This window comes from Mastigoproctus giganteus, chromosome 5, assembly GCF_048544385.1.
Source record: "Mastigoproctus giganteus isolate SK-2022 chromosome 5, ASM4854438v1, whole genome shotgun sequence".
NCBI classification, from domain to species: domain Eukaryota; kingdom Metazoa; phylum Arthropoda; class Arachnida; order Uropygi; family Thelyphonidae; genus Mastigoproctus; species Mastigoproctus giganteus.
The window spans coordinates 24,224,813-24,468,605 of NC_143579.1; the positions used below are offsets into that span (position 1 = coordinate 24,224,813).

At 37.1% G+C, this 243,793-nt stretch overlaps 2 protein-coding genes across 2 annotated transcripts; both read right to left on the reverse strand.

The window, feature by feature from the left end:
* Nucleotides 1–51,259: 51,259 nt before the first annotated feature.
* LOC150085242 (uncharacterized) lies at nt 51,260–210,817 on the reverse strand. The gene is made up of 7 exons (XM_090373111.1): nt 210,688–210,817; nt 173,294–174,908; nt 125,962–126,094; nt 115,597–115,779; nt 104,042–104,252; nt 85,031–85,163; nt 51,260–51,378 (listed from the first exon to the last, which is right to left on the reverse strand). Exons 1-7 carry the CDS (start codon nt 210,716–210,718, stop codon nt 51,333–51,335), a joined length of 2,352 nt encoding a protein of 783 aa, XP_090229237.1. The 5' UTR covers nt 210,719–210,817; the 3' UTR covers nt 51,260–51,332.
* A 9,945-nt stretch (nt 210,818–220,762) lies between these two features.
* On the reverse strand, nt 220,763–221,416 carry LOC150085243 (zinc finger MYM-type protein 6-like). Its single transcript, XM_090373877.1, has one exon. It carries the CDS (start codon nt 221,414–221,416, stop codon nt 220,763–220,765), a length of 654 nt encoding a protein of 217 aa, XP_090230003.1.
* Between the last annotated feature and the right edge of the window lie 22,377 nt (nt 221,417–243,793).

Consider the following 243,793-nt stretch of genomic DNA (forward strand, 5'->3'; position numbering starts at 1 on the left):
AAAGGGGAGAGAAAGCGGGAGGAAGAAGGAAAAACAGTGAGAGGAGAAAGAGAAGAGAAGAGAAAAGAAATAAAGAATGAGAGGAGAGAAAAATAAAGATAAAAAAGATAGAAATGGGGAAGATAACTGAGAGAGAGAGAGAGAGAGAAGAGGAAGAAAAGAAAATATGGGAAGAAAGAAAGAGTGAGGGTAAATTGGAGAGAAGAGAGAAAGAATGAGGCACAAAAGAAGAGAGAGGAAGAGAGAGAGAAAGAGAGTGGAGAAAGGGAATAAAAAGGCAGACAGAGAGAAAGAAACTAAAAGAAGTAGAAAAACAGAAAGAGGAGAGAAAAGTCAGAGAGAGAGAGAGAAAGGTAGAAAGAGGAGGGAGAAAGGGAATAAAGAGAGAGAGAGAGAAAGAGAAAGACAGAAAGAGGAGGGAGAAAGGGAATAAAGAGGCAGAGAGAGAAAGAGAGAGAGAGAGAAAGAGAAAAAGACAGAGGTTGAGAAATAGGGGCGAGGTAGAGAGGATGAGGACAGCGCGAGAAAGGGGGGAAAGAGGAGACAGAACAAAAGAGGCAAACAGAGAGAAAGAAGGATAAAAAGAGATGGGGAAAGAGAAGCGAGAATGAGAGAGAAAAGAAAGAGCGGAAGAAAAAAGAAGAGCGAGAAAGAGAGAGGAAAGAAAGAAAGAGGGAAGAGGGCGCAAGAGAAAAAGAAAAGAGTGGGAAGAGAAATAGAGAGGATGAAGAAGAAACAGAGAGAATGAAGAAGAAGAAACAGAGAGAATGAAGAAGAAGAAACAGAGAGAGAGACAGGGTGGAGGAGAAACAGAGAGAGAGGGGGGTGGAGGAGAAACAGAGGAGAGAAAAGAGGAGAAGGAAGAAAAGAGAAATAGAGAATGAGAGAAAAGGGTAAAAAGACAGAGATGGGGAAAGATAGGGAAGAGAGAAAGAGAAGAAAAGAGGAAAAAATAAATTATGAGAAGAAAGATAGAGTGAGGAGAGCAAATAGTAGTAGTAGTAGTAGTAGTAGTAGTAGTAGTAGTAGTGGCATGTGATGCAAGAAAGCAAATGTAGGAGCTTATGCAGCATCAGCCAAAAAAAAAAAAAAAAAATCACACCATTCCATCCAAATGCCTGTCCGGTTCCTCCTTCAATTTATTCAACCTATCAACTTCCACAACGACAGATGGAAGTTTGTTCCAGCAATTAACCACCCGCTGGCTAAAGACAAATTTCCGCACATCTATTCTACATCTGTCTTTTCTTAATTTGAATTTATGCCCCCTTAGGTTCGTAATCTGAACAAGTGGAAGGATCCCATCAGAATTCAGCGTGCTGAACCCATTCAAGGCCTTATACACCTCAATCAGATCACCGCGCAGGTGCCTAGTCTCCAGCCACTGCAATTTGCAGAACTTAAGCTTCTCTTGGTAAGAGGATCCCTTCATTCCCCTCACCAATCTTGTTGCCCTTCTCTGTACACGCTCAAGCAAATCTACATCCTTCCTAAAATGAGGTCTCCAGACCTGTACGCAGTACTCAAGGCGTGGCCTGACCATTGCCTTATACAGAGGGATAATCACCTCCTTTTCCCTGCTAGCAAAATTCCTATATATCATCGACAAAACCCCATGACCTGCCCTGGCAGCCTGTCTGCATTGCTCAGAGAACTTCATATCTGACTGCACAATTACTCCCAGGTCTTTTTCATTTTCTACCACCTTAAGTGTAGTACCACACAGTTGGTACGTTTCTCTGGGGTTATTTCTACCCATATGCAGTACTTTGCATTTGTCAAAGTTAAACTTCAGTTGCCACTTCTTAGCCCATCTGCCCAAATTATCTAGATCCTGTTGCAGTAGCAGACTGCCATTACTGTCATTAACAACCCTGCCAACCTTTGTATCATCTGCAAACTTCGAAATTAAGCCTGATATACCTTCATCAATATCATTGATAAATATACAAAAGAACAGTGGACCTAACACCGAACCCTGTGGGACTCCACTAATAACATTAGTCCAAGAAGAGCAGCACCCATTGATTAACACCCTCTGTCTTCTCGCACTTAACCATCCTTTTATCCATTGTAGCAACTTACCCTTAATACCATTCTGCTCCAATTTGTACAATAGTCTTCCATGCGCAACAGTGTCAAAAGCTTTCCTGAAATCCAAGTATATGATATCAAAATTATTTTTTGCATCCAGTTCCTTTGTAACCACATCATAATATCCTATCAAATTTGTCAGACAAGACTTTCCCTTAACAAACCCATGCTGTGTCTGAATTATTGCTGCAGTCTTGTCTAGATGATCCTGCAATGCATCTTTAACCAGCGACTCCATTATTTTACCCGGAACAGAAGTTAAACTAACTGGTCTGTAATTACTCGTGTCACCCTTCGATCCCCCTTTGTTAATTGGGAATATATTTCCACATCTCCAGTCCGTGGGGACCTCCCCTGAGTCCAAGGATGCTCTCATAATTATGGCTAAGAGTTTGCTTAGTTGCCTTGCCGCCTCCTTTAATATAACTGGATAGATCCCATCCACCCCAGGTGCCTTTCTTATGTTTAATTTCAACAATTTCTCCTCCACTTTGCTCTCAGTTATTACAAAATCATTAAGTATCCTGCTACAATTTGATAACCTTCTGCCATTTTCAAACCTTAATAACTCCTCATGTGTGAATGTAGATGCAAAATACTCATTCAGTTTGTTTGCTATCGGAGCAGGATCATCAACAGTCGAATCATCGATGTCAAGTGGACCAATCAGATTTATCCCCTTCCTTTTAGAGTTTATATAAGTAAAGAAATCCTTGCTGTTTTTCTTAGCATCTTTTGCCAAGGATTTCTCGTAATCTGCCTTCGCCTGCCGAACCTCCTTTGTGAAATATAGGAGGACTAGCTATCCTTCCAGAAATTGTGGTTTTTCCGTAATTGTACCACATTTAAACCTCATTGAAAAGTGGACAAGCAATCCATCTTCTAGCAGTTGTGCTTCTACTGTAAGTTGGGAATCTGCCTTGTTGGGAGAGTCTGCACTCAATGAATTAATTGGAACCTGTGCACATTCTCTCTCTCTCTCAATTGTAAGTCTATATATAATAAAATTCTACTAAAATGGAGAAATGGGGAGAAAAGAAGATAGAGGGAGAAAGTGAAAGAGAAGAGAGTGGAAAAAAACAGAGAGAGAGAGAGAGAGAGAGAGAGAGAGAGAGAGAGAGAGAGAGAGAAAAGGAAGTTAAATAAAGGTTTTAATAAAGCTTTCACCGAAATTTCGCGGCAACTTTCATTCTGTTTCGCGTTGTCAGTACAAACTGTGCGAACCCTGGTTGAAACGGTGATGTTTATTGATTCGTTTTATCCCTATTTCAACAGCGCACGTATGCACATGACTGACGTGCACACGCCACTTTCTTGTTTTGTCATTCATCTGCAAGTATGAAAAAACGGTGAAGCCAAGAAACTGTCTTAAGCACAGATGACATTATTGGATCAGTAAGACCCAACGATGATATTAGAAACAGGGTTACAACCCCGAGATGACCCCCGTGTAATCAGTAGCACTCAATTGTGTACAATGTGCGAGTACCGTATTTCTGCGTTTGTTGCGCAACGGACTTTTTAAAAATGCGCAAATGACAGAATGGGAAGAATGAAATGGAATGGAATGGAGGCTGCCCAATTATGGAAATGGCGCATAAAAGAAAACGCGTAGGAAGAATTTTTATGACGAATTAATATTTGACGCGAAAACGCCCACGTGAAATGTGCAACGCGACAATGAACACAGTTCGTTTGTACATTCCTGCGCTTTTTTCAAGACGCCTGTTTCTAACTGTTGTAACAATACAGCGCTGCGTTCCTATTTATCAGCCAACGAACGTGTAAAACACGTGACTGTTAGCTATCTGTATTGTCAGCAACAATAAAACCCACTCTCATTGAAATGTACATTTCTTTTTTTTATAAATGCGCGCGTCTTTATCTGTATTGTTTGCTAACAATAAAACATGTACATTTCATCAGTGATTTGCAACCCGTTCACGCGCGCTCTTTCTTATGTTTCTAAGCAACAATAAAACGTTTGTTTCACTCAAGTCCAACAATAAACAGTAATGCGCAGAAAAATTTATTTTGTACGTCTGAAACACTAATTTCTGGGATGCCAGGAGTAACCTCTTGATAAATATTTGAATATTAATAAATATTTAAATAATTTAAATAAATTTAATCAATAATAATAATTATTATTATTTTTAATTTTAAAGCAGGACAATCTGTCAGCAACAATAAAACTCACTCTCCTTGAAATGTACATTTCTTCCTTTTTTTTCTCAATGCGCGTGTCTTTATCTATATTGTTTCCTAACAATAAAACATGTACATTTCGTCTGTTTTTTTGCAATCACATCACGCGCGCTCTTTTTTTTTTCTTGTAAACAATAAAACGCCTGTTTCACTGAAGTCCAACAATAAACAGTAATGAGCAGAAAAATGTATTTTGTACGATGTCCTAAACACTAAATTATGGGGTGCCAATAGTGACCTCTTGAAACGTTTGAATATTAATAAATATTTAAATAAATTTAATCAATTTTTTATTTTATTTTATTTTTTTTAATTTTAAAGCAGGACAATCTGTCAACAAATAAAGCCCACTTTCATTGAAATGAACATTTCTTTCTTTTTTTCATTTTTTTTTTCAATGCGCGCGTCTTTATCAATATTGTTTCTAACAATAAAACATGTACATTTCGTCAGTGTGTTGCAACCTGTTCACGCGCGCTCTTTCTTATATTTCTCAGCAACAATAAAGCGTCTGTTTCACTGAAGTCCAACAATAAACAGCAATGCGCAGAAAATTTTATTTTGTACGTCTGAAACGCTAATTTCTGGGACGCCAGGAGTAGCCTCTTGATAAATATTTGGCTAGTAATAAATATTTAAATAATTTAAATAAATAAATTTAATCAAATATTATTTTCCTTAAAGTAGGACAATCTGCCAGTAACAATAAAACCCACTCATTGAAATATACATTTCTTCCTTTTTTTTTTTTTTTTTTCAATGCGCGTGTCTTTGTTTATATTGTTTGCTAACAATAAAACATGTTTCGTCTGTTTTTTTGCAATCCTTTCACGCGCGCTCTTTTTTTACGTTTCTTAGCAACAATGAAACGTCTGTTTTACTGAAGTCCAACAATAAACAGTAATGTGCAGAAAAATATATTTTGCACGACGTTCGAAACATTAACTTCTAGGATGCCGGGAGTAACCTCTTGATAAAAATTTGAATATTAATAAATATTTAAATAAATTTAATTGGTAATTAATTTTTTTTATATTAACTCCCAACAATCTGTCAGCAACAATAAAACCCACTCTCCTTGAAATTGACATTTCTTCCTTTTTTTTTTTCAGTGCGCGCGTCTTTATCTATATTGTTTGCTAAAATTGCAACTCATTCACGCGCTCTCTTTTTTTGTTTCGCAGCAACAATAAAACGTCTGTTTCACTGAAGTCCAACAATAAACAGTAATGCGCAGAAAAATGTATTTTGGAAACGTTTCTGGGATGCCAGAACTAACTACTCGATAAACATTTGAATGTTAATAAATAATTTAAATAAATTAATTAAAAAAATGTAATCAATAATTAATATTAATAAATGATAAATGTTTGAATATTAGGTACAAAGTTTGAGTTGCAAATAAAGATTTTTTTTTATTTTACATTTTTTAAAGTTTAAAGTTTTTTAAAGTTTGGCGTATTTTAAAGTTTGTAGGTGACCTAGAAAATAGATAAACAAAAATAAAAACATCGAATCAAGAATGGGATGATCAGAACGAGATTACCACTTGTAGTGGCTTTTGACCTTGCTGGAATTTATCGGCTTTGGATTTCTTTCATTGCTCACGTGCTGTTTGGAGATTACTCTTGTTTCAGTGAGTCACCAGAGGAGACGCTATATGCGCACCACCTGCTCAGCAGGCTTTTAAAAGCGCCACAGCTGTAGAGACAAAGTACAGCTCGAGACCTAAAAAACCAAGATGATTATTCTTTCTTTTCTTTTTGACACAAGACGGGAGCAAAGACCATAATTGGAATTATATTGATGTTCTGATTCTGATCTACAAGTCCATACGAGGTCTAATCAAAGACGATTTTTTTAAACATTTTTATAAGCGGTTCACTTCAAAGTATTCCTTCCCCCGATAGGGTACAAATGTCCCAAGGTTCCTGTTACTCCTGGATGCATCGGTGGACGTCTTCAGCTAGTTAAGTTCTACTGTCGAGGGCCTAAGAATCCTCTGAACTTGGAATTCTCATGCGCTATTAATAAAGTATACAAAGCTATTAATATAATACGAAGCTTTAATGGACGCAGGTACATGTGCTGGTTTAGACCCGTTCCAATAACGGGATTCTACATAGCTGGACCGTGGGAACAAAAGAAACACGTACCAGAGGTTATCATGCTAGTATAGTGATTCCGTACTGCATCCCATTGTAATCTTGTTAAGGGATCCAGTGAACCATTGCGGACTATTTTCAAGAGCTTACTATACGATACTACGTCACAGTTACTGCTTCATCTGACAGCCGAGCGAATAACTCGGTGGATACCGTTTGCGATAAACCCCTTGCAAACAACGCACGAAAGCAGATTAGTGCGAGTTAAATCAAAAACAAGAGCTGATAAATTATGTTGAACCCTCGGGATATTCGTGGCAACGCTACCTGATAACTTATGTTTAATGAACCATTACTTATGATACATAGTGTAAAAATTGAAAGCTCCAGTCGGTGTTAATAATTATTACGATGTACAAATACAGATAATATTACGTCATTCTATTTGGTAGGAAAATAAATTCAAATTGTCCCTCGATGATCCCTTCGATAATCCGAAACGTCGATTATCCGAACTAATCAAGGAAATAACAGATTGCTGCTAGGTTCTTCTGGGGTCTCTTTGGTACTATGCTGGTGGTTGATAAGGTGGTCGGGATGGTCATTACTTGTTGCATATTATTATTATTATAAATCTGTTTATTAAAATAAAATCCACCCTTGAATAGTCCATTGGACACGGAAGGTGTACAAAGTAATGCACATACTTTTAGAAATACAAGTATTGAGAAGCGGATCACAATTGGAAGCAGTAAGAACAGAGTCATGAGAAGGGCATCACCAGTATGGTAATACATGCCAAAGAATTGGATTTCTGTAGCGCATGTCCATGGAAAATTGGTGGAGATCGATGGTGTAAGGTTGAAATCTGGTAGTGGACAGTTTAGTGTTCTGTTAAAAAACAGTTCAGAAAGAGCAAAGTGATGAACTCGTAGTTGATTTTGCTCTTCAAGCCGATTTCCGATGCAAGACTTTCAGGATTTGTTTCCTGTATTTCTTGTCATCGATCAGTTTATTTGGATCAATTTGCAGATTGTTGAAATACTCGGTCGTGTTTGCCCATTGTTTGTGTGGTTGTTATAGGGTTTTAAGTGCATCTGCAACTTAGGCGATATTGCGCAGTATATAATGTGTAAATTGCAAAAGTTTGGTGATCAATTTGCTGTTTGCTGAACCAAAAACCCAAGTTTATGGGACAAAAAAACCATGCTGCCCTCTCTTGAGACCAACTACCTCAGTCTTGTGAAAACGACCAATAAAAATTCCTCGCGTCATCGACAAGATTCGAACTCAGGTCTTTTTTTATCTCGTGTGGGAGGACAATGATCATACCAATCGTGCTACCAACTCATTATATCAACCGTCCACCAATAGCTTTTTTTTTATGTGGCTCCCTAGGATGGATACTTCAGTCTGCAATGATGCCATCTACTTGTGAGAATCCATACTTTTATTACAGACACTGGCTAAAAAATACGAACCTTTATTCAGTATCAAAGCGGGTCGCCTTTGTTTCAAATCACAGCAACGTGATGCCAGGAGTAACCTGATATCCTGGCATCACACAGGAGTGTGCGGCAGGGCATGGATTCTATAAGGTGTTTTAGTGCGTTTTGGTCTAATTGTAACCATTCTTCCAGCAAATTATATCGCGTAGGTTGAAGAAAGAGGACTTTGTTAATGAATAACTCTCTCCAGCATGTCCCATACATTCTCGATAGGATTGAGATCAGGTGACTATGAGGGCCTTGGAAGATGGTGGAAATCCATGCCATGTTCTCCGAACCATTCTTGCACGAAAGCTGTCAGTATTTTCGTATGATTTGATGGTGAGAAGAGTTGTTGACAATTCAACCCTGGTCATGATTGTTCATACTTGGATCGGTTGCATATGTGGTCCTAAAAATAACCACTGAAGTTTAATACTTCTAAATGTAACATTAGCATTTAGGGAACATAAATCCTGAAGTGATGTGTAAGATAAGGGAAGAGGAGCTAAGAGTGGTTCAAGAAGAAAACGTCTTAGATGTTATGATTAATTTTATTAATATTAATAAAATTTGATTAATATTATATTAATTAAATAACTTCGGTGATTTACTGCAGAACTGATGCATTGCATTAAATTGTGTCTAGTAAATTCGTGGACTGAGAATTTAGTCCTAAATTTTATTTAAATCGTGTTAGAATAAATAAAAGTTTAAATTAATTTAAAGTTATAAAATTAAGAAAACCAATCTATGTTTGTTTTGTTAATTAGCTAAAAATTCTAAATTTTGTTTCATAAAAATCATCGATGGAGCATTTTGTTCTTAGCAAAACCTAGTACTGTTTGTTGATTTGCTATAATCTTCCAAGTCCTCTTGGTACCTTCAAACAATTTGTTTGATCTCCATTTATTAAATAATTAACTCATCAAAAGCTTCAAGTACAGATCAAAAATATCAGGGTTTTTCTATTGTTGCCCGATTAGTTTCTTGAGGGATAAAAATCATCAGCCATAAGTATCCACTGAGTATAACTATCCTTCATTGCAATTCACTCAATACCCATCTTCTCGTCTCTTAGGAATTTTATACAGTTCGTGAAGATTTTGACGTGCGCCTGTGTAAACAGGGCCAGTTTGAATATGGGGGTAGCTCCAGGCGTAATTTACTATCAAATTGCATTCCGCCCTGTTATGAATACCGGGCAGGCTAGTGTGCTAGAACTCAGCAGTGAAGAGAGAGAGAGAGAGAAATAAAAAAAAAAGAAAACTCTACATTCCACTATCAGCGCCTCTAAAGTCCTAACATATCCCCCTTCTCCCCCCTCCCAAACTCTTCGAGACTTCGTTACAGGGCAGGGTACATCTGCAAGGTGGCTAAACCGGTTTCAGTTACTTGTTTCGATAGACTGGCTCACAGAGGCCAAACTTCCGCCATGAGCTATAGCGGAGGTCATGTGCAATTGTGCGAAGCAGTCTGGATGAAGAATCAACAAACAGCGATCTAATGGATCTTTATAGAACTTCCCCCATCCGCCCCCTTGGCATAATTAACCACTAAAGTACCTAATAGATTTTTCTTGATGACCTGTTCGAAAATGGAAGACCAAGTCGGTATTGCACAATTCCAAGGGGCCCACTTCGGATAAGGGATAAGTCAAGTAAAGTATCCTACCCTCCATTCTTTGCTAACCTTATGAGTACGCATTTCAGTTGTCAGAATTTGAAAAAAAAAAGGTCTGTTATGTGCATGATGTATATGGGCATCAGCAACTTGGCCGTTCGTTGGGGACCCGGACACCAGGACCAGCAGGGGTCCTCGAAAATGAAAATCAAAAAATGGTGATTTATTAGGAGTTTAAAATTCTTAAAAAGATGACAGCTAGCACATATTTAATCCACGTTTTGGTTAATTAGCTCTTCCGTTTTTATAGAATTATTAAAACAATTTTTTACTTCGTTTATTATTTTAAACACAATAGGATGTAGGAGGAATTAGGTTCCAAAGCTTGTACGACATTTTCTGACACACAAGGACTACACACAAGCTGTCGTCATTTGAGAGATGACCCGAATAAAAGACTTATTAGTTATGGTTCTGAGAGTGAAGAGGGAACAAAAATTCAGAAAAAAAGTAATCCTGATGGAACGGATTGACACAGACAGAGAACCAGTAGAAGAACGAGTTTAGCCAACGGACTCTTGATAACATACACTAACTGTAGGCGATTTATAAATCTTCTCCCTACCTTTGACAGGACACGTTTTTACGTGGCAGAAGGTACAAGATGTGTTCTGACTGCACGAAATGGCAGATTAAGGTGAATTAATTTTAATAAAATTTGTGTCCTCCCTTTTGAACGCAGAAGGTAAAATCTTAGAAACAAAATTTTATGCTTAAAACTCTTCGTTAAACGTATATATTGTGTGAATCAAGTTTCAGAAACAATGTTATGTACATATAAAAACTGAAATAAAACTTTATGTCATCATCAATAAATTATTATCATTAAAAATTGATTTTTTAAAAAGTAACGTTTATAAGTCATTATTAATATAATTATTATCATTAAAAGTTAATTTTTATTTAAAATAATGTCGTTATTAAAATAATATCATTATTAATACATAAAGTCATTATTTAAAAAGTCATTAAAAGTTATTTTTATTATTAATACGATTTGCATTAATTTTTATGCAAAGTAATGTTTATAAGTCATTATTAATAAATTATTATCATTAAAAGTTGATTTTTATTTAAAAATGTCAATATTAATAAACAAAGTCAATTTTAAAAAAATAAAGTCACAATTTATTAATTGTCATATATTAAAGTCATTAATAAAAGAGTATTCATTAAAATAATAAAATCGTCATTAATAAATTATTATTTAATAAATAATAATAAATAATTTATTATTTATTAAATAATAATTTAATAATATGATTTTTGTCGATTTTTATGTAATATTTATGTCTTTATTAATAAATTATTATCTTTAAAATTCCATTTTAAATAATGTTTATAAGTCATTATTAATAAATCATCATTAATATTTGATTTTTATTTAAAATAAACAGTTATTATTAATAAATAAAATCATTTTTAAAAAAGTCGTTATTAAAAATAGTCGCAATTAATAAATTATTATTATTAAATAATAATTTATTAATATAATTTGTATTGATTTTTATGTAATGTTCTGCAGACATAATTTATTAATAAATTATTATGACTAAAAGTTGCTTTTTAAAAAATAATCTTAGTCATTATTATTAAATTATTATCATTAAAAGTTGATTTTTAAATAATGTTTATAAGTCATAATTAATAAATTATTATCATTAAAAGTTGATTTTTATTCAAAAAATGTCATATTAATAAACAAAATCATTATTTAAAAAAATAAAGTTGCAATTCATTAATTGTCGTACATTAAACAAAGTCATTATTAAAAGAGTTATTATTAAAAATCATAATTAATAAATTATTATTTATTAAATAATGATTTATTAATATGATTTGTATGGATTTTTATGTAATGTCTATAAGTCGTCGTTATTAATAAATTATTATCATTAAAAGTTGTTTTTAAAAAATAATATTTATAAGTCATTATTATTAAATTATTATCATTAAAAGTCCATTTTAAATAATGTTTATGTCATTATTAATAAATTATTATCATTAAAAGTTCATTTTTATTTAAAATAAACAGTTATTATTGATAAATAGTCATTATTTAAAAAGTCGTTATTAAAAATAAAGTCATAATTAAGAAATTATTATTATTATTAAATTATAATTTATTAATATGATTTGTATTGATTTTTATGTAAAGTCTATATGTCATTATTAATAAATTATTATCATTAAAAGTTGTTTTTATATAAAATAATGTTTGTACTTTATTATTAATAACTTATTATTAAAAGTTGGTTTATTAAATATAATGTTTATAAGTCATTATTAATAAATTATTATCCTTAAAAGTTTTTCTTAAAATAAAATAATTTTATTATTTTATTTTAAGAAAAACTATAAAATAATAATAAAATAAAATAAAATTTTCTTAAAATAAACAGTTATTATTAATAAACAAATTTATTATTAAAAAAGTCGTTATTAGAAATAAAGTCATTATTAAAAAAATAAAGTTGTAGTTAAGAAATTGTTATTATTAAATAATAATTTATTAATATGATTTGTATTGATATTTATGTAATGTTTATAAGGCATTACTAATAAATTATCATTAAACTTTGATTTTTAGAAAAATAATGTTTATAAATCATTATTAAAAAATGTTTACATAATTTTTCAATTTTCGAAGTCTGCACTTGAAATTCAAATTAAAGAAAAAATGAAATTGCAAACAAATAATAATTTTGTACATCTAGAGTTATAATTGGCTGATTTGTTATACTCAGTTGCCTAAAGAGAGAGAGAGATGGTCAGACATGAGGGTGGAGGGGAGAGATATGAACAGATGACAAAGTATTCCCAGTGTGCCTGCAGCAGTACAAGTTCAGGGCAGGTCGAATAAGATTGGGAGGGAGGACAGTAGAGATACGAGAGTACACTTTAAAGCTAGTCCCTGAAAGAAGAAGGAAAAACGATTAACGTGTCCTCGGGAACGTTTCCCCTTTAGAAGGCCCCCAACTTGTTGAGGGACCCGCCTACGTGTTTTCAAATGTGCGTGTGTGTTGTTTCTCAATGAATTTGCAACCAGAAATGTCCTGTCAATATTCTAAAGGTTTGTTTTTTCTCTCCTTAGAAAAAGAGAAATCCTGTGGTGTAATATTCCAAGTTCAACGTTATAAATTAGTAAACCCTTTAATTTTTTATCGAAATATTTCTATTTTGTTTCCTCCTCTCCAAAAATATTAAGGAAATTGTTCAATAGTTTTTAAAATCCATAACCTTGGAGCAAGGGCCGGCGTTAAGCGTAGATGATCCAAGAATTATGTACACGAGGGATAGAATCAAAACTTAGGAATACGTAAATACATTTTAGAATAAAATGTTTGCTCTGTTTTTAGGGGCATCAGAAATTAGGCCATATTGCTGAAGTACCGGCTGGAAGTATTGAAGTATTATGTTTGTAGCCCTACGCTGGTTGTAGGGATGAATAGGCAATAACCACTACCTCAACAGGAAATTTGGGAACGATATTAAAGAAACATGTTAATAAGCCAAGGGGGTGATAACATCTGAACCACGTAAAGATTCCAATTTTCTAAAGATCTAAAGACCGCTCTTGCAATGAAATAGTCTTCGAAGACTGGAGAAAACAATGACAATACGAGGTCACGTCAACTCTGCGTGGGAAGAAAGAACCTGAGGCAAAAGAGGCGCTCACAAGATGGATTCATTCACATCGGGTTGCTCAAATGCAGATAATCTTTCTTAAAAAAGGCTTTTTTCTTCGTCATTTGACCAAGAACGTTCTCAGAGAGTATACAGACAAGGACTGTTCCTCGGAACTACTCTTTGTTGTTCCATCAGAAACTCGAAGATTTTCCCAAGAAAGCCTCATCCCTTCTTTATAAGTTTTCCATGACAGTACACCGGTTTCGTCACTTACAACTGTTTTGGAGTGACCTGGATCGAGTCCCGTCGATGATTAGAGGAATTTTAAAGGTTTTTTTCAATCGGGGATGTAGTTAATTAATTTATTGTTAATCTAGAGACAACAATATCAGATATAATTAAAACTATAATGAACTGCTTCACAAACAAGACAATGTTTTATATTTTAGACTAAAAAAATTGAATTTGGACTCACGATATTTTATTATAAGCGTGTGGTCGATCCAAAAGGCTGATCACGATGCAGTGCAGCTGTCATACTCGCCTAGGATGCGATGGTGCTCCTTGGCAGACTCGTCAGGAGGAACATTGACACTTCCAACGAAACTTTGGGTCTCTAGATATTATAAGTTCTCAAAATTCTAAGTCGATCAACCACAACAAAACTGACAGCACGTCATGAGAAAATGGCAATTGTACATCATGCGAAAATTCTTCCCCGCACAACAACATATCTTAAAAGTCCCTGATTTCGACACTTTTGGAGTGTCGAAATACCGAAGCAACTCGCTGTGACATGTTCCATGATGCTTATCTGATATTTCTAGGTTCATTAACATCCGAGACCATATTGCACTATATGTGCGATTCCTCTACAAGGGAATAACTCGCAATGAAATATCAAAACCACCCACTTCCATAACACCAGATAGTAGCTTGTTCCAACAATCGGTGCCTCTCTGGATGAAAACAAATTTTTGCACATCTATCCTGGATCCATCCTTTTTAAATTCAATTCCATATCCTTTATGTGTATTGTCCGAGAAATACTGAGGATGTCATCAGCTGGTTTACTCAATCCATTTAAAGGTTCAATCAGGTCTCCTCGCAGGTGACTAGTTTCCAAGCGCTACAATTTGCAGAACTGAAATCTTTCGTGGTAAGACACCTTTTGTGTCCTTAACTACTTCCTCCTCTCTGCATCCATTCTAAAAGAGCCATATCTTTCTTAAAGTGAGGCCTCCAGACCTGCAGTACTCAAGAAGTAGCATGACCATTGCCTTATACAATGAGATTATCATCTCCTTGTCTCTGCTTGCAAATCATTGACAAAAATCCACTAGTTTTCCTAGCAGCCTGTCTGCACTGTTCAGAAAAAACTTCAGCTCACACTTGGTCTGTGCCACTTTACAATTATCCCTAGATCTCTTTCGTTCTCCACCACCTTACGTTCGGTACTACCTAATTGGTATGTTATTCTGGAATTACTACTGTCCATGTGCAGTGCATTTTAAATGATTTTAAAAATAAAATTTGAATAACGGAATGTCCAATTAATTTTTTGCTTCAATGGAAAGTCTTCTAATTATCCTGTAACCCTTTTTTTAGAAAGAAGAAACAATAAAAATTAATTTTATACTCATAAAAAACCAACTGCATCAGTTTTGGGGTTATTTATAATTCTCCATAAAAATAGAGTGTGGTAATTTGGAGCATATTAACGTCGAACTCAAAGCACGTGCCTATCAGCTATCCACTGACCCTTTCTCAGATATGGTAAATAAGTAATAGCGAGCAAAGATCCACTTAAAAGAAGGGGTCGCCGACAACTCATCCTGATATTCAAGAACTACACGTAGAATCTTATCTAAACACTTAATTACTTTACAACAAGTTCAGAAGAACGCTATCATTAATCATGTTTGTCCATTCCTCCTCTATCTTTATAGAGAGAGAGAGAGAGAGAGAGAGCCGATAATGAACGATACTTGTGCCATTAACTCTTTACATATAGGTTACACGTTTCCTCCCCTTCCCCCTCCTCTGTGTCACATATACATGGATTTTCTTCCGCTACCTCCAGCAGACATTGAGTTTACATTAAAAAACACTCAGCTTATCCTGGTTTTAAAAGACAGGGAGGAACATCTGTTTGGACCTTGGTATTCATCGTGGAAGTATGAAAGAATGAGCATTCCTAGGTGGAGTAACACCATACATACCATCATCTCCACCCTTATAGAACGAACACGATAAAGTACATCCGGGCATTCTTCCAAACAAGCTACACGCCCATTAATGTTATGGATGAAAACTGGATCACTTGTTTTCTTGTAGGTGGATGTCCCAGAAAAAAAGAAACCATTAACCATCAAACTTCAGAAAAACCAGATTCTGTCCGTCTGTCTGTTCATCTTTTCGCATAATCTGTTAGTAAATTTATTCATCAGTTAGCGTATGTCCTGTTTATCTTTTTATTAGTCGAAAAAAAAGAAATGTTTGAATTTATGTGAATTTAACTGTTTATTTATGAGCATCATCTCTCTCTCTCTCTCTCTCTTTCTTTCTTTCTATGTCCCTTGCCCGCTGGAGAATACCACGTGGTGTTTGTCTAATCCAGGCACGCCGAAGAATGCGTTGATGTAGGCTGTTGTCCTGTTCATGCAACGCTGTTCTAGACAATTTCTAATTACCCAACCCCGCCCAGCTACCAACAGTTATAAAATACATTAATGTTGTTAGTCTGGGCGCCTAGAGGGCGCCCAACTGGATGACTACAATCCGTTTATGGCATCCCTGCGTAGGTTGAAATATATAAGTCACTCACTCAGCAGTGCTTCAGGCTTTGAACCAATAAAGTGACAAATATGAAATCAGAAGGGGGAGGGCATTAAGTCATTGAACTGTGGGTATGTAGATACAGCGGAGGGAGGTTCAAACCACTATTACCCAAGTCAGTTGTTGTGGTAGGGTTTTAGGAGCATCAGCGACTAAGACTATTGCTGCGTGTATACTGTCTGTTTGTAAATTGTGTGTATTCTGTGGTCGATTTTCTGTTCGATGGACGTAAAACCCAAGTTTCGGGAGAAAAAACCATGCCACTCTCGCCTGAAACTGACTAACTCATCCACGTTGTGAAAAAGGCCCATAAAAATTCCTTACGTCATCGATGGAACTCGAACTCAGGTCTTCCCCACCTGGTGTGGAGAGGATGGTGATCCTACCAACTGTGTTACCAACGAGGGCCCTAAGTCAGCAATAAAGTAAAAAAAATCTATACTCATTTTATCTACAAAGAAATGAAAGAAAGTAAAGTTTCCTTCTTTCATATTTCATATTCATAGAAAAGAGAAGGGAAATGTATATAAAGTAATGAATCCACTTATTCTTCGTGGAACAATGCACCGATACTGCTCTGTGGGATTCTTTATGATTTGCAGTGTATCAGACATCAAAGACCATATCTTTCTAGAAGTATTTGCAAAGTGCAGCGCTGAAAGAATTCAGTTTTAAATGAGATAACCAGGGATGCAAATTCAGAACCAGTTTTATAATTCTCTTACAAGATGAAGGATTCAATGAATATCACCGGTTCCTCAGAAAGAAATGGTAAGGATGGAAGGAGATTCAATTGTGCCTGTGAAGGTAAAGATGTAGCCTGCTCATTATTTAAATTTCCTCAAATTTTTTAAGCCACAGACCTCTTTCAAAGCCAGTGTATGGTTATATATACACTGTATTACCAATCGTATTTGGAAACTTCTGGAATTGGGAAAAATAAACCATACCACCATCCAAATGTCAGAACTAGGTAAAAACAAGGGGAATGGTGCCGCGCTGCATGTGTATTGTTTGTAAATTGCGTGTGTTCTGAGGTCGATTTTCTGTTTGCTGGAAGAAAAACCAAAGTTTCCGAGAGATAAAACCATGCTACATTCGCCTGAGACTGACTACTTCAGCCAGTTTCTGAAAAAGGTCCATAAATATTCCTCACGTCATCGACGAGACTGGAACTCAGGTCTTTTCCACCCGGTGTGGGGGAGGACGGCGATTCTACCAACTGTGCTACCCACGAGAGCATCAAGCTGGTGAAGAAATTCTGCAAAAAATGACAATTATTGAAAGCCAGTGGGAAAGAGCGATGGAAGACTCACCATACGCCTGACTCAGCAGAAAAATTTCCATTATACGTGTTTCGAAACAGGCGGCACCTACCTACAGACTCGCTAGTGAAGATCAAAGTTTCAAGGGCAAACAAGCACTTCAAGATTCAGAGAAACAATTAGACACAAACTGCATTAATTATCAAGAACTGCAGGACTTCTTTCAACAGCTTCGAGCATATCCTACAACTTACAGCGCACGTTTTGAACACCTTTGCACTACTACAAAAATTAATGACTTTTTCTGTTATCTATGTAGTTTTTAATTCACGTTCATATTTTAGTCTTATAATGCAAGTTTTTTGTTATGTTAACCAACTCTTAAGAAGTTCTGTTTGGTGCAACTTTTAAACACAGTTGGTAGGATCACCTTGCTCCTCACACTGGGTGGAAAAGACCCGAGTTCGAGTCCAGTTGATGACGGGAAGAATTTTTATGGGCCTTTTTCACAACTTGGCTGAGTTAGTCGGTCTCAGGCGATAGTAGTGTGGTTTTTTCTCCCGGAAACTCGGGTTTTTCTTCTAATAAAATAGAAAATCGACCTCAAAACACATACAGTTTACACAAAATATACACCGAGCAACATGGCCGATGTTCCTGAAACCCTTACAACAACAACTTTTAAATAAGCCTGTTATGACCGATATTCAAGAACTTACACCAAAAGAAATAGTAAATGTTTACGAAAAACACCTTATATATGGTCTTAAGCAAGTAACAAATTTAATGCTTAAGGAATATTAATTTCAAATACCATAAAGATTATGGCCTGTAAAATTTACTGTTATAAATTCTATGAAATTCCAAGTTGCAGTAGTTTTCAACCAGTACTGCCTGTACTGAATGAAAAACCTTTTGCTTATAAGCTATATAGGGTGTCTCTAAATTAATCATCTGATTATGAAGCTCGGTTAAAATTTTACGATAATAGGTATTGTAAAACGGTTTGCTGCGCTTAATAAAGCAACTCAAAGAGTTTCTTATCACAACCGCACTTCTGTAAACATCCACATGAACACCATTGGTAGCACGTAGAATGTCAAGGCCGTAGCCGATTTCATTCCAAGTGTTTGAAGCATCTCTTGAGAAATGGGAGTTCAATTCGATCCATACACCTTTTCTTTTACATAACCCCATGCAAAGAAATCCATAGGTGTGATATCCGAAGAATAAGGAGGCCGTGGAATGGGACAACCCCGACCAATCCATTGGTTAAGAAATTTGTTATTGAGGAAATTGCGCACATGCAAGCTCTAGTGTGGTGGTGACCCATCTTGCTGATAAAACACATGTGGCTGCATATCTTCCAGCTGAGGTGAAGCATGCAATTCGAGCATACCTAGGTAATTTGCGGAGTTCACAGTGTTTTCTTGGAAGAAAAATAGCCCAATCACCCAGCTGAAGGACAGTGAGCACCACAAGTTTACCTTGGGACTTTTACGCTTGTGTTCACAAACCGAGTGGGGGTTTTCAGATCCCAATAACCGAAAATTGTGCTTTTTTACTTTACCAGACAGGTGGAATGTCGCTTCATCACTGAAAACCATACTTTCCTGAAAGTGCTCCTCTTCCATCGTCTAGGAAATTAAGCCTCACGACAAACCACAGCGAATTTCTCTCGTTGTGGTTTGTATCGAGGCTTAATTTCCTGGACGATTTGTAAGCATAAAGTTTCAATCTCTTGCGAACCACCCTGTGCATAGGACTTGGGGTAAACATTTCCTGCATTTCTGAAACTTTATCCCTTCTTGGGCAGCATACTACCGGTATCTCGAAACTGTTTCACCAATCGCCTGACTGATTGTTCCGTAGATGGATCTTTCTGGAATTCCCGTTGAAAATTCGGTATACCACAGTCACATTGCTTTCTTCTGCACTGTTGCCATTTTAATTCTGTATTGTTACAATGCTTTCTGGGATAAAAGTTACCAACAACATGAGAAAAAGCTCATTGAGTTGCTTTGATAACTGCAGCAAACCATTTTAAGATATCTATTACAACAAAATTTTAATCCAGCTTCATAATCAAGTGAATAATTTATAGACAGCCGGTATTTTTGGACGTAAGAAAAGTAACGCCCAACAGGCGTTACTTTTCCTAAGTCCAAAAAACACAAGAAGTTCCGACAAGGGACTTCTTGTCGTGTTTTTAATTATCAGAAGGAAATGTATCTCGACTCTTCATTTAATACAAAATCCTTAATTTGGCTTTTCTGGAAACCAGTTTCTCCTTCATGCATCCTTTAAAATACTCTCAAGAATCGCACATCGAAGGCAACAGCAAAAAACTGTTTACATTTTCTATAACTGTACTGTCTTACATCATTATCTCGGCTGTTAGGAAACATCACAAAGCGCTCTGTGTTCTCAATTTACCTCTTAATACTTCACTGCTTCCGGACACTTCGTTCATTCTTTCCCAAAAGACCTAAATATCGTTGGGAGTTTTATGGGAAAAGGAGTGGCGAGAAATATTAGTTGGCAGCAGTAAGTTAACCAAGAGGGAGACTTAATAGACTTCCCTGAACACATTATACATGTAAATGCTTCCATCAGGAAGCCCTACTGAAAATTTAAATATTCTGTAACGAGTATTTAAGGTAGTGAAGAATTCTTTGGGGTGGTAATGCGAATTTAATGGGTCCCGCGACACTCATTTCCCCAAAGTGCAGTGTATGGAAATGAACAGAATACATTTTGGCATCATATTTAAAACACTTTTAGTCCTGTAACGTTTCGACCAGTCCCTTGGATTGAATGGTCATTTAATGTGCTTTTTTTTTTTGGTGTTATTTATTAAAGTTAGCTTCCAAAGTTACTCAATAAAATTAGTGAAGAAACAGAGAACTTAGACGGCAAGATGGAAAAACTTTTATTAATATCGCTAATCACTAATTAAGCTTGCGTTGCATTTTAATAAACCATAAAAAATGATATTTTATTACACTGAAAATAAGCATTTGATATCTAAAGTTCCACAAAACATAAATAAACTATAATTAGAAGTTGAGTTCAGTTGTTTAGAAAAGGTTCTTCCGAAGGCCATGAGGTGCTGGAATGTCATGCCTGTAAATTGTGTGTTAGAGTTTGTTTTCGTATTTTGAAGGACGGAAAACCCCAATTCCCGATACATCTTCAGGGTTCCGCGTTAAAATGCGCGGGATTTTGCTAAGGAAGCGAATTTAGTTGACCAATATGATCGGATGCTATGGTGCATTACGAAGAAAATGATATCTTATACTTATTTAGATTTCAGAAAAAGTTTTGATACTGTCCCACGTGAAAGACTGCTGTTTCCACATCACCTGTCCTTTCCCACTAATAATTTGTCTAGTTCTTCCTTGAATTCATTCAAACTATCCTCTTCCACAACACCAGATGGAAGTTTATTCCAATAATCAACTATCCGCTGGATGCAATCAAATTTCCGTACCTTGCAACGATCCTTCCTCAATTTAAATTTATGCCGTCTGATGTGTTGTCTGAGCAAGAGGAAAGATTCCATTAGCATTGAATTTACTGAATCCATTCAAAGCCTTAACACCTCAGTCAGATATCCTCGCAGTTGCCAAGTCTAATTAGCTGAACTGGTCTTTCTTGAAAAATGTACCCTTTTGTTTCCCCCACTAATCTCGTTGCTCTTCGCTGCACCTTTTCCAACAGATCCACATCCTTCCTAAGTTGAGGCTTCCAGACCTGTATGCAATACTCAAGAAGCGGCCTGACCATTGCCTTATACAGCGGAATAATCACCTCCTTATCCTTGTTGATGCTTGTATATCATTGACAAAACCCATGAGATGTCTTAGCAGGCGGTCTGCACTGCAGCTGGTATGTATTCTGGGATTACTGCTACCCAAATATATTTGTTCAAACCTTACATTTCTCAATTTTAAACAATAAAACACATCACAAAAATGTAGATGTTAAAATTAAGATGAACGTGGAACAATTTTGTGTGACTGTGGAAGAGAAGTACAAACAATTCATTTGAAAAGATATAAAAAATCAGATTTACATGTAAGAAGTTTCATGGCAATAAAAGGAATGACAACATTTAATCAATGTTGAATGGGAAACTTATTGAAAAATTTTAAAAATATTCAAAAGACAGTAGATATCGCATTAGCATTAACATTAGTAGAGGCATGTGATGCAAGAAAGCAAGCTTATGTAGCATCAGCCAAAAAAAAAAAAAAATTCACACATCCATTCCCTCTAAACATTTTTCAAGTTCCTCCTTGAATTTATTTAAGCTATCAACTTCCACAACGACAGATGGAAGTTTATTCCAGCAATCAACTACCGCTGACTAAAGGCAAATTTCCGCACATCTATTCTACAAACGTCTTTCCTCAATTTGAATTTATGCCCCTCAGGTTCCTAATCTGACCAAGAGGAAGAATCCCATCACAACTGAGCCTACTCAACCCATTCAAGGCCTAACCCACCTCAATCAGATCACCTTGCAGGTGCCTAGTCTCTAGACGCTGCAATTTGCAGAACTTAAACCTTTCTTGGTAAGAGCACTCCTTTTTTCCCCTCACCAATCTTGTTGACCTTCTTTCTACTCGTTCTAACAACTCTACATCCTTCCTAAAATGAGGCATCCAGACCTGTATACAGAATTCTAGGTGTGGGCCTAACCATTGCCTTGTACAACGGGATAATCACCTCCTCTTCCCTACTAGCAAAATTCCTGTATATCATTGACAATACCACATAACCTGCTCTGGCAGCCTGTCTGCACTGATCAGAAAACTTCATATCTGACTGTACAATTACTCCCAGGTCTTTTTCATTTTCTAACACCCTAAGTATAGTACTACACAGTTGGTACGTTACTCCGGGATTATTTCTACCCATATGCAGTACTTTGCACTTGTCAATGTTAAACTTCAGTTGCCACTTCTCAGCCCATCTGCCCAACCTTTCTAGATCCTGTTGCAATAGCACACTGCCATTAACAAACCTGCCAACCCTCTTATCATCTGCAAAATTCGACATTAAGCCTGATATACCTTCATCAATATCATTGATAAATATACAAAACAACAGTGGGCCCAACACCGATCCATGGGGGACTCCACTAATAACATTAGTCCGTGAAGACCAGCGTCCATTGATTACCACTCTCTGTCTTCCACTCACCCACCCTTTTACCCATTGTTGCAACTTGCCCTACAATATACAATACACACACAGACAATATACACGGAGCAATATTGTCTTAGTCGCTGATGCTTCTAAAACCCTACTACCCCAGCAACCAAATGTGAAGGTGTCGGATACTTTTAGTAGATTAGTGTATATCTCTGTATAGGTAAAAATAAAAGGTGTGAATTCCTAAAGACGTTCAATGAGTTAAAACATTAATCTGCTGTTCATGAGTTATTTTGCTTGTTTGTTTTTTAAATTATTATTATTATATTTCATTTTATGTATTTATTTTAATTTATTTTGCATTTCCTGCTAGTACAGGAAATAATTTTCCAGTCGATATTTCTAAGAGAACAGAACTGCATGTGTCAAAGATCTTAAAGAGTTATAGCATATTTATATCAATTTATTTCTAGATATTTATATTTAGATATATATATTAATTTATAAAAATTTAAAAAAATAAAAAACTGGGCTAAATAGGACAGAAATATGCTGTTAAATTTGGCTAGTGTTTTCCAAATTCTTGATGTAATATCATTTCAACATGTATTTATATGAAAAACACGATTTAAAATTAAATATCAACACAAAATATTATATCTGAAAACAGCGCCCTCTAACAAAGATTTTAAAAATTAAATATTAATCCAAAATATTAGAGCAGGAAACTGCGCCCTCTAACTCCATATACTAATTATAGAAATTTTTTCACAACTTACGTGCGTGTTAGTAACGTTAAAGACTAAAGTAAAATTGTAAGTATACAGACGTTATTTCTACATATTTATATTTAGATATATATTTATTCATTTATATAGAAATCTGGCCCAAATAGGGCCGAAATATGCTGTTAAATTTGACTAGAGTTCTCCATCGTGGACAGCATTATCGTTTCAATACATATTTATGTGATAATTAAATATTAACACAAAATATTACAGGAGAAAATTGCGCCCTCTAACTCCAGTACAAATATTGAATTAGGAAATTATAATAATTATAGAAATTTGTTCGCAATTTACGTGTAAGTGACTTTAAAGATTATGGGAAAATTGTAAGTACACAGACAACCAGGCCAGATCTCCTACGTGCAAAAGATTCTGGTCTTTGCAGTTTCTTACTATTAGATTGTTTTTGCTGTTTCTTTTTTAATAAGCTAGTACGTCTTGTCATTGAAAGAACACGGACATAGAAGTGGTTTCAAATTGACAAAACATTACGCTTCTATCTCCAGCTCAAAACCTCTAGGGTCGATTAGATTGGACTGATATCTGAACAGACCGATAATCATCGCTTATTAAAGCTAATTGGTGCTCTTCTTTCTGTCAGTGGATGCCCGGAGTTTCTTGAAGTTTTCGTTGTTATTATCTGAATTTTATGGGCCCAACCATTTGTAATTGGCTGGTTGGATGTTTTGTGACTGAACATTTTATGCCACTCATGCATTCCCATAACCGGAAAACCAAGAAAAAAAATGAGAGAAACGCATTTTGTTTCCTTCAAACTGGCGCCATGAGAGTAAATGTCAAATGACCTTCTCTCCCACTCGTTCTATTTACGAAAAGGTAAGTAGGAAAAATATTCAGGTAAGTAACCAGACAGGTTAATGACAACGAGCATGAACCACGAATTAAAATAAATACCTCGAACTCGTTCCTATCAATCACCTATTGGACCGGAAAGGTACTCAAGACGACAGTGGTCATCAATTTGTTGATCTTTGGATAAATTCTCAACCCTAATTTATCTTTGTCATAAGTTTTTCTCCCCTTATAGCTTCTATCATCAAGCAATGTCAACTACCCACCAACGCATGTTTCTGTAGGTTAAATTTTAATGTCGTTCGAAAATTAAATTGCTATTAGCAGGAGTCTAAAAATATAATCTTAACTGAGCCGTACGATTAAGGTCGTATAGTGGAAATATTGTTCTACAGGGAACGATGTAACCCAACAACCCGTTAGTCTGCAATTACGACGTGTTTACCTTCCACTTTTGGGTCAGAATAGAGGAAAAATGTGTTTGTTCTCTAAACAGTAGCTTCGGTGATATAAGCAATATTTAATAATACTAGCTTGATGTTTACTTTAACTTAATTTTTCACAATAGTTGTCATCTTCCATGATGAAATTTTACGCTTTTTATCATCTTGTTCGTCGGTATAATATTTCAATTCATATGTTTTCAGTCCACTAGGAAATGCTTTAAGCAGCTTCGAAGGTTGTAGATATAAAGGGACGTCCAAAGGAGGTGGGACCAGTCTTTCTTATTTATTTTAAGCTGCTGGTTGGTTGGTTGTTATGGAGTTTTAGAAGCATCGGCAACTAAAACCATATTGCTCCGTGTAAATTGCGTCTCTAAATTGTGTTCTGTGGTCGATTTTCTGTTTGCTGGGCGAAAAACCCCAGTTTCCGGGAGAAAAAAGACTAACTCAGCCACGTTGTGAAAAGGGATTTTAAAAATCCTTCACGTCATCGAGGGAACTCGAACTCAGGTCGTAGCCACCCGATGTGGGGAGAACAGCGATATCCTACCAACTGTGCTACCCACGAGGGCATTTTAAGCCGCCTAATTGTACTTTTGGTCAATTCAACTGATTAAATAAAACTATTTAATCAGATGATTTGTACCCTGTTTTTTTTTTTTTTTTTGTTTCCACATTTCCATATTGCTCTTTATATGTTCTATCTGCAAAATACATGTGCTCTATGATCGATTTCCCTGTTTGCTGGACGAAAAATCCTGGCCTGAGATCAATTTACTGAGCGACGTTGTGAAAAAGTCCCATAAAAATTCCTCACGTCATCGATGGGATTCAAACCCCGGCCTTTCCCCACCCGGTGTGGGGAAGTCTGACGTAGCCGAGTGGTCAAGAGCGTGAATTCAGTAGCATGCACTCATTGAGTGGACCAGGGTTCAAGCCCTTGACTGCTAAATACGATTAACATTTGTATTGATGATTTATTCTAAACTCCACTCCATATCATCTGTCCATCCTCCCTAATAACATGTCTAATTCTTTCTTAAATTTAAACTATCCACTTCCACAACACCAAACGATATTTTGTTCCAATAATCAGTTACTCCCTGACTGAAAGCAAATTTTCAAATATCTGTCCTGCAGCTATCCTTTCTCAATTTATGTTCATAACTCCTATGTGTGTTGTGCGAGAAAGAGTAAGGATGCTATCAGCGTTAATTTACCCAATCCATTTAAAGCCGTAAACACTAGAGTCAAGTCTCCTCGCAAGTGCCTAGTCTCCAGACGCTTCAGTTTGTAAAACTCAAGACTTTCTTGGTAATACTACCCTTTCCTTCGTTTATCAATGGCGTTGCCCTTCCCTGCATCCATTCCAGCAACTCTACATCCTTCCTAAAGATGCGGCCTAACCATTGCCTTATACAATGGGACAATCACCTCTTTGACCATCTGCCAAAATTCCTGTATATCAGTGAAAAAACCACATTAACTGCCTTAGCAGCATGTCTGCACTGCTCAAAAAAATCATAGATTGTATAATTACCCCTAGATTTCCTTCGTTCTTCACCACCCAACTAGTATGTTATTTTGGTATTACTGCTGTCCATATGTAGTACAGTACCTTGCATTTAGCAAAGTTAAACCACAATTGTCACTGTTCAGCCCACCTGCCTAATTTAAGGAAATAATGGAGAAATAAGATGTAAGCATCATTTCAGGTTTTCCTACTTAGCTAATAAAGTATGGTAATTATTATTAGTATTAGAATGACTAAGTGATGGAAGGAAGCAGATTTTTTCCACATCTGCCGCAAAAAAATAATATGTAAAATCATCAATCATTCATACTTTCACCATCTCCAAAAAGTAACCATCCAACTAAGACTTAAATTTTACCAAACTCTACGTCTCGGTCACTTGGCAGTGAATTTATTTCACTGTTCTACAGTATGCTGCTGGAACGTAAACTTCATGGGAACTATCCTTCTATTACTCCCTCAGATTTTATATTTGTATCCCCTGGTTCTCAAATTTCCTGCCAGGGAGTTATACTTCCTCACACACTTTACTAATCTTCCTCAAGAACTTGTACGTCCAATCAGAGTAGTAGCTCTTGTCGGTAATACAGTGGGTTCGCAGTCCGTTAGATCACTCCTTTTCCCCATTCTTGCTACGGTTTGCATATTTTGTATACGGTTTGCACGCTTAACTGATACTAGAAAGGTTGTTCTGCTGCATTTATATCCAGAACTGTGGTCATGTGACTTGCAACGTTGTGGGACAAACCATTTGTGTGCACAGCATAGGGTGTACCTAATAAAGTGGCAGCACAGTGTATAGCCGTAGTTTCTGATGCTTCTAAAACTCTATTACAACAACAACATTCTCAAGTTAAGTTTAATTTAATTTTGAATTAATTAGGTTAAGTCAAGTAAAGTTATGTGAATTGAGTTATATTACGTCCTATATGTAAAAAAGAAAGTGTGTGCAGCTAATCAGGATGGTCTGTTGCAGGATCATCTTCACTCCGTGGCTGAGTTAGTCGGTCTGAGGCGTAGATAGCAAGGTGATTTCTCCCCCCCCCCCCAGAAACCGGGGTTTTTTCGTCCAGCAAACATGCAGAGAACACACGCAATTTACAGAAAAAATAAATATGGTTAGATGTAATCATTTACAGGGGACCCTAATATCATAATTTGTTGCAGGATCATCATTTCCATTTGTTGGATGTTCATTTGCACTTAAGTTTGGGTGGTCATCCTGTTTCTATTGGTTTAATCTGGCAATCTCATGTCCATAGACTAAGCACTATTTGTATTTTTCTTTGTCCATCAGTAATTGGTTTTCATCACCTGTTCGAATGGGTCCAATTATTGCAATATGTTGGTTCCTGTTATCATAATTTGTGCAGTTATGTAGTATGTGCCCCCACGTTTCGTCCTCGCAGCAAGGGTATCTTGGGTTCTCCACTAGTCCCAGGGTATTTAAATTTTTGTTAAAGGGACCGTGTTTTGTAATCATATATGTCATTGTTAGTCCTGGAACAAACAATGGGTGTTTCTTCAGTATTCTATGCCCACTTGAGGTATGAACCTATAGGTTGCTGTGTTGCTATCTTTGCTGCCTATTCCATTCAGGGTTATCAATACAAATTCTTCTCAGCTTTTGTCATTAGTCAAGTTTATGGTTATTGATAAGAATGTGGTGGGGATCTGTTTCTTTAAGCAGTATATGAGACCTATATAGTCATCAGCAAGATCGACAGGCATATTTACTAATATTATCTGCAGAGCACTGGTAGAGGCAATCCTGCAGGCTGTTGTGGTTGCTAGTGGCGTTATTCTTGTAGGGAATCAAGAAACTTTTCATAAATACTTTGTCCGTTTGAACTATATGATGGATCCATAGGTCACAATTGCTAAAAAGATGGCTTTATAAAGGGCTACCAATGATTTTCCTCCTAGTCCCCAGTCTGAGCTGGTTACCCTATTTATCATTCCTATAAAATTGCTCTAATTTAGATTTGATATACACTGCGCATTTGTAGAATGTCAGTTTGTTGTCAACTATTATGCCTAAGTGTTTCTATTGTTTAGTGTTGACAACAGATCTGTTCTCAGTTTTGATACAGGGGTTCCGTTGTCACTTAGCTTTCCTTTCATTAATATGGCCTCAGTTTTTAGGGGTGAAATCTTGCGTTTGTGTATCGCCGCTCACTGCGAGAGACGTTGAAATACATCATTTGATCTATTTTTAGCTGTAGTCTGGACTGGGCACCCACCATAAGGACATTATCAGCAAAAGTAAGTTACCACTTGTATGAAATCAAGTTCCACAGCTAAGAATTCATCTAAAATCACAGACCAGCAGAAGGGGCCCAAAACAGATCCTTTGGGCAGCTAATCTGAGGTTCAAAAAAAAATAACCTATTATATTATTAGGGTCATCTGGAAAGTTACTCTCAACTACCCGTGTGTATTGTGTCTGTAAATTGCATGTACTCTCTGGCCAATTAGCCTGCTTTACTGGATGAAAACCCGGTTTTGTTTTTTTTTTTTTTTTTTTGGGAGAAACCTTGCTATCATTCCTGAGACCGACTAACTGAGCCAAGGAGTGAAAAAAAGCACATAAAAGTTCCTCGTGTCATTGAAGGAATTCGAACCCAGCCTTTTCCAGCCGGTGTGGGGATGACAGTGATACCACTGTGCTACCGCGCAAACTTCCTGAGGTCTCACAACAGGTCTTAGCAGAGCCCTTGTAGGTAGCACAGTTGGTAGGATCGCCGTCCTACTCACACCGGGTGGAAAAGAGCTAAGCTCTAGTCCCGTCGATTACAGGATGAATTTTTATGGGCGTTTTTCGCAACATAGTAGAGTTAGTCGGTCTCAGGCGATGATAGCATGGCTTTTTCTCCCGGAAATGCGGGTTTGGCTTTTCGTCCAGCAAACAGAAAATCGATCACAGAACGTACGCAATTCAGACAATATACACTGAGAAATATGACCGAAATGGGATCTTCCAAGACGATAATGCGCCATGTCATCGGGTCCGCACTGTGCACAAGTGGTTCGAGGAACACAGTAAAGATATCACCCATCTTGTTTAGCCTCACCTGAATTGAACAGAACACCTGTGGGATGTTTTGGAATGGAAAGTGAAGTGCATGAACGCACACAACCATTACCTATTCCGACACTGGAAAGCCTTGCACGCAGGATGACCGCAGGTCTTTACAAATGTCTTCAGACATCCAGTGGAGTGAATACCTAGACGAATACCCACTGTTATCCGTGCAAAAGCTGGTCCAAAACGGTATTAGGTAGGTGGTCACAATTCGACAATCACCAAGTAAAGTCTATATGCAAAATTTTGTTTTGGAAATCGGTATGTGGAAAGGAGTCAGTAGTTTTTTGAAGAGTGAGTATGTCTTTAAAATGTGCATATGGCACCTAGGATGGTGGACTGGCCTTGTCTAAAATAAAGAAAATAAATGAAAAGCAGTTGATGTCTTTTTAGGAACATCAGCAACTTGAGACATATTGCACCTTATATCTGTGTAAATTACTGTTTTCCCATGTTCTGTGGTCGATTTGCTGTTTGCTGGATGAAAAACCTGAGTGTCCTGGAAAACATTTAATAATGAAAGTGACAGGTTTTAAACCGTTAGTAGTGAATTTAAACGTTTATAATAGTGAAATGTCAAGAGGCAGTCCTTGGCCACAACTGACCTCAGTTGAGCAACAGCCAAGCATGTTCAACAGGGCCCAGCACTCAAATGGTCAAAACAATATTGCTGATTATATTATTTAATATTTTAAATTTTTATTCGGTATGATATAAATTTATTTCTTAGTTACTGTAAAATCTGAAAATTTTAAAAATTACTATTAGAAAAACACTTCATATAAATTTTGTGCAGTATCCCACAGCCCCACAAATTTTAGGGCCAGCTCTGCTAACAGTAAGGCCAAATGATACAAGGAAGAATTTTTTCTGCATCAGCCAAATTAAATAAATAAAATAACTTAAAAATTTCAATACATCAGAATATTCATACTATTCTCATTCCTACAAGTTAACCATCCAATTTTGCTTTAAACTTAGAATCACTGTGTTCCTTCCACCATTGAGAGGCAACAATAATATATTTCAAATGCTGCCTTATAGTTTTCTGTTGCCTTATAAAGAGGATAATAACATACTTCTTCCTACTAGCAAAAACCCTAGAAATTGAAAAAACCATGCATCTTCCTAACTGCCTATTTACACTGCATGGAAAATTTCATGTCAGATTGAATCTTAACACCTAAGATTTTAAATTTTTTGGTTTGTTTGCAGCAACATAACCATCCTTCTCACCTTCAAGTCACCGGCAAACTTTGACTCCTTACCTTGGATATCCTCGTCAATATCACTTAGGAAAATTAGGTTAACAGAGGGAGATCCAAAACCGATCGCTGAGGGACCCACCTCTTATGTTATTTATAGCATTCCATTGGTGGACTGCAATCTGTAGCTTATTATGGACCAGAGCATAAGTGTAATGAAATTGCGTGGTTTAGCTGTGTCCAAAGGTAGTGGGCAGTGGCGGCTTATGACTCTGATGTATAGGGGTTCTGCTTCTTAAAGTTATGTTAAATTGCCTTGGTTATGAGACATGTAGACATAGATAGTAATAAGCAAGTTAAAAATACTACAAAACATTAACTGGACACTTACCATTAACAGACTTGAGTAATCTCGAAATTTTATTTAAAAATAAAATCCATTTTGTTTTTTATTTGTTGAAAATAGATTAACTTTTTCATTTGTTTGGTGCACTGTTCAAATTGACACTGCTCGCTCTGCAGTTCCTTTGACTCATTTTGTCACCTCTAAAAAAGGTGTGTTGGCAACCTACCAACTAGGCATTGACTCAACTACTAAGAACAAAATGTAGAACTGTCTAGAGCACAGTTCCATCAATAGTTATACATGTACTTAAATTTTGTGTTTTTATTTGTTTATTATTGAAATGATTATTGGATATAGTTATTTTCCCATTAACCAAAGGCCTTAGGCTATGGTTGGGCCTGGATTCTGTTTAATATTTGTATTAAATAAAGCAATTATTTATTTATTTATTATTTTTATTATTGGAAATAGAGGATGGGTATACTATATGCAGGACCTGTTAATAAAAATATTCATTGCGTTGCACTGTTCTTCACAAAACTTCATTGACTGTATATTTAGATTTAAAAAGCTGAGGGTACTGCAGTTCCACAGTGCCTACCAACCAGCCGCCCCTGCTACTGGGTTGTTGTATAACCAACTATAGCCTTTCTGTTACCCTGCTCAAATGTTGTCAACCAATGCTGACCTCTTTGACAACTTGCTACAATCACATTCATTGAAATCTACCACGTCGGTAGTTCTGTCCTCATGTAGATACGCAAAATTGTCAACCTTGGCTTGCAAACAGTCCAGCTTATAACTCAGTTCCATTGTTGAGTTGAGTTATAAACCAAATTTGCATAATTTTTGCATAGGGTGAATTCATAGGGAATTAATTGCTATTTGGTTGTCAGTTATTATAGTTTTAGACTTATTGGCAACTAAGACCATATTGTGCTGTATTTGTAAATTGCTCAATTGTCAATTTTCTGGAGGAAAAATTCAAGTTTTCAGGAGCAAAATCCATGCTGCTCTCGCCTTGCTTTTATGGGCCTTTTTCACAACATGAAAATGACCTATAAAAATTTGTTGCATCATTGATGGGATTTGAACTCGGGTCTTTTCCACCTAGTGTGGGGAAGACAGTGATTATACCAACTGTGCTATCTACGAGGAGGAATTAATTAAATTAACACTCCAGAAATTAACAGAAAAATTATTCAGTTTTTCCCCCAATGGTATCCTGCTGCAAATTGGAGCAGTTAATCATATTTGAGAAAACACAACATTTAGAAGAGGTAAACTTAATCTTAGTAATTGTTGACTGAAACATTTTACTTTTATTCTCTTTTGATGTCATGATTAGTAAAGTTTATACATTGATTTGATTAAAAAATTTTTAAGCACAGAGAGAATGCTCTACAATTTGTAAAATTCAAACATTAGTTATGAAGGAGGAAAGGTGAGATAGGTGACCATGGGGAAATAAAATTATATAACACAAAAACAATGTTCTTGAGATCTTCAGGCCGTAAACACCCCAAAAAAAATCAAGGATATGTTATGCCCCAAGCTCCTTTTTATTTGGTTACTCACAGAGGCAATGCATTGTCCCATTGAGTTTGGAAAACTTAAGTTCATCCTGGTTCATTATACACAATTTTTTGTTTTCCTCATCCTGCATTTGTCATACACTGCATGTCACTGAAATTGCCCCATCTAGAAAAAATGGATGGATTTATCAGATAAATTTGCATGCATAACTGCGACATAGGAGTATATCCTGATATGGACATTAAAAAGGGACCAGACAAAAACCAGGTTAAGGGCATGTTACTGCTGTGGATAAAGGAATGGTTGAGTGGAAGACAGAATTATCAATCTGCACTCTCTTCTTGGACAAATGTTATTCATAGAGTCCCCCCAGAGATCAGTGTTGGACCACTGTTGTTTTCATTATTCATTAATGATAGTAATGAAAGCATCATGGCTAATGTCTAAATTTGCAGATGATACGAAGGTTGCAGGTGTTAATGACAGTAATCGGGGTATGCCACTGAGATCAACACAAATTTGGCAGATGGGCTGAGAAGTGGCAACTGAAGTTTAATATTGAAAAAATCCAAGGTACTTCATATGGAAGCAGTAATCCCAGCTTAACATATCACACTTGGAGCAGTGAAAAATGAAAGACCTGGGTAGTTGTGCAGTCAGACATGAAGTCCTCTAAGCAGTGCAAACAGGCAGCCTAGACAACTCATTGGGTTTTGTCAATGATATAGAGGAATTTTTCTAGCAGGAAAAAGGTGATAATCCCATTGTATAAGGCAATGGTTAGAAGACATGTGAGATACTACATACAAGTCTGGAAGCCTTTTTTGAAAGGATGTGGATCTGTTGAAATGGGTGCAGAGAAGTACAGCAAGATTGGTGAGGGGAGCAAAGCTGAAGCATATAGTCTTACCAGGAAAGACTTCATTTTTGCAATCTGCAACATCTGGAGAACCAGCAAGGATAAGGGAAGGGAGAACCAATTTAGCAAACAAGTGAATCAAGTTTGAATTTTATTAACAAAATATAAATGACCTTGTGGCTAGCAGCATATTAGGTTTAATCATTCCATTCCAGAAGATGGCACCTCCATAGCCAGGTGGGAAGGAGCAGCAGTGCGTAGCACACGCTTCTTGATTAGACTGGGGTTCGAGCCCGTCACCACCAAATACTGAGGATGCGGAAAGGTCAGCGAATGACCACCGCATATCCCAGAGTAATATGGCCTTAGTTGCTAATGCTCCAAAAAAAAAAAAAAAAATTCCAGAAGGGCTGCTTTTGCATTCTGTTAATAGGAGGAGATATTAATGGGACTTTTTTAACCACGTGGTTAAGTTTGGGCCACCTTGGACAAAAGCTGCATATAATTATTTCCTCCCTTTAAACCCTGATTTCTCATAAAGCAAAACAGAAACTTTCCAAAAAATACTATGGTCTGTTTTGCATAATACTTTACATAATTCATAGACACACAATACACTGACACCTCATAACCTTGGTTACCTCAGTGGAAAGAGACAACAGCAAAATATGTACTCAGTGATCATGACCGCCTATCTAATACCATGTTGGGCCACCATTCGCACAGATAACAGCTACTACTCACCTAGGCATTGACTCCACTAGATGTCTGAAGATGTCCATAACGACTTGCAGCCACGCTGCACAGTGTTGGCATAGATGACAGCTGCATGGCCATACACCTCACTTCCAGTTCCACAGGCATTCAATTGGATTGAGGTCAGGCCAATCTGGAGGCCAGTCAAGCCCTCATTTCCAGTCTTCCAATGTCTAACTCCAGTGTTATTATTATTATTAGCAATATGGTGCAAGAAAGCCTGAGGCTTATGCTGCACCAGCCAAAAAAAAAAAAAAATTCTGAATTAGCCTGAGACAGAGAAAAAAACAAGAGTCAGAAGTAGAAGGGAATCACCAAGAAAGAGAAGAATGATGATATCCAGCTCAGGACCCTGGATGTGCCAAGCCCATATTCACCAGATGTGAGCCCCAGGGGTTGTTGACACCACAGTGTTTTCTGTCAACAGTGAGGAGAGGTTGCCTCTTGGGTTGTTTGCTGTGGAACATCATACATCTGAGCATGAGGCTCATCATCATTTGGGATAGTTCTTGTTTCCCATACTGTATTGCAATGTCAACTCACACAGTAATCTGCTGTTGAGGCCGTACATGCTGCACCCTTAGCTCACCACGAACATCTACCTTGCACAGTTCTTTACAGTTCTGTTGGTGGTTTGACCTGGCCATGACACCATTCTTTATACACCTTGACCACAGTGGGCCATGAGCAACCAACAAGACATGCCATTTCCAATATAAAAGCATCTGATGCATGAGCTCCCATAATCATGCCCTTTTGAAACTGCATGACATCTTTACTACATCCCGTACCTGATACTTTGACCAGATGCAAATTACCCCTTCTCTAGTGCATGAACTTGTTTAGCTTTTAGACTGCAAGCTATGTGACATAGTCCATTATGGATGGGGTGGTCACAATTCAGTGATGACATTATGCATAGCATATGAACAGATGTAGCTGGTTTTTGGTAATGAAGTTTGGACTTTGTCTGAAATTTAATTATATTTATTTTTTATGTAATTTGATTATTCTCAGTGATTTCATATGTATCTGTTTTGGTCGTGGCAGTTTTACCCTTCCTGTACTTGGGCAAACAGGAGAAGGAGTATATTAGAGTAGTGCCAAATTATGTGCAACTGACAACCTTAATTAATTAAAAAAAATGTGTATCGTATATAGGAATAAAAACAATGTGATAAAGCATTCTTATTGTTTGTGTGACATCATGTAACTATTTGTTTTGCTATTTTTCCCTTCTATTTTTCCTCTGAAATTGTCTTCTCACACCCCTTTCCTCACCAATTACCTCAAACAATAAAACAATTTTTTTTTTTTTTTTTTGTTTGGATATACTATTAAATGTGAAGGGGTATTTGGGGTGAATGGACAAGCATCATTTCATTGTGCAAACAATATTCTGCTCATCTGCAGGATAAAAAACTGAAGAAGTGACATAAGCAAAAGGTATAACAGAAGAATGGATAGATTTCTGTATTCATTTAAATTTAGTCCATCTACCCTCTTATTTTATACTATTCTGGTTGATATTAGCAAGAACATACCAGATACAGATTTTCTATTAGGCACAGTGCCTAGGGCCTATGAAAGAAGAGAGGGGAAAAAAAAAAAAAAGTGCTTCACTCACACTGAGCTGAGAAAATATGTGCACAATCAACTCCAGGAGCTTCAATTCGATATGCATACACTATCTAGCAACTGTTCTCGAAACTAGAAGAACTGAAGTGATGGTCGCTCCATCAATTGAGGTGGTTTATTTTATTATAGTTGAAACTTGAGTCACGTTAATTGACATGATTAGCAGTCAAAGTGTTAAAATAGAAGAAACATTTCACCCCTTTTTTTTAGCAAATTTTTAGAATAAACGTGCCTAGGCCCTATGAACACCAAAATCCAGCTCTGACCAGATAACCAGAGTTTATAACTTATTCCATTTAAAAATACAATGCCAGGTATCAAGGCTCACTCTTTCATGGCTGTACAACTTAACTGCCTTTTTTTTTTTTTTTCAGTTTTACATACATAAACATACACCACTTTATCACAACTGTTTACTGTTTATTTATACATTCTGTTACAACAAATCCTATTTTACATTTAAAAAAAAATACAAAAAGGTACATTCTTTGTCTACAATACATGATGCACCACATTATGTAACAAATACATGCAAAGTCGAGGATCAAATTAAATTCAAATCTGCAATAAATGTGCTTACAAAAATGTGGAAGAAAGTTCCTTCCACGAAATAAATAAATGCCATTTGTAGATGAGAAAAAACATCTTCCAGTAAGACTTACAAATTGGTAAGCACTGGTTTAATGATTTATCTTGTGAAAACAATTTTATTTTTCCAAAACTGCTTCAGTTTTAAGACAAAGAAGACTGGTCTCACACCCATTTAATACATGTTTTTCCTAACACATAATAAAACTGTACAAAAAACTATGAATATCCAAGCAAAAGTTTCAAAAACATCCTTTTAAATATATATATGCATGTATATATCTTAATGCAAATCTCAAAAATGCTTACAGAATTTATGGAGCAAAAAACATTTTTAACAAATATAGTGTGTATGAAAGACAAACAGTATCACAGTCAGTTTAAACACAGGGATAATTAAGGCAGTTGTGCAAAACTTATTTCAATAAATAGACAATATTGCTCTTTTTATCCAATTTTTTTCTCCCAATAACAAAAAAAAATCTGCACATCAAAAAAAAATGGGCATTTACATGTCTGAAAGTGAATATTTCAAAACACTTGGAATCTGATGTTGTGAACATGTATTAACAAATTTCCAAAGAATGTTAATATTCATTTTCACATTTAAAAAATATTTAGTACATCATTATCATTTTCCATTAATAATGTACTCACATAGATAACTGCATAAAAATTTCTTGCCTTTTGATTTATTGAACAACATGCAAGCTGTAACTGAGTACATATTTGCCATGTTTGACAGATAACCTATCCCAACTCAATATACTTTCTTTATAGCTTTAGCCTCAAGTTTTATTAACAACGTAATTAAAATTCATTAATATAATTAATTCAATATACACTTTTAATTACTGCCACTGCCAGTTTTTGAAAATTTCTTAGTAAGATCACTTGCATCTCAAATATTATTTATTTCAGATTTCAGTGAAAAATCTGTAATTTCTTTTATTATGAAAAATAAGATTAGGCAAACTTTTAGTACGTTGTTATCACATACCACCAGAGAGCAGTTATTACTGAAAACTCAAAAAAAAATACTTTTTTCAATCAAGTGTTGAAATTTTTAGGAATCACTTTTTTCTTTTGGAATTGCAAAAGTCGACATGTTAGCTTTATTATTTTCTACAATATAATGTTTAATTAAGATTGGCTGTAAGGTAATGTGACCAGAACATTAAGAAAAAGGAAAAATGAGAACTTGGCCACATTTAAAAATATGTGCTTCAAAAATGAACCATAAATATTTATTAAAAGAGAAAATGTGATTTAATACATGATTTGGCCACCTTCAGCCCATGGACTGTCCCACCAACTCATCCCTTAAAAAAAAAAAAAAGCTTCAATAATTTCCTCTTCTTGCAGTCGCAGGATGAATTAGCACCTTTAATGCTTGTATTACATTCAAATGCATCTTTTTACAACTTATTAATCAATGTTGTGCTAAACAGAACTTTACTTTCTGCTATGACTCCAAAAGGCACAACCTCCCTCCTGCCATAGTAGACTTGAAAAAGTGCACCATCCCCTTGCACTGGATACACCCAATTCCACCCAACATACATGTGTGAAGAAAACCTGGTTCATTTCCCTCATTGCAAGTATAGGTTGGTCACAAGAAGTAGCCCATAAGATTCTATAAGAAGTAAAAAATGTTACAGAAGAAATTTCATACACGATTTCAAAGAACACTCCAAAGATATTCACTCATTTCAGAGCCCTTATACTTTTGAAACAGAAGAATTTGAAATTTATCAGCTTGCACTCATTAACATGTAGACTAATGATGAACCAAAAGAGACCTATTCAAATACTAGTGTGGAATTTTTATAAATTTCTCTCAGATTCAAAATTTCCTAATATCAAGAGACTTTTAGCAAAACGGTTGACTATTTTTGGAAGAACTTACATATGCGAGCAAATATTTTCAAAAATTAAATTTGCAATATCAAAATTTTGCTCAAGAATGACTGATGACCATTTACATCCCTGTTCATACATATCACCAAATTTCCAACAGATAGCTATTTTCTTGCTGCTAAAATTCAGCCAAAATCCTTTTATTAAAGTAGATTTTCAAGGTTTTTAATTTGCTCAAATTCATTAGTTCAAGTGTTGTTAAAATTTAACTTAATTTGTACACACTTTAGCACTATTAAATCATAACTCAGAAATAAATAAATTTCCGTTTATACTCTGGAATGCCAAGGCCAGAAGAGTTTACAAATTCGTCATAACTTTTTTATTGCAGCCGACATAACATTGCAGCAGCTAACAATGGGCTGTGCACTTTTGTTGGCAGTGTACAAGTCCAATTTCAAATTTTGAAAACCATCTTAACATTTGTGCTTTTCATAAAGAATCTTCTTCAAAGGCTGTTCGTAACCTCATGTTTCTAAAGCTGTTTTACTGAGTGAAAGTTCCTTAATACAAACTCTCTGCTCTTTTGAATCACTAATTTCAAAACATACAGAGAATTATATACACTATTTTCTATAAGGACATTTCAAGCCCCTGGGAAGTGATGGTTAATTCTATAGGTCCCATGAGAAGTCGACATTAGTATCAATCAAAAATATAATATAAAAAGGATGAACATTTAATGACAGGTATTCATATTTCTTCTTCTATTTTTTTCCCCTTCATTTTCCTATTAGGAGTTTCCTCAACCGAAGTTCATATCCCCTCAGTATACATTTTGTATACTATATACTGTGTCCCTAAATTGTGTGTATTCCATGGTTGGGCTAACTGTTTGCTTGACGAAAACTCTGGGTTTCCAAGAGCGATAAAACCTTGCCACACTTGCTCGAGAAGGACTAACTTGGCAATGGTGTATAAAAAAAAAAAAAAAAAAAAAAATTGTGTCCTTGATGGGATTCAAAGCCAGGTGTTTTCTAGATGCTGTAAGGAGAAAATGCTGATCATAACCACTCTACTACCCAAAGGCTCTGAATGATAGATACGTAAAAAATTGGACAAGAAAAAGTCCTAGATCCCTTCACAACGATACAATAAATTAATTATTAAATATTTCATATTAGTGTTCACTGAGAGAACAAATTCAACCACCCATATGTATTATGGCTGTAAATTGTAGCTGTTCTCTGTTCAGTTTCCCTGTTCTGCTACACAAAAAATAAAGAGGATTCCGACAGAAATCACATTATTCTCCTCGGCCTGTGAAAAATGCCCATAAAAGTTCCTTGCATCAATGACAGGATTCAAACTCAGACCTTTTTCACACAATGTGGGGAAGAGCAATTATTATAACCACTTTGAAACCCATGAGGACTGGTGATACAATAACAGGTTGTCATGTAGTGGCTATGTCTATTCGCCAGACAACAGACAGAATGGAGTACCCAAAGTAAACTGCTGGAAACATCGTATGCCAATGAAATCAGAAAGTAACAGGACCAGTCATCCCAATCCAGGTAGATCACCATTGATTGCCCCAGAACATATCAATACTTCAAATGGAGGGAGAGACTTAATTGCAAAATGCACCCTTAATGAGCTGACTCCAGACACAGTTAACAGAAATAGGGTAAGTGTATGACCAACAACTTTCAGAAAAACTCTTCTTAAAATGGGTTACCATAATCACACAGCTGCTCATCAGTCAAAGCTGTCTTTCAGCAATGCACGTCATTGCCTATCCTGCTAGAAAGAACGGAAGCATTGGATAATAATAATAATAGCCTATCCTGGTAGAAAGAACGAAAGCATTAGATATCACAATAGAGAAAGAATGATGTAGAGTGATCAGTAACACTACAGTACAGGAATCAGATGGACACACCTCGGCATGACATATAATAGAAAGAACTGTGGCTTCATCGAGATGGTCCTGCACCAACATTCTGAACAACTTTACTTTTCATGCAGTGTGGCAATTCTTTGATGGGAGCTGTATTTGGATCAGCAATATTTGTTTATTTGTCTTTGAGCTTCTTGTTTATATCAGGGCCAATATAAATATAAATACAGCCACTCACAGCATATCACAAAGTATGCTCAGCATGGTTTAAGGAGAATAATATGTCGAACTTGCCATTTCATGCTCAGAGCCCAGATCTAAATACAAATAAACATATTTCGGAGAGCAGTATGGCATTAAGGGCAAGTTGCTGCTATGGATAAAAGGATAGTTGAGTGGGAGAAGACAGAGTGCTAATCAATGGACACTGCTCTTCGTGGACTAATGTTATTAGTGGAGTCCCCCAGAGTTTGGTATTGGGCCAATGTTGTTTTCTGTATTTATCAATGATATTGATGAAGGTGTATCAGGCTTAATGTCCAAGTTTGCAGACGATATGAAGGTTGGCAGGGTTGTTAATGACAGTACATTACTGCAGCAGGATCTATAAAAGTTGAGCAGATGGGCTGAGAGATGGCAAGCGAAGTTTAACATTGACAATTGCAAAGTACTGCATACAGGTAGCAGTAACCACAGAGTAATGTACCAACAGTGTGGTATTACACTCAGGGTAGTGGAGAATCAAAGAGACCTGGGGATAATTGTGCAGTCATATATGAAGTTTTCTGAGCAGTGCAGACAAGTTGCAAGAGTAGCTCATGTGTTCTTGTCAATGATATATACAGGGTAAGGAGCAGGGATAAGGAGGTGATTATCCCTTTAGGCAATAGTCAGGCCATACCTTGAGTACTGTGTACAGGTGTGGAGGCCTCATTTTAGAAAGGATGTAGATTTGCTAAAACAAAAACAGAGATGGATAACAAGACATGAGGGGAATAAAGAAAGGCTTACACTTAATCTTAGCAAGAAAGGCTTAAGTTCTACAAATTACAGTATCTGGAGACTAGGCATCTGCGAGGTTATGTGATTGAGGTGTATAAGGTCTTGGTTTGAGGAAGCTCAATGCTGATGGGATTCTTCTTCTTGCTCAGATTACTCACCTGAGGGGGGCATAAATTCAAATTGTGGCAAGACAGTTGTAGAATAGATGTGCAGGAATTTGCCTTTAGCCAGCAGTTACTGATTGCTGGAACAAACTTCCATCTGTCATTATGGAAGATGACAGCTTGAATTTTCAAGGCAGAACTAGACAAACATTTGTACTGAATAGATAGGTGAAAGGAGAAGGCGTGTTTTTTTTTTTTTTTTTTTGTGGTTGATGCTGTATAAGCTTGCCTTCTTGCATCATATCCTCTACTAATGCCAATGCATGCATATTATTCCAGGACCACAGCCAGTCCCTTTTTTGTTGTCAATATGTAGTTAGAGACAAAAATCCTATATTTAAAATATTTCATATGTGTTAAAAAGTCCATCTTGGTCAGTTGCTGTTTGGTTGTTTGCAGCAGCTGTTTAATCATTTTATTAATTTAATTAGTTTTATTTTATTTAAAGCATTTTAATTTTTAATAATTAATGCATATTTTATTAATGTTAATAAAGATCAAACAGATGAAACTATAATATATGTGATCAATTTTTATTGCTTTTAGTTAACTGTGAAACTTAAATGGCCCACATCTACTTCACTTCTCAACAGTGCATCCTGTGCTTATAAAAATAATACCAACTCCTGGGTAAATATACTGTCAAATAATTACACTGATATATTTGAGAAATTACCAAGCAGTATTGCAATTAAAATAAATTAGAAGCCAAACGTTTTACTCAATCATATATTGATCAATAAGAAACTTTACTTATTAAATTTACATAACATAATGGCATAATTAAATTATGCCTCATCTAGACCATTCTATTCATCTGACAGGATGAGGCATAATTTAATTAATGTGGTGTGTTAAAACAGAAAAATAAATTAAAAAAAAAATAAAAATGGTTTTTAAGCATTATTGATAATAGGTTATTAATTACAAAATCTTTTAAATTAATTGTCAGTTTTTCTCAAAAATAATTTTAAAACTCAATAGCAGTGTGGCAGATCTGCCAGTTATAATGATAATGATTTGAATAATGATTCACAAATTTCTGCAAATATTTTTTCAATATTTCATTATATGTTAGAATGGCAGACAAAAAGCCAAATATTTTTTTAATTTCTCAAGTCTGCTTTTGAAATGCAAACCTTGGAAAAAAAAAAATAATACTGGCACCAACCATAACAAGATCTCTTAAACCAGTCATCACGCCCTTTCAACTCTTCTAAAATGAAAATTTTAAGCAAATAAGACTGACTGAATAAGTTTCTCACAATCTATAATTCCATATTAATAACATTTTTACACATATTGGTGCTTCATTCCAAACTGGTGCAGTTTTTAAAAGCATCCATTCCATAAATTTGAATTTATTGAAGAGTTCAGTCCATTTTTTCTTATTAAGTATTCAGAAGTCATTTTATACATACCAAATATTTAATCTTTAAATAAAATCATTTCTTCACCCTGAATTTATAATCAGTTAAAATTTTTCAAGTGCTAAAGGAAGCAAATTTTTCTTCAATGTGTAATTTAAGCATTTTGACTGTCTGAGGCAGATAACTCATGACTTATATAATATGCAATGTTTGGAGCAGTCAGTTTTTATTAATTGCTCTGGACAGAAAAAATTAGTTCTCAGTTGGTAGCTCACCACTTAAACACAGGATATTACTCATCCTTTGAAAACACCATAATATAGACAAACAAGACAAAATTTAAGTTAGAAACCAGTGAGACTCTAGTAATAAGATCGACAAACAATAAACAAGTCAATAAACATACACAGACCAATAATAATTTCTGAGGAGTAGGATCTAAAACAAATATCCTATAAGTTCAAATTTAATAACAAAACATAACAACCTCCCCCTCCTCATTCAGGACCTCTACTAATGGGGACAGGTAGTCATGCACCCAGTTTTCTGAGTGGAAACTCTCATATCCTTTCCTCCAAAAAAACCTTTAACCCTTAAGCTGTTCTGAATCTCTACATTTTCAAATTCCCAAACTATTAGTGAAATAAGAGGGAGCAAGAATACAAGGAACCATGAGAAAACACTGAAAACTGGGATGCCTAGCCACTAACGTAAGGCTGTAGTGTCAAATACAAGAGCGAAGAGTAAATTTTTACTTAGTCAAAATTACTTTTTTCCCTAGTAATAAACTGCAACACAGCCTAAATGCACAGCAATAAATGAAGAAAGTGCCTACCTCATTGAGGTACAGTCACTTAACATATAGGTGTTCAGTGTGTGATAAGCATAACCAGGCCTTTTTTCTGATCTATACTGTATCATCAGCATTTTTTACACATACAAAAATTAAATTTAAATATTCACCATTATTTGAGTGCCTGTTAGTGGCAGATTTGTAATATGTATTTGGTCTTGTATATTTTTGACCATTTTTGGATAGAGAATTAGAGTTTCACTAAGTTATTGCTCAAAGCATCAGTGTCAATTTAAGCATTGCACAGTCGGTAACTACAATTATTTTGGATACCTTAGCTGTCAGTATTCTAACCTGTGCCATGTGCAGTTGTATGGTGAAGCACATATACAATTTTTAACAAATAATAAAATTTTGGATTATTTTTTATCCCTCGTACTGAAAAAAGAATAAATCTAATGGTACCGAAAAAGAAATTATTAAGCTAGAATCACTCAGTGCAATTTCAACATCTAATGTTGAAGAACACTATGCAAATGGTCTTTCTGTTGGGTTTTTGAAGGGAAAAAAAAAAAAAAAAAAAAAGGAATTCTGCAAAAAATATGATTGGCATATATACACCCAAGGTGTCCATAAACGATGTTTCTGATTTTGATATTTTTTTATTCAGAATTACTTCAAGCTACGCATACCAGCTAAAAGATCAATTCAATAAGTTTTATGACGGTACATAAAGTCATTTGTAAAGTTCAATGTGGGCACCACGAGTAACTCGAATGATATCATAGATATTCAATCTCCTGCCACACACTGCTTCATTTTGCAATTATTTTGCCAAAAGGCCTCTGTGATCTGTGCCTTCAGCTCCTGCAGTGTCGTTGGTAGTGGAGGGATGTACACATTGTCCTTCACATAACCCCACAAAAATAAATCCATTGGCATCAGATCAGGCAACCTCGGAGGCTATTCCATATGGCCTCCACACCCAATTCAACACTGAGGAAGACATTCATTCAGTTATGACTTCACTTCATTATGAAAATACAGATGGGCACCATGTTGTTGATAAATTACATCTGTAATGTCCTCCTGCAGCTCTGGCATCAACCATTCACTGACCATGTTCAAGTAGATGAACCCTGTCACAGTCTTTCATTTGAAGAAGAACGGCCCGTACAGCTGTTCTTGAGACATTACAGCAAAAACTTTAACTTTGAGACTGTAGCGCTGCATAGCGGGTAGAATGCAAAACCGGAAATCGAGTATTGTGAATTTAAAAAAACTTATTGAATTGATCTTTCAGCTGGTATGTGTTTCATGAGTGTAGCTTGAAGTAATTCTGAATTAAAAAAATGTCAAAATTGGAAACATCATTTATGACACCCTGTGTGTGTGTGTGTGTGTGTGTGTGTGCGCGCGTGCGCAGCAGAATATCACATTGATTATCCGAACTAACTGGACCAAGGTTTGTTCAGTTAATCAAATAGTTTGGACAATCAAACATACACAAGAATAGTCATGTTTATACGAAACAAAGTGTAATTAGGCCTACAATTAAATTATTGTACGCATGGTTATTATTACTGTATTTTGAAATATGAAGTATTATAAAAAATAATTGATTTAGGAAATGGTTTGTAAATAATAACCAAAACGTTTTGAAGAAACAATGTATATGATATTCATTTTGAACGTACCTAATTGTTTTTCATGATTTCAACTACAAATCACACTTTGTTTATATAAACAAAAATAAAAGAACACAAATAATTGCACACAAATAAGAGTATAATGAATCTTGGGAAGGTTTATTTTTTAAAATATGTAACCTTGAATTTTTCTTTGAACCATGCAAGATTGTCTTTTTTTTTTGCAGTGAGGTCTCTCATCCTCTCTAATAGCAGTGCCTCTGTAGAACTGCATTCAGACTGTTGCTCATACTGTGCCACTGCAGTTTCTAGTGCAATGAAGGCCTCCGTCTGATTGGAACTGCTCCCCACTTCTACTCTATCATCAAAATCACCTTGGTTAAAGTCAGCACATTCTCAATCCTGGACTAATGCAGCTATTTTTTCTTCAGTTAAAATATGGTACCCAGGATCATCAGCATTATTGTTTAACCATGCCTCTGCATCATCTTGCCCACACTCGGAAAACCTGGAAATCCCTTGAAATAAAGTTACAGTCTCACCTATGTCTTCATTCAATCTTGCACATGTGTGACCATCTCTTCAACAGCACCCCAAAGTTTATGCCATGCCTTTTTCAGATTTCCCTCTGACAACACGTTCCAGGCATCTGCTATGTAGCAACAATCCTTAATTTTGAGCTTCTTTGAAAACTCAACCCCGCTTTCTTCGTCTCACTGTGGTAGCAGCAAGCAACGCAAGACCTGTTTTTTGCAAATTTTATTTAATTTTTAGTTTTTCAATAACACCTTGATACATGGGCTGCAGCAGGGCTGTTAGGTTTGCCGGTAAAAACCTGACAATGAAGTTCTCATCAACTGAATTCAGTTTTTCAGAAGGGTGGGATGGTGCATTATCAATAATAAGCAAAATTTCACCAGCTTTGCCCTCATTTTCTTAATGTCTCTTCACACTTGTAAAAAAAACCTTTCCTAAACCAATTCAAAAAACATTGGAATTCATCCAAGCATTTTTCTGTGCTTTATATTGTACTGGTAAGCAAGTTACACCTTTAAAGTATCTTGGATTCTTGCATTTTCCAATCGCCAAAAATGGTAAAACATGCTGTCCACTTGCATTCGCACACATCATAACTGTAACACGCTGTTTGTTAGCTTCGAAACCAAGAGCAGCCATTTTCCATCATAATGCAAGTGATTTAAGAGGGAGTGACTTCCAATTGAAACCAGTTTCATCTGCATTGTAAACACCATCCTTGGAAAAACTTTCTTCCTCCACCATTTTCAGAAAAAACTTTAAAAGCTTTTTAACTCCTGTATTTATAAGATTTTTAACTGCTATAATGACTAATTTCTATGCTACACTGCACATATCTTCGAATAAATAATCAGAAATTAATGCATTAATTGGCAAGAGTAATATTTCAGCATAATGACCAGTGCGCTAAAAGTAGATATAATTTGTGTAATTTGTGGGGGAAGGGGTTCAGATAATTGACAGTTTGAATAATCAACATTCTAAAATAATGACTTTGAGCACATGTTACCTATTATAAAACAAATAGCGACAACAACACCCTGTTGACGCTATTTATAATAGATAACATGTGCTCAAAAATTCATTCTTTACACTCAGTACAGAATAGGGTGGTAAGCTGCAAATTCCTATTTATTCTTTTTGTTGTAATTGGTTATTTTTAATTTAACTGTTCTGTAATGATGGCCTGCAATTTATTACTATATCAGATAGGATGAATTATTTTAATTATTATAAAATTCTTACAAATGTCAATTTTATTTAAACATTCCAACATTTGGTAATAGTTATTTATTTTATTTCCTTATTATTATCTACAATTGTTATTCTATATTTCTTCATTATTGTAATCCTGTTTTGCTTTTGTCTATTAAATACCATCCTTTAACCCTTTGTAGTTATACTAGGATCCCTTACTAAAGGGTCAGGCAGTTACGCTCCTGGTATATCCTAAGTACCATTAAAAAAAGGCTATTTTCTTTGCTTTTCACTTTCTAACTATAAAATTTTATACCTCAAGTTCTATTAGAGCAATTCGAGGAAATTGAGGTACTATTACTATACTTATTCTTACCTCCTTTCTTCTTATGTCAGCATAAGCTTTCTTTTGCACATGTATAAAATAAATAAACACCACATCCAAAGTGAAAATTATGGTTGGCACTCTTTTCTGTATTATATTTTGTATATTCGTTTCAAAGCTATCTGTCGGGCTAGCTGTTATCTTTCCTGTTTGCTGTTAAATTTAAAGTTTAGCATAGATTGCCTTTATGTTTAATTATTTGGACCTAGTTAAACAGGCAGATAACAATCAGAAACAGATAGCCTTGCTAATTATTGGTGGGATATATTTAATGGTGTTAACCTTCGAAAAAGTGCCATTCAATGTATCCGATTATCAATAATTAGCTTCATAATCATTATTTTATTTTATATATTTTTTTTATTTTATTGCTAATTATATGTTTATTTCTAGGGTATAGCAATGTAAACCAACACAAGCTATTTTAGTCTTTATAGAATCTTTTGGCCTTATGGCCCACTGAGTACTTTTATGCCAATGTTTTAATACACTTTGAATACCTATATAGTACCAATTATACTCTTACAATAGTAATTAGATTACAGACTGATGTAATGTTCAATCTACAATTGATGGTATTAATCTGATCTGACATACCTTTTACATATATTCCAATATTTCATAATAGATTAAACACACACAAATTGTTTTTTTTATACGCATACAGTCAGAACTACTGGAACAACAAAAATGGGAATAAAGCTATCAAATGAATGGGTCAATAACAAAAACACTTCTTCTGGCATAGCACAAGAGCAGTAGTTATTTAAACAAAGAAAATATTATGTTTTTAGTTATTTAAACAAAAGACCTGGGGTAATTGTGCAGTCAGATATGAAGTTCTCTGAGCAGTGCAAATGGACTGCCAGAGCAGGTCATGGAGTCTTGTCAATGATATACATCCCCAGGCAAGTATGGGCTAAGCCTCAGGCTTCTTTGCACTATATGGCTAATAATAATAATAATATAGGAATTTTGCTAGCAGGGACAAGGAAGTGATTATCCCACCTTGAGTACTGTACACAGGTTGGGAAGCCTCATTTTAGGAAGGATGTAGAGTTGCTAGAACAAGTACAAAGAAGGGCAACAAGATTGGTGAGGGGAACAAAGGGGTGCTCTTACCAAGGTAGGCTTAAATTCTGAAAATTGCAGTGCCTGGAGACTAAGTGCATGTGAGGTGATCTGATTGAGGTATATAAGGCCTTGAACGGGTTGAGCAAGCTCAATGCTGATGGGATTCCTCCTCTTGTTCAAATTAAGAACCTGAGGGGGCATAGATTCAAACTGAGGCAAGTCAGTAGTAGAATAGATGTGCAGAAATTTGCCTTTAGGCAATGGGTAGTTGATTGCTGGAATAGACTTCCTGGAAGTTGATAGCTTAAATAAATTTAAGGCTGAGCTGGATAACCATTTGGAGTGAATAGATGAGCAAAGTAGGAGGGTTTTTTTTGGCTGATGCTGCCTAAGCTTGCTTTCTTGCATCGTATGCCTCTGCTAATGCCAATATTGGCAGACACCAAGAAAAGAAAGATCTAGAGAAGTAATGTATAAAGTCACTCTCTTGTCAAAAAGAACTGACATTTTTTGACAACAGTTCTTACATTTGTCTTCTTTTTATTTCAAATATTTATACTGAGATAACATATTCAACATGCTCTTCGAACATTACACTAGGTGTATAAGTTGAAGCAACTGATGCTAAGTCATGAGGCTTGTGTCTGTCATTGAACCAACTATACAAACAAGCTGCACTTATACATGCTTGTTACAAATAAGTTTATAGACAGAACAATTTATCAATAGACATAGGGCTTAAGCAATAACTTATCAATGTATATACTTTTATATGGTGATATTTGTAATGGTAAATTACTATCATCACTTCCATTTAATATACCTATTCAAAAATATATTAAATTGTTTAGAACAGAGATGCAGGAACTGGTGCTGAATCTTTGAATTTATATTTAAAAATTCTATTTTTTTTTACATATTAAGGGAATTGCCAGAATAGCTAATAGTATCAACAATAACGTTTTTTTAAGCCCACATTTTTTAAAAATGGCCTCAAGAAATTGACTACTTTTTTTTTTATATTTATTTCATAATACTAATGAGAATATATCTAGAGGCTTATTATTTATTGGAAATTTAATATTGATAAACTACAGATAAATTTCTGTATTTTGTTTGGGAAATAATATAAAAAATTCTTTTGGAATCGTTAGTCAATTTGCGAGTATATCAAAATGTTTTGTATGCAAAACTGATTTCAGGTTGTCCGAGTTCTTGTCACAGAAACAGAAACAGTTGCAATGTTCTAATCACATGGTCATTAATGTTGTATTTCTGGTAAATAATTAAGTTTTTATAACATTAATATGAACAACAAATGTAAAAAACAAAGAGTAGAACAACAGTGCACAAAATTCCTAAAAGAATGGAATAAAAAATACTTTTATTTTGGAATGCAAGTTCTTGTGTTTGTCTTCTGTTCTATCTTTTAACAGACTAAATAGCTAAGTCTGTTAGTTAACTGATGAACAGTGAGAAAATGATTAGGGTCAAAGAAATGAAGAGCTTATCACCACAACAGAATATCCCTAAGACAGCAAATGCTGTCAGTCAGGATGCTCCAAGGGCAAGGTTCTGTACATTATGGAAAACTGGATGTTTAGGTTTCCTATTCACATATGGAGATTCTGCTAAGAAATTTTTGGCAACAATTTGCAAAGAGAGGTGCATCTGGGGGAGAAAACTCTATTCTGAAATAAGCTTATCATGGAATGACATTTCAAAATGTAACTGAACAGCATGAAACAACATCATTACACTTTCCACTGCATTAAAGATATTGTCTAATTGCTAGTTTCTACAGAAATAAACAGTACTTTCTCAAGGAGAGAAATTACAGAAAGGACGGAAATTAGTCAGAAAACTGTGCCAATAACTTTAAAGATCACAGAACTTTAAAATTCTTCAATTTCAGCATATTGTTCCCTTTATTCATGAATAACTGTATAACCGAAGACATCCTAGCCATAGTACTAAGAAATTTACTGATGTAACTGCACAAGTTTTAAAAGAGATAAATTAAGGGAAGATTATATCGTGAACTGGTCATTTTTCATTTCTCGTGAAAAAGATGCGATGGAGGAATACAATTCTCACTGTACAACTGCTTCTCTGGTGGTACATGAATAACAACAATAACATTAATTATAATTTAAATTACAATACTAACACCAGAATATACAGCTGAAGTTTTATTCTATGATAACTTACTTTCTTGGTTCAGTGTTTTTGCATGTTATGAGACTGGCATTGACCCTGAAATCCAGTGCACTTTCTTATATAAAGTTACTATAGAATAAAATTGTAACGTCTTTGATCATTGTGTGAGTACGGTTTCTATAAAGATTAAAACATCCTTTAAGAATAGAATTTGCACAAATAACAATGACATCCGCTATAAAATGATAGAAAATAAAAATATACCTTCTTGCTCATAAAAGCTTCCTCGTTATGAACAGAAATGCAGCCTGTATGCTTTACCCAGCTAAAAGAACTATTATTAAACTATAATAATGTTACTTTTCTTATCTTCTTTTCCAATTAAAATTTATTCTGGTGCTGTAAACAAAAGCAAATGAGAAACTTCAAAATAGTGCACCATTGCACAAGCAAAAAATAAACTAATGCAGTCACTCACACATAGTTTGAATTGCAATTTCAAATGATAAAAACTGCCTTCTCAAAAATATAAAATAAAAAAAATGATCTTAAAAAGTCATTTTTTCAAATCGTATACAATACTTTTTTGACTATTACCAAGGGTGTGATTATTTTAAATAATATCTTAACAGTAGAATGTGTGTATATATCTACAAAAGAGTTAGCTGCATGATAAAAATATATTTTTAAGAGAATTAAAAAAAAAAAAAATTTAGACTGTTGACCCTCTCACATTTATAGAGTGTAATGTTTAAATGTACTTATATCATTTAAGGTTTTGAGACTCAAATATAAACTTCACAATCCAGATTGGGGTCATGGATTCCCCCCCCCCCTTATGTGGCAAATTAGATGTACGAAATATCCAATTTATAAGGAAGACTGTCATTAAATTAAAATCCAGTGCATTGAAAATTATATCAAATAACAAATGAGCTCTATACATAATGCATGTACAAATTCTACAAGTTATACAAACTTCAGTAGTGGAGTAAGAGAGAAAGAGACCAACATTTAGGATGCATTATAGTAGAAAATGGGGCTTACCTTATCATACAAAAGTTTAATAATCTACACATACACAACTCTTAAAACATTTTTTTTCTCAAGGGTTTAAAATGAAACATTTAAGATAATAAATGCTCCTGAACTTCATCTGTAACTATAGCTGGTCTCATGATAATGTATCTAGTTCACTGCAAGACTTAGAAACTGACTTGCTGCAAAAAACAAAAAAAAATTAGAATATCACATATTATTTTTAGTCCTTGCTATAAATAATAAATATCACATATATTAAATATTTCTAAACACTATATAGCACTTACAGTTCATAGTACTCCAGCACCTAAGGCTAGGGTGAACAGGGTGGCATGTCTGATTCACTCTTTTGGGGAAAACTGCGAGCCTCAAATTTATACACAATTTCAAAAACACACACAGATCTTCAATTTTTGAAATTGAGGATCTTGCAAAAATTTTAAAATAACAAAAGCTAACAAGTTATTTTTCAGTTTAAAAATAACCAGCTCAGGACCCTGGGTGGGCTTGGCACACCCAGGGTCCTGAGCTGGATATCATCATTCTTCTCTTTCTTAGAGATTTCCTTCTACTTCTCTCTCTCTCTCTCTCTCTCTCTCTCTCTCTCTCTCTCTCTCTCTCTCTCTCTCTCTCTCTCTCTCTCTCTCTCTCTCTCTCTCAGTTTAAAAAAAAATTGAAAACTTAGCAACCTACTGCACTCTAATAAAAGTAGTACTGTTGTAACTAACTACTTGCTGCAAATAATTTTTTTTTTAGTTGTTAACGCATCGGCTTCTGTGGCCAAAATGCACCTCCCAAGGTTTTTGCACTACTCTGATTCAAGCTCAAGGCAGGTGAACCCGCAACCTTTGGGTTGCCAGGCAGGCACTTTATCCACCCGGATAGCTTGGTCAGCCTGCAAATCATGTGCTGTCGTAACTACTTTAAGTAGAATGCAATAGGTTGCCCAGTTTACCTCAAGTATCAGAAATGGGATTCACCGAAATCTGAAAAAATGAAATGAGAAGCTATGAAAGAACTGTCCTAGTAATATCCCTAATTTTTAAATGCACAGCAACATTACTTTCTCTGGTGATGCTGTATAAATTAAAAAATAAATTAGCAGTTTATGCAGAACTGTGAAAATAACAGCATTTGCCTCTAAGCTGAACAAAAGCTCAAGTAATAAGGTTGAATACTTGGCCCTCAATTGTTCATTACGAACAGCGATCTCCCATATGACTGAAATCAGGTACAACACAAATTTGAAATGTTGTAATTGCCATTTGTTTAAAACTGAGATGTAGGGGGAAAAAATTTGAGAGTAGTGTTTGCTATCAGGAAAGGAATAAAACTTGCTCATAGTTTGCAGTCAGAAAAAAAAATCATGTATGCAAGTGGTAGTATTAAAAAACGTAGTCTTTAAATCTTAATCTGGATTCCTCCAGTAATGATTTTACAATTCGGTATTTACTGAAATTTCAAAACTGATGTAATAGCAAGTTATTATTCAGTTTTTGAAAAAAAAATTGAAAAATAACTTGGCAACCTACTGCACTCTACTAAAAGTACTGCTGTCATTCCACTTTTGGTATGGTGCAGTAGGTTGCCAAGTAGCAGAAGTGGCATTCACTAAAATCTTAAAACTGCAGGCACATCAGTTTTGAAATTTCAGTAAATACCAAATTTTAAAATCATTACTGGAGGAATCCAGATTAAGATTTAAAGACTGTATTGTTTAATAATAACACTGACATACATGATTTTTTCTGACTGCAAACTATGAGCAAGTTTTATTCCTTGCCTGATAGCAAACACTGTCAATTTTTTTTCCTACTTCTCAGAGTTTTTAACAAATGACAATTACAACATTTCAAATTTGTGTTGCACTTGATTTCAATCACGTGAGAGATCGCTGCTCCTAATGAACAATGAGGCCCAAGTATTCAACCTTATCACTGGGAATTTTGTTCAACTTAGAGAGAAAAAAAAAAAAATGCTGTTATCCACAGTTCTTTCTAAGTTGATAATTAAACACCAGGGGCTCACATCTGGGGAGTATGGGCTTGGCACACCCAGGGTCCTGAGCTGGATATCATCATTCTTCTCTTTCTTAGTGATTCCCTTCTAATTCTGTCTCTCTCTCTCTCTCTCTCTCTCTCTCTCTCTCTCTCTCTCTCTCTCTCTCTCTCTCTCTCTCTCTCTCTCTGGGTAACTTAGGAATTTTTTTTTTTTTTTTGGCTAGTGCAGCATAAGCCACAGGCTTCCTTGCACCATATAGCTAATAATAATAAATAATTTCTTTTAAATTTATACAGCATCACCAGAGAAGGTGATATGGTTGTGCATTTAAAAATCAGGGACACTGTCAGTTGTTTCATAGCTTATTAGCTATGGAGCAACTTCTTCATAGTGAATAGGACAGTTGTTTTATAGCTTATTGGCTTCTCATGAGATGGCAGGTGATTGGCTTCTCATGAGGTGGCATTTTAAGTAAACTTTAAACCCTATAATTAGGCTATTTGTGCCCTACAATACAGTGCCATAGAATAACAGGCATACATTTCAATGTAGTAGTAGAGATCTCCCTGATCAAAGTCAAACCCAGTTAAGGATTCAGTTTTGATCTCGTATAAATTCATTTAGTTCAATTTAAAACAAAGCTGCAACACAATAACCAAATTTGCTATCAGTTAATTTACACATCCCTCATAGCAAACACATACCCATTTCCATCTAAACCTCAAAACTTATTGGCCGCCAAGCCCCTAGTGGGGCCCAACGTTGCCCATACCTTGCCACATGGAGGCTAGCCAGGTGTGTCCAGAATCACACCATCAGCTTGGGCTGATGGTGTCCAAGTAAGCATAGTCAATTTTTAACTATATCAAAGATGATAACAATTCACACAAGCTGAACTGAATGACCTGGTAAAAGACTTGGATCTAGTATTAGTATTAGAAAATGATGCACAGAAGCTAAAGCTTATATTGCATCACAAAAAAGGGAAAAAAAACTAAGCACTATCTCTTCATCCCTTCTATTAATTTGTCTAATCTTCTTTAAATTTATTCAAACTACTACTTCCGCAAAACCAGGAAAAAGTTTGTTCCCAACAATCAGTTATCTCTAATTGAAAGCAAATTTTTTTGCACATCTACCCTACAGTCATCCTTTTTCAATTTAAATTTATGTATCAGCCAAGAAAGAATAAGAATGTCATCAGCATTAAATTTTCTCAATCCCTTTAAAGCCTTAACCACATCAGCTGGGTCTCCTTAATGGTGCCGAATTTCCAGACACTGCAAATTGCACAACTGAAATCTTTCTTGGTAAGAATAGCCTTTTATGCCCTTAATTGATCTTGTTCCTCTTCTCCACACTCATTCAAATAGATTCACGTCCTTCCTAAAATGAGATTTCCAGATTTATATGCAGTGCTCAAAGTGCAGCTGAACCAATGCCTTACAAAATGGGATAATCACCTACTTTGTCCTTGCTGGAAAAAATCCTGTATACCATTGACAGAGCCCTATGAGCTGTCTTAGCAGCCTGCCTGCACTGATCAGAGAACTTCTTGTTGAATTGAGCAGTTACCCCTAAATGTACTTCATTCTCCACTAACTTCAGTGTAGCACCACCCAACTAGTATGTTATTTTGGGATTACTGCTATTCATATGCAATACCTTACGTTTAGCAATGTTAAACCTCAATTGTCACTCCTCAGCCCATCTGCCTAATTGCTGAAAGTCTTATCGAGATAGCATACCCCAAATCCTGTCATTAATCACGAAACCAACCTTAAGGATGCTCTCATAATGATAGCTAAAGGTTTGCTTGCCTCTTTTGCTGTAAAGATTTTTAATGTAATTAAAACTCTTAATTTAATTGGGCAGATTATGTCAGCTACAAGGGATTTATTTACTTTTAGCTTCAATAATTTCTCTGCCACTTTCCTCTCAGTTATCACAAATGTATTTAGATCCCAGCGAAAACCTGTATATTTCTGGTATTCCCATCCCTAAAAACTTCTTTAAGCAATGTAGATGCAAAACATTTAGTTTGTCAGCAACTTGAACAGAATGAATAATAATTCATTCAAGTGGACCAATGTGGTTCATCCCTTTCCTTCTAACATTAATATAAGCAAAGAATTTTTTGCCATTTTTCTTGGTATTCTCAGCTTGCCTAATTCCTTTAGTGACTTAATTGCCATGCATCAGGAGAAAACTGCCTAAAACAATTTTCCTATGAATTAGAACTTCATAGCACACCACCAGTTGTCTCTTTGCAAAGCTGCCTCTAGTAGCAATTTATACAGCTAAAGGGGAGGAGTTGTGTTTGTTGCAGAGTGCGAGAAGATGAAATGCAAATTTAGCATTTTGACGCACAATTATAAGAGCCTGAAGAACACAGTGATTATCATTGAAGATATTAAAACAAGGGAACCCATCAAGCACTCAGCTGCCCAACTCTATACTAGAGCCTACGTTCTAGCTTAAGACAACACAACAACATTCTGTACAGCAAGAGTGCTGTTCCCACAGGAAGTGACTAATGTTGGTAACCCTACTGTCAGGAAAATGGGAAATATATTGTGCAAAAATTTTAGGAGAAATAGGACCTGGCAGGGAATGTCTGCCAGGGGCTAAGGTTAATGATATAGAACAGTTATCTTTTAAGAGCACAAAAAGGGCAATGTTGTATATGTTGTTATATTACTGATATTAAAAATAGTAGATGAGGATTTACTTAATAGATAAAACAATCTCAGAGGAAAAGTTGCGAGTTGGATTAAATTTGAAAGTGTCTGCTAATCAGCCCTGACATGATAGGAGAGAGTACATCATGAGTCTTGTCAATCAGTTTGGCCCTGGAGAAACTGTGCAAGGCTCATGAGGTAGAATTTTTCTCAGCATAGTTTGTGCTTGTAAATAGGAGAGGGTGTTTTTACAAGGATGGAATACACTTAAACAGAAAAGGTGTAAGAATATTTGCTGATGCTATTGAGGCAGTATTAGCTGAATCAGAAAATTGCAAAGCCTGGAGGGGAAATACATGGACTGATTAACAGCAGCCACAAGTAGAAGTGAATGTGATTCCTGTGCTGCTTCTGGTGGAACATACATAAACCTGAAAGTGAGACGTTGAAGATTACAAGGCCTGTGCTGAGTATGGAAAACAAATTTGATGAATTTGCACCATGTTTCTGATATTTATTATTAGAAATATCAGAAACATGGTGCAGCTCAAGACATAAGCCATGCATATATGGATGTTGTTATTTGGTTTTTTAGGAGCACTAGCAACTAAGGCCATATTGCTCCGGGAATATGCGGTGGTCATTCACTGACCTTTCCGCATCCTCCGTATTTGGTGGTGACGGGCTTGAACCCTGGTCTAATCAAGAAGCATGTGCTACGCACTGCTGCTCCTTCCCACCTGACTACGGAGGCGCCTGCATATATGGTTAAGATGAGCACAGAATGTAAAGTAAACCCAGTTTATGTGGGTAGCCAGTGCAATGCAGAATCTGTTTAGGGTACATAAGCAGTAGGGAAAACTAAAACAACAGTAGGAGTCTCCTTCGGTCCAAATAACTGTGATGAGTATAATCAACGGTTACACAGACAAATAATGTGGGACAAGTAAATCAGAATGTCTTATGAGGAAGTAAACTTTCCATATATTTCCAATAATTCCACAAAAGCCTTACTACTGTGTAAGCGACCAGTGCACTGTAACTTGTGCATTGATCACTAACACAGTAGTACAGTTCTTAGACTTATTGGAAGACTGTTTTCTACACCAAGTTAGAGATGCAACAGGAGAAAGCAATATTATTGATTAATTATCAGCAGCAACTCTTCATGAATTAAGAATATCCAGATAAAGGAACCACCACTAGGTAGCAGTGATCATAACATATTGATGTGTGATCCACATGAAGATAACTACCATTAAGGGTAAAGGGAAGACATTTTTATTTCATAAAGCTGATTACTGTGGTCTTATACAGCTTTGAAATTCTTTTCAGGGTGATCAACTTATGACATTACCAACTGAAAATTTTAAATTGGGAGAATTCAGGGAAGTAATCATAGAAACTATTAAGCTTTTTAAATGAACTAAGAGATATTGTTCTAGGTTTAGACATATATGGATGTCAGATAAACTGATAAGACTAGTGGCACTCTAAAAAAAATGCATGAGATGATTATAAATTAGCAGGGAACACAGAAACCAACAGTAAGTATAAACTAGTCTGCAATCAAGTTACTAAAAGGATTAAACAAGCTAAGGCAGATGAGAAGTCATTAGCTAAGACTGCAAATTAAATGGCAAAGAATTCTTTACTATGCTATTGTTTGTTATTCGGTTTTTAGGAGCATTAGCAACTAAGGCCATATTGCTCTGGGAATATGCAGTGGTCATTCTCTGACCTTTCCGCATCCTCTGTATTTGGTGGTGATGGGCTCAAACTCCGGTCTAATCAAGAAGCATGTGCTACGCACTGCTGCTCCTTCCCACCTGGCTACAGAGGCACCACTATGCTAACACCAGAAGGAGTGTGATGAACCACATCGGCCCACTAGATATGAATAGCACAACTCTTGATAATCCTATTCAGGTTACTGACAACCTAAAAAAGTTTTTAGGGATGTGAATACCAAAAGTATACCAAGTTATAACTGTGAGTTAAATGATTTTGTGACAATTGAGAAGAAAGTCAAAGTACTGAAAAATTGTTGAAGCTGACATTAAAAATGACATCAGGGCTGATGGAATCTATCCAATTATATTCAAAGAAGCAGCAAATGAAATAAACCTTTAGCAATAATTATGAGAGCATCCATGGATTCAGGGGAGGTCCCTACAGACTAGAGATGTGTAAATGTCTCTCCTATTCACAAAGTGGCAGAACACCCATAAGCTTGTCGTCTGCTGCAGAGAAAATAATGAAGTCAGTGATTAAAGAAGTAATGTAGGATCATGTTCACAAGAAAGCAGTTATATGGCAGTCTCATCCTGCACTTGTAAAGGAGAGATCTTGCCTAACCAAGCAGATTAGCTGCCATGATGCAGTAATAGAAATGCACAAGAAAGCAGTTATATGGCAGTCTCATCCTGCACTTGTAAAGGAGAGATCTTGCCTAACCAAGCAGATTAGCTGCCATGATGCAGTAATAAAGGAACCAAATGCAAAATATAATTTTTACATCATTTACTTAGATTTCAGTAAAGCTTTTTGATACTGTTCCACATGAAAGATTGCTGTACAAATTGGAGCAGTGTCGCATTAGGAACAAGATAATGCAATGGATAAAGGGATGTTTGAGTGACAGAAGGCAGAGTTGTTTGATATAAATGGTCACTTCTCTTCTTGGACTAATGTTATTAGTGGCATCCCTCAGGGTTCAGTGCTGCACCCCTTTCTGTTTTCAATATTTTATTAATGATGTCGATGAAGGCATATCAAGTTTGTTGTCTAAGTTCACAGATGACAGGAATCATTGCATCACTGCTCAAAATCACTGCTGCAAAAAAGGCCTAGAAAAATGTGGCAGATGTGCTGAGAAGTGGCAACTGAGATTTAAATATTGATAGCTGCAAAGTATTGCACATGGGCAGTAATCCTAGAATAACATATCACTCAGAGGTGGTGAACAAAAGGGACCTGGGGATAATTGTACAGTCTGGCATGAAGTTGTCTGAGCAATGCAAACAGGCTGCTAGAACATCTCATGGGGGTTCTGTCAATGATATGCCAGCAGGGACAAGGAGGTGATTATCCCATTGTATGAGGAAATGATTAGGCCACATCTTGATTACTGCATGCCAGTCTGGATGCCTCATTTTAAGAAAGATACACATCTGTAGCAACATATACAACAGAGAAGAGCAACCAGACTAGTCAACAACACAAAAGGGTACTCTTTTCACAAAGGACTTCAGTTCTGCAACACTTGGAATCTAGAAACCTGTGAGGAGACCTGAACTGAAATATTTATGGCGTGAAATAAATGGGTAAACTAAAAGCTGATGGCAGCATCCTTACTCTACTCCAACACACACACACACACACACACACACACACACACACACACACACACACACACACACACCAAAAGGATAGCTGAAGGACAGAGGTGCAAAAAATTTGCTTTCAGCCTGAGAAAAAGAAAAATCACTATATGACTTGCCAATATTTCCAGTTTATGGCATATTGCAATGATTTCCTGTATCTTTAAATCTCACAAAGATGCTAATGAGGGCTTATCATAAATGTGAAAGTCATATTAGCATTAGTAGAGGCATTTGATGCAAGAAAGCAAGCTTATGCAGCATCAGCCAAAAAAAAAAAAAAACCCACTTCCACTTCACCCCTCTGTTCATTCAAAATACCTGTCCAGCTGAGCCTTAAACTTATTTAGGCTATCAACCTCCACCACAAGGGATGGCAGTCTGTTCCACCAACCAACCACCCGCTGGCTAAAGGCAAATTTCCGCACGTCTATCCTACATCTGTCTTTCCTCAATTTGAATTTATGCCCTCTCAGGTGATTTTTCTGAGCTAGAGGAAGAATCCCATCAGCATTGAGCATGCTTAAACCATTCAAGGCTTTATACACCTCTATCAGATCACCTCGCTGGTGCCTAGTCTCCAGACACTGTAATTTGCAAAACTTAAGCTTTTCTTCGTAAGAGCACCCCTTTGTTCCATTCACTAATCTTGTTGCCCTTCTCTGTACTCGTTCCAGCAGCTCTACATCCTTCTTGAAATGAGGCCTCCAGACCTGTATACAGTACTCTAGGTGTGGCCTGACCATTGCCTTATACAATGGAATAATCACCTCCTTATCCCTGCTGGAAAAATTTCTGTATATCATTGACAATACTCCATGAGCTACTCTTGCAGCCCATCTGCACTGCTCAGAGAACTTCATATCTGCCTGCACAATCACCCCCCAAGTCCCTTTCATTCTCTACCACTGTCAGTGTAGTACCACAGAGTTGATACGTTGCTCTGGGGTTGCTTTTTCCCATGTGTAGTACTTTACATTTGTCAATGTTAAACTTCATTTGCCACCTCTCAGCCCATCTGCTCAACCTTTCCAGATCCTGTTGCAGCAGCATAGTGTCAGTAGTGTCCTTGACAACCCTGCCAACCTTTGTATCATCTGCAAACTTGGACATTAAGCTTGATATACCATCATCAATATCATTTATAAATACAGAAAACAATAATGGACCCAACACTGAGCCCTGAGGGACTCCACTAATAACATTAGTCCACGATGAGCAGTGTCCATTGATTACCACTCTCTGTCTTCTCCCCCTAATGTTACGTGTTTGAGAGCTCAAAATAGCAGAAAGATGTAAAACCACCATGGTTATTTTTAAAGAGCTATTTTTTCCCTTTTATACATTCACTGCAACATCTTTATATGTAAAGCTTGGCTTTCTGACAGTGAATATTGAAATCATTTGTTTCATTAAAAAAAAAAAAAATCCTCTAAAGTTTTATGCCTGGATGCAAAAAAGTTTTTCTATGATGGCTTTGTTTTACAGTTTTTATTTTTAAACATAGCTACGGACTTTATAATCACCTTGTATCGATCATTATATGTATGCATACATTATTAAATGTTCATGTTTTATTCTATGCACTGAATTATTATCACTATTATATGTCATATTTTGCAGGTATGTATTATCATTACATTGTGATATATGTGTATTATCATTATTATTATATAAATGCATTATCATTAATTATTATTATTACCTGTATTGTACTATACAATTTTAAATAAGTCCTTTTGTACCATATCCAAATATCTAAAAAAAGCATCCAGACATCCATTTCCATAGTCCACTGAAGTTTCCAAAATAAACAGGAAATAGACAGCATACAACACACAAAAGTTAGTTGTTCTCATCATGGTATATGTACACAATATGACTCATTTTGGGAAGGGTGTTATTGTCACAAGTCACACTGCTTGTAGATTTGTGAAATTGCTGATGAAGGCATACCAGATTTGTTGTCTAAGTTCACAGATGACAGAAATCATGGCATACTACTCAAAAATTTGGACAGACTAACCTGTCCAAATTGAACCAACAGATTTATTATGATTTATTATTATTATGAAATGAAAGCATGGCAATAACACCACCACAAACACAGGAAACCATAGAAGCTCTCCACATAACTAGAGGATACATGGAAGGTTAATATGATAATCTCATCTTATATTCCTGCAAAATATCAACAAAAATTTTAAGGCATCAACAGGAGTTGAAATCTGTATGAGCACATTACATTCATAGCACCACAGTCTCAATTATCATAGTTCAGCAACAGTGATACACAAACCAAACATCACCTGAAATTAGTGGGCTCACCTTGCATGGTGCAATTGATACTAAAACTGATCAAATGGAAAATGGAGTTATGAATCTCACTAGACCCTACTCTAATCAGATGGACAGGTTTCACTGATGTCTAGAGAAGGTCTGCTGCTGGACTGGAGTGCTTTGTGCCAACAAATCATATAGTGATTTGTTGTACAATTACCAAAGGTAATTGTACAACAATGTACAACAAATCAAGAATGCCAAGATCTATCTTAATATTTTAGACAATTCAATGCTCTCTACTATGTGACTGTTCTTTGGTACAGACCCATATTTATTTCAATAGGATAATGTGCCCATGCCATACCACTAATGAACATAGAAGAGTTATAATGGCCAGCAGAGAGTCACAATTTGAACCTGACAAAAAAGAATGGAACATTGGGTAAGGGTCAAAGCAATATGTCCTACATCAGTAGTTCCACTGTTCTAAAGGAGGAATAGAGGACTATATCCACTGCACTCTATTGTAAGGTTACCAGATGTCCTCAGATTTCATTGCCTCTCCCAGAAATGTCTCTAGTTTTTAAAAAAAAGTGTACCAAACAGATGATATGCAAATTACAACATGCTTCAGACTAGTTTTTTCAGGTAAACACTCACCAACTCACATGGCTCGCCATCCTGACATATTTGGCAATGACATATTAATTTTCTTCTATGTTTTGGCATAAGTAAGGTATAGAAAATATCACCCTCAACCACAGAACAACCTTGCCTTAACAAACATGCCTCAGTATTACACTGTTTTCAAATGCATTTGTTTCTCATGTAGTAGGAAGATTAAACTTTTATAAATGACATTACATTGACAAGAAGGTTAGCTGCTATTTAGCCACAGTCTCATTTTTTTTTAAATAAATGACAGAATAATATTTCTATGACCAGTCATTCATTTAAAGTAGTGTAATACAAATGCAACTCATTGTGAAGACAAAATTTGCTATGCCGTTAGCATTAAGAACGAATCCTGACAGCCACAAAAAAAAAAAAAAAAAACAGAGAAAACAATATTCCTCCTAACTCTACATAATTTAACAATTATATTATATTATATTATACATTGTTAGATATAAATATTACTTATATAGTGCTAGTAACTCTGGGTATAACTCCCATGTGCAATTCCTGAAATACAGCACATAGCATACTGCAGGTGACTACCCAGGTGCAAACCAACATAAGCAGGAAGGGGTTGAGGTGTGGCACCCACACCACACAGAGGATTTTTTTTTTTTTTTTTTTTTTTTGATTTGGTAGTTGTTGGCGCATCGGCTTCTGTGGCCATATTGCACCTCCCAAGGTTTTGCAGTACTTTGATCCAAGCCTGAGGCGGGAATCGAACCCGCGACCTTTGGGTTGCCGGGCAGGTACTTTACCCACTCGGCTAGCCCGGTCGGCTACACACAGAGGAATGCCACACCTCTGTTATGCGACACCTAGTATTACCCAGGTAATACTAGGTAGTATATGACTCATCAACCAGTGTAATACCACCACTTTACTTATGGAAGGCTTGAAGTGGTGGAACTCACATTTAGCCTCCAGAGCAAAGCTCCAGCAACCCCCCCATCTCGTCCATCATGCATGCATGTATGATTAATACCTTTTGATGTTACGATAGACATCATAATGAGATCCAATCTTCCTTACATTTTGAGGGTACAACTTTAAAATAATGTTCACAGACTGACCTATAGATAGACCACCTCCTACATAACTCTCTAGGAGGCTTCTGGATCAGCTAGCGTATAATCCTGCTGCCTCTACTCTGCCAGATGGTGACTAGAGGGAGTCCGATTAGTGTGTATAAGAGGGGAATTGTTGAGGACACATTATGTCAAGGAGCTGCGTATTTTCTTACCATATGTATGCCATATGTGAATATCATCTTTTAAGAGCACAAAAGGTGATATAGTTGTACACGTTGGCACTAATAATATTAAGAGTAGGAGACCGGCAGAATTACTTAACAAGTACAGGTCACTGTTGAACAAAAGCCGAGAATTAGGGTTGAATTTGAAAGTGTCTGCAATTCTGCCCAGACACGATAGGAGGGAGTATATGATGAGAGCCTTGTCGATCAATTCGGCCCTGGAAAGATTGTGCAAGGCTCAAGGGGTAGAATTTTTTTCAGCCTGGACTGTACTTGTTAACAGGAGAGGTTGCTTCTACAGGGATGGGATACACTTAAATAGAAAGGGTGCAAGAATATTTGCTGATGCTATCGAGGCAGTGTTAGGTGGGTCGGAAAACTGCTAGCTTGGGGGGAGACAAAGACCAATAGATTGACAGTAGCCACTGGCAGAGGTGAAAGAGATTCTTGCACTGCTTCTATTAGAATGAGCAGAAGCCTGAAAAACAAGATGCATGGTATTTCAGAGACTGCTGGGAGCCATTGCGGTACAAGTAAACACATGGGTTGTGTTAGGGTAGCTAAGAATAGAAACAGGTGCAGGTATACTTGCGTGTACACCAATGCTAGGAGTTTAGTAAATAAATTTGATGAATTTGAGGTATTGCTCAAAACATCGAAGGCAGATATTGTTGGGATATCAGAGACGTGGTGTCACACAGATATAAGGGATGCAGAACTGCAATTTGGGGAGTACAACGTCTACAGAAAGGATAGACAGGATAGGAAGGGAGGAGGGGTTATGTTATTAGTTAAGAAACACATAAAAACCAAGGAAGTGAAGCCAGTCGACATCGCTGGACAGTGCAGTGTGGAGTCAGTTTGGTGTGACATAAACATTGGGAGATCAAAATTGAGAGTAGGAGTGTGCTATAGGCCTAATGACTCTGAGTATAATAAGGAACTGTACAGGGAAATAGAGTGGGCCAGTAAATCAGAGTGTCTTATAATGGGAGATTTTAATTTCCCAGATACTGATTGGAATTTGGGGGCTGGTTACTCACACACTAGTAGGACTTTTGTGGATTTATTGGATGATTGTTTTCTACATCAGCATGTTCGGGAGGCAACTAGAGGGAGTAATACTCTTGATTTGATTATCAGCAGTGATTCTTCATGCATTAAGAATCTGCAGATAAATGAACCACTAGGTGGTAGTGATCACAGTGTGCTGAAGTGGGATTTACTGAAAGAGGTAACTACCATTAGGGGTAAAGGGAAGGGTTATTGCTTCCGTAAAGGCGACTACGATGGACTGAGACAGTATTTAAATTCTATACAGTGGGACCAACTGATGATGTTACCAACAGCAAATTCAAAATGGGAAGCATTCAAAGAACTTATCTTGGAAGCTACTAGGCTTTACATACCAACTAAGAAATATTGTTCAAGGTTTAGGCCAAAATGGATGTCAGATGAACTAATGAGGCATATGGCAGAGAAGAAAAATGCATGGGATACATACAAATTAACACATGACACAGAAGCCTATGATAGATACAAGTTGATATGCAACCAAGTTACAAAGGAGGTTAGGCAGGCGAAGGCAGATTACGAGAAATCCTTGGCAAGGGATGCAAAGAAAAACAGCAAAGAGTTCTTTACTTATGTAAACTCTAGAAGGAAGGGGATGAATCAGATTGGTCCACTTGATATTGATGGGTCAAGTGTTGATGATCCTGCTCAGGTAGCTAACAAACTAAATGAATATTTTGCATCGACATTCACACATGAGGAGTTATTCAGCGAGGGGAATGCCAGAGGTGTATTCAACTCTAGCAGTAAGCTACAGAATCTTGAAATAACTGGGAGTAAAGTGGAGGAGAAACTGTTGAAGATAAACACAAGAAAGGCACCCGGGGTGGATGGGATCTATCCAGTTATATTAAAGGAGGCAGCAAAGGAAGTAAGCAAACCCTTAGCCATAATTATGAGAGCTTCCTTGGACTCAGGGGAGGTACCCATAGACTGGAAATGTGCAAATGTGACCCCAATTCACAAAGGAGGATCAAAGGCTGACACAAGTAATTATAGACCTGTGAGCTTAACTTCTGTTCCAGGAAAATTAATGGAGGCACTGGTTAAAGAAGCACTGCAGGATCATTTAGACAAGACTTCAGTTATAGCTCAGACACAGCATGGTTTTGTTAAGGGGAAGTCTTGCCTGACCAACTTGATTGGATACTATGATGCAGTCACAAAAGAACTGGATGCAGGGAATAACTTTGATATTATATACTTGGATCTTAGAAAGGCTTTTGATACTGTTGCACATGGAAGACTGCTACACAAATTGGAGCAGTGTGACATTGGAGGCAAATTGCTGCTATGGATAAAGGGGTGGTTGAGGGGGAGAAGACAGAGAGTGTTAATCAATGGACACTGCTCATCGTGGACTGATGTTATTAGTGGAGTCCCTCAGGGCTCAGTGTTGGGTCCATTATTGTTTTCTGTATTTATAAATGATATTGATGATGGTATATCGGGCTTAATGTCCAAGTTTGCAGACGATACAAAGGTTGGCAGGGTTGTCAAGGACACTACTGACACTATGCTGCTGCAACAGGATCTGGAAAGGTTGAGCAGATGGGCTGAGAGGTGGCAAATGAAGTTTAACATTGATAAATGTAAAGTACTACACATGGGAAACAGCAACCCCGGAGCAACGTATCAACTCTGTGGTACTGCACTGACAGTGGTAGAGAATGAAAGGGACTTGGGGGTGGTTGTGCAGGCAGATATGAAGTTCTCTGAGCAGTGCAGACGGGCTGCAAGAGTAGCTCATGGAGTATTGTCAATGATATACAGGAATTTTTCCAGCAGGGATAAGGAGGTGATTATTCCATTGTATAAGGCGATGGTCAGGCCACACCTAGAGTACTGTATACAGGTCTGGAGACCTCATTTCAAGAAGGATGTAGAGCTGCTGGAACGAGTACAGAGAAGGGCAACAAGATTAGTGAATGGAACAAAGGGGTGCTCTTACGAAGAAAGGCTTAAGTTTTGCAAATTACAGTGTCTGGAGACTAGGCACCAGCGAGGTGATCTGATAGAGGTGTATAAAGCCTTGAATGGTTTAAGCATGCTCAATGCTGATGGGATTCTTCCTCTAGCTCAGAAAAATCACCTGAGAGGGCATAAATTCAAATTGAGGAAAGACAGATGTAGGATAGACGTGTGGAAATTTGCCTTTAGCCAGCGGGTGGTTGGTTGGTGGAACAGACTTCCATCCCTTGTGGTGGAGGTTGATAGCCTAAATAAGTTTAAGGCTCAGCTGGACAGGTATTTTGAATGAACAGAGGGGTGAAGTGGAAGTGGGTTTTTTTTTTTTTTTTTTTGGCTGATGCTGCATAAGCTTGCTTTCTTGCATCAAATGCCTCTACTAATGCTAATGCTAATATCCAAAAAATTTCATTACTTCATACAGCATGTCCCCTCCTCACCTTTTCCTACTACTGAATATGAATACACCATGAATTCTCAAACTAATAGAACAAACTTGTGAGAAAAGATCTGAACCTCCCAACCACTTTCTCATTCATTTCACAAATATATATGGTCTCAATTCTAATCTCAATGATGTCCATTTCCACTTACAGTCTGCCATACCACATGTATTTTTTTGGACAGAATCCCACTTATCAGTTGATTCAACCACTGCTCGTCTCAGTTATCCTAATTATTTGCTGTACAATTCCTTTCGCTTCAAAGCTGGTATTTGTACATACATCCATTCTAATATTCCCTGTAAGAGACTTAGTAATTTGGAATCTCCACTTTTTGATCTTCTCTGGCTTAAAATCTCTCTACCAACATTCTGTCAAATTAATCTATTGCCTCTATCATTCTCCCAACTCCATTAATTACTTAGAATTCTTTGACTTCTCTATGAAACTTGAGTCTCACCAGTCCAACTTTCCTAACAGTGAGGTAATTTTCCTTGGTGATTTTAATGTTCACAACTCCAGCTGGCTTCTGTTTTCTAGTCACACAGACCCAGCTGGTCAAGATGCTGAGGCTTTTGCAATTACTAATGACCTCTCATTGTTCATTTACCTAACAGAATACCAGACAACCCTAACCACAGAGCCAACACGCTTGATCTTTTTCTCACAAACACTCCTAAGTATACAGTCAAGGTGAGAGGTCCTCTAGGCACCTCAGATCACAACTTGGTGATGGTCTCTTCTCTAATGGAACTTTTCTCTTGTGGCCATTCTCAAACTCATGTTGTTTGGTATTACAAGAATGCAAAATGGAATGATCTGGGAGGTGAGATTTCTTTTCTTCTTTTCCTTGGTCAGATTACTGTTTCAAATCTTCTGATGTCAACATTTGCTCATATCGGGTCAGTGAAATTATTCTTGTACAGATGGAATACTTTATTCCACATTCCAGCCTAAAATCTCATCCTTTATCTAAACCTTGGTTTTCCAATAAATGTGCTAAGGCTGTTCAAAAGAATGTTGCATATCATAATTGGCTCATATCCAAATCTTCAGATTCATTTTCTCCATACACCAAGCTCACAACAATTGGAAAGCAAAATGAAAAGGTTGTTTATGCATGGGTAATGCACTTCCATCATTTCTACTACCCAGGTAGTAATATGCATGCATCATTTAATTATATCTCATATTGTGAATTCAAAATATGAGGTATACCAATTCAGGTATTATCTTGGTAAACCACCTCCTACCATTCCTAGTACACTGCATTCATTACCTCCGGTTGTCTTCTGCCAAAAGGATGTCAGGATTTTGAACAATCCTGATGCTAAGAAAGCTCCAGGTCCTCATGGTATTTCTCCACTGGTTCTGAACTTACCCCTATTCTGTGTCAACTTTTTTCACTTTCTTATTCCAAAGGTGTTTTCCCTTCTACTTGAGAATTTGCTCATATTCAGCCAGTTCCTAAAAGGATGACAAATCTCTCCCATCCAATTATCATCCCACTGCAATTACTTCTACTCTTTCTATAGTAAAATAGAGAAATCAATTAACTGCGAACTCAAACTATCTAGAAACCTTCCATCTGATCAATGATCACCAGTATGATTTCCATCGGTGTTGACCCACTGGTAATAGTCCGGCTTATGTTATCCATCTGTGGACAAATTCAATGGAAAAGTTTGGTAAACCTCAAGCAGTTTCTGTCGACATTTAAAAAAATTTTGATCATGTTTAGCATAAAGGTTTTCCAAATAAATTTCGATCTTGTGGTTTGCCAACTGCCTTTTGTAATTGGGTATCCAGTTTTCTCTATAACTGCTCACTGCTGGTGATTGTAGATGGCTCTCTGCCTTCTAACTTCTCCACTAATGCTGGTGTTCTTTTCCTCTTGTATGTTAATGATCTTCTTCCACTGACCAGAAATTCTATCCATAATTTTTCTGATGCACACTGCATTCCACCTTCCAGTTTGAGAAACCTTGCCCTTCAAAAACAGCTTCAACTTTTAGAATATCCACTTCTAATTCCTTAGATGCCAATCTTCAGGTAATTCTCCAGTGGGTCCAACATGACTTAATTGATTTCAACCCATCTAAAACTCAATCTTGTCTTACATCTTGCAAAAAAGGATTATTCTGCTCCTATGCTTATCTTCGATGACACTCTGATTTCTAGGCAAGATCAATATCTCTATTCGGGTTTACCCTGACTGCTAATCTCTCTCTCTTGGGATAAGCACATTACAATTATTGCTTCCTATGCACCTCAAAAACTGGTTTTCTCTTTTGCTCTCTTGTGTTACTTTTCTTCCCAACAGCTGTTCACTTTGTATAAACTGAAAAAAATCCACCCTGCCATGGAATATTGTTTCCACATCGGGGGTAGTGTCCCCAAAACCTCTCTCAGACTTCTAGATTCCATTCAAAAAAGAGGGCAGGTAGGCTAATTAATGACTCGTTTCTAACAGAGTCTCTCTGCTCTCTGTCTCACAGATGTTCTCGTTTTGCTGCATCCCTTTTCTTTAGATACTTCCATGGGCACTAATTCCTCTGAATTGTGATGCTATAATTCCTGCTCATGCTCTCGCTCCCCCCCCCCTAAAGTAGTTCAAACACATGCTGTAACCAGTCAACGTCTTTTTACTGCCCAACCTCAAACTAACAGAACCAACTTTTCTTCTTTCTCATTTATTCATTTAACTAACTTACATTTTCTGGAACAACCTTTCTTCATATGTATTTCCTGGAAATTACAATCTACAGAAATTCAAGTCTAACGTCAACAAGTTTCTTTCGTCTTCTCAACCTCCAACCCAAGCACAGTACTAATTACTATAGGTTCTAATAACTCTTGTGTTTGGGGTTTTCATTAAAAAAAATATATATTTTTTTTATGAAAACCCCAAACACGGGAGGTATTAGAACCTATAGTAATTAGTACTGTGCTTGGGAGGTTGGGAAGGTGAAAGAAGATACTTGTTGACATTTGACTTGAATTTCTGTAGATTGTAATTTCCAGGAAATACGTATGAAGGAAGGTTTTTCCAGAAAACAGCAGTTGAATGAATAAATGAGAAAGAAGAAAAGTTGGTTCTATTAGTTTGAGGTTGGGCAGTAAAAAGATGTTGACTGGTTACAACACATGTTCGGCCTTGAAAGAGAGAGCAGGAATTATAGAAGACAATTTAGAAAAACAGTGCCCATGGAAGTATCTGTAGAAAAGGCATGCAGCAGAAACAGTACGTCTATGAGACAGAGAGTGAAGAGACTGTTAAAGAGGAGTTATTAATTAACCTAACTGTGCTCTTCTGAATGGAATCTAGAAGCCTGAGGGAGGTTTTGGGGGCATTGCCCCAGATGTGGGAACAATATTCCACAGTAGGGCGGATTTGCGATTTGTACAGAGTGAACAGCTGTTTGGAAGAAAAGTAACGCAGAGAGTGAAAGAGACAACCAAGTTTTTTAGATGCAGAGGAATCAATATTTGTAATGTGCTTGTGCCAAGAGAGATTAGAAGTCAGGGTAATCCCCAAAAGAGATACATCATTTTGTCTAGAAATCGGAGTGTCACCAAAGATTAGCATAGGAGCAGAAGAATCCTTTTTACGAGATATAAGACAAGAATGAGTTTTAGAAGGATTGAAATCAACTAAGTTGTCTTTGCCCCACTGGAGAATTACCTGGAGATTGGCATTTAAGCAATTGGTAATGGATATTCGAGAAGTTGAAGCTGCTTGAGCAGAGCAAGGTTTCCCAAAATGGAAAGTGGAATGCAATGTGCTATCGTCGGCAAAACTATGGATAGGATTTCCAGTCAATGGAAGAAGGTCATTAATATACAAGAGCAAAAGAGTGAAGGGAAATAAATGAACCTTGGGGAACACCAGCATTAGTGGGGAAGTTAGAAGACAGAGCCATCTACCATCATCCTCAGTGAGCAATCAGAGAGAAAACTGGATAACCAATTACAATAGTTGGCAAATCATAAGATGGAAGCTTGTTTAGAAGACCTTTATGACAAACACAATCGAAAGCCTTTGCAATGTCAAGAGCAACTGCTTGTGTTTCATCGAACTTTTCCATTGAATTTGTCCATAAATGGGTAACATGAGCCAGAATATCACCAGTACATCGGCACTGATGGAATCCATACTGGTGATCGTTAATCAGACAGAAGGTTTCTAGGTAGTTTAAGGGTTGCCGGTAATTGATTTCTCCATTACTTTAGACAGAGTAGAAGTAATCAGTCGAGTGTTGGCAGTCGAGGTGAGCTGATGCGTTTCGTCAGGGCTCCTCAGTTAAATTGATTGGTGCTTTTTAATATTTGATTTATTTAGATACTGTTGGATTATTTTGTTATAGGGTTTTCTGTAACAGTTTTATTTTAATAATATTATAGATATAATTTTTTAAAGTTAATTTTCATTGATATTTGTTAATTTTATAATGGTAGTTATGAGATCTGCCTTAAACACGTCACAGGGTATTGTGACTCACACGGAAATAGCCGATGGCGATTTACAGACAAGTCATGATTTAATCAGTTGCGGAACCTGTGGAATGTTTTCCAAGGTCGACCTGGTGACTAATCATAGCTCACCTGGGGATTCTTTTCTTTGTGATCGATGCAAGGAGTGCATCGATCTTAAATTACAATTTGTTTCACTGATGGAACAATTTGAGTCCCTGAAAAAACGGGTGCTTGCCCTCGAGAATAATGCATCTGGGAGTTCGTCAAGGACTCAAGTCTCCAGCAATCTACCAAGTGATGCACACCCGATTCGGGCCTCAAAACAGAAAAACCAAGTGCAAACTACTCTGGTTAAAAACGACATTGTTTTATTAGGAGACTCCATTGTCAGGGAAATGGGGAATATTTTTTGTAATAAGGATAGGTGGAGTAGAACCAGGGTATGTCTGCAAGGAGCAACTATTAATGATGTCACCAACAGATTGTCAGATTTTAAGGGGGGTAAAGAGAATATTATTATTCATGTGGAGATAAATGACATTAAACGTACATGATCTGACGATTTGTTGGAAAAATACAGGACCATGCTGAGGAAATGCCACGAGCTAGGCCACAATGTCTGTGTGTCTGCAATTCTGCCCAGACACGATAGGAGGGATTATATGTTAAAAGCCTTGTGGATTAACTCAAGACTTGAAGGACTCTGCAAGGCTTTAGGGGGGAAATTTCTATCAGCATGGCCCACACTTGTAGGTAGAAGGAATTTGTTTTGTAGAGACGGGATACACTTAAACAAAGGTGGTGCAAAAGTTTTTGCCAGTATTATTGAGGATACCTTCAGGGAAACTGCTAGTTGGGGGGGGGGTAATACTGACACGTTTATCTGATGATATTGATCAAAGTAACTCTTGCACATACCTCAAGAGTTCTTATCTGTTACCCCAACTGGACATATTATCTAGATGTTCTAGGGGGCAGAAACGTTTCAAGTGAGTGGGTAGCTAATGCCAGGGAAGAGAACCTAAAAAACTTCAAGGGTTGTGTTAGGGTTGTTAAATATACAAGAACAGTAAGTCTTAATTGTTTATATAGTAATGTTAGAAGTGTCGTCAATAAAATGAGCGAATTCGACCTGCTGGTTAAAACAAGTAATGCGGACATAATAGGGCTTACGGAGACATGGTGCCACCCGGAAATTGGGGATGATGAGTTTCAGTATGGCTTCTTTAATGTATTTAGGAAGGATAGAGTAGATAGGTGGGGTAATGCTTCTTATCAGAAGCAGCCTGAGTGTGACGATAGCTTTCCCGGATTCAGATGTTTCATGTGCTAGTATAGAATCTGTATGGTGTGAGATAGTTGGAAACAAAAGGTATAATGCGAGTTGGAGTAATCTACAGACCAGGTGATTGTGAAGATTATGACGAAAGCCTCTACATGCAAATAGAATCGGCAAGTAAGCGTCAGTGTCTTATTATGGGTGATTTCAATTTGCCTCTAATTGATTGGAGTAAATGGGAAGGAAACTCTACATGGGGGAAAAAAATTTTAAATCGACTCGATGACTGTTATTTGTATCAACATATCAGGGAAAGTACTAGAGAAAAGAATATCCTAGACCTCATCATCACCCATGAATCAGATGACATAACAGGGCTGACAGTAGAGGAACCAGCAGCAGGAAGTGATCACGGAGTTCTACGGTGGATGATGATGAGAAAGGTAGCAGCATTAAAAGGCAAAGGAATGGGTTTTAATTTCAGAAAAGGAAATTACGATGCCTTAAGGTACTACATGGCCTCTATTAACTGGGTAGATATCACACAGAAAATGAATACATTTGAACTGTGGTATGCTTTTAAAACATTAATCACAGATGCCTTGAATGCATATTTACCATTAACTGGTTAGTAGAAAGGAATTACCAAGAAAGAGAAGAATGATGATATCCAGCTCAGGACCCTGGGTGTGCCAAGTCCATACTCACCAGATGTGAGCACCTGGGGATACTTGGAAGGGTTGTTTGTGAGAAAAAGATCAAGCATGTTGGCTATATGGTTAGGATTGTCCGTATGGTTATATATATTCTTATGGTTATATGGTTGTTGGCTGTATAGTTACATATATATTCTTATAATCGATTTTATTTATTTATTGCATTTTTAGAACCTAATTAGTATTAAAATTAATATTCATAAATAGAAAGGGCAAAAGGATATTTGTGTGCTATCGAAGCAGTGTCAGCTGGATCAGAAAACTGGTTATTTAGGTTTGGGGATATACAACAGCAGATGAAATCAAAACTAATTCTTGTACTGCTTCTATTGTGACTTTCCCTCATAGAACAAGAAAATAAATGGAAATGGAATATGTTAGGGATAGTAAGAACAAAAACAGGCACACATAACTGCTTACACACTAATGCAATTAGTATAGTAATTAAATTTGAAGGTTGATTATATTATGAAATGTGGACTTATAGGGATATCAGAAACACAGTGCCACAAACAGGATATGTAGAATTTGAATATATGGAGTACAATATGTACAGATAGGACAGGAAGAAAAGAAGAATTGTGCTCTTGGTTAAGAAGCACACAGAAACTATGGTAGCACTTACAGTTGATGCGGGCAGCCAGTTAAGTGTGAAATAAGCACTGGAAAAACAAAAATAGCAGCAATATGTTATAGAATTAGCATTAGTAGAGGTATATGATGCAAGAAAGCAAGCTTATATAGCATCAGCCAAAAAAAAAAAAAAACACCATTTCACACACATCCATTCCCTATGAATGTTTGTCCAGTTCATCCTTGAATTTATTTAAGCTATCAACTTTCCCAAAGACAGATGGAAATTTGTTCCAACAATCAACAACCCACTGGCTAAAGGCAAATTTCCAAACAATCTATTCTATAGCTGTCTTTCCTAAATTTAAATTTATGCTCCCTCAGGTTCGTAATCTGAGCAATACGAAGACTCCCATCAGAATTGAACCTGCTCAACCTATTCAAGGCCTTACATACTGCAATCAGATCACCTCGCAGGTGCCTAGTCTCCATATACAGCAATTTGCCGAACTTAAGCCTTTCTTGTTAAGAGGAACCCTTCATTCCCCTCACCAATTTTGTTGCCCTTCTCTGTACTCACTTAAGCAACTCTACATCCTTCCTAAAATGAGGCCTCCAGACCTGCATGCAGTACTCAAGGCATGGCCTGACCGTTGCCTTATACAAAGGGATAATAACCTCCTTTTCCCTACTGGCAAAATTCCTGTATATCATTGACAATAGCCCATTACCTGTTTTGGCAGCCTGTCTGCACTGCTCAGAAAACTTCATATCTGATTGCACAATTACTCTCAGGTCTTTTTCATTTTCTACCATCCTAGGCGTAGTACCACGCAGTTGGTATGTTACTCTGAGATTACTTCTACCCATATGCAGTACTTTGCATTTGTCAATGTTCAACTTCAGTTGCCACTTCTCAGCTCATCTGCCCAAATTTTCTAGATCCTGTTGCAGTAGCACATTGCCATTACTATCATTAACAACTCTGCCAACCTTTGTATCATCTGCAAACTTCAACATTAAGCCTGATATGCCTTCATCAATATCATTGATAAATATACAAAACAACAGTGGGCCCAACACCGAACCCTGGGAGACCACTAATAACATAAATCCATGAAAAGGCAGTGTCCATTGATTACCACTCTGTCTTCTCCCACTCAACCACCCTTTTACCCATTGTAGCAACTTGCCCTTAATACCATACTGCTCCAATTTGTACAGTAGTCTTCCATGCACAACAGTGTCAAAAGCTTTCCTGAAATCAAGTATATGATATCAAAATTATTTTTTTTGCATCCAGTTCCTTTGTGACCACATCGTAGTATCCACTCAAATTTGTCAGACATGACTTTCCCTTAAACCCATGCTGTGCCTGAATTATTACTGCAGTCTGGTCTAGATGATCCTGTGATGCATCTTTAACCAGCCACTCCATTATTTTCCTGGAACAGAAGTTACACTTGGTCTGTAATTACTCGTGTCACCCTTAAAATCCCTCTTTGTGAATTGGCGATACATTTGTGCATCTCCAGTCCGTGGAGACTTCCCCTGAATCCAAGGATGCTCTCATAATTATGGCTAAGGGTTTGCTTACTACCTTTGACACTTCTTTAATATAACTGGATAGATCCCATCCACCAAGGGTGCCTTTCTTATGTTTAACTTCAACAATTTCTTCTCCACTTTGCTCTCAGTTATTAGAAAATCATTAAGCACCCTGTTACAGTTTGATAAACTTCTGGCATTCTCCTCCCTTAATAACTTCTCGTGTGTGAATGTAGATGCAAAATAATCATTCAGGATGTCAGCTATCTGAGCAGGATCATCAACACTCGAACCATTGATATTAAGTGGCCCAATGGGCTCACATCTGGTGAGCATGGGCTTGGCAAACCCAGGGTCATGAGCTGGATATCATCATTCTTCTCTTTCTTGGTCATTGCTTTCTACTTCTGACTCTGTCTCTCTCTCTCTCTCTCTCTCTCTCTCTCTCTCTCTCTCTCTCTCTCTCTCTCTCTCTCTCTCTCAGGGTAACTGAGGGAATTTTTTTTTTTTTTTTTGGCTAGTGCAGCATAAGCCTCAGGCTTCCTTGCACCATATGGCTAATAATGATAATAATAATCTGATTCATCCCCTTCCTTCTAGAGTTTATATAACTATAGAAGTTTTCGCTGTTTTTCTTACCATCCTTTGCCAAAGATTTCTCGTAATCTGCCTTCGCTTGCCTAACCTTCTTTGTGACCATAGGCCAAACAACTGTATGAATTGGTCAGTAAATATGAATTAATATAATAGATTTTAATTTTTCAGATGTTGGGTGAAATTGTGGGTTGGTCATACACATTAGCAGAGCTTTTCAGGATGTGTTGGATAACGTTCCCGCACAAGCATGTTACAGAGGCAACAAGAGAAAGGCGATACTCTTGATCTGCTTATCAATAGTGACTCTTCATGCATTAAGAATCTCCATAAAAAGAAACCATAGAGTTGCGGTGATCACAGTGTATAAATGTAGGATTTACTTAAAGATATTACTGCCAAGGGTAAAAGGAAGGGATTTTACTTTTGAAAAGATGACTGCAATAGTCTTGGACAGTTTTTAAATTCTTTTCAGTGTCACCAAATGATGTTAGCAACTGAAAATTCCAGTGGACACCACTGAGGGATATTCAGAAGCTACTAAGCTTTTTATGCTACTTAAGGACATTCTTCAAAATTTAGGTCTAAATGGATGTCAAATGAAGTAATGAGACTAGTGGCAAGGGAAAAAAATGCATGGGATAATTATAAATCATCATGGGACAAAGAAACCTACAAAGTGTCAACTAGTCTGCGATCAAGTTAACAGAGGGTTGGCAAGCAAAGGCAATTTACAAGACATTTTTGGCTAAGAATACAAAGAAAAGTAGTAGAGAATTCTTTGCTTATGTTAGCACTAAAAGGAAATGAATAAACCACATTGGCCCACTAAATATGAATGATAACACGATGTTTCTATTCAGGTTGCTGAAAAAAAGTGAATAAATACTTTGTATCTACATTGATACATAAAGTTTTTAGAGACTGAATACCAGATTATATTAAGTTATAACTGGGAACTAAATGATATGGCAATAACAACCCCAGGGGCTCGCATCTGGTGAGTATGGGCTTGGCAAACCCAGGGTCCTGAGCTGGATATCATCATTCTTCTCTTTCTTGGTGACTCCTTTCTGCTTCTGACACACTCTCTCTCTCTCTCTCTCTCTCTCTCTCTCTCTCTCTCTCTCTCTCTCTCTCTCTCTCTCTCTCTCTCTCTCTCTCTCTCTAAATCAGGGAATTTTTTTTTTTTTTTTGGCTGGTGCAGCATAAGCTTCAGGCTTCCTTGCACCATATGGTTAATAATAATAATAATAATAATAACTGAGAAGAAAGTGGAAAAGAAATTGTTGAAACTAAAAGTGAATAAGGCATCTGATGAAATCTATCCAATAATATTCAAAGCAGACGCAAAAGAAGTAAACAGACCTTTAGCTATAATTCTGACAGCATCTTTGGATTCACAAGAAATATTTACAGATTGAAGGTGTGCAAATATCCATCCTATTCACAAAGGGACAAAGTGAGTAATTATAGATCTGTAAATTTGATTTCTGTTCCGGGGAAAAATAATGGAGCCAGTGATTACAGAAGTAACGTGCAATCATCTGGACAGGAATGCAGTTATACTGCAATCATAACGCAAATTTTTTAAGTTATCTGGTCTGTCTAATCTGATTAGCTACTAAGATACAATAACAAAGGAGCTGGATGCAGGAAATAATTTTTACATTATATAATAAGATTTCAGCAAAGCTTTTGATACACTTCCACATAAAAGACTACTGTACAAATTCAATGTAGCAAGTAACTTCTTTTTTTTTTTTTTTTTTGATTTGGTAGTTGTTGGCGCATCGGCTTCTGTGGCCATACTGCACCTCCCAAGGTTTTTTTTTTTTTTTTTTTTTTTTTGCAGTACTTTGATCCAAGCCCGAGGTGGGAATTGAACCCGCGACCTTTGGGTTGCCGGGCAGGTACTTTACCCACTCGGCTAGCCCGGTCGGCTGCAAGTAACTTCTATGGAAAAACACAGAATGCCTGGTTGAGCAGCAAAAGGATAGGAAGTGGTTACTAGCGAGCTAGTGATTTTGTAATAACTGAGAGGAAAGTGGAGGAGAAATTGTTGAGGATAAACATAAAAAAGGCAGCTGGGGTGGATGGGTTCTATCCAGTTATATTAAAGGAGGCAGCAGAGGAAGTAAGCAAACCCTTAGTCATAATTAAGAGAGCTTCTTTGGAATCAGGGGCGGTACCCATAGACTGGAGATGTGCAAATGTGACCCCAATTCACAAAGGAAGATCAAAGCTTGACACAAGTAATTATAGACCTGTGAGTTTAACTTCTGTTCCAGGAAAATTAATGGAGGCACTGGTTAAAGAAGCACTGCAGGATCATCTAGACAAGACTTCAGTTATAGCTCGGACACAGTATGGTTTTGTTAAGGGAAAGTCTTGCCTGACCAATTTGATTGGATACTATGATGCAATCACAAAAGAACTGGATGCAGGGAATAACTTTGATATTATATATTTGGATCTTAGAAAGGCTTTTGATACTGTTGCACATGGAAGATTGCTGCACAAATTGGAGCAGAGTGGCATTGGAGGCAAATTGCTGCTATGGATAAAGGGAGATGGTTGAGTGGGAGAAGGCAGAGAGTGGTAATCAATGGACACTGCTCATCGTGGACTAATGTTATTAGTAGAGTCACTCAGGGTTCAGTGTTGGGTCCATTATTGTTTTCTGTATTTATAAATGATATTGATGATGGTATATCAAGCTTAATGTCCAAGTTTGCAGACGATACAAAGGTTGGCAGGGTTGTTAAGGACACTACTGATGCTATGCTGCTGCAACAGGATCTGGAAAGGTTGAGCAGATGGGCTGAGAGGTGGCAAATGAAGTTTAACATTGACAAATGAAAAGTACTACATATGGGAAACAGCAACCCCAGAGCAACGTATCAACTCTGTGGTACTACACTGACAGTGGTAGAGAATGAAAAGGACCTGGGGGTAATTGTGCAAGCAGATATGAAGTTCTCTGACAGTGCAGATGGGCTGCAGGAGTAGCTCATGGTATCTTGTCAATGATATACAGGAATTTTTCTAGCAGGGATAAGGAGGTGATTATTCCCTTGTATAAGGCAATGGTTAGGCCACACCTTGAGTACTATATACAGGTCTGGAGGTTTCATTTCAAGAAGGATGTAGAGCTGCTGGAACGAGTACAGAGAAGGGCAACAAGATTAGTGAATGCGACAAAGGGTTGCTCTTAAGAAGAAAGGCTTAAGTTTTGCGAATTACAGTGTCTGGAGACTAGGCACCGGTGCGGTGACCTGATGGAGGTGTATAAAGCCTTGAATGGTTTGAGCATGCTCAATGCCGATGGGATTCTTCCTCTTGCTCAGAATAATCACCTGAGAGGGCATAAATTCAAATTGAGGAAAGATATATGTAGGTTAGATGTGCAGAAATTTGCCGTTAGCCTGCGGGTAGTTAGTTGGTGGAACAGACCTCCATCCCTTGTTGTGAAAAAGTTGATAGCCTAAATAAATTTAAAGCTCAGCTGGACAGGTATCTTCACAGATTACCACTATTAGTGCAGCACCTCAGCATTCAAGTGCTAGGCTCTTTACTCTTTTCATTATTTATTAATGATACTGATGAAGGTATATCAACTTTAATGTCTAAGTTTGCTGATTATAATAAAAGTTGGCAGAGTAGTTAATGACAAGAATCAGGGTATTCTACTGCAAAAAGCCCTTAAAAAATTAGAGAGATGGGCTGAAAGTGGCATTTGAGGAACACTGATAAATGTAAGGTACTACACATATGGGTAGCAGTAATCACAGAATAACAAACCAGAGTAGTACCAAACTCAAAGTAGTAACTGGACACACCAAAACCAATGCTTCCAGTTTTGGACTCCCAAGGATATGAGATTGTTGACACTCAAGTTTAGCTTCTGTCTTCCTGTGAATGTGATATCTGTTCAGTCCTATCTGAATGATGGGACAGTACATAAACAGTTGTGAACATTTCCTCTTGGCATAGGTGGGTACTAGAAATCATCCTTCCTGGTGATCACTGGCAGAAAAGTGGCTAAAAACAACTAAACCACACACAATACTCATTTATGACAATTTTAAAGAGCTATTTATTATCACAGTATACGATAACAGAGTTGAACTAACATTTAGGAGCAACCACACACACAAGATGTAGGACAGACGTGCGGAAATTTGCCTTTAGCCAGCGGGTGGTTGGTTGGTGGAACAGACTTCCATCCCTTGTGGTGGAGGTTGATAGCCTAAATAAGTTTAAGGCTCAGCTGGACAGGTATTTTGAACGAACAGAGGGGTGAAGTGGAAGTGGTTTTTTTTTTTTTTTTTTTTTTTTTGGCTGATGCTGCATAAGCTTGCTTTCTTGCCTCAAATGCCTCTACTAATGCTAAAAGACAAAACACGTCATATCACTCAAGGTAGTGGAGAATGACAAAAACCTAGGGTAATTGTACAGTCCAACAAAAAGATTTCTGAGCAGTATAGACAAGCTGCTAGAATTAAAGAGGCTTGTGGCAGAGAGGGAAAAATGCATTGGATGCATATAAATTATCAGGCGACACAGAAGCCTATGGCAGATATAAGCTAGTCTGTAATCAAGTCACAAAGGAAGTTAGGCAGATTGAGGCAGATTACAAGACATCTTTGACAAAGGATGCAAAGAAAAACAGCAAAGAGTTCTTTACTTATGTAAAGAACAGGTGCAGGGCCCTCTAGAAGGAAGGGGATAAATCAGATTGGTCCACTTGATGTTGGTTGTTCAACTGTTGATATTCCTGCTCAAGTGGCTGATAAACTGAATGAGTATTTTGCATCTACATTCACACATGAGTTGTTCAAGGAGGGGAATGCCAGAAGTTTATCAAACTCTAACAGGGAGGTAAGTGATTTGTAATAACTGAGAGCAAAGTGGAGGAGAAATGGTTGAAGCTAAACATAAAAAGGGCACCTGGGGCAGATGGAATCTATCCAGTTATATTGTAGGAGGCAGCAAGGGAAGTAAGCAAACAATTAGCCATAAGTAAGAGAGCATCCTTAGAGTCAGGGGAGGTCCCCATGGACTGGAGATGTGCAAATGTATCCCCAATTCACAAAGGGGGTGCAAAGGGCGACACAAATAATTATAGACCTGTTAGTTTAACTTATGTTCTGGGGAAAATAATGGAGTCACTGGTTAAAGAGGTGATACAGAATCACTTAGACAATACTGCAGTAATAGTTCAGACATGGTTGAGTGGGAGATGGCAAAGAGTGGTAATAAATGGACACTGCTCTACGTGAACTAATGTTATTAGTGGAGTCCCTCAGATTTCAGTGCTGGGCCCATTGTTGTTTTGTGTATTTATCAATGAAGGTATATCAGGTTTAATGTACAAGTTTGCAGATGATACAAAAGGTTGGCAGGGTTGTTAATGACAGTAAAGACAGTATGCTACTGCAACAGGATCTAGAAAAGTTAGAAGTGGCAACCGAAGTTTAACATTGACAAATGCAAAGTACTGCATATGGGTAGCAGTAACCCAAGAGAAACGTACCAACTGTGTGGTACTACTCTCAAGGAAATGGAAAGTGAAAAAAAGACCTGGGGGTAATTGTGCAGTCATATTTGACTGCACAATTACCCACAATGGGCTGCCAGGACAAGTCATGGAGTCTTGTCAATGATATATAGGAATTTTGCTAGCAGGGACAGGGAGGTGATTATCCCATTATATAAGGCAATGGTCAGGCCACACCTAGAGTACTGTGTACAGGTCTGGAGGCTTCATTTTAGGAAGGATGTAGAGTTGCTAGAATGAGTACAAAGAAGGGCAACAAGATTGGTGAGGGAAACAAAGGGGTGCTCTTACCAAGAAAGCTTTAAGGTCTGCAAATTGCAGTGCCTGGAGAGTAGGCACCTGCAAGGTGATCTGACTGAGGTGTATAAGGCCTTGAATGGGTTGAGCAAGCTGAATGCTGATGGGATTCTTCCTCTTGCTCAGATTAAGAACCTCAGGGGGCACAGTTTCAAATTGAGGAGACAAAGTTGTAGAATAGATGTGCAGAAATTTGCCTTTAGCCAGCAAGTAGTTGATTGGTGGAACAGACTTCCATCTTTTGTTGTGGAAGTTTATAGCCTAAATAAATTTAAGGGCGAGCTGGACAGGCATTTGGAATGAATGGAGGAGTGAAATAGGAGGGGTTTTTTTTTTTTTTTTTTTGGCTGAATAAGCTTGTTCAGCCAAAAAATTGCTTTCTTGCATCGTATGCCTCTACTAATGCTAATATAAGCTGGAACATGTTTGGATTACTGAAAAAATTGTAAGATGGACTGCTGGGTGGCTGCAGGGCAGAAGGCAGAGGATCATGATTAATGGATTTTTTCAGATTGGTGTAAAGTCAGAAGTGGGGTTCCCCTAGGATTGGTTTTTGGACCACCATTGTTTCTAATTTTCATAAACGACATAAATGATGGGATAGAAAGCATGATGTCAAAATTTGCAGATAACATAGAGATTGTAGAGTAGTTAGTGACCTGTACCAAGTAGCACTTCTTCAGGATGACCTGAACAGGCTGCGAGAATGGTCAGAAAAGTGGCAACTTTTTTTTTTAATGTAGCAAAATTAAAGGGTTTACACTTGGGGAATAGCAACCCCAAAATAAATTTTACACTTGATGGGATTGAATTTAAAACAGTGGAGGAAAAAAGGGATGTTGGAGTTATATGGGCAGATATGAAGTTTTCTGGGCAGACGAGGAAGTCATCAATTACATAAATGAGGCAAATAGACCAGCAAAGGAGAGAAATCAATAACTTACAAAGTAGTGTTAAAAAGACTAAACTTTGTTGGATAAGAAAAAAGTGAGAGATAGCAGAAAAATAGCATCTTGCTTTTGGTCAACCTAATTGTGCACGAGATATAAAAATGTAGTGTCTAAGAACATCAAAAAGTATTTGGAAGAAGGTGAATATAGTAGTGCTTGGGCAGTATGGGGTTGCATAACCCATACCAAAAGTAGGTCCCTGGACATATGCCTCATGTGTTTAAGTCAGTAATGGTATTGTTTTAACAAATATGAGACTAAACAATGTTAGATATGAAAATAAAGACAAAAAAACAACTAACAAAATATAATACCCCATGGTTAACCAATTGGTGGGCACAAGCTTTCTACACCGTGAGACACCAAAGAGGCTAGGGGATATCTGACTATACATTATGTACAAGCCTGAATGTAAAAAGATATCAACCAGCAATTATGTTGTTAATATCAATACGGCTGTCAATAAGCTTTTTATATTACATGATATTCAGTGCTTTCCTAAAATGATGGTAAAGGAAGGCTGAAGGGAAACTATTACCAAGTAGTTTATTATGGAGTAATTTGATATTCTCTAAAAAGAGATTGTTGTTATTACATTCTGATGGCAATTCTGATGCATTGAGAGTATTATATTTGAATGCACTTTTTGAGATTTTGGAGTGCCAATGGGTGAAGCTGACTTCATTAAAGTTAAAAGCATCTCTTTTATTATATATGTTAATTGCAGTATGTGGGCTATTGATATAATGTCCCAATCTAAGTAATTAACTGAATGGTCATTGTTATTTGTTCTCTCCAGAGCAAGTTCTGGAGGACAAATGCTAGCAAAGTCCTACAGAAATGTTGAGTAGTTGATTACTAACCAGTCATCTGTGTATCTGTAAATATTTATATCTGAGGGTAGGGAGGTCTCAGACCAGTATAAGATAGCTATGACATAGCTATCAGGGCTACCCATAGTGCGGGAATTTCTTAGTCGGGTTCTACTGTATATCCTGTGAAAAATGAAGAACGAGAGTGTATAATCAGTGTCACATTCTATTTCTTATGGAAAATAAGTTTGTAATTGTAAAACTTAAATCTGCAATCATGAGACCTGCAGCCTTGAGCTCTCACAATTAGCTTTTACATAAGTTAATTTAAAAGCAAGCTGAAAAAGTTTACTTTTATTTTGGAGGAGTTTTTTTTTTTTTTTTTTTTGGCATAATAACTAATTTAAGCATGGAGTGCCAGTTTACATGATATGCCAGTTCTAAAGGTCTGTACTAAAGTTCTGTAGAATTTGTGTATTTCTGTATTTTGTGGGTTGAAAAACCTCTAATAACTCACTGGAAGAAACCCACTCCCTCTTCTTAAGACTGGTTAACTACAGCAAGGGTAATTATACATTCTAAGCAAAACTTCATCCTCTGTGATAGCATAAGTTCTCATTGCTCATTAGGAAAGATATGGCTTTAAACCTCATTGGAGACAGGAGAATGAAGTTTTGCCTAGGATTTATAATTACTCTTGCATCAGTCCTGCATGGTATAGTTTTTTTTTCCCTTTAAATTTTTTTTTTATTTCACAAACTTATACAATGAATTTTTTCATATTTTAGGTATTTAGATATGTTTTTCTAACATGTGTACAGAGTAAAACAATTTTGTAAATAGTAATTTTTTTTTTAATTGTTTGCAAATTTATGTCTTCTTTCATTGGTCCAAACAAAAATCTTACAAGAGCAATTCTAACATTTCCTTAAGAATCACATAAGAGCAACCACAGTTAGTGTTTATTTGTCCGATTACCTTAATTTATCCTCAACTCTACATTTGGTTATCATGTTTTAACATTGCTGGAAGGAACAATGATAGATAACAGTTTACTAACAATATAATTTTATTGAGAATTATTATAATATTGTACTTTGTGATACTGTGTATTTAATATAACAAAAAAAAAAAGTAATTTCAACAGAAGTTTATGCTAAAGCTCTGATAAAAGTAATGGATATAATGCACCAGTGTTGCAAGCTATTGGATTAAACAGATGCCAAAAGAATTTCACTAAAACCTTTTCAGGCTTACCTTAAGACTGAGGTATTTCTTCGACTAACATAAAGGACTACAGGACCCTGTTTAATACTCTTAAAGGCTGCAATTGCTTCACTATGAGACATACCACTAAGAGCTCGTCCATTCAGAGTAATAATTTCATCACCTAGCAAAACAATACAGTTAGAGAATTAAATTTGACACAATCTAATTTGACCACATTTATTATAATTATTATTAATAAATATTTATTTCTTAATTATATTCATTCTTATATAGCACAGCTGGCGAGGAGGGTATACAAGAACATTGCTTTCTGTTTTAGAAACAGATACAACAACATTGCTTCAGTTCTTAGCAAGAAGAAAACATTGAATTTGGTTCTGTTAGTGGTTATAAATGGAAAGAATTGTGTGAAGGCCCTTGTTTTTAATTTTCAATAACAATCCTGATGAAGGTATCACAAGTTATGTATCAAAATTTCCAGATGACATTAAGTTCAGCAGGGGTGAGAGTTGAGAACCAGAGACTATGGCTGCAACAAGACCTAAACAAATAATACAACTAGTCTGAAAAATGGCAATTAAGCTTTAATGCTAGTAAATGCAAGGTAATACATCTGGATCATCATTGTGTTTTCCACAACATATGGAAAGCAGTAACCCCAGAGTAATGTATAAACTCTGTGGTACTACACTGACAGTGGTAGAGAACAAAAAGGACCTGGGGGTAATTGTGCAGACAGATATGAAGTTTTCTGAGCAGTGCAGATGGTCTGCAAGAGTAGCTCATGGTGTCTTGTCAATGATATACAGGAATTTTTCTAGCAGGGATAAGCAGGTGATTATCCCCTTGTATAAGGCAATGGTCAGGCCACCCCTTGAGTACTGTATACAGGTCTGGAGGCCTCATTTTAAAAAGGATATAGAGCTGTTGGAACGAGTACAAAGAAGGGCAACAAGATTAGTAAATGGAACAAAGGGTTGCTCTTACGAAGAAAGGCTTAAGTTTAGCAAATTACAGTGTCTGAAGACTAGGCACCTGCGAGGTGATCTGACTGAGGTGTATAAAGCCTTGAATAGTTTGAGCATGCTCAATGCTGATGGGATTCCTCCTCTTGCTCAGAATAATCACCACAGATGGCATAAATTCATATTGAGGAAAGACAGATGTAGGATAGATGTGCAGAAGTTTGCTTTTAGCCAGTGGGTAGTTGGTTGGTGGAACAGACTTCCATCCTTTGTTGTGGAAGTTGATAGCCTAAATAAATTTAAGGCTCAGCTAGACAGGTATTTCAAATGAACGGAGGGGTGAAATGGGAGCGGTTTTTTTTTTTTTTTTTGGCTGATGCTGCATAAGCTTGCTTTCTTGCATCATATGCCTCTACTAATGCTAACGCTAACCTTGGGGTTGTAATAGCATGATATAAGAAGGTCTCTGGACAGTATGGTAAAGCTGCAAGAATAACATATGGGGGCACTTTCAATAAATAGGCATTTTACCAGCAGAGACAAAAGATGTAATTATCCCACCATACAAATCAATGACCCAATCACATCTTGAATACCGCATACAGGTCTGGAAGTGTTCTTTTAAGAAAGCTACAATTATATAGCCGTTATAAAAGGCATTAATTAAAGGTTATAAATTATATATGTCTTGTTAAAAGGCACAAGAGAGAGAAAAAATTAGAGTTATAGATGCAAAGAAATACTCATTTGGGAAAAGAATCATAAGCTGCAATGTCTGGAAACCAAGTGTTTCATGGGCAATTTAAAGTTTAAAGCAACAAAAGAGAAGAGAAGAGAAACCTTTAGGGAGGCATATTTTCTATTTAGAGGATGATGCAAACAAGAAGACAGATTCAAATTAAGGAATAATAACTGTACACTAGATGTAAAGAAATTTGCCTTCAGTCAATGAATAATCAACTACTAAAACAAATTACCACACAGTCCTGTAGGGGCAGAGAGCTCTTCTACAGATGTAGAAAGGAATTTGATGAATATTTGGAAGTAAAAAAAAAAAAAAAAAAATATGTAAAAAAACTTAATGATCATTCTGCCATTTACTTATTAACTGCTACTCATAAATATGAGAAGCAGTAATAAGTATTTACCCTCACCTAGAAATATTTGAGTTAGGGATGTGAAACTTGGTTAGCATTTTCATCCTTCTCCATGCAGAGAATAATGAAAACTTTACCTCCTATAGCTGCCTGTTTTTCCCTTATGTGGATAAGTTCTTTCAGACCTCTTGAACAGAATTCCTCACTTTCAGCAGAAATCAGGCATCTACATCATTAATTACCTCCTCATCAGTCTGAAATCCACAGCCTCATAATGGTTTCTTCATTTTAGGGAAGAGGAAATAGCCTGAAGGTGAGAAGTCTGGAGAATAAGTTGTGTTCTGTAGATTTTTCAAAGACACACCTGATTGCAAAATCCACTCTGAGGCCTTGTGAGGCACACAGGTTTGAATACCTTCCTACATCTCTCCAAATTGATGACGCTGCTGAGGTAGCTGAAAAACTGAATGAGTATTCTGCATCTACATTCACACATGAAGAATTTTTTGGGGAAGTGGATGCCAAAATTTTATCAAACTCTTAACAGGGAGCTAAATGATTTTGCAATAAGTTTAACTTTAACAATTTCTCTTCCACTTTCCTCTCAGAAAAGTAGAAAAGAAATTTAAGTTAAACATAACAAATGCACCTGGGATGAACAGGATCTATCCAATTATATTAAGGGGGGCAACAAAGGAAGTAAGCAAACCCTTAGCCATAATTATGAGAGGATCCTTGAATTCAAGGGAGTACTCTGCAGAATGGAGATGTGCAAGCGTATCCCCAATTCACAAAGGAGGAACAAAGGGTAACATGAGTAATTAGAGACCTGTTAATTTAACTTCTGTTTCAGGCAAAATAATGGAATCATTGATTAAAGTAGCAATCTAGGATCATCTAGACAAGACTGCAGTTATAGTTCAGACAAAGCACAAGTTTGTTAAGGGGAAATCTTGTCTGACCAATTGGACTGGATATGTGGTCACAAATGAACTGAATGCAAAAAATAATTTTGATATTATATACTTGGATTTCAGGAAAGTTTTTGATACTGTTGCACATAAAGTACTGCTGTACAAAATTTAGTGTGGCATTAAGAGCAAACTGTTGCTATGGATAAAGGGATGGTTGAGTAGTAGTAGTAGTGGCATGTGATGCAAGAAAGCAAATGTATGAGCTTATGCAGCATCAGCCAAAAAAAAAAAAAAATCACACCATTCACTCCAAATGTCTGTCCAGTTCCTCCTTAAATTTATTCAACCTATCAACTTCCGCAACGACAGATGGAAGTTTGTTCCAGCAATTAACCACCCGCTGGCTAAAGGCAAATTTCCGCACATCTATTCTACATCTGTCTTTTCTTAATTTGAATTTATGCCCCCCTTAGGTTCGTAATCTGAACAAGTGGAAGGATCCTATCAGAATTCAGCGTGCTCAACCCATTCAAGGCCTTATATACCTCAATCAGATCACCGTGCAGGTGCCTAGTCTCCAGCCACTGCAATTTGCAGAACTTAAGCCTCTCTTGGTAAGAGGATCCCTTCATTCCCCTCACCAATCTTGTTGCCCTTCTCTGTACACGCTCAAGTAAATCTACATCCTTCCTAAAATGAGGCCTCCAGACCTGTACGCAGTACTCAAGGCGTGGCCTGACCATTGCCTTATACAGAGGGATAATCACCTCCTTTTCCCTGCTAGCAAAATTCCTATATATCATTGACAAAACCCCATGACCTGCCCTGGCAGCCTGTCTACATTGCTCAGAGAACTTCATATCTGACTGCACAATTACTCCCAGGTCTTTTTCATTTTCTACCACCTTAAGTGTAGTACCACACAGTTGGTACGTTTCTCTGGGGTTACTTCTACCCATATGCAGTACTTTGCATTTGTCAAGGTTAAACTTCAGTTGCCACTTCTTAGCCCATCTGCCCAAATTATCTAGATCCTGTTGCAGTAGCACATTGCCATTACTGTCATTAACAACCCTGCCAACCTTTGTATCATCTGCAAACTTCGACATTAAGCCTGATATACCTTCATCGACATTAAGCCTGATATACCTTCATTGATAAATATACAAAACAACAGTGGACCTAAACACCGAACCCTGTGGGACTCCACTAATAACATTAGTCCAAGAAGAGCAGCACCCATTGATAACCACCCTCTGTCTTCTCCCACTTAACCATCCTTTTATCCATTGTAGCAACTTACCCTTAATACCATTCTGCTCCAATTTGTACAATAGTCTTCCCTGCGCAACAGTGTCAAAAGCTTTCCTGAAATCCAAATATATGATATCAAAATTATTTTTTGCATCCAGTTCCTTTGTAACCACATCATAATATCCTATCAAATTTGTCAGACAAGACTTTCCCTTAACAAACCCATGCTGTGTCTGAATTATTGCTGCAGTCTTGTCTAGATGATCCTGCAATGCATATTTAACCAGTGACTCCATTATTTTACCCGGAACAGAAGTTAAACTAACTGGTCTGTAATTACTCGTGTCACCCTTCGATCCCCCTTTGTGAATTGGGGATACATTTGCACATCTCCAGTCCGTGTGAACCTCCCCTGAGTCCAAGGATGCTGTCATAATTATGGCTAAGGGTTTGCTTAGTTGCTTTGCCACCTCCTTTAATATAACTGGATAGATCCCATCCACCCCAGGTGCTTTTCTTACGTTTAACTTCAACAATTTCTCTTCCACTTTGCTCTCAGTTATTACAAGGTCATTAAGCACCCTGCTACAATTTGATAACCTTCTGCCCTTTTCAAACCTTAATAACTCCTCATGTGTGAATGTAGATGCAAAATACTCATTCAGTTTGTTTGCTATCTGAGCAGGATCATCAACAGTCAAACCATCGATGTCAAGTGGACCAATCAGATTCATCCCCTTCCTTTTAGAGTTTATATAAGTAAAGAAATCTTTGCTGTTTTTCTTAGCATCTTTTGCCAAGGATTTCTCGTAATCTGCCTTCGCCTGCCGAACCTCCTTTGTGACCTGATTACAGATTAACTTATATCTGCCATAGGCTTCTGAGTAGAAGAAGACAGAATGGTAATCAATGGTCACTGCTTTTCATGGACTAATGTTATTCGCAGAGTCTCCAGAGTTCAGTGTTGGCCAATTGTTCTTTTCAATATTTATCAATGATATTGATAAATTAGCATTTGCAGAGGCAAAATGATGCAAGAAAGCAAGCTTATGCAGCATCAGCCAAAGAAAAAAAAAAACCCGCTCCCATTTCACATCTCCATTCGTTCCAAATACCTGTCCAGCTCAGCCTTAAATTTATTTAGGCTATCAACTTCCACAACAAAGGATGGAAGTCTGTTCCACCAACCAAATGCCCGAAGGCTAAAGGCAAACTTCAACACATCTGCCTTTCCTCAATTTGAATTTCTGCCCTCTCAGGTGATTATTCAGAGCAAGAGGAAGAATCCCATCAGCATTGAGCATGCTAAAACCATTCAAGGCTTTATACACCGCAATCAGATCACCTCACAGGTGCCTAGTCTCCAGATACTGTAATTTTCAAAACTTAAGCCTTTCTTTGTAAGAGCAACCCTTGGTTCCATTTACTAATCTTGTTGCCCTTCTCTGTACTCGTTCCAACAGCTCTACATCCTTCTTAAAATGAGGCCTCTAGACCTGTATACAGTACTCAAGATGTGGCCTGACCATTGCCTTATACAAGGGGATAATCACCTCCTTATCCCTGCTAGAAACTTTCCTGTATACAATTGACAAGACACCATGAGCTTCTCTTGCAGACTGTCTGCACTGCTCAGAAAAATTCATATCTGCCTGCACAATTACCCCCAGGTCCTTATTGTTCTCTACCACTCTAAGTGTATTACTACAGAGTTGATACATTACTCTGGGGTTACTGCTTCCCATATGTAGTACTTTACATTTCCCATTTTTAAACTTCATTTGCCACCTCTCAGCCCATCTGCTCAACTTTTCTAGATCCTGTTGCAGCAGCATACTGTCATTAGTGTCCTTACCAACCCTGCCAACCTTCATATCGTCTGCAAACTTGATGGGCAATAAACTTGATATACCATCATCAATATCATTTATAAATACAGAAAACAACAATGGACCCAACACAGAACCCTGAGGGACTCCACTAATAACATTAGTCCATGATGAGCAGTGTCCATTGATTACTCCCCCTCAACCATCCCTTATCCATAGCAGCAATTTGCCTCCAATGCCACACTTCTCCAATTTGTTCAGCAGTCTTCCATGTGCAACAGTATCAAAAGCCTTTCTAAGATCCAAATATATGATATCAAAGTTATTCCCTGCATCCAGTTCCTTTGTGACCACATCATAGTATCCAATCAAATTGGTCAGGCTAGCCTTTCCCTTAACAAAACCATGCTGTGTCCAAGCTATAACTGAAGTCTTGTCTAGATGATCCTGCAGTGCTTTTTAACCAGTGCCTCCATTAATTTTCCTGGAACAGAAGTTAAACTAACAGGTCTATAATTACTTGTGTCGCCCTTTGATCCTCCTTTGTGAATTGGGGTCACATATGCACATCTCCAGTCTGAGTACTTCCCCTGAGTCCAAAGAAGCTCTCATAATTATGGCTAAGGGTTTGCTTACTTCCTTTGCTGCCTCCTTTAATATAACTGGATAGATCCCATCCACCCCGGGTGCCTTTTTTATGTTTATCTTCAACAATTTCTCCTCCACTTTCCTCAGCTATTGTTTGTTTGTTTGTTTGTGTTATTTTGGTTTTTTAGGAGCATTAGCAACTAAGGCCATATTGCTCCAGGTATATGCGGTGGTCATTCCCTGACCTTTCCGCATCCTCCATATTTGGTGGTCACAGGCTCGAACCCCGGTCTAATCAAGAAGCGTGTGCTACGCACTGCTGCTCCTACCCACGTAGGTGCCCTCCTCAGTTATTACAAAATCATCTAGCTCACTGCCAGAGTTTAATTCACCTCTGGCATTCCCCTCCCTAAATAACTCCTCATGTGTGAATGTAGATGCAAAATATTCATTTAGTTTATTAGCCACCTGAGGAGGATCATCAACAGTTGAACCATCAATATCCAGTGGACCAATCTGATTCATCCCTTTCCTTCTAGAGTTTACATAAGTAAAGAATTCTTTGCTGTTTTTGTTTGCATACTTTGCCAAAGATTTCTCATAATCTGCCTTCGCTGCCTAATCTCTTTTGTGACTTGGTTACAGACCAGCTTATACCTATCATAGGCTTCCATGTCACCCATTAATTTATATGTATCCCACGCATTTTTCTTCTCTGCCATATGTCTCATTAGTTCACCTGACATCCCTCTCTCAAAAATTATTATTTTTTTTTTTGGCTGGTGCAGCATAAGCCTTAGGCTTCCTTGCACCATAAGGCTAAGTATTAATAATAATAATAATCCATTTGAGCCTTAACCTTGAACAATATTTCTTAGTTGGTATGTAAAGCCTAGTAGCTTCCAAGATAAATTCTTTGAGTGCTTCCCATTTTGAATTTGGCGTTGGTAACATTGTCAGTTGGTCCCACCATATAGAATTTAAATACTGTCTCGGACCACCATAGTCGCCTTTACGAAAGCAAAAACCCTTCCCTTTACCCCTGATGGTAGATACCTCTTTGAGTAAATCCCACTTCAGCACACTGTGATCACTGCCACCTAGTGGTTCCTTTATCTGCAGATTCTTAATGCATGAAAAATCACTACTGATAATCAGATCAAGAGTATTACTCCCTCTAGTTGCCTCCCGAACATGCTGATGTAGAAAACAATAATCCAATAAATCCACAAAAGCCTTGCTAGTGTGTGAGTGACCAACCCACAAATTCCAGTCAATATCTGGGAAATTAAAATTTCCCCATTATAAGGCTCTCTGATTTACTGGCCTACTCTATTGCCCTGTACAGTTTCTTATTATACTCATCAAAGTCATTAGGCCTATAACACACTCCTACTCTCAATTTTGATCTCCCAGTGCTTATGTCACACCAAACTTACTCAACACTGCACTGTCCAGCGATGTCGATTGACTTCACTTCCTTGGATTTTATGGTTTGGTTTGGTTTGTTTGGATTTTTTGGCGCATTAGCAACTAAGGCTAAAATGTGCCAAGACTAGGTAATATTTAAAAATTTAAATTTAAACTCTCGGTGACCTAATTAGTAAGGCCACCTTGTCCTGATATATAATAACAAAGATATAAGAAATAAATCAATAAAGACGTAACAATAACATGAATTAAATACAATTAAAAACTTTTATTGATTTAAAATAGCTAAAAACAGCAGACACATTGTCATTGTCGGATAAAATCTGACTGAGTGTATAAGGCTCAGTCAGATGATTAAAAGCGGTAAAACGGGTGCTGCTAAAACCTGGACTGGATTTTATGTGTTTCTTAACTAATAGCATAACCACTCCTCCCTTCCTATCTTGTCTATCCTTCCTGTACACACTGTACTCCCCAAATTCCAGTTCTGCATTCCTTATATCTGTGTGACACCACGTCTCTGATATCTCAACAATATCTGCCTTTGATGTTTTGAGCAATACCTCAAATTCATCAAATTTATTTACCAAACTCCTAGCATTGGTGTATACGCAAATATACATGCACCTGTTCCTATCCTATTCTTAGCTACCCTAACACAACCCATGTGTTTACTTATACCGCAATGACTCCCAGCAGCCTCTGAAATAACATGCATCTTGTTTTCCAGGCTGCTGCTCATTCCAGTAGAGAATATGTTTAATGTCTAAGTTGGCTAATGATACAAAGGTTGGCAGGATGATTAATGGCAGTATGCTGCTGCAACAGGATCTAGCAAAGTTAAGCAGATGGGCTGAGAAATGGCAATCAAAGTTTAACTTTGACAAATGAGAAGTATTGCATATGGGTAGCAGTAACTCCAGAGTAATGTTCTAACTGTGTGCTACTACACTCAGGGTAGTGGAAAATGAAAAAGACCTTGGGTAATTGTGCAGCCAGATATGAAATTCTTTGTGCAGTGCAGATAGGCTGCCAGGACAGCTCCTGGGGGATTTTTCAATAATATACAGAAATGTTTCTAGCAGGGATAAGGAGGTGATTATCACATTGTGTGGGGCAATAGTCAGGCCACATCTTCAGTACTGCATACAGGTCTGAAGGCCTCATTTTAGGAAGGATGTAGAGCTGCTGGAATGAGCACAGAAAAGGACAACGAGACTGGTGAGTGGAACAAAGGGGTGCTCTTACTAAGGCAGGCTTCATTTCTGCAAATTGCAGCATATGGGAACTAGGCACTTGCAAGGTGACCTGATTGAGGTGTTTAAGGCTTTGAATGGATTGAGCAAGCTCAATGCTCAATTAACACATGACACAGAAGCCTATGATAGATACAAGTTGATATGCAACCAAGTTACAAAGGAGGTTAGGCAGGCGAAGGCAGATTACGAGAAATCCTTGGCAAGGGATGCAAAGAAAAACAGCAAAGAGTTCTTTACTTATGTAAACTCTAGAAGGAAAGGGATGAATCAGATTGGTCCACTTGATATTGATGGGTCAAGTGTTGATGATCCTGCTCAGGTGGCTAACAAACTAAATGAATATTTTACATCGACATTCACACATGAGGAGTTATTCAGCGAGGGGAATGCCAGAGGTGTATTCAACTCTAGCAGTAAGTTACAGAATCTTGAAATAACTGGGAGTAAAGTGGAGGAGAAACTGTTGAAGATAAACACAAGAAAGGCACCCGGGGTGGATGGGATCTATCCAGTTATATTAAAGGAGGCAGCAAAGGAAGTAAGCAAACCCTTAGCCATAATTATGAGAGCTTCCTTGGACTCAGGGGAGGTACCCATAGACTGGAAATGTGCAAATGTGACCCCAATTCACAAAGGAGGATCAAAGGCTGACACAAGTAATTATAGACCTGTGAGCTTGACTTCTGTTCCAGGAAAATTAATGGAGGCACTGGTTAAAGACGCACTGCAGGATCATTTAGACAAGACTTCAGTTATAGCTCAGACACAGCATGGTTTTGTTAAGGGGAAGTCTTGCCTGACCAACTTGATTGGATACTATCATGCAGTCACAAAAGAACTGGATGCAGGGAATAACTTTGATATTATATACTTGGATCTTAGAAAGGCTTTTGATACTGTTGCACATGGAAGACTGCTACACAAATTGGAGCAGTGTGACATTGGAGGCAAATTGCTGCTATGGATAAAGGGGTGGTTGAGGGGGAGAAGACAGAGAGTGGTAATCAATGGACACTGCTCATCGTGGACTGATGTTATTAGTGGAGTCCCTCAGGGCTCAGTGTTGGGTCCATTATTGTTTTCTGTATTTATAAATGATATTGATGATGGTATATCGGGATTAATGTCCAAGTTTGCAGACGATACAAAGGTTGGCAGGGTTGTCAAGGACACTACTGACACTATGCTTCTGCAACAGGATCTGGAAAGGTTGAGCAGATGGGCTGAGAGGTGGCAAATGAAGTTTAACATTGACAAATGTAAAGTACTACACATGGGAAGCAGCAACCCCAGAGCAACGTATCAACTCTATGGTACAACACTGACAGTGGTAGAGAATGAAAGGGACTTGGGGGTGGTTGTGCAGGCAGATATGAAGTTCCCTGAGCAGTGCAGACGGGCTGCAAGAGTAGCTCATGGAGTATTGTCAATGATATACAGGAATTTTTCCAGCAGGGATAAGGAGGTGATTATTCCATTGTATAAGGCGATGGTCAGGCCACACCTAGAGTACTGTATACAGGTCTGGAGACCTCATTTCAAGAAGGATGTAGAGCTGCTGGAACGAGTACAGAGAAGGGCAACAAGATTAGTGAATGGAACAAAGGGGTGCTCTTACGAAGAAAGGCTTAAGTTTTGCAAATTACAGTGTCTGGAGACTAGGCACCAGCGAGGTGATCTGATAGAGGTGTATAAAGCCTTGAATGGTTTAAGCATGCTCAATGCTGATGGGATTCTTCCTCTAGCTCAGAATAATCACCTGAGAGGGCATAAATTCAAATTGAGGAAAGACAGATGTAGGATAGACGTGCGGAAATTTGCCTTTAGCCAGCGAGTGGTTGGTTGGTGGAACAGACTTCCATCCCTTGTGGTGGAGGTTGATAGCCTAAATAAGTTTAAGGCTCAGCTGGACAGGTATTTTGAACGAACAGAGGGGTGAAGTGGAAGTGGTTTTTTTTTTTTTTTTTTTTGGCTGATGCTGCATAAGCTTGCTTTCTTGCATCAAATGCCTCTACTAATGCTAATGCTAATGCTAATGGGATTTTTCCTCTTGCTCAGATACACACATGAGAGGGGTACAAATTTAAATTTAGGAAGGATGGTTGCAGAATAGATATAGAGAAGTTTGCCTTTAGCCAGTGGATGGTTGAATGCTGGAACAAAACTTCCATCAGTTGTTGTGGAAGTTGATAACTTAAATAAATTCAAGGAAGGACTAGACAAACTATTGGAGGGAATAGATAGTTGAAATGGGCTTTTCTTTTTTTTGGCTGAGGCTGTATATGCTTGAGTTCTTGCATCTTGGTAAATGCTAATAGTTGAACCTTGGTTTTTGGGGGGTTGGTGAAAATTAAAGTTTCCACTGTTTGCTCATATGTTTTGTTTCTGGGTCATAGTGACATACACCCAGCATTCATCTATTATCACAATTCACTCATAAAAATTGAACAAATTTTTCTCTACAAGGCTTCAACAACTGTGTGGAACACTCTTTCTTATGGAGCTTTTGAGGTGTCAACAATCTCAGAATTCATCAGGCTTCCATCTTAGACATTAGCATTAGTTGAGGCATATGATGCAAGAAAGCAAGCTTATACAGCATCAGCCAAAAAAAAAAAAAAAAAAAAAAAACCCCTTCCCACTTAACCCATCCAGTCACTCCAAATGTTTGCCTAGTTCAGCCTTAAATTTATTTAGGGCTATCAACTTCCACAACAACAGATGGAAGTCTGTTCCAGCAATCAACTACCGCTGGTTAAAGGCAAACTTCCACACATCTATTTTATAAAACTCTTTCCTCAATTTGAATGTATGCCCCCTCAGGTTCTTAATCTGAGCAAGCAGACGTATCCTGTCAAGATGTGCAAGAACTCCCTGCATTAAAGGGCACACAGATCCATGCTAATGTTCACTTCATTTGCTATAAAATTTATAGTCACATGTCTGTCTTCAATGATTGGCTGTCCACTTCAGTCACAACAGCAGCAGCATCTGTGGATGAGATAGATCTTCCTTTTCTTGAATCATCATGTACACTACTTTGCCCACAAACTGAACTGTCTTATCAAATTTGTCACAGTCTCACAGGATGGGCAATCCTTTCCATATACAGCTTTGGTCTCCTCATGGATTTGTTTTGCTTATTTGCCTTGCAAATGAAGAAATTTTATAACAAATCAGACCTCAATCTTCTCCAACATAAGACCTCTTGTTGTATTTGTTGTTCTGATGGATCTAAGAAAACAAACAAATATACATTAACTTATGAGACTAAGTAGTGTGTGTGTGTGTGTGTGTTTCTGCCTATATAAGATGGTTAAGCTTACATAGTGTCAGTGGTGTGGCTCTGCTCTGGAGTGCTAGTCTCTTCTATATTTTATTTTTTGCTGCATAAGGACTGCCACTATTCAAATCCTCTGCATTGGTGGTTCCAGAGGTGTAGCTAGGTTTCCGGTGCCCTTGGCAAATTCGTGGCTACCCGCCTTATTTTGATAATTGGTAAAATCATAATAAATAATAACCACAGTAGGACCTCTGTTTAACAAACTTCTTTATAGCAAATGTTTCTATTTAGATATAAATGTTTTATTTTCACTGAATTTTCTTTGTTCTATGAACGAAGAAAATTTTCCATATGACTGCATTACGAGACTTAACTGGGTACACATCATTCGCACCCATGGCCTTCAAGCAAGCAATAGTGCTGTTGTTCGCCCAAATTAAAAGATAAAGAGATTACCATCTGCAACTCAGTGGGACCCGTAAAACCTATCCGACTACCTGTCCCACTTACCGAGAAGTTGAGCTGGTCAACTACTTTCTGTGTATCCATAGCCGGTGGGCAGACCAAGGTGTATTAAACATTCGAACAATAGGCTCTGGTCAACCTTCTGTTGTAAGCCCTGTTAGAGATTTAGAAGAGATTGATTTTCCTTTATCCCGACAAACGGTCACCTGTTGTTTCGTGGAAGTGAAACGGCACCGTTTCAAAGCTATTGGCCTATCATCGAGCAGAATATGAGATACAGAGGAAACGATGCCTCCCACACTACTATCGTAGTTTTTTCTTAAGAGTTATCTATGGCGTATCCACACTGATATTATATTGATATAAAACTCTTACTCTTAACATATTATGCCTTGTTGCATTTAGTTATTTTAAATTTGTACTTTTGTAGCTAACAAATTAATAAATTCATTCTGAAGATAAATAATTAGTGTGGTGTTTAATATGCGATTCCAAAGCATTTTTCATGCCAATGTCAAATTGGCTGACAAATTTGATCAAGTTTAAAAATACGCCACAATTTTTTTTTTCCTTCGGTATTGATATTACTAGCTTTGGATCACACGTTGGGAAACCTGTGATCCAAAGGAGCTGACAATAAAACAGGTTTTTTTTCAGTAGGCAACAATCCCATTAACAATAATGGGAAATACACATATGCCTATAACAACTTAACATATACTTACATTTTTAATTATGAGTACATATCACTGTATTTAAAAAATGGTTATTAATATATTTGCATGTATAGTTTAATATTTTTTAGGGTCCATAGCTGAAAAATGTGGAAAACACTGCTCTGGGATATTCAGATAGTCAGCAGATACAAGATTTTACATAATTGGTATCACATGGATTCAAAAACACTACAGTATGAAGCTGCTAAAGATAACAGAAGTTATACAAGTTCAGTGGTTTAGACATACAGAGAGTATATATGGACAAAGAACTAGTAATTTCAGAAGAGTTCATGAAGGATGATGCCAAGGAGAAAAGGTGCAATGGGAAAATGAGGTGTAGAATAACAATTTTTAAGACTAACTAAAAGGAAGAGATAAATTATCTTCTACTAATTATGTACTGTATTTACCCTGGAACCATGCAAAAGTTCTGAACAAAAAGATGACAATAGAGGGGGAGCCATAATTAGGTTAAAAGAATTTAGAAAACTGTAGTCAAGTATACAAGGGCACAAATCCTATTAAACATAGAAAAACTGGTATTATCCTATAGAGTAAAACAAAACCAAAACCACAGCATATGATATACTAAGATCATATACTCAGCATATGATATACTGTGTGCTATACACAAGTAGAGCCATCTAATGGCAACTTTGGGCACTACATTGATAAATTTGGTAAGTGTGTATAGTATGTAAATTTAACTTCCTATAAACAAAAAAAAAAACCTGATAAACATTCTAATAAAGTAGATTTTAGCTGCCAGTTTTCCAATATCAATTATTTTTCATTTATTCATGTTTGAATACTGAAAGATATGTGCTGTGAAGCTATGTTTATTCAAATAAGAATTTTAGGAAATAAAGTTCTTAACAGGAGCTCACATCTGGTGAGTATGGGCTTGGCACACCGACGGTCCTGAGCTGGATATCATCATTCTTCTCTTTCTTGGTGATGCCTCTCTCTCTCTCTCTCTCTCTCTCTCTCTCTCTCTCTCTCTCTCTCTCTCTCTCTTTCTGAGAAATTTTTTTTTTTTTTTTTTTGCCCAGTGCAGCATAAGCCTCAGACTTTCTTGCACAATGTGGCTAATAATAATAATATGCTTTGTATTTCTTCTTCAAGATTAAAAAAGAGTAGAGTGAAACTGATACTAGAAGTAATGCTGAGAGAGAGATATCAAATGTGAAAAGAAAAAAAGCTTTTGTAAAGAGATTATATAATACTGTTATGAAATGAGGCCATAACTAAAACAAAGACCAAAGGAAAAAATTGGTATCATTACATTAGAGCAGTGATTTCAAACAGGGGAATCACCACCCACTAGGAAGCATTTTAGAAATTGTAGGGAATTTGTTTGTCACAATAATAGGAATACTAGCACAGAAATAAACATTTGTAAGCTAGCTTAGTCACATCAAGCTCAGGGAATGTCATTAGAACTACTTATTTGAAATTAAATAAATTTCATATAATATATGTATATTTATATTATAGATAAATATTATAGTACAAATAAAAACTTTTATATTTCCTTATCTACCAATGATTCTTCTGCAGTTATGATATCAACATCAAATCTGTAAATTAAAGCTTAAATGAATGTCAGATGAACTAATGAGACTGGTGGCAGAGAAGAAAAATGCATGGAATGCATATAAATTATCAGGTGACACAGAAGCTACGATAGATATAAACTAGTCTGTAATCAAGTCACAAAGGAAATTAGGCAGCAAAAGAGGATTACGAGAAATTCTTGGCAAAGGATGCAAGGAAAAACAGCAAAGACTTCTTTACTTATATAAACTCTAGAAGGAATGGTATGAATCAGATTGGTCCATTTGATATTAATGGTTCGACTGTTGATGATCCTGCTCAGGTAGTGGACAAACTGAATGAGTATTGTGCATCTACATTCACAGATGAGGAATTCTGTGGGGAAGTAGAGGCAAGAAGTGTATCAAACTCTAAAAGGGAGCTAAATGATTTTGTAATAACTGAGAGTAGAGAGGAGGGAAAATTATTGAAGTTAAACATAAGAAAGGCACCTGGAGTGGATAGGATCTATCCAGTTATATTAAAGGAGGAGATCTTTAAATGAAATCTCCCATGGACTGGAGATGTGCAAATGTATCTCCAATTCACAAAAGGATCTAAGGGTGACACAAGTAATTACAGACATTAATTTAACTTCTATTCTGGGGAAAATAATGGAGTCACTGGTAAGGAAGCATTGCAGGATCATCTAGACAAGACTACAGTTACAGTTCAGATGCAGCATGAGTTTGTTAAGGGGAAGTCTTGTCTGACCAATTTGATTGGATACTACGATGCGATCACAAAGGAACTGGATGCAAAAAATAATTTTGATATCATATACTTGCATTTCAGGAAATGCTTTTGATACTGTTCAACATATAGACTGCTGTACAAATTGGAGCAGTATGGCATTAAGGGCAAGTTGCTGCTATGGGTAAGGGGATGGTTGAATGGGAGAAGACAGAGAGTGGTAATCAATGAACACTGCTCTTCGTGGACGAATGTTATTTACGGAGTCCCCCAGAGTTCGATGTTAGGCCCATTGTTGTTTTCTATATTTATCAATGATATTAATGAAGGTATACTGATGAAGATATTGACGATGATATTGATTTATCAATGATACTGATGAAGCCTTAATGTCCAAGTTTGCAGCAGATGATACAAAAGTTGGCAGAGCTGTTAATGACAAAATGCTACTGCAACAGGATCTAGAAAAATTGGGCAGATGGGCTGAGAAGTGGCATCTGAAGCTTGACATTTACAAATGCAAAGTACTGCATATTGGTAGCAGTAATCTCAGAGTAAAGTACCAACTGTGCAGTACTATACTCAAGGTATGGGAGAATGAAAGAGATCTGGGGTAATTGTGCAGTCAGATATGAAGTTTTCTGAGCAGTGCAGACAGGCTTCCAGAGCAGCTCATGGGGTCTTGTCAATGATATACAGGGATTTTGCTAGCAGGGATAAGGAAGTGATTACCGCATTGTATAAGGCAGTGGTCAGGTCACACCTTTAGTACTGCATACAGGTCTGGAGGCCTCATTTCAGGAAGAATGTAGAGCTGCTGGAATGAGTATAGAGAAGGGCAACGAGATTGGTGAGGGGACAAAGGGTTGTGCTAACCAAGAAAAGCTAAAGTTCTGCAAATTGCAGCACCTGGAGACTAAGCACCTGCATGGTGAACTGAATGAGGTGTACAAGGCCTTTAATGGTTTGAGCCATCTCAATGCTGATGGGATTCTTCCTCTCCCTCGGATTACACACCTGAGGGGGATAAATTCAAATTGAGGAAAAACAGTTGTAGAACAGATTTACAGAAATTTGCCTTTAGCCAGCAGGGTGGTTGACTGCCGGAACAAACTTCCATCGATCATTGTGGAAGTTGATAGTTTAAATAAATTCAAGGAAGCACTGGACAAATGTTTGGAGTAAATGGATGGGCGAAATGGGAAGGTTTTTTTTTTTTTTTTACTGATGCTGTACAAGCTTGCTTTATTGCATCATATGATTCTACGATGCTAATATTTGTGTGAATTTGAGTTTTAAAGTGGAAATCTATTAAACAGAATATCAAATAATTTTTAGATTAGCACTTTCTTATATATATATATATATATATATATATATATGTGTGTGTGTGTGTGTGTGTGTGTGTGTGTCATTTTTTCAACCCAAAAACCTCAAATTCGTGGATTCACTATCAAAAGACAAGATACTTGTAAACATGTATGCATTGTAAATATTTTTAGAATCAAAAATTAGTTTGATTTCTATGAAGGGGACATTAAAAAATAATACTTGGCAATGGGGAATTTGGCTCAAAAAAAGGTTGGGACACCCCCCCATATTACAGTAATTTTACATTAGACATCATTTATCATCAGAAACCATACCAGTGACAGAATTTAAATCATTAAAAGTGGGCACTACTATAATGTATATATAATTGAGCCCTTCCCAAATGTGACAATCCATTATCTAGCACCACATATTTCCTGGCTATGTTTAGGAATATAAGCAAATCAGGCACATCATCTGAGAATCAGCAAATTTAGTTCTCAGCCTGGTCAATCATAACAGTTAGGTGTTAGAGCCGACCAGTACAGGTTAATATTTTGCCTCAGAGCCATAATTTTTTACTGCACTGACTACATTGAGAAATTTTTAGATTGTGGAGTGTCTAACTGCCATTTGGGAACAAGATTAGCAACTACTCACGAAAATTCACTGGTTACTCAGTTTCTGAGTTTCACAATTCATACATAAAACATTATACTGAGGTAGAGACTCACTGGAACTGTGGTCAGGGCCAGTTTCCCATTAGTCACCATAGGCACAGCATCTAGGGCCTACAAAGGAAGGGAAAAATTAAAAAAAAAAAAAAAAAAAAACAACGCTTTTCTTTTCACTGTGACTAATGAAAAACGAGCTGAAAAAACTTGTGCGCAATTAACTATAGGAGCTTCAATTCAATATGCATATGCTATCTAGCAACTGTTGCTGAAACTAGAAGAATCAAAGTGATGGTCGCTCCGTCAATTGAGATGGTTTATCCTTTATTATAGTTGAAACTTGGGTCATATTGACATAATTCACAGTCAAAGTGTTAAAATAGAAGAAAAATGTTACCCCCCCCCCTTTTTTTTAGCAATTTTGGAATAAAAGTGCCTAGGGTCTACAAACACCAAAATCCAGCCCTGACTGTGGTCCTTCAAAATGCACCTATTAGGTCCGTATCTATTATGGAAAAGGGTGTACATACTGTTCAAGTCCCTAGATATTTGGATTGGATTTTGATGAGGTGAATGTGTGTAATATTGTTTTTCTCCTTCCAAAATACACTATACATAGTAATGGTATATTTTGGAAGACGACTTTTTACTGTACCATATATTACCCCCTGCTTCTCTCATTCTCAGAGAGAGAGAAAAAAAAAAAAAGTGTGCCTGTACTGTACTATGTACAATAAGTTCCAGTATAGAGATGTAATATTTTCTGATTTTTTTTTTTTTTTTTTTTTTTTATGATAATAATATGACCACCTGAAATTTGGAAAAGTCTGAGATTCAGCAAGTCATAAGATTGCCAGATTTGAGAGGTTTGATTATATCACCCAAATGGTATTAGTATCATAGGCTGGGGCCTGCTGATCTATTGAATATGAATAAAAGTTAAAAATACTTAATACTTACCCTCCTTTAGTCTCCCTGTTTCAGCTGCCTGACCAGTAGGAAATATAGTTTTAACATAAATGCCAAGTTCACCTTTTGGAGAATCTCTCCCACCTACTATACTAAATCCCAAACTTTTCTGTCCTGGGCCTTTCTTGAACACCACTGTGTGGAATGAAAACCTTGAAGACTTTGGATGCCGAGGTAATGTAGCAACACAGCTGCCAGCATCCTTAAGTGAACAATTAATATTTAATATTTTCAACTAATTATCATATTTCAATTGTGAAAGTTGTGTGTGTAATTACAAACATTATTTTCTAAATCCATGATTACAGAAATTATTATTATACCTTTTATATGGCATATCAAAAGCAGTCTAAACAGTTTCAGTCATGTTTAATAATTTTAGACAGTCATAAATATCAGTGAAAATGCTCATGGACCACCAAAACTAATCTTAATACAGCTATGGTCAAACTGTGGCAATGACATCAACATGCAATTTTGAATGTGACTGAGAACCATACTATTAATGCTATATGAAAAAATAATAATAATTAACATTTACTTTTTGTTCTTTGTTTTATATATACAGTAAACCCTTGATTTTACAGACCTTGATTTAATGAACGAAAAACAATTTACTGGCACCAGAATACCACTATACGGTTGCAGTAAATTATCTTCTACTAATTATGCACTATGTATCAACCAGTAAGAACAAGGCAAATAAAAGCACACTTTTTGCTGTTTAACATGTTCACTGCCACGTAAATGTGAGAGAACCCATTCAATGTGCTGTAATTTTCAGAATACTGGGGGGGGGAATCAAACTTTTGACATCCCCGCATTCTAAAAATTCATGCACAAAATGGTTTAAAATTAAAAGTTTGGAATTCATTGCTAAAAGCACACACATTTGCACTGAGCTGAATATCAGAACAAATCTTACAATTTTTTTTTTACAAAAAATTTTCCATCTCTTGTTGTGTAGGTGGGTAATTTGAATAAATTCATGGAAGAACTAGACAAATCAAATTCTTGGAGACAATGGACAGGTGGCCTCTTTTTTTTTTCCCTCTAATGCACTATTTAACCCCAGAGACTTGCATCTGGTGAATATGGGCTTGGCACATCCAGGGTCCTGAACTGGATATTATCATTCTTCTCTTTCTTGGTGATTCCCTTATATATTTTCTCTCTCTCTCTCTCTCTCTCTCTCTCTCTCTCTCTCTCTCTCTCTCTCTCTCTCTCTCTCTCTCTCTCTCTCTAACTCAGAAAAATTTTTTTTTTTTTTTGGCTGGTGCAGCAAAAGTCTCAGGCTTCCTTGCACCATATGAAAATACAGCATGAGGTGGAGGATGCTGAGGTTGATGAATAATGAGCTAGCTAGAACTGCAGAAAAAGATGGCATAGGAAAGATACAGAGCATTGAAAAAATACTGAAGTCTGTAATAGTTACAAGTTAATCTGTAATCATACCACAGAAATGGTTAGGCTGGCAAAGGCAGATTATGAGAAGTCTGCTGACCAGGAGAACAAACAATGGGATGAAAGAGTTTTTCGTGTATATGAATACAAAGAAGAGAAAAATTAATCAGATTAGACCATTTTGTAATGAGTGCAGGAAAAAAAACTTGCTGTTTTGCTTCATTTGCCACTACTAATACCTATTTTAGCTATTTTGACAGAGCCACTCATTAGCTGGATGCAGGAAATAATTCTGACATTGTTTAATTCGATTTCACCGAAGCATTTGACTCAGTCCCATATTACTGCATAAGCTGGAACATGTTGGAATTAGAAGAAAAATCCTTAGACAGACTGATGTGTGGTTGCAAGGTAGAAGGCAGAAGTTTGGGATTAATGGTTACTCTTCAGATTAGTACTGGGATCACTACTGTTTTTGATTTTCTTAAATGACATCAGTGAAGGGATATAGGGCATAATGTCAAAATCTGCAGTTGTTAAGATATTGGTAGAGTTAAATGATCAGCACCAAGCAACACTTCTTTAGGACAACTTACATAGACTTCAAGAATGGTCAGAAAAGTGGCAATTATGTTTTAATGCAGAAAAATGCAAACTCTCAAAAAATGCAATTCCAAAATAATTTATACTGAATTAAGGTGAATTAATAAAGGTGAGGCTGAATTAAAAACAGTAAAGAAAGTGATTTGGGAGTTGTGTATCAACTCCCAAATCACTTTCTTCATGTCTGACTGTATGTGAGAAATGAAGTAAATGAAGTTCTCTGAGCAGTGTAGATTGGTGGCAAGGAAGGCCCATGGCATTCCACTGATGATTACTTGAGATAAGGAGGTAGCTACCATGTAGGCAGGCAAGGCAATTGCCTCCGGTCCCGGGCTCTTTAGGGGACCGACGTCTTTGGCTGTCTCCTGTTTTTGCAATTTTCATTAATTAAGTAGGGGGCCCGAACGTGTTCTTTGCCTCTGGGTCCGAAAAAGGGTAACTACGCTACTGGAGGTGATAGTAGAAATAAGGAGGCGATAATCTCACTGTTCAAGAAAATTGTAAAATTGCAGTTGGAATATTATGTTTGAGTATGGAAACTGCATTTTCGTGTTATACATATAATGCCAGTACTAGGGACAATAAATTGAAATTACAGGGGAAAGAGGTTTAGGCTGGATTGCAGGAAGTTTCCTTTTAGTCAATAAGATGATGATTACTACATTAAGTTTCCAACATGAAGTTCTCTGAACAGTGCTGAGAGGTTGCTAGGATATCTCGTGAGGTTCTGTCAATGATATAAGAAATTTTGCCAGCAGCTTATACCATTGTAGAAAACAAATGGTTAGGCTGCATCTTGAGTACTGCATACAGGTCTGGAAGGCTCGTTTTAAAAAGATCTGTAACTGGTGGGATAGGTGTAGCAAAGAGTAACAAGATTAGTCAAACACACAAAAGGTATTCCTACCATAAAAGGCTTAAGTTCTGCAAACTGCAGTACTTGGAAACCAAGTTTGCAAGGAGACCTGATTGAAGTGTTTAAGGATTTAAATGGATTGCATAAACTAAATGCTGACAACATCCTTACTCTTTCTTAGACAACACAAGGGGACATAAACTTAGATTGGAAAAAAAAAAAAAAAAGTCTGCAGGACAGACATATGAAAATAATTTCGCTTTCAGCCAGAGTAATTAATTGTTGGAACAAATGTCCATCCCATTTGGTATTGCAGAAGTGGATACTTTGAATAAATTTAAGGAAAAAGTTACACAAATTACTAAAGGGGATGGACAAATGAGGTGGCTAGTTTTTTTTTTTTTTTTTGATGATGATGATGATGCTGTATAGGCTTGTTTCCTTGCATTATTTGCCGCTATTAATACTAATACTACATATCCTTCATGGGTGGATGAAGATAACAACTTGGGTAGGGGGAATCAGAGTACAACTTGATAGGTACCTACATCGGGAGAGAGTGAAATATTTACTTTATTTTATTTTTATTTTATATTATTTATTTATTTCATAATAAGTAAAAGTAAGTTAAAGTAATATATACAGGGTATATCGTAAATAGTGGTCCAGAGTAAAGGAGTCGGTACACTGTGTTCTTAGGTATCACGTACAGGAATTTCAGTTACTTTTAGTCAAGATTCTCGGAAAAAAATAAATTTCATTTTTTTTTTAAATTTCTGTGTCTTGCATCACTAATTTGCCTATAATTTCAAAAAATATCAATATTTTTTAATTCTGTTTTTTTATTATTACTCCTGAATAGGTGCACTATCGTAAACAAATACATTCGACTAATTTAAAGTCAAAGATTTTTAAAGAAATTCATTTTTTTCCTATTTCGATACTCATCTCCAAAAAGTCATGTGACTTTAGGTGCATATTGTCTAAAAAAAAAAAAAAAAGTACTACACTGTCAGTGCCCATTAATTTAAAAAAATCATTATTAAATCAAGATTCTAAAATGGTACAACATTAATTGCTAACAGTTCAGAAAAAAAAGTTATTGGCATTTAAAACAAAAAGCAGCTTAATTGCCTAAGATATTTTGGATTCAAAGCTTTTTTATTTTAAGTTCTTTGATTGGGTTTTTTGAAATAAAACATTCTTTTCAAATTAACTATTTATTTCAACTAAACGAAATGCTCAAAATGGCCACCATTAGCGGTGATGCATGCTCTGCATCGCCGAATAAAAGATCGTTTGAGGTCTGCGAGCAAATCTGTTTGCATTAATTTCTTCAGCCGCTGTTTGAATCCTTTGACGCAATTGTTCGACAGAAGTTATTTCCTCTTTGTAGACCTTTTCTTTCAGACACCCCCAGTAGAAAAAATCTAGGGGGTTGAGATCCGCTGAACGTGGTGGCCATAAAATTGGGCCTAACCGCCCAATCCATCTTTGTGGAAAAGTTTGATTTAAATGTTCTCTTACAATAACAGCGAAGTGAGCGGGACAGCCATCATTCTGCAGCCACATTGTGTCTCATATTTCTTGGTCGACATCGCTCAATAACTCAGGGAGGTCGTTTCACAAAAAATTTAAATAGTTTTCCCCATTCAATGTATTGGGTAGCTCAAAAGGGCCAATTATTTGCCCTCCAATGATCCCTGTCCACAAGTTTATTTTTAATTGATACTGGGATCGATCTTGCCTCATTAAATTGGGATTTTCCAGCTGCCAGCTGTGTAGGTTATGCATATTAAAATAACCATCTTTTTTACATGATGATTCGTCACTCCATAAAATCTATGGAAATTTATTTTTTCTGAGAATCTTGACTAAAAGTAACTGAAATTCCTGTATGTGATACCTAAGAACACAGTGTACCGACTCCTTTACTCTGGACCACTATTTACGATACACCCTGTATATATATATATATATATATTTTTTTTTTTTTTTTTTTTTGGCTGGTGCCATAGGGCTAATGCTAATACTAATGTAGGTATTAGCATTAGTAGAGGCATATTATGCAAAAAATCAAGCTTATACAGTATCAGCAAAAAAAAAAAAAAAAAAAAACTTCCCATTGCACCCATCACATTTGCTCCAAACATTTCTTCAGTTCTTCCTTCAATTTACTTAATCTATAAGCTTCCACAATGATACAACAGGTAGTGGTTTGTTCCAGCAATCAACTACCCACTGGCAAAAGGCACACTTCTGCATATCGATTCAACAACTGTCTTACCTCCATTTGAATTTATGCCCCCTCAGATTTGTAATCTGAGCAAGAGAAAGGAATCCTATCAGCATTGACCATTCAAGTCCTTATGCACCTCAATCAGATCACCTCATGGATGCCTAGTTTCCAGATGCTGCAATTTCCAGAATTTAAGCCTTTCTTGGTAAGAACATCCCTTTGTTCCCCTCACCAATCTTCTTTGTCCATCTCTGTACTCGTTCTAGCAACTCTACATCCTTCCTAAAATGAGACCACCAGACCTGTACACAGTACTAACTGTGGCCTGACCACTGCCTTATACAAAGGGATAATCACCTCCTTATCCCAGCTAGCAAAATTCCTGTATATCATTAACAAGACCCCATGAGCTGCTCTGCCAGCCTGTCTGCACTACTCAGAAAACTTCATATCCAACTGCACAATTACCTTGAGATCTTTTTCATTCTCCACTACCATGAGAATAATACCACACAGTTGATATGTTTCTCTAGGGATTACTGCTATCCATATGTAGTACTTTGCATTTGTCAAGGTTAAACTTCAGTTGCCACTCACTTCTCAGCCCATCTGCCCAGATTTTCTAGATCCTGTTGCCATTATCGCCATTAACAACCCTGCCAACCTCTATATCATCTGCAAACTTGGACATTAAGCCTAATATAGCTTCAATATTATTGATAAATATACAAAACAACAATGGCCCCACAACTGAACTATGGGGGACCCCACTAATAACATTAGTCCACGAAGAGCAGTCCATTTATTACCACTCTGTCTTCTCCCACTGAACCATCCCTTTATCCATTGTAGCAACTTGCCCTTAATGCCATACTGCTCCAATTTGTACAGTAGTCTTCCACGTGCAATAGTATCAAAAGCTTTCTGAAATCCAAGTATAAGATATCAAAGTTATTTTTTGCATCCAGTTCTTTTGCGACCACGTCATAGTATCCAATCAAATTGGTCAGATAAGACTTACCCTTAACAAACCCATGCTGTGTCTGAATTATTACTGCTGTCTTGTCTAGATGATCCTGCAATGCCTCTTTAACCAGTGATTCCATTATTTTCCCCGAAAATAAGTTAAACTAAAAGGTCTATAATTACTTGTCACCCTTTGATCCCCCTTGTGAATTAGGGATATATTTGCACATCTCCATTCTGTGAGGACCTATCCCAAATCCAAGAATGCTCTCATAATTATGACTAACAGTTTGCTTATTTCTTTTGCCACCTCCTTTAATATAACTGGATAGATCCCATCCGCCCCAGGTGCTTTCTTGCGTTTAACTTCAACAATTTCTACTCCACTTTGTTCTGCGTTATTACAAAATCATTTAGCTTCCCGTTAGAGTTTAATAAGCTTCTGTCCTCCACTTTCCTACAGAATTCCTCATGTGTGAATGTAGATGCAAAATACTCATTCAGTTTGTCCGCTACTTTAGCAGGATCATCAACAGTCGAATTATTGATATCAAGTGGACCAATCTGATTCATCCCCTTCCTTCTAGAGTTTATATAGGTAAAGAAGTCTTTGCTATTTTCTCTGCATCCCTTGCCAAAGATTTCTTGTAATCTGCCTTTGCTTGCCTAACCTCCTTTGTGACTTAATTACAGACTAGCTTATATCCACCATAGGCTTCTGTGTTGCCTGATAATTTATATGCATCCCATGCATTTTTCTCTGCCACAAGTCTCATTAATTCATGTGACCTTCATTTAGGCCTAAACTTTAACAGTGTTGGTTAGTTGTTATGAAAAGCCTAGTAGCTTTAAAGATTAATTCCTTGAACACTTCCCATTTAGAATTTGCTATCTGTAACATCGTCAGTCTATCCCACTATATAGAATTTAAAAAACTGTCTCAGACCACTGTAGTCACATTTACGAAAACAAAATCCCTTCTCTTTACCCCTGATGGTAGTTATATAGCAGGGGTGGCCAACGAGTTGATCGCGATCTACCATTCGATCGCGGATTTAATTTCGGTCAATCAGGACAAATTTTAAATATACAGTCATCCCTCGATTTGTGCGCCTTGTGCAATGAAATTTTTGAAATGGTAGATAGCAGCGCATTTTGAAGGAAAAAAGTAGATTGCATCACATATTAAGTTGGCCACTCCTGTTACAACAACAGATGGAAGTCTCTTCCAGCAATCAACTACCCACTGGCTAAAGGCAAACTTCAGCACATCTATTCTACAACTGTCTTTCCTCGATTTGAATCTATGCTCCCTCAGATTCTTAATCTGAACAAGCAGAAGTATCCCATCAGTATTGAGCCTGCTCAAACCATTCAAGGCCTTAAGCATTAGCATTTTTAGCATTAGTAGAGGCATATGATGCAAGAAAGCAAGCTTATGCAGCATCAGCCAAAAAAAAAAAAAAAAAACTTCCATTTCACCCCTCCGTTCGTTTGGAATACCTGTCCAGCTGAGCCTTAAATTTATTTAGGCTATCAACTTCCACAACAGGGGACGGAAATCTGTTCCACCAACCAACTACCCGCTTGCTAAAGGCAAATTTCCGCACATCTATCCTACAACTGTCTTTCCTCAATCTGAATTTATACCCTCTCAGGTGATTATTCTGAGCAAGGTGGAAGAATCCCATCGGCATTGATCATGCTCAAACCATTCAAGGCTTTATACACCTCTATCAGATCACCTCGCCGGTGCCTAGTCTCCAGACACTGTAATTTGCAAAACTTAAGCCTTTCTTCGTAAGAGCAACCTTTTGTTCCATTCACTAATCTTGTTGCCCTTCTCTGTACTCGTTCCAGCAGCTCTACATCCTTCTTGAAATGAGGCCTCCAGACCTGTATACAGTTCTCAAGGTGTGGCCTGACCAGTGCCTTATACAAGAGAATAATCACCTGCTAGAAAAATTCCTGTATATCATTGACAAGACACCATGAGCTACTCTTCAACCTTCTGCACTGCTCAGAGAACTTCATATCTGCCTGCACAATTACCCCCAGGTCCTTTTCATTCTCTACCACTGTCAGTGTAGTGCCACAGAGTTGATACGTTGCTCTGGGGTTGCTGTTTCCCCATATGTAGTACTTTACATTTGTCAATGTTAAACTTCATTTGCCACCTCTCAGCCCATCTGCTCAACCTTTCCAGATCCTGTTGCAGCAGCAGCATAGCATCAGTAGTGTCCTTAACAACCCTGCCAACTTTGTATCATCTGCAAACTTGGACATTAAGCTTGATATACCATCATCAATATCATTTATAAATACAGAAAACAATAATGGACCCAACACTGAACCCTGAGGGACTCCACTAATAATATTAGTCCACGATGAGCAGTGTCCATTGATTACCACTCTGTTTTCTCCCACTCAACCATCCCTTTATCCATAGCAGGAATTTACCTCCAATGCCACACTTCTCCAATTTGTTCAGCAGTCTTCCATGTGCAACAGTATCAAAAGCCTTTCTAGATCCAAATATATAATATCAAAGTTATTCCCTGCATCCAGTTCTTTTGTGACTGCATCATAGTATCCAATCAAATTGGTCAGGCAAGACTTTCCCTTAACAAAACCATGCTGTGTCTGAGCTATAACTGAATTCTTCTCTAGGTGATCCTGCAGTGCTTCTTTAACCAGGGCTTCCATTAATTTTCCTGGAACAGAAGTTAAACTCACAGGTCTATAATTACTTGTATTGCCCTTTGATCCTCCTTTGTGAATTGGCATCACATTTGCACATCTCCAGTCCATGGGTACCTCCCCTGAGTCCAAAGAAGCTCTCATAATTATGGCTAAGGGTTTGCTTACTTCCTTTGATGCCTCCTTTAATATAACTGGATAGATCCCATCAACCCAAATGCCTTTCTTGTGTTTATCTTCAACAATTTATCCTCCACTTTATTCTCAGTTATTACAAGATTATCTATCTTACTGCCAGAGTTGAATACACCTCTGGCATTCCCCTCGCTGAATAACTCCTCATGTGTGAATGTCAATGCAAAATATTCATTTAGTTTGTTAGCTACCTGAGCACGATCAACAGTTGAACCATCGATATCAAGTGGACCAATCTGATTCATCCCCTTCCTTCCACAGTTTACATAACTAAAGAACTCTTTGCTGTTTTTCTTTGCATCCTTTGCCAGAGATTTCTCGTAATCTGCCTTCACCTGCCTAACCTCCTTTGTAACTTGGTTACAAAGGAGGTTAGGCAGGCAAAGCAAAAATTTATGAAAGCAAAAACCCTTCCCTTTACCCCTGATGGTAGTTACCTCTTTGAGTATATCCCACTTCAGCACACTGTGATCACTGCCACATAGTGGTTCCTTTATCTGCAGATTCTTAATGCATGAAGAATCACTACTGATAATCAGATCAAGAGTATCACTCCCTCTAGTTGCCTCCCAAACATGCTGATGTAGAAAACAATCATCCAATAAATCCACAAAATCCTTGCTAGTGTCGGTGCCCAACCCACAAATTCCAGTCAATATCTGGGAAATTAAAATCCCCCCATTATAAGTCTCTGATTTACTGGCCCACTCTATTGGCCCACCTTGTACACCTCAATCAGATCACCTCCCAGGTGCCTAGTCTCCAGATGCTGCAACTTGCAGAACTTAAGCTTTTCTTCATAAGCACACCTCTTTGTTCCTCTCACCAATCTTGTTGCTCATCTCATTAAGTTATCTTTAAGTAAATCTCACATCAGTATACTGTGATCATTGCCACCTAGTGGTTCCTTTATCTGCAAATTCTTAATGTTGTTGTTGTTATCGTTATTTGGTTTTTAGGAGCATTAGCAACTAAGGCCATATTGCTCCGGGGATATGAGGTGGTCATGGGCTTGAACCCCGGTCTGATCAAGAAGCATGTGCTACGCACTGCTGCTCCTGCCCACCTGGCTACGGAGGCGCCAAATTTTTAATGCATGAATATTCACTGCTGATAATCAAATCAAGACATGCTGCTCTCAAACATGCTGCTGTAGAAAACAATCATCCAATAAATCCACAAAAGTTTTGCTAGTGTGTGAGTGACCAACCCACAAGTTCGAGTCAATATCTGGGAAGTTAAAATCTCCCATTATAAGACATTGATTTACTGGCCCACTCTATTTCTCTGAGCAATTGTTCATTGTACTCAACAAAGCCATTAGGCCTCTAACACACTCCTACTCTCATTTTTGCATTCCCAGTGCTTATATCACACAAAACTGACTCAAATCTTGCATTGTCCATCCATGTCAACTGGATGCACTTCCTTAGATTCCGTGTGTTTCTTAGCTAACAGCAAAACTCCTCCTCCCTTCCTATCCTGTCTATCCTTTCTGTACACATTGTACTTCCCAAATTCCAATTCGGCACTGCTTATATCTGTGTGACACCATGTCTCTGATATCCCAACAATATCCACCTCTGATGTCTTGACAAATACTTCAAATTCATCAAATTTATTTACTATATTTTAAACATGAACAATTTCAGTTAAATTGCTGAAAATAAAGCCTGAATATCTCTCCTTACTAGGCTAGTATGGGTGTAAAAAAGGAGCAAGGTGTAATTATGAATACTGAAACCCAAAGAAAAATTACTTTGTTAATGAGAAAATTATTCCAAACTATGTACACATTTACACTGAAAAATTAAAAAAGTGTAGGGGGATGAATCATAATACATAGAAAATCATTTAATTATGAAGTAATTTATCACATTTACTGATAATGAATAGTGCATTTTTGAAGAAATAAAACAAAGCTAAATCAAAATAATGCCAAGAAGCGAGATTGGAATTGTCTCCATTCGCTCATCCTATACCACAGATCAAGTTATCAATCACTACATAAGAAATCTGGTTAATGCTTCAAAAAAAAAATTCTTAATTTCTTTTAAACCCCTATAATAAAAATTTGGAAAACTTCCCTATAGATGTGAAATAAATATTATTTTGGTCATTTAATACCATCTCAGTTAACAGCTAAACCAGGTTCAACATTCAAAAAGATCCACAATATTCCCCTTTAGGTTTGTTTGTTATTTGGTTTTTAGGAGCATTAGCAACTAAGGCCATATTGCTCCAGGATATGCAGTGGTCATTCTCTGACCTTTCCGCATTCTCCGTATTTGGTGGTGACGGGCTCGAACCCCGGTCTAATCAAAAAGCATGTGCTACGCACTGCTGCTCCTTCCCACCTGGCTATGGAGGAACCTTCCCCTTTAGGAAATTTGCTTTCTGGCACACCTAAGCAAAAATAAATTCCCAATGATATTCAAGTAATATATCTTAACTTTCGCTCTTAGATAGAGATATGCAGTGTACTTTCATTCAGATTACCAAGAGTAATCAACTTTTATAAAACATTACAGACTAAATTGCAATAATCTTCAATCCCCCCTTCTATTCTTATGACATACATACCTCTACTTTTGTTTTTTGAATAACTTCAACGTCTGTGATACAAGATTTCAAATCTGTTTTGTCATTCTCTGGCGTTCTTGATAACCTTTCTTTATTAAAAGAAGACTTAGAATGAAGGAATTTAGTGGTTTGTGGACCTGCTTTAACTTCTAGATTTTTATGACTTGTTGACTTGTTTGATTCCTATGTATAATAAAACATTTATTTCTTTGAGACAAAGCAAAAATAAGCATTAACTTTCACCACAGCTAATCACTATGTTCACATTATAACTTGATATGAATAGATCTTTAGATACTCTAAAAAACATATTCAATTTGTAGTTCATTCCACACAAAAATCTTTTGAACTGATTAGATTGACATGGTTTACAACAACATAAAAAATAATTTATTTATTTTACAAAATTATCACACAAAATATATACAAAATAAATTGCTCATCTGAAGGAGATGATGAAAAAAGAAAAGTACACAAAACACACTTTGCACCAAGTTTTTTTTAATATAGACTAGTTTTCAGCTTATTGATAACAAATATGTTAGGTACAAATACCTCAGTGTAAGAGCATAACTTAAGTACTATCCCTGCGTAAACAAATGGAGTGACATTTCTGGATCACATGTGGAATTCTGTCAAAAAAGGAGGTTATTACAAAGTGAATTAAAAAAAAAAAAAAAAAAAAAGTACGAACACCACCACATCTTACAAAATACAACAAAAGACTTCATATTTCATCTTTTCAGCAGTCCTTTATTTCAGTTTGTAATACCTTTCCTTTTTAGCTTTATGGTGCGATTCCATATGGAATAGAGAAAATTCATCAGCCCAAAAGTACTAATGTAAGGTACTAAAGTACTATCCCTATTAAATAATCAAATTATTAGTATTAGTAGCAGCAAATGATGCAAGGAAGAGTTTATAAAGCATTGGCAGAAAAAAAAAAAAATCCACATCACCTCTTCATCCCCTCCAACCTTTAGTTCAAGCGTTCCTTAAATTTATTCAAACTACCCACTTCCATACCTGATGGAAGTTTATTCCAACAATTACTCTCTGGCTGCACATCTATCCTGCAGTCATCCTTTTTTAATTTAAGTTCATATCTCTTTACATGTGTTGTCTAAGCAAGAGTAAGAATGCCATCAGCATTTAGTTTAATTAATCCATTCAAATAATTAAACAACTTGATAGGTCTCCTTGCAAGTGCCTAGTTTCCAGATGCTACAATTTTCAACTATTGAAGTCTTTCCTGAAGTCATCCTTAGCAATAGAAAGATTTCAGTTCTTCTTCTGACTAATCTTGTTGATCTTCTCTGTACCCATTCCAGCAGATCCAAAAGTATGTAGTTTCAAGTTTTGCCAACTTCTATTTTGACAACTTTCAAATCCTTATTCATTGTTTATGATTGTTTAATAGGGACAGTACCTTTGGCTCTTACATTACTTGCCTTGATGCATCTATAACTGACACAGTCACTGACAGTAAATGTGTTAGTTACAAATATAGGTAAAAATCAAAATCATGAACATGGCTAATGTTTACTGCAAAGCACCACTCTTTAACAGTTGATCACCGATCCAACTTATCTTCAGGACAACTTCGATAGGTTTCGAAAATGGTCAGAAAAATGACAGCTATGTTTTAATGCAGCATAATGCAAGATTGAATTCTGCTGTAATGGGGAATAGCAACTCCCAACCTCAATAATTTATCAAACATTTTCTTGTGGGGACAGAAAGTCATAATCCCACACATGGAATTCAGTGTCCAAATATGGAAACCACACCTAAAATGGCAAGCTTTTTTGAAAGAGCCCAAAGATGGCAAAAGGTGCCCACATTGATGAACGACTTCAAATATGTGGGCTACAGAACTTGGTAACTAGGTACCTTAGAGGGGTTCTGACTGATGTCTGTAAAGCTGGGGAGGGGGTGGATAGTAAAATGAATCAAATTGAAATGTTCACATTTATAAATGGCATAAGAACTAGGAGACAAACTAAAATTACAGGGAAAGAAGTTTAGATTGATTTATAGAAAGATGTCTTTAAGCCAGGGGACTTGTGGAATAAGCTACCACCATGGGTGACTAAGGCTAACAGCAAGTGAATTGGTACCTATATGAAGAGGGAAACATGTTTTATTTCGTTATTTTATTTTTTATTATTTTTTGTGACTGGTGCAGTAAAAGACTGGGGCTTTCATGTACTATATAGCTACTGCTGATACTAAACCAAATGCTAATTTTTATTTTAAAAACAAGTGCAAACTGTGCTATATATATATATATATATTTTTTTTTTTTATGTGGAAATATTAAATGAAGTTAATGTTCTTCTCACAATACATTAACCTTGTCACTTGTAATCTCAATTTAACAAAGACACTCATATGGTGTCTGTGTGATACTGGTTTTCGTTAAAATTATAAAAAAATTTATTTTTAGCATTTTAGCTGAATGGAAAATTGTGCTCAATTAATAAATTATGACATGCTAAACTCAATCAAAAAATATCAAATGAAAGTAAACAAGAAAATCAATAACAAAAGTTTTTATTGTATGTGTTTTTTTTTTTTTTTTTTTTTTTTTTGGAATTTAAGGTCACTGATTCCTTAAACTGACATGAGTGTCTGGATTGAAACCCAGAAAATCATGAAGTGCCTTGAAAACACTACATAAACATATATTTTTGTCAGCTGTTTTATCTGGCACAATTAAAGCTCTACAAGATTAGACACCTGTCTAGCATCTCACAGATGCCACAGAATGGAAATTGCCTAGAAAAAAGACAGATACTTTTGCTTGCCTAGTTTGTCAAATGACACAAAAAATTAAAATGTTAAGATGCCACACAAAAAAAAAAAAAAAACTAATGTCTCGTAATTCACAATATACCAAAATGAAAACAGAAAATACTGTATAACCAGTCAGAGAATATAGTTTGTCAAAAGTACACAGGTAGATTTGATTTCATTTACAAATAAAAAAATAAATAAATAAATAAAAATATTTCAAAAGTAACAACTGTCAGACAATACTAGCAATGGAAGGTTAAATTATCTATTTTTTTTTTCCTGTAAAATTAACTAATATTTGATGGATCTAATTCGCACAAAAAAAAAAAAAATTCTTTCAAAAACATGATTATGGCAAAATTATCTGTCTTTAAAAACTTAAAAAAAAAAAATACAATGATTTCTTTAATTAAAACAATACCTTATACTGTATATCATAAGATAAAAGCAAACAGAGTTTCAAAATATAATGGCATGGTTTATACTACAACTGTAAACTGTTGTTGGCATATTTCAAAAATAAGCAGTTGGGGAAAAACTACAAATATGGTCTAGAATGTGAAAATAATTATGTGAACATCTTGAGAAGGGCACGTACAACCTCAGTGTTACATTTAAATATTGCAAGGCCAAAAACTAAAAACTTGAACTAAATCATTTTAAAAAGTTACTAGAAAGGCAGACTTTTACATTTGGTATAATTGGCTGACCAGAATGATGATGTAATAGCTTCAAATTAGAAGTTTATCTGTGACTGGCAACCAATGATATTCAAATACAAGAGCCATTAAATTGGTCAATTTCTTTTTTTTTGTTAGCTAGGTCAAGCAAACATGATATAATGATTTTGACACTTGAGAGACCTTGAATTTTTCACCCTCATTCCACTGTTCTCTCAATCCCACAAAAAATTCACTCCCTAAAAACTGTCTGGGACAGTTGCCTCACATATCTCAGGGATCAATATTAGGACCCTTTATATGAAACACTGGTAAAGGATGAGTTTTTACGAGGATATAGATTCTATCACCTACACCGATGACCTGGTTTTTATTGTATATAGCCATTCCAGAAAACAACAACTTGAAGACCATACTTCTATTGCACTGATAGTTTTAAAAGGTTTAGCCCAGAAAATCATGAAGTGCCTTGAAAACACAACATAAACATATATTTTTGTCAGCTGTTTTATCTGGCACATTATTTTGCAAATCTATTTCATTTTTTCTTAAGGGTAAGCTTAGTCTTACCCTCCTCTTGTTCATTTTGGAGATGTCTACTTGTAGATATATTCACACAAAACATGCCATTTACCTTAAGAGTAAAATTAAAATCCTATATGCCAAACACAGACATGTTATTAGAGTTGGAAGTAAAAAGGGGTGCAGTTTAATATGCCACGTGAATGTGAATTCGTCCCCATTATAACTTATGCCTGTCTCCACAGGCATAAGGGTGACTTGGCACATAAGGGTGACTAATGTGGTAATCAAAAATAATTTGTTATCCATACACAGATTTGCTCTTCTGGGTATAACCAGAGCATGTAGAATAGTTTCTACTGATGCTCTATAGATTTTGGCTGGTAAGATACCAGCTGACTTGCTTGTTATTTGAGCAAGTCTTGCATATCTGACTAAGCAGGACATCTCCCAGGAGGTCTTGAGAATCAGGTTGTATCCAGCCGGTAGAATCATCTGTGTTGGTTTTCAGACCAACTAGAAATAAGAGGTACTTAAATTTAAATGATGAACAGTCATTTATGGAAAGAACACTGGAACAATTCTAATTAGGAAATGTATTCCTTCTTGCCTCTGATGACATCAGTCAATTATAACAGAAACGCCAGGTTGCAGTTTGGAATGCATCACCATTTTCTGTTGTTCCGATGTTCCATGGATCGGTGTAAGAAGCCTTGCTACCATGGCCTGTCCATGTACTTCTCTCTATCGTTGATTTCATTCCAGTTTCCTCCTCTCTTAATGACAACGGTCTTTATCATGTCCTGCCACCTCATTCTTGGTCTCTCCCTTGGTCTTTTGTCCTTTAATTGTAAATCAAAACATTCTTCTTGGCAAATGCCTCTCGTTCATCCTTTTGACATGTCTAAACCATTTCCAACAGGACCTTTCTTTATTAAAACAAGACTTAGAATGAAGAAATTTAGTGGTTTGTGGACCTGCTTTAACTTCTAGATTTTTATGACTTGATGACTTGTTTGATTTCTATGTATAATAAACATTTATTTCTTTGAGACAAAGCAAAAATAAACATTAGCTTCCTTTTTACAAAACTATCACAAAAAATATATACAAAATAAATTTCTCATCTGAAGGAGATCATGAAAAAAGATCCTGGAGTTTTTCCAACCTGAATTTTCTCCCTAATTACATCATTCCTGATTTTGTTCAACCTTGACTTTCTGGCTATGCTCCTCAAAAATCTCATTTCTGCCTGCTGTATTCTGCTTTCATCCTTTTTCCTCATAGTCCAAATTTCAGATGCATACATCACAATTGGTATGTAATAGGTCTGGTATGTGGCCGTCTTATACTTCAGTAGTATGTTCCTGTTCCAGATCAGATCTCTTGTCTGCCTGTAGAAATTCCTGCCTGCTAGTATCCTGCTACTTATTTCTTCATCTTTCACTCCAGTCTTTGTGATTGTGCTTTCTAGATACCTGAAACTGTTAATCATTTTAAGCTCTTTCCTTCCCATTGTAATGTATCCATAAGGCTCACCACTTCTCTTTATAACCATTACTTCACTCTTCTCCTGACTGAAAACCAGTCCAAATTCATTGGCCATACTAACCCACATAGCTTGCTGTTGCACTTGTTCCCTGTTCTCTCCACATATACAGAGGCCATCTGTGAAGAGCATGATTTTCATCTGGTCTTGTCCAAATTGTTTTGCCACTCTACATTGCACAGCATTCATTACAGCTATGAATAGTAGTGGTGACAGGACCCCTCCTTGCCTCAAACCTGATGTTATTTCGAAACTCTCTGTTAATCCCACCACTGGTCTTACTTTGCTCACTATGTTAGTATAGATATTCTCAATTCTCTCCACAAGATATTCCCCTATCCCCAATATGTCCAAAAATGCCATCCATAATTCTTTATTGTGTTCATAACATTTTTCCATCAGTTGCCTGATGCAGAAAATTAGATCCACTGTCGATCTGCCAAGACTAAAGCCATACTGTTCCTTGGCTATCTGATTTTCGATCGTTCCACTTATCTTCCGCTCCAACACTCTCTCATACGACTTACTCACATGTGATGTCAGTGTAATGCCTTTGGTTTTTTTTTTTTTTATTTGGTAGTTGTTGGCGCATAGGCGTCTGTGGCCATAATGCACCTTCCAAGGTTTTTGCAGTACTTTGATCCAAGCCCGAGGCGGGAATCGAACCCGCGACCTTTGGGTTGCCAGGCAGGCACTTTACCCACCTGGCTAGCCCGGTCGGCCTCTTGCTGTTGTTATTTGGTTTTTAGGAGCATTAGCAACTAAGGCCATATTGCTCCGGGGATATGCGGTGGTCATTCCCTGACCTTCCCGCATCCTCCGTATTTGGTGGTCACGGGCTCGAACCCCAGTCTAATCAAGAAGCGTGTGCTACGCACTGCTGCTCCTGCCCATCTGGCTACGGAGGCGCCACTTCTCCTGTTTCCCTTCTTGAACAATGGGATGATCAAACTTTCTTTCCAGTCCTTTGGCATCTGCCTCTCATCCCAGACATTAGTATTAGTAATGGCCGCATGGTGCAAGAAAACCATTTTTTTTTCTTTTGGCTGGTGCAACTTATGCTGCACCAGCAAAGAAAAAAAAAAAAAAAAAAAAAACAAATAAAACAATGATAAAAAAATAAATAAGTAATAATAATAATTAATAAAAGAAAAGGAAATTAAACCTATCATCCTATGCACTTCCCTCACCGGAAGGTACTATCCAAATGACCTTTGAATTTCCCCAAACTGTCAGCCTCTACCACCCATGTAGGCAACTTATTATAGTAATTTATAACTTGCTGGCTAAAATAAAACATCCTACAGTCCAATCTAAACATTTCCCCATGTAACTTGAATTTATGTCCCCTAGTTTTAGCATCATTTATAATCTTGAAAATTTCGTCCTCATTCATTTTACTGATGCCTCTCAGAGCCTTAAACACCTCAATCAAATCTCCTCTAAGGTGTCTAGTTTCCAAACTCTGCAACCCACATATTCGAAGTCTTTCTTCATAAGGATGCCCTTTTTGCCGATCTCACCAGGCGAGTTACCCATCTTTGCTTCCTTTCAAGAAGCTCAATGTCTTTCTTTAGGTGCAGTCTCCATACTTGAACACAGTATTCCAAGCGTGGTCTAACAAAAGCCTTATATAATGGGATTATCACGTCCTTATCTCTACTTGCAAAAGTTCGATAGATCATCGATAGGACACCATGGGCCTTCCTTGCAACCTGTTTACAATGCTCCGAGAATTTCATGTCTGAGAGTATCGTAACATCCAAGTCCCTTTCCTCCAGTACTGGGTTTAGTTGACCTCCACCAAGTGAATAAGTTATTTTGGGATTACTGTTTCCCAGGTGTAATACCTTACACTTTGTTGGATTAAAGCATAGCTGCCATTTTTCTGACCATTCCTGAAGTCTATCTAAGTCTCTCTGAAGAAGCTGAGCTTCACAGCGATCATTAACTACACTACCAATTTTAACATCTGCAAATTTAGACATCGCGCCCTCTATCCCTTCATTGATGTCGTTTATGAAAATTAAAAACAACAGTCATTCTAATACTGATCCTTGGGGAACCTCACTTCTTACATCAACCCAATCTGAGGAACAGCCATTTATCACAACCCTCTTCCTCCTGCCCTGAAGCCATCCTGCTATCCATCTAACGATTTTCCCAGTGATTCCAACCTGTTCCAGCTTATAAAGCAACCACTTATGTGGAACTGAGTCAAAAGCTTTGCTGAAATCTAAATAAACAATGTCGAAATTATTCCCTAAATCCAGCTCGTGAGTGACCTGTCGAAATAGCTAACCAGATTAGTTAAGCATTATTTTCCCTTTACAAAACCATGCTGAGTATCCTTCAGAATTCCATTTCTATCTAAGTGATCCTGAATTCCACCCTTGATCATAGTCTCCATGATTTTCCCTACCACTGAAGTCAGCCTGAGAGGTCGATAATTTCCCACTTCACTCTTAGAGCCACCCTAATGTATGGGAGATACATTGATACTTTTCCAATCCAACGGAATCTCCCCAGAGTCTAGTGATGCTCGCATAATTAGCCTCAATGGTTCAATGCACTCACTTGCCGCCTCCCTTAAGATTATAGGGTATATTACATCAACTCCAGGAGCCTTACTGGCCTGTGGGCTCGAAAGTTTTTTCATTAAATAATCTTGCAAAATTTCAATATCATTAATTACATATTTTTCAACTTCGCTCCCACAATTTCCCATTGCCACAAAAGGTTTTTCATTTGTAAATATTGATGCAAAATAACTGTTGAGTTCGTCTGCAACGGCAGCTGGTGTATTCAATACTATCCCCTTTCCCTTAAGTAAAAGGTCCGATCTGGTTTGTCCTGCTCTTCTTGGCATTTATATATGTGAAGAATTCCTTATCCCCCCTCTTTGCTTTGTTGGCTAGTGATTTCTCATAAGCTGCCTTTGCCTATCGAACCTTTTCTGTGGCTCTATTAATCTTGTAGGTGTTATAGGCTTCAGTACTTTTTATTGCTCTGTAACCTTTCCATGCTCAAGTAATGTGGCAACTTCACTATTCATCCAACTTGGAACCCTCCTCGTGGAGTATTTTTTTAATGGTAAATAAGCATTCAAGGCATCTGTGATTAATGTTTTAAAAGCATACCACAGTTCAATTGTATTCATTCTCTGTGCGATATCTACCCAGTTAACAGAGGCTATGTAGTACCTTAAGGCATCGTAATTTCCTTTTCTGAAATTATACCCCATTCCTTTGCCTTTTACTACTGCTACCTCTCTCATCATCATCCACCGTAGAACTCCGTGATCACTTTCTGCTACTGGTTCCTCTACTGTTAGCCCTGTTATGTCATCTGATTCATGGGTGATGAGATCTTGAATATTCTTTTCTCTAGTACTTTCCCTGACATGTTGATACAAATAATAGTAATCTAGTTGATTTAAAAATTTTGTTCCCCATGTCGAGTTTCCTTCCCATTTACTCCAATCAATTACAGGCAAATTGAAATCACTCATAATAAGACATTGATACTTACTTGCCCAAACCATTTGCATGTAGAGGCTTTCATCATAATCTTCACAATCACCTGGTCTGTAGATTACTCCTACTCGCATTATACCTTTATTATCAACTGTCTCACACCATACAGATTCTATACTAGCATGTGAAATGTCTGAATCTGGGAAAGCTATCGTCGCACTCAAGCTGCTTCTGATAAGAAGCATTACCCCACCACCCCTTCTATCTATCGTATCCTTCCTAAATACATTATACAAGCCATACTGAAACTCATCATCCCCAATTTCCGGGTGGCACCACGTCTCCGTAAGCCCTATTATGTCTGCGTTACTTGATTTAACCAGCAGTTCCGAAAGTCTGTACGTCCACACTATCCCTGCCTCGCCTAGACATACAGTCGGTATGTCCGCACTATCCCGGCCTGGCCTGGACTACAGTCTGTATATCTACACTATCCCTGCCTCGCCTGTAGCCTTCAATGAGTTTGGAATGCATGACTGTTTTTTAGTGATCAGTCATGGCCTGAAGCTCAATTTATGTAAGATGAGCTTGAAAGTTGATGACAGGTGCCCTTATGGAGAACCAGAGTCTAGTATTCATGTTATGCCGTACTGTAACCATTACATGGATCTTAGAATGAGACTGGAGATGGAGACTTCTCTAAAAACTCAGAATTTAAATATACTGTTTACTGATAAAAATACTTTTAAGTATTTTAATGATTTTGTAAAGTCTTCCAAAGGAGAGTATTAATGATTAGATAACAGTGCGCCCACCTACTTGGAAATGATAACTTTATGTATTTGATATCTATCCTTGCCCAAAGAATAAGTGATGAGTGCTCCTTCTTCTATAAAACAATTTTATTAATTATTTGATAATTAATTGTATTTTACCAGTTAAATTTAATAAAGACACCACTTAACACTACCATGTGAAGGTAATGTCACTTTGTATAAAATAGTTTCTTTTAAATAAAAAAAAAAAAAAAAAAAAAAACTAAAAGATTTGTTAATCACTAAAAGTTTCTTAGATTTTGATTTTATAATTGTATGTTTTAAGTACTCTGATGCATTCCATTACACTATATATGCTCATCCTTTTCGTATTCTAACCTAAAATTTCAAACCACATGTCCTTTCTTCCAAATTCTTAATATTCCTTTGAAATATGCAGTTAGCAGCTTACAGTGTATAGCAAGTATTGTATGTTAATACATTTAGCTGGTTTTCTATATCATATTGAATAAAATAAAGCTATATTTATTTTAATCCATACAAATACAGTGAATGTATCTTACATGTCGTGATACGAGCATGTATATATTCTTCTGTGGACCACTAAGCAACTGTTTTACTCTTTCAAGTTCCAGTCCTTTTAGGTATAAGCCATTTACCATCAAGATACAATCTCCAACTTTTACTTTTCCACTCCTGTAATGAATAAATTCAGCATTAGGAACATATTAGAACTTTTCTTTTTTCATCTTTTTTTTATATGGATGAAAGAAAAAGGTCAATATACTGACTAAACCACAGTCCATATTTTGCTTCATGCTCTGTAAACAATATTGCTTCACAAAAAAAAAAAAAAGCGATTTACTTTATTAATACTTTGTATTTAAAAAAAAAATAACAAGAGGTGAAAATCCCTGTCATTTTGCTCTGGATTCTGGCTTAGTGTCCACTGTGGACACTGAGAAAAAGATAATCATACTTGACATCAAGCCAGAATTCATACCGCCACTAAAGATGAAATAAAAACAAGAGACAGTCCTGGAGTATTAATTCAATGTAGCTAGCAATATTCTGACTACTGCCTTTTGCCCATAATAAATGCCTACAATTTAAAAAAATCTCAAAGATGTAAATGTGCAGAAAACCAATACTTCAAGAGCAAAACCAACATACTTTAAGGACAGTATGGAAATATAGGATATCCAGTGTGTATCAAATAACATATGAATCCAACCAAGGTAGAACTGTCCTATTTCACACCATACCATGCATAGGGATTGAAGAAATTAGGTATTGGCAGCTGCCTGCCTATTCAGAAGCCTCTTGTATCAGAGAAAAAAAAACAAAGATTCACTTGCAGTGGTGTCGAGAACATCATGATTGGAATAATGGAACAACGGTAGAACAATAGAAGATAGCCATGTGGTCAGACAATCTTGATTTTTTTTTTTTTTTGATTTGGTAGTTGTTGGTGCATCGGCTTCTGTGGCCATATTGCACCTCCCAAGGTTTTTGCAGTACTTTGATCCAGCCCAAGGCGGGAATCGAACCCGCGACCTTGGGGTTGCCGGGCAGGTACTTTACCCACTCGGCTAGCCCGGTCGGCCAGACAATCTTGATACACTCTGTTTTGCACTGATGGTAAGCAGAGAGCATGGCAAGAACCTCAAAGGGTTGGACCATGCTTGCTTTGTTAAGATAACCCAAGCATCTGGAGGTGGTATCAATGGTATGGGAAATGTTTTGTTGGCATGGAATCAGTCCGTTGATGCCGGTGGAAGGTCAAACATAATCAGGAGTACCCGAAATTCTTTATCAGATCTATTGTACCATGCAATGTTGCTACATTTTTATCCCAAGAATGCCGACATTATGGATGAAAATGCAACAGCCCATCATGCCAGAATCATGCAAGAATGATTCAGAGAACATGCACTGATTTCTACAATCTTCCGTGGCCTCCCACATTCACTTGATCTCAAACCTATTCAGAACATGTGGAACATGCTGGAGGGGGCTATTCAGCAACAAAGTTCTCGTCTTCAACTTTGTCACAGCAGCCACTCGATATTTTGCTGAAAGAATGGTTACAATTAGACTGATACCCACAAAAACACCTTATAGAATCCATGCCATGCAGACAGTTCCTGTCTGCATGGCATGGATTCTAAAGGTTTGTATTTTTTTTTTTTTTTGGCAGTGTGTATGTATAATTTAGTGGCTTTAAAACTAAGGCTGCTGGGGAGAGAAACAGTAATTTCTTGTTACAGGGCTCCTGTAACATTCAGGTGTGTGCCACAACTAGGCAACTGCATCTTGATTTGATTTCAGCCACAACTCATTCTGCTCATTTTTGATAGCTCTGCTATTGCCTTTTACACAAGCTCCTGTTCATCCATTTCATTTGCACTGTTCATTATATCAGGATGAATGTCCATATATTTCTGATAGGATACTGCATGTTAACCTCTCATGACCATCTCAAACTCTTAGTTAACACAACGAATAAAGTGAATCATCCCAGCTTAAAACATAAAATTCCTTTTTAAAGATTGAAAAAGCCACTGTTTAGACAAGGCAATATGGTAGATTATTATAAAACAAATAAAAACATGAGATTCAGTATATGAAACAATAAAACCATCAGATTCAATATCAACACAGATATTAAATGCGATGGATATTTATAGGTTATAAAAAAATAATTGCTGATCTTTAAATGTTATCAACTTTTGTGGTTAGCACTACTAATTTGCCATTACAATATGAAAAACTGTTAGCATATCAAAGCTGTAACGAGCAGAATAGTGCAATTAATGAAATTAGGATACTAAACCATGATATTGAGGGAAGAAGGCAAGCATACTAGTAGTAGCAGCAAATAATGCAAGAAAGCAAGCACAAAAAAAAAAAACATCCTACACACTTAACCCATCCATACCCTCCAAGAATTTATTTGTTCTTCCTTGAATTTATTCAAACCATCCACTTCCACAATAATATATAGCCTGTTCCAACAATCAACCACCTGCTGGCTGAAGGCAAACTTACACACATCTATCCTGCAACTAACCTTCTCAACTTATATTTATGCCCCTCATGTGTGTCGTCTCAGCAAGAGGAAGAATGCCATTCACATTGAAGCTTACTCAATCCATTCAAGGTCTTAAAGGTGTTAGGCACCTGCAGGGTTAGGTACCCTGCAAGTGCCTAAACCCTGCAATTTGCACTACTGAAGTATTTCTAGGCAAGAGCACCTTTTTATTCCCTTCACTAATCTCGTTGTCCTTCTCTGTACCCATTCCAGCAGATCTACATCCATCATAAAGTGAGGCCTCCAGACCTGTATACCTTAAGATGTAGCTTAACAATGGCCTTGTACAAAGAGATAATCACCTCCTTATCCCTGCTAGCAAAGTTTTTGTATGCCATTGACAAAACCCCATGAGCTGTCCTGGCAGCATGTCTGCATTACTCAGAGAATTTCTTATCTAGCTGCATAATTACCCTGAGGTCTTTTTCATTTTACACTATCCTGAGTGTAATACCACAGTTGATAAGTTACTCTGGGATTACTGCTACACATATGCAGAACCCTGCATTTATCAGTCCATATACTTTGAGATTAAGCCTGATATACCTTCATCAATATCATTAATAAATATTGAAAACAACAATGGGCCCAGCACTGAACTCTAGGGACTCCACTAATAACATCAGTCAATGAAGAGTAGTGCCCATTGATAACCACTCTGTCTTCTTCCACTTAACCATCCCTTTATCCACAGCAGCAGTAACTTGCCCTTAATGCCATATTGCTCGAGTTTATACAGCAATCTTATGTACAACAGTATCAAAAGCCTTCCTGAAATTCAAGTATATGATATCAAAATTGTTTTTTTTTTTTTTTGTTTTTTTGTTTTTTTTGCATCCAGTTCCTTGGTCACAACATCATAGTAATGTATAAGATTTGTTAAGGGACAGGCTTGTTTAACCAATCCATTCTGTGGCTGCAGTATTACTGCATTCCAGACCAGATGGTCCTGCATTACTTCTTTAACCAGTTACTGCATTATTTTCCCTGGAAGAGATGTTAAGCTAACAGATCTATAATTGCTCATGTCACCTTTTGATCCCCTTTTATGAACTGGGGATACCTTTGCACATCTGCAGTTCACAGGGGCCTCCCCTGATGCAACTCTAGGAAATATATACAAAATGTGAGTTGGCACACTACTAAGAATTATTTGGCAAATCTTATGAAACAATGTGATGCCTAATCAGACAGAAACATGCAATGATGAAGCTGAGTGGTCAATATGAAGTAGTACATACATTTGAGTTGACTATGGTTTGAATCCATGTGACCACAAAATACAGTTAATGACAATATTCTTGTTAAATGTGTAGTTTTAAACACCATATATCCTCTAGGCATGATCTATGTTATCATGCCAGAAAATAAAGTTTTTTTAATAAAAATTTTAAAAATGTTTATATTCCTACTAGTGATGCAAAAGGGAATTATATAAGATTGAAGCTTTAAAAATAATATAATTCCATATATAAATATTATTATGGAGAAAAACAATATTGAAAATACCACAAAAAATCCAATATTCTTTCCTTGAAACTGCTTGAATTGGAAGGAAAAATAAAAAAGAAATAACATGGATTGATCAACCCCTTAGATTATACATATACAGGGCTGTAGTGGAGGGTATACACTGTATATCCTCTGGATTTTTTTTTTTTTTTTTTTTTTTTTAGGTAAATAGCATATACCTTCTGGCTTTCTATTCTATGCGACTGATGTGAATTCGATTAATAAGCCTGCTATGCACAGTATACTCTTTGCTTTTCGTAACATTCATAGAATTTACCTTCTGCTAATTTTACGACTACAGCACTGTACATATATGGAAACTAGAAAGCATCAGGAAACAACTGCAACTTTAGACCCATAATTAGGAATACAAGTGACTCTTCTAGATAAATTTTTTGATAACTTGTAATACAAAAATCTTCAAATTTTACTAACTGAGGAACTGCAGATAAAAACGAAGCATATCCAATGTTGACAAAACAAATTTATAAAAGTAATACAAATTAAAATTATTTTTTGAAGATCAACACTTGGTTTATTTGCCTTTTGACTGTAAAGGCAAAATTTCACACCAATAATGAGGATTATATTTCATTATTGTTGTATAATTGAAGTAACATCTTAATTCTTGAATAAACACGCACATTAAAGCACACAATATTACTGTACTAGGTTCTGACATACGCTATTATTACAGCTCTAATATGTAAGTTTAGACATACTAATTCAGGTCACAAACATTATCTATCTGCCAGAGCTAACAGGATACAATGCACCCATACAAAAAACACATAATTATAGGTCTTGAATATTTGCACAAAGAGAAATTGCCATTTCTCTATAATTCCTAAAAAGAGGTTAGGTAACTGACATGCTTCAGTGGGCAGATATTCAAGAATTCTCAAAAGATCATTACAAGAAAATTCTGATAGTATTCCAACATATTTTGCAGTTAAAATTGTAATGACTGAAATGTATGATTTCTGTACAAGTGCACCATGTAATAGAATGTGGCACATCCAATAGGGAACAATCCCCACACCACCCAGAGTTTGAGTAAACTGGAACAAATATTTTTATGATATCAAGTTGCTGTAAGGCAACTATCCACGTTGTATGTATGCCATACAAAGGCTGGTTAAAAATTCAAGATGAATTCAAACCAAATTTTTCATGTTCTGTCAGTTACATGTATCTTCATTGTTATATCACCATCCCCCAAGAAATATATCACCATTGTTATATCACCCCTCAGAAATATATCACAATGGGTACATCGCCCTAACCAATATACGAAATCAAGTATTTGATGCAATTGCAGGAATGACCGTCACTGTAAATCAAGATATTATAAGCACCATAATAAAACAGTTTTGTATGTGTTTTTAACACTATGGGTATATATGATTAAATCCAAATGTTGGCAGATTTTCCCTTCCTAACTATTTGATTATTTTAATACAGAAACTGGACAAAGTGATATGAATGAGAGATATAAAAAAAAAAAAAAAAAAAAAAAAAAAAATATGACACCAGGAATGGAATTTATTGATTAATTAAATCAATTAACAACTGAATATTAAACTGAAACCTTATTTTTGACCTTTATATTACCCCATCTTTAATTAATTTGATAATTAAATATTTTTGAAAATTAGACTTTTTTCAAAAAATATTTGAGAATGAGTGCTGGTAAGCTGTTGTTTGTTTGTTATTTTGGCTTTTAGGAGCATTAGCAACTAAGGCCATATTGCTCCGGGGATATGCAGTGGTCATTCCCTGACCTTTCTGCATCCTCCATATTTGATAGTCACAGGCTCGAACCCCGGTATAATCAAGAAGCTGCTCCTTCCCACCTGGCTACGGAGGTGCCCAGTGCTGATAAGCATTAGGAATTAGTGCTATAGTCAAAAGTTTTGTATTATTCTTAATAAAAAATCCACATGCAAGGTAGTACTTTAAATTTTACTCAACAGTATGCTGGATTAGGTCAGCTTGTAATTTATTAACAACATTACAGAGTAAGCAGTTTGTCTTATTTAAGTGCTAGTTTTGTTCTTGAGCTGGACAAAAGTCAGATTAATTCTGTAGCTCACAGATTCCCTCTTCCTAAAACATTTTTTAATCAAAATTATAGCAATACTAGCAGCACTGTGGATTAATTCTATTATCAAAAATAGTCTAGAGTAGGATCTGTACAAAATAGACAGCATAGAGCAACAAATGTTAACCTTTGATTTTAAATAAATGTAAAAAATTTAACAAACTAAAACTTCTAGGTCTATTTTGATAAAACAAAGTAAATGCTGTATTTCTGGTAGAAATAGCAATGTATACTAATGTACAGGGTGATACAAATTAAAATTAGTCTATTCAAGTGCATGAGGAAAAGCAAGTATTCCGCATTTGATGAAATGCACTTACTCAAACATTTCTACCATTCTTTGAAAACATGAAGGCTATTTTGACATGCATTTGAGAATTGCCTCTAATGTCTTTACAACTTTTGATGGATCGAAACGTTTTCCTTTGCAGCTCCTTTAACTTTGGAAATAAAAAAATAAAATAAAAAATCACAGGATGCAAAGTCAGAGCTGTAAGACGAGAAACACATCTGATATTAATTCTAGCTAAGTACTTGATGACAGTATGAGCAATGTGAGGTCTCACATTGTCACGATGTAGCATCCATCCACCTGCATGCAGTTGTAGTCATTTGTGACAAATATCATCTGTGAAGTATGTAGTACAGTACTGTAGCAAGGTTCCATAACAGTCATATAACGTAGAACATGCTGGTAAACCATTCCTTGAATGGTTTACCAGTGTCAAAAAAGAGGACTATAACCTTTCCTGCAAAAGTCCCAACTTTTTTTAGTGTTGGCACTGACGTAGATTTCTAAACAGAACTTTGTTGCTTAATCTTTGGGTTTAAATGATGAAGCCCTGTCTCATCTGCCGCTATCACCTTGTGCAGAACCTCACCATCTTCAGTAGTCATCCATTGCAACTCCTGACAAACCTCCATGCAAACTTGCTATTGCTGCAGTGTGAATAGTCTTGGAACCCAGCAGGCACAAACATGCCACATGCAAATGATCGTGGAGAATACCATGCGTGCTTTCTACTGATATTCTCAACATCTCTGCCAGTTACCTTACTGTTATACAATGATCTTCTCTCACAATTACAGAAGCAGTGGTTATGGTTTCTGTGGTGACAGATGCGATTGGAGCTCCAGGACTGCCAATTTTTCTGATTGAATCACATCCCTCTTTAAATATTTTAAATCACCACAAGCTGTGCTATATGGAAGAATAGATTCACCATAAGCCTTTTAACATTTCACACACTTCAATTGATGCTGTTTTCAGATGGAAACAAAATGTGCAAGAAACGCATAGTTCCACGTGTGTCGTGTCCATTGTTATGTATGCAAAACTGAACAGGCATAAACTTGACTGAAAGCCTAGATCACACCATGCACATGAGTCAACTGCATAGTTGCTATGTGATGCAGCTTGGTGTGGCCTTAAATTTTGCAGCTTAGCTAGAAACAGCAAGTAGTAGTTGTTTATGAAAAATTATGATCATTCTTTAATAAACAGCTTTCATATACAGTATTTACACTCTTTCAAAGTTAATACATATATAGTATTTTTGAAGTGAATACAGTACGTCACTTATTGTAATCAACAGATGTTATCATTCATGTAATGTTCTCACTTCTATGAACTCCCGATCAGACATTATTATTTATTATTATCCATAAGGTGCAAGGAAGTCTGAGGCTTTTGCTGCACCAGCCAAAAAAATTTGAGTTACCCTGAGAGAGAGAGAGAGAGAGAGAGAGAGAAAAATCAAAAGTCAGAAATAGAAGAGAATCACCAAGAAAGAGAAGAATGATGATATCCAGCTCAGGACCCTGGGTGCACCAAACCCATACTCACCAGATGTGTGAGCCCCAGGGGTTAAACATAGTAATACACAGAAAAAAAAAAAAAACTATGTTCATTGTAATCAGTGCTTCAGTTTATGTTATCACTTTTATCTCAGCTAATGCCAAAAAGAGGCTGTGCAAGTGAGGCTGAGTCATGAAATTAGTGATGTCATAATTACAGATTATTAGAAAAACCTTTGAGAATAAAAGCAATTAAGGCTCCTGGAGTTGATGGCATATACCCTGTAGTTTTGAGGGAGAATGCAAGGGAATGTATTGAACCACTGAGGTTAATTATGAGGGCATCTTTAGCCTCAAGGGAGATTCCTTTGGATTGGAGAAGTACCAAATGTATCACCAATACATAAAAAACAGTTCTAAGAGCAAAGTTAGTAACTACAGACCAGTCGGTCTGATTTCAGTGGTAGGAAAATTTTTAGAGGCAATGAAATCCAAGGACATTTAAGCAGATATAGGATTCTAAGGCCACATAACATGGCTTTGTTAAAGGAAAATCATGTTTAACTAACTTAGTAGACTATTTTGACACAGTTACTCATGAGCTGGATTTAGGAAACAATTTCACCATAGTTTTTTGGGATTTTAGCAAAACATTTGACTCTATCCCTCATCAGAGGTTACTGTATAAGCTTGAGCAGGTTGGGATTACTAGTAATATTCTTAAGTTTGTGTAACGTCAGGAGCAGGGTCCCTCAAGGATCAGTCCTTGGACCACTGCTGTTTCTCATTTTCATAAATGAAATCGATGAAAGGATAGAAGACATGATGTCAAAATTTGCCGATTATGTAAAGATTGGCAGAGTCGATAATGATCAGTGCCAAGCAATGCTCCTTCAGGATGACTTGAACAGACTTCAGAGGTGATCAGAGAAGTGGCAGCTATTATTATTATTAACCATATGGTGCAAAGAAGCTTGAGGCTTTTGCTGTACCAACCAAAAAAAAAAAAATTAAGTTACCCTGAGAGAGAGAGAGAGAGAAAACAAGAGAGTCAGAAGTAGAAGGAAATCACCAAGAAAGAGAAGAATGATAATATCCAGCCCAGCTCAAGACCCTGGATGTGCCAAGCCCATACTCATCAGATGTGAGCCCCAGCTGCTAAATGCAAGGTATTACACTTGGGGAATAGCAATCCCCCAAATAAATTATACTGTGGAGTTGAATTAAAAACAGTACAGAAAGAAAGGGATCTGGGAGTTATAATAAGGGTAGATATGAATTTTTCTGAGCACTGTAAACAAGCAGCCAGTAAAGCCCATGGTGTCCTGTCGATGATTTATCGAATGTTATCCTGTAGAGATAGGGAAGTCATGATCCCACTGTATCAGGCAATTGTAACACCACATTTGGAATACTGTGTTCAAGTATGGAGACCTAATTTGAAAAAAAAAAAGACAGAGCTTCTTGAAAAGGTCCAAAGACCGGCATAAATTCAAATTCATGAAAGGCAGTTGCAGAATAGATATGTGTAAATTTGCCTTTAGCCAGCAGGTGTTTGATTGCTGGAACAAAACTTCATTCTGTTGTTGTGGAAGTTGATGGCTTAAATAAATTCAAGGAAGAACTGGACAGACTTTTGGAGCAAATGGATGGGTCAATATTAGCTTACTTTTCTGCATCATATGCCTTTACAAATGCTAATATCACCACAATTTCTGCCCATGGTTTTGAATCTTTCTTTCCAGTTTAGAATGATCTTTCGACGATAGAAAGTGTGTAGTATTTGCTTACATAAGGGTTTTTTCGGACAAATAAGCATACAATAGTCGAAAAAATTAGGAGAATCACTGCACAATCCATTGGACAATCTACCATATCGATATCCACTGTAGCTGCAATGACAGCACAAGTAAATTACTAAGTTGTCCAGCAAATCTTGACCATGTTGCAGACTTGTCAATTATGGTAGTGAAACACATGAAAATGCCATCTCAAAGATTTCTCCCAATCTACTGCTTGGAGGTTCATCAGGATACTGAACAGTTACACCACACCAAGTTGCAGCATGGCTTGTGTGTAACAAGTGTCATTAGCAAGATACAGAATCGGTTACAAGAAATCTCGACAGTGCACGTCAGGGTCTTGTACCAACAACAAATCCAAGGCAAGATCACTGTCTTTAGACTAAAGCAGCCTGAAGTGGAATTCTAGTACACTTCTAGCGTAGTGTGGAAGAGGATCCCAAAACAATCCCGTGTACATTTATGAACAATCGGATCAGTGGCATTAATCTGTGGTCAGGAAAAGACCCCGACTGCACACAGGGCCTGCCCCAAACAGACCTATTCAACCGGTTTTGTTGAACAGGTTGAACATTCAAATGGTCTAAATAATAATATCATCTGCGTCTTTTCCCGCACTTCTATCAACAAGCCTACCTATTGATTATTGGTTCCTACTATTATTTATTCGTGTTCCTATTTTTATGAGACGACTGCAATTGTTAAACAATATTGTTGATTATTCGTATTTAAAATATATTTGTTCAGTATAATATAAAATTTAATTATTTCTGTCACTGTAAAATTTGAAAAATTAAAAAAAAAAAAAAATATCACTATTACAACCACCTCCCATAAAAGTTTTGCATAGGACCCCGCAAGTAATTCTTGAACAGGGCCCCGGAAATTTTGGGGACGGCTCTGACTGCACACAGGTAAGGAGATAAGATCACATGACTGTGATCCTTCCCTATGCTAGTGTTGTAGGAAGAGTTCATCCTGTCGGATGATGACACTCGACCCCAGAGCGAACAGCTGATCAAGATGAGCATATTGCCCGTATGGATTGGTCTGCTCCTTTGATCCGAATCCCATTGAGCATGTTTAATAAGCTCAAAGAACAGGACTGTTTGGACTATCCTGACAGTTAATCAGGGTTGTCGAGAGCCAGCACAGACCTGTAGCAAACAGCCTCAACCCCATAAAGAATTGAGGTGCAGCTCCATCCTTCACAATGTTCAGGCATTGAGAAGTTGACTTGCCTGTTTCCCTGCCATTTACCTCACTTTCACTAAATCAGCTGGAAATAGCACTTACAAGCAATTGATTCTGCAAGAATTCATTCAACACCTTGAATTTTATTGATGCATCAGCTCCCTGCAACTTCCCTTCTCCATGCTGACCTGGATACCCTTCTCATCTAGGTGGGATTTAAGTGTAAACCTTGGCACAATACAAACTCTGACCATCTCTCCCAAATAGGATCTGCTGACTGCAAACTCTCCATCTTGGGATTTATGTGCTGTCGTGCTAACCCCTTCTAGGGGACAGGATTGGTACTTGCCATGTGGGATTCATATGGAACTCCCATAGGAACAACTGTCTCCCATGACTTTCTCCCCTGAGGTCAGTCCCCTACCCCACTACTCCTGTTTCCATCTCTATTTAACTATATTCTAACCCATCTTCTTCACTATTTCCTTACACACTGCTTCCAAACTTTTTTTTTTTTTTGGTCTCTGTCAGGAAGCTTTGGCAACCTTGAGGCCAGCCAGAGTATAATGGGCAGCCTGGCTCACCTCCCAGTGGTGGTGGTGGCAAGCAACATAGGGTCCCACTAGAAGGCCCTACAGCCAAGTAGCCAGAGACAACAACGGAGCATAACACTACTCTGACACAAACAGACATTACACATTTTCTGCCTTTTACAGAGGTTCTGTACTTCTCCACAAAGCACCATGGCAGAGAAGTGGGGAACCACCAGTGGCACCTAACACAAAAACACTATGCATCAGGTGCTAACATGTTTGGCAGTTGTTGGAGGCCATGCTAAAGTTACTGTTAGTGCCTATTATTATTATTATTATTATTAGCCTTAAGGTGCAAGGAAGCCTGAGGCTTATGCTGCACCAGCCAAAAAAATTTCCCATGTTACCCTTGAGAGAGAGAGAGACAGAGTCAGAAGTAGAAGGGAATCACCAAGAAAGCAAGTAAGAGAATATCCAGCTCAGGACCCCTGGGTTTGCCAAGCCCATACTCACCAGATGTGAGCCCCTGGGGTCATACTGTCCACAAGGGTGACAAAAACTGTACTTATAAGCTTACTGTACATTGCCTTTGCCATCCCTTATAACAAGCCCTCTGCTGATCCGTAAGTTTGTTCTGACATTCATGCAGCTAATTCAACTTACTCTACAGGTCTTCAATCATTACTTATTATGCGAGAGGAACTATCATCGGTGGTAAAAAAAATATTAAAAAACTTCTAAATGTCCTTGGCTGGATCTCCTGTGAAATGTTTTCATATTTAAATTTCATAAGTTAAAGCCACAGATATTTCTCCTGTTATTTAACAAGCATTTACAGGAAATGCATCTTTCCAGTCGTATGGAAGACTATCATTTTAAATCTTATCAAAAAATACAGCATGTACCCTGTAAGCATGAAAGATGTTTAGGAAGCATACACTTCAGACTGTAGTTACAACATTTTATACAATTCGATAGCAGACGACGAAAGAAAATCAAAACCGTTTAAATTTTTAAAATCGAACAGCTAGAACCAAAGTTATGAACGATATAACGTTTTATGCTCACGCCCGCTACTTACTCTACCGAATCAACGCTAGTGACTGAGTTAGCGTCAATAGAATAATTTAGGAAGCGTCGTCATTTTCGTCTCGAATTTTCGTTATAACTCGGTTTTACTTCAGTCCGAAAAATTTAGTATGTGCTGCCAAAGATATTTTCACATCAAAATAGACAAACTTCCTTCAGATGCTAAATTATACAGACAGTGCTTTGCTTGCTAACTTAGCAAAGCTTTCAGAACTCTCATGGCCGTCAGGATTCTTTTCCTATTTCAGAGACAGGACCTTCTTTCTCCAAAACAATGTGGCTTCTGCACTGGCAGGTCCTATGAAGACGCAATGGCTGATTTCATTGTTCATATTGAAAATTACAGTGCCAAATACGAGTTGGCTATTTAAGTTGACCTCGACAACGCCCGGAACGTTTTCGGTCGGCAGGCAACTATTCAATTTTATTAGTTAAGTAGAAGTTACTTTACTAACAGGAAAAATGGTCGTAAAATCAAAACTTCAACAGGTTTCCTGAACTGTGACTAGGGGTTTCCCCAACGATCTGTTTTGGGCGTCCCATATCTGGAATGTGGTCCTCAATGCCTTGTTGATTCGTACCTTTGATAATACAAAAATTATAGTATATGCTAATGACCTTACCATCATTATTGGTAGTAGGTCGCACTGCCTTCTAGGTTCAAGCATCCATTGTTCTCTGACAGTGCCACTGGACGAAACTACATTGACCATTATTCCATCTGAAAACCAAGATAATCATCTTTAAAGGCAAGCTGGACATTAGTAAACCCCTCAAATCAAGATAAACGGACATCGACTACCATTGGGAACAGAAGAAAATACTTAGGCATAATAACTGATTACAAATTAAATTTCGGTTCTCATCTTCATTTATCTGCTAAAATAAAATCATTTAGTGATTCTTTAATCTGGATTTCTAGAACTGATTGGGGGTCTTTCTCGAAAAACTCTATTAAGCTGTATTACCAAGCTGTTTTCCTCCCCGTGGACACTTTTGCAGTAGGTGCGTGGTTCCATAGGGTAAGCACCACGAAATTTTAAATGAAGCTGATGTCACTTCAAAGAAGCATGCCTCTTGCCATCCTCAGAGTCTACAGGGCAATCTCTACAGTTGCTCTTCAAGTTCTTGCTGGTACTTTACCAATAGACATAGATCTGTACTTTACTTTTCTTGGACTTTCTTACCGAATAAGAAAACAAATTTTATCTAATACTTGTATCATAGGCATACAACTACTGTAGATACAAATGATGCCATTAAAAAAAGAAAAAATAAATAAATGTTGGGATGAAGTGATAATTATATGGCCGACAAGATGGGATACTTCCACCTTAGGCACTGTAACCAGACGTTACTTTCTTCCTTTCCTAAACAGAAAAAATAAAAAAAAATGGTTTAAGAGTATGAAGACTTTTTTTTTTTTTTTTTTTTTTTTTTTTACTGGCCACGGTTCCCTAAATAAATAGTAAACTGTTCCAGCTCCGACTTCACCGTACAGATCTTTGTCTTTGTGGGTGTAAAGAAGATTGGAAGCATGTCTTATTTAATTGTATTTATTATAACTAACTTATAGCTAAACTAAGGACTTCAATTGGTGACTTAGCTCTGGATTATGATACTTGTCTACTTCAAGACCAGAATACCTTCAACACTTTGCTATTGAATTTTAACAGAAGGAAACTCTCCTATAGTTAAATTTGGACGCTTTAGATAACTGACTCAAACTATTTGCGAGTTAGTATGCATTGGGTGAGATTGCTGGTATCTACTGATCTTGCACTCCGCCAATGGATGCAAGATTTTTATTTTTTACGATTTTTTTTATAATTCAATTTCATTCATTTATTTTATTATTATTTTTTATTTATTGCTTTTATTTATCTAACTGTTATTTTATTTAATTTTTTTTTTCTTAAACTTAGTTGTGACATGCCTTCCTGGTGGCAAAGTTTCCCAAAACAACTAAACAGAACGCACACATTGCACAAACACAACACTACACACATTTCTTGCCGATTCACACAGTTCTGTCTCAACACGTTTTACCACGGAGTAGTTGAACTACCGTTATGGAGCCATCCTACATAACACACTATACATATCTACATGTCTTTTCCGAGTCCGAGAGGATAGCAAAATGGTTATAATTACAATCAAGGGACTTTTTTTCTTTTAACTCCGTGGCTGAATTAGTTGACCTCAGGCGTGGACAGCAAGGTTCCCCCCTCAGAAACAATTATTCCTTCAACTACATCACGAGGTATTTATTATTATTATTTGCCATATGGTGCAAGAAAGCCTGGGACTTATGCACCAGCCAAAAAAAAAAAAAAAAAAAAATTCCCGAGTTACCCTGAGAGAGAGAGCGCACCAAGAAAGAATGATGATATCCAAACTCAGGACCCTGGGTGTGCCAAACCCATACTCACCAGATGGGAGCCCCTATTTTTGCATATCATATTCACAAAAATATCGTTTGCACATTGTATGATCCCTAATTATTTCGAGCAGAATTTCAATGGCAGAAAGTAGTTCCTTATTTCTAATTAAACGTGTTCGCAGTTTAAGTTAAGCAATTTTTTTTACTATCTTTAAAAATTATTATTCATAGAAAATTCAATTAGCTTTAGGAACTAGTTTTCCTTTTCATCATTATAAGTTTGTGTGATTAAACAAGTTAATTTTGCCAAAGTGGTTTTAATTTCCTTTTTTTTCTTCTCTTGCATATTTTAGAATTCGAATCGCTGTTTTAGAAATATTTTAAAGTGGTTTTGGAATAAATGGTTTGTAAATAATCACTTAACATTTTAGTTGTGTCAATAAACAAATTAAAAAAAAAATTATCCTTTGGCACTGTTTTAATTAAAAGGATAGTTTTGTGCTGCCAAACTACTAATCAGTACAATCCACGTAGTTGCATTACCTAACCAATCTCCTGAAGTGTCGAATTCAATTCATGGCATTTAACTCTAAATCAGTTTTCAGATTTTAAGAAATCAGAAATTTTACCTCGAAAACTTTCCAAATCCTGTTCGCGATTTAAAATATGGAAGTACTGTACAGGTTTTTAGTCTCACAAAAGGAAAGCCGACCGGGCTAGCCGGGGGTGGGTAAAGTGCCTGCCTGGTAACCCAAAGGTCGCGGGTTCGATTCCCGCCTCGGGCTTGGATCAAAGTACTGCAAAAACCTTGGGAGGTGCATTATGGCCACAGAAGCCTATGCGCCAAAAACTACCAAAAAAAAAAAAAAAAACAAACGGAAAGGGTCTTAGGGAGATGCGAGTTTCTTTACAAAAAATTCTTAAATTTCCTCATTAACTTTCATTACAGCAGAAAACATTTAAAATTTTTAATGAAAAAACAATGTGAAATGCTCATCAAAATATCCTATATCACGGTTTTATTTTTCAAAAGCATTAGGGCATCTAAAATAGATTTACCATTTTCTGGGTCATGCGCATTCCAACGTCAGAAAAGAAGAAAATAATACACGACATTCGCAGAATACCCTCTCTATTAATACTAAATACGGGCCAGTAAAGTTATGCATACACTTGCATAACTTTACTAATTGATTATTAAAAATAGGGTATTTTTACTTTTTTTTATTTTTTTTCAGACCGTTCCGGTTTCGTAAAATTTTCCATTTCAAATTTATGCACTTATTCTAAACTAAAAACAGTGTTTTAAGAAAACCCCCAGGGACTCACATCTAGTTAGTATGGACTTGGTACACCCAGGGTCCTGAGCTGGATATCATCATTCTTCTTTCTTGATGATTCCCCCCCCCCCCTCTCTCTCTCTCTCTACCTCCCTCTGGGTAATTCAGAAATAATTTTTTTTTTTTTTTTTTTGCCTGGTCCAACATAAGCCTCAGGCTTCCTTGCACCATATGGCTAATTATAATAATAAAATGTAATAAATTATACAATCGGCATCTTTCAACACACAAGGTGATGACATCTGTGTTCCAACACAATTTTCGTGGTACCACCCTTTCTCCTTACAACACTTCACATCAAAATGCGAACAGAATTTAACTTTTCTATTGTAAAATGGCATGAGACTAGTTCGCCATCTGAGAGCCAATTTGTTACATCGACCTGATTCGTGTCTTTCTGCTACATCCAGAAGATTTACTTCGCTGTATAATCGCTCTCTGACACTATTTTTCTGGACAACAGACACCATGTACCCTTCCTCATTGTGACCACTAACCAAACATAGAAACTCTGCATGAAACTTGGCGGTTAAAACACTATCTCTGAATGCTAAACACAAACTGTTTTCAACCTTCATTTTTGTTGCTAATCTCATGCACTACTAATCACTCCCATCTGCCAACATAAAATGTCGCTCAATCTTTACTAGCCAGGGTCACCCCAGTCATCTTTTTTTTTTAATCCGTTTCCACTGACATTTAAGCGATCAAAAAAAGTAGCAAACAGACCCATTAGGTAGAGCGCTGGTCATCACCAACCTGGAACAGTTCTGGGTCTAAAAATTCTCATTTGCTTCGCATGAAAGAACCTTGACAAGGTCTAGTGATAATCTCTCCCAGATGGTTTCCTCTGGCTTCTAGATATTTCGATCCATTTGCAATATTCTAATGAAGTCTAATTCTGGACAGCTACGAGACAGTAGTACATGGGTTGCCCATGACAGACATTGGCAATTTGTACTAATATTTTGGAGGTCCTCACAAATCATAATGTCTGAATATTTACAGAGAGATAACAGATTAAAATTAAAGACAACACTGTTGGTTTTAACACGACGACCTTTTCTTTCGAAAACTTCTTAATCAACCCAAAATTTTAAACTAAATAAGTTTAAAGTTTACTTCGGAAGAAGCGAATATTACTTTGCAACGCATGAGTGATGTTTTGGTTCAAATAAAATAAAGACTTTTTTATTTGAAAAATAAAAATTCATGTTTATTTTATAGTTTTGGGCATTAACGTGAGAAGCCTAGGATGAAATTCTTTATCATGAGAATTTAAGAATTCTTAATTTGCAATAATTTTATAATCTTTTATCGTGAGAATTATAGTTTTACACATAATTCTCATGATAAAAAATTAAATAGCATAAAATAAATTAATTTTGTAATATATATTATTTATTATACTGTATGATAATGTATTATGCATATAAAATCCACTTACTGGTCAAAAAATTAGAATTTTTTTTCACTTAGCGTCAACAGATAATTAAATGTATGGTATGCAAATGCAAGCTGTCACATGGTGTGATCACAAGTTCTTTGGTATCAGATAAATACTGTACACATTCCTTGGGCTTCTTAATTCATCTGGTCCTGGGGAAGACAGCTTTTCCATTTTTCAGAACGGTGCTGTTGTAGAAGCACGTTTAGCAGGAGTCATAAAAAAAAAAAAAAAAAAAAAAAAAAATCACTGACGCTTCGAAAACAACCATCTCAAAGTATACAGCTAGTGGAAGCCATAGAAAAATGAAGTTCTAAAAGGAGAAATGTTAGTACTAGGGCTTGCAAACCGGTTTTATAAACCGGTTAAATCCGGTTTTCATATTGAGTTGTTAAAACCGAAACCGAGCTTCTAAAACCGGATTCGAATATTTTTTTAGTTAGCCCTCGAATATAGTTTTTTGTTACGCACATTTTCTTTTGTTTGTTCGTTTATCTGGATCATTCAACTGCTTTGTTTTAAACATGTTTATTTTATTTTATTTTAAGGTACGAATCTCATGGGCAAGTGGCCCAAATCTAGGAGGGGTACCTTTTATCTTCCCGCCTGTATCTTTTGAAACTTGCCTCGTTTAGACTCTTCATTCAGTGCTTGCGGGAGTGACGCATAGTATTGTGCCTTTGTTATCTTCACTATTTTTGTTATTTAAAATTGCCGGTGATATAAATTCCTACTAATTAATATTTATTACTCTTAATATGTCTAAGATGAAATCAAATGTATGGAATTATTTTGCTCGAAAAAGCAAAGATGAAGCAAAATGTTCGAAATGTCAGAAGATAATGAAGTCGTCTGGAGGATCTACATCATCTTTGATGTTGCATTTAAAGAAAATGCATCAGATTGACATTAAACAAGATAACAGTGTACCTTCCGTAAAAATGGTAAGAACATTAGAAAACTTTATCGTTAAAAAATCTATGGAAGAAGAGATTTCAAAATTAGCTGCTTTAGATGGATTTTCTTTTAATTCAATTGCCAAGAGTGAGTTTATACAATCAAGCCTTCACCTTCAGAGAAATAAATACGATAAATTACCACTAGCCTCAGTGAATGGAATTAAAAATATGGTTCTGAATTATTATAAAACTAAGAAAGAAGAACTCATTCAGCATTTCAAAAATTCATTGGTTTCGGGTGCACGGTATTCATTGACTCTAGACGAATATACGTCTATACAAAATAAAAGGTATATGAATATAAATGTGCATTCAAAAGACAATCATTCGTCGTTAGGTCTTATTGAGATTAATGGTTCACTTTATAGCAGAAGAACTGAGCAAATTGTGAATGGACACTTGAAGGAATTTGGTTAAAACTTGGATGAGGATATTGTTGCCTGCACCACCGATGGAGCAGCAATGATGATTAACTTTGGCAGGAAAATTACGCCTAATCGTCAACAATGTATAGCCCATTGTATACATCTGTCAGTTATAGATGTACTTTATGGAAAAGCAATCAATTATGGTGCGACAGTCTCTGAGTCTCCCAAAGACAATGAAGAAAAAAAATGAAAATAATGAAGGAAGTAGTGATGATGAAGAAGTTGAAGAAAGACAGCAAGGCATGCTTTATCAAACCGACTTTACCGATGAGCTCATTTATTTCTTCAATCCGATGGCCAATATTGCACAAACTATTAACAAAGTCAGAAAAATTTGCAAGCTTTTTCGAAAATCGCCTACCAAAAATGACATATTACAAAATTTTGTTAAAGCAAAATTTAATGGGAAAGAATATAAACTTATATTAGATTGCAAGACTAGATGGGATAGCACATTCTATATGATTGAGAGATTTTTGAAATTGAAAAATTGCATTCCAAATGCTCTATGTGCAGTACTGTCAACTGAAGCTGTCTGACGATGACTGGAAAACACTTGAATTGCTATGTGAAACTTTGCGACCAGTTGAAATGATTCTGAAGGCTATAACCTCAGAAGATACAGACTTACTTAAAGCAGAGTCTTCAATAGAATTTCTGCTTGCTAAGCTTGATACAGCAGAAACCCCATTTGCTTTAAAGTTTCACCAAAGCCTTTTGCAGCGTTACAATGCAAGGCGAAATTGCCAAACTGTGGCTTTGCTGAGCTATCTACACAACCCCAAAAAGTTTAGGAAAGAAGATTCAGGTTCAAGAACTTTTGATTTTCCAAGTAAGCAAGTTTTGAAAAGCATGCTGAAGAGATTTATCAGAGATTATTTGCAAAACATTCCGAAGGAGTCTTAGCGTTGAATGAAGAAACTGAAAATAAACGAACTGTTCTTTTAGAAGAAAACAAAGACTCATCTAGTTCCGATGTCGGAGATACACTCATGCGAGAGTATGAAGTGATATAGTGATTATTAGAGAGTATGATATGAAAGAGATTAACTGAAGAGCCTTCAAAATATCAGAGTGAATTGGAAATCAGCAAAGAATTTAAAATTTCGGAGGCAACTAGCAGCAGAAGTGAAAAGCTGGAGAAAGTTTATAGAGCACTGCTGACCATTAAACCAACAAGTGTCCAATCTGAGAGTGTTTTCGATCACTGGTCTCTTTAACACAAAAATAAGGTCAAGTCTATCAGGAAAAATGCTTAATATACTGTGTTTTTTAAAGGGCCATTTTCAGAAAAAAGCTGAGCAATAAATAGTAAAGTAATTTCCCCAAGCTGTTTATTTTTATTTATTTATTATTATTATAGGGCTTATTTTTTTTTGTATAATCTCAAGCTGGTTACCTTTTTGGAGCATTTTAATTTTTTTACTATAAGAGGTGATAGATTTGTTTAAAAGATTTGATTACGATTTGTACAATCTACCCAAGATAAAATAAATACTTGTGTTATAAGCTTTTAATTATTTTCCCTAAGTCTGAGAAAATCGGTTTTAAAACCGGTTTTAAGAATAAACTTCGGTTAAACTCGGTTTTGAAATTTCTCGGTTTTATGCAAGCCCTAGTTAGTACTGAAGAACGAGGCTACAGAAGTTTAAAACGAATTGTGCGTTCAGAATAGAAGATACAACGTGCATCAAATTAATGAAAAATTCAATTTACGCCAAAAAATATCCATTCCCGACCGAACTATGAGGTCGGAGTTGACGAATCTGGGATTTGGTAGTCGTTTGTTGAAAAAGGCAATTCTAGTTACTATAAGAAAGCCACTTGAGACTTTCTTTCTTTCTCTTAAAAAAAAAATCGAACGATTCGACTGCAATGGGAAACCCTAGAAAAAGATCGCGTGGTCTGACAAGTCTCAATTTACACTTATTTGGCACTGATGGCAGAATGAAAGTACTGTATGGGGTGAACTTCATGAAGCCATGCTTCCAGACTGGCGTTAAGTACACTTTAAGCGGCTGGAGCAGTATTGTAGTATGGGATTGGGTCCGCTCACACGGTAAGAAGCTCATAATACCTCCAATGAATATCCTTCTGTCGTATCAGACTAATTTCACCTTTCAATGCTTCATTTAACCCCGATTGCAATGGATTCTTTCAAGACGATAACGTAACTGTCCACTGTGCAAAAATTGCATCTGAATAGTAGAGGAGGATTTCCAACATTTACCGTGGCCGCCTAATTCTCCAGATCTTAATCCAATTCGGAATGTCCGGGATATACTGGAAAAGGCAATTCCGGCTTCGGAGTTCTCGACCAGAATACAGCACCTGACAAACGTTCCTCATGGAAGAATAGTCAAATCTAGAGCTAGACGCTCTCAGACACCTAGTGGAATCCATGTCACAACGTGTACGGGCTGCTATTCGGGCAAAATGTTGCCCTGCTAGATAATTTTTTTGGTTTATAATTTTTTGGCAGTGAGCGTATTATATCAACTACATACAAACTTATAAGTTAATCATTAATAATGTTTAAATTTTTAGACGAGACACGTTTTCTATGCAACGTTATATAACGAAATAAACTTACTGTCTGTAAACAAATAGATAAGCATGCAGATATCGTCACAAACCTTCAAGCAGAAATATACGTGCTGGCCAAAAGTTAAAGTATAATAGTTAAAATAATAAAAGGGGCTTAGAGGGAAACAGACATTGTGTGTGTGTTATCGGACACGCGGTCTAAAACCTTGATGGATCCAATATCTTTCTATTTTAGAAGATTAAGGAGAAGTCTGGTTGGCCTGCCTTCCTAAAATCCATCCTGCACACCTTCTCAATGGTAAGCCCTGTTACGTCACTTTGGTGGCAACGAATGTGTAGAGTGGTTTTCTTCAATATGCCTAGTCAGCGTGAAAAAGAAAAGACCAAACCCTCCAGCACATGATAACACGACGAAACAAATGGTCCTCAGTCCCCATCAGCTTTCATTCCCCTCTTACGGCAGCGAGAGGATCAGAGGGTGCTAAGAATCTCTGGTAACCAGGCTGCCATGCACGGAAACTGAACTTGGCCTATTACAACGTAAGATCGCTCAACGGTGAATATAGGACATTAGAACTGGAAAAGGAATTAGAGAGTAAATTGGAATATCATTGGCTTGGCTGAAACAAGAAAAAGAAATGAACCACTTAAGTTTATCAAGTGGAAATCTGCTGTACACCAATAGAAACGGTGATTAGAGCGAAGGCGGAGTTGACTTTCTGGTTCATAAAGATATTAAAAACAATATCTTTATAAGACATTTTGGAATTCAAAAGTACATCACCAAGTGTGTCAAGACTACTAATCATGATTTCTAAGAGGTACAAACTAAAAGTTATAATGATATACGCACCAATATCAAATCATGATGATGACGAGGTTGAGGAATTGTACACCGAAATTGAGACATAGATGAACAGAAAACTCATTACACCATTGTTACAGGGGACTTCAATACTAAGGTTATAAAGAGACGAAACAGCGCAGAAAGGGAAACTATTGGAAATTTTGGACGGTGAAAGAAATGAAAGACATGTGAAATTTGCAGAATCTCGAGGAATGTCAGAAATGAACACTTTTTCAAGGAAAGGGTGAATAGAAAGTGTACATGGAAGAGCCAAAATGGATTAACAACTAATGAAATCGACTTCATCCTCACTAACAGAAGATATCAGAATGTCTTATAATGGGGGATTTTAACTTTCCAGATATTGACTGGAACTTGTGTTGGTCACTCGCACACTAGCAAGAATTTTGTGGATTTATTGGATGACTGTTTTCTACAGCAACATGCTCGAGAGGCAACCAGAGGGAGTAATACTCTTGATCTGATTATCAGCAGTGATTATTCGTGCATTAAGAATTTGCAGACAAAGGAACCACTGGGTGACAGTGATCGCAATGTACTGATGTGGGTATTACTTAAAGATGTAACTACCATCAAGGCTAAAGGGAAAGGCTTTTTCTTTCATAAAGGTGGCTACAGGGGTCTCAGACAGTTTAAGTTCTGTACAATGGGATCAACTGATTATGTTGCCAACGTTGAATTCTAAATGGGAAGCCTTCAGGGACTTAATTTTGGAGGCTACTAGGCTTTTCATTCCAACTAAGAAATACTGTTCAAGGTTAACGCCTAAATAGATGTCAGACGAATTAATAAGGCTCGTGGCAGAAAAGAAAAATGTATGGAATGCATATAAAGTATCAGGGGACACAGAAGCCCATGGCAGATATAAGCTAGTCTGTAATCAAGTCACAAAGGAGGTTAGGCAGGCGAAGGCAGCTTACGAAAAATCTTTGGCAAAGGATACAAAGAAAAACAGCAAACAGTTCTTTACTTATGAAAAATCTAGAAGGAAAGGGATGAATCAGATTGGACCACTTAACATAGGTGGGTTGACTATTGATGATCATGCTCAGGTAGCTGATAAATGAGTATTTTGCATCTACATTCACACATGAGGAGTTATTCCATGAGTGGAGTGCCAGACGTTTATCAAACTCTAACAGGCAGCTAAGTGATTTTGAATAACTGAGAGCAAAGTGGAAGAGAAATTGTTGAGGTTAAACATAAAAAAGGCACCTGGGGTGGACGAGATCTATCCAGTTATATTAAAGGAGGCAGCAAAAGAAGTAAGCAAACCCTTAGTCATAATTATGAGAGTTTCCTTGGACTCAGGGGAGGTCCCCATGGACTGAATGGGGTGCAAATGAATCACCAATTCACAAAGGGGTTCAAAAGGTGACACAAGTAACTATAGACCTGTTAGTTTAACTAGTGTTCCAGGGAAAATAATGAAAGAAGTATTGCAGGATCATCGAGACAATACTGCAATAATAGTTAAGGCACAACATGGGTTTGTTAAAGGGAGGTCTTGTCTGACCAAATTGATTGGATACTATGATGTGGTCACAAAGGAACTGAATGCCAAAATAATTTTGATACTTGGTCCGAAAAGCTTTTGATACTGTTGCACATGGAAGACTGCTGTACAAATTGGAGAGGTATGGCAATAAAGGTAAGTTGCTACAATGAATAAAGGGATAGTTGAGTGGGAGACGACAGAGAATAGTAATAATCAATGGACACTGCTCTTCGTAGACAAATGTTATCAGTGGAGTTCCCCAGGGTTCGGTGCTGGGCCTATTGTTGTTTTGTATATTTATCAATGACATTGATGAAGGTATATCAGGCTTAATGTCCAAGTCTGCAGATGATACAAAGGTTGGCAGGGTTGTTAACGACAGTAAAAACAGTATACTCGTTTAAATCCAACTGGATCTAAATAAATTCGGCAAATGGGCTGAGAAGTGGCAACTGAAGTTTAACATAGCATTTGTCAAAGTACTGCATATGGGTAGCAATAAACCAAGTGCAGACGGGCTGCCAGGACAGGTCATGAAGTCTAGTCAATGATATATAGGAATTTTGCTAGCAGGGACAGGGAGATAATTATCCCGTTATACAAGGCACAAGGTCAGGTCGCACCTAGAGTACTGTGTACGTATGGAGGCCTCATTTTAGGATAGATGTAGAGTTGCTAGAACAAGTATAAAGAAGGGCAACAAGATTGGTGAGGGGAACAAAGGGGTGCTCTTACCAAGAAAACTTTAAGGTCTGCAAATTGCAGCGCATGGAGAGTAGGCACCTGCGAGGTGATCTGACTGAGGTGTATAAGGCATTGAATTGGATGAGAAAGCTGAATGCTGATGGGATTTCTCTTTTGGTCAGATTAAGAACCTGAGGGTGCATAGATTCAAATTGAGGAAAGACAGTTGTAAAATAGATGTGTGGAAATTTGCCTTTAGTCAGCGGATAGTTGATTGGTGGAACAGACTTCCACCTTTTGTTGTGGAAGTTGATAGCCTAAATAAATTTAAGGCTGAGTTGGACAGGCATTTGGAACGAATGGAGGGGTGAAATGGGAAGGGTTTTTTTTTTTTTTTTTTTGGCTGATGCTGCATAAGCTTGCTTTATTGCATCGTATGCCTCTACTAATGTTAATATATTGTGAACGATGTTACCCTCCTGAACAAGGTAAATGTTGGAAGTAATCACAGAATAGTAAGATGCACACTTGATATAAATGTAAGAAAAGAAAGGAAAAAACTGACTCTAATAAATAACAAAGATTTTTGAGATAACAGAAGATGAGTAAAAGCAGTATGTACTGAAACTTAAGAACAAGTTTGAGTTTCTGCAGACCTTTCAGGACCAAGATATCGACGAGGAATACAATTTTCTGAATGTTATAAAGCCTGAGAAACCTATAGATAAAATGAAATCCAAAGAAGAAAAAATTAGTCAAGAAACACTTGTCATGATGAATGGGACACGACAAATGAAGAGCAAGATAAACACTGACAAGGACAAAATTGAGTATACTGTTATGCAAAGCTAATAGAAAGACTCAGAGAGGACATAGGATTTAGTACAAGAAAGGTAGAACCATTAAGGAAAAACAAAGGACTTAAATCAGCAGTCATGAGCTACTGTACCAACTGTGTGGTACAGTGATGTTATACTTATAAATGGCAGAGAAGGCATAATTCAAATAGCAGAAGACTACTATGAAGAACAGAGGTGCTAAAAAAAAAAAAAAGTACCGGAACGCTCGTTCTCCAGAAGACTATATGATAACGCCGCATCGACTGAATCAGACTTAAGACTCACGGTTCATAGAACAACCAGTTCTAGCGTTCAGCTCATGGCAAATCAAAATGCAGCGTTCGCACGCATCACAGTATATCTCATTCGTTGGATCTCTTTAGATAACACATTGTACTTTAGTAAGAAACGTTCAACTTTCATTGCGAAATTTATATTTTTAAATATAATTTTGAAGAAATCTGTTAATTTTAAAGATTACTATTAATATATATATTTTAGTAGCAATGGGTAAAATAGATATTTCTCCCTCCCTTTTGATTATGCCACTGTTTCATAATATTAGGTGTATAAATTTGATGATTTTCTATTATGACATTTAGAAAAAAGTACTGGAACGTCGTTCCGGTCCGAATACACCACTGATAAAGAATTATATAAAAAGCGAGGAAATGATGCAAGCAGTGGGGGAAGATGGATCACAAATTAGCAACACATACGAAATACCCGATATCCTTCCTGATGAGGTAGAACATGCACCGAAGAAAATGAAGAATCAGAAAGCCCCGAGTGAAGATGAAGTTACTATAGAGTTATTAAAATCGGGAGATATAGACATCACTCAGAAACTGGCAAGACTTCACAAAATACATTAGGAAAGGCGTGATGCCTATGGAATGGAAGAATGCAATCATAATTTTGGTGCATAAGAAAGGAGATAAATCATAAATTGGAAATTACAGACCAATTAGCTTGTTGTCCCACATCTACAAGTCGTTCACGAGGGTCATTACTAACATATTAGAAAGAATACTTGACTAGAATCAACCGAAAGAGCAAGCTGGCTGCAGGATAGGATTCTCAACTATGGAACACCTTCATGGAATATCGCTGCTAATGGAGAAAGCAAATGAATATAAAACACCATTATGCCTGTCATTTGTGGATTATGAAAAGGCATTTGACTCCATACAACACGAGGCAATGTTTTGGGCACTGGAAAGACAAGGGTTTTTTTTTTTTTTTTTTTTTGATTTGGTGGTTGATGGCGCATCGGCTTCTGTGGCCATATTGCACCTCCCAAGGTTTTTGCAGTACTTTGATCCAAGCCCGAGGCGGGAATCGAACCCGCGACCTTTGGGTTGCCGGGCAGGTACTTTACCCACTCGGCTAGCCCGGTCGGCGGAAAGACAAGGCACAGACACTCCATACACTATGATTTTGAAGAAAATGAGAACGGCACCTCCTTTATTAGACTAAACAAAGACAGTAACAAATTTAAAATTGAGAAATGAGTTCGACAAGGAGACAATATCTCCGAATTTGTTTATTGCTGCCCTTGAAGAAGCTTTCAGAAGAGGTATATTGAGGGTCTAGCAATATACCTCTTCTGAAAGCTTCTTCAAGGGCAGCAATAAACAAATTCGGAGATATTGTCTCCTTGTCGAACTCATTTCTCAATTTTAAATTTGTTACTGTCTTTGTTTAGTCTAATAAAGGAGGTGCCGTTCTCATTTTCTTCAAAATCATAGTGTATGGAGTGTCTGTGAAGTGTATGGAGTGTCTGTGCCCTTGAAGAAGCTTTCAGAAGATTGGACTGGTCGCAGAAAGGAGTCAATGTGAATGGAGAGAACCTAAACGATTTACGATTTGCAGATGACATTGTGAACATAGGCCGCGATCCCAAAGAATTAGAGGAAAATCTTAATCAGTTATGCAGAGACAGTAAGGATTTCGGACTAAAGATGAATGTGTCTAAAACAAATGAAATGATGAACAAGTATGCCACAGAAAGAGATATAATAATTGAAGGAACAGTAATTGAAAGGTGAATTTATATACTTATCTGGGACAAGTCATTAGCTGTAATAATGATAAGTGGCTGGAAGTGAAGAATAAATTTTAGATTGATAGCGTTCAGGAAATAGTCACATACTGAGCAACATTAAATTTGTCTGAAACTTAAAATAATGAACCAATATATACTCCCCACCATATACTCCTCACCAAAAGAATGGAAGAGAAGCTAAAAACTACACATCGAAGAATAAAACAGATTATACTAGGAATTAGACTGTTAGATAAGAAGAGAAACACGTGGATTAGGCAGCAAACACGAATAAAAGATATTCTTATCAAAACTAAAGAACTGAAATGGTCTTCGGCAAGACACATAGCTTGAAGACAGGATGACGGATGGATTAAGAAAATAACCGAATGGTACCCAAGAGGAACTAAAAGAAAATCTCGAAGACAACAATGCAGATGGACAGATGAAATTCACAAGTTCGTGGGTAGTAAATGGATGGCCATTGCACAAAACAGAAGGAACTGGAAAGTTTCTGGAGAGGCCTTCATCCTGCAGTGGATTGAAAATGGCTGATGATGAGTGTACAATAGTTATTAAATATTTAGTCTAATTTAAATATTCGTCCTCGTCGTAAGCCATTCTGTTACGTTAGTTAGTGATTCATGTGAAACTATTTGGTGAAGACGCCTATAAACTTAACGAATCAAAAGAGCAATAATTTTGCATAAACTTCTCTTTCAAACTTCGTAAAACAGCTTCAGGAATAAACGCCAGTACAAACAGGTCTTTGGAGTAGATGCTTTTAAATGATTGAAAAGTCCGAAGTTAATTCATCAAGACAGATGTTTCATTGATTTGTGAGGGGAAAAAAAAAAGCTTTCTTTTGGAAACTGTCGAAGCATTTGATTGAAAGATGTTACCATGTGAAAAAATCTCTAGAAAATTTGTTCCTCGTCTTCTAATGGATGAACAAACGGAAAATCGATTTCGTGCGTGTGTCGCGATCTTCAACAAGTTCAAGATGACCGAAATTAGGTTATTGAGGGGTACGAACCCCATTACGTTTCTTGATTCTTATTGAATCTCATCTTCAGCCAATCGATATCTAAATTAGATTAATTATTGAACTAATTTAAAAAACATAAAATTCACAACTTGCGTAAAAAAAAAAAAAAATTCTTAAAATCGGTGAAAGAATACAAAAACCAAATTTCAATGAAGTACATTTGCGATGTTATATAAATTTTGAAAATTTACCTAAGATAACAAAGAATCAGGGAGTGTGCTGTACAGGCTCGCGCGTGGCAGCACACCCCCTCTCATTACGCATTCAATAAAAATGTTGCTGACAGTATCCAACATGACGATTTCATTTAGGAGTCAGCGTGTGTTTAATCCTTCATGATTGAAGATTAGAATTTGAATCTCATCTTGTCCAATTGGAGAAGTCATAATTAAAAAAAAATTTGGCTATAATTCAAACTGCTGCATTTGTTTCATAATAGCAAGACTGTTACTATTACATACTATATATCATATATGATACTGTATTACTATGTGCGTGTGTGTATGTACTGTACATACTATATTACCAAAAGTAACCGGACATCATATTTAAATAAAATAAATAAATAAATTTTCTGTTTATACTCCGGGACGACCAAACAGTCAGAGGAGTTCACAAGATAGACTGAATACAAGAAACAGCACCATATTCAGCAGTCACGGGCTTGAACCCCGGTCACTCAAGGCACGTGTACTTATACACCCGCGCGCCTGACCACTAGGCTACGGCGGCCTTGGCATATTTCTAAGAATTATTCCTACATTGATGCAATAATTAACAGCGTCTCTGCCCACTTTTGGCCTTAAGTACAAACTGTTCTCGTTGATACATTCCAAACCAGTTTTTTTTTTTTTAACAAGAAGCCGGTATTTTGATTGAGTCCTCCTTCAACACAACGGCTAATTCAGCTATTAATTGTGGCGTGCTGGCTTGGCTCGAAGCGGCCCAACCGCTCAACCCAAAGGCGTTCAGAGATTATCGATTATTTGGGCAAGCCAATGAAACCTTTGCACGACTGTCTTCCAATCAAGTCACTACAAGCTGTGCAATATGACATGGTGCCGTCATCCTGAAAGAAAAAAGGAAAAAAAGACACTCTCCAAACTGCTGCCACAACACAGGAAGAGCGGAATTGTCCAGAATATCAATGTACCGCATAGCATTCATTGTTACAGGAACCATGACCACGTACAAGAAAATAAAAACAACTCCTGACGTAGACAGCACCACTGGCACTTCACAACTGGGACGACACATACGGGTAAAAATTGTTCTCTGGGCATCAGCCAGACCCAAAGACTCAGATCGTTTTCACTCCATAACAGTTTCCCTACGTTCAAGGGCCCAATTACTATGAGTCGTACATCAAGCAAGTTGACGCTGTGCGTGTTGTGATGTTTGGTTTGTGCGCTGCAGCTCTTCAGTAAAATCGATGCTATACGACTTCCTACGTATCGTTCTTGTACTAATATCACAGTCTTCCCAAACTCCTGGTACTCAATTGTATTCAATGAGGTCTGATAGGATCGACATACAGCTGTTTTGAACGCCCTCCGGTGTCTTTCCGTCAACTCGAAAGTTTCCCGACTGCAGCGGCCACAGTGTTTCCATTTGGCAATTGTGTCAGCCACTGTAGATTCAGTGTTGAAATTTTGCTGCAATGGCAAGAGCAGATAGATTGCGTCAGTCACTGTTGATTTAGTGTTTCAATGGCACGAACAGAAATTGCTAATATGGCATCCTATGATGACTCCCCCACTGGAATTCGCTAAACACCACGCCTCCACTCCATTTACTGTATTCTGTTGATCTGCTCACTTCTAGAAAGAACACAGTTGCTTGTATACACTGGTGTGCAAAACTTAAGGACCAGTCAGGTTTTCACCTGTAGCTTCTCATAGGAGTGGCCTGGATATGAGAAAATCACACCAAAGGAACCTCGTGAGGTACAGAAATGAAGGCAACAACACCGACACAACAATGGAAACAAAACGGTACAGAGGGACTTTATTCAAAAATGGCAACATAGCACTGCCTGTCGTGATACAGATGCATCACTGCCAAAGATGGAACAAAGGGAAGAGGTGGTCCTCAGTAGGAGATATGGCCACCCCTAATGTCGATGCAGGCTTTGCACCGCCTGTCCATACTTAGAACAACGTTTTTAATAAGTTTTTACAGTAACATCGTCCATTACTCTGTCAGCGCCATCTTCAGCTGGTGAACATTTTCTGGTGGGTGTGGACGTGACGCTAGGCGTTTCCCTAGAGCGTCCCATATGTGTTCGATGGGATTTAGATCGACGGAACGGGCAGGCCAATCCATACGAACAATGTTCTCACTTTTCAAAAGCATATCAACAACTGCAGTGCGATGGGGTGTGGCGTTATCATCCATAAACACGAACTCGGGGCCAATGGCACCTCGGAACAGACACACATGGGGAAGGATTACCTCAATACAGTAGCGTGCACCGGTTACAGTACCGCCTTCCAGTATCTGGAGTTGTGTACGTCCATCCAAGATAACGCCTCCACAGACGAGACCACCTCGACCGCCATATCGATCCCTTTCAGTGATGTTTGCGGAGTGATACAGTCTGCCAACCTCTCGCCAGATTAGCTGGCGTCCAGAATCGCTGCTAAGACTGAATCTACTCTCATCAGTAAAGATGAGAGTAGATGCAGTCTCAGCTGCTGTCCAGTCCTTGTGTTCGATGCAGCACTGTAAACGGTGTCTCCGATGGGCAAGTGTTAAAGGGATACAGAGTACTGGCCGTCGGGCAAACAGTCCACCTTAGTGGAGTCGCCTGGCACAGTAAACCGCGATATCCTGTGTCCTGTGCAGCTGGTTTGCAATGGATCCCGATGTCTGGTGTCGGTCCCTCTTGGCCTGTAGGAGTATATAGTGGTCATCATTGGGTGTTGTTTTTCGTGGACGACCACCACTGGTCCTTCGAACAGCTGTACCTGTCGTTCTGAAAGCCGACCACGCACATGAGACGATGCTCTGGGTGATACCGAACTCTGCAGCCACACTCCACGCACTTCCACTTTCCTCGAGCTTCCCAATTATTCGACCCCGATTAAAGTCATCCAGATGTTGTCTACTGGCCATTTCGTTGTCTGTAGAACTGTATGAAACCAATCGAACGTCTGTAACAATTGTGCTTACCATTCGGTAATTTTCACATAACTGCTGAACTGCTTCTTTTATCTGTTTATGTGAGCCCTCTCATCACGATTCAAATTTTATTCAGTATTCAAATACTAAACGGCCACAGTTATGCAAATCGCCACAGGCTGTTTCGTTTGATTTTGTGGTTGTAACCTTTAGAAATAGGTGTTGGTCCTTAAATTTTGCACACCAGTGTACTTATTCATGACGTGGATGACGGGTATTGTTCACTTTTCCTAAAGCCCAGAGGTGTTCGGATACTTTTACAGTATCCGAACAGTATCAGTACTGTGTGTGTGTGTATATTATATATATATATATATATATATATAGAGAATATTATTAGAAAAAGTAAATCAATCCAATAATAAGAATACCATCAGGGACTTAAAAAAACGCAAAAAAAAAAAATTATTATTATCGCTTTTTACCGACAATCTAGATGACTTCAACTGGGGCCAACCACCCAGAATGAAGGCAAAAAACGACAAGAGGTTCTCTGTTTCTGTGATGATCAATATATGCTAAGTAATTTAAATCTAAACCAAATATAAACCAGTATAGGCCGAATATAAATCGAATATAAATAAATCGAATGAAGATAATTAAGAAAAAATTTTGAAATATTAGAATCAAAAGGTAAGAAATATAAGTAAAATATAAATGTAAGCATATATTAATCATCGTTGACCCGACAGAGAACGTAATTTAATGATTAAGATTAAATATATAATACCTACTACATTTGACCGTATCTAGGACATAATGTAATAGTCGTCAAAATAATAAGTGGTGCCCCCTATGTGATGGATACGGTAAAAATAAATAAATAATTAAATTAACGCAAAGAGAAACATGCAGATAGTAAGAAGAAAAACTAAAGGAGTAGGAAAAATAGAACCTGAACTCCACAAAGGCGAAAAATAGTGGTATAGATAAGAAATAGTTTCTCCTACGTCCTCGGATTGCCCTAATAATTTCGGATAAATAAAAATAAAGAGTGTAGGACAGCTTAAAGGCATTACAAGATATAAGTTGTGGCTCGGGTATGCCCGGGATCGCAAACCCGTTCCTATAGTAGGACCCTGAGCTGACCCTAAATTATTAGGGCAATCCGAGGACGTAGGAGAAACTATTTCTTATCTATACCACTATTTTTCGCCTTTGTGGAGTTCAGGTTCTATTTTTCCTACTCCTTTAGTTTTTCTTCTTACTATCTGCATGTTTCTCTTTGCGTTAATTTAATTATTTATTTATTTTTACCGTATCCATCATATAGGGGGCACCACTTATTATTTTGACGACTATTACATTATGTCCTAGATACGGTCAAATGTAGTATGTATTATATATTTAATCTTAATCATTAAATTACGTTCTCTGTCGGGTCAACGATGATTAATACAAAGGGTACTAGGAAAGTTTTGCAATACAGCTTTGTTTATTTAATTTTTTCAAAGTAATTTCCTCTACATTCAATACACCTCTCCATCCTCTGAAACCAATCTTTAAACCAGTTCTGCCAAGTTTCACTAGGGAGTAAAGCACACTCGTTGTCCCCAGCCCGTAGAAGGTCCTCATCACTGGAAAACCGCCTCCCTTTTAGCTTCATTTTTACATGCGGGAATAGTGCAAAGTCGCAGGGAGCAAGGTCTGGACTGTAGGGAGGGTGCGCGAGAAGTTTCAGTCCTGTCGTGGTCAAATATTCGGTGCAGGCTTTGGCGCGGTGAGCTGGAGCATTATCGTGATGGAGGTACCAGGTGTCCATTCTTGACTTTGGCCGCAGGTTCTTCATAGATCCAATGACTTTAGGCAGGCATTGTTCAGTATACCACTTAGCTGTGACTGTCTTCTGCGTGTCCAAAACGACACGTTCCACAATTCCACTCGATTTGAAAAATACAGCTATCATTTTCTTCTTTACAGATCGGGATTTTCTGACAATTACGGGTGTGTCGTCATCATCAAAGACCCAAACTTTGTTTTGAGCCTTGGTCGGCAGATCGTAATAGTACAGCCAAGTCTCGTCACCTGTCACAATGTTGTTCACATACCGAGATTGTCCCTTTTCAAACTTTTTTAACATCTCCCGGCACCAAGTCACACGTCGTGTCATCTGCTCTTCAGTCAGTTGATGCGGCACCCAGAGAGAACAAAGTTTCTTCACGTGCAAATGATCTTGCAGAATCGAACGAATTGCTGGTGCATTTAGGCCCAAAGTATCCTCTATCTGTTGGTAGGTCACTCGCCTGTTTTCGTCAAGCATTTTCCTCACAGCAGTAACGTTTTCCTCCATAACTGACGTTCGTGGCCTTCCCGGCCTCTCAGAATCCTCCAGAGTGAAATTTCCCCTTTGGCATTCTCTATACCACCTGAATATCGTTGTACGATGTGGACAATCATCATCTAGTGCAAGAGTCATTTCTTCTAAGCACTGGTCTATGGTTAAACCACGCACGAAATTATACCGCAAAACTGTCCTTATCTCATTTCGTGACCACGATGCCATCGCAAGCACTTTACACTCTCACTACTAATGAATAACTGAGCCCATCGACTTGGCGCGGCGGCTACTATGCACGTATGAACATGTCTCAACATGCAGCTTCCTGTGATTCATTGTTGCGTCATATTGCAAAACGAAACAAGAACCAAGACCCCGTATGCGCAAACTGTAAGTCGCAGAAACTAGACCATAATCACTCCATCAGAGACCCGAAATGCCCGATCTATCTGAAAGCCAAGAGTGTCTACCAAGGAAGAATTAACTATGGGGACACGAATTAAAAACTTTAATTCCACAATGATAAAGATCTTCCAGACAAATGCACAACGGGCCAGAGCGGTGGCCGACCAGGTCAGAGTAAAAGCAGAGGAGGAAAATGCAGACATTATACTACTCCAGGAGCCATATGTACATAAAAAGCTGGTCAGGGGCTATCCAATGCACTTCAAAATTATTCAGACAGATGAGGATTCCCCGTGGGCGGCCATATTGATCAGAAATCAGAACATCACGGCCACCAGGATCACGCAGTTCTGCACGACCTGGGCCGCATGCGCACACCTTATCACAGCCCTGGGCGCCTTCTACGTGGTGGCGCTATACTGCCGACCAGGAGAAGAAATAACCTTCGCAATAAACTACTTACAACGACTTTTGGATACACTGCCTAACCAAAAAATTATCGTCGGCGCGGATGTCAACTGTCGTTCGCCAGCATGGCATAGTACTACACCAGACAGAAGAGGTACCAGAAACGGCCAACTTCTGGAGGACTTCCTCATGGGCTCCCAATTTACTGTTTTAAACCAGCCACATCATCTGCCAACCTATTGTAATACCCTGTGGGAGGCCACGATCGACATCTCTCTGGCAACAAGAAATCTTGCTGGGTTCGTGACTGATTGGAGGGTCGAAGATTCGTGGACCACTTCGGATCACCGGGTCATAACCTACAAGATAACAAGAGTCCTAACAAGAACACCACTAGCCAAGCAGATGACAAACAGATACGCTATCACCAGTGCCAACTGGGAGCTCTTCAGAAACCTACTGAATGAAGCGGTGGAACACAATCCAGGAAGTTTAGACCCGAAAGCCGACCCGGACGTACTGCAAGATAAGACAACTAAAATAATCACAGATACAAGCAACGAAGCTATCCAAAAGAAGAACCCGAAACCTGGAGCCAACCCCTGGTGGACTCCGGAAATCAGTGCCCTCCGCAAAGTGCTAACCAAAAGAAGAAAGGAGTTCCAACGAGCGCGCAGGACGTGGCCAGAAGCCGAAGTAGAAGCCCTCAGGCAACATTATAGAGAAGTCAGAAACCGATACACGGACGGCATACGGAAAAGTAAGGAACGAACCTGGGAACGCTTAGTGACAACAACTGGAAATGATGACCCTTGGGGAACAGTCTACAGGGTTATTACCAACAAACTCCCTAGGGGGGAGGTAGTGACTACCACACGAACCCCACAGGGTCAAATGACAACAACTTGGGAACAATCGGTGGACAACATCTTGAATGCCATATTCAAGGAACCGGCAGTCCCAACTCTACAGGAACAAAATCATCTTTGTCAAGAAAACCTGAACTACAATACACAAATCATGGAGCCCCCCTTCACCATGGAGGAGCTCAGTACTGCTGCCGCCCGGATAAGAAAGAGAAAATGTCCCGGCCTAGACATGATAGAACCCGAAATACTTAAAAAAGTAATAGAGTATACGCCACAACTTCTATTGACCCTGTTCAACAGATGCCTAGAGGTAGGGAAATTCCCAACAAAATGGAAAACGGCCAACGTCAAACTTATCATCAAGAGTCCGACTAAGAAATCAGAGTGCCCGAAATCATACAGGCCCATCGCACTTCTTTCAGTAGTTAGCAAATTATTTGAAAGGCTACTGCACAAACGAATCCTTCAACACTACGAAGCAGCTGGCCTCCTAGCTGGGAATCAGTTTGGATTTAAACCGGGATCCTCCACAACAGAAGCCCTCAGAAACCTAACTAACAAAGTCAAAGAATGTGACAACAAATATTTCCTCGTAATAGCGATTGATTTTGCCAGGGCGTTTGACTCACTCTGGTGGCCGAGCGTCTTGGGCAGACTCAGGAAAGCTAAAGTACCCATCAACCTCTATAAAGTCATAGAAACCTATCTCTCACAAAGAAAAATTGAAATAAACGCTCCATACAAAAAGATCGCGAGAACAGTACACAGAGGATGTCCACAGGGGTCTGTATTGGGCCCACTTCTCTGGAACTTGGTATTTGATGAGTTCTTGAGAATGGACCTAGGCGCAGTGGGGGTGCAGGCCTTCGCAGATGACCTGATTTTGACAGTGCAAGCAAACTCCAGAGCTCAGTTGGAAATCCTAGCTAATCAAGCCCTGCAGATACTCCAACAGTGGGCCAAGAAGAATTTCTTAACAATTTCACCGACAAAGACATTGTCGGCGCTGCTCAAAGGAACCCTGCAACTGAGACGACCACCCCAGATTAAGATTGATGGGACAACTATCAAGTTTGCTAGTCAACTAAAACACCTGGGTGTCATACTAGACAATAACTTATCCTTCCAACCACATCTCAAATTCCTAAGACAAAAGATCAGAAACTACTCTGCCATGGTAGCTAGGGTCACAAGGCGAGACTGGGGTCTCAAAAAACGTACCCTAGCCTTATACTACAAGACAACCTTCCTCCCAATAATTACATACGCTTCAGCAATCTGGTATGACAAAACTGCCTTGGTCGTAAATAAGAGAACCCTGGATGCAATTCAACGCACCATCCTCCTCACTACTACCCGCGCCTGCAGAACGGTGAGTAACCCAGCGCTTCAGGTGATAGCAGCAGTACTTCCACTTGATCTTGAAATCGCAAGAACAGGACTCCTCTACTACTTATCTAAGGGAATAACCACCACTTTCTTGGAATTTACAATAGACCCAACAAACAACCATAAGGCAGAAAAGATCCGGCTTCAGTCTCATCTGCTGCAGGTGTGGCAGGACAGGTGGACAGAAACAACCAAAGGAGCAATCACCCACAAGTTCTTACCGCAACTTGAAAAAATCTATCCAAAATCGCCTACTTGGTTCTTTCCGGGGTTGCAAACAACACACTTGCTAACTGGACACGGCCCCTTTAACGCAAAGCTAATGTACTTCGCCCTTGTAGAGGACCCATGCTGTACATGTGGAGAGATCGAAACCTGGGAACACCTCATGTACGACTGTCCGCAATACGAGGATCTCAGGTACATTCTAATCACGAGTGTAAGATACCTCCCCAGAGGGCAAGAGTTTCACCTACTGGATTCAGAGGAGGAATACAGAGCCCTGACCAACTTCGCTCAAGAACTCTTCTCAAGAAGGAGAACCCTATATACAATACACCAGGAGTGAAAGGCGACCAGCCAGATAAAAAAAAAAAAAAACATCCTTTAGGACACACCCCAGAATGAAAATTATGTGGAAGCTACTATCTGTCTACCAAGAAACCCTGCCTATGTACCAACAAAAATGAGACCTAAATGAGACTGACAAATATACTGGATGAAGATAGAGAACCAAAACAAAGACATTCAACTTGGACGGGACACTATCCCACGAGTGACTCTACTACCGGACTTATGACTACACTACGACTGATGCAGCCTCACTGCCATGTAGCCAAATGGCGATATCTACCAGCTCCCTTGCCTGGTACCTTTTTTTTTCCCCTATCCCTGGCAGGGGGGGAGGAGGAAATGGTCTTCCTGTTTCCTCCCTCTCCTGCCATTCCACATATTTCGCCTGGTGAGGCATGGGCATGCCTTACTGACCATCTGGGGTTGCCTTCCCTATTGACCCCATACTTCTGTCTTTCCCCCCAGTCTTCAGTCTCTTCCCCCTACTCTGACTAATACGGCAGCGTAAACCCCACAAAACTAATCAAAATTAACGATTTCTAAACTGAACCACATTAACCCCTTCTGGCTTTTTTAAACTTAAGTGCCCCCGTTTTTTTTTTTTTTTTTTTTTTTTTTTTTTTTAGGTCCTAGCCACCGAAATCTCAGGATATTAGGTGGCAGGATCTGCCAGAGTGCATATAAGCTACTGGGTTCCTTGTCTGCCTCCACGGGGCGTAAGTGGGGCAACGTTGGGCCCCAATTGGGGTTCAGCGGCTAAACGACCAGAAGAACAACGGTACACGATACTAAACGATCCAAGACCCACACACTTTTAAATCTCTGGCATTTACAGCGTACTGTAACACACCACAATGTAAACTACGCGGAGATGGGGGAAACCCCTGGTGCCGCTTGACCCTAAACACTTACACTAGTACCCTTTGTATATGCTTACATTTATATTTTACTTATATTTCTTACCTTTGATTCTAATATTTCAAAATTTTTTCTTAATTAATTATCTTCATTCGATTTATTTATATTCGATTTATATTCGGCCTATACTGGTTTATATTTGGTTTAGATTTAAATTACTTAGCATATATTGATCATCACAGAAACAGAGAACTTCTTGTCGTTTTTTGCCTTCATTCTGGGTGGTTGGCCCCAGTTGAAGTCATCTAGATTGTCGGTAAAAAGCGATAATAATAATTTTTTTTTTTTTTTGCGTTTTCTTAAGTCCCTGATGGTTCTTATTATTGGATTGATTTACTTTTTCTAATAATATTCTATAGACATTATGGGTGTATTGCATGATTGCTTGCAACTGCATTAACCCATAAATATTAGTTATTGTCTTAACTTTCTTTCCTTTTATCACTAATATAACTATTAATATATTAATATACACACACACACACACACACACACACACACACACACACACACACACACACACACACACACACACAGCGTGTCTCAAAATACACGGCATAACTTCAGGAATGAGTTCCTCATATATAGACAAAAATATTTTATATCAACATAGTTCCGGAAATACTTGGTTTCCAAGTTTTGAAAGTCTGTCTATGACACTTAACTGTTCACATCACCTTATAGTAATTGTTCAAAATGTCCACCTTCTGCCTGAATACAGGAATCACATCGACGTCTCATGGACTCGCGAAGGAGATGCCAAATTCCTGGCATGTTTCGTACTGTCTCACAACCTGCCACAATTCGATTGCAGAGTTTCCACATCAGCTACCGGAGTCGAATACACCAATGACTTTAAATGAAAGTCATTGGTGTATAATGACTTTCAACCCACAAGAAGAAATCTAGTGGGTTTAAATCAGCTGAGCGTGGAGGCCAGGCAGTTGGTCCACCTCTACTTCAGGAGTCCTAGATCTTGTTCGTCCTCTGTCGGCAGCATGAGGTGTAAAGGTCCCATGTTCACAAAGGCGGCGATGGATACCTTCAAACGTTTTCCTGTCTGGACATCTTCGTTCTGGGAACCTTACGTGGTACAAACGACGAGCCACCAGAGCATTGCCATCCACCAAACCGTACATAAAGTGCATGTCCGCTTGCTCCTGATTTGAGTATATGGTCGGAATGAAAAACCACCAGATTCTGTCAGTACCCTGTGATGAAGGATGTGATGAATCACCTGCGGGAGATAAGACATTCCGGTTAATAACTCGGGAACCAAGCATTTCCGGAACTATGTTGATATAAAATATTTTTATTGTCTACATATGAGGAACTAATTTCTGAAGTTATGCCGTGTATTTTTGAGACACCCTGTATATGTTACTGAATCATCAGAGTTACGCGACTTGGCTAGGATAACTAGAGTTTGTATGTACTGCCGATGGGTGTAAATATTTACTCTTTAATACATATTAATTGTATTTTATGCTAAAAAAAATATTTGTACATTAAAATACCAATCTGCTCCACACAGCAAACCTTTGTGTAAACTGATTCTGTATGAATAAGAAAAGTAAATCTTAATTAATTTATTTAATTGCTATATTTTGGTAACGCCAAATGTGTGATTGCTAACTGATTATTACGCATAATCAATATCCAGCTTTCCTCCATACAAAAATAATTTAAATCTTCGATTGTTCAAAACTGAACAACAAAAAATAGTAATTAACAGAAGTTGTAATCTAACAACAAAGTCAAGTCTTCACAGGCGCTAAAGCAAATGAAAACAGTTGCAGTTAACACCATATCTTTGGTATAAGCTGCGAACTTTTTGTAGTGGAATTCTTGTTGAATCAATATAAGGTGGTTCAAAACCAGTCCCGCATCCCGGCTATGACATCAAATCATAACTGACGAGACCATAACCGCAGTATCTGAATCTGACTATCCACAGGACATAACAGCCTGTGATGATTGATATTGGCATTAACTACGACACGTGACTGTCCATAAAATCCAGAGAACTGGTGTTGGCAGCCCGCCGATGCTACAGGAAAGGGTGTTTCTCGAATTACTCTGAGCCAATGTCTGTATAAGTACAGACATCGGCTGTATGCAGCGGTATAATTATTATGCCGCAAAACCCCGCATTGCAGCGATGCCCACTGCCGAAAGGGGAAGGGTGAGCTCACAAAGAGTCACCTGGGATGGACGAGATCTATCCAGTTATATTAAAGGAGGAAGCAAATGAGATAAGCAAACCTTTAGTCGTGATTATAAGGCATCCTTGGATTCAGTGGGTGTCCCTATAGACTGGAGGTGTGCAAATGCATCCCTAATTCACAATGGAGGATCAAAAGATAACATCAGTAATTACAGACCTATTAGCTTAACTTCTGCTCCAGGGAAAATAATGGAATTGCTGGTTAAGGAAATAATGCAATTATACTGCAGTCACAGCACGGATTGCTAAAGGGCAATCTTGTCTGACCAATTTAATTATATACTATGATGCAGAAATAAAGGAACTGAGTACAAAAAACAAATTTTTACATCATATACTTGGTTTTCAGGAAAGCTTTTAACACTTTCACACAGAATGCTGTACAAACAGGAGCAATGTGTTATTAACGGCAAGTTTCTGCTAAGGATAGAGGAATGGTTGAGTGGGAGAAGACAATAATTATATTGTTAATGGACACTGCTCTTTGTGGACTAATGGTATTAGTGGAGCTCCTCCAGTGTTCAGTGCTGGGCTCATTGTTGTTTTCAATATTTATTAATGGTATTGATGAAGGTGTATCAAGTTTAACGTCTAAGTTTGCAGATGACACTAAGATTAACAAAGTGGTTAATCACAGTAATTACGGTATGCTACTTCAAGATCTAGAAGTTAGGCCGATGGCGCATTATAGCCTTAGTTGCTGATGCGCCATTAAACCCCAAACAATCAACCAATGGGCTGAGAAATGGCAATTGAAGTTTAACATTGACAAATGCAAAGTACTTCATATGGGGATAGTAATCTCAGAAAAACGTACCAACTGTGTGGTACTACACTCAGCAAAGTGGAGAATGAAAAAGAATGGAGATAATTGTGCAGACAGATATGAAGTTCTCTGAGCAGTGCTGACAGGCTGCCAGGACAGCTCATGGGGTTTTGTAAATTATATACAGGCAATCCCCGTATAACGCGGTATTTCTACAACACGGTTTCGCTCTAACACAGTTAGAAACTGCGAAAAACCTCGCATAACCCTGCTATTACGTTGGATGTAATTTTTTAACATTTCCATTCTTTTTTGTGAATCCCCACTGTTGACTCGCTAGTCGTTATGCAAAACAAAAAAAAATAATTATTGGGAAATCCCGTGTTAGATTCTGTGCTTGAGACCAGTGGCGCATTATACCTTCATGAGGCCCAAGGCAAAATGGAATTTGGAGGCCCATCTAAAGAAAAAACTAATGAGGAGCATTTTCAATTTCATTTTATTGTGACAACAAAACAAATAAATTATATGACATAAGAACTAAATGTAAAATTTCATCAAAATTGGTAAAACCATTATTGAAAAAAAAAATGCAATTTTCAAATTAATCTTCCGTAAAGTTCATTGACCTTGGCAGGCAGAAATTTCAGTTTCTAATAAAAAATCATTTTAAAATATTAGTGAAAAACAGCAATTTTTTTTTTTTTTTTTTTTTTTTGAAACAGTGAAATTGTGGGCCCCTCTAATCGGCGCTCCAGACAGCTGTGTTTTTTGGCAGTTGGATAAAGCGCCACTGTTTGAGACCATAAAAAAAAGTCTGGCTTCGAAGTGTGCAGTTAGTAACTTTTAAGGTTTTTGTAAGGTTATTTTGTTTTTAATTGATCGTTTATAATTTTTTCCGGGTATGCATACCGAAACTCTGTTCTTAAGAACCGTAATGGAATAATTTCTTTGTTGTCAATTAAATTCCGGTTATTACTATAAAAATTAAGTTTCCGATAGTTATAAAAATAGTGGTGTATTTTTGTTAGCTTTTGGAACGTAATCCTCTTTTTTTCTTATTGGTTCTCAGTCCCGTATAACGCAGTTTCGCACTACACAGGATTCCATAGAAACCTAACAACCATATTATACGAGGGTTACCTGTACAGGAATTTTGCCCGTTGGGTTAAGAAGCTGATTATTCCATCGTATAAGGCAACGGTTAGAACAACAAGAATGGTGGGGGAGGCAAAAGGGGCATTCTTACTATTCAGTTTTGTAAATTGCAGTGTCTAAAGAATAGGCACCTGCGAGGAGATCCGATTGAGGTAAGAGAGTGACTAAGCCTTCCCAAGATCGATATTTGGAACGACTATGCCCTCGGAATCGCCATGCTAGGTGGTTACAATCTATAACTGGACTTTGAGATGGCCTCTGGTGTTGAAACAAGTGCACGAACTAACACTAAAGATGGCTTTCGGAATGTAGTCTGCATGCCTATCGGCTCAAGAAACCTTTGTTGATAAAACAAAGGAGGAAGAAGCAACTTGCTTGGGCTAAAACGCATGTTTCGTGGACAAAAGAGCAATGGGACACCGTCATCTTTTCTGACGAATCGAAATTCAAACTGCATGGCTCGGTGGGAAGCGATATGTCAGAAGACGAAAATCGGAGGTATACCATCCTGACTGCAAAATTCCCCGTCGGTCAGATGGTCTGGGGATGCGTAACAAGCAAAGGGGTGGGGCGAATTAAGTTTATTAACAGTACGGTGAATGCAGAAACCTACACTATCTTGGAGGAGTGCTGAATCCAGTCATTAGGGATTACCACACAGACGTCCAAAAGTGCATTTTTCAACAGGACTCAGCACCTTGCCACACAGCAAAATTGCTAAGTTTAATGCTATTTAGATTTAATGATGAGTTTTTCTTCTTGTCTCACAAGGCTTGAAACATACTTACACCAATGTTTTCCTTCGTTTTTCGCCCTTAAGGTGCAGTCATACCTCAGAAATGCTGGCATTACAGTGTTGGACTGGCCTGGCAACAGTCAGATTTGAACCCTATTGAAAATTTCTGGTACATAATGTCATCTAAAATTGCTCAGAAGAAGCCAACAAGTAAGATTCAGCTGAAGGAGAGCATTGTAAGGGTGTGGTACCACGAAATTGGGCAACCGTATATCCAGAAGTTGAAGTTACAGCAGATCGAGGAGGAACAACAAAATATTGAGGACTTATTTTGCTGATTTACAGTACATAATACTATTGGCGTTAATTTGTCATTTCAGTTTGTACACGTAAATGCAATAAAATGTGTTTGGTTGTCATGACTTCCATTTGCATGATTTCTCATATTTCCATTAATTACGCATTTTACCCTTTGGGAAGATATTTATGGCAATTAGGTATATCAGGTGGAGTCTTTTTATTGAATTTCATTCACAGAGATATATCCCATCTACAAAATACATTCCGAACATTTCTGCAACCCACAATGCAGCGCAAAACACATTATTTGCAAAATTCACAAGTTATTCAGTTTTTTTGTCCGCCACTGTATGTATTTGGATGACGGATCCACGTATACCTGCTAGGCTGTTACTAGCTTATTGTAGTTAAACGTTCATTAAGATTATAAATAGAACAAAACCTGCGTGACTGATTATTTTTCCATAGGTTTCGTGAAAAAATAAATTTACCAATTATTGGTGTTTATTAACATTTGTCTATTATGCAACAGTAACACAACTTTCTGCATGACGTTATAGACGTAGATTCTTCCAGGATTCTTCCATTACCAGAAACCTGTAGGTTCTGTCTTTATAGTATCTCTCAGCATCAGTTTGGAGAGAATCGAGGCCATCTAGTTCGTTTATTGAGAAAAGTCTTTCTAGACTTTACTGACTGCCTACTACAAAACGAAATAACTGACCCGAATTCGCATGCTTTTTTCCTTGTATAAAGAGAGCAAGGGACGATGCATATTTTCTTAACAGCATTCAGTTGTAGGATAATGGGTTGGATGAGAGTGCCGATATTCTGATTCGCGACGATTTGTTTCTAGAAGACGACACTGGTTTGTCTACATGATAGATTTAGAGATGGTGAGAGATTTTCTTGTGGTCCGCAAGTAGACGGCGGAATAGATGGCTTAGGTTAGGTGTGTGTTAAACGCCAAAGCAACTAAGGCGCTGAGGTCAGTACATTATGTCTGTAATTGTATGTAACCTTTGGTCGATTTGCTGATTTAAAAACTTCGAGTTTCCAGGAGTAAAAATCATGCAACACTCTCCTGAGACCAAATAACTCAGCTACGTCAAAAAAAGTAAATTCTCTCTTCTTTTTTTGTTAGTTGTTGGCGCATCGGCTTCTGTGGTCATAATGCACATCCCACGGTTTTCGCACTACTCCGATCCAAACCCGCGACCTTTGGGTTGCCAGGCAGGCACTTTACCCACCAGGCTAGCCGATAAATTCTCTCCTAAAATTTCTTGCATCATTGAAGGGCCTCGAAACAGATCATCGGCAGAGATAAAAAGTGGGTGATATGCGACGAATAGTTGCAAGGCCGCCTTGTGGGATTACAAAGCAGATGACACAGGAACTGCAGTGATGGTCTCGGTGGAGAGTCTAAGGCAAGTGTTATTTCAATAATAGTATAAATTTTCAAAGAGATTCAAAATGGAGCATTCTGTTGTCGTGGACGTTAGTCTTTTGGGCCTTTAGACTGTTTATTTTTGGGCACTTGTCTTGCGCAGTAGGCTTGGAAACGGTCCGCCACTGAGAATTCCTCAGAAAATATACGGCAGAAGGTAACCACGCAGGTGCTACAGACTTTCAGGATGAATAGAAGAATTAGAACCGACTGCTGATTTATTACATAGGCTGTTTATGGCTACTACGACATCTTCTTTAGTTACTGTAATGATGCTCCATTCAGACTTATCTTCTACAGTACGTCCCCACCTCATATTTGGTGGGGTGAGGATGTGAGATGGGATAATGGAGCTGTTTGATGTGCTTTTTTTCTCAACTTATCTGAAAATTAATGCCTTCCTGAGTTCCCGATATCTTTCAATTTTCTGAAGGATTTTTGTTTTTTGATGAAAGTTACTTTTGTATCTTGGTTAGAACCATTGACTTGTTCTAGGGGTTATAATCACTTCTACTGATACTCCCATAAAGGCAATACGGTAAAGTTCGATATTTATAGCTGTTTTCACAAACCCACGTAGGTTTGTCTGCAGAAGCCAGGTGGTTCAAAATTAAATTTGGCTGAAAATATTTCTACTTAAAGGCAGTGTGGCTGGAATCAAACTCATGTAGCTTACTGGAAGATGATTAGACAGAAATTTAGTAGTGCCTTAGTTCGAGTGACTTCCTCTTGTTGATGGTACAATATGTCAAGCTGTCCCCCAGTCGGTGGTATTCCAAGTACTTCAATCTTTCTCAAACCTGATCCTGCTTATCTTCAATATCCAGATATCTGAGCATTGAAGAGCAGACATCTCTCATCTACTGGAGAAGAGCAGACATCTCTACATAGAATACCTGAACTTCTCATCTTCCTTGACATAAGTTTGTTTTTCTCCAGGAACTCTTCTTCTGAGCAGTGCTGTATAATCGAATAAGTGATTCGATCTATTTTCAAATCTATTCCATGCTCTCTCCACGTCCCCCCCCCCTCGCTCTCACAAATGTAAAATACTCAAGTCGGCTCGATTAATTTGAAGCTTATTTTAAACAACTGTTCAAAATTGGCATCCAATTCTAATTCTGCCACTTTCTTTTAAACCAGTTAAAACAAGTATGTCGATCAAGCATGTATTCAGTTTAGTAACTCACCTTGAACTAGACATACAAGTTTGGATACAAACGAGGTCAGCATTCCTTCCTGTTTATTATTTTTGTATTGATTTCACTGGTCAGTAGCACGCATACTTAAGCAATATGCAAATCAATTGACCTAACTCGGTTTAATTAAATGCCAAAAGATTATTAAATTGAAATTCAATATACCTCAATTCTGCTATATATATTTTATATCTCGTTAGAAGAAATAAAGTACAGTGGTTTCAAAAAAAAAAAAAAGGCAATTATTAAATATTCATAAAATTCTACATCGCATTTAAATTGTGGAAAAGGTGAGTGCGCACCAGGAAAAGTTTAATATGCGGAAGTCTCCGAGACTCTTGGGAGGAGGAAATGGTTAGAGGGGTGGGAAAAGCATAAAGCATAACGGAGGTTTCTGATTAACACTTTAAAAGGTAAGCAAGTACATTAACTCATTCGTAACGTAGGGGTGGTGGGAAGTATGGTACCTTGTTAGGTGAAAGTAAGAAAAATTATCGTTGTCATTTGTAAGGAAACGAATCACCTTAATGGAGATTTTTGAATTTATAATCTTGGAAATTCCATAAATTACTGCACATAGGACGTTTCTAATTTTTGACTAACAGCTCATTCAGTTCTTTATTTATGATAATATAAAAGTTTTTATTTACAAAACCTCAACCTTGAAATCCGTATTAGTTTCCTGTTTAAAAGAAAAGAAATAGCTACCGGCATGAAATAAAACTTTGAATCTCTAAAGGAATGTGCAATTGCTCTGGTTCATCAAGAATAAAATTAAATGAAAAACATTACTACCCGTTACTTCAACATATACAGATATATTTACCTTTCTGCAGATCCTCCTGTTTCAAGTCCCACCACAGAATAGCCACAAATTTTACTTTCTTTGTCTTGGTCTTTTGATAGATACATCCCTAGGCTGCCATTAGCATCTTTTTCTAGTTTGACTGTTTCTACGTGAGGTCTTTTATATTCATTTCTAACGGCCCCATTTGAACGACTTCCCTGAACAATTTTAGGAGATACATCTTTTGGAAAAGTTAAATTTGAGGAAACAAACCTTTGTTTTTGAGAACCTGTTATTAAAGTATTACTACATCGAGCTCTGAGTTGAGAATTTAAACTACCACATGCTGTGTCCTTACTGGGGAAGAGAGGTGAATGAAAAAGACTAGTTCTTCTATTATTCGGACTAGATATATTGATTTCTACAGTCTCACCATCGGATCGACTATTGCTTTTCCATTTATTTCTCAACACTTTACTATCAAGCGTCCAAGCCTTAAAATGTCCCAATCTCGCACGATCTTTGGATTTTCTGTCTGTTTTCGAGTTAACATCTTTTGTATTCGGAGTAGCGGTTGGCAGAATCTCAGTTTTAGCACAAACATCCCTTGAGGACCCAGATAATGCCGAGGGACACTGACAACGGAGACTGCAGTATTTATATTTGGCTCTGTAACACGTGTCGTCGTCTTCAATGGCTTTGCTCGCTTTCTTTCTGGTAGGACTATAAGAACCAGACGATGAATTACTAGTAAGTCTGTGCAACAGAGAAACAAACTTGTGTAAATTTTTGTCTGAACCTCCAGACACGGATTTCAACTTTTCTTTTCCCGATTCTAAACGGAAATGGAAAGGACTCGATAGTTTTCTGGAAGTACAATCCTCTGAAGCATTTCTCATGTTAAGCTTAACGTCTTCGGCACTACCCGTAGCACTATCGTCACTGCCGACTTTAGTGCCGTCGCTCTCGTAGCCTGATTCGACAATGTAAGTGTTACTGGCGCTGCTAGCAACACTTGCATTATCTTCGGTGCTTCTCCGATGGTTACAGTATCGATCCGATTCAGACCTAAGAGACTTGGTCGATAATTCATCAAGAAGAACTTCATCCTCGAACACTGTACCCAGCTGGGATTTCGCTTTTCCCGTATGGAAGGTGCTGTCCTCTGGTGGACACACGCTCACCAGATCTTGACAGCTCACGGTTTTCGTTGGCAGATAAGATTTATTCAGGACGGGGTCAAAATGGGAATTTGGTTTAAGTTCCATTTCGTCAAAATAATCGCCATCTTCCAATAAAGCAGATGTAGACATACTGCGGTAAATACGACCAGGACAATTATTATTTTCTTCCGGTAAATCTTGTAAAAATTCCGCACTTCGACTAAGTTCTTTATCATCTTCATCAAAGATTACAGATTCCAAGGAATCCACACAACAGCTTTGTAGAGAAGCATGTCTTTGGAGTGGTTCATTAGTTTTCTGTCCTCTATTATAATAGTCTGATTTTGTAAATAAAGAAGGTATATCTCCTGTTGACATTTTCAACCGGGAATATTCTTTTGTGTACATGGTGTGATTACTTAATGAATTTCCTTTTGTTAAATCGTCAAGTGGACAAGAATTTCTTCTTCCCATTCTGGAAACGGAAATATCTATAAAAAATTTAAAAAACATATATAAATTAAATAAATTCGCTTCGTTTAATTAATACATAATATTAAACTATCATTTTACAGATAGCAATTTTGATCGTCTCATATATTAACAAATATTTTAATATTAATTATATATCACAGATATGATTAATTGTAAATTTCACACAAATTTCAATATATACATCGATAAACACTATTATAATTAAATTAAAGTGCCATGTATTGATCGCTTCATAAAGCGAAAAATGAGAATAGAAAATGGAATCTCACCAAACAGCCTACCACAAATTCTACTAATCTACAGTAGAATTTGTGGTAGGCCTAGGAATCTATACATTTTCGGCACGCTAAATTACATTATACACTCGGTGCAAAATTTATTGGAGAACTACCCTAATACCATAAAAGGGGTTCATTTTAAGAATGGTGGGCTTCTCTTTGGAATGGTTTTCAAAAGATGGCCGTAATGCTCTTCAGTATAATAACAAGCTACATTGCAAATGAGCAATGACCCTTCTTAACCAAATAGCCAGAGGTTATAATTCCTAGATTATCTCCTGCTTGAAGATGAAGTACAGAAGATGATAGATTCAAAAAACGAACATCTTTGAATATTACAATTAGGATGGGGGTCAATCACTGGCTGAAATGAAGCAGAAAACTAGAGTTCAAAGTGAAAGTAGTAGTGGCATGTGATGCAAGAAAGCAAGTGTATGAGCTTATGCAGAATCAGCCAAAAAAAAAAAAAAAAAAAAAAACACCATTCCCTCCAAATGCCTGTCCAGTTCCTCCTTAAATTTATTTAATCTATAAACTTCCACAACGATAGATGGAAGTTTGTTCCTGCAATTAACCACCCGCTGGCTAAAAGGCAAATTTCCACACATCTATTCTACATGTCTTTTCTTAATTTGAACTTATGCCCCCTTAGGTTCGTAATCTGAACCAGTGGAAGGATCCCATCAGAATTCAGCGTGCTCAACCCATTCAAGGCCTTATACACCTCAATCAGATCACCGACTGATTGAGGTGTATAAGGTGTATAACTTACCTCTCTTGGTAAGATGATCCCTTCATTCCCCTCACCTATCTTGTTGCCCTTCTCTGTACACGCTCAAGCAAATCTACATCCTTCCTAAAATGAGGCCTCCAGACCTGTACGCAGTACTCAAGGCGCGGCCTGACCATTGCCTTATACAGAGGGACAATCACCTCCTTCTCCCTGCTAGCAAAATTCCTATACTGTATATCATTGACAAAACCCCATGACCTACCCTGGCAGCCTGTCTGCATTGCTCAGAAAACTTCATATCTGACTGCACAATTACTCCCAGGTCTTTTTCATTTTCTACCACCTTAAGTGTAGTACCACACAGTTGGTACGTTTCTCTGGGGGTTACTTCTACCCATATGCAGTACTTTGCATTTGTCAAGGTTAAACTTCAGTTGCCACTTCTTAGCCCATCTGCCCAAATTATCTAGATCCTGTTGCAGTAGCACACTGCCATTACTGTCATTAACAACCCTGCCAACCTTTGTATCATCTGCAAACTTCGACACTAAGCCTGATATACCTTCATCAATATCATTGATAAATATACAAAACAACAGTGGACCCAAAACCGAACCCTGTGGGACTCCACTAATAACATTAGTCCACGAAGAGCAGCACCCATTAATTACCACACTGTCTTCTCCCACTCAACCATCCTTTTATCCATTGTAGCAACTTAACCTTAATACCATTCTGCTCCAATTTGTACAATAGTCTTCCATGCGCTACAGTGTCAAAAGCTTTCCTGAAATCCAAATATATGATATCAAAATTATTTTTTGCATCCAGTTCCTTTGTAACCACATCAAAGTATCGAATCCCTCCTAATTAAAATTTCTGGTGATATCCCTGCTTCAAATAGAGTTGAGCATAACATCAACATATTATAGTTTTACGAATTTTGAAATTACAGAAGTAATTCTGCCCCCCCCCCCACTCCTCCAGAACGCTATGTCTGAAAATAACCAGTTTTGTGGATTAAAAGATTTGGCACTTTATTAGGTTCATGAATTCTTACCGTCTATTTTACCTTCAGTAAGCTGAAAAGCGCAATGTTCACCACAGCAGGACTTTACAAAAAAAAAAAAAAAAAATTAGACAATGTACCTAATCTCGCACGTTTAGTGGCGATGGCAGTGGCAACTTGGGCATCATGAACTAGACTAGTGGAAAACATGTCTCTGGTGGTGTTATTCCATCACTGTTAGATGATGACTTTCAGATTCGTGGGTTGCCAAATCCTACCCGGGATGCGTCATCCCATTTTATGTCCGCTTGCTTTGTGGCCCATAGTATATGCTCTATACTGCTGAGTGCACTCGATTCTCGCAGAATTCGTCATTTTCCCCTTGGAAATCCAATGCCTTTTGGGCAACGTCAGTATTATAAAATGAACCTAAGCAACAAGAATGTTCATATTCAATCTTCAGGTGACGGACACTGTGCCACACCAAGAAAACGATCTCCACACAAGAACATCACCATCCTGCACAGAAGGCAGGAAGCATTTCGGTTTCATTTCTTTGCGCAGCTTCTTCTACAATCTCATGAGTTCATCAGACCAAAATAACGCGGATCGTGATTCGTCTGGCCATATTATATGCTTCCACTGCTTCACCGACAATTCATCGAAAAGAGAAGGCCATTTTAAAAAAAAAAAAAAATTATTCCAAAACCCCTCTTCTGTTTGCACAGCCAAAAATTCTCTCGTCACCTAATTTGGATTTTCAAATATTCTATTGTTTTAAAGATGTTTTACACTTGAGTTAAAGAACAGTTTCTATTATTTGATATACCACAAACAGGTTTCGCACAAACTAGGCGCATGAGCCGATGACCGAAATAAAGATTATATATTATATCCTTGGATGGCAGCTGGCGAAACGTGCTTAAGGCCTCCAGAGGGATCAGAGGGGAGAAGTACATAAAATTAGGTTTCTATGTTACGGTTCAAACAATTGAGTTCTACGAATAAAAATCAAAGTTAGAAAACATTGAGATCAAGACTACTACGTCTTGTACACCGCAGGCATTGCTTGAAAAGAAATTTTTACAAAAGATAACGCGAAAAGCATGTTTTCAGTTCGTTCCTTCATCAGCAAATTATGTTATTTAGGTCAACTTGCCAACCTTAAATTGAGCTGTCTTGCATCAAGTTTTCTACTTAATTTTAATCAACTTGCTTGAGTACGTCCATTAACCTATATTTTTTGAATATTTACCATTAATTCTTTGTTCTCAGTACACTTTGGCATTTGGAAAGATAAATATTCTTCTACATGAATGAACTTTTCTTTCTCTTTGAAAACGCATATAATATAACAATGTATGTGTCTCTCGGTATTCATTAATAATAATTTTAAAATAATTTGCTTAGATAATGTCAAAATTCATTAGAGAATTAATGTTGTTCACTATTAATTACAAATTGCAGTAAATTATCGGAATTCATAAGTTACAATTAACAGACCTGTGTTAAGAATGATCCCAGTGAATTCAGATGTCAACCTTCATAGGTGACAAAATTAATAGTGTCAGTGAATCCACTTAATGCAGTGGGAGGGGCAACATTTTCTTGTTTGCATCCGGAAGCTTAAGTCTCTTGACACGGCCCTGATGGTGAGAGTAAGCAACTATTTATTTGTTAGTATTTTATTGCAGAATTCGTCTATTATCTTTAGATGCCGTGTATAGTATTCCTGTAAAAGGATATATAATTGTATTAGAAAAAAGTATTTATTAAAAAAAAGTTTTTTCTTTGTATGATTTACATTTTTATGTAGTACGAGACCTATGCAGACTAGTCTTGTGCTAAAAACCACCACAGCTTTAGTAAATGCTGAAATACCCGGAACTTATTTGTTTTTTTTGTCATTTAGGAGAAAAATCCTAAGCTACTAACTACGTAAATCAGATGCCCGACAGCCCATGACAACCAACCAAAAGTGGAACTTAGTCATCTATTTGGAAAGGTGTCAAAGAAATTTTTGGTGGCTTAGTTGTGACAGATAAATTATATTAAATGATTAAACCGTTGTTGTTTGAAACCGGAAATTCCAGCTTTTACTGTAAAATAAAGTTGCTTTAAATATGGGGCATGTAATGTTCTCATTTGGTTTGCAAACTGGATTCTCCTTGATTTCTCCCCATTAAGATTTCGATCTGAGAGGAGTAAGAGACAGATAACACGTTTCAAGAACAAAATTAAACACATCAAAGAAAAAAAAAAAAAAAAAAACACTTGACTCATGAATAAAGTTAAATATAAAACTTCACGATGTCATTTTAAGAACAGGGCCGTGTTAGACAAAAAGGAGGCAAGGCTTTTATCCCCAGTGAATTATTCGGGGGTTCACTTCCTTTCCGCAATCGACCTTGAACAGACCCATGTATATAGAAAGTTTCATGAAAAAGGGATTATGGCGAAAGAATCCCTGTTTTATGTTCCTCTGGCACCTACCCCTCAAGATCCTCCTGTAGGAAGGTGTGAAAGAAAAGTGTTCTTCTTCCCGTCTGACTTGGTACAGACAAGAACTCTGGATCAAAGATGGTTGTTGTAGAATTTAAAGCACATCAGCAACTTATGCTATATTGCGCCCTATATAATATATCCGTAAATTGAGTATTTTCTGTGGTCGATTTGCTGTTTACTGGACGAAAAACCAGAGGTCCAGAAGAAAAAACAATGCTATCCTCGTCTGAGACGGACTAACTCAGCCACGTTGTGAAAAAGACTTAAATTCCTCGCGTCACTGACTGGATTTGAACTCGGGTCTTTTCTACCAGATGTGGGGAGGACGGCGATCCTACAAACTGAACTGTCCACGATGGCCGGGATCCAAAACCAGTGGACAAGTTTTCTTTCAATATGTAAGCCGCATTATAGCCAATAACAGCTTATGCGTCATCAAACCCCCATAACAACAACAACTTTCGATGTGTGCTTTACAGATGAGCCGAAAATTTATGTTGGAGCTAATCCACGAAATGTTCTCATCTAAAAAGAACACAAGACATACTCCTATTCCTCTAACATCAGTGAAAGAGGGCACTATCGCGACGGTAGAGAGGTCTGGGTATATAATCTGGACAAAAAGCACAAGGATGAGCACAAGGCGAATTCGCTCAAAATGAATACATCTTTTTGGATGGAGTAATCAGTCAGATCAGCAGACCTGAACCAGAGAGAGAGAGAGAGAGAGATGTAGCGCTTCTACTTCCCCAGAACTCTATGTTCCGAAGATCTGGTCTTGTAAAAGAGAGTAATTTATTACCACAACCTTATCAGACTTTTTAACAGAATGGAAGTTCACTTGTGAGAATTGTTTGACTGTTATGAGTGATCCTGCTCCCTATGCGTGTATTTCTTTTCAAACTCAATTTACGAGAAATTGTGTGTATAATAGGCTGTCTTCCACAAAGAAAGACGATCATATTATTCGAAAGAAATTGTATACTTATTTCGTATTTGGAATTCCATATTGATTACAATAACCAATGATAATCAAAACCGGCAATTCACTATCAGAAATAGTGGATAAACTAAACTTGAAAGTGCCTCTACTGCGGCTATACACTGCACGTCAGATCAACAGCCTTGACCAACTCTACCGCTAACTGAGGGATGGACTGCACAGTTATTTCACGAATGAATGTGCACCTTATCTGTTTGATATTTCAGTTCTTTCTCGTGTCTTCTTCAAATTTTTGTGAATGTAATATCCTAAACAAAAATTTTAAATATTAAAGCCATCTTTCATTCAGTGTGGAATCTTCAATTAGGTGGAAAAGTAAATAATTCTCTTGCATAAAAGAACTAAAGACTTCAGAAATAGTTTCTAAACTTTTTCTTTTTCTACAATATTTGTTGAAATAAGATTATTAACAAGAACTACAGCTCGTAAAATGTGCATTCACTACTTCCTGCAGGTGTTTGACAAGTAATTTTTAGACACTCAAGTTGTTCGTACCTCCCTCCACTTCCAAAGAACAGATAAACAATAGGTGCGCACGCAACTTCATTTCCGCATTGTGAAAATTATGGAGGCTTTGTGGATAACACAGATCACAGCAGCACAAGTTGACAGCTAAAAATTGCCTATGCTTCTCAATAATCTAGGTTAGTCTGGAACATCACGATTATACCGAAATAGGGATATATACCATCTTCCTAAAAGTACAGAGAGATCATTTTAAATGAGAATCCATGAAAATGCGAATAACTTCGAGTAAAAGAGCGCTACAGGCATGAAATTTGCAAATAACATTCTTTACTGTGACTTAGAAACCTAATTTTTATTTTAATGAACCTAACTTTCATTTCCCGTCTCTGCTTCGGCGGGAATTTCTAAAGTCCTCTTCAGATGAGGCTCAAGCCAAAATGGTCAAACACTAACAAAAATCGCTATTACAGTTACACTAGGGTCGTTCAGGCGTTAAAGGGCGACTGTCAGCATATTTACCGGACAATTGGAATGATTTCATAAATAAACCACGATTACAAAAGTCAATGCTAAGCGACGATTACAATGGTGCTGTGCTTGTAGAAACCGGACACGGCAGGAGCGAAATGCGTTCTTGTGGAGGGGTAAATTATGGTACGAGCTATTTCAATCTGAAAGAATAATTTGGCTATGGCGACAACCAGGAAAACGCCTCCATACGGATTTCATCGTCCCAACTGCGAAGTACAGGTGTGAAAGCGTAATGATGGCTTTCATAGGATTATGTTGGACGGTTGGACTGCTGATTTTTGCAGGTGGTACAATGAATGGATTTATCCTATAATTATATTCTAGACCAGGGAGGTGATGAGGCCTCCAAAATGCATCAAAATTGGAGGGGGGGGGGGTTGGTTTTTTTGGCTTCAAAATACGATCAAGTTAAAGCATTATCCAGAACAGAGAAAATCTAAGGAATTCAGCATTATCTAGAACAGAAGCTTTTCACCTCTGTTCTAGATAATACCCATCAGGGGCATATTCAGGGGTAGATAGAGGGGGAAAATATGCTTCTCCTTAACCAAAAATTTGAAAAAAAAAAAAAAAAAAAAAAAGAACGCAGGAGGCGTTCTAAAAAAACAAACAAAAAAAAAAAACTCGAAAGCCTGGTCGCCCGCCCTCCCCTTACGGATACCTGGACCTGGTCGCCATGCCCCCCCCCCCCTTATGATGATACCTGGATATGCCACTGATGCCAACTGAAATTTAAAATCAACGCTCCGCTAAAGAAATTGTATGTATATATGTATGATCCTCTCTACGGTGGCACCCAGGCTTACGCGCCATCTCCACCTGTATCCGATTGCAAGAGGGGGGAAAAAATCCTTGTCGCCTATAAAAGCCCTGAGTGTTTAATGAAACAGGCGATTCTGCCACCAGGGAGCAGCCACCCTATAGGCAAATGTCTCCCCCCCAGTGCCCATCCCTGGCAAGAGGAGTCGGGTCCCGCTCCACTATCAATGTCTGTGCATTAAGAGCACCAAAAATCCCGCACCTACCAGTAGAGTGCAAGTGCAAGACTGGCAGGTGCTAAAAGAAATTTAAGATCAAGGGGCACAGTTAAACAAGACAATGTTTTCTGTCATAAAATGCAATGCTTGATGATCCGGTTTGAAGAGAACAATGCGCCGCCACCGGAATGGCCGGCTCAAAGCCGCGACCTTAACCCCCAGCGAGCACATGTGGGATGAATTTGAGAGCTCCGCGCAAATTCGAAAACGTAGGTAGACTCAAGTTGCATTTAGAATTCTTGCGCGAGGAATGGTAATATATCCCTACTAGCATATCACTGAAGGCCAAATTATCAATATACAAAAGAACAGCAAGAGCTTTTCACATTATGACTAACGATTTCATTTCTAATCACAAGAATCCTCCCCAGCCAACCATAATACCGCCATTTTTTGAACTTTATTATTAAGAAAATACGCTGTGGTAGTCAGTTTCCAAAATTCATTGCTCCACACGATCTCTTTCCGTTGTTCTAGAATCTACGAACGATAGACAATGCAGCATTCAAAAAAGACATTTTGGCGATCGCAGTTACTACAACCCATACTCTGAAGTACACGTACTTATTGACAGTACTGTTGGCGCAGCTCCAATGCCAGTTTTTATAGACGTTTTGGAGTACGATGTAACTATCAACCCCCTTCCCTTCAGGGGTTTCCTATCTGTCAACTTTCTGGAGCACCCAATCGTGTTTTAAACTTTGCATCCCTCTCGATGCTTTGGTGCGTCAGTTTATCAAAAGATCGACAACTGTTGCATCTGCAAGAATCAAAACGGCACACAGACAAAAAAAGCACGATAATCATAATGGCTACCATTGATGTCACCCAATTTGCATCATTCACTTTCACAAGTGGTGTCAAACTTTTCATAAGGTAGTATATTTACTTACATGTACATTTTACTTATGGAAAGGAATTGCTGTTTTGTTTCTTTCTGTTCTGGCCAAAAAAAAAAAAAAAAATTTTTTTTTTTTTTCTTTCAGTTTTGGCTAGAAATAGCGGATTCTGTATTAAGCAAGTATTTCATTACCTTTATCCACGTTTAATTTCAGTTATCAAAGAGATGAAATATAATATCTATATAGCTCTAACCTCGCGGGGCAGAATGTTTATGATCTACCATTCGACACCATGTGGAAAGTCTGGGTTCGAATCCTCCCCAGAGAGAGGAATTTTGTGGGCTTTTAAATTGTAGCCGAGTTAGTTGGTCTCGGGGCCACAGTTGTACAATTCCACTCTGAAAATAGATGAATTAATATTTTTCAACAAAATCTATTTTAATATATTTTTGACCAACTAATGCCAAATATCCCCGATGTGTGTCGCAAGGGGAGCTGAAATTTCAATAAAAATAAAATTAACTTCCCAAGCTTAAAAATTCTCTTTGAGTCAGCGAACACGACATCTTGGAACAAATCATTCCCATGATAAATTTAGCTGCTCAGGTTTATATCTGTTATTTATGTATTCAAGTGTGAAATGTGTTGGTTAATCATGCACTACCCCCTGTGTTCGAATACTGCGTGGGTGAAAAAGAGTCGAAACGCCCCTTCAAGTAAAACGCTATTAGGCTCCAGATACAATTTAAATATTTCAAAACGTTCCAGATACTGATGTAAATGCTGTTAAAAACTGCGTGCCTTTAATGATAGTCATTGAATTATTTATAAATGAGGTCGCCGAGTTTCAGGAAAACTGCTTAGCTAAGGACCGAATCAGAATACACGAAGGAATCATGGTACTAATTACATTTAATAACTATGGGCGGAAAGGTGAAATGTATAAGAAGATAGACTGGAGAAAAAAAAAAGCAAATAGAAAAGAGTTAGTGTGAGATCTCGATAATGACTTACCTACAAGTTACAAATATGCTATCAAATAAAACATGCAATGTTTCTTCATGGAATACCGGTTGATTAAGGAAAATTAAAAAAAAAAAAAAAAAGATTTCATAAGGCAGTTCCGTTATGTTTTTCTGCATTCTAAATGTAATTTAGACAATTTTCACAAACTAGCTAACTGAAAATCGGATGGCATTTATTATTATTAATATCACTTTATTGATCACAAGAAGTCATGGGTCCCGGGGGGACGGTAATGTGCCAGAAGGGTGCGGAATTTACAGACTCAGGTGCGAGGAATATATGTACATGCGTGCTCGACCCGGGAAAATTACAGGAATCAACTTACAAACGGAAGATAACAAAAATAGTTTGTAGTAAAATACAGAAGGGCAAAAGTAAAGGAAGATGAATGCAGTAGTCAGAAATGCCCAGGAGCAGGTGCTCATCATAGATTCATTAGCTGGTAACAGTTCTTAAGGATCTCCTTTGTAGAGATTGGCTTCACAGAACTTATTTGGGTGGATGCCTAATTTATTAAAGATCAGATTTATAAAGCTCAGAATGGTATCTGCACCGAGGTGTATTAAATATTATGCATCAAACTTGGTAAGCTTTCGAAAGTATTTTTCGCAGACCCATTGTAATATGTATTTGAAGAGAAATTAAATTTAAAAATTCTGGAATTCATTTTCAAAGTTCCCGTATTATAGAAAAAAACAGGGTAAGCCTTGTTTTCTCTATAAGACGTTGCAACATGGATTCCACCAGAGCCAGAACAGAATTATTCCTGTTGCAATGTGTTCAAAAGATAAAGCGATCCGAAACTGCATACAAACTTGTAAAAAATCCAACTCTATGGGGTTAAGATAACATTATTAATTGCCATCCAAACAACAGGGCCAAAACCCGTAACCACAAGCTAGAGGGGTTTACATTCCATAAAAAGAACAAAAGAAATGTCGAAGGTAAGTACAACAGGTCTGCTAGAAGTTAAATTTAAAGCGAGTCTAAAATTCTTTTCCCGTAGTCACTTAGTCAGACATCAGGGTTAAGAACAAAACAAGCGGCCAGCTTGAAGGAAATGTTGGCAAAAGAAGACTGAAAACTATTGATTCTCGAAAATTTTGCCTGCAGAAATTAGTAATTCCAGTGGTCATGGGTGGAATTCACCACTGAAGGTCAGAGATGTTGCAGAAGACATGAAAGTTATTATTTACATAGAGGCCATGGGGAGGTCATAAGTATACTGTCCATAAATTGCGTGCACTCCATGCTCGGTTGACTATTTTGCGGAATGAAAAAACCAGAGTTTCTTTCGTTCTGACAGGAAATATTTCAACTTCGACGCCGGAAAAAGAAGTTAAACTCAAACCATAAAACATTTCTACATCATTATAGGTGTAACATATTCAAGATCTATTGCTGCTTTTTTTTTTTTTTTTTTTTTTTTTCAGTTAGCGCAAGATACGGTACGTCGTTAAACAGAGAAATACAATTCATTTGTTCAATCACCTATTATACAGTAATCCATAGTCAGTAATACCTATGCACCACTTGTCTTGGTCCACTTATTGTTGTGACAAGAGCCTTCTGAATGGATGCTGTCACCCAAACCGCTGTAGCAATCTGTTGCCGTGCATGGGAATGTCTGTTGCGATTGATGGATGTCTTTGGTGCCATTGTTAAAGCAGACAGCGTTTGCTAGTTTTTCATCCGGCTAAGCTCTCTTTGTTGGTCTTTCTGGCTTTTGATACGACGGTCTTAGCAGGATCTTGTTACGATGGACGCGACCACATCCGTAAGTAAGCTTTCGGGAGCGGAAAATTGAATATTAATTGGACTTCTTCGTCGGTAGCAGTAATATTCATTCATTATGAATAGTACTGCTTTTATTAATGCTATTATAGGAAGGGGGTTTTTTTTGGTTTTTTTTTTTTTTTTTTTTTTTTTTGTTTCCATCCAAGTGCTTGAAACTCATGATACGGTCCTGGTCTCAAACCTTTAATACTGGCCACAATTTGCGAAACAAGCATCAACAATTGTCTCTGTCCCTACCTTTCTCCACTTTTCAATCTTAGAACATTAAGCAGAGTCTGAAATAGATGCAAATGTCTCTTGCTTTGAATACGATGGCAATGAGGAAAGTTCCTAATATTTTTACCATTTGAGCATATATGCACGAATGTTATTTATATGTTAAGGATAGAAAAGAATCCTTTTCTTTCAGCTTATAGCGAATATTAAATAGAAGCACAGCTCATTTACAATATTCCATACATGAAAGCATAAAGTGTCTTATGATAAGGACCTTGACATGCTTTTGTTGAATTCCTCGTGCGAACAAAAATAGTTATTGCAATGCTTTCATTGTGTAGCACGCTGAGAGCTGCCATTTTTATTACGTAATAGTAACAAAAGCATTTTCTTCGGGGGAATCTGCAAACGCTGTCTACACCTCGCCTTCTTTTTTCCATTGGTACAGTTGTTGTCATGCGTTTTTAAATGCTTTTCTTTTTTCAGTTTCGACAAGCTAAAAGAAAGTAATAATTTGCTATTCAGACACCAGGTGTTTTATCTGTCACACAAGAATGGTTACCATAACCCTTAATTCGGCATCGTTTTCTTGACCGGGTCCAACACGTAGAAAAAAACAAAACAACAAACAATTCAAATGGCTTTTGTAGGTATGTTTTTCAACTGTTTGTCGGTCTGGCTTTATTTAAAAAAAAAAAATAATGCCACCCCACACGTTAATCATCACTTTATGTTCTTTCCTTCAAGATTAATACAGGAACAGAAATCAAAACATACGTTCAGGAGTCCTTGTACACCGCCCCCTCCTCTCTCTCTCTCTCTCTCTCTCTCTCTCTCTCTCGTTCTGCTCTGTAACACTGGTGTGATTATTAGAGCAAACCAAACGTGACGCTACGCTTGGAAAAGTAAAGTAACGTATGTTTGCCGAAACGGAGAATATGTATTGGGCAGAGCATCTTTGGTGACAGTGGTAGGTTTTACTTTCAAAGTGTTTGTAGGAAGGAAGAAGTATATATTTCACTGTTACTCCTTTGAGGAACAGGGAAAGTACTAATAAAAACCAGTAAAGCTGGTGAACTAGAGGGCATCAAAGCTGCCATAAATAATGTAAAATAAGGAAAAACTTTCCTCAAAAGACTTAAAACTGAAAGCACCATGTTGGGCAGTTTTCAAGCAACAAAAAAGGTTACTTATAATTAGTAGACAAAAATATTAAATTTTTTTCTTCTTTCGCGAAATGTTTTAATCAGCCCAATATCAAACTCTGCCACTTTTAGATTATACTTTAATGATAAGGCACAATTATTTTAAATTGAATAATCCACTGTCGTCTTGTTGCACTCCAATTATTTCCCCCTTGATCTACATCCCAGAAAATTAGCATGTGAAAATTTACATAACGGGAGATTCAGAGTGTATTTTCGCCTCATGTTAGGGAAAATCCACTGTAGCAATCATTGAAATCTTGATGGCTGATTATGGATCTAGTGGGCTTGTATCTCTCCTAATTTTCTTGTTTCGACAAGCTAAGAGAAAGTAATAATTTGTAAAGCCTTTTTTATAATTTCCGTTGGTCCCACTGAGACCAACGGAAAACTTTTAATAAATTGTTGAGTTTTTTTAGGAGCATCAGCGACTAAGGTCATATTGCTTCGTGTATAGTCGGTAAATTGAGTGTTTTGAGGTCCATTTTCTGTTTTATTGACCCGAGTTTAGGGAGTAAAACCATGCTACCTTCGCCTCATGACCGACTAACTCAGCCACGTTGTGAAAAATGGCCCATAAAAATTCCGCACGTCATCGACGGGACTTGAACTCTGGTCTTTTCTACCCGACGTGAGGAAGATGGCGATCCTACCAACTGTGATACCCACGGGGGCTTTTAATGAACTACACAATGAAATATTATATCCTAAACTGGAGTAATATATAGTAATTTGGGATGAAAAACATATGCTATAAAAATAGGTTTATTAACACCCCTTTTAGAGAACGTACCCGACTTATGTACTTATTCATAAAATTTATTGGGAAGTTGACAGTTTTCTTAGCATTCTTTTCAAGAAAATTTCAAATCGCGTACCCAATAATCTGATTATACGACACTCCAAACGTTCGTTTAAACTTGTTAATCTACACGTCAAACAATTGAGTTCAATCTACTAGTAATTACAAGTTTCATTTTTTTTTTCGAGAGTGGGCACTAACTTACAACTGTTAACCATACTGAAAACGAAATTTCCAACTCATACGTCAACCTGTGCTGAGTCAGATGACCCAATTACATCTGACTTACGTAACACGTTGAAAAAACCTCTTCCAAATACTCCTTGAAATGTGGCTAAACAATACAGTACTTGGAGACTGCGACAGTTTCGAAAAAAAGGTCAACTGAAAGGTTATTATCAACCCATAGCTAAGAAAGTACAATGATTAAATTCTAAATCGACAGTACCTTGATGTGGTTTACAGCTGTTTAAACAAATGGTGTAATTAATCTTATAAACACACTAATCCCAAAATGCTTTTCCATATGGTTCAATTTTGAACTTCGTAATAATATTAAACCAAAGTACCGGAATGGTTCAATTATCAAGTCTAACAGTCTTGTAACCTAACAGTCTAATAGATTACAGTAGATTTTCTTTTTTTAGGAAAGCATTGAAACATAGAATAAAAACAGCCCATAAAAATATTTATCTTCAGCTATTAAGAAAAATAAATCTCAGTCCATTTTGGAATCATTGGAACAGATATAAAAAGCAATCAAATATAGAAAAAAATACATCATTACCAACAATGAAAGCATTCATGGATTTCTCTGAGAAACTATATTCATCAAATAACGATACAAGTAACAAAAAGACTACTTTTCAGAATAATATGGGAAATGATCATATCAGTAATTTTGAAATTAGCCCAGATTTATTAGTTGCAAATATTAGTAAATTTTCTATGAACTTGTGGAAAAATTGTTATATTGTGTTAAGTAAACAACTGTTACACTTTATAAACACTATTTTCAAAATTGGGCATTTACCCATTAATCTTAAGGTCATTACTATTAGTCCCTTTTATAAGAAAGGCGATAATAATAAACCTGCCTCCTATTATAAATTAGATCAATCCACAAATCTAGCTCATTGACTAAAATTGTGAACATATAGTTTATAGACAAATAACTGCCTTTTCCATAACAAATTACATCACTCTCACATCACGGTTTTATTGAAAGAAGGTCAACGGTTACAAATTTACTGACAGTGGAACACGACATTAGGAAAGCACTTGACAAGAACATACAGCTGGACATCATTTATATAGATCTTCAAAAAGCTTTTGATTCAGTTTCCCATAAAATATTATGTAATAAACTTGCTGAAGTGGGTGTAATAGGACTAGCTCTAAAATAGTTTCAGGACTATTTTCATAATAGAAAAAGTATAATTTGTTATAATGATGTTTATTCGGAATACATTAATATAGAGGGGTTTTCCACAGGCTTCTTCTCTGGGCCCTTTACTATTTAGTAAATTTCTTAATGATTAAAAGACATCGTAATTGTGAATATTGATAAATGTCATGCCATAACCATAACTGATCCCATAAACAATTAGTCATCTCTTCTAATTACACTTTAGAATCAGTGCATATTAAAAGAATACATGAAATTCAGGATTTATGGATTTTAAGAACAAGTAATGGCTCTTATACATCTCATATTATTAAAAATAACTGCCAGAGCATCTGACATATTTGGTTTAATCAAAAGAGCTTGTTTTGATTTTGTTGGCCCTGATATCCCAAAACTGGCTTATAACATCATTTGTTCGTCCAATTCTGGAATACGCAACGCAGGTGTGGACCCCTTTCGGAAAAACCAGTATTAATATGTTAGAAAGGGTACAAAAATCTCTCATCAGGTTTTTAGTTTACAAATCAGATTTAGACTTTTTTATGCACAAATATATAGACTGTTGTAAAATTTTTAGCCTTCCCACATTAAAAGATAGAAAGTATATGTTTGATTGCATCCTACTATATTCGATACTGTCATGTATTAACTTCAATTGTCCACCTAGGCCTTTGAGGGAACATAAATTATATCATATTATCAAATTTAAGACAAAACATCTTAAATTTGAAATTTAACGGAACAGCAGCATTTTTAAATGAAAATAAAATTGATATTTTTATTAGCAAAAGCAGGTTTAAAAATGAATATTATAAACTGAATTTATAATTCATCATCATTAAGCTTTATTCATCTATTGGGATTTATGTATTATTTCAACGATTAAAAAATTACATTTGTCATATAGATAATGATGTAAAATTATCTGTTTTTTAAAGTTTTTCTTATTATTCAATGTTTCATATCATTCTTTTTAAATTATTAATACTACCTCTGTTTAATATTTTCCTTATGAACTAAAAATATTTAATTTTACTGAAGTTTATATGTTTTACTTTTATATGTAATAATTTAATTGCAAACTGTATATAACAAAATGTTGCCGACCGGGCTATCCGGGTGGGTAAAGTGACTGCCTGGCAACCCAAAAGTCGCGGGTTCGAATCCCGCCTCGGGCTTGGTTTCAGAGTAGAAAATGCAAAAACTTTGGGAGGTGCATTATGGCCACAGAAGCAGATGCGCCAAAAACTAACAAAAAAAAAAAAAAAAAAAAAAAAAATACATATATAAATAAAAGCTTATTGCTATTATCGTGATAAAAAAAGCGGACTTTCTTTTTCAAAAAAAGGGTGGGGGGAGTCCAAATTCATACTTTCCCCATCACCAAAAAGTGATTATCCAAATCCGCTTTAAGCTTAACCAAACTCTCAGCTTCGGCCACCTCGAAAAGTAGTTGAACTCAATAATCTACAACACTGTACCAAAAAATAAACTTCATGATGTCCAGCCTTCTGTTTATTTGTGCTCCCTGGTTCTTGTCTCCCGACAGTGAAAATATACTTCCTCCTGATATTTTTTTTTTTTTTTTTTTTTGATTTGGTAGTTGTTGGCGCATCGGCTTCTGTGGCCATATTGCACCTCCCAAGGTTTTTTGCAGTACTTTGATCCAAGCCCGAGGCGGGAATCGAACCCGCGACCTTTGGGTTGTCGGGCAGGTACTTTACCCACTCGGCCCGGTCGGCCATACCTCCTCCTGAACAAACTTTTATATCACAAAACTGCATGAGAATTCACTATTCACTTCTAAATATTAGATACCAAAATTGACTCTAATTTCGCTCATTATACCGCTGATTTTTCATATCATTGACAGATCATTCAGCATTTATAAAGTGATTATACCTGATGGATTCAAATGGCGTTATAGAAGGAAATGTCATAAGCTTTTGGCTCATATAAGCATTAAAAATTTTACCCCACGTCTCCTAAAAGTCCGTGCATCAGAAACCCACAAACCAACCAATCTCCTAAAAGAAGAAATCCTGTGTGGTTTAAATCTCATTTCACATTCATAAATCAAGCTCTGGCGGGTTAATAACAAATTATTTCCCTATCACCTTAATAACAGAAATTGATGGCTAAAAATCAATAACGTTTCACTACGAACTAGGGTCTCTTCACATCAACCCCAGGATTCATTTCCTTTAGTAGTCATTAATGATCCTGTCATCTATATAATCCTTTATTTATCTTTTGAATAAAACAGGTCAAACCGCATCTTGAATACTGTATAGGTTCGGAAACCTCGTTTTAAGGATGTAGATCTATTGGAAAGGGCGCGGAGAAGGGCAACGTGATTGCCTGAGGGTACTAAAGAGTTTTTTTTTTTTTTTTTTTTTTTATCAAGAAAGACTAGTGTTTTGTAAACAGCAACATCTGGAAACAAGGCACATGCGTTGAGACCTAATTTAAGTGTTTAATGCTTTAAAACGGTTAAGTAAACTGAATACTGATGGCATGCCTACTATTTCTGTGATAACAAGAAACAAGGGGACATTACTTAAAAACTGAAAAGGATGGTTACAGAATAAGTGTGGAGAAATTTGCTTCAGCCAGAGAGCAGCTGATTTTCGGAATAAGTTCCCTCTTACTTCAACACATTTAATCTCAAAGATTAAAATAAAATACGTGGATTAGTTTGTCCATACTTCATTAAAAAAAAACTGCTTCATAAAAACAACACGCGTACCTTTCCTTCCCTTAACCAAAAAAAGTCAAGTGCGCCCCCAGTGGAGATGCATCCCAACCTTCGGTAAAACTTCTTGACTTAAACTAAAGGGGAAATATAAATTGTTTAAAAAAAAAAAAAAGGTTCCACTCGCCACCGAGAAGAAAAAGTAAAGTGCAGCCATTATCAACCCACTGCAGGATGGAAGCCTCCTCAACAATTCATGCTGAGGGAAGAAGTGAACTAATACTCATTATGTATAAAACAGCATCCCAATAAATCGAACAGACGAACTTTGTGTCATCTTTCGATTTATAAGTCAACCCATCGACATGAAAATTTGTTATGGAGATTCCTAAAATATTCGAGGTAAGCAGTGAAATTTTGAACTAGATCAGAGCTCCAGTTTCAATTTTACAGTAATATTTCTCTAGGGGAAACTGGGAAGGGAATGTTACGAAATCGGAATACTTAGAACTATCCCAGGTGCCAACAGAATATATGTTGAAATTTTGGCAGCAGCCCGCATTTTTCTTGTCGATTAATGCCGATTTTTGTGGGGAGGGGGGGGTGGATGGAACAAGTGCTATGAAATCGTAACTGGACCTGAAAATTTCCCAAAGGACCAATAGAACATAGGTTGAAAATTGGACCTCATTCTGCCTCTATAGTTTTACATTCTCAAAACGTAGCCGTCCAGTTTAATTGGAACTATATATTTATTGCTGTTCTTCCATATACTTAAGTCTCTTTTCTCTCTCCATAATACATGTATCTGTTCGCAAGCGACATTATGTTCACGACCTCATTCTGCCTCATATATAACAATTACATTTTTTTTTCTAATACAAATTGTATGGAAAAAAGAAATAACAATTTCCCGGATTTCAATTTGTCCGACTTCAATTAAATTTGGGATGGCTCGACAATTCTTTCTATATGAACCAAATATAAAATTACATGAAAATCCGTCCGATGGAATAACTTCAGTTAATGGAACTGAAGATTTAACTAACCCTTTAACTGTATGTATTACGCGCAGTTCAGTGCTTTGAGGGCTACTAACCTCCAATAACATTCATCCAGTTCTCAGAACTGAGCGGCATATGTATGCTTTCAACCACAAAGCAAAACTTCACGGCTGGGCTATTAGAGGCAGTCACAAGATAACGCAATCTGTTTCTAATAGCTTTTTTTATTATTATTTCGTTGATAGAGAGCTTTGTGGAAATTGGACAGTGTTTTTTTTTTCATTTTTCTTGTGGGATTTCAAATATCGTGTTTCAAGATCGAGCGTGTGAAAAATGTATTTCTTGCTTCTTGTCCAAATGGTAGCTAAGCATTCTGGTCTATTGCCAAAACTATTGGCCGCAAACTGTGCCCATTTCTGTTCCCACTTCTTTCAAAACCAGATGGTTCTACTGCCACTTCAGCCAAAGATAAAGCTGATCTGCTAGCATCCTATTTTAATTCCAACTCGTATATTAATGATCTTGGTAAGCCACCTCCGACCATTCCATTTACTGCCTCCTGTTGTCTTCCATCAAAAGGATGTTAAGAAAGGTTTTGGCGAATCTTGATGCTAAGAAAGCTCCAGATCCTGATGGCATTCTCCACTTGTTCTCAAAACCTGTGCTCCTGAACTTACTCCTGTTCTGTGTCGCATTTTTTCACTTTCTTATTCCAGTAGCATTTTCCTTCTGCTTGGATATTTGCTTATAATCCAGCCAGTTCCCGAATAGTGACAAATTCCTGATATCCAATTATCGTCTCATTGCACTTACTTCTATTCTTTCTAAAGCAATGGAGAAATCAAGTGCCAACTCCTAAACTATCTAGAAACCTTCCATCTGATCAATGATCGCCAATATGGATTCTGTTAGTGTCGAGCCACTGGTGATATACTAGCTTATATTAAGGCATCTATGGAAAATTTAATGGAAAAGTTTAGTGAAACTGAAGCAGTTGCTCTTGACATAGAGGTGTTCTAAATAAGTTCCCATCTGATAGATTGCCAAGTGTTTTAGTTTTATTATTTTTTATTTTTTTTTTTTTTGTAATTTGGTATCCGATTCTCTATGACCGCCCAATGCAGGTGATGATAGACAGTTCTGTCTTTAATTTCTCCAATAATGTTGGAGTTCCCCAAGGTTCCTTTCTTTCACTCTTTTCCTATTGTGAATTAATAACCTTCTGTTGACTGTAATCCTACACGTAGGTCTGCTGATGACAGCACATTAAACTCCACATTCCAGTATGAGAAACGTTACCCTGCACAAACTGATTTTCAACTTCTCGAATATACAGTAATTTTCAGTCTTCTGTTTTTTTTTTTTTTTTAATTGAAAAAAATTCTGTTAGTGTCGTGTGGCTTCTGCCAAGATTCTAGTGGGTTTCACCGTCCCATATTTGGGTTCAGGAGGTTCATAAGTCTTAATTTTAAAGTAACATCAGTATATTTGAATAATTTAATGTTTTCATGGTGATTTTGTTATTAAAATTTGTTAATACTTCATTTAGTTCTTGTATGAAAATTTCTTCTTCTAGATTATTTTTTGATTTTGGCTTTTTTAATTGTTTTGTGCTATATGTCCAAGGAAGTATTGCAGCCATGAAGATTTATATACCATATTAATTCTTATATTTTCTCTTGTCTCCTGTTATAAATAAATAAGGCTGAGAAGGCGAGTTTTGAACTATTAGGCATTTTTCCACTTCGTTACATCCTCATTCATTCCGTTATAGAAATCGCTACTTACAAATTTAGAATATTATGCACCAATATTCGAAGTTCTGACCATAACTCAGATTAGAAAGAATACACAGTTGCATAAATCATGGAGATGACATCGATTTTGGAGCATTACTTCATCTAACGTTTTGAAACTTTGAATACGGTTTAGTGTAGTCACCGTAACGACTTCACTATATTGGCTTATTCACTCAACACCCGGGATTCGAACCCAGGCTCTTTGAAAAGGTTTGAGTTCGAGTCCCGCTATATTTGTTGTTGTAATTGGGGAGTTTTGGCACAACGACCTCCTGGGCCATTTGTGCTTGTTCATGATTTAGTTATAACTAAATATCCCACATTATTATCAGAGACAATAATATACATATTTATGCATCTCAAGTAGTTGAACAGTTCATCAAATTTTGCATTATTTCAAAGAATGTGTGACAATGTTAAGGGTTCTTGAAAGTTGGATAAAGAGGTGAAGCTGTATTTCCGGGATACTTGATTGTTGGGGGCATTCAATAAATATATGCTTGATTGTTATCCGGGATTGGCAGAAAGAATATGGTGGAGGATTCTGTTCCTCTATAGAAGAATGTATGGGGGGTACGAGGTTTTTTCGTACCCCCCCCCAAGATAAGCAAATCGGCCCTGGACACACACACACAGGTGCAGAAGGCACTTCTGCACCTGTATGTATAGGTCTGCGAAAAAAGCGTCTCTGTATAATTCCTCGAAGTTAAGGAACTGCCTTCTGGCTAAACACAATGAATGGAGTCGTAGTGGCTATGGTAAAGCATATCGACTGAACATGTGAAAGGAAAAAAATTTATTATTTTCATGTCTAAAACGTAAGGAATACTCATTAAAAACCACAAATTGGTCACTATAATCTTACGTGTACCACAAAAGAAATCAGAGGTCGGTAAATTGTTCCCATTATTATATTTCCACTATAATGTATCAAATTTTAGATAAAAACTCCGCTTGGGAATTAATACATTCAGAATTCTGAATGAACAAAGTCGAATTCATGAACTCGACTTGTCTCAGTGGATATAAAAGTCTCTCCTCAATATTATAAATTAGTTCGTATAATACCCAAGTAATTCTTGTTTTCCCATTAATGTCGCATTAATGATTCATTTTTATATGGAACATCTGAATGTTTAAAATTTAGTCTTTTAATGCGCATTTTTCTTTATAGATTTGTGAATAAATAACCATTAAAAAGCTTCTTGAATACAAGATATGCCATGCACCTCGTTACTGTAAACCATCAGCCCTTAAAGCGTGTTGTACATCTTGTATATATACACATATATTTAGTATTTAGTATTAGTAACGGCCGTATGGTGCAAGAAAGCCTATGGCTTATGCTGCACCAGCCAAAAAAAAAAAAAAAAAAAAACCCGAACAAAACAATGATAAAAACAAAAATTAAATAAATAATAATAATTAATAAATAAATAAAAATAATAAAATGAAATTAAAAATTAAATAAAAAGGAAATTAATCCTATCATCCTATGCGCTTCCCTTACCCGAAAGTACTATCCAGATGACCTTTGAATTTCCCCAAACTGTCGGCCTCCACCACCCATGAAGGCAACTTATTCCAGTAATTTATAACTCGCTGGCTAAAATAAAACTTCCTGCAGTCCAATCTAAACATTTCCCCGCGTAACTTGAATTTATGTCCCCTAGTTCTAGCATCATTTATAATCTTGAAAATTTTGTCCTCATTCATTTTACTGATGCCTCTCAGAGCCTTAAACACCTCAATCAAATCTCCTCTAAGGTGTCTAGTTTCCAAACTCTGCAACCCACATATTCGAAGTCTTTCTTCATAAGGACGCCCTTTTGCCGATCTCACCAGGCGAGTTACCCTTCTTTGCACCCTTTCAAGAAGCTCGATGTCTTTCTTTAGGTGCGGTCTCCATACTTGAACACAGTATTCCAAGTGTGGTCTAACATAGGCCTTATATAATGGGATTATCACGTCCCTATCTCTACTTGCAAAAGTTCGATAGATCATCGATAGGACACCATGGGCCTTCCTTGCAATCTGTTTACAATGCTCAGAGAATTTCATGTCTGACCGTATCGTAACACCCAAGTCCCTTTCCTCCAGTACTGGGTTTAGTTGAACTCCACCAAGTGAATAAGTTATTTTGGGATTACTGTTTCCCAGGTGTAATACCTTACACTTTGTTGGATTAAAGCACAGCTGCCATTTTTCTGACCATTCTTGAAGTCTATCTAGGTCTCTCTGAAGAAGCTCAGCTTGACAGTGATCATTAACTACTCTACCAATTTTAACATCATCTGCAAATTTAGACATCACGCCCTCTATCCCTTCATCGATGTCGTTTATGAAAATTAAAAGCAACAGTGGTCCTAATACTGATCCTTGGGGAACCCCACTTCTTACATCAACCCAATCTGAGGAATAGCCATTTATCACAACCCTCTGCCTCCTGCCCTGAAGCCATCCTTCTATCCATCTAAGGATTTTCCCAGTGATTCCAACCTGTTCCAGCTTATAAAGCAACCGCTCATGTGGGACTGAGTCAAAAGCTTTGCTGAAATCTAAATAAACAATGTCGAAATTATTTCCTAAATCCAGCTCGTGAGTGACCCTTTCGAAATAGCGAACCAGATTTGTTAAACATGATTTTCCCTTCACAAAACCATGCTGAGTATCCTTGAGAATTTCAATTCTATCCAAATGATCCTGAATTCCACCCTTGATCAATGCCTCCATGATTTTCCCTACTACTGAAGTCAGACTGACAGGTCGATAATTTCCCACTTCACTTTTAGAGCCACCCTTATGTATGGGAGATACATTTGCACTTTTCCAATCCAAGGGAATCTCCCCATATATATATATATATATATTTTTTTTTTTTTAATCTTAGGGACCAGTATTAATACATACCGTCAATACTAGTGATAGTCCCAAACAACCTTACAAAAGAAGCAATTTGTTTCTATTTGATAAGGAAGCGTATACAAATAGTCAAAATAAACGCATAATTTGACAATTTTCCATTCATTCGGACAGTGACATTATCAGTTTCATGTTTTAGTAATACTAGAATAGACCGTGGTCATTGCCCTTCTCTCTGGGCATTCGTTAATTTGGATAGGATGGAGGTTGAGTCGTTCTTTTCTACCCACTGTCATGAAACGATGATTCATCTTTAATGAGATATGGATACAAGTAGGAATTATGTATACGATCAGATGTCACAATAGAGAAGTTTGTTTGCTTTCGGATATGACATCTGAGAGTACGCCCTCTAAATGGTGCATTATCCACAATAAACAAACTAGTTTAGAAAATAAATCTTTAGTTTGTGCAAGCTAAGATTGCACAAACTGAAATTTTTTATGACGCTATCGCGCTTTTCTCCCACTGTTTGTATCAAATGTCAGTTTTAGGTGACTGGCTCAGTTGAACATGGCAGTAATTCCAAAATCGCTACATTCTTGCCAGTTGAGTCGTCCGGCATGTACAAGTTGGTGGTAGGGGGGGAAACAGACTCCTACGAAAGTACTAATGCTTTTACAAACACCCACATTTTTCGAATCTGTGACCGACCTCAGTCCACCAAACGAACTGGAAGCGCTCCATTTCTCAACCGGAACAGTCGGTCCAAATGTTAAAGTTGTCGAGATCCTCAGGGAATATTTATTGTTTCTGTCTTTTTTTTTTTTTTTTTTTTTCCTCCTTTTTCAAGGTTCCAAGGTGACATTTCTAAAGAAACAGTCACTGAATATCGATGTTTTCAGTCACACTTCGTTGGGGTGATTTGAAAGAAAAATAACTCCATATGCCCGCGGGGTTTAATATAAGTTTGGCATCAAATATAGTAGATATCCAGCTTTTTATGGTAACAGTTTATTTAATTGCCTGATTATCGAAAGCCGGAACTGCATTTCCGCTACGCTGGCTACGTAAATAGGAACCATCTGTCAATGTCAATTTTCGTATGGCTTTATTATTAGGAATAATCATTGGGATGTTGTATTGGGAGAAATATAAGGCATAACTGATCAAGGGTATCGTGTGTCATGCTTTTTTTTTTCTTTTTTAAAGCTGGGCTTTTAAGATGCCACTGTTTCAACCGTAGTTGTTCCTAATTCCACGAATCAAATAAAGGTAATAAGCTTGCCTCTTAATTTGTGCGCCATTAAAAACTGTTATAATCAACGGCGTAGTACTACAAAAGAGATGTTTTTTCGTTCAGCCCATCAATCTCCATTAAATGCCTTCAACGACAAAATATGACGTATTGCCATTTTCATTAGTTTCTAATAATACTCTAAGGTATATAGAAAATGAAGTGAAATTATTCAGATATTGAAAAATTGTTTTTATAAATTATTTAAAAATTTACGTTACTTAGAAAATATTTAATAATGTATTGCCAGTTTTGCATTTTGCTCTATCCTACATAAAAACATGTGAAGCACTATCATTTAAATAAATACCGTATTTTTCGGAATATAAGATGTAGTGACTATTCAAAAGGTATTGGTATAATTTCTGAACTTTAAAAAATGCACCAAAATTTTTCATATTAATAAAGGAAGCGTATTCCTTGTGGCCCCAAAATATTGTACATACCAGAACTTACAACGTTAAAAGATCACAGCTGATCAAAGTTTCAGTTAACATTACGATGAACTTTGTGCATCCAGAGGGGACATTTTTATATAGAATACTGTATCAAATATTTCAAAATGTGTTAAAAATACAAAATGGGCACACGTTTTAAAATAGTCTCCATTATCTTCGCCTAAACCAGGGGGAACTCAACGATTTTGTATATTTACATCCCTTCCAATGTTGCCTTGCCACCTCATCTCCTTTATTCCAATTTTAAAAATTGGAAATAAGGTATGGTCAAAAACTTGAATTTTGGAAAGAGCGTCTCCCAACGACTAACCACGTTCAGATAAAAACACACGAAGTCCATTAGAGAAACAACTTTTAGCCAGGTGGATTGAGATGGTCGCAACGCGAAACGTCCCTCCCACAGACCTTAATAACCAGGCTCAGCCACAGCGGTTCAAGTGGAAAGTGATTAAACATCTAGTCTGCAGCACTAATCTGAGAAGAAAGTAGAAGAAAAATTGATGAAACTAAAAGTAAACAAAAGGCACAGCAGCTTGGGCTGATAAATGCCAATTATATTAAAAGAAGTAGCAAAAGGGATAAGAAAATCTTTGGCCATGATTATGAAAGCATCCTTGGATTTACAGAAGGTCCCTTACAAATTAGAAATGTGCAAACACTTCTACTATTCACAAAAGAGAATCAATGAGTTAGGTAAATCACAGACCTGTAAACTTAACTTCCGCTCCAGGGAAAACAATGGAGTCAGTGATTAAAGAAATAATGCAGAATCATTGAATGGCAGGGCAATACTCTTTTGGGAGAAATGTTATTAGTGGTGTCCCTCAGTTTTAGTGCTGGGCCTCTTAATATTTACGGTATCTATAAACAATATTGATGAAGGCTTATCAATCAAGCTTCTCGGTTTTCAGATGATACAACGGTTGTCAGGGTGGTCAATGACAGTAATTAAAGTAAGCTACTACAACACGATCTAAAAAAAAAATTAGAAAGATGGCAATACAGGTTTAACGTTGATAAATGCAAAGTATTGTTTATGGCCATAAGTAATTCCAGATAACATATCGATTATGTGGTACCACACGCAAGGTTACGGATAATGAAAGAGCCCTAGGATAATTGTACAGCCCGACATGAAGTTTTCTGAGAAGTGTAGACAGGCTGCTAGAGCAGGTCATGGGGTTCTGTCGGCGACATACAGGAATTTTGCCAGAGGGGACAAGGAGGTGATTATTACGTTAGATGCATCTTGAGTGGTGCATACAAGTCTGGATGAAGAAGCATGCGGACCTCTTGGAATGAGCGCAGAGAAGAGCAACCAGATTAGTTAAGGACATAAAACGGTATTCTTACCAACAAAGACTTCAGTTATGCAAATTTCAGCGCTTTTAAACTAGGCACCTGATCGAAGTTGTTGTTAGGTTTTAGACGCATCAGCTACTTGGGCTGTATGTAAATTGCGTGTGCTCTGTGGTCGATTTTCCCGTTTTTGTTGGAAGAAAAATTCGAGTTACCGGAAGAAAAAATCGTGCTTCTCTCGCCTGAAACCAACCCAATCACGTTTTGAAAAAGGCCCATAAAATTCCTCACGCCACCGACAAGATTCGAACTCGGGTCTTTTCCACCCGGTGTGGGAAGGACGGTGAATTATATCAAGTGCGCTACCCACGAGTGCCTGGTCGAAGTGTTTATTAAGGCTTTAAATGGAATGATTAAATGCTGATGGCATACTTTCTCTTTATCGGACAACACACTTAATGGGAGTTTTCCCAGCCCACACAAGTCCAATACACATCTACTTAAGGGGACAAATTTAAATTGAAAAAGGATGGTTGCAGAATAGATATGCGAAAATTTTCTTTCAGCCAGAGAGTAATTGATTTTTGGAACAAACTTCCATCTGGTGCTGTGGAAGTGAGTAACTTAAATAAATTTAAGGACGGATTAGACAAACTGTTATTATTACGGGTATTAGGGTGGATTTTCTTTTTGACTGATGCTGTATGAAGCTTGTTTCCTAGCGCCATTTGCAACTGATAATACTAATATGTGACTTTCACATCTTCACCTGCCAGAAGAAGGCATTGAAAGGTCATCGCTTTCACTGGTATGATGTAATAAAGGACAGCGGCCAACACACTGGCAGCAGTAGTAAGCCTGGTATGTCCCGGTGTGTATCGCCTGAAGACACGATAGGACTGGCGTCTCAACAGCGAGTGCTTTTAAGCAGGTGCGTCTCTGAACTGTTTATTTCAAAAGGTTCTTTAATTTGAATGACCCCTCTAAAAAAAGTTATTCTGGTTTTCTCTGATTGTTATCTGGCAGTAGACAACATTAAGATAACGATCAACAATTAAGATAAGCCTCCATGAAATAGTTTGTTCGCTGCTTACCACCTGTTTGGAAAAGTCAGAATTCGTCAACCGGAAATATTTTAAAAAGACTTTCACTATGGATCATAGTTAAATAGTCTCGGACAGAAAACGTTAGAGTTTTTCATACCACAAACGTACAAACCGGTCAGATGGGTGCGCCACAGAACTTGGGCGCGTAGTGCCAATATATTTGATCAAGTAGATGGGCTTGGGATCTAAAAGAACCGTAATAGTATGTTAATGCCCTATAGACGGGATAATGAAACCAAAAAGGGAAGGTAAATCGCTGCGAACCCTTAAATTTAGGTTTGGATTTCTATATATGGAATTTAAACAAAAGAAGTTTATTAGTAAGTATTAGTAATTAGAAAGTTAATTAGAATTATTAGTAATGATTTATTACTAATAAATCATTAGTAACGATTTATTGCAAACTCCACTGACCTGGTAGCCGTGCCGGAGTATAAATAAGAATTTTTTTTTTCATACCGATAAAAATCAATTAATTAGGAAATAATCTCTATTCACCCAAGTAATAATATTCTTTCGATGAATACCTGCTGTTGTTGTAGCAGGTTTTTTTAGGAGTATCAGCGACTAAGGCCATACTGTTCGATGTATACTGTAAATTGCATGTATTTTGTAGTCTATTTTCTGTTTGGTGGACGAAAAATCCGAGTTTCCGGGAGAAAAAACCATGCCACCCTCACTTGAGACCGACTAACTCAGCCACGTTGTGAAAAAGGCCCATGAAAATTCATCTCATCGATAGGACTCTTAACTCAGGTTGGTAATAATATGTGACAAAGTTGGTAGAATCGGCGATTCTACCAACTTCGTTACCCACGAGGGTTGGGTATCTGCACTCCATTAGAACGATTTAAAGTCCACTCCATTAATGGGGTGTACTTTTTTTATTATTATCTGTTTACTCAAAAGGAACCACCACGGATAATGTAATATTCTTTCGATGAATGCCTGCTCTTGTTTGTAGTACGGTTTTTAGGAGCATCAGCGACTAAGGCCATACTGCTTGATGTATACTGTTTGTAGTCGATTTTCTGTTTGCTGGACGAAAAATCATACTACCCTTTTCTTTAATTTCAATAGTGCATGCGATGCTGTTTATTTAAAATGGTATAACGTCTTCTTAAACCAGTTATCCAAAGACTGATGTATACAAAATACAAGAAACAGAACTGTCGATGTTACCACAAATAACAATAAAATGAGACTGCATCTGAAACAATCTCCTTTTTCAAGAAGGGTTTGGGAAATATTCTTAGAAATGTATTTCTGAGAAACTCTTACATAAGCCTTTTGATACATTGTTTCACACATCTGAAAAGTGTGAAACAATGTATTTGTGACATCTGGAAGCTATTAAACGGACTTATCCTCTTGCCCTTCATGCGGCGAAAAGGGAAAGGTTCTAAAGAGCCCTTAAAGCAACCCGAGATCCTCTCTCTCTATACCTACGGTCATCTTTGTGAATTTGGAAAGCAAAGGCCTCCGTAGCCAAGTGGGCAGGAGCGGGAGTGCAGCAGCACACGCTCTTTGAGTAGACCGGGGTTCAAGCCCCTGACTGCTGAATACGGTCGATCTGCCAACCCGCACTGGACCAGCGTGGCAGATTATGGTCCATTTCCCTCAGCATGAATTGTTGAGGAGGCTTCCATCCTGCAGTGGGTTGATAATGGCTGCACTTTACTTTTTTTTTTTTTTTTAATACCAATGACACTCGCACTGAAGTTTGAGAGCGTTCTTCTCGGGAAGGCTAACGTTTTAAGCGACATCCTCTTAAATAGATTCCATTATCATACAGTCCAAAATAAATAGCTGAATTGGCAAAAAACCTTAATGACCTATGAGTACACTTCCTATTCAAGCCATCCATTTCACACAGCTATTCTCCACGTTCTAAGAGCACTTCTTGCGAGACGGGGGAAAAAAGTTTCCCAAGTCAACAAACTAGTATTTCCTTATTTAATATTACAACCTTATTACAGATCGCCCCATAGATAGAGACTAAGAATGGTGTTCCTTCTAATCCAAACCCTGTTACCAATCTGAGAACTGAAGTGGATGATTTCAACATAATCACAAGCAATGCATTGTACCAGCACTGTAAACGCTGATACATATCCAATAAATACTGTCCAAGACAGCATTCAGTAGCAATCCATATTGATAGTGTGAAGTAAGAGGGGTGAAGATATCTTAAGGATGACAGAAGTGTATACAATACAATGGTAGAGAAATCAGTAACCATTTCCTGAAGGCTGGATCAAACCCTCAACTAGTATGTAGCAGATGTTCAAAATGACGGTCTCACTGTCCCAGCATTACAAAAAAAAAAAAACAGAACACAGCCACTAGTATGATGTCGACATCACGAATAGACAGATTCTTTTTGCATTATGCAAACAGTAAATGCATGCGAAGAAAAGAAGACAGTGGATTAAAGCAAGGTCAATCAGCAATGTTATTGTCTGGGAATGATTTATTGCAAATCCTGGGAAGAGTGTGCAATGACTGTGGACAATATATAGTTCTAACATGACAACAGTTCATCATTCATGGGTCTTACTATTTCCAATGATAACGATATATTCCAGCAGAATAAGGCACCTTGACCATAGGCAGACGTTACTCGGGAATTATCAGAAATCTCTACTTGGCTTCCTCTACCAGCCAAATTCTCAAGTCGCAACACAATCGAACATTTGTCTCATGACGTTTGATAGGATCCAGCACAAGCTGTGAGGCATACTACATCTCTGGTATTGTTTGGCCATCTCGTGGAGTCTAGAAGCAGTCCTGGACCAGAAAGACCCAACATTATCTTCGGTTGGTGACAAAAGGTTCAGTGGAACGCGTCTGCATTATAGGCTATTTGACAAAAGAACGAATTTCATTCGCGCGAATTTTACTAGTAGGGTTTTTTTTTAGGAGCATCAGTAAATAGAACCATATTGCTCTGTGTATATTGTCTGTAACTTGCGTGTGTTCTGAGTTCGATTTTCTGGACGGAAAAACCATGCTACCCTCGCCTGAGACCCATAAGAATTCCTCCAGTCATCGCCGCGACTCGAATTCAAGTCTTTTCCACCCAGTGTGGGGAGAACAGCGCTCCTACCATCTGTGCTACACACGATCAGATTGTTAAAAGAAACCGAATTTATTACAAAATTAATGAAATCGCAAATTTTAATATTTTCAGTAAGATATTTCATAAATTTGCAAATAACATTTTCCAATTAACCAAATTCTTTTAAAAAAGATTTTATTATTATTATTATTCATAAACAGCGGCGCATTTAAGCATAGGCGCATGCCTATGAGTCCCAAACATTTTAGGGCCCCAAAAGTTGAAATGTAATCCAAATGCAAAAAAATTTGTAGCAGTAAAATGGTCCCAGAACGCCTTAGGCCCCTAATTGATAACGGTTCTCTTCCATTATTACGAGAGCTAGATATTAGCCGTTTTAGCATAAGAAAAACAAAGAAATAGCTTTATCATACTATAAGCATAAAAACTAATATCGGCCCTTTAGATGCAACCAATAGTTTATAATACAAGATTAGGTATTATAAACTAAAAAATGTAGACATGTGTTGTGTCTATGTACGGCGGCACCTAAACATTAGTTAAACTCCGCCAGGGTACACTGTGATGAATACAGAGTTCTGTGAAATGGCCAGATAAGAGTAGGGTGTTACGTCTGCGAAGTGTGTGTCTTGTTCTGTTGTCACTTAGCTACTAGGGAGCAGCGATCACCAGGATGGCTGGGGCCCTAGTACCCGTCCACGCCACAACAATGCGGTAGTGTCAAACGAAAGTGACAAGGTAAGAATCCCGCATCCTCTAGAGGAAAAAAAATCAATCCCAGTGGATGCCAGCAAATCCCGTACCACTGGGAGCCTAAACCGGTGGTACCAGCAAATAAAAAAGTAATAAAAGTAATAATAATAAAATTACGAGAAGATGGGGATTGAGGTGTGAGTTATGGGAGCGAAAAATAAAATAATCTGTCCTTGAAGGAGGGTTTTAGAAGAATCAGCTACTAATGACATATTGCTCCAAAAATGTACTCCACTATGTGGGCGATCCGCCAGTAACTATTCAAAAAATTCATGACGCCGAATTGGTAAAGAAATGTGCTCTTCGATGTCTCTGTCCCATACCTCTTTATGCAGCAACTATTTGGTCCTCTGCCCCTCACAACGCACTTCAACAAGTTCCTCAGCCTGGAATACTGGCTCCTGAAATGGCTCAACTGGAGGGCTGGCAACCAATACACTATTTCTAGGGTCCAACTCTAGATTAATTCGGAAGTCATCCCATGGAAATAACAGATGGTAGCAACTAACTTTCTTGCACTGGCCAGACTGATCACAGGACGACTTGACGCCCCTGATATCACTGACCTGATAAAAACCCTCCGCATTACCGAAAGAAATCAAGTGGACCCAAGGCTCCCATTCAGAATCAGTTTCAACAACCTTAAAAGCTTAAGATGCATATTCCCAGGAAACATGGTAGATTTCATCAACAATCTAGCCATCGATCTGGATAAATTCTGCCAGCAGCATATATACAGAAGCCATAAGCTAACGGACACATATACAAGTCTACAGTTATAACACAAGAGCACCACCAGACGGGAAATTGCTTCAACAGTGAGTGCTTCCCATGACTCGATAAATTTAAAATAAAATAAAGTGAAGCCGTCACTGGTCCCCTCTGTTGGCATCTATTACTCCAAAGACGCCTGGCAGTGAGCGCTAAGACAGTCAAGACCGAACAGATACTACGAGCAACAACCGATGATGGACTGCTTCAATCCTTTATAATTTTTTTTATATACATCATGTTTTTGTACGGCACTTTTTGATAAATTAATATCCTTCTTAATTTGGAATACTTCGGTATTCCACAATTCAAGTATGTAAAATTAAAAAAAAAAAAAACAATAAAAAAAAAAAATTCTGTACCTTTAGGCTAAGCATGCATCCTGCCTTAACCATTGAATGTAAATATCCCCACTATCTCACTGCTGTCCAGGTGGTGACTCTTGAGTAGAGCAATAAACAGATTTAATAAAATAAATATTATCTGTAAATTGCGCGTGTTCTGAGGTCGACTTTCTGTTTACTGGACGAAACACCAAGTTTCTGGGAGAAAAACCATGCTGCCCTCGCCTGAGACCGACTAATTGATCCACGTTGTGAAAGAGACCCATAAAAATTCCTCACTTCATCGAAGTGAACTTGAACTCGAGTCTTTTCCACGCGGTGTGGGGAGGGTGGCAATTCTACCAACTGTGCTACCCACGAGGGCTAAAATAATCGGTGGAAGAAAGAGAATATTACGTCAACACTTATTAAAATAAATAGCAATAAAAACCGATTTCTTTTCCTGATATGAGATTCTTTTAATGACGAACTGTAATCGCGTTTGGTTTGACTTAGATAATAAGCAAAAAGTATTCTTTCTTTCGGCACGGATAGAACAAATTGACTGTTGTTTTTATATCAGGAGTGCTATTGGCCCGACTAATTATCTGCTCCTATTGTAAGCTGTATTCACTTGTGGACAGCCCGAGGAGATTTAAGTTATGGTTCAGTTTCGCAAAAGGATTACGCCGGAATAATTAGCAGCTACTTAATTAGGGAGTTCTGATTTATTAATCATGGTACAACGCTGCTACAAAACTAATCACACCGTTAATAAACCACGAAAAATAACTGGAAATAAGGCATATACCACTGAGTATAATGTAAAACTAATGATTATGAAAATGCTATTAAGTAATAAAACTGAAATGTTTCGATAATTACGTGGTGTTCTTAGAAAATTTAATGCCGTTGTCTGCTTTGCCCTCCGTTTATATTTTCAACATTAATGTCCTCATTAGGCAAAATAAGCTGGGGGCATTTACAAAGCAGTAATAAGATTCAAAAAGTCTTAGGCTGGTAATAAAATGACAATAGAAAAAGAGAGAGAGAGAGAAAAAAAGGAATTCATCTGCGCATAATCATTCTCGATAACCTCAATGAACGAATTAACTAGAATCTGGAAGCGCATTAAAGTTCATTTACCTCTCGTTTAATGGGAATCCAAAACAAAAGATTATGGAAATTTTTGTTATAATAATGGGTTGAAGTTTGGAAAAACAAAAGCTAGTTAACATTTCACTTTGTGTGCATAATGCAAGAAAATTGCCCCATTACCAGAAGTGGATGGAATGAACGAAGAAAAATTCGATCAATTTTGGTTTTAAGCCATGAATGGATAACGGCTAGTTACCACACGCGTTCTAACAGATTTAGAGGGGGGAGTGACCAAGTTACAGATGCCAATTCAGGCACAGAGTTTTCATCGAAATATTATAAAACGATGGAACGGAAATTGAAGATGAGAGAGAGACAAGAAAGTGGAAGGATGGAAAAGACCTTTACAAAGCTTAAATATATGCACAATGTGGAATAGCTTTCCCCCACCTTTACTGGTTCAGCAAATATAACAGACAGCAACCTTGACGAGGCCAATAAGAACTTGAAGTTGATTGCAACTTCCACCCTTTCTGACAAGCCGTACCCGAAGTATCCAATTTCACTAATGTCATGCAGATTCTGAACAGCTGACAGTTAAAGGAGGATAAACACAAGTTGCTTTTCTTTTTTTGCTTTTTTTTTTTTTCAAAAACATTGATAAAATCTTGGGAGTGGCGATGAACGTCACTTCGAAAATTGTCATTTTTTTTTTTTTTTTTTTTTATATATACACGAAATGTGTTTAAAATTTAATTTAATTTTCACTGCTTTCTGTACGAATTTTTATCAAATACCACGAGTAACAACAAATATTAAACAGCAATGATACTCTTAATTATATCCCAAATTTGTTTTGTTCTTCGTCTTTCATAGAAATGATAAATAACGGTATAATGAACAGTAACTTCACTTCATGAACAGTAAAGTTCACGTTCTTTCATCTCCCTCTCCCCCCCTGAATGCATGGTAATAGGAAACAACATTCTACCTGCAAAATTAACAACAGTAGTTTCAAACATGTTATCCACCTGTTTATTGAATTCAATATGCTTGCCTTAATTCTACTCTTGTCATTTTTGTAGTTTATTCAACTGCTGTTACCCTTGGCAACTCTTTTATACGCTATTCGTATTCCCTCCCATCATGATTAAACTTTACGGTTTGTCACAATAATATTTCCTTGTTATAAAGCCACGAACAGGTAACCTGAATTATTTGCTCAACAAGTTTTTCTGATTCAAATCTCCTTTAAATGTAAAACTCAGCAACCTTAATTGCTTCCCTTTAGCGTTTTAAACATACTCAATATGTTTGGACATTTCTGTCCTTCGGCTACTTCTCCTCCCATTTCAAGAAAACGCTCATGGCTAGAAAAAGCAAATCAAGGACGCCTGTGGTTTGATAAAAGTAGTTCATAACAACAGTGTGGATAATGAAGATCGCCTTTTTTTTTTTTTTTTTTTTTAATATGACTAGTTAAGACAAAAGCGAAGTCAAAATTCTTCCAAAAAATTTGGTCTTAACAAAATTAGTTACTTTGGAGTCCCCCCCCCCCACCACCACGATGATTTAGAAAAACATTTTGCCTTTGTCAGTGTTATACTTGATCATAAACCGAAACTTTGTAAACCATGATTAATGCTTTACCGAAAAGGAAGAGAGAAAAAAAAAGAAGATTAAATTAATTTATTTTGTTATTTAATTCGAAATAAATTATCCACATAACTTTACCATGAAATGCAAAAGCATGCTCAAGTTTAGTAACGCCTATAAGTCATCTCAAGAATAATTTATTATTAATATATTCTTGAGCTGTTAGCTCAAGAACAAATTAATAATCTAATAAATTACCGATTGCTTAATAATCTAATAAATTACCTATAACAAAATGTTCCAATTACAGTATTGCACATTCTGAACTAGAACAGCAATAAAACATCAGCCATCGCTTCCTATCTGCCAAACGACTCACGTGACAGTACGAGTGACATCTGGTTATTTTATTAGAAAAACACATAATAAAAAAAAATAAATTATTACTAAATATATTAAAAACGATATTTTATTTCGTGAATATTTATTTAAATAAATTTAAATATTTTAAAGGATAAAAATATTTTATTAAGTTAGTGATATTATTTTAATGTTAGATTTAAAAACGACACGCTAATTTCGTATGCTGCACCGCTCTCGCAATATTTTACTGGAACAAAGTTGAGTTGTCAAATAATCCACACGCATATATCTCAGAGAAGTAAACACATGTGGATATTTAATTGCACCTTTAAAACACTCAATGTAAATAAAGCCGAAAGTCGAATTGACACTGCAAATAAACATAGCAGGATTTTTGAAAACTACTTACTCTTTCTTAGGGGTACAGGCGGCGCAATCATTTTTGTTTCCACTGTTCTTCAGGCTGGCTTGCACGCGCTCAAAATTTTTAAGCTTTCACCACAACACACAAACACGAAATGGCGGGTAATGACCAGTTTGCCGCCGAGCGTGAGCACATTGTGCGGAACTCCTCGGGTTTCCCTTAGCTCCACTAACAGGTCTACCAATCGCACCAATGAAGTAAGAGGGAGGAGTAGGCTACGAAAGATACATGGCTTCTGAAGAGGAAGATCTAGCTAAGGAAGGAAAGGAAGCTAGTAATAGAAGGAGATTATATGACCAAGTTCACTTTCACTATAACAAAGTACTGTCAAAAAAAAAAAAAAAAAAGTCTCGAAGCAAGTCGTGTCGGACGCAAGAACAAAGTTTCGGGGGGAAGGGGAGGATAATCAGTCGTACGTAACAGCTTGCAACTAGCGCACCGAAGTTGATGGTAGGCCGACTGGTCCGGTCGTCAGTTCCAGCACAACCTGTTGTAACGGCAGGTGCGTGTATGCACCTCCTGACAGAGCCAGGACCCAAACAATAACTAACTACTCAGAGATGCTTTCTAACACTAAAAAAAACTGTTTCAGTAGAGTGCGGTTTTAGCCTGACGTCACTCAACTTAACCGTTCAATCCGTTATAATTGGAAAGAATAAAAATAATGAAGTCAGTAAACCCATTTTTTGCATGCTTCTGTTAAATGTGAAATTTGGGACTCGATTAAATGGTTGTAATTAAATGGTTGAACAGTAATTTAAGTCGTACTTTGGAATGCATTTGAGTGCAGTTAACTTCCTACCACAAATTACATGCCAATGAAATCATTAGTATTGCAAAGAAGGAAGCAGGCATCAAACAAAACAGTACAGAAGTTTGTTTATTATCGAAATTAACTTTGGTAAAATCATAGTTTGAGATTTTTGTTTATCATTCAAAATATCTATGGTAAGATCAACTAACTTACCTAGACTGACACCTAAATAATGAAAAAAAAAAAAAAAAAAAAACATTATCACACCCAAAAATCAATATGCATTGGGTAATGGCAACTCGTGCTATAAGAATTCGCGTGTGGAGGGTGTTGATTACGTTGCTTTATTTATGACTGAGGGCACTAGCCGTAACCTATTTGTGCTAGGTCCTGAACTTGTGGAATACATATTACTTGTAATCAAACAAACAAAATAAAATTGATTGAGTTAGCATTATTAAGATTCTAAGCCATTATCAAAATTGCATCTAAGACACAAGACCTGTTTTAGACTGGTTCAAAATAAAAATTTGTACTCCTTAAGATATTATGTGATTAGATAATTTTTTCCTCTACTTTAAAATTTAACTGTATAGAGTTTCCAGCAGTGTTCAGGAAATCATTGTCATATTGCAGGTAGGAAACAAACATATGTTTCCTACCTGCACACCCCTAAAGAAACTTTGATTATAGCTTTATATCCTGGAAAAAAGAAACGGAGTGGGTTCGTGTCATGGCTTGTTTGGTTTATGCGTAAATCTGGCGCTGGTAAAGATATTCACAATTATCTCAACAAATCAGTTTACTAAGTTTACCAGTAATACTAAGGGCGAATCGGGCAGGTAATCTAAAAGTATAGGTTTAACTTTGCTCAGTCAGTAGCAAACAACAGTTTCTAATCATTCTTTCGTTTTTTTTTTTTTTTTTTATTAATAGTTATAGCAAATAGAAAAGGTCTTTGAAATCAAAGCAGATATCTATTCAAAGGTTGAAAAATGAGAAGGAAGTTATTAACATTAGACCTTTAATTTTTTTTTTTTTTTTTGTCGATTATCATTTCAAAAAATACCAAGAAGATTGATCCAAAAGTATAAAAAAATTAAAGGTAATGAACTGTAAATTTAAGAAGTTTATGGTGACTAATGACATTTGAAATAAAAGGATAAATTTTTAACAGGATTTTAAATTTTAATTTTAGTGATTATTAAAATATAATTTTTGAAAATTTATACAAATTGTTGTAATCGGAAAGCGCATTTTTTATCGGTTGAATTTTTATTTCTTTTACTTTTTTTTTCAGTGAGAGAGAAAAATTCCAATTACATAAATGTAGCAATGCTGGTACAAATATGGACCAGCAACTATACGTAGGCTGCAGTATAAGGGAACTTGATAATTCGTCACTGTCGTGTACGATGACAAATCAATTCTTTATAATTTGTGAGCTCTATTCTTGGACATAAGAAGTCGTTCGATATTAAATGAGACCAAATGTGTCGAGATTAATGAGAGAACAGTCGGATGAAAAAGCCTACAGTGTCATGACTCACCGACTGAAAATATTTATTATAGTTTTATAGACCAACGTTTCTCAGCCCATTTGAACTATTAAAAAATCTGTGACGCATATTTTTAGAAATTGATTTATGGGCAAAGAAGAATGCGTAATTTTAATTTTCTCTTAATTTTTCATATCCAAAGTACAAATATAATTTACAAAGTATTTATAAATATAAAATAAAATAAATCTGCAGCCATTATCAATCCATTGCACGATGGAGGCCTCCTCAACAGTTCATGTCATGTCACCTCAACAGAATTTGTCAATATCACAGCACTCTAATTCCAGATCGAATAGAGTACTGTGATATAGCTGGAAATCCTTGCTTTTTTTTCGATTGTCTTCTCTCGGAATCAAGAGAAGACATAATACACACTCGAACATGATATGAAGGTACCGTCTGTATGGCTTCGCAGAGGCATAAACCCGACTCTACCAATTTAAACTGGCTCAGCTTGAGTCTTAAGCCGTATCCGGTCAACAGGAAACAGGGAACAGACTAAACTGCAGCCACGGTTTCTTCCTGTAATCCACAATAGAGACTTCTGGAAGAAACACAAAAGTTTCTATTCCTTTATCAGACTGTATCTGCCTATTCTGCCACAAAGCCATTAAATCATCATTTATTTAATGGCTTTGTATTTAATGACTCTTTTCTACGCAAACTGCATTTTTTTACATTTTTGTTAACAAGCGGCCAGAAACAGGCAAACCCGCTAACACTGCAAACATCAACCTATCTTTTGGGCACGACCGAACACCCAAAATCTCTACAGGAATGCCTCGCCTCAAACAATACACTAAGCCAGAACCAGTCACCAAAAGATTCACCGGCATTTTCCCATCTAGAACCAGCACTACATCTGTTGATGCCGCACGACAGACTCGGATTATGCCCAGAAGAGCAAACCGCTGAATTGATAAAGGATGCTTTCTAATGATTGAATTTTGAGCATAAGTAAACCAAGTCCAGGAGGCATATATTTCTTAATAGTCAAAATAGGGATAAATATTGCCTCATATAACATATTAAGCGAACGCCCCTTAATTTCCCACTTTACCACTCTCCGCAGCTTGGCGTACAAGAGCTTCACTTTCTGTTTTAAAAATTTTAAAATTTTGCATGCATTAAATACATCTGCTTCTCCAAACACAATCCCAAGTACCTGGCACACCTTACATACCTGAGGGAGACACATCCTCGATACTTTACAATGGGAGGCATTGTCAAGTTCAACTTGCCTTTTAATAGCATAATCACAGTTTCGTTCCATGATATTTCTAACTTATGAGAGTGTCACATCCTGTTATCTTTTTCTTCAATTTACTTTCTTAAATATCCAGAGACAATCAGAACCAAATCATCAGCACATGCTACCACTCGAGTGCCCCCCCATATCACTCTCCAGGAACTCGTCTAAGACAATATTCCACACAACTGGTCCGAGTATTGACCTCTATGGGCACTTACATTCCACTACATAGGTCACCACAATATTCCATCCAGAGAAATAACCCTGCAAGATCTTATATATTGTCGAGACAAAGGGCGCTTTACCCCTGCGGAGGATGTTTCCTCACCACAGGGCATCAAACGCACCCTTAAAGTCCACGAACAAGCCGAGTACGTATCGTCCCTCACTTATTTAATGGTTGACATTAGAACTTTTTTCAATATTTTCTTAAAGTACGCTCTTTTATTCATCAGTGGCCTCCGAACATTTAACGAACATGATCATACGGTAGTATCGCTTGAAATTAGTAATTGGTATTCTCATTCTAGTCCATGAACTGTAAGGTCGATTTCATATTGGGGAGAGAAGGCCGACTTCATTTCCATCTTCACCATTTTCACTGTCCCATACTATTTCATTTCGTGGATTGTCTGGATGGCCTCGAGCAATGCAAACAATCTACAATTCCTTCTCTGCCAAGTGGGGGTAAATTTTACTGCAGGGCAGAATTATTAGTAATACCACTCTTGAAAGAAATTCCTGGTAAACCAAGCTTTTCTATTTGACTTAAAAAAAAAAAAAACCAAGTGAAGATAAATTCTTCCAAACCCATGGTTTTTCATAGCCATAAACGAGAGTCAGATTTAAATTTAATTCCCAAAAAGCATTGCCTCCTATAAGAAGTAAGTTCATTCTTAGATAACTTATGACCTAGCATTTCCTACAGATGAAGTCAGTCACAGGTGTCCATAGGGGCCTTCTTTGTCACTAAAATTCATTTAATTATTAATTGTAGCTTAGTAAGCTCTTCTCTTCCTGGGTGGTGATAGTTCTATTGACAATTCTTCTTCCAGAACAGCGTCATTTCATCGACATTGAAAACATTTAGGACCGTGCCTAAAGTGGTCAATGAGACAATATATCACCAGTGAATCGACACTGACGAAATGCGTACTGGTAATCATTGAGCAGATGGAAAGTATCGACATAGTTTATGGGTTATCGATTGATGGATTTTCCATTGCTCTAGAAAGAGTAGAGGAACGCGCAGTGGCAAGATAATTGAAAGGGAGTAATTTGTAGTCCCTTTTAGCAAGCGGCTGAATATGAACAAATTTCCAAGCAGAAGGAAAAACACCAGTTGAATTTAAAAAAAAAAAAGTGTAAAATGGCAACAGAAAAATATGTAAAAAGGTGACAGAAGCAAGCTCAGGAACAGATGTTTTGAGAACAAGTGGAAAAATGCCATGAATAACTTCAAGCCTTCTTCATCACTAAAACCATTTAACATCCTTCTGTCGGGGAACTACAAGAGGCATTGAGTAGAGTGTACTGTATATGGTAGGAAGTGATTTACCAAGATTAATGGTACAAGAGTTAGAGGAAGAGTAGGATGCAAGAACAATTAAGCTGCAATAGAGGTAGAGCTATAAATGGAGAGAAGTTTCACCCAATAACTTTGGCATGAGACCACAACGCTAGCCTACTGTTTGGACAAGAAGGAAGTTTTCTACCCTTAGCCTGCTCAAACTCCGGCTTGGATTGATTGATAACTTCTTTACAATTTTTTCGAGATTTAGTGTAGGTAGAAAATGAATCTGGAAATTTGGATGCATTGGAAAACCAAATTTTACATAATCGACAAGCATTTAAGGTGGAGATCGAATAAAGGAATTATTCCTACAAGAATAATTTCGGTGATACGATCTGAGCAAGTCCCTCGTTGGTAGCACAGTTGGTATAATCACCATCTCCCCCACACTGGGTGAAAAAGACCTGAGTTCGAGTCCCATCAAAGACGCGAGGAATTTTCACGGTCTTTTTCACAACATGGCTGAGTTAGTCGGTAGAATCGCCGTCATTCCCACACCAGGGGGAAAAAACCTGAGTTCGAATCCCGTCAATGACGGGAGAGAGTTTTATGACGTTTTTCTCAATGTGGCTGAGTTAGTCGGTCTCCAGAGAGGGTAGAATGATTTTTTCTTCCGGAAACTCGGGGTTTTCGTCCAGTAAACAGCAAATCGACCACAGAACATATGCAATTTACAGACATATTATATACAGGGAATTGTGACCTAAATTACTAATGCGCCTAAAACCCTACAAGTTACTTTGGCGAGGGTAGAATGGTCCCCCCCCCCCAGAAAACTCAGGTTTTTCTTTTAGGAAGGCAGCGAATTGACCACAGAACACACGCAATTTGCAGTCATGTTATATACGGAGCAATGTGGCCTTACTTGCTGTTGTTGTTGTTGGGGTTTTAGGAGCATCCACGACTAAGGCCATGCTGCTACGTGATAGTCTGTAAATTGCGTGTGTTCTCAGGTCGACTTTCTGTTTGCTAGACGAAAAACCCAAGTTTCAGGGAGACAAAACTATGCTATCCTCGCCTGAGACCAACTAACTGAGCACATTGCGAAAAAGATCGTTAAAAATTCTTCACGTCATCGACAGGATTCAGCCTAACTTGCTGATGCGACTGAAATCCTACAAGAACCGATCTGACAAAGCATTGACATTAGAAGATTTAAAACAGTAATGCAATAAAAAAAAAAGAGGAATAGAAATCTAGCACATCATCCCATTTTGCTCTTGCAATAAACAACGCAAGGCTGAGAATGACTATAAGAGAAAAGCTATACTAGATGAAAGAAGAGATCAGGGCGGGCGCGGGGGGGACTAAACATTGATTAATACTAATACACTAAATATTAAACTCCATTTCGTCATTTTCATGGGCATTAATACTGATATTCTAGTAATTTTTCTTAATTCCTATAATTATATTAAATACTGGAATAGTGTTTTTATGACACCAGTTAAGAATAACCACATCTTTATCCCTATCTATATAAAATCTGTTTATGAGAGAGAGAGAGAATAATTTGCAATAATTTCAATTTGAATGCGAAAAGCAGATTTATTTTAAAAGCCCTTCTGGAGATAAGCTCCTTTAAATTAACCTGCTTTTGACACGTGTCACCAGCCCTTACAACATAACAAATGGTCACTTTATTTCTGGTTTCGCTTTGATCCTCATGAACATTAATCACTATTTAAGGGAGAAAAAAAAAGTCTTTCCCATTACTAACAACCTGTTTTGTCATTACTAAAGTAATAATGAATGACACGTGGTTTACAGAGCATTTTCCTCCCACCTCTGGCTTCCTGTGGCCTTTCGCACCTCCGCATATTGACCTACTTCAAGAAAACGAACGCACACCGATGAAGAATCTTCGAATACAAATCCACATCCGCTTCACCAACAAAAAGAAAGAAAGTTGGAGACGGAACAAACTGAAGCTGCAAATACCTGTTTAATCGTTCTACTTTCTGCTCTTGTGTTTATATGTCAGACTGCGTGTTTATCCATCACAAATATTTGAAAGCGTTTCTAAAGTTTTGTTTTGGTACATCAGAAACAAATCACTTTATTAAATATAAAAATTCGAGGTTTTTTGTTACAAAAATGTTCTCCCAACAATAACTGTCACTCTTACTTCATCCTTTAATAAAATAACATATACTATACTCTCAAAAGTATTGGGAAACTCCTCTCAAAATGATGAGAAAAGATGAAGGAGAAAAGGCTTTATACTTGTCACTAAAGAATCCAATAATCCAAAGATACCGAAATGGATTGGCGAGCCCTGAAGAGGGGGGGGTAGATAACGAAAATCGTCTCTACATAACGGGATCCGTGGTCGACGCATCATCAAGATTATCGTAATTGCTCACTAAAGCTAAATATTACTTAAGGTGGTGCATTGCCCATGGTTTGGACTCAGGAACAATAAAAAAAGATCTTATAAAGTTATAAATCACGCTACAGAGTTCATATCAGGGTGTGAATTGTCAGAGTTCATTGCCCAGCAGAGAAAAGCTTGGAGGAATAGGTGTCATGAATAAATGGCTTCGGCTGTTGGTTGCAATGTCCCGAATACTTATCAATTCTGTGGAAATGGGTCCTCCATGCATTAAAATGATAAGTTTAAGGCCACAGAATCAGGCTTGAGTACATCGGCTTTGGTATTGGCCTGGCCAGCACAGAGTCGTATGGAACATTTTTGCAGGAATTAGGAAGACTGGCCTTTCTAAATAAACATCCATTTCTTTAAGGCCACTTCTTTCTGTAAAAAAAAAAAAAAAAATGGAAAGATTCAACTGAAGCAGTGCCGCCAACACCAAGACTAGATTGTACAGCAGTGGAAAAAGATCATGTGGTCTGACGAGTCTTGATTTGCACTCTTTTTTTTTTTTTTTTTTGCGCCAATGGTAAGGTGAAAGTGTGGTATGAACCTTATGAAGCCAAGCAACCTGAATTTCTCGTGTCCAGTACTGAAGCGGCTGAGATAGTATCCATGGTATGGAGTATACTCTTTTGATACTTACTGGGTCCGCTCATACTACTAGAAGGTCAATGTTACCTTGTAACATTGACCTTCTAGCAGTATGAGCTAGAAGGTAAATGTTACCTGCTAACATTGACCTTCTGTTGTATCACATCGACTCCACCCTACAATGCTTCACTTTTTCCTAGATCGCAATAGATTCTTTCAAGACGACAACGCAATTAACCCTCTTGCAAAAATTGTATCTGAATGGGTAGAGGAATATTCCTAAGATTTCTAACATTTCTTCTGGCCACCTAATTCTCTATATCTGAATCCTAAGAACGTTTAGAATGTATTGGAACGGGCAGTTGAGATTCGCAGTTTTCTACGGACTACAGGCAGAGGATGGCTCTACTAGATATTGAATACAGGTTTCTAATTTCTTGGTAATGAACTTGGCAATGACATTCACACCCAACCCCAGATCTGAACTCTGTAGCGTGACTGATAATTTTATAAGATCTTTTTCTATTGTTCCTCAGTCCAAGCGATAGGCAATGCACCACCTTAAGTTTACAGACACAGTGTATTAACGACTAATACACTCCCTGGCCAAGAAATTAGAAACTCGCAACCAACGAAAGAAATCAAATGAAAGAAATTAAGGCATGCAATAATTTGATTACAACAGTTTTAACTGACTTTTAATTGAATTTGTGTATCGCTTATTCCCACAGTTTCATAATTTTTTTCATGTTTCTTAATTAATTCATATATTAATTAACATTTTACTTAATTAAGCATTAAATTACGTTTAGTGCATTCATTCATTTTCTTTATTACTAAATCAAGCTGATAGATTAAATTAAATAAATATATTAATTTCTTTTTTGAAAATATCTAAATGAAGCTGAACAAAAGTGCATCTTTCAAGATTATACTTTTCTTACTTTAAGTAAAGTTTTCCATTTAAGTATTCATTAGCTTTCATAATTAATGCATGTCATATAAATTTTAATAGACTCCATAACTCAAACAAGAATAAAGTCCCAGGCAGCTGGTTGACAGTCGACCTCCTGTATTTTTACTTGTTAAAAATTATGTATTTGTTCTGGTAATGGGAAGTGGATAGCTCTTCGTATAGATGATTTAAAGTTCATGACCTGCCTTAAGAATGATACCATCCTTCTGGAATTTAAATTTATCATCCACTTTGACCTCAAGTTGCTAACTTCGTGAAACCTCACCCTTCCCCACGAAGTTTAAACAAAAAAAAATAAGAAATGAAGGGGAGTGGACTGGTAGTGGAAAGGGAAAGAGGGGGATTACACCTCCATACGCACCTGTCGTCATAAATATTTTATTAACAATTAGCTTGCATCGTGTCTTTCCTTGGCTTCTGACGTAAAGATAGTTAAAGATGGTGATAAGGAAGCCAGTCTTTATTGGTGTTTTGTTACTTTAAGACTACTTAGGAAACCGGATTCAAAAACTTCCTGAATTTTTAAGTGGGCTGCTAATTTTACTTAAGAGAGTTCTGTCTGCATCTCCATCAGTTTCAGTATCAAGATAAAAATTAGTAGAATCATTAAAAGAAAGAAAAAGGGAAAAGAAAAATGTCGGTTGATCTATTACTGAAAAAAATTTAAATGATTTGGAATTTCTTAGAAATATTTCGTGCTTACTTCCGATGTTCTCCAAAAAACTCATCCTACCTAAACATGTCCTTTAGAGCACCAACCATTGGAAAATTATAACTCTATAAGGAGTTTGTGAAAAAATGTATTACATTTGCGTTTTATATTATATATATAATTATGATAAGAAAAGTAAATATAAATACTATGGAAGATATTAAATATTTAATATTAAATTCATACAAAACTTCAAAATAAAATCTTTTCAAAAGTTTTTAATGAAAACTTGAGCTTGCTTCTGTGAACCTAACATTTTTATATCAGGTTTTATTCTTCAAATGGCTATGCATAACTCCTGATCCAGACTTTTTAATGAACTCTTCGAACTTTTGACAGTCGAAGAGAGCTTCTTTGTGAATAAAACAATGTATTACCTGAATTTCAAGGTTTTCGGAATGAACCCTTGATGTAGAACCTCTTCCGGTCATTGCAGCTGCAACATCAGTACACAAGTTTAAGCAATCTTTCCATGATATCTTATTTGTCTCAAAGTATCCATTTACCACTTTGAATATTTCATCCCCAGTAGTGTGATTTGGCAATTCTTTGCAGAACAAATAATGTTCTTTCAAACATTTCTCTTCAATGATTCTAAATAGTGCTAATTGAGCACAGTTACTAATGTCTGTAGATTCATCAATTTGCAATGAAATTTTTTTAGCTTCGATAATTCTCTGAATAAATTTTGTTTTTGTGTCATCTGATATATCTTCAATGCCTCTACTAATAGTGTTATTCAAAAGTGGCACTTTTTCAATTTCCTTTTGCTCCAAGTATAATATCAACAATTTCAATGCAGACTGGTAAAATAAGCTATTCTGCAATTGTATGAGGCATTTTGGATTTGGCCACCAATTTGGGGATCTTATAACTAGCCTCTTGAGCTCGATTTGAATAGTTGTAATCGAATTCATAAAAGAACTTTGCTTTTTTGATTATTTTTAAATTAGAAAAATTTTTCTTGCATAAGAAATGATTTAAATCGTTTTTTGCCCTGCATTAAAAAGATATTTTTCAAATTTAAGTTAAAAAACAGAGGAAATGGAAAAAAAAGAAAGAAAATGTGATTTTTATACTTTCAACAAAGGTCAAACTGAAGTGCTTATAAATTAAAATCAGTAGCTGGTGGAAATCGCATTCAGCTGTACCCACAATTCATTCTAATTAGGCTCTTATATCTTTTCGTATAATAAAATTATAAACCCAATAAAATTTCGAACCATTGTACAAATTGAATTTGGTTTTTTAGAACTATGAAAATTTTATAAAATTAAATCTCTCGCGGCACACCAATAATCTTTCTGAGACAAACTAGTGTGCCGCGGCACACTGGTTGGGATTTCTACCTGTAGTCGTCTGCAAAGGAAAAAAAATACCAGAATTCGAAATCTTCAGTTATCGTCTGCAAAAGGAAAAATTAACAGAATTCGAAATCTAGCTTCATTAATCGTTTGCAAAGGTAAAAAATAATCAGAATTCGAAATCTACCTTCGTTATACGTCTGCAAAGGTAAAAATTGTCAGAATTCGAACCCCTTCAGTTATCGTCTGCAAAAAAAAAAAACTATTTTTCGCTATTTTTGTATGAAATAAGATTTTTCGTGCAAATTTTCACAAATTGTATGTGAACAATTAAACAAATACAAGTTATTCGGAAAATTGTCAGGAAGGTTGGTTTTTTTTTTTTTTTTGATTTGGTAGTTGTTGGCGCATCGGCTTCTGTGGCCATATTGCACCTCCCAAGGTTTTTGCAGTACTTTGATCCAAGCCCGAGGAGAGAATCGAACCCGCGACCTTTGGGTTGCCGGGCAGGTACTTTACCCACTCGGCTAGCCCGGTCGGCTGTCAGGAAGGTAGTTAGTATCTTTTATGACAAGGCCAATTCTAAATCAGGGTAATTAGTATTTCGAAATCAGTATTTCCCATTTATACAGCGTACGTTATTTCTCTAACTGACTTGGTTGCACAGTTTTGGCAGAGCCTACAGTTGTTTACAAGGTTAAGATGAATGACATCACGAAAGTGGGAACTAACTTGGTTGTTTATATATAGAATGGAATTACAATGAATCTTCTTTCGTTGTTTCTGAATTAGATTGTAGTTTGTTTCTGCTTTCATTCAGCAAGCACTGTGTTGTGGAGTTAGGGGTGATTTAAAAAAAAAGGGGGTGGGAACACAAATATCTCTCTCTCTCTCTCTCTCTCTCTTTCTCAATGGGTTACCAAATAATGATGTTACGAGTATTTGTAAGTGTTCTGGTTTTGTAAGTGGCACTCAGGATGAAGGATCCGTAGTCACGAATGGTCGTTAGTGTAGTATCCCGAGTGACATTATAAGAGTTCTCACTAGACTACGGACCCTAAAAAATGGCATCCTACGAAAATTATTTATTTTTGCAATTTTCGTTAAGTTGACAGTGGTTCTGGATCGTAACTGCTAAACAAGGTGAGGCTCTTGTGTTCTCTCTTTTTTGTGTCCGTCCCAGATTATAAGCAGAAAATTTATTTTATTTTGCTGTTATTTGTTGAGGAACACTAATTTTTATTCCACAGCACTGGTCAGAAATCCTAGACGTTTTCATGTTAATACCTGATTGGATACCACTACTGTGAACAACGATGCTACCACTGCCTCTGATAATGATGCCCCTCGTGAGGTCGCTCATAATATTTGCCCTTCCATGATATACCTTTCATAGCTCTGTCAAGGAGCTGTCTCTCTTTCCATGAATCCGTGGTATCACGTAACCAATCACAACACCGGCCATGCCATTTGACTACAACGAGAGGTCTCCAAATATTGGAACCTTGGATTCGCTAATAAATTGGTAGTGCAGTGTATTTAGAAATTAGACGTATACTTAATAAAACAAAAATGAATTAGATTAATCTTCACTGGGATATTTTCTTATCGATTCTGCATAAATCATGTAAAGAACACAAATTATTTACAAATGAAATAATGACAGCACTTTTCTTGAATGATTGTGTGAATTCATGGGTTAATTCGAACCCTTCTATTGGGAAGTTTGGCATTTTTGGGTCTTTTAAATATAGAATCAATGCCAGTAAAATCGCATAGAAAGACCTTGGTAATTCCCTACTACAATACATTATCTTCCTTAATGTACTAAATTAATGAAGCAATCTAATCATGGATTGGATTCTAAATGAATTAAAACTTCCATAAGCAGGAGACAGCTAAGCCGAACCCAAAATCCATAATTGTAGCACAGTGAAAGAATTTTCACACCGGGGTTGAGTTAGTTGGTCTCTGAGGAAGGGGGGAAGGGATTTATTGAGTTTTTTATCCCATAACACGACCTTAAAATACACACAATTTACTGATACGGCATACTGACACCTCGTGCACTTAATTACCATGGTGAAAATTCTGAAAACTATCACCTGCCCATCTCTCTCTCTCTCTCTCTCTCTCTCTCTCTCTCTTTTATCTTTAGGTCCTCGCGGGTAGCTAAGTGGTTTTAATGACCATTCTCCTCACACTAGGTGGAAAATGATTGGGTTCGAATCCCATCAATAACGTGAGGAATTTTTATGGACTTTTTTATGGGCATAGAAACAATTGGTCTATAATATATTATAAAGTTAATTAATTTATTAAAAAATCTTTGAGGGGTGGGAATATAATCGTGTATTTTACACCAATTGGACTCTACAAAAGGACTCTTTGTAGAAGTATGTCGAAGAAAAAAAACATTCTAGTAGAGATAATGCAATCTGGATATCATTAACATAAAAGAGATTCATTTTAAATGAATCAAAACAAAACTATCTTTTCTTTATAAATTCCAATTCCTCCTTCTGTCTGTACAAACGCAACCTATATACAATCTGCATTAACTTCCCAACTTAACCATAAGGCCACCCTGTAATTATCAAACTACATCGAGTTAAAATAAAATTATTTTTGCATACCAAGTGGATTCGATATAGAAATGATTCTCTTTCTTTTTTTCTTTCATTTGAGCTTTTTATTCTCAGAAAATAATATATTATTAGGCTCTGTTCTTCCTTGTAGCTTCTCCTCAGACCTCACTGTGGTAATCAATCAGGTGTAGAATAATTGAGGACAACCATGACAAAGAATGACCACTAGGCGATACAGGCCTACACAGAATATCAACACACACGTGTTTCGAAGTCTAATGCTTCAAAGTCGGCAAAGGCAGGACATAATGCATAAAAAAAGAACGAAGATTACGCCCTTTCTTTTTATAGACGATAATGAGATAGATAAGTGACCTTGGAATGGAAGAGGGATGCTCAGAACTTGAGTGAAGACTGGCACTTTTCTGGCTCGTGGGTAAAACGTGCAAAGCGGCTGCTTGTCTTGTGAACAGAGCGTGCCTTGCCAGTAGAGTCCATCATGAACGTTGCCTCTGGCATTACATTATACCTTAAGGATCATTACTTTTTTGACAACGCACCGAGGAAGATTGGTTTTCTAAAGGACACGTCTTGAATAGCGATGCTCTTTTGAAGACACTAGGCTGATACGGTTTCTGCTTTCTTATCCATCCCATGACTTCCTTACCCAAATGGGCGTTGTCAAATTATTCAATTGAGGGATTCACATATGTTTCATAAAGCTAAAACAGTTTATTTATTTTAAGTAAGAAATTACTGAAAAATAGAATTATCCATTGATTTCATTTAAATGTTATACGATAGTAAATCCATTCTTTGGTATCGAAATACCATGTATAAGAAGACACTGCAATTTCCTCATGAAATAATGGTCTCCACCCTTCGTTTTACCCTCTCGTTTGCCCACGCAGCTGTCTCAACAATCTTTGCTTTCATCTTTCCAATTTATAGTGAATGAATGGTAGATTCAGTTATCACTTGAGCAGCCACCGAAGATTTTGATACCATGTTCGTTTAATATAGAAGTAACAAAGTAAGCGTTGACATCCTTACAAAGGTATTGTCGAATTACTGTGGTATAGTCTCCTGTGCCAATAACGAATTCTTCAGGTCAGGGATCCTATATATATATATATATATAGGAAAACTACCTGCTGTTGTTTTGCAAGTGGATAAAAGTTTTCAATACCTTGCTGAAATACAGATGTGGTTATCTCATTAAAAGTTCCCGGGATTATCATAATAAATCGCCAAGCTGGGAGAGCGAGAAACATGTCATTCCTTCATTTATTCATAAAGCAGAAACATGACCTTACAAATAAATTTTTTAAACTCAAGGCTTTATATACATTTTATATTTGGAACTTTTGATTTCCACAGAAACAGACTTGTCCATTAGCACTTTCTTGAGTCGCCTTAGTGGATCCGGTGATGGGGAAGAAAGGTGATCTTTCCGATTTTCAGAAATGAGTTATTGTTGGAGCACGTTCAGCAGAAGCCACAATTGAAAAAAAAAAAAAAAAAAAAAAAGGAAATCACCGGTGTCGAAAGCAACCATCTCAAAGTATACAAGTAGTAGAATACGAAAGGAGAATGCAGCTCTAAAAGGAAGAAATGCGCAGAAGAAAATCCAAGAAAGAAACCGTATGAACTTCATTCCATCAGAATAGAAGGCCAATTGTGAAAAAAAATGACTGAAAAATTCAATTAGACCAAAAAGATCCATTTCCAATTGAACTATGCAGCGAGAGTTAAAGAATCTGGGATTTAGTAGTCGTATGTCTATACGAAAGCCACTTCTCTCTGTGAAAAACCGAAAGATTCAACTGGAGTGGTATCGCCTACGACACGACTGAATTCTGGAACAGTGAAAAAAGATAATGTGATCTGATGAGTCTCGGTTTACACTATTTTGCTCCAATGGTAGGGTGAAAGTGTGGCGTGAACCCTATTAAGCCATGCATCCAGACTGTCTCGTGCCCACCAATCAAGTGGCTGGAGGAGGTAGTTTCATGGTAGTATGGATATGTTTTGTTGGTACAGACCAGGTCTGCTCAAAAGAAGGTTGTTTTAAAAGAAGAAGATCCTGTTATCTCCACTCAATATCTTTCTGTCGTATTGGATGAACTTGGCTCCGAAATGCTTAATTTTCATCAGACTGCGATGGATTCTTTTCAGAAATCTTAGGAATATTCGAGGAATAATCCTAAAATTTCCAACGTCTAGTCTGGCCGCCAAATTCTCTAGATCTGAATCCAATTGAGAATGTCTGGGATATATTAGAATGGGCAGTTCGGTTTCACAGATCTAGACCAGAGTATAGCAGCTGACTAACATCCTGATGGAAGAATGGTCAAATCTGCAGCTAGCCTTCCTTAGACCCTGAGTGGAATCCATTACACGGCATGTATGGGCTGTAATTGTGATATAAGGTGGCTCTACTACACTGATCGACAAAATTAACAGAACAAAATGTTTTTCATGAATACTTTATTATGAACAGTATCTCTGAAGACACTGTTCACAATAAAATAGGAGTCTCGTTTTAGCCTAAAAATAGTTTGTAGACGCTATTTTCATCTGGAGACAATGAGGCATGTGGTGCCATCCCTCCAACATCAGAGAAAGAGACACTAACGGTGCAGGCGGTGTAGGCGGTCTCATTTGGGGCGGAATATTGATCAACGGCTGAACCCCTCTTCATGTTTTGATAGGGGTACAAAGAACAGATCCTCGAACCCTATATGCAACTTTTTAGAGGTGCGGTTGGCCCAGAAAGGAAAATCATCCACAATAATGCCACTGCACATAGAACTCAAGTGGTGGAGGAATATCTTGAAACTCAAGATATCAAACGACTGCCATCACGATCACCAGACTTAAATCTGATTGAACATGAATGGGACGCCCTTGGGCGTCGCATTGAATGCCGACATCCAACTCCTCGGTCACTTAGTGAGCTAAGTTCTGCGCTGATGGAAGAATGGGATTTGTTGCCACTGAATCTTATAAACACCCTTATATCGAGCAGGTTCACCGATGTCAGGCCTGTTTACCCGTTGGAGGGGATCATACACCGTACTGATATCATGTGACCATACTTTCGAACTTCTTTGTGACCATATATCGACTTCTATAATGCGACCTTTTTGGTAATTCTCATAGAACCCTTATAAATGTCCCTTATAGCTGTCCAAAGTTTTACGCTGGCTCCTCATTTCATCCTCACTGTATAGTGTACCACCATACCAAATTTTATCCCGCTTCATTGTAAGTACGGGAGTTACAAAACGTTTTCTACGTGTTCTGTTAATTTGGTTGAGCAGTGTAGATAGCGAATAAAGGTTTCTAATTTTTTGACCGGCGAGTGTATGACAGTATTTATCATTTAAGATATAAAACCTAAACTCACACATGAAACGAAAAACAATAAATAGTAACTTATTTACATTGGAGACGTACACAAATTTATCTTTGTACCGAGTTTCCAGAGAAGTTTGGATAATTGTTAACTGGATAAAACATTGCAAGTAATGGCTAACAACGTTCAGAGTTCGCTGTCTATTATTCATCAAAGATATACAGGTCCGTCTTTTGATAAACAAATTACATTTAAAAAAAAATAAATCAAAGATTCCGTGATGTCCCAAAGGATGAAAGAAAAGTGCATCACTTGGCGTAGCACCTCATTCGCCACCCTTTAATTAAAGGATGTCAGATCTCAACGACCTCACAAACTTAACAAAGAAGATGCATTCTTAGAGCAATGAAAAGAATTCATTCACTGGCCACAATTATTAAGGGATAATAGACGCTGGTGACATCCCCTAGAGCGGAGGATTCTCTTTGTGGTTATTATGTGTACAAATAGTCCTCGCATCACTATAATCATAGAAGAAGGAATGCGACCAGAGAAGAGGTACCAGGTACTCTTAAGTGCATAAAAAAACAGTTGGACTGCATACATCAAAACGGCCATGCCACATCTAGTTTCTTTGTGAATCGACACGTATTTAACTACCAAAAAAAATGTGCCGTTCCTCTCATATTCGTTCTATTCTTTTCATCCATCGTCCATTAATTTCGCCTTACAACAGCCAGCCAATCACGTGTTAGTTCCAAATTAAATATGCATTTGAAAAGTTAGAGAACTGTTTGGGTAAAATTCCGAATCTCTTTTGCCAAAAGACATCCGAAGGCTGCCAACAGTTGCTCGACGATATTCTAGGAGACGGATTTTTTTTTTTTTTTTTTTGCGCGATAATATTAGCCCGCGTTAGCTCCTTGACATTCTGGGCTGAGCAAACAATCGATTATGTTACAATGGTGTCGTCACGTCCCCCCATAATAAATCCTGTTTTCTATTCCCACGCGTATCGGGCTCCTTTGCACTTGGAAGAGTGATAATTTTGGTAACTTAGCAACCGAGCTGTGATGAAAATATTCGCGTGGCGTTTAATCGATCATAGTGGTATTTTAACTTGGCCGCGAATCTGTCTCCTTTCCGATTATTCACTTATCACTAATATTCCTTAATCGTATCATTACTTTTCTTGACACGTTCAGTTTTTTTTATTTTTTTATTTCACACGTCCATATTCCATTCTTGCTATTTGTTTTAATATTACCCTCTCTTCCCTTTCTCTCTGTTTCTTTATTCTTTGCTCTCTCTTTTTTCGAGTTTTTCTCTCTATATATCTTGCATTGTCTCATTTTTTCCTCCTCTCTCTCCCACCCCATCTCTTTCTATTCTTCTTCTTCTTCTTCTCTCCCAGTCATCTTACTCTCTATCCTTATTCTCTCTCTCTCTCTCTCTCTCTCTCTCTCTCTCTCTCTCTCTCTCTCTCTCTCTCTCTCTCTCTCTCTCTCTCTCTTCCCTCCTCCTTTTTTGTTTCTATCTCTTTTCATCTTTAATTGTCTAATTTTCTGTTCTGTTTCGCCCCCTTTTTCTCTCTCTTTTACTCTTTCTTCATTTTTCCTTCTCTCTGTCAAGGCTGTCTTTCTGTCTTCTTATTTTCCTCCCTCTCTCTCTCTCTCTCTCTCTCGTCCTCCTCCTCCTTCTTCTTCTTCTTCCCTCTGTCAGACTATCTTTCCTTATTTTCTTCTCTCTCTCTCTATCCTATTTTCTCTTCTCTCTCTCTCTATCCTATTTTCTCTTCTCTCTCTCTCTCTCTCTCTCTCTCTCTCTCTCTCTCTCTCTCTCTCTCTCTCTCTCTCTCTCTCTTCTTCTTCTTCTTTTTCCTTTTTTTCAGGATATGTTACTGTCTCCTTATTTCCTTCTCTCTCTCTCTCTCTCTCTCTCTCTCTCCACCTCCCCTCCTGTTATTTTGCTTTCTCCCTTCCTACCGCTACTCCCCCATCTCTCGTTGCCTATTTTTCCATTATTTTATTCTTTTTCTCCCCCTCCTCAATCTCTTTCCCTCTCTCCTCTTTTTATTTTTCTTTAACGCTTCTTCTTCTCTCTATCCAGCTATCTTACTCTTTCTCCTAATTTTTTCTTCTTCTTTTCCGTGTCTGTTTTTTTCTCTTTTTCCTCCCTCTCCTGTTTTTCTTTTTCATTAACTCTTCTTCTTCTCTCTATCCAGCTATTTTAATCCTAATTTTTCTTCTTCTTCTCCGTGTCTATTTTTTCTCTTTCTCCTCCCTCTCCTCTTTTTCTCTTTCTTTAACGCTTCTTCTTCTCTCTATCCAGCTATCTTACTCTTGCTCCTAATTTTTTCTTCTTCTTTTCCGTGTCTGTTTTTTTCTCTTTTTCCTCCCTCTCCTGTTTTTCTTTTTCATTAACTCTTCTTCTTCTCTCTATCCAGCTATCTTACTCCTAATTTTTTCTTCTTCTTCTCCATGTCTGTTTTTCTCTTTCTCCTCTCTCTCCTCTATTCCGTCTCTTTCTCTTTTCTCTCCCCCTCTTTCTCCCATCATCCTTCGTTTATTCTCTATTCTATTTCTTTCCTCATTTTATCAATTCTCCACCCCCGCTCTCTCTCTCTCTCTCTCTCTCTCTCTCTCTCTCTCTCTCTCTCTCTCTCTCTCTGTCATTTTTGCCGTTTCTTTCTGCTGCATGTTTTTCTTCGGATGTATATTTCTTTACGTCTTCATCGTCCTCATTTCCCTCCTTTCCTTTTTTTTTTTTTTTTGCATCTTCACTCTCTGTTTCAGATTATTGTCTTCCTCTCCCCTTTCCCCAACTTTAATTTACGTCCATCCATGTATGACTTCTGGCCTCTCTGTCTTCACTACCACGCAAGCCTTATCGAATAGGTAGGCGTGTCTCTGAACGTCTACTATCTCTTCGTTAAATTTTTCATTGTCGGTTTTAATGATAGTCCCTCTTCTTTAAGTCACTCTTGGAGAACTGTTAATGAGAATCCTGTCTTTTATTCGTGTTTCGGTCGTAGAGATTTCTCTATGATGACTTGGCCTTCGATAAAAGCGGGCACTGCGCTATATAAGAAGCTATCAGATGAGATAGAGAAATGAGTATGTCATAAGGTGAGGTTACTCTAATAGACAAAGTGCACCCTGTTCTTAAGACCGAGTCTCTACAGTCTAAAGAAACACAGTGAGCGGGAGAGTTTTATAGTTGTAACTAATGCCCTAATATTTTTTTGTATATTCTAATTCAAAGACAAAAGCTTTTTCTTCGGACTTGAATACTCCTTGGTACAGATGTCAAGAGGTTACAAGACACAACCGGAGGTAGACCGTCCATGTTGCTTATAGAATGGTTCATATAGTAACTGTTGCTGGATTCACACCTCACATATCCTGCTTGACTTCATCCTGATGCTCAGTGAGCCCCTCATGAGTAGCACAGTTGGTAGGATCGCCGTCCTCCCCACACAAGGTGGAAAAGACATGAGTTCGAATTCCGTCGATGATGGGAGGAATTTTGTACGGGTATTTTTCACAATATGGCTGAGCTAGTCGGTCTCGGGGGAGGCCAGCATGGTTTTTCTCCCAGAAAACAGAAAATCGACCTCTGAACACATGCAATTTCCAGACGATATACACGGAGCAACATAGCTTTAGTCGCCAGTGCTCCTAAAACCCAATAACAACAACAACAACAACAGTTCAATGAGGTTGATATCTGAGAAGCCAGGCTGCAAAGAAGTAGGGTGAAAGTCTCTCAACTATCTTACAAATCATTACAAACCAAACCACATTCCTGGCCTCTGACGTTGTGCTATTGCCTTTGATAAACAAAATGACCATTGATGAGGGGATGATAGTCCATCCATAGCCATCAGACGTGTCAAAGGCTCTAAACACTTCCATCAAATATTCCAGGAAACATGACACAGCTGATCATCGTTTCAATATACTTACATGGTGACACAGTCACTTGGCCCCTTTTTGGAATCATCCGGGTTCGAATCCCGTCATGGACTAGAGGAATTTATTGATTACTTTTTTCACTACAGTTAGAGTTAATTTTCATTTATCATATCGGCTACTGACCTGTACACAGAGGCTGGAAGATACGACCAGTCACCACAATTTTTGTGATGGCTGGTTGTCTTGCCCTCAATTTGCCAATTGCAACACAAGCTGAAAGAAAAAAAATCAAAGTGCAGTAATTCAGTTTTTAACTTCTGAACATCAAGAACCACAAGAAATTCAAAACAATTTTTTAGCTGTGTGGTGAAGGCGTTGCCCTTTTAAACCGCAGGCTAAATTTTAAAAGTTTTAAACTTACCTAATTAGTTATAAATACTAGTCACCATAATGCTCTGTTACTTCAAGGCTACACAGGATCAAGTGGAGTTGAAAAATGCATATTTATGACATTGTGTTGGGAAACAAACATTCATGACGGTAAAATGTAGCTTCGCCTTCACAAATAAAAAGCAAAATGGCCTTCCTTTGTTTGACATGAGACCAGTAACCTTGTGGTACAGGAATGTAGGAAAAGTATATCTCGGTACAGACATTAGCAGCATATTTAATAAGTAATTGCTTAACAATTCATCTCTGACACAAAAATATCCTCAAATGGTTATTTGTGGTATTAAGAAAACTTCCTCGTCTAGAGCATTATAAAACCACCTTAATTTTTGCATACAAGTAAAATGTTCAGGGTGGAGTAGCAAAGATTCGTAGAAAATCCATAATACACGGTGGGATTATCAGTTTAAGATTTTCATCCAACAACAATCCACTTTTATTTTCAACTATAAGTAGGCCTAAGTGGTCTTCTCTTGTTCGAAAATAACCGGAACATTGGATTGAACCAAAAATACTCTGATCACGTATAACTTGTAATAGATGGGGAGTTGGGTGTAGAGGAAGAGCATGTGAACAACTTTTATGAATGATATTCCTTGGGGAAACTCACAGTCACGACTACCGCCTTCCGTATGGCGGGAATATTTCCTCTTTTGTGCTAAGGGCGGAGGTTGAAAACCACTCCAATTAACAAGTCGGGTGTTGCCGAATAATCATGCGTTTGCTAAGTTCATTCCTTCTTTTTCTCTCGAGCACACACATGGTTATAAAGGATGGTTTGTGGCAAAAGACCCCACTACAGTCCTCTCGTAGGAGGAAATAGTATTTGTAACTAGGAAGGTGAAAATAGGGCAGAGTGAGACTTGACAGCTCCACGAATTTGTAGTACCAGAAGGAGCCATTGCCTACGTTACTATGAGATACGGAAAGTAAAAAATTAAAAAAAAAACTTGGCAGACGACACATAAAAAGACAAAGGAAATGGGGTAGATAGAGTGTACACCAGGAAAAGGACGGAGAAACAGATAGAATAATACAAAAGAACGGGGCATGTAAGGAGACGAGGGCAATTCAAATAAAAGAACAGGAAGGGAGAAAACGACAATGAAAGAAAACAGAAAATGAATGAGGAATATAAAAACATGAAAACTGGATTTCGTTGTTTAGCTCAGTGGTACTTTTTCTAGGGGTCGCAAGGCCTGAAATTGCCAACAGACAAAAATATATTACTATTACTAATAATAATAATTATTATTATTATTGTTATTAGTATTCATTGTGGGGGTTCCACCCCTTGACAGGTACTGATACCAAGTACACAGAGTGGTTGTTATGTCTGGTGTTACTGTTGGTCGAGGAACTCTCTGACTATCTTACAAGTGTTCAGGATTGCGACTTTCTGAAGTTCCTTGTAGGTGTTCTCTAGGAGACCTATTGATGCTACGCTGTTAGGTAGAGTCTCTGCCGCTATACAGGTGGTTGACACGATGATTGGGATGGTCTTAAGTATATTGAATGACTAGTAGGTTATGGGAAACTTCGAAAACATATCTCTTATAGCCTATAACACGTTTACTGGAAATACGAGGTATTTCCAGTTTTTTAAAGAAACCAAATGATTACTACTTATGTGAGCATGCCCGAGAAAGTACAAGGGGCTCTAATATCCTAGATTGGTTCTCATTAAAAAACCTAAATGTATCAAAACATTTGGTGAAATAATGGTAGTCAGTGACCACGATACCATAAAATAGATTGTATCTAAAGAAATCTATGTGGTCAGAGGTGAAAGTGAGAGTTTCAATTTCAAAAGAGGGAATTATGATGGAATGAGATATTGGAAATACGCTACAGACCATCACGTGATCCTGATTTGTGTGAACATTATTAGAGAATGTGAAACAAAACCATTGAGGGAGTAAGATGAGTGAAAGCTGACTGCAAGGAAGCACTAGAAAAGAGAGCTAAGAACGGGGAACAGGGGGTTCTTCTGATGTGTGAATACAAAAAGGAAGAAAGTAAATCAAACAAGTCCTTTAATTAGTTGCAGTGAAAGGTTCATAGAAAGCTCAGCAGAAATGCCAGCTCAGTTGAACCGATAACTCTGATCGACATTTACAGTCCAAAACAAGCTTGATACTCTAGAGAATGTTGAAGAATCAATTTGCTGAAATAAGTGAGATAATGATGTCTGCGAAGCATTTGGTAGAAAAGGTACCCATTTAACAGTACCTTTTCTAACAAAATATCGTATTCAGTTATAATTAAAAAGGCTGCATGTGAATGTATTAAACCTTTGGAAATGATAATGAAAGCATCATTACACTCCGGAAATACCCCCTTAAACTGTTAAAGCACTAATGTCTTCCCAGTCCACAAAGGTGGTTCTAAAGTCAAGTCGGATAACTATAAGCTAACTAGTTTGACTTCTGTTGTAAGAAATATCACGGAGTCTGTGATTAAAAATGGGATTCAGGAACATCTCGACAAGAATGGTATCTTAAACAGATCCACCATGAATTCATGGACGTGCCTGACCAATCTTGTAAATTCTATGAAGATATAATGCAGTCATTACACAGTCAGATGCAGATAACAATTTTTACATTATATACCTAAACTTTAGTAAGTTGGTTGATTGTTGTTGGGTTTTAGGAGCATCGGCAACTACAGCCATGTTGCTCCGTGTATATTGTCTGTAAATTACGTGTGTTCTGCGGTCGATTTTCTGCTTGCTGGACAAAAAACCAAATTTTCGGGATAAAAAAACCATGATACCCTCCCTCTCCTGAAACCGACTAACTCAGCCAAGTTGTGAAAAAGGCCCATAAAAATTCCTCCCGTCATCGACGGGATTCGAAGTCAGGTCTTTTCCACCCGGTGTGGGGAGGACGGCAATACTACCAACGGTGCTATTCACGAGGGCACACTTTAGTAAAGCTTTTGATACTGTCTCAAGTGGAAAGTTGTTATATACTCTGGAATTTGAAGTTACTGACAGAGTCCTACTCTGGATTGCAGGCTGGCTAAAAGAGATAGAGGGGTATCATAAATGGTGTCTTCATAGTGGACCAGTGTCACAAGAGGAGTCTCTCAAGGCCCGATGTTAGATCCCCCCCCCCTATTTCTAATTTTAATAAAAAATATTGATAACAGTATCCAAGGGAAACTGTCAAAGTTTGCTACGATTTCAAGATGGGAAGGGTAGGTAAATTCGAGAACCAGACTATGATGCTTCGAAAACACTTGGGTTGATTACATATATGGTCTGAAAAATGGTAACTAAAGTTATTTTTTCTAAATGTAAGATTGTTATGTTCTTGTTTATACTCTGGCACAACTACCAGGTCAGTGGAGTTTACAATAAATCATCAATACAAACATTAATCGTATTTAGCAGTCACGGGCTTGAACCCCGGTCCACTCAAAGAGCGCGTACTACTGCACTCTTGCTACTGACCACTTGACTACATTAGGCCTTTGGATAACAGAAATGCTAGAATCACATATAACCTAGAGAGAGAGAGAGAGAAGGTAAAGTGGTTGAAGACGAAAAAAAATTTGATCTTATGAGTCAAATTGATATAAAATTTTGCCTTGCAGCATAAGCTAGAAATCTAGATAAGGTCCTGTTCATGATTTACAGGATCGTTGCTAGTAAGCAGAAAAATGTCATTATCTTTCTATACAAAACAATGGCTCGAGCACATTTGGAATAGTCCATTCAGATCTGGAGATCACACCTAAAAAAAAGACATAGTACTTCTGGAAAGGATTCAAAGAAGGGAAACGAGATTAGTGAGGCATACAAATCGATGAAGAACGACTTAGAAAGGATGGATTGCAAAGTTAGATATATAGAGGAGATCTGATCGAGGTGCATAGGGCGCTGAAAGGGTTGAGCAAAATGAATGAGATAGGTCTGTTCTCCCTCTTGAGACAAACGACCAGGGGGCACAATTATAAAATTTTGGGAAATAATAGAAGACTAGATCTGATGAAGGTTGGCCATAGGCAGCCAGTTGCCAAACACTGGAATAAGTTGCTTCCCAACGTGGCAGCGGTAATGAGTTTGGCTAAGTACGAAGCGGAACTGAATTGCTACTATGTGAGAATGAGAATAGTATGAATATTCCGATTTATTTTAATTTTATTATTTATTTACTGGCCTATGCAGTAAAAGTTCACTTCTGAAACGTCATGTTTTCATACAAAACTGTAGGAAAATGTATTTTACAGTTTTGTTATTGATTTTGTGATGGAAATCGTCCGGTCATCCGCGGAAGGTCCATCTCCCCATGAAATGAAAGATTCTTTGGGGAAATCCATGCTTTTTTTATTTATTTAGGATTTAATTTAGGCAGAGGTCTGAATTCATGACAGCTTATGAGCCACACCAGAACATCTGTGCAATCTCGTGGCCAGCATCAATATCCTGGCGAATGGCACTGGTGTCCATAACACTACTCTCGAGAATCTCCCGGCGATATAGTTCGTTCTGTAGACTTTTAATTCTTCTGTAAATTATTCATTCTTCCTGAAGACCGTCGTTCTGATGGATAACTTTCCTTTTAAAAGCTACCAATATCATTATGTGAGTTTCGGTGCTGGTTTTTATCAGAAGTGAACACAGAATTTAATGGTAGCAGCTTTAACTCCATGCCGAACATTGCAAACATGTTTGCATTGTAATGCGCTTCCTCAGAACTGAGCTGAATCCGGAGAATGTAAACATGCTCCTATTTGCATTTCAGTTGAAAACCTCACGTGACGAGAGCTTAACTTCTGCACGCAGCCGCATGATAGGGGTAAAGTTCTTTTTCATCAGCCTCATTACTTTTCTTGTATATGCGTATATAATTATCAGAAGATTAATCTCCACTTATAAAGACTAACAATGTGAAATAATATAAAAATAAACGGAGGATTAAAATTTATTCTTCAGAGGGTGTTTCTTCCCGTTTTTAAACTACCATCAGAAATAATTGGAGTTGCAAAAGAAGTATCCAGTAAGAAAAAAAGAAATCGAAATAAGACAGCAAATATGCAAAATGAGAGACGAATTAAAAAACGGTTAGAGAGTAAAGTGATGTTGAGTTTTGTTTTACATTAATTGCTATGTAATATTCCAGCACAAGTGGAAATTTTACGATGCTATATGCTGATCATTCCTCTCTCCTCCATTGTAATTCATCCCATTATAAGATACGGATCACAATAGAAAGAAAGAACGCTTGAGGCTTCCATTGTCTGCTTGATTTCACAAATGACCAGGAAAATATTAAAAATGAATTTGATGCGCTCGGATATACATTAGCATCGAAGACACGCTATGTACAGTGCTTTAATATTTAAAAGACGACATGAGAGAGAATAAAAATCGCGTCTTTGTCTAGACAGTAGGGAGGAAAAAATAGGATTTGATTAACCTTTTTTCGAAATAACCTCTGTTTCCAGATCAGAAAAGTGGGTAGCGCAATAACTTATGTCATCTTCCCTGTTCCATACTCTAAACGTTGCTTAGAAAACTAGTTTAGAACACGGAAGAGAAACGTTTCGTTATCATCTCTCTCTCTCTCTCTCTCTAGCCCATTAGATATACTCCAAACTGCAGCGCTACCCATTTGCACACGTTCGTCTATTTTGCATAGGTTTGTGCCTTTTAAAGTTCAACCATCCTAATTGAGGCGTACAAGGAAGAGATAAAACCCCTGGAAGATAAGTAAAATAGGCTGTTGTGGTTACTGGGACTAATCTAGTGCATAGTGGTAGAATTTCTTAACACACCTACCCTTCTTTCTCTCCCCCTCTTTTCAAAAGAAACAGTAGTTAGTAGCCTTCAACAGTAGCCTTCAAAAAATAACCAACAGTAATTTTTGTTAGGAGAATGAGAGGTATGTCGGGCATCATTGTAACTCCCTGCCATTTTTAATGTTTACCAAAAATGAAGCGGACTATGAGAATGATTTCGTTTATTTTCTTTGTATTCTTCTTGTTTGTATCAACTTTCGATTTTCCTGCTGTATTCATACATACATCTTACGTCTCCTTCTCTTGAATTTTTGAAGATCCAATATCATGCTCAAGTTTGTTTTTAATAAGAGGAGTTTCTTTTTTTTGGAATTTCCTTTCGCAGCTAGGTCTTCTGACTGCATCCCCACTGCTAAATGGACCCTGCTGCATTGTCAACAACACGTTTATAAATATCACCACATTATGCATTTCTTAAAAAAAAAGCTAATAAGATCTTCGAACTTTGATATTTAAGATTTATTAGATTATCCACTACTAAAGCTTTAGTTTGAATAAAACCTTAGTTAACTTTGAATAATTACTCGTATGCAGCTTTTTACGATTAAGTTATTTAATAATTTCTATTTTATTTTTAATTATAGTTTTAATTTTTATTATAATAACTAAATAAATCATATAATATAATCATAATACTGTATTTATGTTTATGAAAACGTAAATGCTCGTATATACGAATATTACAAAGACATCAATGTGTGCAGAATTTTCAAACTTTCTGTTATGGATACACATATATAGTTATCTAATGAAAACTAATTTATTATACTTTGTACATTAGCACAAAATAGCAAATCACAGATGAATATTAAAAAATTCCTTAGTAAAAAAAGTTAGAGAAAATAAATATACAGTATATATATCTCTAAGGTAAAATCTCCAAGAGGGGGCGCATTGGCTTTTCTAAATTAAATCGGAAGTACGCAAATAACTTAAGAAACTATTCATGTATTTATAATTAATTAAAATAATAATTTTATAAATAATAATAATGAATAATTATAAATAATAATAAAAATAAAAAAGTAAGAAAAAATAATACATTTTTTATAATGTGATTCGGCTGCAACCGTAAAAAAATATTAACTCACTAGGGGATTTTACTAAATGCAGGAAAATGCTAAACACGAGATTTTATTAAATGCTTGAAAATACTAAATACGAAATTTCGTCCTGTATTTTTGGAATATTTTCTAAAAATATATCGACATCGACACAGTATCTTTCATCCACTTGTCATTTACCAGAAATATAGAAAGGAAAAACACTTTTTTCGAAAAATAAATGCATATGAATGAATTCATATGCATTTATTTCAACTTCCATCCTGAACTAAAATAATAACATCTTTAAATTAGCTTTGTTCTTTACGATATGTATAGATATTCATAGTTCACGAAGTGCATGTATGTTTAGCTGCATTTCCCTTGTTGTTGTTGGGTTTTAGGAGCATCTACGACTATGGCGCCCTCGTGGATAGCACAGCCGGTATGATCGCCGTCCTCCCCACACTGGGTAGAGAAGACCAGAGTTCGAATCCCATCGATGACATGAGGAATTTTTATGGGTCATTTTCACACCGTGGCTAAGTTAATTGGTCTCAGGAGAGAATAGCATGGTTTTTCTTCCGGAAACTCGGATTTTTCCTCCAGAAAATAGAAAATCGACCTAAGAACACACGCAACTTACAGACAATACACGCGGAGCAACATAGCCTTAGTTGCCGATGCTCCTAAAAGACAATAGCAATAACAACAACAATAACAACAGCGACCAGAGCCATATTGCCTCGTGTATATTGTCTGTAAATTGCGTATATTCTGAGGTCGATTTTCTGTTTGATGGACGAAAAACCCGAGTTTTCGGAAGAAAAACCTATGCTACCCTCGTCTGAGACCGACTGACTCAGCCGCGTTGTGAAAAAGGCCCATAAAAATTCGCCACGTCATCGACGGGACTCCAACTCAGGTCTTTTCCACCCAGTGAGGGGAGGATGGTGATCCTACCAACTGTGCTACCCACGAGGACGCAATTACCCGTAAACGTGCTCAGGTTTGGCGCTACGGGTGCGCAAATAAGGCACTTGCCACAGGAACCGTCTGAAATAGGCGCCGCACCGTTAATAAAATGTTTTATATTTAACATTCAGTATCAAATTTGTACTTTCTCTCTACCCGTTTTATAACTCAAAATTTTGAAAAGACGTCTAAATTTAGGAATTATTAATAAACTATTTTGTTAATTGACTGCTTTGAATGATTCTGCAGACTGCAGACGCCTTTCTGTTGGGGCGCGGGTAAATTTTTTTGGTTAACCCCGCAAACCGAAATGCTATATGCGCTACTGCATATATATGCATGTTAAGATACGATATGAATTAGGCGCCGTTACAATGTTTTGCCTAAGGCGCCACGAACGCTAGTTCCGTTCTTGAACTTGCTGCTCAAAAGAAACCAAAGGTGGTCCAGTGAAGTGCTTCAAAATGCAAATACATGGCATTGTGTATTGTAAAAAAGGTAACATTGAAAAATTGGAGAGTACAGGCTTTTCTGAAACAATTATGTGGAATTTTTTGACCAGTCAGTTGAGGGAAGTAATTTATCTTATTTTATTTTTAAATGTACTGTACAATATAATACTTTTCATAATATATGCAAGTTTACTTTTTAACCTGCATGTATCATGAAAAGGATGTAGGATATATTGTAAGTACTAAGAAGAAAGTTTAAAAAGTTCGTGGCCTGAGTATGAAGAGCATATCTGGGGAGCCTAGTAACATGTTACTTTTCAACATTATCCCCTTTAGAATAAGTACATTTTGCCACCGATACTGCAATGCGTTGATTTCACCTGTGCAGAAAGATTTTTCTTGAGCCTCCAGAAATGTATACATTGCAGCAATCACGTCACTGTCGGTGTGAAAATAGATGCTAGCCAGATATTTTTTACTTAGGAAATAGAGTAAAGCCCGATGGCACTAGATCTGGTGAGTATGTGGGATGCTTTAAGGTTTCAAAGCACTCATACAGTGCAACCATAGCAATGACAGACTTGTGAGCAAGCACCTTGTTTTGGTGGAACAAGACTCCTTTACTGAGTTTTCAGCGGCATTTGTCTTTGATGTTTTCATGCAAACGCTTCACAAAGTTTGCGTAATATGCACCTGTAACTGTCTGGCCTTTCTGAAAGAAAACCACTAGCAACATTCCATCAACTTCCCAAAAAAGCAATGCCATCACCTTTCTAGCAGAAGGAATCAACTTGGATTTCTTTAGAGGAAGAAAAGAGTTGTGTTTCCACTTTTTGGACTGCTCCTTTGTCGCTGGATGATAGTGATGGACCTACGTCTCATCTATGGTCACAAACTTCGCAAGGAAATTTGCTGTACCTGATTGAAAATGATACAAATATTCCCTTGACTTGACAACCGGTGTGCTTTTTTGATCTGCTGCCAACAACTTTGGGACCCATTGTGCTGACACATTTATCATAGCGAGAATCTGCTATTATGTAGTACACACATTCAGATGAGATGCCCAAGATGCTGGCAATGTACTGAACTGTCACTCGTCAATCACTCATCATCAGATCAAAACACACTGTCAACAAATTCTGGAGTAATGGACGTTGTAGGTCTTCCACAGCGTGGGTCATCTTCCAGGCTCTTCCTCCTTAGTTTAAATTCTGCTGCACACTTCTTAACCATGGAATAGGAAGGCGCATCCTCCCCCAATGTTGTAGCCATATCCCTATGAATTGCATTAGGCGTAAATCCCTTTTAACCAAATATCGGATGACTGCACAGAGATTGATTTTGTCTATCTTTCCTCATTTACTCAACTTTATTGACTTCAGGACCTGCAATTAAAAAAAAAAGGAAAAAAAATATTGAAACTGCATGAAACTTGGTGGGTTACTATACGTAGTGTTATACATTAAGTACAGAAAATTATAATACTGCACCACTGTCCTTTTAAACTCAGGCCACGAACTTTTAAAATGGCCCTCATATGCAAAATAAGTGCGGTATACAAATATATATTTTATGACTATAATACGGCCACCGGAATTCCGGAAAATGCCGAGACCCAGTATGGATCAGGCTCCAACGTTGCTAGATCTGAAAATTCGACTCTAATAGAGCATTTATTTATAAATAGAGTTGGTCGTCCAACCATGAGGTTGCTAAAATCGCTCTCATTACCAACAATAAATTTAACAAAAAATCATAAATCGAAGATAAATAAATTACAAATTCATTATAATTTAATTTTAATTATCTTCTTAAAACGCATCACATTAATTTTTAAGTGTAGGTAATTGTATTTATTCATAGCTCAGCTTAATTTTCCATATTTACAAATTGTAATATCTAAACAGAAACCGAAAATGGTAAATTAAACTCGCGATCTAAAAAATGGGGCTAGAGTCCTCATTTCCCCAGTAAAAATGGCATACAAATGTGATTCGATCACGTTTTTATTGTAGTTTAAAAAAAAAACAAAAACGCTGGTAACTCAAAATGGTCTACATATGCACATTAATCATAACTTTTATCAGACGCCTGGAGATCTAGACGTCTATTATCAGGAAAAATCGCCTCTTCTCTTCCCTTCATGGTTTTTAACTGTAGTCGAATGAACGGCAGAAATGACATTCTGCCCACTGAATAATTTCGCATGCCATTCGTTCGGTCGTTCAATAAATAATGTCATATCCTTAAAGTGCCTAGGGGATTAGATGAACATCCTTTAATCTATTTTTTTTATTTTTTTTTTCTCCTTATCTCGCAAGTAATTCAGTCCTACACTTATCGACTTGGTTTTAGCAAATTCCCAAGGTTGACAGCCTACTTGGACACTAATGAGACAGCTTGTCCTCCAAAGATAGAACTCCACCCAACTACCTTGGGCTCTTGCGAGCATCGTGGCCCGATGAAACCTAAATTACACTTATTCCATATAAGGCACTTGATGGAAGTGAATCTTACTCCAAGTGCAGTGTATCTCAAATAAATCTACGAGCCTTTAGAGAGAATATTATAACTCTCTATTATCATAGAAAGGGGTAACATTGTCTGTTTGACGATACGTTACCTGTAGTTGCTGACAACGGCTAACATAGCCTCACTTAAGATATGTGGCAAAGAGATAAACAATATAAAAGAAATTGCACAGAGCTTCTTGAAGGCTAAAACCTTTCAGCTCGTGGAATTAACCCATCCGGAATTCACAATGCAGTTGTACATGTGCAGAATGACTGAACATTAATCATTCATAACTCCTTTATGGTAATTAGTACAGAAATAGTACGTAGATAGGGTCAAGGGATTAATGGACTCTCCCTAAAATTTGCAAACACTATAATTATATTTCATTGTACATAAAGTAAATGCAAATTCACCCAGTAAATTATTGTTTATCAGTTCCACGTCATTCATTACTGGTTTGATCCACAGTCAAAATTTATGAGGAAGTAAGTGTAAATATGCATAAGGTGAACAGCTGAAAACGAAATATAGTCACTCTGTTCGTTGCTAACTAGGATTAGATAACTCAAGAGTCTAGACCAGTGGTAAAAATATTCCTTTAAGCAGCCGCTAACTGAGACGGTAAACGGTCATTGACCGTACTATCTCTAACACTTCTCCGAATCGTTCACAGTGCGCAGTGGTTTACTTCAAGTCTTAGAGAAAATAAATGAAAGAAGAAAATTCGAAATAACAAGCAATAAACACAATTTTCTGTATTATTATGTTTCTTCTTTTCAAGATTGAATTTAATTGAATTTCTATTAAAAATTACATCTAAGATTGAATAACGGTTATTATAGACTATTTCAAAAGCTTAAATAGTTTTATTTT

What these genes read in the sequence shown, in the direction of transcription:
- LOC150085243 (XM_090373877.1), bottom strand. Translation starts at nt 221,416, where the DNA reads ATGAATTCGATTACAACTATTCAAATCGAGCTCAAGAGGCTAGTTATA.
- LOC150085242 (XM_090373111.1), bottom strand. Translation starts at nt 210,718, where the DNA reads ATGATTGCGCCGCCTGTACCCCTAAGAAAGA. An exon ending in GCCTGTACCCCTAAGAAAGA is followed by an intron (nt 174,909 to 210,687) that starts GTAAGTAGTTTT and finishes AATTTTTTATAG; the next exon opens with ATATTTCCGTTTCCAGAATG. An exon ending in AACAGGGAGACTAAAGGAGG is followed by an intron (nt 85,164 to 104,041) that starts GTAAGTATTAAG and finishes TTGTTTTGCTAG; the next exon opens with GTGATGAAATTATTACTCTG.